At 42.3% G+C, this 288,358-nt stretch overlaps 4 protein-coding genes across 8 annotated transcripts in view; 3 read left to right on the top strand and 1 right to left on the bottom strand.

Annotated features, from left to right (window-relative positions):
• The window catches only part of DUSP16 (dual specificity phosphatase 16), a 58,660-nt gene extending 20,071 nt beyond the window's left edge, over positions 1-38,589 (top strand). For 2 of the 3 annotated variants that reach the window (XM_064736948.1, XM_064736942.1), the window contains exons 2-8: positions 8,247-8,324; positions 14,186-14,779; positions 15,918-16,056; positions 27,172-27,335; positions 30,368-30,527; positions 31,212-31,335; positions 34,975-38,589. In XM_064736948.1, coding sequence (XP_064593018.1) covers positions 14,549-14,779; positions 15,918-16,056; positions 27,172-27,335; positions 30,368-30,527; positions 31,212-31,335; positions 34,975-36,097 — 1,941 coding nt within the window. In that variant the 5' untranslated portion in view covers positions 8,247-8,324; positions 14,186-14,548 and the 3' untranslated portion in view covers positions 36,098-38,589. The remainder of the gene's footprint in view (positions 1-8,246; positions 8,325-14,185; positions 14,780-15,917; positions 16,057-27,171; positions 27,336-30,367; positions 30,528-31,211; positions 31,336-34,974) is intronic. The other variant, XM_064736955.1, reaches the window with a different exon arrangement.
• A 2,256-nt stretch (positions 38,590-40,845) lies between these two features.
• BORCS5 (BLOC-1 related complex subunit 5) lies at positions 40,846-99,058 on the bottom strand. The gene is made up of 4 exons (XM_064736935.1): positions 98,922-99,058; positions 98,333-98,476; positions 59,735-59,892; positions 40,846-44,185 (listed from the first exon to the last, which is right to left on the bottom strand). Exons 1-4 carry the CDS (start codon positions 98,977-98,979, stop codon positions 43,955-43,957), a joined length of 591 nt encoding a protein of 196 aa, XP_064593005.1. The 5' UTR covers positions 98,980-99,058; the 3' UTR covers positions 40,846-43,954.
• A 4,012-nt stretch (positions 99,059-103,070) lies between these two features.
• On the top strand, positions 103,071-107,483 carry MANSC1 (MANSC domain containing 1). Of its 2 annotated transcripts, none has more exons than XM_064736930.1 (3): positions 103,071-103,495; positions 104,314-104,454; positions 106,269-107,483. In XM_064736930.1, the coding sequence occupies exons 1-3, from the start codon at positions 103,276-103,278 to the stop codon at positions 107,237-107,239; spliced, it is 1,332 nt and encodes a 443-aa protein (XP_064593000.1). In that variant the 5' UTR covers positions 103,071-103,275; the 3' UTR covers positions 107,240-107,483. The 2 variants fall into 2 exon arrangements, with proteins under 2 accessions (XP_064593000.1, XP_064592991.1); XM_064736921.1 differs by having other exon boundaries at positions 103,073-103,495; positions 106,266-107,483.
• An 11,356-nt stretch (positions 107,484-118,839) lies between these two features.
• On the top strand, positions 118,840-234,678 carry LRP6 (LDL receptor related protein 6). 2 transcript variants are annotated; one of them, XM_064736911.1, is made up of 23 exons: positions 118,840-119,225; positions 133,182-133,575; positions 163,557-163,754; positions 173,911-174,107; positions 174,949-175,080; positions 183,713-184,109; positions 184,626-184,797; positions 198,640-198,856; positions 200,325-200,614; positions 201,710-201,936; positions 204,107-204,291; positions 206,073-206,399; positions 211,389-211,591; positions 212,997-213,208; positions 213,399-213,589; positions 217,741-217,950; positions 219,184-219,309; positions 220,660-220,854; positions 222,495-222,605; positions 224,377-224,607; positions 225,361-225,497; positions 226,657-226,754; positions 228,780-234,678. In XM_064736911.1, exons 1-23 carry the CDS (start codon positions 119,171-119,173, stop codon positions 229,078-229,080), a joined length of 4,806 nt encoding a protein of 1,601 aa, XP_064592981.1. In that variant the 5' UTR covers positions 118,840-119,170; the 3' UTR covers positions 229,081-234,678. The 2 variants fall into 2 exon arrangements, with proteins under 2 accessions (XP_064592981.1, XP_064592975.1); XM_064736905.1 differs by having other exon boundaries at positions 220,618-220,854.
• Positions 234,679-288,358: the final 53,680 nt, after the last annotated feature.

Here is a 288,358-nt window from a genome sequence, read left to right as displayed (position 1 = left end):
AAGGAGAAGAATATTTTCAGTTTCAACTAACTTATTTGGTGGAAACAGGCAAGGTTTCAGGAACACAAACTTCACTTAAATATTGAAAAAAACCAGTGAATATAAAGCTAGGTCAAGTGTCAGTTAATAGCAATAAACAACTTTATAATCCAGGGAAAAGTTTGTTTATGGGAAAAATCTACCAAAAATCTAGTAACTTCAAGATGACTCCAGGATTTTCTTGTCTTGGTATTAACTCCAAGAATTTGGGTGGGGAGAGTGTTCTTTCTTTGAGGCTATCTTTTAGGTTTCTTTGTGCATTTATCACATATTTCCAGTGGTGTGACTTCAGCCAGACACTTTCCATAAGAATATGATTCACTGTGTAATTTATGACATGCTTGGGGATGTGCTTTGGACTTCTTTTCCTGTTTGGGAAGAGGGACAGGCTGGATGTGGAGATGTTTTGGAAGCCTTGGCTGCTGTTTCTGTGTCACAGTTTGGTTCTGTTTCACGTCAGTGCATGTGAGGAAGGGCTTGTGCATCTGGAGTTCATGCCCTCCCTCTCCTTATCACTTCATACTAACCTCTCATAAAAGATACCACCTCTCCCTGCAAGACCTGCCTTTCCTGTATCCTTGGGCACTTGCAGATGCAGCAGGAACAGCAGGGATCTGTTGGATATGCAGTTCTTGTGGACCACATCTGTTTGTTTTCTATCATAAAGTACCTGGGATTTTCTGTGGTGCTGGAAATGATTGTGGGATGATGTGCCTTTTCCTGAGACAGAGTGGGATGCTTTTCTAAGGATGTTAAGGGTTCATGCAATAGCATTGTTGCATAAATATGTAATACAGGTTTGAACATACTGGCATAATAGTTTAAAATCTACCAAAAAAACCAAAATAAAAATGTCTGTATAAGTTGTGAACGTGACCTCATGAATGAGAGTGGGAGAGCCTGGGCTATCATTACATCTCTCATAGCATAGCCCCAAGAGAAATGCTTTAGCAGCATAAAAATGGCCACTTTTTCCTCTTTTCCTTCTGCTCCAGCTTGGTGTTTATAGGTAAAGTCTCTGCAGTGGGAAACAGAGAGTGTGTGCATCTTCACTGCAGCAATGTTTAGTATAGCTGTTTAGTGACAGGCACAAACTTGAGCCAAATGGCGAGAATTGGGATTGCTAAGAACAAACTTGCAGGTGACCATTTTTAACCAGTGACCTGGTTTGTGGGGTTTTTTTACCTACCATTGTATTTATAGAGGGCTTTCCTTTACTCTCACCTAAGAATTTTTGTGCCCTCATCTTAAGAGGATATTCACACAAAAATCTGATTGTGCCTGTTTGGGAGAATGTTCCCTGTTCAACCTGGCCTTGGACATTTCCAGGGATGGGGCAGCCACAGCTTCTCTGGGCAACTGTGCCAGGGCCTCACCACCCTCATAAGAAAGAATTTCTATTTCTTCTTAATATATAATCTAAACCTGTTCCCTTTCATTTTGAAGCCATTCTCTCTTGTCCTATCACTACATGCCCTTCTCTGACTTTTTTGTAGGCCCCCTTTAGTTATTGAAATTATTGGGCTGAATTAGTTAAAAACACCTGTTTCCTGCACCTTTTAGTGAGTGGTTCTCTTCTGGATGCTGTGAGGAAGGTGAGGCCTAAAATGATAAACTGAATACAGACACATATTCCTAAACTTCTAGTTAGTAAAGTTAGACAAAATAAAAAAAAAAAAATAGAAAAGGAAGAAAAAAAACCCCAAAGTGTGCAGTATTTGACGGGAAGCCAGTGTAACTGCCTTGAAACTGGAGTGGCATGCCTGAGTCAGTGAAGTATGAGCTAAGAACCTGGCAGGAGCCTTTTGCACAAAGGAAGGTTGAGAGAGTCTCTCAGGAAGCCTGTGCGCTGCTAAATGTGGCATGTTTGAACATGAGACTGACATCATTGTGAGTTCATAGTAGTGAAAGAACAAAGTATCAGCCACAAATTAGACTGACCTAATTTTTAAGTCACTTATAAAAACTTAATAGCACAGTATCTTGCTTGTGCAAGCTGTTTATTTCTATCCCAACCTCTGACTACTTCATTTAAACTGCAAGTTAACCCTCTAAACTGTTAAAGGAGTCGTTCAGGAAGGTGGGGGGTGTTTGAGGGGTGCTGCAGACTTCCTTCCTTGGCTCTTTTTCTACTCTGACCTCAGTTTTCACATAAAGGAAGTGATTAAGGACCACCCATCATATACCTTCATCCTTCAGGATCAGTTTCTGGAGGTAAAAACCTCAGGACTGCTACCAAATCCCAACTCGTTCTTATTGGCTGCTCACATGCAGACTGGAAGTCTGTCTGCAAATTGCCAGAACACGTGCCAAGGGTATCAGCAGGAATTTATATAGACTGAGTAAGCTATTATAAAACCAATCAGTATCATTTATTGATGTATCCATGATTGTTGACAAGGAACCAATGCTTGTTCCATTGCTGAATACTTAAGAAATACAAGGATCTTGCAGTTTGCAGATGATAAACTTCTTTCCAAGTATTTTAGTTGGCTCTGCATGCCCTGAAGTTGATCCATTCTGTTGATGTATTACTTCAGTTTTTGCAGAAATATTATAAACTCTCCAAGCTTGGGATTACTTTGACAATAGTCAGTGCCTTTCCAGTTGCTTTTTAAAGGGCTGTAAAACAAGACACTTCTACAGATTCTGAAGAAATGTAACATTTATAGTTTTGTACAGAGCTGTGCATACATGTAAGCACACATCACATGGGATAATATGGGTGTATTTTAAGGGAGTATATTTAGTTTCTCTTTGATATTCAGAATTCTGTTATAAACCAGAGAGGTTGCTAAAAAACATTTCTTGTTGATCCTGGTCCTTGAGTAATATGCCTATCAGATAATAACATAATTTACTCCCTTGGTTTGGTATTGTTCATTTTTTCCCTTCAAAATTACAAAAATCCTGGTCCCTTTTGGTTCTTGCTCTCTACATAAAATGGTGGTTGCATTTTGTCAGTTGTTCTCGAGGGGGTTTCTGTATTTCATGGTTAGGTCACTTTTCATTCTCTACATCAGGCAGGAGCACCTGGAGGGAAACTACAAGAGATGTTCCAAGGGTGTGGAGTGATAGGACAAGGGGGAATAGCTTCAACCTGACAGAGGGCAGGGTGTGTTTAGGGATTGGGAAGATATTCTTCCCTGTGAGGGTGGTGAGTCCCTGGCACAGGGTGCCCAGAGAAGCTGTGGCTGCCCCATCCCTGGAAGTGTCCAGGGCCAGGTTGGGCAGGGCTTGGAGCAACCTGGGATAGTGGAAGATGTCCCTGCCAATGGCAGGAGGGTTGAAATGAGATGGACTTTAAGGTCCCTTCCAACCCAAACCATTCTTTAATTCTACTTCAGTGGTAAGGTTTGTAGTGATGCAAGAGGCACAGCTGGGGAACAGAAGTCATCCTCTGCCCTCCTTCTCCCATTGTACAGATGTGTGCAGCTTCTCTTTTCAGCCATGTGGTTACCATGTTAGAAATGTGACTTTGGCCCTGCTGCAGGTCTTGTATAACATTATTCAAATCCAGAGAAACATTTGGGATCCTTTGGGAAAGGCACACCAGAGGATGTGACCGGGATCACAGCTCAGTGAGGTACCATGACTCCTGCTTCTGTTCCTGACTGAGGCCCTGCTGGTACCATCTTGTCAATTGAGTTAATATTTGAAAGCAATTTTAATAAGCAAGCCATCATAGTTACCTTTGTGGGTACAAATTAGGTATGAAAGCATGTTCTGTTCCCAGAGTGTGAGCTGTCAGTAGTCTTACACCATGGTGAGAGATTTGAGTCACAATCATCTGGATCTAGGGGTCTGTTAATTTGTTTTCTGTGCCTCATCTGCAATTCAGCCATCACTCCATATCATAGCCTGAACAGCCCAGAATGGAGGCCTCTGAGCAGGATTACTGCAACTGTTTAATTTCTGGGAACATATAACAACTTGATTTATTTCTGCTTGTTAATTGTGAGCCATTGCTGTACAGCATATTCCTCAAAGTTTCCTTTTCTACTCCCACTTGAAGATAGCTGGGCTGTCCCCTGTTTGTGGACTTGCTGTTTTCCGGCATCTATTCTGTTTCCTTGCCATGTAAATGTCATTTAAGGAGAAACCCAATTAAATTTAACTGCTGTAATGAGTAGGACTGAGCTTACATATGTGTAATGTCAATGTTTTATTTGGCCCAGCCTCCCATCTGAAGATGGTTCTGCATGTTTTTATCACTATGTAGCATACACTAGTGGCAATATTTATTTTGCATAAAGCATGCAGAGGGCTTTAAAATGAGTTTGATAACAAACTTAATCAACACTTTTATTAGTTTTTTTTTTTTTTTAAACTTCTAGATATTTCCCTGTACAGCTGACAGGACATGCATGCAGCGCAGTGCAGTGCTGTTTTCAGACACAAGCAGGAAGAAACAAAGTATTAATGTTGACAGTTTAAAAAAAAAAAATTCCTTTCAAACTTTCTCATGCCCTGATGTGAAGGGGTTGAATGTGCATGTTGCCTTCCGGGAGAGCTGGTGTCATTTCCTCAAATGGGTAAAAGACCAGAATGTTTTAACCCACGTTGTTCCATACCACGCAAGCAGATTACAAGTCTTTGTCCTTAAAGGAGATTGACTCATTTTAGTCATTCAGTTTAATTTAAGAGAAGAGTGAATAAAAAGTCTGCTGCAACAAATTCATCCCTGCCTTCCCCAGAAGCTATTCTGATTAATTTCCCTAATAGAATTGCCATCATTATCCTCTGTCTTTAATCCATCCTAGTTCTTGGTTTCAGATCCACCTTCTGTTTTTATCAGACAGTGACCACGAAGTAGATCAGAGTTACCCTTTTTTAAATCTAGTTTTTGGCTCCTTATTTGCAGGACCATATTATTTGGATGTCTCCCCCTCAAAGGTTCTCATTAGGCAGAATGCCTTATGTTTAAAAGTTAACCACTCTGAAGAATCTGGGATCCCATCTTACCCTCTTTCCTGGTAAGCCTTTGAAAGAAGTAGCATGGACTATTATAACAGCTGTGCTTGATGTTTATTTAGCACTACTCTTCAGAGCACTCCTCTTTTTAATCTGTTTCTCAGCAAAAAGATGACCATGAAAATACAGAAGTCTCTGTGTTGGTCTGCAGAGCTACAGAACAGGTGATCCAGAACGTGAAGCTTGTGTAGGAGATGGAAACCTTGGTGTTGTGAAAGATGCTGCTGTAAAGCACCCATGTCATACAAATAGTACAGATATGCTGGAATTGCAACAGCTTGAGGATTTATGAATTAGTTCAACACCTTAAGGTTTTCATTGTGTTTCTTTGTTTTCTTTGTGCCTTTGAAATCTACCATACAGTTGCTGGTAGAGGCTGGCAGGTGTGGGCAATTGGTCACAATTAGACAATCAATCTTTGCCATTTGGTGTGCAGGGCCAAAGTAGCACTTGTGATGTGTTTTGTGGGGATAGGCAGTTGTCGTTCAGTTCAGTTGTCCTTCAGTTTTAATTTGGTTTGTGAATTCATGTGTTATATGCTGTGGTATTGGATTGGATCTCTTCAGACTTGGATTACATAGATAAGTGAAAGAATTTTCTAACTTACTGTAAATTTTATAAATATTATACCAGATACTTCATACAAGATTAGATTTTTGGGAGAAAGGGGAAGGTGGTGATGTCCTTAGAGACATCATCCTTAGAGGAATGCTGTCACATTTGACTGTTCCATCTCTCCCTGGCTTCTCTCTTGCTCAATTCTCCTCACTCTCTGCCATGAGAGGAATGCTCTGCATAACCCCACTGGTTGGGTTTGTTTAGCTGCAGTTTAGGGAAGGCCCTGAGCAAGAGAGGAGAAAAAAAGGCTTCAATTTTTAATTCTGGAAAAGAGAAAAAGATATTTAAATAAGGCCTGGAGGACTTCTTATTTGCCAGAAGTGAGTATAAAGACAAGTTTATATCCTTCTGTAACTCACCCTAATTGAAATTATGTATATTTCTTTTTCTAAAGTCAGCAGAATAATCCTGGCCTCTTAATGATGAAAGACTTTTTTTAAACTTTTTTCTAAGCACAAATAGCTGAAGTTTCCACTTTAAACTTGGGTGGCTCATTCATATTTCACTTAATGGTAATATGGTATTCTCTCTCTCTCTTTCCTCCCTTACCACCAAGACTGAAAAGGGGAGGGGAGAGGGATATGAAATGTTTCTGAAAATTACAGGAAATGTCTTTTCCTTAAACAGCTTTGCCAGGGAATTTCCAAATATGCTTAATGCTTATGGCTGAAGTTACAGCAGTTCAGTCTTCAATCATGAGTGGATCCTGTTCTTAAAATGTGACACCTCCTTCCAGTAAACAGTGTTGAAATTAAGTATATGCTTTGTTTCTCATCTGCTCTTCAGCAGAATTAATCATTCCCTGTGGTGAAATGACCCCTCTTGGGGGCTGCTTTAAACACTTGATTCACATGTATTTATTAAATTAGGCAAAGCAATATAGTGTCCTGAGGTGAGAGCTGATTTATTTGTAAGAACGTCAGAGAGGTGTGGCTGGCAGAAGGAGTCGTGGCATGGCATGGATGGCACAGAGAGGCAGGAACTGTTGAGTGTGAAGGATACCTGATAGCTTTCAGGGGACCTCAGGAGCTGCATGTGAGGCACTAAGGAGCAAAAGGGGAGATGCTTTTTGGCTCAGGACTTTGTTTCCTTGGGCTGTCACAAGGTGGTCTCAGATCTGTCTCTAGCCAGGGCCTCATCAGTGCTGAGCATTAGTTCAGTGTTCATTTCTGGGATGAGATAGGAAAAAGGGATAGCAACAAGTACAATGAGTAGGATGAGTTTTCTCTGTTGCCTTCTGCCAGGCTTTTGCCACTGGATTATGGAAAGGAGCAAGAGAGGTCTGCAGAGCCTCTTCCTGAGGCTCAGAAAGGAGTGAGAATCTGGAGCAGGCAGAGGGGGGAAAAGGACCCAGCCCAATTTCAACAGATCTTCTCATCCAGCTCTCTGCCCTGCTGCTCTCACATACATATGCCTGCATTACTAATGATGGAAGAGAAAGGATCTCCAGCCTGGGTCCTTCCAGGGAAAAACACAGGGTCCCAGTCAAGAGATGAGCCCAGTGAGCAAAGCCTGTTCTGGGTTGTAACCTCAGTATTGTCTGAAGGGTTCTCACCCCATTTCTACTGCTGCCATTTGCCTAAAGACAGAGGTGATTGATCCCTGTAGTTCTTTTCCTTGTGGGATGCTCTGAGTTTTCAGGCTGTTCACCATAACATGCCCAGCCCTTTGCTGGGGTGGCTCCTCTCAGTTGTCATATCCTTTACTCCGTGCTTCAGAGCCACTCCTGGATCTCACAGCAAGGCACTGCTTGGCAAGAATTTCTTGTCATGGTTTATATCACAGTGATTAAGGGAAGCTGTCATCTCTTGGCAGCCATGATTTGAATCTTGGGTTTAGCTGCCCAGGAAACAGTTTGGAACCAATGCTGATGTGTTTATCTTTGCTTCCCTGTGTAAAAGTTGTAATTTAATTTGTTCCTGTTGAACAGCAGGTGCTTTGGGTAGAAGTTGTATGGGTATGACTGTGTGTAATGACTGGTGACTCTAGTGTCACCAGTTTCCAGTGCTGGTTTTTTTAGAGTGTGGGGAGGTGGGCTTAATTACACAAATGTCCTGTTTCATTGGTCTCTGTCCATGCAAAATACAGCTGTATTCACACTTACTTGTGGCAGTCTTTCCCATTAATAGGTACTGATCAAGCGATTGTGAATTTGTTTATTTCCATGCAAATGCATCACTTTTAATGCTGAGCTGTAGATTGGTTTTCTAGGAGTGAGATGAGTCAGAGTTTGGAAGGCAATCACTGGCTGGTTTTTGTTTGTTGGGTTTTTTTAAAGCATCTCCACCTTTTTTTTTTTTTTAATTTCAGTTTAAAGACAGTAGAGGGATTTGCTGTGGTGGTTTTCTTCTCTTTTCTTTTAGAAAATCAGTGCAGTGTAACTTTCTATTTTGGACCCATTCCATATAAATGAATGCCAGCATTCATAAATAACTTCTCACCTAGGTTTTCACATGTTTGGGGGAGTTGTACAGCAAATGACTGCACTGAAAGTGTAAAATCCATTTCCTGGTTTGGGTTGGGGGGTGTTTGTCTGGGTATTTTTGGTGTCTTTTAACCTTGTAATAAGGATTTTATTACTGTTATTATTAATATTATTATTTTCCTGTGTTTAGGTAATTCCTTCTGTTGGCCTTTGTATGTGGACCACCTTCTGTCCTGTTCAGACCATATAAATTGTGACTTAAATGTAGGTGAGTAACAGCTTTTGACATTAAATAATAATAAATTAATAAAAAATTCATACTCCAAAATTTTCCATTGCTTTGACTTGGAGGTCATAGAGGGAGAACCATTTTTTTTAAATCCATTGACACTTTTCCTGGTTGTCTAGTGTCCCAGGCAATAGGAACCTAAAAATGTAATGTATTATAGTATTTATTTGAAGCAGATTAAATAATCTTTCATTCTGGTTGCCCCAGACCTATATGCAATGAACCTGCAGTGAAAAATTATTTTGAAATGGAAAGAGTTTCTGGCTCAGTTGGGTGGAGAAGGGAGTCCCCAGATTAAGTCTGAGTGTCATTTGAATAGAGTGATGTAACACATCAGCAACCTCTTCTAATGCTTCCCAGGAGGCCACATTCTGCCAGGCAGGTTTCCCTGTGGTCACATTTAATAAATGTTTATTGTTTCACTGGGAATGTCAAAGAGATTGGCTCCTTGGTAAAAACAAGTGATGATAACCTGGCTTATTGTTTAGAGATGGTGATGGTGCCTGGATGATATTTGCCAGAACATTGCAGATGTTTGAGAGCTATGCTGAGTGGGTCAGCAAAATGTGGTGGTTTGGTGTGATTTTTGGTTTTATTTTGAAATAATATAATATATTATTTCAAATATGATTATTTGTGTGACAGGAAACGTCTGTTATCAAAATGGAAGGCCCATTCCTCTTGCTTAGCCCAGCTGTCTCAGTGCCAGTGGTAAAAATGTTGCTGAGCAGTAGGGGTAGAAATAGAGTGAGCTTAAAAATCTTAACTGGATGTCTTTTATGCAGTGTATTTGTGGGAGGTTGATTTCCTTTCTGACTCTCTCTGTGTCTGTTTTCACATTGATGAGCACAAAGAAGTGGGAAGACTTTTCTTTAGAACTAGTAATCAAAGTTGAGTGATAAGTCAAGCAGGATGAAGGACAAGAGTACTGAACAGAAAATCCTCCTTCATCTGTAGTTTTTCCAATGCATTACACTTGTCTTTCTCATAGTGGTAGAGTGTATAATCTAAAATGTGTGTGGCTTGTGTTTCTATAAGGAAGAGAAAATTAACACTATGCATAACACACTGCATATATAGGATAAAAGTACAGGTATGTTAAAAGTAGGAGAAGAGGGAGCACCCATAGATAAACAAAAGTGAAATTTTTTAAACTGCTTCTTTTTTATGAACATGGTACATGAGTGACATTAAAAAAAAAATCTATGCATTTCTATTTAAGTGACTTTCTCTGCTGCTGTCCAATCTTGCACCACAGTGAGGAGTGCTCAGAGGGTGGTGGAAACTGTCTGTTCTTCAACCTCCCTGCCAGGAAGCATGAGGAAATGATGTGTTTATGAGATAGTGATGCTTATTTGACTCATCCAAAAAGCCCAAGACACCCTCATTCCCCTGAGCTGAGGGAATGACACGAGCCCTTGCTAACAGAGCTCTTTGAATTGATGAGCATTTGTTATCTCACTCCTATGTGTACTGCACAATGGCAGGTAATACATATGTGCTTCTTTAACTTCAACTACTGTTTTTTTCCCCAGACTTTGCACTTTATTACATAGTTGTTGATCTCTGGAATTTACTGGCTTGCTTGCTGGATTCAAAAGAACAGCTATTCCTCAATTTCAATTAAAAATTTTATTTCCCTTGTGCTCCATAGACACTCTGTGTTTCTGAACACAGAGTTGCATCTTGAGCAAGGGTTGGACCTCTCTCAGCTGTCACTTAATGTCTTGTAGCACTGGGAAAAGGACACAATTTATCAGAACACAATTTATTTCCATATTTTGAGTCTGGTGAGGGAATGGTTCTTGCAGGAGTAGGAATTCACCCTGTGGTCCCTGGATCTGCAGTTCCTCTCTAGTTTGTGTACACTTTGTCCAGTATCACATGTGGCTCTGGTGCTGGTGGTATTGGCACCAGCTATTGAACCACTGCCACTCCCAGTAACCCTGAAGCCAAATACCCCTTTTGTAACAGCCAGCAGTAGCTTGTGTCCTGCAGTTTGGGATGTTCTACATTTGCATTTTAATTCAGCTTTTCAGTTTTTCTTTTACAAGGGTGCCCACCCTAAGAACCATGAAAAGGACTCTAGGGGAGGATAATGTTTTTCTCATTTGTACGTGTGTTTGCCTGTTAAAAATAGAAAAATACACAGTTCAAAAAAGCCAACTCTGTCAGGTGTTTCAGCTGAGTCCATAAAGGCTGCCCATCAGGACCTTGTTCAGGTGCTGTAAAGTGATTTTGTCAGTTATGCATGACGTGGGAGCACTGCTGAGGCTCCTGACAAAGCAGGATTAGTGACGTAGCCACACATTTATGACAGCAAGGTTCAACTTCAAGGTTATCTTCGTAAGAGAGGCAGAATCTTTCAGAGATTGCAGCAAGGCTTTAAGAAGCTCTTTTCTAGTTCCTTAATTGGGGTAGAATTAGAGACTCTTGTTCTGAGAGTTTTTAAAATGTATTCCTAACACATCTGCCTCTCATCCCCAGAAGCATTTGAAAGATGTGGAGCTTAGGGACATGGCTGAGTGGTGGACTTGGCAATGTCCAAGTTACTTTAACAGTTGGACTTAATGATCTTGGAGGTCTTTTCCAAACTAAATAATTCTATGATTCTATATGAGCTAAAGCCTGAGAACTCAAACAATCATCCTGTTGTGATGGAAAGGAACTGCTTGGAGTCAAAGTGATAGCAGTAGAAATTAAAGGAGTGCATACAAAATGTGAGTTATAGTGACTGAAAAACCAAACACAACCACTTAACCAAAAATGTGGCATTTGCTTATTTCACTGCATCTGAACCAGCTGGGATCCCAACAGGAATCCCTGAGGGAAGAGATCCTATAAAATTAAACATACATGTAAACATTAGTCATCCACTGTTGTTTGTGTGCAAGATAGTAGGAAATTACTGGTTTGGTTCTTTAAACAATAAGGAAAAGCTGTAAAGGTACTGAAAAAGTGTAGACCTTTTTCCTTTCATAGTGAGTTAGTGTTTAATTTTCTTGTTTAAAAGTGCCAGTGTTGCAGTCCCTCTAGAAGGAGGAAGCAGACATGCAGTGTTCCCAGTGGGTACATGAATGACCCTGTGGGAGATTCTCATGGCTCAATTATGGATCACTTTTCATAATCCTGATTTCAGCATGGAACACTCTGTGAAGGCTTCCTAGCTTTAAGATCAGCAGCACAATGGCCTGTTTGGGGCAATGCATTGTATGACATCATTTTAAGAGATACTATACCATTGAGATCTAAGTCACAAGTAGAAAGAGAACAGTCAAGAAATTTAATTTTATCTGTTTTACAAATGCATTAGAAATTAAACAGATGTTTCAACACCTCATAGAAGCTGAATGATAAGAGGAGTCATGAGGAATAGGATGAGTGCTCAAGTGTTTACCTAAAGCAAGAGGCTGCCAGTTCTTCTTGTTTAGATAGGTCCCAGGCAAGACACCCAAACACTGATAGCTCCAGAAACTGAGAGAATTAAAATAAAATCCTGTACTTCATAAAATGTTGTTTCTCCCCAGCACCATTGAGAGGTTCCTGTCAAAACAGGACTTCAGTTGCAATAACTCAAGGTGGCATTACTGTTAAGTTTGTTGCTTTCACATCATGGGCAGAATCCTTTCAAGGTACTTGGTATGTTAAGGTAATAGGGCTATTTTAAAGGATTCTTGACTGAAGCCCACTTGCCCTGTGTTCTTTACATGCTCTTTACTCTGTCACCAGATATGACTGGTTTGAGTTCTTCACAAGAGTCTTCTGAAACAAGCCTCTGTTGTATGAAAGTGAAGGCTGAGAAAGCAAACAGCAAGCTTTTAGAAGATAAGAAGCATACTCAAACTGAAAGTTGCAAATTAAAGATTAAGTTATTTCTAACAGCATCCATTTTAGAGTTCTGTACTTTCTCAGCTGCTATATTTTCCTGTTATTACTTGAGCTTTAAGTCAGCAATTTATCCATCAAAATAAACTGTCTAGTTCATGAACAAACTGTCTAGCTTGCAAAGGAGCTGGAGCCAATTCCCACTAGAGCCAGTGGAAAAGTTTTCATTGAGTTCACTGGATTTGGTATCTGGCAACCTTTGATGTGAATAAAAGCGAATCAAAATTTGTGACAGGACATGTTAAGAGAAATTTTAAAAATTGCAGAATACTTTTTTCCTGGGTGGGAAAATTTCAACATAACTATCAAGATTCCTCCCCACCTCCCCCCCACTTGCATAATGTCATTTTGATAATCAATTATCTTTTGATACCTTCCTGAGACTAGTGTATAATGACTGCTCTTTGAGGTGGAGCACACCTGCCAACCAGGTTCTTTAAAACATTTAATTAAAACTTGGTATAGTACATTTTCCAATATTTTTACTGTAGTTTAGAGCAGTGTGCATTTCACTGCTATGTGCTTCCATTTATCTGGGCAAGCTTAACAGCACTGTCACAACAGCACTAAATCAGACAAATGGAAGATCACATTTTGTCAGCCTAATGTCTGTCTATGTGGAAGCTGGTGTTTTTCTTGTATTGCCACGTGAAACTCATGAAACAACTTCCAGTTTCCTCTTTTGGGTTGTTAACATCAAGTTTGTACATTTTGCAGAATTTGTTTTGCTTAACATTGTGTAAATGTAGATTTGTACAATATATCTAAAGAGTAAAACATCAGTCCTGGGATTTCCCAGTGCCAAATGCAACTGGCCTGTTGGTATAACAGGACTTTTAATATAAATCTATTGATGGTTAGTATTCATTACTTCTCTTGTAATTAAGGTAAATAACAAACCTTTCAAATGGAAGCAGCAAGTCAACACTATAAAATCTAAGTTCAAATGTGAGCTAAATCCCCGAAGATTGTAGCCCTGTGGTGGCTCCTTTCTGAGGAGTGTTCCCACAAGGACTTGTGCCATCAGAACAAGTTTTGGGACACTCTGAGGAGCCTAAAGGCAGGTGAGGCAGTGCTACAAGGAGAGGGATAAAGGTGTTGGGGCTTTATTGCTCTGCTGCTGCCACTCCTTCAGCTGATGTTGTTCAGATGCTGTCAGGATCTCATTTTAGAGAAATGTAGTTTGTTTCACAGATTATTTAGCATAATCTTTAGTTAAGGTTAGAGTGCTGGGGATTACACATCTCACGTAAGTATCACACAGCTCTAGGAAGAACAGAAGAGTGCTCACTGCTTTACTTTCCAGTAGTGTGAGACCTCATCCATCTCTGGTGATTAATTCAAATAAAATGCTTGTGTCCTCATGTGGCATCTTGTCCTGGTTTCTATTCAAGCATTTCCTTCAGAGAGGTGGATCTAAGTTTGGTCCTTTGCTTTGTGTAGTTTCAGTTTCCCAACTTGCAGTGCTGTTTTGTGAAATATTTTCCAAGTCATTAAACTTTGAAATGTTTAATTTTTAAAATGTTTAAGTGCTTTAAAAACAAATTTTACTTCTTACTAAGCAGTGCAGTGCTGAAATGCATTTAAATAGTTTTGCTATTGAAAGGAATACCATGATTTAGGGCAGCATCTCTTAATTATGTTCTAACAAAGTCTTGTGAAGAGGCAGAGCTAGTGGCAACAAAAGTCTGCAATTAAGGCAGGGTATGTTGCCTGAAATACAAGATAATTGTCCAGGCAAGATCTTTGGAATGGATTCAGAGGCTGCAGTTGCCAATGCTCTCTCTAGGTGTTTGGCACATGCAGCAGAGAGGAGAACTCCTCAGGAATGTGTTTATTCCATGTATGGCCCACTGTACAGCTAAGCCTCAGAGCTGAATGTTTTGTTCTGCGAAGTTTCATGGCCTCATCTGGTTTGTGTTTTTTGGTTTTTTTTCATCTTCCCCTTCTTACAGGCTCTCAATCTGGTGTAAAGCTGATGGGTGGGAGCAAAGGTAAAGAATGATGTAATGCAGCAGCAGCCAGAAAGCATCTTTTGTGTGAATTGTGCAATGGCCACTCCGTAGTTGTGTCCCGATGAATCAGACGTGAGGGGCGCTTTGTGGAGCCAACCCTTTGTACATCAGCCGGGAGCAGGAGGAGACGCTCAGTCCAACAGCTCTCTCTGAAAATGGATTTAACTTTTCTTTTGCCAGTCACTACCAGCATGACCTCATACACTTCTAGCACAATGGTGTGGCTAAGCCTTTGAGTACACAGCCATTACATCATCGCAGCAAATTAGAGAGGGCGGTGGGGAAAGAGGCCTCGCTGTTGTCATGGCCCATGAGATGATCAGGACCCAGCTCATTGTCCCCGAGAAGTTGGTGGCTTTGCTGGAGAGTGGGACAGAGAAGCTGCTGCTGATTGACAGCCGCCCCTTTGTGGAGTACAACACCTCCCACATCCTGGATGCCATCAACATCAACTGCTCCAAGCTCATGAAGCGCAGGCTGCAGCAGGACAAAGTTTTGATCACAGAGCTCATTCAGCACTCAGCAAAACACAAGGTAGGGGTCATTTTCCTCTTGTTCCTTGTATTTCTTTAAAGGAGTGGCTGGAAAGAAACTTGTAATAATTTTTCCCTAAATATTTAGTTAAACAAAAAAATAACCAAACCAACAACCAAAACCCAACAAGATTAGAGGGCTGAGTTTAGCTGAGATGTTACCTGATCAAAGAGGGTATTGGTTACTATTGAGTTTATCCTTAGATTCTTTGTAGAATCAGTGACAAAGGGGAGGGATTTAGAAATTACTCAGAAAGAATGTTCTCAGGATTCTTGTGTGTCTTGCAAAGCACAGTCTCTCAAATGTATGTAATTAAGGCAGGAAACATTCTCACCTAAACTTTGAAGGATTCTTGGGGGTCTGTGGTGGTGGGGATTGCTTAGCAAGTGGTCATTTGGTTTGCAAAGAAACTGCCTCTCTGTCAGTCCTGGCTCCTACTTGCTGTTTAAAAGTCTTTTCATGGGGGTAGTTGGATGAGTTTTGGTGTTTGTTTTGTTGTTTGTTTATTTGGGAGGAGGGGTGTGGTTTTCTCCAAATAGTGTTATCAGTGAAAAGAAAATAGCTATGCTGTTTAAAATTAATGCGTATCTCTGTGTGTGTGGAGGGGATATTGGGTTTTTTATCCATTGATATTTGTTTTATGTACAGAAATAATTTACTATGTTCTTGCTTATGTGTTAAAAATGAAGCTTTTTATTTTATATATAAAGTTGTGCAGGTAACCAAAATGTGTGTGGCTTAGAAGCAATTTAAGGTCTCTTTACTGTTTATGTACAAAACTCTCAGAAACAGAAAGTGAGGCAGGGCCACCTTCTCAAAAGCTCAGCTTTTAAACAAATTCACCAGCCTAGCTGAAGGTAGAGCAATTCACAAGTGACATAAAATTACCAAATGATAGAAATTTATGGAGTGGGCTTCAGCTTGCAGCAAATAATCAATTTACAAGCTCTCCAGGGAATTAAATCTGAGGGGCTTATGAAGTATAAAATAAAAACTGTTTAGTGAACAACTGCATAAGAAATCTATATATCTGAACTGCTCTTATAGCAAATATGTGGGAACCCTGATGGAGGTGATAATGTGGGGCTTTTAATCATCTTCCTCCTTCCTGTTTTACTCTGAGTTCCTTGTGTTTCAGATTGAAATTGATTGCAAGCAGGAAGTGGTGGTGTATGACCAAAGTTCTAAAGATGTGACCTCTCTCTCATCTGACTGTTTTCTTACTGTGCTCCTGGGCAAACTGGAGAAGAACTTCAGCTCTGTGCATCTGCTTTCAGGTAAGATGTAACAAAAAAGAAACCTCTTTCAGGTGACATGTACCAAAAGAAACCTCTGAAACATTTGAATAAAGAGAAAAAAGAAAATGCTGTTGGTATAGCAGACCTGTACAATTTTGCAAGTGCAGGTATAAACTTCAGTTACAGCAGAGACTTTTCTGTAGTTCTTTTTGCATATAGTGACACTCAGAATACATGCAGTGCTTAGAAATTGCATCTTACAGGGGATATATTACACCATTACTCTGTGTAAATGGAAATGGAGCAATGCAGAGGTTTTTAGAGGCATATGTCAACTACTTCAGGGTCAAAAAATAGTAAAAAAAAGGGCTTCCCTGGTTTTTTAAGTATTGTACATGGTAGGAAGAAAATCTCTTCCTTACTGAATTGGTAATTGCTAAAATAAGAACAAAGGAAATGATCTCCCAGAGTTACTGAGATTAGTTTGTGTGACATTTTAAACTTCAGCTCCCTAAGTGGTAGAACTTTATTTAGGTCTTTTCCTTCCCCCTCCTTTTTTTGTTTTTGTTTTTTATTTTAAATCCCAGGTCAAAGCACCTATAGAAATTCAATTCCTTATAACACAGGATTTGCTGCTCTCAGCATGTGCTAGTGTCATTATTTCTGTCATGGAACAGCTGACAGTTTTCACAAGACAGAGCAAGGAGGAGTGTGAAGTAGATCCAAGGCTGAAAGGAGGTAATGACAAATTTAAATAGGAAATCCATTGCAGTGAGTGGATCAGTGATCTAATGAGGTGTACACCTTGTGTCTGAGAAATGCTGAAACACAGGGACTGAATAATGGTGAGAGAAAGGAAATAACTCCTGAGAGATGCTTCCTCTTAGCAACAGGGTTTCACTACAGTTTGTGGTGACTTCACATGACAGTGAGAGAGATTGTAGTACTGAGAGAACTTTTCTTAACTTGTTTTGAAAGTGATTGCAGAGAAAATGAATAATCTCTGCACTTGGACATGAGTTTGGTGCTCCTGTGAGCTTTACTTACAGTAAGCCAAGTGGGTTTTGCTTTGGCTAGGGTTGGTGCTTTTGTTTTCTTTGCTGTCTAGGTAAGAATTACACCTGTAGGTGGTGAATTACAGTATTAGATTAGGTAACTCTTCTTACATATGAGCTACCAAGAATTGTGTGGTGTGTAGGCAGAGTAAATGCTTAATGCAAAAGTGCTGAAATAAGTGGGTAATACTCTCTAAAACTGCAAATTGGTATTTGAAAAAGAAGCCAGTCTGGAAACAGTATCTCCTCAGAAATCCTTTTATTGTTCAAATTCCCAACTCTGCTCAGCTGTCCTGAGGGGTTTTTTAATAACCTGAAGCAGATTACAGCTCCAGGCAGGAATCAGACTATCCTCAACTTAACTTCCATGACAGAAACACCTCTCTTACAACTGAGAATTAGACCTCATGGCAGGGAGGTGTTGGGGAGGGGCCAAGCACAGGAAAGTGTCAAGAACTTCCCTTCCTCACTTGTGTGAGACATGTCTTTGATCTTGTGGCTCATCTGCTGGACCCTGTGAATGAAGTGCTCAGGGTCTCCTCTCTCAGACTGGCCTGTGGCTCTCCTAGGAATGCCCAGGACCAGGAAGGGAAGCTGTTCCCAGCTGTTCCCAGCTTCCCAGTGCATCATCTGGCCAATCACCAGTTGCATGTATCATAATGATACTGGGAGAATTGGTTTTCTTTTCATTTCCAGCATGTGGGTGTTTTCTGTTCAAGACGAAAATGTTCCTAAGCCACAAGCAGGATGGTTGTGCACATGAGCTGGGCTGAACTTAGCCACACACAGCTGGTAAGGGTTAGTTTGGGAATCCAATGTGTCAAAATCCTCCTCATAAAAAGCAGAACTTCTACTTTAGCGTGTCAAATGGCAAACATCAGGTTTGAGAATTTCCTCTTATATTTGTTTACATAAGAGGAAATTTGTTTATTTTTTGTATATTTGTTTATATATTTGTTAAATTTTGTTTATAGCTAGGATGGGGATATTTATGAATGTAGAAACAACTGATGGCTTTAAAACCAGTGGAAGAGGAGGACAAGAAATAAAGGGAAATATAAGGAAATTATCTACTACTGATCTATTACACTTCAGTGTTTATTTCATCTACTTTTTTTTTACATCTGTTAAAAATCTAGCTACTCAATGCACACTCAAGAAACCTTTTAGGAAGGAGAATTGGGTGAATTCAGTCTTGCAGCAAGCTCCTTGGAGTTTATTGATATGTGGCTGTAGGAAACTAGATAAAATATGTTGTCTCAGCAAGCTGATGACGAAATCTAATAAATGTTTATAGCCCATAATGAGGGCAGGGGTCAGTGTACTGTGTAAAAAGAAGAACCTTTGGACTTGAGTTTTCCATTTCCATATGCCACTAAATCTGGTTTATTTAAAACAGTGACCTTAAACATTTTGGGGTAGGAAAATATTTTTTGTTGGGATGGAATAAGGAGTATTTAACAAATATCTGAAATTCCTGCCTCTGTTCTTGTTGAAACCCCCCATTACTGAGCACTCAGTAAGGTGGTTTTTTATTTAGGTTGTTCATGAAGGTGTGCTCTGCCCTGGAGGTTGTTTTTGATTGAAGTAATTATTGTAAAGACCTCAAAGGAACCCATACCAATTAGTTTAAGATCTTGATATAACCTCATAAAAATACTTATAATTTGGTGAGGAATGTTTTCAGGAATTAAATATTCCATGTGGTACTTAATTTTTAACAGAGCACAGAATATCGATATGTTGGCACCAAGGACTTAATTCTATTCCCATCATGGCATCGTCTACTCTGACTTAAGTAAGATTTAAACACAGGGATGTCCCTGATTCCTTCTCATAGTTTGAGAATTGGATTTACTTGCAATGTAGTCCTTTTCCTAGTTAGTGGTGTTATGATTTTCCTGCTTGCTCTGCAGAAACAGTTAGAAGAGACTAGTGATTTTTGCTTGAATGATCATAATTAAGGCAGTAAACATCAAGAGTCTTGATTAAATTCTATTTCACTTTGTGAATGGAAGCATTCATATTCTACTTGCCTTAAATACTTGTTCTCCCCTGCTTTTAATCTGGCTTAGTTCTGCTCATTCAAGCACAGATGTCTTCAGACAGTTACCTTTCAAATGTTTCCAGTGAAGGTGAAGCCCAGCTTTTTATTTTGTGTTGATTTTTTAAAAAAATTTTGTGTGTGTGTTCAGAACACTTTGTCTAAATGGAAGGCATTCTGAAAGACAGAAAAAAAACCTAAACAAAACCCTTCTATATGTACAAACTGTCATTAAAAACTGTGATAGCCTAATACTGAAACACTGTGTGCCTCCCTCTCAAAGCAATGGTTGGTGGGGACTTGCCTTCTAATCTCTTGCTACCCTTCTGCCTATGAAAAATATCAGCAGTAATGGGATGTAGTGGATTCTTCCTAGGAGAAGGAGTAATAAGGAGAAATAAGTAAGTTATTGGTTTTTTATTCAGTGACAAATGTTGGGTTTATATGCATGCACAGTGAAGGGCATCCTAGGCAGAATGAGTTCAGTGACAAAGGTCCTGGAAACAAAGCAGCGAGTGATTACCCAGGGAGTGTGGCAAAAGGTATGTTTTTGTTGAAACTTCCCAATTCCTTGTTTCCCCCAACCTGTCCCTCACCTGACAGGGTGTGTATACCAAATGGAAAACTTGCATGGAAGATATGAGAAGAAGGAAGCAAGTCAGGAACTCTTCTTCAGTATTCTTTATCCTGCCATTCATTTTAGAAATATTTGAAATTGGAAGCCCAATTAAAGAAATCATTAGTGTAAAATTACTGAAGTATCTCTAGGGTATATTCACATTTAAAGAAATCTTTAATGTCAAAATACTGAAGTGTCTCTAGGGTATATTCACCATTGTGTTGTCTTACTTGCCTGAAGAAAAGCCTAAATAAGAAAAGGCCAGTGCTTTCTTCCTGCTTTATCTCCAAGGAACCATTCCCTGTGGCAGGGGAGCAGGAAATCTGAAGAATATTCTCTTGTAGGTAGAGCTGGTCATTTCCATGTGCCGAAGGGACCAGGGCTGTGACACAGGGCTTTATTCCCGGTTTCTGCAGTTCCATATGGCAAGTAAGGGGGTGCCATGTGGTTCAGTGTGGACTGAAAGAGGGCAAAAGGTTCTGGCAAACATCCTGACACCTTTTTAACATTTGGATTTTGAGCTTTATAACTTTCAGTTATGGCTTACTGATGTTCTGAGTGTTTCCTACATAGAAGTCTTTGTAGAGTACCCCAGCACACCTTAAAATGGTGGTGTCATCAATTACAACAATCAGGTTATCTGTTTAGTGTGAAGTTATAAGTTTAGTGTGAATGAGCTGGTAAATATCTTGCCAATATCCTGTTTGGAGGAGAAGAGATTGTTGCACAATGATGAAAGCTTTCCTGATATTCTGTCTGGTTGATTCCATCAGAAGGAAGCCTCTACTGAGAAAGGTAAAATCTTGCAGAGGGAATGCAGAATTCCCAAGTGGTCCCATAACCCATGGAGTACAGCCAGTGTTGGCTGGGAGGAGATGAGAGTGAGAGAGGAGCTTAGCTCTGAATCACCCCCTTGAAAAATTTCTATCAATTTTTAAGAGAGCTTAGAAAAGCAAGTACCCTTGGCTACAGCCAGGCCTTTGACTATCCTCCCACCCTCTGTACTTAAAATGCAATTTTCAGTGTTCATTTAGTGCCATAATTGTTTTAAGCATTTGAAGAATGGGAGTAGGGTTTATTACTTTCATATGTGTGTCCTGTCTTTTGAGAGAGAGCAAGGTTTGACTAAAGTAGAGCTCACATAACATTTCTCAAGCCCAAGAATAACTTGTTAAGTTTGCTTTTGTTTTGGATACCTCTGGATGCCTGTGAAATTTAATTGACTGAAATTATGGTGAAGGTTTTTTTGGGTTTTTTTCCCCTTAAAGGCAGAAAAGGCGAGTGAGGGGCTCCACTCTGCTCTTTGTACTTGCCATGCCACATGGCATTTGGCACTTGGGTGGGATGGGAAGCTCGACCCCATTCTCACACATCTTCCCTTCCCTGTTTGCTTAACCTGCCTATTAACCTTGTCTTACCAAAGGCAGAAACCCTCCAGGGCAAAGAACTTCCCCTGCTACTGTGCTTGTAAAACACCTGGAATAACGGGGCACCACTGGAATAAAAACACCCCTGGCTTCCCCAAGCTCTGAAACCTTGGATCCTGTGGAAGGAGGGGGGATAGGAATGGGATGGGAGCCCTCCCAACAGGGCTCTCCAGCCTGAGCTTATGTAATGGAAAATGGCACGGGTCCCTGCGGAGTGAGGCTGGAATGCGGCAATTGTAGTGCCTCGTTTAAACAGAATGGAAACATTGCAGATTCATAAAACTTGTGAGTCAGAAAGTTTACAGCTTTCCTTCCTTAAGGCAAGGGGAAAAATCTATACTGCAGCTTTTAGATAAACACGTTAATGTTCAACAGGAATGTGACTGGGAAAGAGCACCGAGAGCCTCTGAGGCAAAGCAAACTTAAAACTTCGGGGTTTGGATATTTTGCGTTTGCTGTAGTGCTGTTTATTTTTTTTTTAGCCTAGTTTTTGGTAAAGTTACCTTACAGCCCTGGCACTAATCAGTATTTACAGTAACAAATTCTAATTGCTATTTAGAAGAGGAAAAGAAAGCCCCAAAAGCTAAATATGAGTTACTCCACTGCATACCTTTGGAGTTTGGTGAGGCTTACTCAGAATCATAGGGCCTAAATATAATGTTCTAGACGTAGGTGCAAATTTTCCTGTTTTTTTATTCTTTATTTCCTTTAAAAGCTAAAATTAAATTAAAAAGGAAAAAAAAAGTATGGCAATATTCCTTTTTAAAAATGAACAACAATATAATATTTATTAGTATGTGGTTATATAAATTGTGACTAATTAGTGCCCTTAATGAAGAAGAAAATTCGGGATTTAATGAAGGTGGAATTGTCTGCTAAATCCACAAGCTTCATATTCTCCTTCTTGCAATGCTGTCTGAGTCCATGCCTGTAGTCTTTGGTTTTCTGACTCATCACTTGGGTCTCAGACCTTTTCCACTCCCTGCTTTAAAATAATGGGTTTTGATGTTGAATTAACACTGATGTACTGGCAGACAGTTAGGTCTTGTGGGAAAAGGAAGGAAGTAGCTTCTAGTCTGTTTTCAAGAACTCATTGAAGAAAACCAATTTCTCCCTTTGGCTTCCTCAGAACAGTCAGAATCCAAAACAGAGGGGAAAGGAACAACATCTGATTTAAATGGCACTTCAGAAAAATGCCAGTTTACTCTGTTACCAGTGTGCCTTGTCTGTGGTTTTCTCCAGCAAACTCCATGTGAAAAAAGGACACATCCATTGTCTCTTACATCTCCCTCAGGAGCACCAGACAGGATCTTTCTGTGCCTCCTGGGTGAGGCACATGGAGCTGCAGGGATGTTGTATTAAACACTTCTTAGGCTTTTCTTAGCCTAGAGTTTTAGAGAAGCCAAGCTCTTAGGGGTTGCCATGTTTTCTGTGTCTCTCACTTTATCTCTGAAGCACAGATCTCTGTTCCTTTGTCTGCTTTGTCAGTATGCACATGCCTGATTAGCAAGAGCATCTCTGGATGATTAAGGAGAAAAATTCTGGTGTCAATATCTCTGCAGACACTTCATGATGAAAAGGAACTTGGCTGTTTCAAGAATTGGCTGTTTGAACAGTAATGTTATGAGCAACTATAAAGAGATATTAGGATTGCCTCCTGATGATTTTTTTTCCTATGTGTTAGAAATACATTTGAGAGATAGAATGGATGTATGAAGGAGCATCTGTGGTCTGTGATGTGAATGAGGAACAATGCTTGCATTTTGAAAAGTGATTTTGTAGTAACTGATGCTTCTATTTAACCTTTTTGCTTTTCCCTGGGCCAAATCAGTACTTAGTATGTTCTCTGTGAATTTGTCTAATTATGGTCACATCTCTGAATGGTTTGACATCCCAGTGAAGGAAATATCAAGACCAGGAGGAAGAAGAGAAACCAGTGTAACGTGGAATGAACATAAGAACCATCTACCTGTCCTGTCAGGGTGTCATTTAACTGGAAAGGTTTTATTAAATATTGGATAAAAACAATGAAATACGATCTGCACTTCACAACTTTTGATTGAACAACTACATGTTCAGTCCAGACCTTTGGGGCTTAGATGATCCTGCAGAGTGGTTTGCAGAGCTCTGTCTGTGATTGCAGCAGGGCAGCTGGCAGCACTGGAATGCTCCTGCTCTGTTTCCACAGGACACAGAGAAATGAGCTGCTGCAACTGCTTGTGCTTCCCAGGAGCCATTCCTCTGAATTAATTTGTGATTTGTGTTTAGTGGTAGTTAAACTAATTAATCATAAAGATCTGGATGGATTCCATTCTCTCAGTGAAAGGAAGCTCTTCCCAAATCAACAATATTTCTCTAGCATTTGTTGCCTCCTGATCCCATATTCTTTCCCTGCATTTTCCTGTTTCTAGCAAAGTTAATTGGGAATTCTGTTTTATATAAGGACTTAGGCAGTGAATCTATAAGGAGGAATAACTTTTACCACAGAATTTTGCTGAAACTTTTTTCATCCATTCAGGGTTTGGCCCTGTTTTGTTTCCTGAGTTGGCTGAGAAGGGAGCTGACACTTCTGATACCAAGATTCCTTTAGAGATCATACCTTTATGATCCCAGCTGTAGTTAGGAAAGCCTGGATCAAAGGGAAGTCTGTAGTCACCACTTTGCAGAACCATAGCAACAGGGCAATCAAGTGGTTTACTGGCTCTTGCCAGATTTCTGCTAATGGATGTGGAGGCTTGTAAGCAAGAAACACTTTGCTGTAAGGACTGGGAGGTGTTGGGTTGTCTGCCACACACAAGGGCTGCAAAAGCAGAGAGCTTTTGGCACCTTGACATGGTTTTGTAGAGACATCCTGCTGAATGTCAAGAGAGCTGTTTCAGCTCAGCTTACCACTAAGAATACAGAAAACCTGTGTGGTTCAGAGCTATTGAGGAGAGAATACTTTGGAGTGATTTGTCAGTCATGTATTTCCAAGGCCCAGTGACATTTATCAAAGAATTCAGTGAAACTCTATTAACCCAGCAGCTCTGTTAATGATGTGTGGATTTTTTGCTTGCCTCCCCCCCATAGTTTCAACATGCTCTTGCAATTGATTTATTATTCACGTGAGGCTGGAGCAGTGCTGGGAGAAAGGGTGTTATTAAAACCTAGCTCCAGAAGAAAAGTGCATTTTCTCTAATTAAAACAAACTGCACAGTGCTGCCAATGTCCCTGTTCCAACTGAGGTGGGTAACGAGATTTAAAGGAAAAAACTGCCTTCTTGCAAAGGTCATCCCCAAATTATGGAATGTGAAACAAAACCTGTCCCATTTTTCTTTTAAGGCTCAATTTTCTGTTCTGCATTCCTACCTGTAGACTAAATTAATTTTCCAAGTGTTTAAGGTTTATTTTTTGAAAAAGGCTTCACTTACAGCAGAAGTGTACAGGTGGTCTGAGTGCTTAAAACACTTTCCTCATAAGAGGCTCCTCATGTAGACTGATCATAGAGTTCATCTGGGGAGTCACCATCTGTGTTAGAAAACAGAGACATTTGAAATAAATCCTTTTTCTCTATATATCTTTAGGTTCTGAGGGGTTTTAGAATACATTTCCCTGTGTATTTTAAAAAGAAGTATATTTTATAAGTTAGTGCAAGCAAAGAGTGATGAGTACAGTTCTTTTGAACAGAAATGAGTCTCATAATGCCATGACAGCTTAGAGATTGTGCATGTAGATGCTGTTGTTCCAGACCCCTGACAGTTTGTGGCACTTCAAGAAATTGGTACTTAAGCAGGATGCATATCTGAGTGTGTTTTCTTGATTTGGGATTTGCTTGCTTGTGGACTTTTAAAGCAATTTTTCCATACACATTGACCTAGAAGGGATTTTCATATTGGGAAGTGCCAGAAAGCAAAGCCAGATTCATTCAAAAGCTATTAACCTTTTGGAAACTTGGTCCTAGAGGATGGCAGGGAAGACAGCTTAATATTTGAAACAAAAAAAATCACTGGGTTTGTGCTTTCTCAAATCTTACACCAGGTTAAAATATGCTCAGAGGAAAGGAGGGTTCACTTGGTGCACATGTAAAGGCAGGCAGTGTAATGTCAGACTTTGAAGATTTGAGAGTTTTGTGAGTGTAATTCATGTTGTAAAGATCCTGAAGCAACATGTTACTAGGAAAGCATGAGTGGAAAAGACAAAACATGACTTTGAAAGGATGAATGCCATAGAGGAAGTATTGAAGCATCTAATCTTTAATCATTTAAACTGGCCTTAAAAGAGTCCTGGAATAAAAATAAAATAAAATAGAGTGCTCCTTTTCTTAGGATGACAGAGCATGGGTTCCATCTCCCCAAAATCTCAGGTGTTTTGCACATTAGCTTCCTGCTTAATTTCTTGCCACAGGATTCACACAGAAATGAGACCAATCCCTAGGTAGTTGGAAAGACCTTTTTTGCTGAACTTTTCCCATGTAGTCTTTTGCAAAGATAGCACAGATGTAAAATCCTTGCTTCTGCAGCTTCTTTGTAAGTTCTCTATTTCCAGCCACGTCAGTGCGAGGATCCACAAAGCAGCCAACAATGCTCCCAGAAAATAAAGGATAAGCAAATGAAACCAAGGCAAATACTTGATTTCCTCTTCTTCACTATCCTCTCAAATAACTGCTTACATTCAATCTCAGAGATATACACTGCCTATCAATTCAAGGAATGCTTCCTGTAACAGAAAGGAAAACACTGGGCTATACAGAAGAAAATTTAGCAAGTATGTGAGAGAATTGTTTTGCAAACTCTTCTTCTCATTTGATGGAACAAGCAGGATCTGTGCTCCTGATGAGCAGTGCCTTAGCTTGTCTCACAAAATTGTCAGTTTTTTATTTTATTTGTTCATTCATTTATTTATTTATTCAGGAGACTGAGGAGGAATTAATTCATAAAATGCTTGCTTTAGAATCTGCTTGCTGGCTTTTTTATTAGATAAAATGGGTTGTTACACACTATTGCCTTGGTATTTCAACATTTACTAATGATACAGATTTTAAAAACTAAAGAATATGAATAATTCAGGCAATGGTAATGCAAGCCCTGGCAAAACAGTACATTAGCTTATTCCTGAGCAATTTTAATTCACATCTTCAAACTGTAATCATAGTGAACATAGCATTTGGCAGATCGAGCATGTCAGTGCTTCAATTCCTTGATGATAAAAAGGTGCTCCATTCTGAATAGGTTATAATTACTCTTCCTTCAGTTAAAACTCTGCTCATCTGGGAGGAAAGAGCTGGGGATTTTCACTGTGCTTTGCAAGTCTTCCCTCTGCTTCACCTCCCCCACTCGAGATGGAGAAGCCTTGGCTTGGTGTGGTTTTGAAAGAGGAAACTTCTTCCAGTGTCCTGGATGAAATACATTAATTGTGGAGCAGCACACAAAATGGTTGCAGTATTTTAATTAGTACTGTAGGATTTTAATTAGTAATGTAGGATTTTAAAAGTAAGCATTACCAAATGCAAATTAATGCTTTTACCAAATGGAGTAAGTATGAATTTTTTTAATGAGCTCTCAGTATAAAGCTGATATGGGAGAAGGAAGTGTCTAGAAAGCACCTTGGTAGGTTGGAGACTAAAAGGTGTGCCAGATTGTGGTGTGGTGGGTGCTGTGCCTGTTTTTCTGAAGAATCATTTCCACATATTAAGAATGGGAAGAAGCATCAAAAACTTCTGAGAAGTGGAGGGAGAGAAATAACTATTCCAGACAGAGTGGGAATACGTAGCCAGGCCTTGGCTGCTGATGTATGGTTCCACAGAAAGTTGTGTATTTCTTCTCATATTCTAAGGACTGAAAAACCAAGGATTATTGTGTTTCCCATTTTGTCTGCAGAACCACAAAGCTGACCTAAGGAAAGGCACATGTGCAGCTTCTCTGCCAAGGCTTTCCTGCTGCCCCTCAGTCCCTCCCCATCTCCCATGCTCTCCCAGAACTGGCACGGGCACCAGCATGTTTGTAAATTAAATACCTGCTCTTCCTCTCACAGGTGGATTTGCTGAGTTCTCCAGCTCTTTCCCTGGTCTCTGTGAAGGAAAATCCACACTCATCCCTACTTGCATTTCTCAACCCTGCCTACCTGTTTCCAACACTGGCCCAACCAGAATCCTGCCTCATCTCTACCTTGGGTGTCAGCGAGATGTCCTCAACAAGGTGAGCATTCTGGGTGCCATGTTGTCACTATAGGACATGAAATAACACGACACACACACGCAGCTCTCCCAAGGTAAAAAAAGTACTTTTAATTTCTGACTCCAACATTTATAGATTTCCAAAAGTGACAGTGGATTGGAGGGTCACCTCTCCAATGACACTGGACATACCAACAGTCCATCAAATTTCTCCTCCTCCATAAAAGAATGCAAAACAATAAGTTATTTATATAAAGTGCATGAGAGAGTTCGTTACAAGAATGTAAACATCAGAAGGCTTAGAAAAACTTAAAAGAAACAGGGTGACACCCATGTGGGTCACTGGATGTCCTCAGTGAGATGTCCTCAACAAGGTGAGCACCCTGGGTGCCACATGGGTCACTGGAAGGAGTATCTGATCTCCAGGGATCTTCCATCACGGGGCATTGTTACAGCTGTGCAACAGCAGCAGTGGAGGCAGGTAATGCACCAGCCATGGAAAGCTGTGGGAGAAGCAGTGATCCACACACCATGTAATTAATCTGTGGGTCATGTAATATAAAACTTGGGTGTCTTTCTCCTTCATGCTAGGGCAGATGGAATGGTACATTCCTCAGGAACCTGTCAACCCAACTGTCACATCTGCCATGACAGCAGGTCAAGTGCATTCCTGTCACAGCTCTGACCCACTTGTTTTGGCAGGTCTTGGAGGTTGACACAATTATATTCATGGTTACAGCAGGACAAAGGAAAATTGTCTGGTTTTAGTATTTCCTTCAAGTGCTAGGGAAAAAACAGCATTTAAACCCCCTAAGAGTTCTAAGGAAAGTTTGCTCGTTTTGGGTCTCAGTGTGCTACATTGTGGTTATTTTCCTGTGATAGACTGGTGGCATTGCAAGACAGTATTTACTTTTACAGAAAATCTTCCTTGCTCTTTGTGAAAGAGAAGAAAATTGCATTCTAACCTACATAGGAGTAACAGTGTCCTTTCTGAAAGTTAGTGTGACAGAAAGCAATCTGTGGTGTGGTTATGGCCCCGAAGGAGCTTCCTACTTACACCTCATGGCTTGTGCCAGCATTTAAAATGTATAACTTTCTGCCTTCCCACTTGCATAACTATTCTTTTCTTCCAGACCTGGATTTTATTTCCTGGAACAAAATAACATTTTAAGGTGCTATTAATTTTCAGATTAAACAAGTCATAAAATGTAAATAAGCTTACAAAAGAGCATTTACCTTCTTTTCACAGAGTTGTTAGTATTAGGATTTCTGGATCTTCCTCCCATCGTAATTCACTTTTTCCTTTTGGGCGCCTTACAATGAAGGCACTGTTATGGTTATTACACTGGAACATGTCACAGTGGGAATGATTGATTCTTCAGAACAGAAGGAAGCATAACTTCTTTCTTTAGCCTCAGCCTGAAAGACAAGCACTAATATTTTGGGGTTGGCTTGCAGATTTTGGACTTTGGCATCTGCAGCCTTCTTGGTCCATATGAATAATCAATCCTACATCAAAAACCTGGCATAACTGTGATGACTGGACTGTGCAGCCCATCAATGGTTATGCTTTAAAAGAAATAATAAGGTTTTCTATTCTTCCCAATTCATCACCCCCCCTTAGCTATGTAACAAACCTGACCATTTGTCCACACTGTGCCATGAGTGTGGGCTATCAGAACTCAACATCACATGTTAGACTGTTCTGACTGAACAGGACAGAGTTCTGGCTCTTCTGCTCAATAAGCATCTCTCTGTTTCTCCTCACTAAAAGATGTCTATTCTTGCAGAAAGAATATGGGGAAAAATCAATCATTTGTCTTTGTGGCTTTTATTCCAGTTGAAATCAGCAGTGTAAGAATTCGTTCATGCTGCTGCTCCTATGGATTGACAAACTTTATTATATATCTGCTATGAAAGAAAAAGGATTAAAACCAGATTTTGAGTTGTTTTCTTTTTCTTAATGTTTATTTTGAGATGAGTTTCCATAGAAATCTGGCCAAAAGCTCCCCAGTGTTTATGTTCAGTGTAAGTAGTGTCCAAGCCTGGTATTGCATGTCCCTTACTGCCAGATCCTCTCTGAACCAGGGCAGTTTGATAAGCATTAGTCCAACATGCTTAATTGCTTTTCTGTGTCAAGATGCTTCCTTGGAGGAGACTGGATGGCTTGTGGTGGAGCCATCTTTACTTTTCCAGTACTTCTTCCATATTTTCTTCCAGTACTACTTCTTTTTGTACTAAGGTGGCCACTGCATCCCAAACTACTTTGCACAACTCTGAATACCATCCATATGGAGAGATGCAGAAAAGAGGCGCCTCTCTTTTATTTCAGTCATGAAAACTGACTTACTTAAAAGCCCAGTTGACTTCTAAATGTACACTGAGAGTCTTTGCTTGTTCTTGTGACATTTCTCTGCAAGAGGCCTAGAGACTGAAAACTGAAATTGTACATCACAGAGCAGGACTCCTATAAAATGCCACTCAGTGCTGTGTGGAAATGGTTTAATTAAAGATCTTAATCTCTTTCCTTGAGGTTTTGAGAGAGTTTTGCACATTCCCTTAGAAACAAGAAACTCCTGGACTTGAGAGGTGACTGCAGGAGGCATCCATTTCATTTCCTATTTCCCACCAATATCTGTGATGGGGCAATTTCAGTCCCAGATATGTGATCTGGAAAACACATATTCAGGTCAGCAAACTGCATGTGGGAAGTGTTTGTTGTCAGTTTGCGTGCTGAGAATTTAAACCAAAGTAGCAAAAAGTTCATTCTCTTGGAAGTGATGCTTCAGAGTAGCAGAAGGTATTCTACCATTACTTCTGTTCTTTGTTAACTCCATTTTTATGGGATTTGCAGGCCATGTGTTACTTGGACACACTGGATGTCTCATTAGAAGTTGTTAAAAGAATTCAAAGCCGAGGAGTTCTTTTTCCTAGAAGAATGTCCCTTACACAGCTAGAGCAATTCCAACACAAATTTCAGTTTGGTCATTAACTTTGTAATGTGCCAAAGGTACCATTTGACTTTTCTAGGTTTAATCTTCCTCTCTTTCCTAGGAGCTGATGCAGCAGAACGACATTGGCTACGTCCTGAATGCCAGCAATACTTGTCCAAAGCCTGATTTTATTCCAGAATCCCATTTCCTCAGAGTGCCTGTGAATGACAGCTTTTGTGAGAAAATTTTGCCTTGGTTGGATAAATCAGTGGATTTTATAGGTGAGTAGAAAATTTTAATTCTCTCTTTCAAACAGTGTTTGGGTTTCTCTGTGTGTCTGCTGTGCTGTTTTGGCTGGAGAAGCCCAGAGCTCTTTCTGGGGAGTGCAAAAATGCCCTCAGGATCTGTGGACATGATCAGCATCACTCCATAAGCACAGGAGCAAAAAGTGGGGAGATTGTGCCACTGCATGTGCCTGCTTTACAGAACAAAGACACTTCAGAGCTGCTGTCAGGCAGCCTCTCAAATGCCTGATGTATGTCTGCAGAGAGTGGGTCAGAAATTTGGACATATAACTTCTGCCTTTACCTTTGGGAAGTGCACTAGCCATGTCTGAACTGGCCAGATTGTTCCATCATGAATGCTTGCTTTTTACTTGTATATAAAATTAGAAACAATCACCTTTCCCAGACATCTAAATAGGGCTGTTTATGTGCACATTAAAATGAGCTATGCTGTGACTGCAGGATATTTCCTGTGTGTAGTCATGCTTTTTCTATACTCAATGCTACTACACAGTGCTAGAGGAAATAAGTGAGTTTTGTTTCAAGCTTCCATGAGATTTGCAATTAGCAGTTCAATTGGAAGCTTTGAATAATTTTCAATAACACTGCTTTCTTTAAAAACTTTTTATCCTGGTATGATTCTGCTGAGTTTGACAGTTTCCAATTTCTTTTGCCATGTAGAAAAAGCAAAAGCATCCAATGGCCATGTGTTGGTGCACTGTTTAGCTGGGATATCTCGCTCTGCCACAATTGCCATTGCATACATCATGAAAAGAATGGATATGTCCTTGGATGAAGCTTACAGGTAGGGACAAATCTTCCTTTCCTACTAACTCTTGTGCCTGTTGCCTTGTTTTTAAGGTGGATGATAAAAGGTTCTATGACCAAGGGTAGAAGCAGACATTTTATCTCGTAGTTCACTGGCCACATTTGTTTTAAGCATAGGTTTCCTCCAGAAACAGATTAATGGTATTGAATAGATATCACACAGCTAATATTAATTGCTCACTGCAGAATGATCTTTGATCCAAGCAGGCAAACACATGGAATGTAAACTGCCTATTCAAAGTTTGTGTCTTGTCCTGCTTCTGGCCAGGACCTGGAGGTTGTTCTGTGCCACCTCCTGTCACTGCTGGGAGCAGGGGAAGGCTCCCTTCTGAGGCAGGGTCAGGTACTCTGAGGCTCCCACATGCTGTGAATCATTTGCCTTTTTTCTCACCCCTCTGCCATTACTATGGTGCTGTTACTGTTCATTTTCTAATCTCATCACTGCTTCCAGTAAATTGTTCTTATCTCAGCCCATATCCTCCAGCTCTCCTCTCCATCCTGCTGCAGAGGTTTGGGGGTGTTTTGGTGGGAGCATCATTGCTGACCCACAGCTGTTGTGTACAAACACACACAAATAACAGAGGAGCTTGTGATCCACAGGGACAGCAGAGTGGTCAGGGCTGAAGAGAGAACTGAGGGGATTTGGTATTTAGAGCCACACTTGGGACAAATGCTGGGCTGGCTCTGTCTCCTGCAGTTTGGTGGCGCTCACAAAGAGCTGCCTGAAAGTGAAATGCCCAGGAATGGAGAAAGCCTCTTTGTTGCTCTTGAAGTCAACCAAAAACTGTGTGGGAAAGCATTTTGAAGTGCCACTTCATTTGGCATTTGGTAGTGTTTTTGGAGACCCCCTTCCCTTTCCTCCTTTACTGATACCATTTTATCTCTACTCAGATTGTGAACACTTTCCTACCCGCCCGGTGTTTTGGTTTACTTCTCACTTTATTTACTTTAACCAACTGCTTTGTTGTGTTGTACAGAAAATGATGATTTTCTTTTTGAGGGCTCCCTGGCACAGCTAGTGCACCACTGTAAGGAGTTATGCAGAACCAGTTTGAGTAACTGCCCTGGAGCAGGGGCAGAGGAGCCCCTTTGGAATCACCTGTGTGTGATTCCAAACCACCATCCCTAAAACAGGGATATGAGAGAGATGAGCACTGGGTATTGCCATGTGGAGCGTGATTTCCACAGAAACTTTTCTTTTAAGCTGTTGAATGTTGTTATGTGTGCAGTGACAAAGCTGCATGTGTTGGGACACTTCCCACATTTCCTTACTAGAGCCTGCTGGTAGCTTGGTGTTGTGCAGGAATTCCAACAGGGAACAGGTTTGGTTAAGAAGTTACAGCTCAGTTTTTCAGGTACAGAGAACAACATGAATTACAGTCAGTGTGGACAGATACTGTGCAAGGTGTGAGCTCAGTGAAAAACCTGCCTGGTCTCAGGCTGTAGAGGCTGAGGGCAGAGCTGTAGAGAACCAAACACTGCTAAAATGCACACACCTCAAGGAACTGCTTCAGGGAGCTTCTAAATTCCTCCAGGAAATCTCTGCATTAAATTCTAATTTGTATCTTAATCAAAAGCATGAACAGACTGTGAAGGATTAATCCCAGTAAGTCTTTTTCTCTTAGCAGTGAGCAACTGCTGTGAAATTTAGATTATATTCTGTCATATTTCCTTTGATATGGCTCAGGGACAATCATCTGCAGAACATTTCACTCATTGGTTTGGGATCTCTTGTTGGCCAAGCTTAAAAGAAAAATACTTTTCTTTGAATTAGTGGAAGTCATTAGATAAAATGTTTGTCTAACACTATTACAAAAATAAAAAGGTGATACTATTACTTGAAGCCAAAGTCAAAGAAATAAACTTTTAAAATCTTTTGTATAATGGACTATTTAACAGAAATAAGCCTCAGAATTAAACATTATACATGTTTTCCAACTGGAAAAAACAATGCATATTTTGAGATGAAAAAGCTTGCAAATCTTTAAAACTTGTCAGGTGATCTAGCATGCTTTCTCCACTATTTTCATTTTTAAAAATTCCAGTTTTAAATCTGGGACTGCCCAGTACTTTGGAGAGAGAGGAGAAAGTGGAAAGAACAGAGTGTTGAGGAGGCTACCAGAACACAGGGAAGAAAGATCTTTCTTTAATAACTACCCCAAGTACAACAGTTTTGACTGGAAAAATGAACAAAGACTATGAATTCTTGGGCAAATTGCTAAAAACTTTCACATCAAATGCTAAAAGAACAAACTACAGAGTTTCTCCTGAGGAGACTCACTAGATTTCTCCATTTGCCAGTGTTACACTTCTGGGTGGAAGTTTCCACTATCAGCTCATGCAATCTGATATTCCAGGTCATAGTGTCAACTTGACTACTCCTAGGATTGTTTGTTCTCTGGCAAATTAAAAGAAATCGTAATAAAAAATGCAAGTTTTGACATTGTTCATGTGCTAGCATGTACTCATACACACAAGTACACCTTTCCATTTTTCTCACTCTGCTTTTAATGACTGCACACTCATCTTCTGTACACTTCCTCAGACAGGTTTCATTTTTAATAGTATTTCATTTTCCCAGTGACACATTATATGTGTGTTTGTACTAGATTTAGTTCCTCAAGGTTTCTTTCCTTGTTAATTCTCTTGTCATCTGGACAGGAATGTTTGTTTAAAAAAAACCAAAACTGGAGGACGAGGGATTTGGGCACCTCTGTTGTGCAGCCTGTTAAAAGCAAAGTACTTATTTATCTGTATTGCAAATCAGACAGGTAGGAAACAAGAGATGCGAAAAATGAAACTATAGAGATGTGAAAAATGCATATTTTATGATTGGCTTTTCGTAAATATGAAAATTAATATTATATGTGTTGTGTTAGAAAGTAATGCTGTATTAATTCTCTTAAGTAGTGTGTTAAACATAGTTTTAGGTTATAAAAATGTTAAAATAGAAACTATGCTGTGTAGGATACTTTTTTTAAAGAAAGGACTCACAGTGAGGTAGCAGCCACAGGACACCCGAATATTTCAGAGAAAAAGAATTTATTGCCCTCTTATCAGAAGAAACAAACTTCTTCCCGCCTCAAAGGCGCTGTCAGGATTCAGAGGAAGAAGTTGACACTGACCAGACAGAATCCTGTATTTGAATGGAATTTATGCATCATGTATGAGGTGTATGAATATGCAACAGGCTATTGTTTTTAAGGGTTAATCCTTTGTTCAGGGGTGTCCTTTTTTAGGCTTGTGCTGCCCAGAAAAAGTTACCTGGATGTCTGCAACTCTTTGTCTCTATTGTCTCATATTGTCCTAATTCAATTTGTCCAAATTATTATTACTCTAATTGTATCACTATTTTTATAACCATTTTATTACTATTAACTTTCAAAATTTTAAAAACAAGTGATTGGCATTTTTCACAGAGACAATTTAGAGCATGCAGCAAGCATCATTTTGCTTTAAACTGCCTTTTTTAAACTCCATCCTCAAGTCACTTATGCTTGACTGAACCCTAGTCCAAGTCAAGAACAGGCTGTAGACATTCACAACATTGAGTGTAGGGTTAGCTGAGCAACAGGTTCTTGAATTAATTTTCTCTTTGCTTGTCCCCTCTTACCAGATTTGTGAAAGAAAAGAGGCCAACCATTTCTCCCAACTTCAACTTCCTGGGCCAGCTTTTGGACTTCGAGAAGAAGCTGAAGAACCAGAGCGGCCAGCCGGGCCCCATCAGCAGCAAGCTGAAGCTGCTGCACTTGGAGAAGAGCAGCGAGCAGGTGCAGGTGCTGGAGGGCGGCCAGAGCAGCCTCTGCCTCTCGGCCGCCTCGGAGCTGCTGGAGCCCAAGCCCACGGACACCCGCGGGCACCCGGCCCCGCTGGAGGACGGCCCGCTGGTGCAGGGCATCAACGGGCTGCACGTCTCGCTGGACAAGGTGGAGGACAGCAACCGCCTGAAGCGCTCCTTCTCCTTGGATATCAAATCCGTGTCCTACTCGGCGAGCAGCAGCTGCGTCACCGCATCGGTGCAGGGCTTCGCCTCCTCCGAGGACACGCTGGAGTACTACAAACACGCGGCTGCCCTGGAGGGGAGCGGCAAGCTGTGCCAGTTCTCCCCGGTGCAGGAGGTGGCGGAGCAGAGCCCCGAGAGCAGCCCCGACCAGGAGGAGGCGGCGCGGCCTCGGGAGGCCCCGGGCCCGTGGCCGCTGGACAGCGCGGCCTCCCGGCCCCACGCGGGCCGGCCCCTGCTGTACCCCCTGCACCGCAGCGGCAGCGTGGAGGACACCTACAGAACGAACTTCGTGTTCGGGCTCTCCACCAGCCAGCAGCACCTGGCCAAGTCCGCCGCGGGGCTGGGCCTCAAGGGCTGGCACTCGGACATCCTGGCCCCGCAGCCCTCGTCCCTCACCAACAGCTGGTATTTCGCCGCCGAGTCCTCCTCGCATTTCTACTCGGCCTCGGCGGTGTTCGGGGGCGGCGGCGCCTTCCCCGCCTACAGCTGCAGCCAGCTGCCCTCGGGCTGCGAGCAGCCCAGCGCCGTGCGCCGCCGGGCCCGCCAGGCCGACCGCGGCGACTCCCGGCGCAGCTGGCACGAGGAGAGCTCCTTCGAGAAGCAGTTCAAGCGCAGGAGCTGCCAGATGGAGTTCGGGGAGAGCATCCTGGCGGACAACAGGTCCCGAGAGGAACTGGGCAAAGTGGGCAGTCAGTCCAGCTTTTCAGGCAGCATGGAAATCATTGAAGTGTCCTGAGGGGCGGAGGCTCCTGTGACTGTGGCAGAGCTGCTCCCCCGGCGTGTGAGAGGTCCCTGTAAATCTGAAACTTTGGGTAAAAAGGTGCGGGGAGGGAAGAACCGGAGGCTTTGCTGGGAGCCAGGGAAAGGGTGGTACTGCAGGGAGACCAAGGTTGCTGCTGGGCTTTTCTCCTCTCCTCTCCGGGAGAAGGGCAGAACATTTCACAGACCTTTCCCTGGCAGAGGAAGCAATTCTGTGCAATGGATTGCCCGTCCTTTCAGTGGCTTTTAACAAGGAAGCTCTCCTGGTGTCAAACCCTTTCTCTGCTCCCACTAAACCACGATCCTACCTGTCAGAACTAGTTGTGTTCTTCCCTCCCCGTGCCCCACGTCCTCACCAGTGCACCTTAGCCCTGACACTGAGCCAACCTCTGGAGGGAGACCTTTTTCCTGAAAGAAAAGGAGACTGGGAGCGATTCCAAAGGCCATAGGGACCGGTTACAGCAAGGCTGGTCTGAACACGCCGTTCAGACAAATGTAAATACTGGTGTAACTATTGTTCTAATGAATAGGCTTTAGGTGATTCGCTAGAGAGCTGCTTCAGAGAAAAAAAAACCCCAGTACCTCAAAAATACATAAAACAAACTAGGGCTTTATGGCTGCCACATGCTGGTAGTGAGTTCATAAACAATGTGAACAAGTAATGACTGGCCACGTTTAATTTTTTTTTTTTTTAAAGCTGTCCACGCACAAGTGTTTCAGTTGGCTCAGCAGCAATTAATCTTAAAAGATGAATGAACCACACTTAGGACTGTTTCCCTCAGTCTTTTGATAAAGTATTTGTATTTTTGATACTAAACTGGCTTCTGGGAGAGGGGTAGCTGCTTTGGCTTCTAAGCTATAGAAAAGTGGTTGATATGTAGAGCTACATGCAAGAGAAGTGGCTGGTACGAGTGGCCACAACACACTTTTCTTGCCCATTAACAATTCAGTTGCTGAAAAACAATTCAAAAGTTTGGGGTTTTTTAAGGTAGAAATGAGCTGTGGTGGGTTTTGTCCTTAACTGAGCATTTCCAGGGTGGAACTGCAGATGCTCAAGGCTCTACCACGTGCTCACCCTCAGCACCCCAGGGCAGACACCTCCATCTCAAGGATGGAGGTTTCACATGAGACGAGGCACAGCCCTTCTCATGTTTTTAACAGTGACCCAGCTGCTTCCCTTCCCACCTTGGCTGCTGCTCACCTTGGGCTCCTTGTGCTCATTGCCATGAGGTTTATGGTCAGCTCAGCGAGGGATGGTACCGAGCCACTGTGTTCAGCTGCATCCTTCCTGCCCCAGGGCCTTCCCAGCACCCTCAGAACACCTTGAGGAGAGGCTGTATTCTTTTGTCCCATTTCAGTGCAGGCAGCTGTAGTAACAAATAATTAACCCTGGCCAACAGCTTTAAAAAAAAAATTGTCAGCAGCAAACTGAAGCCCTAATTCAAGTCAGCAGCTTGGGTTATGTTTGGGGTTTTTTTACTGTAAGTTTAGCTAGTTTGTGACTCAAATCTCAGGTTTTACTATATTGAAAAGTGGAGAAGATTTTTGTCATTGTTTTGTTTTTGTGGCTAGGATGTGACTTTAATTTCCTACAATGGACTGTTGAAAATAGCACTGAAAGCTACAGCATTGATTAACTTGATCCTAAAAAGTGCAAAAGGCACAGAGAGAGGAGGCACCAGGAGTCCCTGAGCCCAGAGGCTCTTTGTGCTGTGTGTGCAAGAGGCTGGGCAAGGGAGAGGCTGACAGCAGCCTGGCCACTGTGTCAGGTGCTGGCTGCTCGCTGAACGTGCTGCCACTTGTCTCTGTTTACATCTGCAGTGGAAGTGATGACATCACAGCTATTTTCAGCTGTGTGAGTGTTTGCCTGTGTTAACAGCTGAGCAGGGCTCCTCTCAGCCACATTTCAGGAAAAGCGGGTGGCTTTGATTCAAACCAGTTAATGGGAGTGAACACCTATCAATCCCTAGGGACAGAAACTGATTCTTCCTCCTCTGTGCTTCCTCAGACATGTGTGTGCTCCCTTTCTTTGTATGTTTGGGGTTGGTTTGGTTGATTGCCTTTTGAAGAACTGAAATCTGGTCTGGTGGCTCCTCATGATTCCCAGTGTGTTCTGGTTGAATCCAAGGTGTAGGGCAGATTCCCAGAGGAGGAAACCTTAACCCCATGTTCTGCACAGGGTGGTGCCCTGGCTCATATCTGAACTAGAGTCCTGTCCCTGAACAATACTGGAAATGGTTTGCAGAAGGCTGAAAAGCAAAGTGGAGGATGTGAGAGGGAAAAATGTGTACATATTCACAATGAATATAACGTATGGCATTTGGTGTGTGGCATACCTGGCATGTTTGGTGTATGGCAAGCTGGTGAAATGGTTCAGAGAGATGCGAGTTTCTCATCTTGTTGTGTCATGAGCATTACATGTATGTTATGATGAAATAAAATCAGAAATGGTACCTGTTTATACAGAAAGCTGGGGAAGGAGTTGTGGAGTGTTTTACCTGCAGCAGGACCAGGAGAGCAGGAGCCTTGTCCTTTATGGGACACCCCCTTCCCTGCAGGTGTGGTCATCAATGACAGGAGCAGCTTCAGAGCACTTCTCACAGGCAGTAGTGATTTTTCAGCACCAGTAACCATTTAGAGCTCTTACCTGTCCCTGATTATCCCCCTTCTTCTGCTCCACTGATGAGCAGCAGTGGCACTTGTGTGCAGTAACACATTCCACTAATCCAGGTGTGAGTAAGCTGTTCCTCAGGCAGCTAGGGTGCTCTTGGTGAAGCAACTATTTCAAATTGTTGAAGCTACCCAGAATGAACTCCATGCTTTTTCTTGCCTCCCTTCCATACTACTTATTTGAAGAATAATTTAATTACTTGTTTAAATACTTGTTTTGACTGATGCTGTCAGTCTTGAAGAATTCAGAGCAAGTTCTTCTCACTGAGATTGGAGCACACCCCTCACTGCTGCTTCAGAGAATGGCTCACACAAATATAGCACAGATTAGAATTAAAGAGGGCTGCCACAGTTGTATCCTTAGAGGAGAAAGCTGTGAGTTTATGTAACAGCAGCTTCAAACAGGGTGCAGTAACAAAGCCTTTTCTCTTGAGAATTTCAAAGCGCAATCCCACAATGGGAAATGCAAAATCTTCAACCTCTCTAAAAGAAACCAAACCATGAGTCAGAGCACAAGGAACAACCTGTGTGAGTTTCTGGGCTTGTTTTCTACAAACAAGATCTAGCAGCTTCTAGAGAACAAAACAAGAACCATGCAAATCAAATGGCATCATCAGCTGCTGAGCCTACACAAAAGGTTGACATGACAATCCTCTAAGATTTAGCTGCTCACCCCACTCTGCAGCCCACTTCTGATTGCAGTAGCTCTGTTCCCTCAAATTCATTCACTTGAGCTTTCAGCACTCCTCCTGCCTGCTTTGCATCCCTGGCCCTGCCAGCAGCCAGCTCTGGGAAGAAACAATCTAACTCCACCTCCAGTAAAAACCCAAGGGGCAACTGCAATCTGCCTCATGCATGTCACCAACACCTCATTTTCATTTCCCTGCCTGGCATTACTGGGAAGAGGTCCGCAAGGTCACCGGGCTCCTGATGTAACCATCACAATGACATTCCCAGAATGAAGTGAACTGAAAACAGCAAACCTCCTCCCAGCAGGGATCAGGTAGCCCTGCTTTTGAGGGGGCTGGGGAGGAGAAGAGAACAGAAATGTGGTAATCAGGTGAACTACTGTCCAAATGGTTGCTCTGAGGCAAACTGAAGTGTTTCTGCAGTAAAGCCTTGAGCTAGTTCTGTACTTCCAAGAATATTAATAAGACTCACCATAAATAGAAAAGGAAAGGGAGCTATTTTTGCTTGCAAACCACCTTGAGGTTCCTGATGGAATCTCAAATCGAGAGTTGTCCTGCTGCAAGGGATTGCTCACTTTGAGGAGTAGATTTCAGCTGCCATCTCCAGGGATCCTCATCATGCTCCACTGCTGTACAAAGCCAAAGTGTGACACTACAGGCAGCAATGGGGCTGGGCCATCAGGCCATTAAAAAAAAAAAAAACCAGAAGCAAAATCAAAACAGCAGCAAAATGTAAAGAAACCCTGTAAAACTGCCTCTCTATTCACCTGTGCAGGTGAGAGTTCATGACCATTCTGCTTTCCCAAGGCCAAGTCCCAAGCATCACTGCTCACATCTACTCAAACTGGACATCACTGCCAACCAGAACTGGGACAGCATCGGGGAAAAAAACCAACCAGCATTTATTTTCATTCTGGGAATATGATTCCTTTCAATCTCATGGCAGAGGCAGCCCCAGGGCAGCTGAAATCAGCCACCTCCATGTCAGAGAGTGGGTGCAAAGTAAAGCTGAGATTCACCTGCACTGCCCAGACACCACGGTGGGAATGAAGAATGAGCAATAAGGCAACTGGAGAAACAACACACTTGGAAAAGAGCCACACCAGAAGTTTTAATGCTGGAACATGGAGCATGTAGGAAGCTGAACAGGGTAACCACCCATAAACCATGGAGTGCTCAGCCACAAGGCTGGCAATCCAAATACCCCCTGGCACTTGGGAACAGGAGGGATGTTACAGCAGTACCTGGGAAACTACTGGCACACAGTCTGAGAGAGGGGCTGGCTCATGAAACCAATGGGCCTGTGAAAATGTCTATTGCTACTGTGTAAAGCTTGGAGGAAGGGAAAACACACTTTAAAATATTTAAGGATCTTTAAATATATTTAATTTAAAATACATATATTAAAAAAAGCAACAACAAAAACTCTTCTCTCTCCCCTTCAGCAGAACTTCACAGGAATTGCCCTGCAGGTAGGCTGGCACTTTAGCACCCTGTCAATGCATACAGTGACAAAAACAAGGGAAACAACAAAGCAAACCTGCTCTGCATGGGCAGCACAGTGACCAGTGTGAGACACAAGGAGCACCAGCAGCAGCACAACGAGGGAGTTGCAACAGCAGAGTCAGGGGAAGGGCCAGAGCAGCTCAGGGCAGAGGAGAACTCCAGCTCCAGTGACTCGTCCTGCTCCCCAGCTTTTCACAAGATCAGGTATCAAGAAGCTAAGCCTGTACCCAGAGCACACACCAGCAGAAAGCAGAAAAGGGCAGCAGTGTCTGGTTTCAGGGGAGCACACCAGATTACTCACTGTTCACAGCACTAAATTTGTGACAGAAGTAACAGCTGGTACATTCACCAGAGATACCTGAGGCCTCCTCCAAGAGCATTTGGCTTGGAAAAGGAAATTCACAGGCAGAAAGGTGATTCCAGTCACATTTCCAAGCTCCTGCTAAACAGTGTGGGAGGGGAGCCTCAGTCTTACCCTGAGCATCACTTGCATCTGAGCTGAAGCTGAAAGCAGCACGTGGAGCAAAGCCAACAAAGAGCAGCCAAGCAACAAACAGCAGCTCAAGAACACATGGCAGGACACATCTCCCCCTCAGCAAGAGGGCCAAAGACTTGTAGTTCCTGAAGGCAATGACAATATTTTAAATAAAACTGTAAACCATCGTTCAAGGGCATTTACAGGGTGTATGCTTCTTACAGTACCCATACAAGAGACTATCACCTGTGGAATGAAGGTGGTGGCATCTGAGCATTGGAAAAGGTTGGTCTTCACATTTCAGCTCTAATTTCTTCCTAGTTCAGTTATTACACCTTCCACAACCTGCCCTTGCTGTTCCAGAAGCTCTGTGTGTGAGGCCCAGCAGCACAGCCACAAGTTTCAAGAGCACTGTTCCTACAAAGGTTTTCTCCCACTCCCATCCCAGTGCCTTGGTGTTTTCTGGCAAATGAGGAAGGAACTGATTTGCAGTGCAGCCTTCAGCTGGGAATGCTATTGCTTTGCCCTCATTAGCACTGCAGGGAGCAGTGCTTTGATCTGATACTTCATGGCCTGAGGCCAAATGTCCACGAGCCTCAGAGAAGTCTTACAGGAGAGAGCATCTGCCTTGACATCCAGAATCAGGACCTTCCCACTGGCACAGGCTTCCAGCACACCAGGGTGTGGGACACTCCTGATCCCGTCTGGCAGACAGATGAATGTCACACATTTTAAACATCCAGACAGCATCATCTGGACAAAGAGGACAAAAATGGCTGCAGCCACTATTTAAAGCAGCTCAATATTTTTGTGTCTCATGGTGGGAGGCAGAGACACATTCCATGATGGACAACGAGGACCCACAAGGGCATGGCCATGACAAGCAGCTTTTCCTGGGTTAAGTCTCATGTAAGCTTTTAACAATCCAAGTGTAAAACATGGCAGGAAGCTTGAACAAGGATGGAATTCTAATGTTTTCTCCTGGGCAACACACAGCATATGCCTATGTACCAACAACTGTGTCAAACCTCTGGGGTGGGAGCAGCAGGCAAGAAAACCTGCTGCCTTTGCTAAAAATCCTCCCTGAAGCAGTCAGTCCCACTTCCCAGGGCATCATTCCAGGGGGCTTCACCTCTACAGGACTCTGCATCTAGACAGTGTTCAGCAGGCCCTGGGATCCAACCACCACCATGGTTCAGATGCACATCTAAGCTGGCTGCAGGCTGCATGACAAAAATTCATACTACATCACCTTTGGGAATGCAACAAGAGAACAGCCGGTTGCTTCTTGCCAGCAGACAATAATTATTACAGTCAAAAACCTACTGCACTCTTACTTCCAAATGCTCAGAGACAACCTTTTGCTTAATAAATGCTCTTAAGAACCAAGAAATATTGAAGCAAGTTGCCTTTGGCAAGTTCCCCTACCTTGTACTGTCCTGGAAGCTGGGTTGTCCCTGACTGTCCTCACTGCTGGAACTGCACTCCTGACACACAACAACCCTTGGGGTTCATGGGCTCTCCAGCCTTGGCTCGCCTGGCAGGAAGGGCAAGAGCATCCCACTGCCTTGGGAGCAGGAGGCTGGGGAGGGCCCCATGGCTTCAGTCGCTCAGCATTGTGCCACCACCAGCTCCAAGCACAAGGGCAGCTAAACCAACACAAAGAGCCAAAGGACTTCTCACGTGTCTCCCCTCCACCTTCATGCACTTGAAGAAGCAGCTGCACCCCACTGGTAAAAAAGCACCAAGATAACTTGAGCGTCCCAATAAAAAAAGACACCTTGTGTGCAACTTTGAGATGCAAAGTGAGCAGGTTGGTACCGGTGCCTGTCAGAGGGACACGAAATGCCACCAGCTGGGGAATGGGGACATTGCCAGGGCAAGGGGGAGAGGAGCACTAAGGTCTGCTTTACATTAACAGACATTCATATCTAAAACAGTTACTCCTTTACAGCCTCATAAATTAGTGAGCCCATAGGAACAGGAGCCTCAAGGACATGCCAAAACCCTGCAGTGCAAACCACATTAATTATGATAATGGCCAGATTTTAGTAAGCCAGTTCCTGGCTCCCACACTTTCACCTATAAAACATACATATTTCCAAGGCCAGGGGATCATCCAGCCATCTAATTGTCTACACCCCAATGGCACAAAAAACATGTTAGAGGGTTCGTCACACCCTATATCCCTTTGAATTTTTTTAGTAAAAAAATTAAATCAGATAAAAGGAAATTCCTCCTCTGTAAACCTCAACTAGTCACAGCAATGAAACAAATGTGTCTGCACAGGCGGTGTAGTGGCAGAGGAGACAGGAGGGCAAGAGGAGGGAGCTGAGAGCAGTAAATCCTCTCCTCCTGGAGCTCCTGCATTCCTGGCTGTGCGGCTCGGGCAGTGCCCGGCACAGAGCCCACAGCAGCGCTGCCCGCTCCCAAGGCACCGGCTGGGAGCGCCTCCGTGGAGCGAGGAAGGTGAGGAGGGGGCGCTGCCGCAGCGCTACGACCGCAGCTCCCGCTCGGGTTTCATGGAGAAGGGCTCCAGGCGCTCCCCCTCCGGCAGGAGGCTGTTGAGCCGCTCCATCAGCGGCACCGTCTGGTCGATGCCCATCTGGATCCGCCGCAGGATGGCCGACATCTCGTTGACCTTCTGGATCTGCTCCGCGTACTTGGCGTACTTCTTCTGGCGCTCCTGCATGAGGCTGTACAGAGTCTCCACAGACAGGTCCATCTGAGGAAAAACAACGAGCACAGTGAGGCTCATTAGGCCAACTGTTGTCACAGAGCTTTCAGCACACTGCCATTCCCAAAAGCAACCACCTTGGATGCTCCACTGACAGGTACAGAAGAGCTCCTTGGAAGGTACATAACCAGTCTGTCACGGAATGGGATGATTCATAGTTGTCTACCAGGGAAGACATATGATGACCTCAGCTCTCCACCCAAACACCTAAATATCTGATCAGAACATTCTTCATTTGCAGGTCTGAAAGCCAACAGGCGCTGCTGGGGTTTTCCCAATAAACCAACAAACATCCTCCAAGTTATCCAAACCCAAGGGACCCACGGCCTCTGCCTACACCTGAACTATATTTTCACTGGAGATCCTTCATTTGCAAGCATTAAGCTCTACCACAGTTGCCAGTGCTAAGTTTTCCCAGTTTAGCCAGGTTACTCTGCAAGCAAAGCCACAGCTGTTATTGCCATCATCTGGAAAAACTCCTGCCTTGAGAGAACCACAATGGATTGCTAGTGTCCCTAATTTCCCTGAAACCCAAAAATAAGAGTGTTATAAGTGACCCCAGGAGAGACATTAAGTAAATTAGCCATGCAATTAAACACAGTCAGTACCCAAACATGGCTCAAGCATGATGACAATGACAGGAACTGCAGTGCTGTTCCTGCCATTGAGTGATGAAGGCAGCCTTTATAATTCACAACCCATTCTTCTGTCCAGCCAGACCTGCAATCTCCAGGCAGGATTCAGTACCTTACACACAAGCTCAGTGAGGTGGTTCAAACTGTAAACCATGGTAAGATAGATATCCTTTACATACCCTAAGACATGCACCACATGTTCCAAGAGCTCAGTAACAGAGCTGTTCCAAGCCCTCAATGCACACTCCAAGCTCGGCTACTTTGGCTCACTGCAGCTGTACTTAACAACCCCAGTGTCACTTCCAGCTGGGATGTCTTTGTGGAAAGCAGCCCCCTGGCCTGGCACTCAGTACAAGCCCACAGTGGCAGAGAGTGAAGGGCAGGAGAGGACACACACCGAGCAGTTTTAGCCCACTGCCACCACTATTTTCCCAAACCTTTCCCATCTAATTGCTCCCAGAGGAAGGATGTCACTGCTCACAATGAAGCAGCCTCAGGGAATCGATGCTGAGAACTCCTGGTCTACCAAGAAGCATAGGTTCAAACAAAATCCCTCTCCTGAACTGTGTGACAGAGTCAACCCATCTGATGGAGGACAGTGACTGTACCTGTTGTCATTATAGTACATTGCAAAGGTTCCTTATTGCTAGAGTTTCAACCTCCTTGATGTTTCTTGCAGGCAGCTCCTCTAGGCACTGACTCTTCCTTGTCCCCACAGCAGCCAACTGATTCCAGTTCCCACCAATCCACTCTTTTATTTGGCTGCAGGTGTGGCCCATTAACATCAGGCCTGCTCCTAATCTTTAGTCATTAACCCAGCTGCAACTCTTTAGGGTATAAGATTACTTTCTATACCACCTTCACTTACCCACACTGTATCCCCCTAGATGCACCTGTCACCCAGGACAGCACACATTTATCAGTGCAGTGCTAAGAAAACACAAAGTGCTGCCCTGACCTGAGTTACACAGCACTGAGCAGGCAGGTGCAATCCTGACCCCCTGGCCAGTGCTGTAGGGGAGAACCTGTAACCAGGGAGGGCTGGGTGGAAGTGGTACAACACTGGAATGCCCCGCTGAGGAGGGAGGGCAGCAGAGAGAATTCTGCCATCCCACTGGTGGCAGCAGGGTTTGCCACTGGGGATAAGCTGCTGTAGCTGGGTGTACTCACAAACATCCCTTTCAAGCCCTGGGGAAGAGGTCAAGTCAAAAACAGGCAAGAAAATATTTTAGTGAGAAACGTAAGTTACAAACAGCATTGGAAACAAACACACAAGTTTCTGCCGAACTGTCATGAGGATTAGGGGGCATTTTCCCTATCCCCTCCATCAGAGCTGCACACAGTACCAACTGACCTTTTATTTTGCCTGCACTTTCTACTGCTCTCAGGCTGAATTCCTCCTCTTTGCCTCTGTGCTTTCCTGTGAATTCCCTCCTCCATGCCTTCATGCACGGGACAAAATAAAAACCAGCAGAGCAGGAAACTCCAAATAGAGTGGAAACAATTTAAGCCTACACAGGGGTTTCTATTAAAACCCCAGCTTAATAATTTAGTAGCTTGGCACTAGCTCTGTAAAGAGCAGTGTGTAAAAAGCAGACCACCACCAACCAGTGAGTTCAATCCAGTGCCTAAAAACATCCAACCTAATGAGAGACAGTGGCCTGGAGGAGCAGGCAGTGGGAAAGCTGCCAAAAGCCAGCATGCCTCATTAAATGGACCAGCACGGGGACCCAGGCAGAATCCTCCTCTGGTTCTGAAGTTCTCCTCCACTGGCAGGTTCTCCACGTGGCCTCACAGCACTGTACAAGAAGCAAAGCTGGCACCTACCAAGCTTCCAAGCAAAAAACACCCAAGGCTCCCCTTTCTCTCCATTCCAATAATTTCCATCTGCTGACTTTATGCTCCTTGTGTAAGTATGAGTAACATCCACTTACTGATGGGGAACAAGGGGAGAAGCTGATACTGACCTGCAGAAGGAAGAAGAAATGCAGAGTGGCCTCCAAGCACTTTGGACACATTCACAAGAGCCATAAAAAAGCTGCCTCACAAGAAAGAGAAAGGGTGGAAGTGAGTGTTTCCTTACACCTACATCCAAGTTTGCCTGCTGAGGGAGGCCACAGCAGCTGCACAGCCTGAGACACAGCAGGGAGAACTGAAATGGAGCAATTGTGAAGAAAGGTCAATTTTTACTCATTCTGAACCTGGTCTTTTTAACTATTAAAAAAAAAAGGAAACTGTATGTTAATTCCTGGAGATAAATACCAATGTTTCTCTCAGCTTTCCTTGAAGCAGGCCTAAGTACACACTTACATCCTTCCTACCTCCTCCCCCTCCAAGGGAGCTCCTCCAGTGCCAGACCTTGTGCTTTTATCTCTCCTGGCATGCAGTCCCATTCCTCTGGCACTCAGATGGGGCTTTCAGGTTCTGAGGGTCAGCCCTGTTTACCCACCACAGGGACTAACACTGGCTTGCAGGAATCCATAATGAGCAGGGAACACACATAAGAATAAGAATGCACCTCATTCCTATCTATTTAATTCCATACCTCATACAGGAGCAATAAAAAGCACCTGGAAAAGGGGTGCTGAAGGAGAGTCTGGTCCCTTGCCTACAGCCAAGGCAGTCCAAGACACCCCTGAGGGTCAGTGAGTGAAGTTGCCTTTTCTGAACATTTCCCATCAACTCCCACGTCCCTGCCACAAGGCCCTGCCACATTCTCATCTGGAAAACATTCAACTCTCAGCCTTCTTGCCCATCCCAGACTGTGAAGCTCTCTGGGAAGCCCAGCAAGACACCCCAGGGCCAGCTGTTCTTCACTGTCCCAAAGCCATCTGAGAGTGTTTATTTGAGCCATTGTTTCTGCTCTGGTTCCTCCAAGCTCCCTACCATGCCAGGCCACCAGAGCTGCAGACAACTGAATCCGACTGCCCTGAACCCATCAGATGTGACAGATGTGAAGCAGCAGCATTGTCACCAGCCCCTGACAACCAATCTGTCCTTCAAACATCACCACTCAGTAAGCTACAAACATCCCCAGCTTAGTGGTGTATGAGTTTCTGGAGAGTTCAAAGACTGAAGCCTGTTAAGAAGCAACAGAACAAAGCAGAGGGCAGAGCCCACCATGTGATGTCAGAGTCTTAATTTTCATCAAAGCAAGAGGTTCTGCCCCATCTGGAGTTGAGAGAAAAAGATGTGTTCTCAATGAAGGGGTGAGAGCTCCTAATGCAAATGTTATTTTTTTCCAAAAATCATTCCTCCTGTCAAAGCAGTAAACCTGAGGCTGGACATGCCCAGAGCAGAAGAGAGGATCTTTCTGCCCTTCCTACATCAAAAAGGATGGAGGTGTTTCTTCAGTTTTCTTGCAGAAGCACAGGTCCATAAAAAGGGACAAGCCTAAAACTCACCCTCCAGCATGACACAGTTTTTGTACAGCCAGTTACACTCAGAATTTGTGTCTGTTTCTGTTTCAAAGCTTATGCCTCCTCTGTGGATTATCATCAGCAGGACACTAATTTGTGCCTCAGCTTCACATTTAAACATGAAATGACATCTACTGGGCTTTTCTTTCATCAAATGAAACCAGATTAATAATTACTTCCAACAACACTGCAAGATAGATATTTCCTCACTTAAAAGGGCCCCAGCACAGCCCCTCCTACTACACCATTCACATTGTCAGCCCTGAGTCTCCTCTGCATAACACAGGCCCATTTGTAACACCACACTGATGAAACACAAAAACAACTGAGGATACTGTCAGACATCTTGCACACCATAAATTCTTGCATTCATTTAAAAATTCTTCTTGGCCCACACTGTCAAGCAGAATAAAGACATTAATTTAGCCCACAAAAAGACTGAGGTCAGCACTGGCCAATGCCCAATTCTTTTCAAGAGACCACTGAAAACAAACCAGTGCCCATATATATAATACACACACACACACATATATACACTTCTTAGCTGGCATGGTTTTATAGTATCCCTGTCATGGGCACATGAGTGTCCTAAGCTCTCAGAAACAGAGGTCATATCTTGTTAGTTCAATGACTGAGAGACTGAAAACTGCAGCTAGACACATTTTCCCTGGTTGCAGAACATGCAAATGCAATCAAAAGTTCATTAAACTTGGAATCAAATTTCTGGAGGCACTGCTGACATTCCTAACAAAACAAATACATGTCTTAAGAGGATGTTCGGACATTCCCAGCTTCTCCAGTCCCTCCTAAATGCCCAGAAGTCAAGATGATGTTTTTGTTTCCCCTCACATTTAGTAACAGCCTTCAAGAGCTCATCCAGACATGCATGTGTCCTTCTGTCCCAACAATTTCCTCTCAGCTGGAAATCCATCCTATGGATTTCCCCTATGGCTGCCCCTCCAAAACACACAGCTCTTAAGGTGCAATCCTTATTCCAGAAAGTTCCTTTTCTAGAAGAGCACTCTGAGCACAGGCAGCCTTTCCTCCCCATTGTCAGGTGCTTGACTGGGGTTAAAGGAACATTTTCCTGCAGCTGCACACAAACCACAGCAGAAGGCAGCAGGCAGGAGCACGACTGCATGGAGTATTAGTCACCCTGTGCTGGTGTGAAAATACTTTTCAATCAACACACTTCAGACTGAAGACAGCTCCTCTTTCTCTACTGCCTGAAAACAAATGTGCTCAATGAATGGGGTTTTTTTTCTCTTCCCCTTTCTCTTTGATAATGTCACGCAAAGCCAGCACAACAGATCGCAATGACTTCCTGATGCTGGGAGCATCCCCTGTTTCTCCCACCCAGCACACACTGGGAAGTGACAGCCTGACTGGGATGCCCAGCCACAGATCCCAGCTTCAGCTCTCATGGAGCTGTACCCCTCCTCTGCCCCACTGCCACATAAACAACTACAGTTTGTGTTTAGGATTGCCTTATCTAAGACCAAAACCACTGCCAAAATATCCCTTTTGCTCCCTCTGTGATCTGTAAACAGTTGCCAAGGGTTATTCTGTCTAAGCATTGCACAGATCACAGTCAAGCTAGAGAATGAAGAGTAACCATTTTAAGTGGCTCTGGAACTGAATTATAGCAATATTAATAGGTACATCAATAGGTACACTCCTAAAGATCTAAATTAAATCCATGTTTAGTCCCTTAGAAAACATGTATCCACATAAGCTGCTGCACCTGTAAATCTGATTATTCTGGGATGCCTTGGGACACACAAAAGTGTTAGAATTCCAAAGGAGGTTTGTTCTTGAAATAAGCTTTTCCACCTTCATGTCAAGTCTTTCCCTGCCTCCTGTGTTATCAGACAGGAGGTGTTTGTCCCTCCCTCACCTCCCAGTCTTCCCAGCCTCCCTCTTTAGTGGTTTGGTGTTCTGGCCCAGGAGCTGGCCTGACAGTCACAAACCAGGAGGGTGTCATGGTGAAAAGCACCATCTCTGCCCCTGCATGTGATCCTGGGAACAAACCCAGTGTTTGCTGTGGTTGTATCAGACTTAATGCACAAGATTCCTGAAAAGGCAGAAAGGAAAAAACCTCAAAAGATCCAATTTTACTAGTAAGCCTTCTAAACTGTCACCAAGAAAAGGTCACAGTAATTTCTAGCCCATTGTCTTTGATTAATAAGAACACCTACTTAGAGCTGTCATTTGCTGCTTTTGTAGAACAATCTACATCCATCTAAGAACTCACCTCTAAAATGTACCATGGCTAAAAATGCTAAGTTACATCCTGAGCATTAGAAATGCTTCCATACCTATTCTAAATAACCAAGTTTAAGAAAAAGAAATACAAATATGCCACACAAACAAGATTATTGCACCTGTGTGTGCAATATTCTCACAAAACCTCTCTTTTGTGGAATATAATTCCACAGTAATTAATAACACATTCCTGATCTGTCTTCAATCAGCTGTTCCTGGAAAAGAACAAATATGTATCTGTTACAGATCTATTACCTAAAGGATAACTTGCACAACTCTTATTTCAGGCTACCTAATAATTCTGCTAGAAAACACAACCTTCAAGCTCCTCATTTCCTGATTTTACGCTGCTGACACACTACTTGAATGTTACAGGACAACTGTTATTTACAGTTATTTATTATGTTATTTAGGGAGTTATTTTATAATAAATTTCAGTTTTGTACTTTCAACATGTCAGAATAACTAGCTTTAAGCAGGTTGGTTTTGCCATCACAAGTAAGCTTTGATTAGAAAAGAGATTACCACTATCATTAATGAGATGTTTCTCAGAAAACAACACCATTTTCATTTCAGGGTGAAAATAGTCAGCACCATTACATTTGCAAACCACATGAAATGAGCCAAGTACACCCCAGTGATGTTAAGGGCAGGATCTACTCCTTCATTCCCAGAAGACAGACTTTCAAGGCTGACTCCACCATAACTTTCACAATGCTGAAGCTCAGACATCCCAGCAATTTTCTTGAGGTCCCAACATCTGGACAGTAAACCTCTGGCTTCAGGAAAGCCTCAAGGAAATCCTGAGCACTGCATATCATTTACAGACCAAGCTCCTCTGAGGCTATAGAGTATTGCTCAAAATACAGCAACAAGAGTACAAAACCATCAGTGATTCACACAAAAGTTCAGTGTGGCAGTAGTGCCAGCTCTGATCCACTCTGAGCATTCACTTTTATTGTATTCAGCTGCACAGGCCCCAAGATTCACAGAAATCTGAGTATTTCTTTCCTCTTTTTTATGTCTACTAATGAATCTCTAGAATAAATTGATCAAATGCAAGCAGGCATTTGAAAATTTGTGCTACAGTCAGGTAGAAGAACTTGTAATTGAAAAGTAGTTCAGTTTCTGTGTAGTCTTATGTCAGGCATAAGGAAGAATTAAATTCTCTAGACTGGATAAAACAAAAGGAAAAGCTATGACCCAAGAATTCTTTCTGATGTTAAAAACTCCTATAAATTCTTTGTCATATACTGCTGTTATGTTGATTTCTTTTACAACTGCTACCTGAGCCTCTTTTTCAGCTGGAACTCATCTGATTGGGGATTTTATCTTTCAGACAATTTGCAGCAAGTCCAGCAGCCACTCTTCAAATGCATCACTTGCTGTTCCAGTTTAAAAAAAGTTTAAAACTTTTATTTTTTGTCCAGTTCACTACAGTTTTGGCACAGTTCATACCTGTGATTACAGGGAATTCTGCTATATTATAGTTCACCATTTTATCCAGGCTTCTAGAGGTAGATGACACATCCAGTCAGGAGCAATGCCCTCAGGAATTAATTAATAGTAAATCATATGTTTCATACCTCAGAGCAGTGTTGCAATAATGCCAAATAAATGTTCTCATCTAGAGGCATTCATGCCCCAGTGGCACAGAAACATTTAGGAAACCCTACCCTTCATAAAAAGCAAGATGGGCAGATTACTTGCACTAAGGTTTTGTAATGCTTTCAACATGAAGTCACCTCTGCAGATCACATCTGATTATTGCCACAATGCTCATTATGGGATTGCCAACACAAGGTCCACCCTGCTCCCTCAAGTACCAACCACCATCTTAAAGTCATCAGTGCAACTCCAACTATTTGCAAGTAAGGCCGGCTAACCTGTCTAAAACAAAGATTAAACTGCTGAAAAGCTTCTAGCCAACATTCCTGGCACCTCCACACCCCAGCCCAATTCTCACTTCAGGGCAGAGCTGACACCTTGAGAATTTCAATTCAACACTGCAAGAGGAGGTAATAGTTAAGAATGAAACTTGTGAATTGACTTTTCCTGTATCAACACAATCCTTCAGGGAGGGAGAAGGCCGTTTTTAGTCTACGTTAATGCCAAACTGATTTAGAAAGAGAAATCTCATCATTTTCTGTCATCATTTGACCAAGCCAAACAAGCAAAGCTTTTCCAGTTTCCTCCTCGAGGTTCTCCACTCCCACACATCCCTACAGCCCTTTCCTTGTGTTTGAGCATCATGAGAGCTGCACACAGTGTGTCAGATGAGATCCCAGCTTTGTGCAAGACAACCAGCATCCTCTCCTTTCTCCTGCAAGTACGAGCTGGGATGCACCCCAGGTTGATACTTTTTTTCCTATCTCAAATCCCTTTCATGCCCAAGTCCACCATCAAGTCTGCTCCCTCTGTAATGAAATGTAGTATTGTAGTATATCTAGAATTAAAAACTTGTATTCCTATTTGAAGGTCTACAAACTTGGGGCAGAGGGTTGTTGGAGGGTTTTTCCACCTGGGAAAAGAAGGCTAGAATAAGAAATCCAGTTTCCTAGTTTAAGCAAGCTGTGAGAAGGAAGTGAATTATGTTCCTTCAGATGCCTGATGAACATAAACTCCATGCACTAATCCCAGTGAAAGTTTTACTAAAAGGTTTTGCATGCCAGACTTGGGATCTTCAGTGACAGTTTCTTAAGCACCTAAACTCTGTAATAATACAAACCTTTCTGACTGCTAGATGCTTGTTCAAGCTTACTTTTCTTCCTTGGAAATTCAGTTGTGGAAAGGATTCCAGTTTAGATCTTTTCTCAAAAGGCCATAAAGCACAAGAGAAGGGAACATGCTGGAACTGATTACACACATATATTCTAGGAGCAAGGGACTGGCCTTTTTTATGACACCATACAAAGCAGTGCATGTCAGCAAAACAGATTTCAGACTGCCACCAGTGCAAACAATCTTTCCTCTTCCTTTATAACTGCTAGATCCCTTCATAAAGTTCAGATACAGCACAGCACTGGCCATCTGCCTCAGGCATACACTGCTAGACATTAATTCTCTATATTGAACAACAATTGAGAAGCCTTTCCAAGAGCATTTTCACATTTTGGTGCTGGCTGGTTAACAGCCTTAGGTATTCAAGCTACTTGCACAGCAGACTGGAGAAAAATGAGCAAGATCAACTAAAGGACATGAAGATTAACATGTTTCCAGCTTAATAATCCTGTGCATTTATTTCTGCATGATGGTGCCTGTTGAGATTCCAGTCTTTATAAACAACACTTCATTGCTGATGAGAGGAGACATAAAAAGCTGGATAGATTGTCATAGTCCTCATCCATCAACTTCCAAGATGCCAAAGACTAAATTTAAGGTATTTATTTCTTACAGAACACAATGTTCCATAGTTTTTTTCTAAAGGGCAGTGTGGCATGAAATCCCTTGAAAATACAAGTGGCATTTGAAACAAGGTTCTTCCCCTTTTCAGAAATATTATAGCACAAGGAATCTCAGACCCCTTCCCCTGGATTCGGGGCATTGGTAATTTAAGTATGTGAACCAAAAGGCTCAATTTTGCTTGCAAGTTAACACAGTCTCATCTAGAACATCTTTATATGTTGTCTCAAAATTAAGCACATCTCCATTTTCTCTTTGGCCAGGCTTCTTTCAACCAGCTGGTTTGATTCCCTGAGCCGTCCCCTTTAATGAGCTGAAATGTGGCTTCATGGGCTGCTCCATATGGGCCATAAAGCAAAGGCCTGAAGCTGAAGATGCATTTTGGACTTAGTAAGGCCATTCATCTTTTCCTGGACTAATTTAGTTTAGTCCGAAGTTCTCAGGACATGTCTGCTGAAAATAGATTTCACAAACAGTCTTGGAAACTCAGGTCTGAAACCACCTACAGGGAAACCATAACTAAGAGGAAATGGCAATAAACACCTCACTCAGATGAGTCCTGGAACAAAACAAACCAAAGACCAGGCAAAAATCACCTCCCTGAAACCTGCTCTTCATTTGAGTGTATTCCCTGAAGGGCCACAGCCCAGCTGTGACTGGAGCATGGGATGAATCCCAGGCACTTCAGATCTTTCTGCCCATGGAGGGAAGGAGTTAGGAGCAGTGCCTGTGGTGTCTCACACAGCTTACAGCAGTGTGCCCTTGAGTCTCACTGCAGCTGTGCCTGACACTGTCCCCAGCCAGGCAAAGTCCTGCCAAAGTTCCTGGCCCAGATCTCATTCATTGCTGGTGGTGGAACAGCTTCCTGCACTTAGAGCAGCTTTTCCCTTTACCACCACCTTCAGGGACCCTGCCCTTCAATTTTCACACTGCTACAAGGTGTCCCTACCACAGCCAGCCCTCCCAAGGAATTTACAGGTATGAAACAAGCCATAATGCCTGCCTGGACAAGATTCATTTAACTATCACAAATATAAAAGCAATATTTATTATATTTTAAAATGTGGGGGGTTTCCCCCAACTCCCACCCATAGATGTGTGCCAGCTTAGACTGAGACATTTGAAATTTCACTTTGTATTCTAAAAACTGCTCTGTTTTCAAAATTATTGGCAGTCTGGGATTCCTGTGGTAATAATAAAAGCTACAAATAACACTGCATTAACATTTGTTTTCAAGGCAAAGCATCAGAGCCCTCCCAGTAACCCATTTCCAAATACATCTTAAGCACAGTGTATGTAGGAACTACATTTGCCTTTAAGGGTACATCAAATACTTCAAAAACACAACCCCACTGACAATGCTGGAGGTCTAGTAAGAAATGCTGAAGATCTTTTCACTCAAAGCTTCTTTGAAAGGAGCTTAGAGGGCTTTCAGTTTCCTCTCTGCTTTCACAGAAAGAAGGCAGGCCTCAGTTTTCACGTGTGACAAGTAATTTTTATAAGCTTACCTTCAGATATTTTGTAAGATGTGATTTTTGAGAACCTTAGTACATTGTGAGCACAATAATCCTTTTTTGAGGCACTGAAACTAGACTGTTTTGAAGGCACAGCACACAAAATCATGGGCACTTTCTGAAAATTTAGCTCTGTTCCCCAGCTTTTCCCTATTCTACTTGTTTCCCATTCCCTGGTATTCCCCATCCCCTATCACATAACTCTTGAAATTGTCTCCCTGGCACCCAAAACAGATATCCTCCACTGGTAAGGACTCAATGTAAAGTAGTCCTCTCTTATTTGCTGCTTTCCCCCATTCAAACCTTTAGAGCTGGTCAACATTTGCCTTCAAATTAATCTTGTCAGAACCCTGTTTGCAGATCACAGAACTGGAGCAGACACTCCTGGTGAAGAGAGCACATGTGGCTCTATCAAACCCACAGCAGCTGGAGTTCCTCAAAACTTGCAATAAGTTACAGTGCAAATCTATAGGATTTTCCCTAAAAAGATGCAAGCACATCCTCTTTTTTTTTTTCTTGACAGTGAAGACAAAACCTCTTGACATAAGTAAATCACTCCCTCCCAAAAGCAAAACTCATTCTGGTATGAAAAAAGGCACCTGAGTCAATCACCTTCCATCCTGTCTTCAATGCTTCCCCCTTCAAGGAATCTCTTGGATAAATGGATTTCTGCTCAAGAGAGAACAGTCACAGCCACCTGGAAGCTGCACAGGGTTCTACATTTAGGAGCAGACATGGATGCAGCCAACACTGCAAAGAAATTCTGGCTACACTGGGAAATGGGATGGAGAGCAAAGCCAGACTGCACTGCTCCCTGAAGGCACAGATGGCTCTGCTCAGACCTGCAGTCACTGTCATGTAAGTAGGTTTTTTTTGGCTCATTCTCTTTCCTATTCAGAACCACTGTAATTCAGACTGTGTGCTGATTTGCAAACCACCACAGTTAATTCTGAATTACTGAGGGCCAATTAATTTACAGCAGTACTTCTGAGTTTTGACAGAATCCAGGAAACTTCTTTCCTGGTGACACAGACAATGAACAAAAGATATTTGCTCTTGGACATTTTGTCAAGGAAAGACTAAAAAAATCCTGGCTGCAGGCAGTGTGAGTGCAGCATATTATACAGCAGGACTATTAGCAGAGTTAGAGTCTGAGAAGTGAACATAACTCAGAAAAAAAGTTGGAAATCAGAGACTGAAGCTGACCAACATTTTGTAGAAAATTAAAACCATCAGTCACTTGATAAATCTGTTATCAGAAGAAAAACACTTCAGTATTTACAGAGTTAAAGAAAGGGAAAGGGAAATACTGGCTACCAAAATGAGGATAAAAGAATTTACTGTCCCAGCTTGTGCACACATTCTGCTTTTCACAATACACTTGATTTTCTCTTTCATTTTTAAGCTTTACTAAGGGTCAAAGTTTTGTGTACATGGCAAAACGAAATCATTGCTGACAAATGGGTGAAGCCAAAGGCAATTTCCTTTGTCTGCACTTGTAAGGAGAGACATCCCCTGCTCTGGTTCAGCTGCACCCTGGCTTGTCAACAACTGTCAGCAGTGGTTCAATTTAGTGCATCAAGGAGAGCCCAAACAATTTGGAAAGAATGATTTAAGCCAAGTGGGTCCCACCCAGATCCTCCAGAACACACATGCAGAACAGCCAAAGCAAGAAAAATATTTAAAAAGTATTAGGAAAATGAACAGTAAAAACCCACCAGATCTGGCAGAGGGACTGAAAGCATCTGAAGTTGCTTAGAAGTTGTGACCAAAAAAAAACCAAAAAAAAACAAACCAAAACCAAACCACAGCTGATTTGTCAGTTCTCTGACTTACAGAATTCCCCATTTCTCCATCACTTTGTCAGAGGAGGCTGTTATAAAGAAGCTAGTGAGAATATCAGTATAATAATTTAATTTATTTTAGATGAAAGATAATCACAAGCTTTATGAAGCAGAAGAAAACCAGCATAGCTAATTTGAAAGGGACTCTGCCACTTGCCCTACAGAAGGCAAACCCAATTAATGAATATTGCTCTGGTGGTGTCTACCATGACTTTAAATCATGTCACTATTCCCTCTCACACTTTAACAGCCAAAAGAATTACAATCTGCTTGGATTAATGCAGCACACTGTCATTAGGCTGGCAATTAAATCCCATTTCTGAGATTGTGTGATCTGAGTCACCAACATCTGCAAATATCTTTACATCTTGTGTAATAGCTGGCCTCAGATCTTGATACACCAAAGTAAAAAGGCCTTTTTAATGCTTCCCACATTATTTTGGACTTACAACTTCATGATGACAGCAGCTTCTCCAAACAGCACATGAATCAAATTTATTACCCAGTTTGTCATGTGGGATTTTCTTAACTCTAAGCCAATAGAGCAACAACAAATCAAGGTCAGTGTTTATACTTGGTGAATAAAAATTAACCACATGCTCAAAAACATTTTTTTGACACTGAAAAGGTATTTGGTCTCAAGGACTTTTGAGATATGCAGAATTCACCAGCTCTTCTACACATCTGGGAGTATCTGAGAAAACACCTGAAGCAACATTTCCCTGTCATGCCAGACTCTTGATTTTAGAAAATAAAAAAATCTGGCAGCCATTCTACTGCTTCCAACATCAGCAGTCACACGTGAGAAAGACAATCTCATTGCAGGATGCTCATCCCAGGAATTAATTCAATCCCAAACAGTATCATCAAACATCAGTCAAACATTCAATATTTCAACAGATCAGTGTTCCAAATGATGGTTTAGTGGTAAAGCAGCAGCACAGGAGACCTTTTTGCCATAGAGGTCAGAAATGAGATGGCATGTTATGGGCTTTGAGAACAAATCAACTGAAGCACTACCTTATCCAGCCACAGAAGATGTTCACATAAATGCTTCCTTCCTTAAATTAGAAGCTAACCATGGAGCACAATACAATCTATGCTGTGTCACAGACATCTTTTATGAAAAATCCTTTCCTTAGGTTTTTTTCTCCTGAGAAGCTGAGAGGCCTCAGGAACAAAATGTAACCAATGATTATCTGCTGCTGTGGAATGCAACAGGTGCATCTGTGATTGGCTCATGTGGTTGTTTCTAACTAATGGCCAATCACAGTCCAGCTGTCCAGACTGTCTCAGTCAGTCACAAGCCTTTGTTATCATTCCTTCTCTATTCTTAGCTAGTCTTGTGATGAAATCCTTTCTTCTATTATTTTAGTATAGTTTTAATGTAATATATATCATAAAATAATAAATCAAGCCTTCTAAAACATAAAGCCAACATTCTCATCTCTTCCCTCATGCTGGGACCCATGTGAACACCACCACAATGCAGAACAGACCTAAATAAGGAATGCTACCTTAAACCTTCACGAATAGTTTACTTCTTGGAGAGCTGCTTGCAGCACCTGCCATTCCAACAGAGGAGCAGGGCTGTTCATGCCAGCCCTCCTGGGCCACAGCCACAGCGCTGCCCTGGCAGGAGCCACAGTGCCAGCCTGGGCACTGAACTGGCAGGGCACAGCCACAGGGCTGCCTCTAAGAGCTGAATGAAATGAGGGTTGTGGGGACTCCAGGCAGCTCTGCAAAATACAGTTTATTACTGTATCCAAGATGTTACAGCAGTCCAGGGTCATGGGTGACAGAGCTGTGCCCACAGCTGTCAGCTCCAGCTGCAGGCAGGCCTGGAGACCCTTTGGTTTTGGATACATTGCATTATATACTTTGCTGAGCATCTTAATACAGTAGAACCAGGGCCTTAACTATTATCTATATCCTATCATAATTACTATAATTACCATATTCATTTTACTATACTCCAATCACTAAAAGTTAGTATATTACAGTTTAAGCTAGAAGTTGTTATTCAGTTTTCTTGCAGTGGAAAATTCTGAGACCTTTTTTCTACTTGCAACTTTGCTGACTTGTTTGCCTGTGCTATCTTCCTGCTTGGTAAAAACATCTTGTTTGGGGTGGGTTTATCCTTTGCTCTAAGCCATAAAAACCCCTTCTAACTAACAAACCCGTTGCCTCCTTGGTTATCCAGTAAGACTGGCTCAGCAATTCTTTTCTTCTAGATCAAAACTTGCTTCCATCTCTATTCCTTCATCAGACTCTACATTCTGCCAGGCATACATATCTGCGAGGCTTTCTTGTCAAACTTCCATCCTTCCCAACAGGAGCCGCAGTGCCAGCCCGGGCACTGAGCTTGCAGGGCACAGCCACAGGGCTGCCCTGGCGTGCCTGGGCTGCCACAGCTCAGCCAGCACCGTGCCCAGCACAGCCCCTGCCCAGCCCTCACCTCCTTGATGCGTTTCACCAGCGCGTTCTGGTCGAAGGCCACGGCCTCGGCGCACTGGTGGAGATGCTCCTGGTAGCGCAGGCACAGCTGCAGCACCTGCTGCGGGTCCAGCTTCTCCAGCTTGGTGTTGGTTGGAGATGTCTGCCCACTGAGGAGTCCTGCAGAGCAAAGAAGGCACAGAGTTACTCTGACTGCTCATGCTGATGGTTGAGTGCAGCCCAAGAGACGGCAGCGTGGCATTCACATTCTCTGAAAAATCCCTTCGCCCAGGATTTTCTCCTGGGAAGCTGAGTAGCCTCAGAGAAAAAGGAAAACAATTTTATCTCATTTGCTTCTCCTCTGTTTTGCTCACATGTGGAATGTGTTTGGAGATTGTTTACCACAGGTGATTGTTCCACTGGTTTCTGCTGTGAATTATTTTCTTTCATTGGCCAATCAGTGCCAAGCCGTGTCAGGGCTCTGGAGTCACGAATTTTCATTACTATCTTCTTAGCCCTCTGTAAGTATCCTTTCTGTATTCTTTCACATTCTTTAATATAATATAGTATCTTAAATAATATAATATAATATAATATAATATAATATAATATAATATAATATAATATAATATAATATAATATAATATAATATAATATAATATATAATAATATTTAATATAATACAGTATCTTAAAATAAGAAATTAGCCTTCTGAGAACACAGAGTCAGATCCATTGTTCCTTCCTGCCCCAGGGCACCCCACAATACAATACAGAACAAACCCAGCAGACAAGATTTGTGAGGGGTGATGAAAAGCTAATTCAGAATCATTTAAGGATGTTTTGAATTTACAGCAGTGCATAGAACAGTTTGTCAAAAAGCTTGGCCCTCCCTGACAGAGCCTAAACAGACACTAAATGCAGGTCCATCATGCACATCTCCTCAGTTTTCAGCAATATGCAAGTCCTGTTTTTTCTCTCCACAAGCAATCCTAAACTGTGAAGAATAAGCCCTCTCCTAATTGATGTAAGACAGCAGAGGAAGGAGTTGAAATCTGCATTCTCAGAAGGGCACTGGAATCATACTGTTTTCACCAGACTCACACTGCCAAGGCCAGAGCTCTAAAAATTCTCTGGTCCCCCAAAATAAACCTGAGTAAACAAATGGCCCACCTTAAGTTAAATTATTAGGGATGAATTGTCTGCATTTTCCCTACCTTGCCTTTTTCAGAACTCTTCTACCATCTAAGGCTTTAATTTCCACTCTCAAAGACTAGCAATATACCTCTTTTTGCTCCTTTAGTATGGAATTAAGATCCCTATCTACTTTTGTGAACAGATTTCACAAAAAAGTTCACCAAAAAAAAAAAAAAAGACATTGTACTTAAAAGTGGGACACTGGTAATATTCAGAGGAGCAAAACTGCCCAGAGAAATTTCTCCTGCCCATTGTTTGCTGCCTACATAGTGCAACTTGAGAATGCCTGCTGAGCTCATGTGTGTGCCACACTGACCACCTTCCCCACAGCAGCTGGAAAAAATTTTCCTTCAGCATTAGCACAACTCTCTTCTTGTTGGGACACCATGTGTGACAAACTGCACATACACACAATGTGCTTTTCCCAAAACATCCATCAAGCTATGTAAACTGAATTCAGTGACTGCACGCATGTGCCCCCTGGGACTCTCATTTTACAGACAGGAAAAGACATTAAAACAGCAAATGTAAGCAAGTATCACACTAAGCAATTAAAAAGTAATAAATGCCAGTTATTTGGATTGGAAAAGCTCTTCTAAGAATGTACCTCAGTGGAAAATGGAAAGTATTTTGAATGGCCCCCGTGCCTATTGGAAGCTACAACTGGTGACATTGAGCTCTAGCTAAAGCACAAGAACAAAATAGAAACCAAGAAGCAAGTCAGAAATATCTTATGAATATGAGCAAGTTAAACCTTTTTGAAAACATTTGCTGACCAAAATGAAAATAAAACTAGGACAGTAACTTCATCAAATATGGAGAAGAAGCAGGTTTACATTTCATCAACACTCAACATCTTATTCTCCCAGGATGCTCTCAATTGCTCTCCACACAAAACCTCATCATAAGAGATTTTAAAAAAGGTAATTTTACTGATTTGTCCACTACAATTGTGTTCCCTCAGTCAAGAGGTCAGGAGAGGAAACAAACCATTTAGTCTCAAAACCCTGTATTAGCAACAGTCAAGGGTTTTTTTTATATTTTGGAGGGAATAATCTCAAACAAAATCTTCGATGCAGATCTTTCAAATCTATTTTCAGGTAAAGTACAAAAATGTGACAGGAACAAACCCACTGAATGAAATAAGACTTTTAAAAAATTGTTTATGTTTCATATTCTAGTGCTTCCTCAGTTCACAAATTGGGATCTTTTACAATATTATCTTGTCAGGATGAATGTTCAAAGAATGTTGTCAACTTTTAATATGCTGAATGTTCACATAGGAATGAAGAGTTCACCATACACCTGAGGCACTTATCCTGTCTCTGCACTGATCAAATACATGATGCTATCAGCCAGCTAATTTTCTCTTATTACTAATCTCTCACCAACTTCAAGAGGAAAAAGAAAATTAGACACTGTTTGAGAGATTTAATTAACATGAAGTATGTACTTTGGCCAACTTATGCTGCTTATGAAAATTCTGAAGTGGAACAGGCCAAGGACTGTAAAATGAGCTAATAAAGAACATGCTACTTAAACTCATGTACTTACAGCCTTGCACAGGTTACATAATGCTAAAACAAAAATTAATAAACCTAAGCCTCTCATTTCCTATCCTGAAAAACACAAGCTCGAGTGAAGGGAGACATTCCCTATTCAGCTGGAATGCCTTCATAAGAAGCAGAGGGGAAAAACAATCCAGTACAAATGTTTGGACTAGGGATAAAAAACAAACATCATATGCTGCATAAGGATAGACTATGGTATTATTCTGGGTGATGCAGTAGGGAGAAACCAAAGGAATTAGTTTCTCCAAAGACCTCTGGGGCAATGCTGACAATGCCAGAGAACAATTTAGCTTATTTTCAACTTGCAAGAAAGGAAAAAGTAAACAAGAGCCCCAAAAGGCCATGCAGCCTGGCAGGAACTCCCATTGTCAGAAGGTCAATCCACCATTTTTTGCTGCTCACTGTAACCACTTACTAACCACACTATAAATGTTAACATTTCTTACTAACATTCCCCTCTGCCCTGCTCAGGTGTGACCCACCTGGAGCTCTGCATCCAGCTCTGGGGACCCAGCACAAGACAGACATGGACCAGGGACACAAAATGGTCAGAAGGCTGGAACACCTCTCCAGTGAGGGAAGGGCACTGGGGTTGTTCAGCCTGAGAAACAGAAACCTCCAGGGAGACCTTATCAATATTTAAAGGGGCTTGTGAAAAAGACAAAGAGAGACTTTTGCCAGGTGACAGAACAAGGGACAATAGTTTTAAACAGGAAGAAATTTAAATTGGACATAAGGAAGACACTGTAAACATGTCTTCAAACATTGTAAACATGAGGGTGGTGGGAAGTTGGATGTCCCATGCCTGAAAGTGTTCAAGGTAAGGTTGGATGGGACTTTGAGCAACCTCATCTAGTGAAAGGGAGTGAAAGATGTGTCTGCCCATGACAGGGTGGTTGGACTAGATGATCTTCAAAGACCATCTTGTCATCCTCCTAACCAAAACCTCCCAACCATCTGATCATCCAAACAACCAAAGCCATTCTATGATTTCATTAATTTGCTGCATTTTGGTTTTTAGTAAACCTTATTGATATTAATATAATATATTAGTAAAAATCTCTCCTCTTAAAAATTACTGCTTCCTTCTTAAAGCTTTGTCCCACATTTTGACCTCTCCACTGAACAGGGCCATCCCTCAGTGGCTGGTCTACATGTGGTTTGTAAGAGGATATGAGATCACATCTGTTGCAATAACATATTTATTAGGTCACTCTTACAAGTGCCAAAAAGGGGAGAGACAGAGGTCACTGACTGGTTCAGGCTCGCTCCTGAAACATCCAGAACTCGAACCTGGCCACCAGCACATCTCAGAGCAACCAGCCACTGGTGCACTATCCCTCCTGCACTGAGGAAATGGTGTTCCTGGGATTTCTTCTGTAGGATTATTACCCCCCAGCCCCACAAGAGCACAGCTCTGCTCTTAAATGAAAAGAAAACAGCATTGAGAGCTTTCATTTCGTATTAAACCAAATACTCATTTTTCAAGCTGCTGGTTCTCTTCCAAAGGAGGAAGCACACCAGGAATCCTCTGTGTGGAGGATTGTCTGGAGCCTTGGGAAGAGGCTCCTTGGCACATGAGCGATACAACACACCCCAGCATGAGGAGGGAGGGCTCCACAGGGGGGTTGTGGCTCGAGAGAACAGGAATGGGGGAACAGGAGAAGGCCTCCTGCACAGCTCCAGTGCAGAGCAGAAGGGTTTGGCAAGTGCCAAACGCTGCACAGTGCTGGCTATCCAATTACGCCATAAAACAAGGAAGAGCACAGACCACCTCTGTGCCTGCCATGATGACGAGACAGCAAATCTCCCACCTACTCACACATCTGGTCAGTGAACAGCACGACCAGGAGGTGACAAACAGCAGCTGGGACAAAGAAAGAGTCACATTTCTAAAGCACAACGATGCTTCAGAAAAAAACAGCTCAGTACACCAAGTATGCTGTGCACAGAGAAATATCATATATCACTACAAGGCTAGCTGACCCACAGACTTGACAAATCTGTTATTGTTTCCATATTCCTTGGCAAAGCAGAGGCATGTTAAAACCATTTTCCTCCTACTTAGTCATCTCCTTGCTGGTTCCAGGTCAACATACACGTCCAACAAATCATATCCTACTGAGCAGAAGAAAGCTGTTAGTTTAAAAAGCATTTTTATGACTAGAAGTGAAGTTCTTGAAAGCAAGCTTTTCACGCAATGCTGGTTCTACACACATACAGAACACAGGACCCCACCATGGTTATGTTCTGCTGCTTTAGTGGGCAATCCCAACAACATTTGGAGTGCTTTCCAACCTGAAAAGCATTAATATTTCTTTTTGACTTCTGTACTTCCACTTGTCAATCAATCCCCTTTTCAACCAGTAACAGCAGGCATTACAAAAAGAAAACCAGTAGGTTGTTGATTTATTATTACAGACAGCAAAGCATATGATGTTGTGGGGTCTTGTTACTAATTCTAAGGTCAGAAAGAGTTGCTGTCACGAGCCAACCAATCTTTCTGTGGAATATAAGAGAGGACTTCAGAAGTTACACTTTCCTAAATCAGGCCAGAAGTTTGCCTTGCCCAGAATACTGCTTCCAACATCTAACAACAGTGAATATTAAGGGAAAAAAGCCATATTTTTCATACCTCACAAAATATTAATAAAAATTTCAGGCAGAAAACACTGTGCTCAGTGAAGTTGTGGATACTTGAATTTCACTACTCCTTTTTGAAAGGTATATTTTTATCTCCACAAAGTCTTGTGATAATAAGTATGATGTTTATTTACACAGCATGAAAAAACCCCTTCTCACTTGCTTTATGCTCTGTGTTGTGCTGTGACCCAAGAGAAGTCTGAGCAGGTTGTACTTCATTGCAACATCCTTGATCCAGTGGGGTTTTTGAGCTTGGAGTCTCCTCTCCCACACATAATTGAATTTTTTTGATTACCTCTGTAATACCTTCAAACACCTCTAACCTGAGGCCTTACTTCTCTCTTTAAAAGCCAAGTCAATTCTTCCCCAGAGTATATTGGTCACAAAAAATGAATGCAGATGCTTTTATAATTGCTACCCCTTTGCAGGACCTGCTAATCACCACCACCCTTTTTAAGAGTGTGCATTACAGTGCACAGCATCACTCCTTCCCAAGGTTAAATAAAGCATCAGATTGCACACCATGGTTAGCAATGGCTCCTCAGCTTTACAGAGCCATTCCTGCTGCTGGTACCTGCTTTTGGAGGGTTATTACAATGGGCATTACCATTTTTCCTAAAACCTCTTCAGTAACTTCTCATTCATCCTGGTAAAGAATGATGCTTTTCTGAAAGTCCTCTCTGAAGGCAATCCCACAGACTCTCCAGCAAGCTTCTAGAGAACCCAAAAAGCTTTTGGGGTTTTTTTTATTAAGTACATACAAGTAGAAAATGGCTTTCCTTCAAGACACTTTGAAGGAGATTCCTGTTCTGCTTTTCTGATGACTCTCTAAGTAATCCAGCACAGTTTTAATCTTTCACTCTCCTAACACAAGCATCTTTTTGTCTGTTTGTTTTTGGAGTGTGGGTATCTTTTGCCTACAGGTCCCTTCATACTGCTTTAACTACACTGCTTTTCCTTCTACCATTCTTCAAACCCACCTGTGCTGCCTGAAACTTATTTCAGCCATTCCTCACTTCTCTTGCCACTCTCTTATTTTTTATGATATTCCACGTCATAAAATTAATCCAAGACAGTAAAATTTTTCAGCTCTTCTATTCCACATAAATTTGAGTAGATTACAGTTACAATAGTATATAATAATAATGCAGTATATATAAAAGACTAATTTCATTTACTATCATCAAGGCAGCATTAGTTCCAGCTCAAAAATAACTATGTTTTTCAAGTCTCCAGAAATATTTCTGTGTTCCAAGGGTATTTAAAAACTATCAACCCCTCAACTTGCCTCATCAAGCATTTCCAAAGCTCTTAGGTAGAAGCTACCCAGTCCGATCAGCTTCTTAAATAAAGTCTGGCCACAGATTCACTGTCATCGTTGTGTTCCTCACTGCTATTTGCATGGGAAGATTGTTTTGCCAGTACCTTCAAGATTCCCAAGTACTAAAAAAAGATCCACACAAGAAACAGATGAAATTACATCCCTGAAGACAGAGTCCTGTTTCTTGACCATGGCTGCTTGCACATGTTTGGAGGCAGCAGATTTTGTTATTAGCTGCAATAGAGAGCTCATTTCCATATATTCTCTATGCAGGTGCACTTCAATATCATCTGCTGTAAAGAAAGAATTGCACACCTATGTGCAGCACAATACAAGGTATTAGAATACTTGCATATAGATATTGTAATCAGATTTACAGGACTCTTACTGACCAAATGCTTTGAATTCTAATTCTGTACTTCCTCTCTCATTCTCAAAAACCAAGAAAAGACTAAATTTTTCAGCAAAGCCTGAACAGTTAAAACAACTTTTATGATGGTTGTTTTGGTTTTGTTGTAGGGTTTTGGATGGTTTCCTTTTGGCTGGTTGAGGAAGGTTTTCTTTGTTTGTGTGTTTTTAAGAACACCTAAGTTAGGAAACATCAATATTTATACACTCAAATTTGAAAACTCAGGCCACCCCTAAGAAAAAGGCAATTAGTAAAAGTCAATCATAAAGAAGCTGAAAAATTAAATAAAAATAAAATCACTACTATTCATCCAGAAATTTTTAAGCTGAAGTGTTCATGACTACATGATCTTTTACTCAGAGCAGTTAATGTTCTAAAAATCTCACTGAAAAAATACCTTGTACTAAAACACATATTCACTCCAAAACAAAAGTTGGCTTCGTTGCCTGTGTATATTTTCAATTCCTTTGAACTTTAGTGGGGGAGCACAATGACTGTAGGCAAACTGAATAGCTATTGTGTGAGCAAAGAACACATTTGTATTGTTGCAAAGAATGTTGGCTGCAGCAGCAGATTTTCCCTCTACTTTGGAGTGGGTACCATGTGAGCATTTACTTCTGCATGGGTGACACATGGGCTGAGGACTCTCCTCTTGTCAAATCCTGTAAGAGGCAACTTTTCTGACCACAGAGCCCAAACATGTGAAGCTGAAATAAATCAGAAATGCTGCCTCATTTAGGTTGTTAGGAACCTGAATGTCCAAAAGAAAAGGAAAAAGCAGTGCACCATCTGCAGGTGCTGAGATTTCAGTCTGGAGTCACTAAAGCTGTGCCTCTCTGCAAGTATGAGATTGCCCAGGGGTTACACCTTTAAAAAGTTCTTAGAGGGTGCCACAAAACTGGAAACTTCTTTTGAAGCTTCAGGTAGGGAAAAAGGTACACAATATACTCTGAAGAAAGCACACAGCTGCATTTTGTCAACTAAAAGTGTCAAGATCCTACTTAGGCCATCTCCCCATGAACTTTTCACTTCTAGAGTACAGAATATGGAAAATAAGTGGTTTTGACTACACAGTTCCAGTATCATAGGTTCAACTTCCTGCAACAGACCTCAAAGTATAAAAATAGACACAAGGGTGGAAAAAAGGACAGGGTTATTCACAGGGAAGTGAGAGACAATGCTCTTGTGCTGTGCAATGAACTGTGTTTGCTTTGCAACACCCTTTTTTTTTTAATGAAAATGCACCATGAGAGACCCATGGGGTACAATCACCTGATTACACAAGCATGTCATATCCAAGGGCTGCAGCTGATATTCTGAGCTGTTAGTCTAACTAATCTGCAAACCCAAAAGCTACAAGACTAACAGCATCTTAAAAGATGAGGAATTGAGACACCAAGCCATTAGATAATTTATCTGAGACCAAATGGAAGCTGCTGTCCCTTGGCCTGATGACTTCAGCACCAGAACATCCCTCCCCTTCTCTGACCCTCAAATTCCAAACACCAGAGGGCCAGGCAGCAGAGGAGCCTCATTTCCTACACAAGGGCTGACACAGCCTCTCCCACACAGGTTCCCAGATATCTACTACAGGTTCATAAAAGCCAGAGCCAAATCAACAGATTCTTCCTTCTGACTCCCAAATTCAGGCTCCATGGAAAGGAGGATCCAACTCCCACCTTCCTCATCATGTGCCTCACCACAGCTCTTGCACAGAAAATTATTCACTCCACTGAAACCACAGACAACTAATCCTGTGGTTTTCTCTTTCCTCTAGGGCAGCAGAAGGAATCAGAGCACCACAAGATCAAACACTAGAGCAAATCCCAGGAGAGGCAGGAGAAGGGGAAGGAAAGGACAGAGGAGAACTTATCTGCTCCAGCAGCAACAAGATGTCACTTCAATTATTTTATGTGTGCAAAGTGAGTGAATTTATGTGTGCCAAGCCTTGAGTGAGTTTATGTGTGCAAAGCCTTGAGTGAATCTCAACTTTACCTGCCCATCCATCTTCCTTAAAATAATGGGACCTTAACTACATTTTGTGTCTCTCTCACTGCAAAGTTTTCTAGCTGTAGATGGATGAGAAATGGGACAGCAGGATCAAATAAACTCCATTTCTTTTAAAGAATTTTTTTAAAAAATCTACAAGCCAAAATCCATGCAACTGATTCTATTACTAGTATTAAAGATAAGCCTCACAGCAATGTTTATTTTATTTTAGGCAAAAGTGCATGGACATTCATTCATGACACAGCCCATACCAGCAGAAAAAAAAAAAGCCCCAAAATACCAGCATTCTGTGATTTAGAGAAGAGGTGACATCTAAAATCACTTCTAAGCACAAGGGCACCCATGTGAAGTTGGGGTACATTTGCTATTCCACAATAACAATAATATTCCACAATAACAAATAATATAATTCAATAATAACAAACAATAATTGCTATTCCACACTAACCCCAGGTAAACAATGGGGGCACATGCACTGTGCTGCTTACACCAAGAGCCCAGAGGTTTGGAGAAAATTAACAGACAGCAGTGTCAGTTTACTTTTGGGCATTTTCTTCAGTTTAGATGTAAATCTGAGAGTCTTGTTTGCAATTTATTTTCACAGCACAGTATGGAGCAAGACTGATCAACACTTACCAACAGGTTCAGCAAGTCCAAGATTTCAGTTCTTTTCCATACATGGAGAAAACTGTTTTAAAAGTGGTAGAGAAAATCTTCACGAAAAGAGTTCCTTTTTAAAGGAGTAATAGGATCTCTGGGTGAATGTTTTAGCAGTATTTTATAATTGAATGTTTTATCAGTACTTTATAATTGCAAACCAAACCCAGTGCTGGTATAACCATCATTTATATTCATGAAACACAGTTCCTCTTTGGTACTTTTCACAGAATCACAGAATATTCTGCGTTGGAAGGGACTCACAACAATCATCAACTCCAACTCGTTTACTTCCTATCAGTTTTGTACCCACACAATACAGTAGACAGAATGATGGCATATTGCCATGATAAAAAGAATTATGGCCATATCATGGCCTTTGCCTATTTTTCAAGAGCATTATTTAGAATGTACATTAAAGAAGCACTGTCTAAAATACACTATTGGCATGTCCTAGCCACAGATACTAGGAACAGTAATTTATCTCTGCCACGTGCATTCAGGAAAATACAGCAAAGAACAGGAGTAAACTTGTAAATGCAACTAAGTTGACATTTTCTACTTTATCTTCTTTTCTCACATGAAACCCAACTTATCACTCAGCAATTTTGCTAGCAATGTGGGCTTCCATGTCACATGCAATTTTAATTTGAATGACACTTTTCTACTCTGAAGGCTTTACCAGCCTGACATGAAATGGCTGCACTACTCAGGAGCAGTAAAGTCCAAGTGGGGCTGAGGAAACATTTGATTTTTGTAATCCATACATACATAGCTCATACATCATATACTTTACAGAAATTAAGAAATGGCTCCTTACTTTTTCTTATAACAAGTTTAACTGGATTCTCTTGGTTTTTAGGGTAAATGGTTATCTACTAAAGTGTCCAGAGGGAAACATGGAGCTGGCATGAAATTATAACAACAAATTTAGGATACTGAAATGACCTAAAAGTTGAGTTGGAGAGGGAAGCAGCCCACAGCACACACAATATTTACTTCTGACAGTATTTTTAAGAAACTAATCATTCAGCTTGGAGGGCCTTATTATGGCACCTAAAACATTCAACAGTTACAGAAGTAAGTGGCCCTCTGTGCTCTGTGTTACCTCTGTATTTACCATCTTCTGTCAAATACTGTCAAGTGCAACATGCCTTGAAGAAAGACAAAGCACAAAAAGGAATCCTTAGCACAAAGTGTTTTAAAATTCTCAGAAGAAGTGGGGGAAAAATAAAGCAAACTGCACCTCCTCAGTTTACATTCCTTCTGCAGTTCAGTAAATGAACTAATTTGTAAAAATATTATGAAAGAGTGTAATCTCACTATTAAAATAAGCTGCTACTTAAGCAAGCTTTGAATATCTAATGACAACATTTGTGTGATCCTGTCCTTCTAGGCAGCTGCATTCTAGGAGTGCTGCTTTTACAGCAATAAGCAACAGCCCAGGCTCAGGAAGCCTGGGAGCTCCTTGAGCCTGACTGGAGCACGTGCACCACTTCTCTGCAGTCAGAAATAGCCAGAATATAACAATTCATTCATTCCTCCACTTAACCCCCTCTAAACAGGGCAGCTCTCAAAACACCCCCCCTTATTTTTTTATTTTTCTATATCCAGCCTGCTGATGGTGTGCTCACACACAGCACGAACAGTTTCCTATGTCTGTCATGGAAAGTATCAGTAATTTTACAGCAAAACGTCACCATAAAGGTTTCAAATGAGTGGCACGTGGAGTTTTGCTCATCCTAAATCACATCTCCCTCAAGGTATGTTGGGGTATTAGTTGTTGGTTTTTTTGGGTTTGGATTGAAGGCACTTGAGATGGTAACTTATGTTTGGACTTAAGTGTTTATTATTTTTATTAGTAAAATAATTTTATTACTGTGAGTTTGGTAGCTTTTCATTAGAAGGTACAAAATGGTTAACAATTTTTTGTTACAAGGTCTTTTAAGACTAAACTGTTTAATTAAGAACTGACACTTAGATTATTTTTCCTTTTAACCCAATAACTGATTCCCAAGAGTCTGTAATGCAGACTTTTCTGCTTAATTACAAAATGCCACCCAAACCCATGAAGAAGGAAGAAGTATGAAGAAGAAACCTAGGATGACACTCTGTGTCTTCTATCTTGCTTCTATTTACAACACACTAAAAATCTCAAAACTTAAATTTTTCATCTAAGTAGTACATCTACACTACTCTCTATAATCTATTTTACACTTTTGTAGATTCTAGTCTATCTTAAAGTCTAAGAAACTTTCTCTGTTAATAAAAGTCAAAGTCAGTGCTCCCCTAAAAGTAAAAATCCCAAAACAAATTAAAAAATGGCTCACACAAAGCCATAGGTTATGTCCTCCCTCCTCACAGCTGTAACATCGACTCTCCTGCTCTGGAGACAGACAGACAGACAGACATTCTTCCACAGTCTGGGGCAGAGTCTGGCATGCAAACTTATTTTATAAGCACCTCCCTGAGCACAGAATTCACTCTTGGCATAATCCTCCTGCACTGTGAGGAAGATCATGTTATGGAATACCACCAGGGAGAGTAATGGTGGTACACAAGGACATACTAATACCAGATGCTCCTAATACCAGAAAATATGCACAACAGCCAAATAGAACTAAAAACACTGCACAGTTACTCAGCTGCTGAGTTTAATATTAATACATATACATGTCCATAAAGCTCACTTTCTCTTCATTGAAACAATACTTGGTTTGTGACAACAATTAATTCTGCAGCTATTAACAGAAAGCAGCTGTTCCAGATGCTGTTTCCATATCAGGCCCTATGCTAACATCTCCAGTTTTGCAGTGATTTTTAGCACTTCTTTTTCAAACAACACAAAAGCAGACTGACAGGTAGATTTCAGTAAAGGCCACACATTTTCTGAAGTTGTAGGGGAAGAATTTTGATCATCTGGGATCATCTGTAACCAGGGGTGATGACAGAAGAACCATTTTTTGTTCTGAAATTATGAAGCATTTCTTGTTCTTACTAATATAAATACATATCAACATGCTGACTCTACATCTCTGCTCTAACAATAAAAGATTAAAAGCAGTAAGCAAACAAACTGTGGTTGTGCAGACACATATGCATCTCTTCCTGGACTGGAGAAGAAATAGGAAAACCAGCTCTACATAAATACAAGCAATAGCAACATATAACAGTATCTGCCTCTTCAACTTATTTAAAATTAAGGTATAAAACAATTTAGGACATGTTAGAACTTTAAAGTCCAGAGCTTTGACTTCTTAAGACTCTCCTAAAAATTCACTAGAATCTTAAATATTTTCATGCACCTGTGTAGGTAATGAATGTGTGATTTTTTTTTCCCCCTTCTTTTGACTTAATTTAGGAGAGGAGGACAGCACTTGCAGCAGCAGCTAAATTATTTGTTTGATTCTGAAAGCTTTGGGTAAAGGAGTGGAACATGCAACAAATCTGATTGTTCCTCCTCCCCAAGTGAAACTGCCTGCACTGATCAAAGGCTCCAGCCAACACAAACACAACAGCTTTTTCTTTTCCTTGTCCAGGGTGCCTCGAGGGCTGATGCTCTGCTCTCTGCTCATGCCCAGAGCTGAGTCACTGCAAAGGTCCCCAGTGCACACGAGTCCAGCGAGGTCATTCAGCAGAGAACACTCCAGTCTGCTCCCTCCACACCAAGCTAGCTGAGGGCTCTGAGGGACACAGAGTGGTCTAGCAGGAGGTGATCAAATGGAAAAGCTTCCAGAGGGTCACACATCCCTAAGGAATCCCATAACAAGAGGGTCAAATGTAAAGCTTTGCCTCCTTACAAGGCTGGCAGTGAGAGCCAGCTGAACATGTTACATTGTTTAACTGATGTGAAAAGTTTGGGCTCTGAAGAACCCAGCCCTTAAACCCTGTAAGGTTCTAAAGAGAATGGCCCCATTTCCCACAAGTGCTCAGAATCCTGAAGGGCTGTTTGGTAACCACACAGACACCTCAGAGATGTTTGCATAGCTCAGCTTGCTGATGGCAACCTATGTACGTGGTGAGGGTGAGAAAGGGAAGGATACAGACACAAAGTTCCTCACATCCACATTCCTAGAAGGCTCAGTACTGGCACCTCTTCCAGCCTAGGAGAGCTCTTTTCTAGTTTAACTTGAACTCCTTTAGAAATGGTCTGCTCTGAGCTAGAGTGCATGAACACAGAGCAAGCACCATACAACTCCTAGTCTTGTTATATGTTTTAAATCAATTTTTTCTTAGACTCCCTGTCACTTCTGTGCTCTGCAGGAGCATTCATACAGGGGATGATGAGCAGTAGATGTTTCAGTATAGAGAACCCATAGATTAGATGCTATTAAAGATTTCACATGGTTTTTCAGTTTTAGAAGATTGTTTCGTTTCTAGGAACAGCTTTTTCCAAAACTGTTCTATCACTACATCCACTTATCATACCTACATCTTTTCTGAGGTGCTTTCCAACACTGCTCACCTTGAAATTCACCAAATACCTACAAGTTGTGGCTTCTTGGCTAGCAAGTGGTCCCTGTTGAAAGGCAGCTTTCACTGTTCTGCTGCCTATGCGATCTAAGTCTCTTTTTCTACAGAGCAAACTCCGCATTACTTGAAGTATAAAATATAATGAAGCTTCAAAATAAGGACATACAGAGATTGAGGGTGAGGGGGTGTCCTCCTATTCATTGGCCAGGCACAGAAACTACCAGAGGTCACAAAAGATGAACTTCTTTATTCAAGCAGAAATTCCCATTGAAGCCAAATGAGGTTTTGTTGAATGAGGGCCACAGGAACAAGCCTGTAGCACACTCTGGACTGGGAGCAAGTCAAAGCAAATTATGCAACAGCTGTCAGGAATCTGTGTACAGGTCTGCAGAGCCACAGTGCAGGAGGAGCCCTGGTCCATCCTTAACTTCTGTCTATTTATGTCCCAGCACTGAGACCCCTTCCAACAAAACAGTATATTTTTATTAGAACAATTTACAGCAAACAGCTCTCTCCTCCTCTTCCTCTTTCCCCTCCCCTCCTTCCCACCGTTCCCTCTCCTTCCTCTTGCTGTGTTGTGCTGTTTGTGTGGAAAAAAACGAGCTCCCTCCCTTGCCAAGAGTGACATCAACTCATTCTTATCCGGTGATGTCCAGCAGAATCTTCCTCTGATAAACATTTGCTCAGTGTCAGAGCCCCAAGGTTACTGGCTGCGTTTTGCTTTCATTGTTGTTTGTTTGCTGACACTTTGCTGCTCGTTATACATTAAAATCCTCCCCCCTGCATGTCTCCGACCTGGAGCAGTGAACAGGACATTCCTTGCTGCTTACCCGGGTCTCCCACCACCCCCTTCCCCTGAAACAAGAGTCTGTTTGTCTCTCTGTGAACAAGAAAAAGCTGATACTGCAGAGAAGCAAAAAAAAAAAAAAAAAAAAAAGGACGAACATAAAAAAAATTTAGGAGCGCAGACCAATGTCTTTTTAACCTTAGGTTTCTTTTTTAACAGATTTTCTTATATCCTTTCCTAGCATGCTCTAAAGTTAATGAAGAGCCATAGCAGATTAATGGGCTGGTGTCCCTTCCTCCCACCTGATGCAGAACCTGTGATTTCCTCTTCTCCCCTCCCTCCTTTATCCATCCTTTCTCACATCCTCTTCCCTTTTCTGGAGAAAAGGGAAGCAAATGATCCTTTTCCAGGTATGTTCCCCACACCCCTTACCCAAGCTGACATTTATCTGAAGTACATCAACCTGTGTCTTCAGACAACTAGTGCTGAATGAAATGCATTGCTGTCTGTCTATATGGGCTCCATGGACAGACCATCTATTAAAGCAAGAAGCAGAGAAAATTTTGACAAAACCTAAAGGGCTGAGTAAAGGTCAAGAGCCCTGAAATGTCTAGCAGTGAATAAAGACTGGAAACAGACATTTTTTACCCTGACTGGCTCTTACATACAATTTCATCAAAGGGCAAGCACTCTACAAAAACTGTGACTTACAGGATTATTGATATGTTGCAACTACAACTGCATCCCTCCCTGGGATTTTTCTTGCTCCCCAATGACCATTTGTACACTTAGCCAGAAGGAAAGGTCTGCTGTAAATGGAAGATGTTCTGCTAGCACCAACCTACTGTCTCCCACTTTTCTAGGAAACCCATCCTAAAATCTCCCCCAGTGTTCAGGAAAAGGCTGCAACTGTTCTTAGAGCTCATGAAAACAATGTTATTTTAGCTTCTCTGTGACACAACGAACAACAAGTACCTTCAGAAAGAAAGTAAGGAAAAAAAATTAGTTTTGAATATTACCATGAACATATGCCAGCTGTACTAATGTATTAGAAGTACCCAGAAAAACCCACAGGAAATAACTCCTTGCCCTGCCACTGTAACTTAGAAAGTTAGAGAGAAGAAAGGCAAGATGACAACCTGGCTTCAAACAAAGCACAGGAATCCAGTGATTAGACAGGTCCTCAACCTGTCCTTGGGTTCTTCAACCTTCCCAGCTCTCAGTGGTGTCTCTAACATCACTTGGATCCAGCTGCTCTTGCAAGTTCACCAATCCCAGTGGTACCAGCTGCCACAGGGGTCCCTGCAACACCTCACATAACAGCAAGCTCTGTTCTTGTGTAGTTCCTGTTAACAAACAAGACAGTTCCTCCTCATCACCTGATTTTCTAAAAGCCTTGACTGCTTTAATGGAAGTAGGCAAAGTACAAGTAATAATCATAGTCAAGGTCAGGCAAGAAATATGTTCTCAAACCATGAGGAAGCAACATCCAGGCTCTCAAAGTAACTTTAACCAACAAATTAGAGTTTTTAATCTCAATTTTCAGTGAGAAGGTTGCCATCTTGTAGAGAGGTGTTTTGGAATATCAAGGTCTTATTTCTTGTTTTCTTAACAGTTCTTTCAAAATTGTAAAATATTAGTAGCAGCTGAAAAATAAAGCCATCAAATACAAATTTTGCAAATTTTGCTTAATCTTATTGGGATCCCCTCTCTCTTTGCAATAAGACAGCCAGCCTAAATAAATGGGAATTCTCCTCTTGCCTTGAAGGCCTGCTAAGATGCTACACCACCGCTGTACCAGATTGCCCTCAAGGTTATCCTGTCCTTTTCCATGACTAAACAGACAGGCAGATGCACCAACACCTCACACAGAAACACTACACACCTTCAACCAAACATGAACAAGCATGCCATAAAAACCCCACACAAACAAAAACTATACACAGCAGTCTTAAAATAAAATTTTAAAAAGACTTCCAGAATACACAAAGAACATTTTTAGCACAAAATTGCTTACAAGCATTTGCATTGAAACATATTTTAATACAGTGTCCAGACAGAGTTGAGTGGAAAAGAGGGGAATGTTTTTGGAGGGATAGAGAAGCATGTCCATTTGATGCTACCCCATCAGTGCTTGTTTTGCTGTCCTAAAGGTGAAACAAGCCTTGGCTGACAAGTAGGGATGCAGCTCCATAGGAAACCTGAGTGCCAGGTCCCACCTGTGCTCATTTTAGGGTTGAGTTCTTTTCTAGGCTATCTTTCCTAGAGCATTTGAAGTATGTGAGTATTTCCAGTACCCAGAAATAGGATGTTTGCTCACAGAAATACTGACAGGAACACAAATTCCCAAACGACCTTGACTATAATTAACCATCTAATTTTAGTGGTGCTTGGCTGACTGACACCTCCCTGGCTGGTTTGTTTCAGCAGACAGACAGACTGCAGAAACTGCCAGAGCTCTCCTCCATTGGATACACCCCATGCAACAAGGGAGGTGAGAGCTGCAGTACAGCAATTCACATGCCTGGGAACAAAATAAACACATTTTTTTCACAAAAGGAATTAAAAAACATATAGCAGTGCCGTCTCAGGGGTTTAATTAGCTTCAAATGAAGCCTGATAACAACACATCTTATCAGAAGTTTTTCTTTCAACAAAACCAATTAGTATCAATTGAAACAGAACCAGCTGAGATAAATGCGTACACAGCATGCATAACCTTGAGGTCCACAATGCCTAATAATTAAGTACTGGATCATTTCCCATATTCAAGAAAGAAAAGTTTGTATAAATCAACAATAATCAAAGGAAAGTTGTTCTCCTTTGGGGACAAGAAGGGTTTGAATCCAGTACATTTATTTCAGCCAGTTGTCCTTGTGAAACTGAGCCATGGCACAGCTCAGGTTTTCTGTGCAGCTTTTTGAGATCTCCAAAGAAGATTGTGAACTTTTCCTTCCTAACATTTTGACTTGCTTTCCTCCAAAAATGAGTCCACATTTCCAAAGTCCCTTACAGACAAAGGAAAAGCTAAGCCACAGCTCATTAGCAGAATTCCCACCCAAAACCATACTTTTATCCTTTCCTTCCCTGCTCTTCTGTAACCTTCTGCCTCTGCATTACTATTTCTTTTTAATTTCCTGTTTTAAAAAATATTTATCTGGACCTTTTAATTAGCAATGGGTTCAATGGGTCTTTACTGACACAGATATTAACTTCATACAACCTCTAAATGGGCTGGAGAAAAGTGAGGTGGATTGAAAACTGGCTGAGCAGCCAGGCTCAAAGGTTTGTGGTCAGTGGAATGAAGTCCAGCTGGAGGACAGTCACTGGTGGTGTGACTCCAGACTATGATACTGGGGCCAATCCTGTTTTACATGTTTCTAAATGACCTAGATGAAGGGACAGAGCCTGCTCAGCAAACTTTCAGATGATATAAAATAGCTGAAAACACCTCTGCCATTCAGAGACACCTTGACAGGCTGGAGAAATGTGCTGATGGGAATCTCATGAAGTTCAGCAACACAAAAGGCAGAGTCCTGCACCAGGGCAGCAGCCACCCCGAGCCCCAGATGATGCTGGGAGAGAGAGCAGCCTCACAGAGGAGGACTCACAGACAGACAGACAGCAAGTTGAACATGAGCCAACAGCAAGCCTCTGCAGCAGAGGCAGCCAAGAGATGCCAGGCTGCAGGGGAAGAGCTGCCAGCACATCAAGGAAGGTGTTCCTTGCATTGTGCCCAGCACAGCCCAGTGCTTGCCCAGTGCTTCCCAGTACAAGGCAGGCACGGACAGGCTGGCAGGAAGTCCAGTGAATATCACAGAGATCATTAAGGGGCTACAAATCTGCCCCACAGGGGAAGGCTGAGGGAGCTGGAGCTGCTTATCCTCAAGAAGAAAATGCATGGAGGGGAATCCCATCTATGATAAACACGTGATGGGAGGCAGAAAAGGAGTCAGGCTCTTCTCAAGTATGGAGAAAGGATAAGACATAGTGGACAAAAACTGAAACACAAACATCAGCTTATTTTGGTTTTTTTGTTCTGCTGAATTTTTTTTACTATGAAGGCGATCAGGTACCCAAAGAAGTTGGGGAGTCTCCATCCATGGAGATACTCAAAACACAACCAAACAGGGTCTTGGGCAACCCACTTTTGCTGTCCTAGCTTTGTACAGGGAAACTGGACTAGTGTGTCTCCAGAGGCACCACCAACCTTCAGCAATTCTGAGCAACAGGCAAAGACAAATGTTAGGGTCTTTAAGGGCACTGATGACTTGTAAATAATGCTTCTGTAATCCCTGCTACTCTTAAAGAACATTACAAAATTTCTCAGCACATTACCCCTTTGCAGTAGGATCACTCTATATCCTTCCAACAAAGAGCTCCACAGAAATGCTACCAGAACACAACTTTTAACTTACACTGAGCTCTAACTCAGTGTTTGCACTCTGCCTCTTTTCTCCCACCTGGTCAATGCAAACTGGCCAAGTGCAGCCTGGGTGGGAGCAGCAGCAGCAAGGAGCACATCATCTGCATTCTGGTATATGCGACCACAGAATGCACATGTTTCCTGTAACATGAAAGAATGCTTCTGACAGCATTTCAAATTCATTCACAGGGCCAAATTCCTTTCTTAGTTACTGAGAAATGGAGCAAGCTCACTGTGGTCAGGACACAATATCAGGCCATTGTAATTAATGTACATATGAATGTGTGCATGCACCCATCCCACACTCTGAGACTCAGGGCTACCTCCATAACTGCACTGCTAATTTCAGGATGTTTAATATTTTTTCTTTCAGCATTAGCAAAGTTACAGGACTATCTCCTGTACTTCTAGACATGCTGGCTTCAGAGAGCTTGAAACACATGTTCTTACCATACTTCTCCATTTGCCTTCTGATTTTTTGTCTGCAAAGCAAAATCTCTAAGTGGCAATTTCTATGGTTAGCATGCAACTCTTCAGTGCTTGTGGCTGATAAAGACAACTGTCATTCAACCACAACACTTCAATCCACATCAAGTCTTTCCTTAGAGAGAACTAAGGTAAACACAGGCGTTTCAACTTACAATTTCTGTGATGCCCACGCAAGTTCTTCAAAATCATGCATGACTGTCATCTAAAGGAGCTGTGCACAGGAACACTCCCCCGAGGTCACACAGGAAGAAGCTGCAACTCCCCCTCCTGCATGAGTCATGCACCTCCTGCCCCCACTGGTTCAACAATCCCACAGAGCTTGTCTTCCCAACAGGAGCAGCTTCACCCTTCTCTCCTCCAAGCAAAGGGCATGAAGCCCTGCTCTGGTGTTCTTTACCAAAAGCATTCCAAGATCTATGACTGAAAGTCACTCCTTTGCTTCATTTAATCCAACCTCTCCCCTCTCAGAGCACACCAAACTTCACAGCGATTTATCTCCAACCTCTCTATGTTCAGTCTTTAACAAGACCAGACTAACACCACAAATCATGTTTGGCAGACTCCACTGGTTTTGAGACCAGAACACTCTCGTGCCTCAGTACAATTTAAAAAGGAGAAGCAAGGTCTGAACATTTTGCCATAGCACCATCGTTTCTGTGCATGCTTTAACCAATCTGTCCTGGTTTAACCAGCTGGGGCAGGAGCTGAGCAGTTCTGTCTGCATCCTTGAGGTTTCACTGCAAGAGAATGGTGATGGAAGCAGAGAACCTGGAAAAGAGGAGGCAGTTTGCATCCCAGATGTCAACCTTCACCCAGCCACTGCCAGACACCAAGACAGGCTGGAAACACAGGGCAGAAAACCCTAACTCTGGAAAAACAAATCACTTCTCAACTATGGCTGCAGCACAAAAATCACAATGTAAAGAAACTCAAGTTTCCTTCTTTAACAACACTACATTGAAGGTACCACATCTTTGACTCACATCACTGAAATGATTTTTAAAATGTCACCTTCCCCACAACCATTAGACCATATCCTGCAAGGCTTCATTCATTCTTTCATCCACTCTTTCACCCCTGAAATCCTTTAAGTATCTTTCCATCCTATTCTTATCCTTTAAGTCTCTTTCCATCCTATTCTTATTTCCTAAGGAAAGTTTTTTAAACTGGTAGAAATACAGTGTAAAATCCTACCATTTACCTATCAAGAAATTATACTGCTGCTATAGGAAACATTAATGAGCAGCCTTCAATAATATCACGGCCCTTGTTTGCAACAGGTCTTTCCAGCAAGCATAGGAAGAGAATGAAAATTCTGTCCTTTTCATTTTTATCCAAAAGCAATGGAATTAACCCATAGGATTTTTACTTATTTTCTTTTCTCTTAAAGTTGTCAGCTAAATAAATAACCTCCTGAGGAATGAGGACAGTTCATGGAAACCTAAGCTCAAACACTTAAATAAAGTAAGGGTATAAACCCCCAAACTTGTTTCTCTTTTGAATTTGTATTCAGGATTGCTGGTTTCTACCCTGTATTTCAGCATACAAGGCAGGCCAATTTAAGCCAAAGCTGCTGTCCTACATCCCCATATGCAACCCAAACACACTATATTGACCTCTCCTTTACATCACTGCAGCTTTTACAGCTAAGTAGAAAACTAGTTCAGGGAAATGAGATTGAGAGAAACCAGTGGTGTTTTAGAGAGGGTAGGGTTAAGTTTTCAGTTGGCTGAGCTCCCTGTCTGGCTGCATGAGAGGCAGGGATAGCACAAGGGAGTAGGGAAAACAAGACTGACTGCCTTCAAGCAGCTTTAAGCTCCAAGTGAACTTGGCGAGCCAGCTGGAAGGTCAGGAGATGAAACCTGCTGTGCTCATGCCACTCCCCAAAGACCACTGCAGTGCCTGAGGTGTGTACAATGCACATGTTTAAATCCAAAAAGCTTTGTGAAGAGGTAAAAGTCAATGCTGAACAAGCAGGCAAAGCTACAGAACCCAGTATAGGCTCTTGCAAAAGATACAGGCTGAGGTGTGGGGGAAATGCACAGCCCCAGCTCAGGGCAACAGCTTTATTAGCTGAGAATGATTCTGCCCCACTACTCTGGTTTGAGACTCCTTGACACTGCCTAAAAGTCAGTCCCTAACACCCAAATCTGCTCCTTCCCAAGGCACTTTGGGTGTTCACAGCAGTGGTATTGCTGCTGAGGGCGTGTGTACCTTCCCCTACCACAAGCAGCCCTCCTCTAAAGTGCATAAAACCAAGAGGCTGTAACTGCATTGCACGCCAAAGCTGCAAATTTCATCTTCCCAGCTCCCCAAAAGCCCCAGGCATAGTTTTCAAAAAGAGAACTGCCAAAGTGGATCATAACTAGAGGACTGACTAGTGCTGCATTGCACCCTAGGAGGAATGAATAATACTGATCACACTAATTCTCCTTAACAGCAATATTAGGAGCCCAGGCATCAGCAGAAGACAGGTAACCTCGCCAGCACAGACTCAGAAATACAAGGTATGAGACTCCCTCCAAAACGTTTGGTAATCATTTATTCTGACAACTCCCTCTATTCCTAACCCCTAAGCAAGCATCCAACTCCTTTTTGAACCTTGTTAAATTCTTGGCCCCAGCAGCATCCTGTGGTTGACTGTTCCAGCATCTAATTGCAATTCCTAACTTCTGGAGCCGCCTGCCGCGGTCTGTCTCACTTAAACACCGAGCCCACTCCACCCACGTGCAAGCAAGGAATGTTCCTGATAATCCTTGTGAACACATCTGCTCCAGAGCAGAGACTGCCTCAGTGCAGGTCTGCACCAGGCGTCCTGAAGGCATTAAACTGCCAGGAACTCTGGGAATGCCAGAAGGAAAAAGCCTATGGCAGACTAATCCCTGCAGCAATGTTTGGAAGAAGCATTTAATCACTCTGCTAGGCAAAAATAAATAATGCAAAGGCAGAAAACAGGACAGCTGAATAAGAACAGCAAAATATTCCAGCAGTTCATAGCAAGGAGGTGCTCTGGTTTCATCAGAATGTACCTGAATTACAGACTGGGCTTTTGTAACATCATGGTGTCAGGGGCCACCACCCTTTTCTGACAGGATCAACTTTGGGAGGGAGCTGATGGAGCTTCTTGCCAAGGCTTTGCTCCTCTGCTACTGAGTGTTGCTGTTTGATGACCCCATCCCTTCCCTTTACTTTGTGCTGCTGCCAGCCCTTGTTTGGGTGATGTGCTGAAACACACTGACACTGCCATGCAACTGTGGTCTCTTGGTATGATAAAAGAGCTTTCCTTGTTTTTTCTCTTGGTGGGAATCATGTTTCACTGATGGCATTAGCCTGGCATGTGTGTTCTGGCATCCTGTGGCACACACATGCTGTTCCTGCTCAAACTCCAAGGGTGGTGGCCCTGCATCCACTCTTGTACCAGCCCTGGCATTGTCTGATAGAGCAACAGACCAAAGCAGATTGTTAACAGTGGAAAATTAACCTGGCACAACAAGAGTTCTCTGCCAGGTTAGCAGCACAAATCAGTTTCACACAGGGTCAGATCAATGTCACACTCATGAGGATGGAGGGACGTGCCAAGCAGGAATGTGGGTGGGTGTGTTCTCCTCCTTGGACAGGAGGGAGCTGTTACATCAGCTCAAGCTACACTGCATACCCTGAGGAGCCAGAGTGCCCCACTTGGCCTTGGAGGAGCCATCAGCCTCTCCATGCAGTGTTCAGCACCATTTTAATGTTCTCCCATCCACCAGCACAGGCAGATGGACCCCAGGAACCCCAGGTACAACCAACAGTCCCCATGGTACCCATCCTCCAGGCAGAGCCCAAGCCAAGCTCTTTCCACACACAGGCCAGAGGAATTTTGCTTTCTGCAAGTTTGCACAGCAAATGCCCTTTAAACCTGCAGTTCTTCAGTGATAGCCTCACTTCAATACAGGGCTATATGATTGCAAGGCAACAAATGTTATTTTGATACGAATCAAATGTTCGTTTAAGAAGGGGGAAAAAAGTAGCATGTTTCCTTATTTTACTTTTCCATATCTTCCATGAGGGCTGTTTTACCAGATGTGCCCAAAAAGCAAAACTAACGCATCAGTCTGATTCATATATTAAGAAATTATCAATCTAGAACATTTCTGAAGTATAATTCAGGCATCATCTCTGTGCAGGGATTGATTCAGCCATGCACTGGGATAGCTGCTCACTCAGATAACAGAGATTGTATTCACTTTTCAGAAATAGCTTCCTCTCAAAGACATCAGAAAAGTATGCAATGACTGTTTATTTGCATCTGAAGCAGAGGACAGTGAAAATTCAACTTTGTGAATGTGTTTTTAACATTCACTGAAAAGGGATAGATAGTCACTGAATAAAAGACTACAGTGGTTTATGATGTTCTTAAAAGTAAAGTGTTCTTTTTGGTTTAATTTAACTGTTCCCAGAAGCAGAGACAGCAAAGCACATCACAAACAGTCACCTTCATGTGTTTCACTGCAAGATGCCAACATCCCAAAACAAAAAAATAAATTAAACACAGATATGTCAAAAGTTTGTAAGTTATTCCACCTGAGGAACAAGTTTCTCAATACAGAACAGCTTCCTAACACAAACCTATGATTATTATCCCAAAAAAGGGGGACAGGAGCTAAGTACAACCTGGTTCACATAGCTTTTAAAAAATCCATTAGCTACAGCATCTCCTTTAGAAAGAATCATTAACTGTGGAACAAGAACATGCCTGAGGGCAAGCATATTTAGTGTCATGCCAAACTCCTCAATGACACCTCAGAAGAGCAGAGCTCTTTGGGGCTACAGCAATTAATTAATTAATTGTCTTCTACATTGTAAGAACAAAAAAAAACCCCCAACAATTTAAAAAAAAAAAATCAATCTAACAATTTTTTCCCCTTTCCAGGTTTGGGCAGTATGCCCTCCTGGACAGAAAAGATCCCCTTAGTATATTTACAGTGTCACTTCACAAGAGAATGAGAAGGCAAGGCAGTGAACTAATCTGTACATTTCACCACTGTGGCTCTGTCTTTTGCCCCATGGAGCATATAGTTAAAGAATAAGGCAAAAATAAAAATGTTAGCACTGTCATTTGTCCTACTGCTTCCTAATGTGCAAAAGTCTTGATGATCCATTTCTGCCTAATGATAATTATGAAAACCAAAACCAGCTACTAAACTTTTTTGCTTTTCTACTACAGTCAGAAATCCCACATCTCATTTCAAAGGCTCACTGCTGAAACCAAAGCCAAAAATAAACCTAACTCAACAAAACCCAACAAGGCACCTAATCTGTTATGAAATCATCTGTATTGACCCAAACTATGTGCAAAACCAAGGTTTTTAGGGCAGTGATGCCCTATCTCCATTTCCTGACCTGTTTAACAAGAACAATACCTACAGCATCACTGTGAGGGAGCAGCTCAGATGAGAGCCTCCTCCAGCTGCAGCAACCTTGGCTCTGAGTGTCCCTGGAACCACAGGGAACCCCAAATGGAGCAGCTGCTCCTTCACCAATAAAATACAACTTCATTAGGATGTGTAAGGATAAAGCTCTTCAGGTAGGCAAGTCCTAAAATGTCACTGTGAAGAAAAAAATATAAGGAAGAAGAAAAACGTACAAACACAGGAGTCTTTCAGCTCTCTGATCCTTAAGGATTGAAAGAATGTTCATTCCTTTCATAAGAAAATATTGATAAACAAGAGTTGAAGTTCAGTATAAACATGAGATAAGACACTATTTTAAGGTCACTTATTACATTTCCTGCGGAAGAAATACAAAATTTTCTTTCTTAGCACTGTTTCATGACCAACATTTTGGCTGGAACAAGCCTAGTGTGTTAAATTAATAAAAATAGTTACAAGGTACAGTAAACTCCAAACTTTGATAACTGATGCTCAAGGGAAAAAAAAGGCATTTGCCTTGTGCAAGTGAGCACATCCTGGCTTAATTTCAAGAGAAAATATCCCACAGCTGAAAATCCAAAGTGGTACAGCAATAGCTCTTAACCAAAGTTTAATGAAACAGTACTTGAGAGCTCACCAGCAGAACTCACTCCTTCCTGAAATTACAGACACAGTTCTAGATGGACAACAGGGTTTGTGCAGCGAGTTTGTGATTGTGACTACTTTACTTTACCACAACACAGAGGGAGAAGAAATGCACTAAGGCTTGTTACAACCTAGAACTTTGGCACTGATGCTTTCCCTAGTGCTCAAAAAGGAGAACCAACCCCTCTGCATTTCATCCCAGGTTATTTCTGCTTTTCTGGCTGTCTCTGCTCCACATCAGCATGGCATGAGGCACACAGCCCGGTGGCTGAGGAGGGGGACCCCAACCTGTGTGCCCTCAGCCCATCTTATCTTGATTTCACTGTACCTTATTTTGATTTGCAAGAAAAATAAGCCTAGCAATCTGGATAATAAAGAGGGAGTTTAGCACAGCAAAGAACTTGATCAGTCTCCTGAAAAACTTCAGTAGGATTAAAAATTAGAAGCAGTACAGGTTTTGTTTTCTTACCAAACTCCTTCAGTTAAGATAAGGGAGCGGGAAAATCAAAACCATCAAAATAGTTGGCATCAACACAGTTTCTAAACAAAAAGTTTATGAACAGTCTCAGCATGTTTTATCTTTTCCAACCTCAGTTCCTTCTGGATGGCAGCTTTCCAAAGTAAAGACCAATTCTGCTGGTTTTAGGGAAAAGAGTCCCAAAGCCATTTAGGTTTAGCTTGTTCTGCTCACCCTTGCTCTTGGAAAAATCACCAAACCAAACTGAGGATTAAAGAGCAGAATGCAAAATATTTGTACAGAAGGCCCAAAGGTGCAAGTCCACCAGCCCAGCTGTCTCTGCTCCTGCCACAGCATCACCACTCAGTGCATCATAACCACCCTGCCCCACTTTCCTGAGCAGTCTGTTGGTCAGCAAAGCATGAGAGAATCCAAAAGGGACACTCTGTGGGAAGCCAGAGTGCCTCAATAAATCCTGCCCATGTTATCTTCTAATGCACAAGTCCAGGAGCTAATTTTGGATATGTGCTTGCCTTAGTCCCAAAGTACCTAAATGGGACAGCTGGCAGAGCTGATCTCAGCTGGTGCCCACATGACCTCTGTCCACAACCCCTGGGATTTCTCCCCACAAGTGCCTGCCACATCCCATGGTGAGCCAAATCAAGTTCCTTGCCTGCCAGAAGTGTTCTTCCTTTTTTGTTTCCCAGGGAGTTCCCTGGTTACATTGATCACCCTATCTTCCTTTCATTTTAAAATTTTGTTTACAAGGAGTAGAGATGAGTCACTCAGGACCACTGGTTAAATATTAATTGATTGGAGGTTGGAAAACAAACATCCTCAGTTCCTCACCTTTTCCCAAAACCCTACCAAATCTGTTAATATTTAACAATTCCTACCTTTTCTTTTGTCCTGAATGCACTACCCTTATCTTGGTTGCACATTGACCATGATGGCAGATCAGCACAGCCCATTTTTAGCCAACTCACTCAACCATTTCACTTTATCTTTATGGAGAGATCACCTTTTTTCACATCAATCCTACTCCTGCAGAACAGTACTTCAGTATCCAACTCACACTCCTGTGTTTCACAGCACAGAAAACTGCTTTATTTTTACTTACATCTTAAACAGTTGATGCAATCAAAACTTTAAGCTTTTTAGATGCTTCCTTCTGCAAGTTGAGGTGGTACAAAGGTTGACAGACCACCACCATTTTCTCTGCAAAGGCAAAAGCTATGACATGAAAAATAATTCTGCTCCAACCACATTTGTCCCGTTGCCTGACATTAAAATCTAGGCCAAGCCTTTACATTCCTCATCTAAATACATATGCAAACATTGACCACAAAAGTAATTGGATTCAGATAGTAATAAAAGGCATTTGGCATTTAAAATAAAGTGAAAGTCTAAAACACCACTGTAGCTTAATCATCAGTTGTCATAATAGAGATCATTAGACAAAAGAAATCATTTATGTTCCAAGTGATTAATCTACAATTTCTTTCTCTCTTCTCTACCACAGAACATAATAAATCAGATGAATAACTGAGGGAATGTACAACAGTGGAGAATTGCAAACTATTGCAAAAAAAAAAGGCAATTCAGCCACCACCCAAACTGACTGCAAATTTCAGTTCATACTAAAACTGGTGACAAGTTCCCTGAAGGGGAGACAGCCAAAACCAAGAGTAAGTATTCTATCCTGATTTGTCCTGTTTCTGCAAATGTATAAATGCAAACATGTACCTCCATTTCAGTCACCTGCATCTTGCTACTTTCACATCACAGAAAAAGTAAGATTTGCTCTCATGGGAGGCAAAGCAGCGTGCAGTACTTTAGAAGTTTTATTTCCAGTATCTCTTCCACTTCCTCTTAAAGATAAAGGTTCTGTTTCATCAGATGAAATCAAGATTTCAGGGTTAAAAGGAAAATCAGGCTTCCCCTTTAGGTTCAGGCTTTGTTTAGCTGACAGAAATCTTCCAGGACTCCTACAAAGAATGAGAATGGATAAAATTCTGACCAACCTTTTTCCCATCCTCCTCCTGAGCCAGCTGCTGCCAACCCTGAGCCATTCCTTGCAGAGAGATCAGCCAGCACCAGGAGTGTCAGTAATGCCTTTCCAGCAGTATTATTTGTGTTTGATATCAAAAGCAACACTTTAATTTTATCCAAAATTTGTGAAGCATCACCAGGATTTGTTTTTCCTGGAGCTCATCAACACCATCTTAGTCTGATTAAGAACTAAAAGTAAAGGGTTACTCACTGAAACACTACCAGATGAAAATTATGTTTTTTGAGATCTCTTGATGACCATGATTTATAATTCCCTGGTCCATAAGACTTTCCACACTTTCCAAGGAGCTCTTTGGAAGCATTCCATTTACAGCACCACAACTGCAAATGGTACCTGCAGTCCAGCAGATCCCAGGTCAGCTTTCAATGACACACAACAGTCAGAGAGAAGGTGGAGGATGCACAGCAGAAAACCCACCACAACAAGGACACAGCAGAGTAAAAACACAGCAGGAAGAGACAATCACTTGTCTGGCCAAGCTAATATCTGAAAAGGAAAGGGATTCTTTAGGATAAGGGTTTTCCTTGGCACTGTGCTTCTTGTTTTAACTTGAAACACGGCTTCCCATCCATGGCAGCTGGCACAGGAGTTTAGAAAAAGTCTGCAGAAAGAGTGAATTTTAAACGAGGAAACTCAGACTCCCATGTTTTTACACCAAATGTGTAAAAGCTCATCATGTGCTGATGAGGCATGCCTTGCCAGGGATTTCACTTTGGACAGCTGAGATCAGGGGAGAAGAACATGCCCAAGTAATTTTGCATGGTGTCTCACCGAGAACAACTTTAGGTAAGCAGTAACATTGCCTATATTAGCATTTTAAATTTTTTTAATGGTTATATGCAAATAGGTTATAATCTTAAACTCCTGGTGTGCACCAACAACCTTCCCAAGCACCAGAAGGTTTGGGCAGCATCCAGTGAAGGACAGTACTCTGCAGCTGATGTCCAGATGTTGAGGTACAGACTCCCATTAATGCACTGATGAGAAGAGAATCACATAAATCCCTTGCCAACTCAAAGGGCTTTTATTGCCATGACAGACTGGACACAAGATACCTTCATGACATTTCCAAGGCAAGTGAGATTAAGGTTCAAGACATTCCTTTTCCATACTCCCTCTCCTAAAAATAACTTAGGAATTAGCAAAGCACTGGATTTAGCTGAACAGACATATGTGATCAATACAAAGATTCTCCCAAACAAATGTCTTCATTTATGTGAGATTACCTGTACTCATACACAAGGAAGGTGGAGTAAAAGCCTGGAATTTTAGGCTATCTCTTAACAGACAGATTATTTCTTCTCCTTTCCCCTTCTCACTTTGTGTCTGTCCCATGATCAGATCTCTCCCAGTTCATCCCATGATCTGCACTCCTGCACCAACACTGGTTTGTAGAGCTGGTGATGAACTGGAAAGAAGACCTCATTGAACTGAACATTTCTGAGCTGGGGAGAAGGAAAGAGTGTTGCAATCATTTTCTAGACACAGTTCTGGAGTTCCATCTCCTGTGCTGAGCAAACATTTTTTCTCAGCACATTGGGCCACCAGGGAAACATTTACTATGCACCACTCTTGGCATGAGGTCACCTTGGTCTTCAACACACCTGTGATCAAAACAGTGTTGTCAAGAAAAAATTACTGAACTCCCTGTTACAGATGGTGCTGAGGTGAGGATCAAGAGCCATGGACAGCCTCTGAACCTCAAATTCTTTCACCTGAATTACTGCTGATTTATACACACATTTTCTTACCACACACACTTAGAAATCTGCTAGTAACCAAAAATAAGTGGCACCCAAAATTTCTATCTTTCAAGGTCATAAAGCTTTCTGAAAGGTTTCCAGCTGAAGATCACTGCACCATCTCTTCCTCACAGACCAAGTACTAGCTGCCTCTCAGTAAAAAGCACTGTGTGGATCAACTGGGTACTAAACCCAGCAAAGTCACCAAGACCTTGGTCACTTGGTACCAAACAGAACAGAGCAAACAGAACACAAATATTCGTGGAAAGAGCTTGAAGAGAAGGCGGCTTCCAGCGTGCTGTTTCAGCAAGGTTTGCATTCCTTTTCAACTATGCCTGCTGCTTTTGTATTCCACTGACACCCTGTGGCACTTACCTAGACTGCAGGCTTTCCAATCTCAATATCCATTTTCTTAACTACAGGGGTAAAAACCAGCAAGTCAGAAAACAGAGAAAGGACACTGCAAGCCTGAGTTGAAGGACTGCTGGTGCACCTCCTTACTCCCAAGGCATGAAATGTATAGATTTCTCCTGCACAGCAGTTACCCACTGCTGTCCCAGTATCCCACTTGCTGTTACACCTTTCCCTTGGGTACAAATACATCACTGCCATGCTGATGTAGCATGGTGAAAATAATCTCATTTTAATGCCTCAGCTTCTCAGGTCTTTTACTGCAACACTGAATGACACTTCACACTTCAATACTGTTGGCTAAGTTACACAAGTGACTTCCAGGGGACATCCTAACTAACAACTGCAGCACAGGATCCAAAAGTCTCAGTTTTCACTGTGTTAGTACAGACTTGCCCATCTTTTCAAGAGTGTCATTTTTATATGCATCAGCATATTAAATAAAACAAAAACCCCATACAAGTGTATTCAAACAGCAGCCTGGTATTTTTACTGTTTGCCCTTAATCTCTTTAAAAAACCTCTTGTAAGTAGCAAGTGCACTTAATTTTGCCCTTCAACTCTTTACCACAAGAAGAAATATACTCATAGTGGATCTTTAATAAGAAACATACTCATAGTGGATCTTTAATACAACAGGCAGGCAGGAGATATTGCACATTTTGCATTTAATGAATACATCAAGGGGCAGTCTGGGCATATTGTGTCTTCTCCAAAATTATTGCCACAATTACACACGTAATTATAATATTATAAATATTTTGAAACATAGAGAAGCAGACATGTGCAACACAGGTAAAAGCACCCATGTAAACAGTCATACACATACACACAGGAAAACCTCAAACAAAAAACTCCACAAGCATCCAAGATCCCAGCTCACACACAGAAGGTGCTCACATCGCTTCAGTGCTATCCTCAGAACTTCTCCAGTGGCTAAAGATTGCTGAAAGGTAAGAATTCCCACCATGAAAAAGAAAAACACTACTCTCCCACGCCAATAAGCATTACAGCATTCCAAGGATGACCACAGTGTCTCAGCAGCTCCCACCAAAGGCTGCCTGGAGCCCTCAGCTCAGCCTGCAGGCATGCAGGCAGTGGTGCCCATGCACAGCTACAACAGGCAGCAACTCCACTCCCTACTAACATCACTGCTCACCACTTTGTTACCACTGCAAACTGAAAATCAGGGTGTCCAGGAGATCATCTGCACCTCAGGGTTCAATATGCAATCTGCAATTGCACATCTTCTGGTTTCTGCATGCAAGGGTGTCAACAAGCCAAGCCCACATGGAAAATAGAGGGAATGTTCAGTGTGTCAGACCTCACTGTTTAAGCCAAATGAACCACAAAATTCCTATTTTCCCTTTTGTTAAGATGCCCTAAGAAAGGAAGAGAGGCAGATCAAATTTGATTCTAGACTTCAAGGTTTCATAACAATGAGCTTGCTGACCTGTGCTTTATTGGTCAGCTGTTGATCTCATCTTACACAATTATCCAGAGAGAACATGGTTAAAGCTGAGCTCCCACCACACTGCTTTGATAACAAGGCTAAGGGCTGGAGCAGACCTGCTTTTTCATTTGTACCTTAAAACCCTTTTCCTTTTTATACTATTTTAGTAAGTCAAACACTAATTAGAAAAGGGGCATATTATTTACACATACGACTTTCTGGAATCTGCTCTTTATTCTGCTGATAGGGTTTGGGCAGGAAATAAATACAAGAGTGGAGTTTTTGAATGATGTGATGTTTCAGAAAGTGCAGCTAACTGCAGACAGGCAGAACATACAGAAGCATCCTCTCATCTTTCACCTCCAGCATAGTCACTTGACTGAATCAGCACCCATAGAGGGAAAAAAATCAATAATTGGGGTGCAATAATTTACACCCTCTTGGGTAAGCACAACATTTCTCAATAAACTAACTGGCCCAAAACCAAATAACCTTCTGGACTTGGATAAACTTATTAATTCCTATAAAGCCTAAGATCCAACAGAAACATTCAATTTTCAAAAGTGGTGCAATGCAATGCAATGCTGCTCCAGCAGTAAGACAGAAACATTCCAAAACCAGCCACCAATCAAGAGAAAAAATATTAACAGGGGTAGGAGGGGTCACACAGCATCACATGAAGCAACCTACACATGTACAGCTGGTATATACAGATCCTTCCTCCAGAGATGCAGTGCTTAATTCCTCTTTTAGAATGCCTGTCTGCTGAAATTCTTATTTCTGCTGCTTCTCTGGAAATGCAAGTAAAAACCTAGAGAAGCACCAAATTTAATACAGTAATTAAACTAGCAGCAGTGCTCCCTGTGCCTTTGAAATAAATTACAAAACAGCACAGATGTACAGGGCATAAATGTATCTCCTAAACGTGTTTCTGACATGAACATTTCATTGCATGCAATTTTCATTGACAGAAAACATCAAGTTCAACAGATGGATATCCATCAGAGAAAGAAGCCAAGAGACACATTAAAAAGAAGTGAGAAATGTAACTGGCCCCTCAGTCAAAGACTCAATCAAGTCTTAGCTAATGAGCAAGGCAGTAATGCTGAATAAAATACACAAATGTAAATGAGAGAGAGAAAAAAGAAAAAATTCCATCTAGATTTTGATGCCTAAAATCCTTGAGGACAAAAAGAAGTTCTCCATGTGCTTTCCCATTACATGCTTATGCTTGTCTGGAAAGATTCACTATCTACACTCCAGCAGAACACACTCCAGCTCCTCTGCCTAATCAACCAGATGCATCTGATTTCCAGTCTCCTCCCAACATAAAAAGATGAACATTGTGTTAGCATTTTATGATTACACTTGGATATTCTGGATGTTCTAAGCAGTTATTTGCCTTTCACCTTAGCCTGTTAACAGTGATTTCAAGGCACACTGACCAGCATGCAGATAAAGCCTCATTAGAGTCTGTGGCAAATTGATAAGCCAGGACACAGTTAACTCCCTCCCACATGGTTATTTTGCTCAGCACATCTTCCAATGTATCCCCAAGGGTAAAGGAAGGAGCCAACACACAAACTACACCAAGGGGTGTGGAACAGCTGGCAAAGGGAAGGGAAAGGTAGAGAACCTGCAGTTCCTAATGCTCTCCCTGTGGGTATGGAGCATATTGACTGGATATGTCTAACCAGAGACCCAAATCCTCTCACACAGAAAACTGACTTAGTTCATGTCTCCAAACAGCCAACAAACAACTGAGGAATACATGGAAGTCAGACATCATCATCCACTCCTTCAGCTGTCCTTTGAAGGGAAAGGTCCTTTCCTCAAAACTGAAGCACCTTCTAGATTCTGATTTCAGGAGCTACTTTCAAGTCATGAATTCAAAATGGAGAGACAGATCTCTACAATACAGAATATTGCTCTACAACCCTAAAAAAACCCAAATAAACACCAAACCCAAACCTAAAAAACAACCCCACTAACAAACAAAATAACAATAAAAAAGCTCAAACTCACCAGGCAGATGTACTCACACTCTTGGTACCTCTTTCCACTCAAAATGCACATTTTTTTACAAGTACTGGGCATGGGATCCATCCAACAAACATGGATGTTTCAAATTCTAGTAGAGGCCTTTACCCTCAGCAGTTGCAAGCAGCAGATCCTCCTTGTAAGGCACAGGGACTGAATTATAAAACTATTCAAGTACCATGATAGGAATAAAGCTCACTGACATGTGCTATTAGCTAAATTCCCTACACTACAAATTGAAGTTGGAGCATACAGCGAGGAAAGGGGAAGAAGGGAAGATGTAAGAAAATATTGAGGAGTGAGATGTGACAAAATGTTGCTTTAAATGCAGTAAACTCTAAACATCCATCCTTCCTTTATACACTATGCTAGAAAGAAAAATACACTGGTATTTTTTTAGGCAAGTAGCATTCCTAGCTGAAAAACAACTTCATAAAAGAAGTTGTAAAAGTATAAACAATAATTTCAAGGTAACACAAGCTTGTGTTACCCTGGAGGACAAGGGAAGATCCACAGAGCATCTGTACAGCATCACAAGCTTCATCCCAGATTTCTCAGCATCTTCCTGTGCTTCTCAGCTGAAGATGTACACCAGCTGTAATATATGACAAGTTTTCCTCTTCAAAATAAAAGGAATAAAATCCTAAAAGGAAACTCCTTATGCTGGACCTATTCTTTCTGCCATGTAACCTGGCTTTCCTTGTTGCACTGCTTCCAGGTAAACTGCAGCCTCGACTTTTCAGAGTAAAAGTCTCACTGTGTTCTTTATGAAATGCCTTTCTAATAAATAACAATAATAAATATGGGTAACAAGCAGCAGAGTAAGTAAAGTTCTCACTGTATACTCCTTAATGTAATTACTTAATTTACTTCCAGTTCATGACTGACAGAGCTTTGCTCAATATGCCCTTAAACAACTTTATGGGCAGAAATGCCACAACCTTACTGAAGAACCTCTTCCCATCACTTGCTATTCATAGAAAAACAGCAGGATTATTTGTAGGACAAGAAGCCAGTTTTTCTGGGCTAGAGGATGAGCTGCACACAATACCCTTCACAAAGCTACAAAGTGGTCTTCAAAACAAAGGGGAATGGAGTGCCCAAGTAACTTGCTGAATGTCTGCAAAAAGACATTTATGTGACACATCTGGGAATGCAGGTGAGCCTCAGCAGCCTCTCCTGACCTTTTTTCTCCCAGGGCTTGAGGCACCAGGAGTTCCTATGAGAGAAGAAATGCTGCACGTGACAAATGCAATTTGCATGTGATAGAGCTGAATTGTTCATAGGTCAGTCTCCAGCAGCACATCAGCACATTGCTTAATTCACAGAAACAATCCCTGCTCTCCTGGGCACCTGCACACAACAATCCAAACACCATCAGACAACACAAAACAGAAAGAAAAGTATCATCACTACTTGTTCAACTAGTACATCACTACAGTTCTTGCACAAAGCCAAGCAGGCACCACCAACAGCTTCAACAGCTAAATATCTAGCATTAAAATTGTTCTTTTAGTACTAAAAAATAAGTCAGAACACAAAAGGGGGCTGCTGAATTACCTCTAACACTTCTAAGGGATGCTGCCATAACAGCTTCCTCCAAACAAGGAGGAAACAACAAGGGAAAGGGCAGCACAAAAATATAACCAGTATTTACAGGGGATCAGTTACCAAAAGTTTGTTCCAAGTTACTACAGGTGCTGTTTTAGTTAGGGGTTAATTCTGATGTACAAGATCCACCAGAGGGAGGTCACAGTCCCCCCTGAGCTGCCAGCAGCAGCTGACAGTCACTGCCTACCTGGCAGCTTTTGTCACCCAGTCAGGATTCTCAGATGGCCACCGTAACACCAGGCTGACCTGAAGAACCATGAAATGAGATTGGAGAGGAAGCTAATCACAAAATCCTATGGGAACTGGAGGAGGCACAGTATGTAAAGAAGGTTCTGCTGCTCACACAGTGCCTCTGCAGTCATATAGTAACCTCTGTTTCCATACCTTTTACCAGTGCACAATTCTTGCCATAAGCAAGAAAATGTTTCTTTCCCCAAAAAAGCCTCCAGAGACAAATAAAGCTTGTAAGAAAGAGACTTTTTGTCTGGGCCTGCAGTAAAGGAGCAAGGACATAGGTTTTAAACCAAAGAGGATAGGTTTAGATTGGACATAAGGAAGAAATGTTTTTATGATGAGGCTGGAAAAGGCTGTCCAGATCATAAGTCTTCAAGGTCAGGCTGGACAGAGCTTTGAGCAACCTGACAGCAGCTTTCCAGCTCCTGAAGTGAGCTTATAAGAAATATGGAGAGGGACTTTTTACAAGGGGTCATAGCTGTGCCACTGAGGTGCAATTCTCCCTCTAGAAGTCAAGGGAAAGCATGAAAGATGTAATGGGCAGGACACTGGCATTTTCTTCCAAGTGAGAGTGCACAATGGTAAAGATTTCCAGGTTCACTGATCACAAGCCCACCTCACTGTGGCCAGGAGGAACAAGGACATTTGTTTTTCAAGAACATGCAGTGTTTACATGACCATGTACTTTGCCAGTCCATTTATTTAATGATTATTCCCCTTCTGAAACACAAAACCAATTGGCTTTGCTTAGGCAAGGAGAAACTGAATAGAACAATGAAGTCCACCTGTAAGCTGGTAGATCACAAGACACAAGCTTTTAGAATGAGCTCCTAAAAGATCTTGAAACTTCTTCAACCTTTCCAGAAACAATCTTGCATGGGAAGAATACAGATAAGAGACCAGTCCAAAACAGAACAGCTTCTCACGTGGGCCTGTGGCAGATCTGCCACCTCTCAAGAGTCAATTCACTCAACAGGCCCACACTGCCTTCTGTAGTGAACACAAGTATCAGTCTGGTTGTTCAAGTAATAACAAGTACTTGAGGCTGAAAAAGGTGTTCACAAAAGTGATTCAGCATGCAAAAGTCTTGAGCAGTCACCAGATGTCACCAGGTCTCAGGAGACTCTAGGGGAAGCAGCAGGCCAAGTGACAAAAGCAGAAGAGAATGATTCCGTTGTACATCCAGAAAAAGCAACTCAGTCACCAAGACAACTTAAAGGGTGAACATTTAGGAGCTGAAAGACCTGGACTGGTCATCTAAGGCAGTGCTCTCCAACCTTAGCATCTCAGCCACATGGCTGCTGCTCTGTTCTTTCTCTCTTCCCACCTCAAGCCCTGGACCCTTGAGACTCAGCCTCACAGGAACACCAACTCTGGAAGTGATCACCAGTCTGACTCCCCAGGACTTCCCTCCACAGGTCTTGTGCAACCCAGGTTTGCTCATGAGCTTGGGTGGAACTGAAACTCTGCCATCACACTCTTACACACTCACAACAACTTTCGTGCCAGATGTTGTAGCATCTTCTAAATTTTTTTCTCTCATATTAAAACTTCCTCATTCCTTTTAGGGATTTGGATTCCAGCATTTACATTTCAAGCTGTCACTGGCATGACCCTGGTTCTGTCTTACATACAAGCAGGACAAAACATGTGCTTTACAGGCAAAGCATGTTCTGCTTTTCTTCATGGCCTTTCTATCTTTTTGCCCCTTCTGCAGTAAACAGCAGTCAGTGCCATGCACATCCAGAACACACTCATAAAATAAAGTGTCCAGTAAAATGTTAAATGCATGGCTCAGTAGGTTATAATAATGTCTACAAGTTTTAGTCATGTTTCAGTACCCTCGTGCAGTAAGCATACACAAACAAACAAAAAGTAAATACTTTCTGTCCAAAAAGTGGTGGTGTGATGCTACCTCTGTTTTTTGTTAAACTGCAGGCTTAACAACTATGATTGAAATCTTCACTTTCCTTTTGACAGAAGAAACAAAGAATGAGTGCAAGGGATGAAAGTAAAAAAAAAATAGAGTGGGAGGAAAAGAAACAAAGAAAAGTCTCAGCCCATCTACCCCACTACAAAAAAAACAAGAATAAAATCTGCTCTGTGTTGGAAACTCCCACCAGGTACCTTGATTTCAAGCAGCTGAACACACACACACAGGTAGCTATGACTCTGAGAGTAACACACAGTCTATTTTTAAAAGACTGGAGCAAAACAGGAGACTGTCAACCATTATATATTAAAAAATAACACAGCATCTCTCATCAACCAGTGGTACAGGGCAAGCTGGTATGTTTGGAGCTGTCATGTCTTCACAGTAGATGGTTCCATTGAAGAGAACATTACCAGCACACCTCTAAACTAGTTCACCCACTGTTTAGAAGGCTGGGATTAATTACAGAAAAAAAAAAGAAAAAAAAAAGAGAGTAAGGTTTAAAATAAGAGGGGAAGTGAAAAATAGGGGAAGAAATATGAACTTCAGTAGAAACCTCAGGATACACCGATGCCATCAGGTACAAAAAAAGAAGGCATTTAAAAACAGAGGAAGAACAATCACTTACCTTTCAAAAGGGGCTGAAAAGTTGGAATTTCCTGCAGTTTTATGACATCTGGATCATTGCTGACATTCCGTGAGGATTGTGTTCCTGGGGCTACGACCACAATGTCGTCCATTTTTGCTCGTTGCTTGGCTGGCAACGGAGATGCTGGATATTGGAGGGAGAGGGAATAATCCTTTATAAACAGTGTAATCACACCAGAACCCAACCCTATGCGAATATTGCTCTATTTAACACTGCACGGGCATGCTTTTTATAGCACACCGCCGAGATCACTGATCTAAGCTCCTTTCCTTCTCCCCACGGGGGAACAGCTGATTCCGAACACCTGCACCCCTGACGCCTCGCCAGCCCCGCACGGCGCCCGGGGCGCTGCCCATGCCCGGCCCGGCTCCCCCGGCCCGGGCGGTGCCCCCGCGCCGTCACAGGAAGGGCCGGGCCGCGCTGCCGCTGCCTCCCGCAGCAACAGCCCTTCCCTTCTGCACGCCCTTCCCTTCTCCACAGCCGCTGTCCCTGCCAGGGAAACAGCCGTGCGTGCCCTTCTCCGCAGCCGCTGTGCCGGCACAGCCCTCGCTCCCCGCCAGGCACCGACCTGCGGCGCTGGGCTCGCCCGGGCGGCTCTCGGCCTCGGCGCTCTGCTCCGCGCCCATGGCGCTGCCTCCGTCCCCCGCCCGCCGCAGCGCGGGGGCCGCCGCCGCCCACGGGGTTCCGGCTGCGCCGGGTCAGGCGGCTCCGCCCGGCGGGCGGGGCCCCGCTCGGCGCCGGGGCTGCTCGGATCTGCCCCGCTCTGCCCCGCCGGAACCGGCATCCCGCGGCCTGGGCGGCGGCAGAGCGGCGCTGGTGTGTGTGGCATGGGAGGATGCTCCTCCGCTGCTCTCCCTAGTGAGGCCGATGTTTGTAGTGCTGTGTCCCCTTCTGTGCTCCTCGGTGTTGCCGGACAAGTTATATTTCTTTAAAAAGGAGCCTATGACCGAATATCCTGAGTTTGGAGGGATCCACACGGATTATCGAGTACAACCCCGACAGTCCCTGCACAGACACCCCAACAATCCCCCCCTGTGCATCCCTGAGAGCGGTGTCCAAACGCTCCCGCAGCTCTGGCAGCCTTGGGGCCGTGACCATTCCCTGGGGAGCCTGGGCAGTGCCCGACACCCTCTGGGGGAAGAACCTTTCCCTGATCTCCAGCCTGAGCCTGCCCTGACCCAGCTCCAGCCGTTCCCTGGCTCCTGTCCCTGGTCCCAGAGAGCCGAGCTCAGGGCCTGCCCCTCCTGCTCCCCTCAGCACAAGCTGTGACTGCCATGGCTGCCCTCAGCCTCCTCCAGCTGAACAGACCAAGTGCCCTCAGCTGCTCCTCACACGGCTTCCCCTCAAGGCCCTTCACCATCCTCGTGCCCTCCTTTGAACACTCTTTAATAGTTTAATGTCTTTCCAATATTATGGCACCCAAAACTTCACACAATATTTGAGGTGAGGCTGCCCCAGCCTAGAGCAAAGCAGGACAATCCCTCCCTGGCCCATTCAGGGATGCTCAGTATTTGTGCTGAAATCAGCTCCAATTGGGAGCTCCAAAGGTCATTCTGGTAGGGGGGACCTCCAACCACTGATCACAGGCCACCAACCCAATAAACTCCTAAACCCAAAAGAAGAGAAAAACTGAGCATATGTGTGACTGTGTTCACAGGGATCTTTGGATGAGGGAAGAGATGAGGATCTGACTCCATGTTTCAGAAGGCTTGATTTATTATTTTATGATGTATATTACATTAAAACTATACTAAAAGAATAGAAGAAAGGATTTCCTCAGAAGGCTAGCTAAGAATAGAATAGGAAGGAATGATAACAAAAGCTTCTGTCTTGGACAGAGAGTCTAAGCTAGCTGACTATGATTGGCTATTAATTAGAAACAATTCTATGAGACCGATCACAGATCCACCTGTTGCATTCCACAGCAGCAGATAACCACTGTTTACATTTTGTTCTTGAGGCTTCTCAGAAGGAAAAATCTTAAGGAAAATATTTTTTCATAAAAGATGTCTGCGACACATGTGGACTAATTAACATGAAAAACAAGTGAATCATTAACTAATAGAAGATAGAATACTAATTAATAAGAGAACTACATTACCAGTAACCAATGAATTCCTTTATTTACCAAAATGTATGAATAGTCAAAAGTTTTGATTTCTGATTAACATGTTTGATGAGGCAATACCCATGTACCTGTGTGCTGAATAAAGCAATGTCGGGTTTCTAACCTAACAAACTGGGTGAGAGAGCTCATTTCCCAGTTTGTGGTGAGGAGAGGGTCTAGCAGAGGATGATGTGGGGCTGGGGCATCTCTCCTATAAGAAGAGTGCCATGGGAAGAGTGGCAGCTTCAGATAAGCTCTGCTCAGATTTTGGCAACTATTTAAATGTAAGGACTTGCTCTGGCCTGCAAGTTTTAGTGATGGCACATCAGGTCTATTTATAAAAATGAATTCTTTATTGAACAGACAAGTGATAAACAGACAAAAGATCTTAATCAGAATTACTTACTACACAGTATAAAACTAAAACAACTATGGGTAGAGTACAACATAACATAAAACAGTGCATGATATCAAGGTGCCTCTATTAAAGGTAGCAAAAGAAATAATATTAGGAGTGATTTGTAATTTCCCACTGAAAGGTCAATAACATTCACAGATTCCTTCACTCAGCCTCCAGGAGAGTATCCACAAAGCGGTGTCCCTGCTCAGGGGAGAAACTCCCCACAATTCCAGCGAAATACGTAGAAGATTTCTGCTTTGTGGAAGCTTGGTGTGGTTTTTATAGTTGTAAAGTGATGTGTCTGTTAGTCAGAAATTCAGCTTATCATTCCAGATCTCGCTTTGGACTGTGAGATATTTATTGGCAGTTGCGAGATGCCAGTCTCTGTGCATATTCTCACATTCACCATCCCAACAGTTCAGGTGAAAAACCAGTTTCCTCAGCTGTTCTGACCACTTCAGCCACACCTTTAGCCTTATTTTTCAGTTACTTTCTGCTTGGCTTCTTCCACCACCTCTATGTAACAAAAGGCAGGTGGAAGCTGCAACTTTGTCTAATACACAGCAGGGGTAATACCTGTGCTTGCCTTTAGTATTCATTCCCCTGTTCATTCACTGTGTGATGCAGTTAGCAGGCAACGCCTTAATGTTCAGATTCTCTTGGGACTTTTTCTTTTAACAGTGAAAATAATGTCACCAGTTTACCTAGAAAGGAACATTTTCTTAAACAAGTGCAGCGGAGAATTTTAGGAGAAACCATCCCACCAAGACTGTGAGAATCACAAACATTATTAATTGCCCCAAGATGGCCATGTGATGCAAAATGAGATGGTGTGCTCAGTCTCTTACAACACTTATGTCCAAATAAAAGCCAAAATCCAGCAGTACTGACAAAGGGGATGGACTGGGCATGAAAAACATGACAGCTACCCATGCCTTGGTATCTAACCATTACAATACATAAACTAACCTGGCCTTTGGGATCTCTTCTGGTAATGCACATCTCTGAAAATAAAATCGTCTCTTTCCTGAAAAAGAAGGAATTTGTCTTATAATCCTTTTATTCTTTGCACTCCTTTGGTCTACTTTTACTCCTAAACACTACCCCAAAATAATAAGGAAAAAGAACTAAAAAGAGGAAATGGAAAATTTCCAAGCAAAACCATGACTTAACTAAGCAATTGCACTGAGACAGCTGACAGAAGAACGGCCAAGACACCAGTCAGGGTTCCAGTAGACAGGCTTTTTTGTTCATTTTTTTCCCCATTCCACAAACACCTTGTGCTTGGTTATGATTTGAACAGGATTACTCAGGTAGCAAGGAGTCCTTTACACACACACACACAGAACTATGTCCACATCCGTTTAGTCCAGGATATGCATATTAATCTCTTTCATTACAGCTCCCAAAAGCAAATCTCAGGAGGTGGAAAAGTCTGACTGTGGGTAAAGCCTAGCAGCCTGACCACCAAGAGCTTCTCTAGGTGGTTTTGTCTTGTGCCTTGATGCTCAGGAAGGACCCTTGGCTGTAGGAGCGGGAATACCCTCGCAGCCCTGCTGGGCAGGCAGGAGGAGGAGGGCGGGAGGAAGGCAGGAGAATGTCAGGCAGGAGGAAGAGGGCAGGAGGGGGGAAGCAAGGGAGAAAGAGGGAGGGCAGGAGAAAAGGCAGGAATGGGAATGGAGAATGGCGGTCAGGGAGAAGGAAAGGCTGGAAGGCAAGAGGAAGGCAGGTAGGCAGGTAAGCAGGAATTCCAGGTGAGAAGGAAGCAAGAGAGGAGGAGGGCAGGCTGGAAGGCAGGTGGAAGGCAGGTAGGTAGGTAAGCAGGAAAGCAGGAATTCAAGGTGAGAAGGAAGCAAGAGAGGAGGAGGAGGACAGGCTGGAAGGCAGAAGGAAGGCAGGTAGGTAGGTAAGCAGGAATTCCAGGAGGAGGAGGAGGGCAGGCTGGAAGGCAGGAGAAAGGCAGGTAGGTAGGTAGGTAGGTAGGTAAGGAGGAATTCCAGGTGAGAAGGAAGCAAGAGAGGAGGAGGGGGACAGGCTGGAAGGCAGGTGGAAGGCAGGTAGGTAGGTAGGTAGGTAAGGAGGAATTCCAGGTGAGAAGGAAGCAAGAGAGGAGGAGGAGGACAGGCTGGAAGGCAGGAGGAAGGCAGGTAGGTAGGTAAGCAGGAATTCCAGGAGGAGGAGGAGGGCAGGCTGGAAGGCAGGAGAAGAAGGGCAGCAGGCGTCCCGGGCCCGCCTCCCCGGGCCCCTCCTCCCGGACGTGCCGGGACAGCCGCGGCTCCCCCGAGCCGGGCCAGGCTCCGCCGCTGCCTTCCCGGCCCCCGGAGGTGTCCCAGGAACGCGTTCCCGCCCCGGGAGCAGCGGAGCCCCCTCGGCGCCAGTCCCGGAGGAGCCCCGCGGGCACCGGCCCGGGTCACCATGTCCCGCCGGGGCAGCCGCTGGCCGGTTCGCCTGCTGCTGACCGCCTGCCTGATGGCCGGGCCGGCGCTGGGCCAGGAGTGCTCGGCGGAGAAGATGGAGAATTCCATCCTCGATATAGACCTGTCCCTGCCCCGCGGCGTGCGGGGCGCGGAGCCGCTGCGCGTCCCCGGCGTGGGTGCGTGTGTCCGCGCCTGCTGCTCGGGGCACCGGCTCTCAGGTAACCTCGGCCTCCTTCTCCGCCACTGCCTGGCAGGATAATTCTGCAGTTTGGGCTCTCGGGGTGATGTTCTCCCTATTCAGCACGGGATTTACCCTCTCATTCAGGCTGCGCTTAGCACCAGCTTGCAGCTGCTACCTTCTTTTGCCAGTAGTTAAGGCAAGAAGACCCCGTAGTGTTCAGGAAAATAGTTGCACCACAGAAACAGTGTCAAAACCTCCCAAATCCCCAACCCCGAACGTGCTTAAGCTGTATTTAGTAAATGGACTAAAACTACCTGATATTTTGCACTGTATTTAATTTTAGCCAAAAATGAGAATGCTCACCCTCCTGTGAGACAGCTGGTTTGAATCAAGCTCTTGGAGCAGTAGAAGGCAGAGCAGCAAGTAGAAATGGCAGTGGTGAAGGTGACCCCCCTAAGCAGCAACTAGCCAAGTGATTCCTGGGATGTAATAACGAAAAATATCTAAATAATTTTCTTCCCCATGAGTATATCGAGGAGGTTTTCAGATTTATCAGGATTTGTAAGCGAGCAATTGTTGTATAAAGTGGTGCCAGTGTGGTATGCGTGAGGGGAGGATGAGAGATTAGACTCATAATTTCCCCAGCTTCATTTGTACAGGAAAAGGAAGGTGTGACCTTTCATATTTTGGCCCTGGGCCATTCTTCTGCAGTCCTTGGCGGTTTTTCCTGTAGGAATGTTATGTGTTAGTAGTTTTCCTCTTACTCACATGAGTAAAAGTTAACAAACTAGATCTCATTACCATACTGCTATAAAAGTCCTTACTGCTGAAACAGGTATTTACTTTGTTTTGCAGGAGACAAGAAGTGTAATTTGATTATTTTTTATGCTGCAAGAGCAAGCACACATCCAAACTGCTACTTGTTTTACTGTCCTAGCACTGAGGCTTGTCCAATGAAACCTGCAACAGGACTTGTGAGCTACAGGATAACTACAGGTAAATAATAGTGAGAGCCATCAGCCCCTACACCACACTGCAAAATGACTTTTGCACCTGTGAACTTTCAGCAGTGACCAGGAACTGTTTGGGGGCTCATATTTTTAGCAAAGTGTTCTAAGCCAAGCATTATGATTTAAAAATATTGTTCTTTTCCATTGTGGAGGATGGATGGGCAGGTGTGTGGTGAGCTCCTTTGTGGGCCCAACTTCCAGCCTGGAATAATGTCCCAACCCTTATAATATTCCTTCATATTAGATTCAGAAATCCTCATAATTTGTCCTTGCTTAAAACAAAAAGAAGCTGCTTCCATCTAGATATAGTCAGGAAGGAAAATTTCCTGTACATAATACTGAAAAGTGTCACAAAACCCAATGAAAATACCACACCCTTGTAGCCAGCTGTGTATTTAAAGGACCCATGCTACACTGATGAATAATTGGCAATAATAGTAATTAATAATCATTATTTTCTGCATTCAGTTAGGGAACCTGTAGTGCAGGAGCAAACTTTCTAAACTCAGAGCTTTATGGCATGTGGGCTGCACACTCAGGAATTTCTTGCTCTCTGGCCTGTGCTGGTTTTTTTTAACAGCAAGGCCTACTTGTTGATTGACATTGACTTGCACCAGACCTGTTTGAACAGCTCAGATAAGAAACTGATAAAGAAACTGATAATGCCAAGGTGGTTTCTGTATGGCTGCTTGAGAGACCAAATTTTTGCTGGAAAAGAGAACTTTTCCAAGAGGAACTGTGCAAGGAGCAAGAGTATGAAATATAGAAAGTTTACTCTCGGAATGTTACCAGTATTTTTGTGCAAACCCAATCTCACAGGCATCATGCAAAAGCAATGTGCAACAAACAAACTGCTTTTCTGTAAAATTATTACTAAAATTACACTTCTTTCTCCCCTGGAAGAACATCGGGGTTTCAAACAAAGAAACAAGAAATGCAATCATGCTTGTGCTTTTGCTCGGCATGTAATGCAACACTGAGTGAACAATGTGATTGCATTTAACACTTCTTTGTAATGCAATGCTGAGTGAAAAACGTGATTGCATTTAACACTTCTTTTTCTTTTTGGAGACTTGATCTTCTGTGAGCATTTAACTGCAGAAAGATTATGCTAGCTTGTTTAATGTTCCTGGTAAGTTTTCAAAGGTAGCACCTGAGCAGTATCGGTAGCAACAAATGTTTCAAACTTTGTTCTTTCATATGAGAATCTGTATGTGGTTACACTGAAAACCAAGCTGAAAGGGGAAAAGATACTTTATTTATTTCAATTTCAGTGCATTTAACAAACCTTTTTGTTTCAGTATTAAAAAGAGATGAATGAGAGTCGGAACTACTTGAGAGCATGTTCTCTTTTAAATATTCTGTGCAGCAGCTGAATGGTTATCATGAATATATTATATATATTTCTATATTTTATAAACAAAATTATAAAATTATATATAATATGAATTGACAGCCTGTCTTTCCAATAGCTCATGCTCAGCCAAAAACTTTCTATAATACCTGTAAAATCAGGTATATACTGTAGAAAAAATACAGTAAAATCAGGTATCTTTTAGGATTATTATTTGTATGGTATTTCTGCACAGAACACTGTTATGTGAGTAGGCTTGAGGCTGACAGCTTTTATGACATAGAATTTAAATGTCACTGTGCTTATTTTAAACAGAGGAAGTTTCATTAGTCATTATCTCTTAGAGCCCCCTTACATAAATATTTCTAAGAAATACAAAATAGGTATGCCTACATTAGTCAAAAATAGATTTCATCATTAAATATGAGTATTTCTGTTCCCAGAAGATAAATCCATCAAGACTGAGAACTTTTCTTCAAATGAGTATTCTTTGCCTTCGGATGCTGGAACCTTTATTTCTCACAGTCAGGACATCCATCAGAATCACACTGGCAGTTTGGAGCAGTCTGTCTTTCATCAGGCTTCTGAACTCCTGAACCACATAGGCAAGCATTTGGACAACATGGAACTTCATACAGTTTCTCCTGAATCTCAAAAAGCAAAAGAATCTGAGAGCTTGGACCCCATCTCAAGGCAGCAGGGAATTCATGTGCCACCCAGCACTCCTTCTGCTGCTCCAGTTGGAAACCCCACTGCTTCCTTCCCCACCTCTGCTCGGGCTGGTGCCCCTGAAACCAGCAGTGCTCCTCCTGCTGCTCTGCCAACAGGCACTGCCCAGCTGGAGTCTCTTGCAACCTCTCTGCATCCTGGTGCTGCCAAACCAACCACAGCCAGCCCTAGCACAGCTGCCTCTCCACCTGCAGCTAATCCTGCTGACCCTGCCTCCAGCATCACTGCCACTCATCGTGTTCCTCTTTCCAAGCCCACAAATTCTGCTTCTCCTTCTACAACCGTGCAGGTGACCACGAATTCTGGATCTGCTACTGCCCTATCAGGGCTAAGGACTCCAGCCATGGCTCCTGAGCCAACAGTTGTCACTTCCAGTGATTCCAGCCCTGTGACCCTGCTCTCTTTTCCAGGTTTCATTCTGTCCAGCGATTCCCCTGCATCTTCCCAAAATGACCTTCAGGGTTATGACCCATCTGACTCAGAGAGCTCCCTGTCAGAAGGTGTTCTGAGGGGGAAAGATGTCTTTCAGCTGGGGGAAAAAAGCAGCCTTGTAGCAGCTTTGTTTTTTGGGATGATGTTCCTGTTGCTGGTTATTGTGCTGACAGGGAGGAAAATCCATGAATCTCTTCAGAAGAGGCGTTACACCAGGCTGGATTATTTGATCAATGGAATTTATGCTGATGTCTGACTGGGAGAGGGAATAAAATTGTGGGGAGCATCTCTCACTTTGGAGAGGAGAACTCTGAAATGGACCAGTAGATATTGAAATCTCAGAAGAGGATGGATTCCTTTTTTGGGCTCTTAATGGGAAAGCAGGAGACAGGAGATGGGTTTGGTGGTGAGAAGGAATGCTCTGTCTGTGCTGAACTATAATGTCTGTCATTTTTGATTTATTCCTAAATCCTGAGAATAAACATCTAAATCCAAGTTAAGCTAAGAAGGTCTTATATTTAAGGAGAAAAGGAATTTCACAAGCTTAATCTATACTGTGACAAGATTAGTGAAATTGAAGTGCACCTAATAAATTGAGTACCTGTGCAGCACATGGGTGTTTTCAATGCTATTTGCACCAAATGCTGGTGCAATCCTATTTACCCTACTTGTAGCTTTAAAGAGATACTTAGTAATAGAGCTTTGCATCCAAATGGTTTTAGGTACAAACAGGAAAAAAATGTATTCCATATGGCATAATTTAATTTTCCTTATCTAAATATAGCTTATGGTTATATACATATCTTTAAAGTTCTTCTTCTGCATACATCACAGGTATCCTTAAAACTACATGCTGCAAATGTGAGTGCTCTCAAAGCACACCCTCTTCATTTCTAGCATCCCCTTTATGTGACTGGTAATTAGCATGGCTGCTTAGTAACACTTATCTTGATATTTGAGTTTTTTCCAACCTAAACAACTCTATTATTCTATGTTTTCCTGACTCTTCAACAGGGAGAGTAAGTGGGAGCATCTAGTGCCACACAACTTCCAGTTCATGTTATTTAAATTTCCCTTCATGTGCAGTCAGTCTAAATCTGGTTTTAGAATGAAAGGCTGGATTTCAAAGTGTTCGTGTCAGGTGGCATGATCAACAGCAAATGTCACAGCAGAGAAAGAAGGGTGCCTCACAAATGCAAGGAAACAATTCTGTTACAAAATATGAAATTTGACTCACATCCAAGAGATTCTTAGATCTGTCGAGCTTAGCGTGGTGGGAAGCAGGTGTGATCCAAAAAAATGGCCTCAAGGCAAGTTTTCTGAAAGCTCTAAATAACTAAATGCAGAAAATTCTCTGAAAATTCCGTTATTCAGAGATCAAAGAAAAGTCAGTGTTCCTTGTGTCAAGAACTTGAATTCTTACTCTATGGAGGCTGCAAATTGCTTTATATATCTAAAAACAGCTGGTCTGCTACATTGTTTAAGTCTGACAATAGTTAAAAGTAGTCTGGATAACCTCTTAAAAGTGAACAAAATTACAGAAGAAATGTACCTCAAATTTATCAGCTCGTTTTATGACTGTTCTTTGTTAAACTTCATTTTTCCCCCTTTTTTTATTTTAATAGCTATTTTCAGAGGTTTCTGGTCAAGGAACATAACAAGGAGGAAATTTCCCATTTTTGGGAAATGAGTTCACAGAATGATAAGTACTAGTCCTAGCTGTAAAAACACAGATGCAGATCTGAGGTTCACCATCATTTTCTCTCACAAGAACTGCAACCTTCATGAGGAACTTTCTGTGTTGCTGATGTCTTTACAGCAGGAGAGGTGCTGAGAACAACCCCTGAACCCTCACTGTGCATTTCTGCTGCAATAAATAATTTGTTGGAGGAAAAGGTGCTTGGTATTAATTGATATGGTTAAAGTACAGTAGCAAAATATTCAAGAGAGGGCAGCAGATGTATCTCAGGGTTGTTCAGAGCACAGGACATGTATTCTTCTGGAGAGGGGCATTTTACAAGGACATGCAGTGATAGGACAAGGGGGAGTAGCTTTAAATTAAAGAGAGAAGGTTTAGATTAGATACTGAGAAGAATACATGTTGGATTAAGAACTATCAGGGAATTAATTGATAGCTGACTAGTCTGGATCTTTCCAGAGGGGCCTTTACAAACTGTGTTTGAACACTAGAGGGCAACAACAGTTTATTAAATAGAATTGACAAGTTATGAGGATTTTTGATGATTTTAAAAAGTTTTAGTAAGATTGGTTTTTTTTTAACTTCCCAAACTATGGCTATTTCATTGCAGAAAGGTTTTATAGGAAAGGTTTTTGTTTATTGAAAAGGGTTTGGGTGGAGGATTATATACACACATTTTTAAAACTTTTTACTGCATCATGTAATGTAGAAGACAACAAAACTAAGCATATTCTCTATTTTGAATCAGGTTGCATTATTAGTCATATATTGGCATTTCCAGCTAACAGAGAAAGAGAGAGATTTCCCATCATCATTCTTTTGACTATGATGATTTATTAAATGCATTTTTGGAGCCTATTTATTTGCCTGGACAATGCACTTGTATTTTGAATCAAAAAGGAGCGAGACAAAGTAACTAAAGAAGTCCACCCAGTTTGTTATGCTTTCCAACATTAAAACTTCTGTGCACTCTTCTGTTTTTCCACTGGCATCTCCTGTGGTCTTCACTGTGCACCACACATGGAAGTGGATCATTAATCAGCATACTGTGATGACAAGTCTCACATTGGGGTGGCTCTTTCTGGCCATAACCAGTTCTGTTACGGCAGCAGGCCAAAAGCTGATTGACTTTTGTCACCTGGAGAGTGTCATAAATCCTGTAGCTGCTTGTTTTCTTGTTGCTTTACAGTGCTGAGCAAACATAAGGTGTGTAAATATAGAATGCCATGAACAAAACCGTCTTGTGGTGTTGTACGGTAAAGCAAATAGCCCAAATTTTGTAACCACTGCAAACAATCATAAAGAAATAAATTGTAGCTCTATTTGAGATGGATGAGAAGGGTGCAAAGTCCCTCCCTCAAAGGGCAGCAAACAGCATGGTGTGTTCTCTGCAAATAGTGCTTCAGTTCATTTTAACTCCTGTAGGAGCAGGAAATGCTTACACTCAGGATTATTTCAAGTGACTAACCAACTAACAAAACCCAACAAGCAAGGAAATAAAACCACCAAAAAAAAAAGATAATTATGTGAGAAGGCAGTTTCAAAACTGGATCTTGTTTTCCTGCCTCCTGCAAAGCCATCTTAGTGGATTTGAATCTGATGACATGCTTTGATCCCACCATCCCACACTCCATGCTGATAAAAACGTGGAGTTTAAAGTGCCAGTGCTGCAATCAGCAGTTCCCAGGCAGTGTCCCATCACACAGAGAGCTCTACTTCTTCCTGTCACCCTCCTGAAATGGGCCTGGACAGCTGTGCTCTGCCTCTGCATTACTTATCCTCTCACACAGGTAATGCACTTCCCTACATTAATTCTCAGTGAATTCCTGTTCACTGGTAGTTGTGGGATAGCTGCATCCCCTCATCCTTGAAGTCCAGATGCTTTCCCAATGTCTTGGTAGGTATGTCCCCTGAAGGGCTAGGATATATTGAACATGGATATATTGAACATTTTCCTTCCTCTTCAGAAAGCCTACACTCAATCTCACAGTCTAAATTTGCTTTTTTTCCTTTAGGTCTCTACACTTCTTGAGGATGTCAAAGCACAAGGCATAAAAATGCTGCTCTTTGTCACCTGTGTGTTTGGTATTATAAACAATGCATAAAAGTATTTTTAACCTTCACTACAACTATGCTGTATCACTGTTTCCTGTATATTGGCTCACTTAATTAAAAAAAAAGGTGTGAGGGCCATGCATTACTTCTTTTCTCTTTTTCTCTTCCTCCTCTCCTTCCAGCCTATAAAATGTCATTTTTGTAAGTGGGAAGAGTTTAGATATGCCATGTTCAAGCTGTTCTGATCCTTTTTCTTTTTGGTTCACTTTGTTTTAATAGAAAATTGATGAAGAAATTGAAAATTCTGTCATACCAATAATATCCAGGATTAGTGATCAGATAATTTGTGCATGCTGCAGAAGCCTGCAAACCTTTTCACCCAACAGTGGGCTTATACAGCTAAAGCCAGGATCACTTGGAATCAGCTCTTGGTTTAGTCAAAGCTGACTCATTTTACTCTCTTTTCTTGGAAAGGCTCTTTAGCTCTCCCATGGAATGCCAAGGATTCTGCTGTAGTCTCTGGGGTGCACAGGGTGAAAGCAATGGGTGCCTAAACCAGAAATGTCAGAGGCAGAAATTCGACAAGGCCAAGTGTCTGCAAACATTTTTGTCTCCTGTCTTTAAGTGGTTTTGGTCTGTGGTTCCCATTGTTTTGGGTTTTTGGCTGTGGTGACTGGAACACCTTTTGCTATACTGAATTATTTACTGCTACAGTGTACCTTAGGCCACACATATACTAGCTGTTTCCTCCTGTTAAAGTAGCAGGATTCTTAAACCACAAGTGAAGATAGGACTCTAAATCAAAGTTCCTTTCAACACTTAGAGCTTTGGTTATCTTGGAAAAAAAAGTGTTTTGGGAAAATAGCACTTTAAATGTATTGTTAAAAAAAAAAAGATTTCTTAATATGCTGAGATTAAATGGGGATTTTGCTCTGTGTAAGCCCTTTTCAAATGGTTGTAAAGGTATTAGATTTTTCACAATTGCAATAAGGAAAAAAAATAGTAGAAGTTGCATTAACTGCAAAGCTCTGACACTGAAAAAGGCATTGGAAGGAGCTTTATTAGCCAGGGCTATTCAGACACAATTCCCTGTCTTTTATGCAAAGATCCATGTGACCAAATACTGTCTTTGAGGTTTTGACTGGGGAGAGGGTAGAAAAAAGGAAGGATGAGGAATGGATTGGGTAACCTCACTCTAATCACTGTTTCTTCTTGAAAGGAGAAAATATAATCTAATTATTCCAAAATATATTATCTTTCAATAATGTCTTCATAGCAGCCACTACTTTTTTAATAAATATATTTGGGAACTGGGTCTTACTTTCTCTCAGTATTCCTTTGTCATTTGCCTACATTTAGTTGCCAGCTATATTGGAAGAGCATTTATTGAAATCTACACTGCCAGGAAATTACTCAAAGAACTGATGAAAATGGAATGGCAGTGAATGACACTTCAGCCCTGTATAATTGCCTCTTCTATCCCCTCATCACATGAAGGATGAGTTACAGGCCATAAGCCACAGAAACCTAATTTATAGATGAAGCCAGTGCAAGCTTAAGGACCCAAATGCATCCCTGCTGTAACAGGCAGTGCCTTGTGATTAGTTGATTTAAAGACTTTAAGAATTTTATTCCTTAAATTTTACTCCTGCAAGAGTGAGATCAATCTCTAGGGCATTCACAATAACTTTTATGATACTGAAATAGACTGGATATATTTCATGCTGTTTTTTCAGACTGTGAAACATTTCCCACAGTGAAATATAGAATTTGTCAAATCCAGTGTGAGTAATAGCTCTGAATTGTCAGAGGCATCCCTCTTCCTCTGAGAGACCCTGGCTAATGGTAGTTTAATGAAAATGTTACCAAGAATATGCCTTCATCTTTGTTTTTAATAATTAATTTATTGATCAATTAAGAGTATAAGAAAAATTTGGGTTTTCCTTGAAGTAATAAATTGTTCCAACATCTTGCATTTGTGTGGCCTTACCTTACAAATCACGTAGAAGAGGAGCACTTCATAGAACATTGCAGACATTAAACCTAGAGATTAACCATTAGAGGGCAATCTTTCCTGCTCTGAGGAACTCAGCATGGTTTTCTAGCCTATTTTGAGAGCTTGACTGACAGCTCATAAAAACAACACCCCTGAAGAGATACCAGGGTTGATGCTCCACATCCACATTCTTGAGATGCTTAGTGTCTTTGCTGAACTGCAGACTAATTTATATATGAACATAAAAATTAAGATAATAATATCAACAAATATAACATGAACATGGCTATAAATATGAAATACAAATAGGAAATATGAATATGACTCTTCCTCACAAAGTCTGAGTGAAGAGGAATGGTTTCTTTCCTTGCCATACACTGCACTCTGTGGTAGAGTACTTCAGTCCAGAAGTGGCAACTGCAGGTGGCAAATGAGCTCTTCTCTGCACACCATAAGACATACAGAAAGATTGAAAACTGTTGTAGGAAAGATTGCTAATTATTGTGACACAGTGACTTACCTTTCCTGACCATAGGCATAAATTCTAGTCACTAATCCCTGTGACTAAAAGAGTGCAAGAAAATGTACAAGGCTTTACCAGAAACTAATTTTTAAACTTCAAAGGCTGCAGTGCAAAGCAGAATTCTTAAATATTATGCATATTGCAAAATGCTGAAGGGGTTTGAAAGGGGGTTGAAAAGGAAATATTCTTAAATTGTTGTTGCTCAAAAGGCACGCACGTTATGGTTAATAGAGCCCAGATGCTGACTGGTTTTGAAAAGCTGAGCAAGCTAAAACAAAATAGTGTTTTGGTGTCTGTCAGCCTGAAATGTGAGCTCTTTTAAAAGGATGTTTTTGCTGTATCAACATAGCATTAAAGCACTTTACAAATTTTAGAACAGTAACTTTCTCAAATGACATTTTTGTAATATGGCTTTGAAATGTAGCCACAGCTAAATATTCCTGAGGAAAACCTTGGACTTGCCCTGTGGTCTGGTGGTGGGCAGTGCCAAATTAAAATCAGAATCCTGCATGGTTCACACTAAAAAACAAGACTGCTGAAGAAGGGTATCCTCAGGCAGTGCTATTTTCAACTCCCTGGGAGATGGGAGAGGAGAAAAGAGGTACTAGGTAGACAGCCTGACCTTGAATGCACCACCAGCAGGAGTCCAAACACTCCTCCAAAGTCACAAAGAAAATGCCCAAGCCTTCCAGGTCATCTTATTTCATATTTCCCTGTGGGGATATTGCTGGATTTCTGTTGGACTAGCTTGCCTGTATGGGCTGCTGAACTCAAGCACCTTCTCCTCTGTGAAGTTTTTGTTGCAAGGATTATTTTTATAGCCACAAAGAAATGCAGTTCTCATCCTAGGCACCAGGCAACCTCTTCTGGTAGAGAAGATGGGAAAGAAAGGATGGGGGGAGAGGGAGGGGAGATTTGGGGGAATAATAAAGTACTACTGAAATGCAAGGAGAAAATGCAACTCCATGTGTGATAAAAAAGGGGGTTTTGATGGGAAAATTGTCCCAGAATTTTATTATTCTATGATCAGGTCCTCTACTCATTGAAGGAATGCCATGGTGAACCCATTGCACTCTTGGAATAGGATAAACTGTGTCAGACATTTCTATCACATTTATTAGAACTGGCCTTGTTTTGAGGAAGAGTTGGATGAAATATTTTTCTTTATTTCTTTATAAACTGCATGACTTAAATGTGGCAAGATGATGATGATGACAGCACAGTTTAGGGTGTCCTATTTTATTCTGTGAAATGCTTGTAACAGGCATCATTGGATAGCAACATTACATCCCATTTCCCCAGCTCCTGTGCTGCAGACTTTCCTGCTGGGGGCATGAGGGCTTGAGCTTGAGTTTCAGTATGAAACCCTGGCCCTTTTGAAATCAGTGAGAACTTCACCATTGCCTTCAGAGGGAGCAGCATTTCAGCACGCTATGCCCATTGATTCTTGTGGAAACATTCTGTGAAAAAGCTGATTATGATAGTGGCTTCTGTGATGTGGGCAGCCACAAATTAAACTGCTGAGCAGCCATCTTCTTCTAACAGCTTTTGCTCATTAGGGACTTTGGTTCTGGTTCTACAGATCCCACTGACTCCACTCAAACTCAGGGCACAGCTCAAAAGCAGAGGGACTTTGGCAATTGCTGCTTGTTTCATGAGCTCTGGCTGCTGTCCCTGCTGTCCTGAGAGCTGACACAACTCCTCGTGAAGCTGGGCCACCAACTAAACCAGGGAACTTGCCCAAGTTTAAAAATAATCCCATGAAAACTCTTGTGTCATCGAGCCACCACCCAAGTTCAGAGGTAAGAGCTGTCCAGGTTTCTCAGCCTCAGCTGGATTTGAGTCAGCAAACCAAAGTTTCTCTTTCTAAGGTGAATCAAAATAACTGTGACCAACAAGGGGAGCTTCTTACTAAAATAAAAGAGACATTCTCTCTCCACTTACTTTGACTTTAAGCTCAAATAAGGGAACATAATCACCTCAGAGAAATCATGCCTGTTGGACGCTTTTTGTGTGTGGTAACCTTGCCTCCTATTTTACTTTGTAAAAGCCTCTGCTATAAAGGTAATGCCACATGGATGAATCAGATGTAAAGCTGACAAACATTTAGGAGATAGACTTGGTCTTGAGTCCTAAGCACTGATGAGGAAAAGGGTTCAAAAAAGGCCATTTTTGCAGGGGTAGTGATCAATGGCCCAGAGTCCTGATGTACCTCAGTGACAAGTGGTGTCCCTCAGGAGTCCCCATTGGACCAGAGTTCTTCAAATATCTTCATTAATAACAGATGAAGGGATTGAGTGCACTCTGAGCAGGTTTGCAGATGTCACCAAGCTGAGGGTGCAGGGACACACCTGAAGGACAGGCCAGTCCACAGGGACCTGGACTGAAGTGGCCCATGGGAAGTGGAGTCCCAGCACAGGAAAGCCTGTTGGAATGAGTCTAGAGAAGGCCAACAAGAGGAATAAAGGGATGGAGCAGCTCTGCTGTGAGGAAAGGCTGGGAGAACTGGGATTGTTCAGCCTGGAAAAGAGAAAGCTTCAGGGTGACTGTCCTTCTCCCACCTAAGAGGGTTAATTTTTGTAGTAGTCAAGGCAAGGACATGGAAGTTATCCCATACACCTTCTGTCAGTGCTGGGGGTGAGGGGAAGGGAACTCTTCTGAGGAGAAGGGGCTCCTTCCTACTTAGTGGAGTAACTCCTACTTAGTGGAGTAACTAAGTTGAATAGAGAAGTGGGGAGGCCCAGGTTCTGAACCAGAGGGAACAATTTATTGTGTGTTGTTGGGGCTCCTGCAGTGAGCAAGAATGTTTCTTCTTTGTACTCTCTGTCATTGCTAGAGTGCTGTTACTGTTAATTTTCTTATCTCATCTCTGTTTCCAGTGAATTGTTGTTATCCCAACCCATGATCTTTGCTTTTTGTGCCTCCAATTCTCCTCTCCATCCTGCTGCAGAGGGGAGAAAGGATTTGGGAGAGTGAGTGACAGTGCATGGGTTGGAGAGTCTTGGTGGGAGCACTAAATTGGGCAGCACCATTCCTAAACCATGACAGTGACATAACTGGGGCCTTCCAGTACCTGCAGGGAGCCTATAAGAAAGATGAAGAGGGACAATTTACAAGAACATACTGTGACAGGACAAGGGTGAATGGCTTCAAACTGAAACAGGGCAGATCTAGGTCACACATCTGAGATAGAGTATCAGGAAAATCTCCTCTGTGAGGATGGTGAGGCCCTGGCACAGGGTGCCCAGAGAAGCTGTGGCTGCCGCATCCCTGGAAGCATCCAAGGCCAGGCTGGACTTAGACTTGGGAGCAAGCTGGGACAGTGAAAGGTGTTCCTGCCCATGGCAGGGGCTGGAGCTGTTCTTTAAGGTCCCTTCCAATCCAAACCATTCTGTGATTCTATGATTTTATGATACTTGGGCTGGAATAAACAGAGGAGGATTCTAGGCTGTGGGGAAAGGGGCTAGGCTAAGGGAGGTGAAGCCAATAATCATTAACTGGCTTAGAGGAAATCCAAGTAGGAAAGGGTTTGAATTATAGAAAAATGGCAAAATGCACCAGTGATAGCAGAGAAGTGTTCAAAAGCTAAAAATAAAACCAGTCAGCTCGGGCAGCAGGGAAGATGCCTTGAAGAGTCAGAGCAACCAGGCAGGGGATCAGGCTCCCAAGGGAGATAGTCAAGCCACCAGAGTGCTTCCAGCAGAAACAGATAAGATGTGAGAGGAATGGCATGTGGAGAAATGTGGGTTTGTGATGCACGGGTGCAGGCTTGAGGTTTTCCCCAGCTGTGCACTGTATGATTAAGATACAAAGAATTCATTACAGATCTGCCATACTTCTCAAGAGGTTAATGACAGATTGTGCAACACTGTGAGCATGGAAAAAGTATAAGGAAACACTGTGAGGGGAAAAAATCCCAAACCTCAAATCAACAACAACTTCATTTTCCTTTTAAAGGGTGAAAATAAATATAAAAGTGTGTTCCTTTTGCTTGCTCCTACAAATCTAGAGGTGACAAACAATGATTGGACTCAGGTTCTCTCTTCTCCAGGGCACATTTTTGTATGGCAAGTCTTCCCATCCATAATCCACATGGATCTTGCTTGAGTTTGCTAATTCTCCCAGCTGACAGCATAGTAACAGAGGGGGCTATTTCACCCAGCAGACAGTCAAGGACAAATTTTGTAATGTAGACCTCGCCTCAGGCAGATATTGCTGTTGAGCTGAATTGTTTACATTTAAAAAAAAATTTTTTTTTGCAACCTTGAAGGTTGGAAATACATTTCATTTTAAAGAATCCCTCTGTTTTCTTCTATTTTTAAAATTTTTTCCTCAGTAAAAGCTGAGAGTCTGATAATATCACATGACACCAGGAGCCCTTTAGAGTCACAGCCTACAATGCCCAGGCCTTTAATCTGGCCCAGATGTTATCTCCTACTGTAATAACGAGAAAATCTATGGAAATATATGTTGAACACATATAGAAGGTAAAAGTTAAATGTTTCTGTGAGTTTCTAATAATCCTGAAAATAATACTGATTTTGGAATGGAAGTGCCTCAAATGTTGCTCCAAGTTGTTCTGCTCCATAGCATTATTCTACTCACCAGCTGTCAGGTTCTGTGAGGGAGGGAGAATGTGATGTAGATGTCTAGACTGAATGAAAACCTTGAAATCATGAAGATTTTCTCATCTAGAGGAAATGCAAGAAAGTTGCATTTTACGTTGTTTATTAGGAACAAACAAAGAAGGTAAGGAGGGAAGTTTTGTTTTTGTTTTTTTTTTTTTCAATTGGGGGTGTATTACAAAATCTGAACTATGCAAGAGGGGAAAAAGACTACGTTTAAACTCATATTATTGGTAACACTCCAGCAGCCCAAACCCAGCCCACCACATTTAGTTCAGCAAGGGGGACGATAACGCCGGGCACCCCCAAAATCGCTGGGAAATAAATCACGCATCATTACATCAGCCGGGCGGCAATTCCTGCTGATAAGGAACGCCTGCTCCCTGTGCTCTGGGAAAGGCCGGAATTTATCGCTTTTCAGCCCGCACACCGGAGGGACGGACCGTAACTTTATTCTGCCTGCCTGCCGCCCCCCGGGCGATGCTCCGGCGTTACGGCCCGTCCCGGGATGGGGATGGGGATCGGGATTGGGATCGGAGCCTTTGTGCTGCCGCTCGGACGCCGCCGCAGCTCTGTGGCAGAAAGTAGTCCCGTCCTCACGGGCCAGGGCTGAACGCATCGCAGGCGGCGGAGGGGGCGAGGGGAGGCAAAGTAGTCCCGCTGGAATGCGGCTGCCCCCCAGCTCGCCCCGTCCCTGCGCTCGGGGGGTGCCGTGACCGCGCTCACCTCCCTCCCTTAGGGAACCCCCCCGGGCTGCGCTCCCCGCCGGGGTTCTGCCGGCTGCGGAGCTGCCGGGGGTGTGCGCGATCCCGCCCGGGAGAGCGGAGCTGCGCGCCCCCGCCCCTCCGCTCCCGCCCTCCCCGACGGGAGCGGTGCCGGGGGGCGGGCGCTGCGCCGGGAGCCGGCCGGGCACGGCGCGGGAGGAGGAGGAGGAGGAGGAGAAGGAAGAGGAGGAGGAGAAGGAGGAGGAGGAGGACTGTATCCCTGCGCCTGTGCGCGCCCGGCGGAGGCGGAGGGGTGGATGGGGGAAGGAGCGCGGCGGTCGCGGTGAGGCGGCGGCAGCAGCAGCAGCAGCCGGCATGGAGGGCAGCGCCCGCTCCCGCGGCGGCACGCCGGGGCCGGTGGCCTGCTAGGGACCGGCGAGGGGGGATCTCCGCGGCCGCCCTTCCCCGCCTCCCGCCCTCCCCTTCCCCGCCGCTTCCCCCGCCCGCCTGGAAGCATGAACTGGCAGCGGAGGTGCTGCTCCCCGCCGCCGCCTCCCCGCCGGTGAGAGCGAGGAGGGAGGGAAGATGGGGGCCGTCCTGCGCAGCCTACTCGCCTGCAGTTTTTGTTCCCTGATGCGAGGTGAGCGGGGCGGGCGGCGGCGGGAGGGGCAGGGGGAAAGTTGCCGGCTTGGTGGCGAGGGGCCATGTTTGGGCGTGCGGGAGGGGAGCGGCGCGGCCTGGCTGCCGGCGGGGCGCGGGGCCCGGCGCGGGGGCAGCGCTCCCTCCCTCGCTCCCGGCCGCCGCCGCCTCCCCGGCGGCTCCTGAGCAACTTCCCGAGCCGCGCCGGGAGCAGCCCGCCCTGCCAGCGGCCACCGGCCGCGTCCCGAGCCGCCCCATTGTTGTTTTCAAGTTTTCCCTTTTCCTTTTCTTTTCCCTTCTTTTATTTTTTTAAGGATCCCCCTAAAGTATCGCACGCTCCCGCCGTGTCTCTCTGCAAGCCCGGGAGTCCGCGGGCACCCGCGGCTCTGGGCAGAGCTCGGCCCCGCCGGTGCCAGGCTGGTCCCGCTGTGCCCGTGGCCGGGCCGGCCCCGCTCAGCCCCCGCGGTTCCGTCGTGCGGGGAGCGCGGAGCCCCCGCGGGCTCGGCTGCGGAGCGGGGAATGCCCGGGAGCGCTGCTGGAGCTCCGACCCTCGCCCCGCAGCCTGGGCAGCAGGGAAGGCTCGGCTCCGAGCTCGGCCGGCGCTGCGCTGGGACTTGGGAGAAGTTTGTGTTTCACCACGGATGTTCACGCAGCTTTAAAGGAGCAGTCGAGTGCCTTACGAGGGGATGTTACTTAAAGTAGCTGAGAATTTTGCTCCAACAAAATTTCTTATCTTACAGGACACGCTCTGAAAGAAAACAGGATTTTAATTTATTTATATATATATTTAAATGCTATAGACCTAACTTCAGTAACTGTTATCTCTGTTCAGTCTTTCTGGGAAGAAATCATCTGTGGTGCTTGCATACATGATGTTTCTGTTTACTTGATTTTGACTTTTTTCATACTAGATGGGCAAGAGATTAACTGCTAAAAGTTAATCAACCACATCTTGATTTAGAGAGTTTCTCCCCATTAGAGTGTTTTGATGAAAGTTAGTCTAAAGGTAGGGTAGGTTGAAGTAAGTGCTCAGTCTCCAGTTGCTCAGTAATCTGGAAAACAAAGATTTTCATCTCATCCATAGCCTTTTTTTTTACCCTGTGCATCTGTTTGCCATATTGTATCCTGTTTGCAGAGATACAAATACACTTATTTAAATGGGGTGTGTAACTTTTCATACTTACATTGTGGCTGTTAAACCCCGAATTTCAAAAGTTAAGTTGGCTCTCCAGTATAGGGAGAAACTGTTTCCTGATTAATTTATTTTAATAAGTAACAATCATAACCCATGCTTAATATGCCATGTATTTGGCTTTAATTTGATGCTCAGTTTAGTTCAAATGACAGCACAGAAATAGCTGTTGTTTGTGATGTCACAGAATATTGTTACAGTAACTTCTGAAATTAACCTCAAAATAGTGGCATGTGCTATTGCAAATTTTTGTATGTTTCATGCTTAATGGGACACTTTGAAGAAGGGTTAAGTCTGTAAATCATATGGCTGTCATTCCTTTTCTCATCTCTCACCTCTGTCTATTTCCAAGGACATTTGCATCCCAGCAGCATTTCTGTTTCTTCTGTGTTCATGGTGCTCTGCTGTTAGCTTGCCTACCTGAAGTTGTAATCCTCTGCTTGTGACACGACAGTAATTTTCCTACTGGCTAATTGTTACTTTAGATAGAGATAAACAGCAGGAACAGCTGAACCGTGAAGAAACAAAAATCAAATTTTAATGCACACATCCTCCCTAATAAACAGCATCTGTGCAAGTGGAGTAGGCTGGAGTAAGATGTGTTGAGTTCAGGAGAGGTGTCAGCAGTTCCTTAATGAGGCAGAGGCAGTGCCAGCATGAGTATGAATAAGCTCATACATGAAAGCAGAGCTGAAGTTAGGAAGTTCACTGTTTAGCTTGTGAATTCAGTGCTGTAGAGGCTGACAGTGCTGGAGACAGAAACCCAGCAAATGCAGTCGTGTGTGTTTGTGGGTTGCAGCATCCTCTCTGCTTCCAGAGCCCGCCTCCATTCTCATAGAAAAGGCAGATGGACAGAGGTCTATGACAAGTGAACCATTACTCTGAAGAAACTGTGCTAGACTTGCTTGCCAGTCTGGAAAGGAAAAAAATCAGTACCTGGAAATGCATTAGGACTTGAGGAAGTTTGGAGCTGTTACTGGCTAGAAATGGATGCACAGGGCAAGGCACCTGTCTCAAAAATCATCCAAGGACTGCAATAAACCAGATCCTACTGATGTTGTTTGAATTTCTGGGACAGGAGGTTACCACTAGGACAGCATGCTGTGGAGGTTCTCTGGTTTGGGCTTGGGGTTTTTTTTTAATGTTCTAGCTGCTAGAAGAAAGATGTTCATGGTCTCTTCTCTCTTTTTGGCCCATGGTTTGATTTGGGAGATTGGGCTTCCACCTCTGACCAGCAGTGAAGTCACTCCCTCAGGGTATTCCAGAGGCGTGGAGTCAGAGCTGCTCCATGGCACTTTGAGGTGTTCTTCAGGACAGCTCTGAAACCAGAGAGAGAGAGAATTGTTAAATTACTGGCAGCTGCAGAGAGGCAAGAGCAGTGTCATCTCATCTGTCAGGGCACTGCAGATAACTGTGGAACTGAGGTTTCAACTTTTTAAAAAGTGATAAATAGAGTTCTTCCTCCACAGTGTTCATGGCTTGCTTTCTTCCTGAAATAGCTCTCCAGTCAGCATGCAAGTGCTGCTTTGATTTGGCTTTAAACCCTGATCATGCAGGCAGTGTATGAAGCTCTTGCTTGAATAGAAATCTTATAGAAGATATTTGTGAAAACTTACTGAATGTTGCAGGCCTCTGTGGTTAGGGTCAGATAGTGAAGAAATGAAAATGTCTTTTTGGTAAAGGTATTTTCAAACTATGCTTTCCTGGAGTTCAGAAGAGAGTTTGTTTGAATCCATAATTGTTGTAATATTGTTACTGTTTTAATCTATTAATCCATTGTTTCTGTTTTCATGAACAGATCCTTTGTTTTTTGTGTTTTGTTTTTTTTTTTAATATCCATTTGCATGTTGTTTAAAGGAGTTTAATGTTCAAAACTTTGCTAACTTTGGTGCTGTGTGCACATATTTTTCTACCAGAAGTCAGAGAAGGGGATGCAGAATAGGTTTTTACTCCTGAAGCACTCAGGTTGGAGACCAAGTGTGGAATTTCCAGGTAGAGCTGTGTTTTTGCTTTCAGGTGAAGGATCTCTTCACCTAGACACTGTACAATACTATGGCAGTAGCACTTGGAAATATTTTTTATTTTCAATAATCATGGTCTATTTCTTCTTCCAAGCTTGAATCAACCATTTTCTAGTCATGTTTCTTCATTGTATGATTCCTCAGAAATCAGTGTGCCCTTGTCTGCCATTTTCCTCTTTCATCTTTTCATAGAATAGTCTAAAATTAGTGTGATCTAAGGTGTTCCAAAATCCACGATTAATTTTACAGTTCTTTCAATTGCATCTCTGTGATACAGTTTAATTATCATCAGATTGCTTTAGCTTTTATTTAAAACTGAAAAATTAGGACTTAAAAAGTTTGATGGCAGTTTTTACTGTCTTGGAGGTGAGGTAAAGTAGCATTTTTGACAAGATATAGGGAAGTTCTGAAGGTATAGGGAATGTCTGGTCAGGGTTTATGCAGGTAAAGGACTTCTTGTATCCTTCAGCATGAGTTATATGAAGGTATTCAGATGGAAAGCTTTGTTTTTGTTTCACAGCAATAGTGGTTAGAGGAGCATGAACTGTATTCATGTTTCCTTTTTCCCTAGCGTTGCTTCAGCCTGCATTCCCAGAGTTCTAGGTAAGGAATTTGGCTATAAGTGATAGAATATGTAGAAGGGTTTTGTTTTTGTTTTGTTTTTAAGGATTGGGCATACAGGAGCCTTTCCAGCTCTGTCTTTGGGAGCTGGAGAAATCTGATTCCTCTGGACATTTGTAATTCACCTTTAAGATGATGTCACATTTCAAAAATGCCAGCTTCAAAAATATCTGCTGCAGTGCATGTAATATGGGACTTACTTTTTAGTTTAAACCAACTATTTTTGAAGTGAAGATATTTTTTCTTCCCTCCGAGGGAGTGGGCTAGGGCAGGAAAACAGGGAGAAAATGGTCTCAGTTTCTGATTTGTCACTGTTCATATCCTCTGAGAGCAAGCTGTGTCATTCTTTTGTGGTAATTGTCCAAGGCTTGAAAGGGGAAAGCTTTGGATCTTTAACAGATTATTCATAAATGCTGGGTATTGACACCCTAAATATTAATAATTTCCAATTTATATATTTACCAGGCAAGCTGACACAGAGCCTTCATTAAACTCTCTAGATATCCTTGTAGTTTATAAATATTTATGTCAGGACATTGACAATGTGAAAGGCTTGCTGTTTGCTCCACATGGACAAACTTGCTCAGAACACTGTGCTTGCATTTGCAAGTAGAAATGATCTTGTTGTCATTTCTGCTTTTGGATATATTCTCTGGTGAAATGGTTATGAAAATAGGGTGGGGTTTTTGTCTCATTATTATCTTGCTACAGACCTTTTGATTTCCATGTAGTTGGAACAGTTCCCCACCAATTTTGAAATGGAGTCAAACATAGCAGTCTATGAATAGAATGGGAATACTGTTAATACCTTTGTCTGTAATACCTTATTCTTAATAGACTTTTAAGAAACTAACCAAAGTCTAGGTTAAAAGAGGCAATGCTTCAGTTAGTAAAACTTTGCTTCCTTTGCAAAATGTTATAAACTACTTAGAGATAGAAGCATGTTAGTTTAAAAGCTGGAATGCTTTTTGAGTTTCAGTATTTATAAGGAGAGAACAATAAGGAAATGTTTTTAGTATAAACAGACACGGAAAATGGCAACATTCATACAGATTTTTTTAGTATCTTGTTACAGGATCACATTACCTAAATAGAATTACTCCCTTGTGATATAATCAATGCAGCAATAATGGGATTATAGTGTTAATTCTGTTTATGAGGGCCATGTGTGAGTTCTTGATGTCCAATTTGAAAAGTAATCATATTTGAGACAGAAAATTTTAATCAGCTAGCTATATAATTTTGCCTAATCAAAAATGGTTGGTTTTCTTCTCTATGATACCTTTATATTTTTCCTGTTATTCCTCCCCTCTCTGCCCAGTTAGTTCCCAGAGGAAAAATACAGTTTGTGTGTAGTGTGCTGAGGTTTTTAACCCATTTGTGCCTCTAGAATTCCTTAATAACAAAGATCCTCTTCTGTCCATTGTCAGTTCAGGCTTATAGAAAGTAGCTGATGTTTGCTGGAATTCTGGAAGTTAAGGATATGTGGAAAGTAACAGAAGTTTAAGGTATTATAGAACTTTAAACTTTATTCCCTTAGTTGTTCTATCAAAGCAGGGAATAAAACTCCTACTTATACTCATAGTATTAGTTAATATTAAATGAATTACAGTGTTAATTAAAATTTAACACTTTGGAAATCCAAGAATCCTCTTGTCCATGCACAGATTAATAGAGAAAGAATATTAAGAATAATAGAGGAGTAGGAATTTGTAGACCTTGTATCTTATAAGGTCTACAAAGACCTTATAAGATGCAAGGTTTTCAAATTATGAGATCTTGAGTCTTACTATGTCCATTTAGAAAATGCAATGATGTTCTTATAACTCAAAAACTTTACTGAATCTCAGCAGTTACCCTTTTACCCTGTAGGTAATGGTAAAAGGAGTAATGTAATTTCAAGTTGGGTGGGTTTGTATATATGGGTTTGTTTGTTTTTCTTTTGAATTTCCAGAATGAGTCCCATTCAATTTGAAAAAGACAAGGTCATTCACCTTTTCCAAGGGATCCTGCAAATGTGTGTGTGTGTGTTTTCATGGGGTGGTTTGTTTGTTTTTTTTCCTATGTGTCATTACATCTAATGTAAGCCTGTTGAACATTTGACATTAGTAGTGCTGGGATATTAAAAGTATGAGAGTTACAAGTATGCTACAATAGTTATTTCACAAAATAAAAATTAAATGTGCAATAATTCTCAAAATTACTGAAGTATGTGCACATCTTTCCTTATCCATTAAAACCAGTCCATAACTATTCATTCTAAATGGGGTCTTTTGTGCTAAATTCTGTGTTCCTGCTTTATAGCAACTTCCTGATAGTGCTTAAAAAATCTAAACTAAAAAAAAAATAAAACCCAGCAAAACAGAGTATCAGAGTATTTTTTGAGTATCTTTTAGACTGGTGTGCAAGCTTGGATAAATTGTTGGAAAAGTCATCTGAGAGTAGTTCATTGCCTGTGAGCTTCTTGTCAGTGTGGAGAAAAGCCTTGTTTGTTGGAAGGGTGCTGCTGTTGAGGGTGTGAATTCTTTAATCCTTGTGGAACTAAGAGCCCATGGCTTGGGCTGTTCCCATGTGCTTGGGTGACACTCCAGCAAAGGAGGTGAGTGAGCTGGTGGGAGTGACAGAGTGTGACACTTCCAGGCCATTCCTGACTGGATGTGCACCCTCAAATGTGAGCTGTTTAGGCTGGAACACATCAGGAGCTGCAATTGCTGAAGGGTAGCAACAAACCTTGGGGCATTCCCACCTGTGTCTTGTGGCCTTTGGCCTTCCTAGAATTTGGGAAATGTCTGTCCCAAGCAGCACAGTGTTGTCTCAGTGCTGTCCTTCAGTGGAGGGACTCAGCTTCAACAGCTTCCTGAGGAATATGGTCGAGGCTTTTGGCTTGTTTGTCACTGTTAGGAAAAGGAGCGCTGTAGGAAAAGGTGATGCCAGAAGGAGTGAAGGGCAGTATTTTGTTCCAGTGTGATCCAGTTCTCCTCCCTTCGTTTAGACAGCAGAATGCCATCCCTGCTGAGAAGTGGGACTCTCCTTGGTGGAGCCCAACAAAGCTTTTCTGCAGGAGCAGAGGTGCCTTTAACTCACATTTTCATTAAACAGATCGTGTTGATTTAAACATGGGTGTTGCCTGTGGAACTGGGGAACTATTGCCAGTGTGTGTGGAACTGGAATGACTTCATCTGCAGCCCTGTGTGTCATTCTGACAACTGTTTGAAAGGCTGGAAGAGTGTTGGAGGAAAATTATGAGGACACCTGAGAAAATGAGCTGTATAATGTTAAAGTTCTGCAGACATTAATGTGGATCACGGAAGTACTTGATTGAACATCCCTTCCTGCATTCCATAGCCTGCAGTTTACCCTGGAAAGTGCCAGGTCACCTTTATTTTGCTGCTGCTCTCTAACCAGAAGGGTCATGGAAGAAGGTGGTAGTGTATGGTGTTACATTTTAGCAGTGTTTCATGGCAATGCAGCTGCGAGATGGTGCATCAGCTCATCCTGTGGTCAACCAGGTGGATTCAGAATATAAAGACAGAAAAATGTCAGAGCTAAAATGCTGTATTCCACCCCCATGAGAGTGCAATCAAAAGAACTTCAGAACAGAACATGTTACAGAAAGGTGGACAGAAGGTCTCTGTGAGTGTGCTACATAGCACTGGGAAGAGCCAAGCTCTGGTAATCCTGCTGTGTGGCTCTCTTGCCAGTGGGATGATTTGGCAGGTGATTCCTGCTATTCACAAGGTTTTTTGCCTGTCATAGGCTGGGACTTGGTGGTGTATTTCAGTCATGAGTGCTTTTGCTATAATCTGGCAGGTCTGTTGGCTTTTTATGCCTGGACCTGGTATTTCTTTGCTTTCCTGAAGTACTTTTTCTTTTGTGGTTTTTTTTTTCCTCCTCTCATTCTCATGTCTCCATCCTTCTATCTTTAGTAAGGTAATTTTCCCCCTGCATTTAGCAGGCTAGAGGATGACTTACTGCCTCTGTACCAGCTAGTCCTGCAGGATGTCTTGGTGTATAAGCTGTTATCTGGCCAAAGGCCTGAAAAAAGTAAAGTTTAGTACAGAATCCAAATGCTGTTGTTGCCTAGCTTGGTGTATTTGCTGTTGCACTGATGTGGCTGCTCATCTCCTTCACTGGCTTGCTGCTCCTGTGACTTTTGGAGTTACCATCTGAACAGCCCTCGCATGGATTTAACCTGAGGAATATATTTAGGTTAGCTGAAAAGAGGAGAAAAATTCCTTTCTGCCAAGTTTGGGCTGCCTCATGCTTGTTTACTAAATTCTTGGTTGCCTGCTCTGTCCTGCAAGTTTATTTGTGAGAGTAAGGAGTTTCACAGAGAAGAGTGCTCTCTGTTCACAGTGAAAGAGGAATGGTGGGCACTAGTAAGTCAGTTAATTATTTTTATTTTTAAAAATCTATGGAATTGTGTCTTGTGTGGAAAAAAATGGGAAAGTGCTGTGATGGAGAACTAGGTACAAAATCCTGGCCTGTTGCCTGTTGAGCTTTAAGACTCTTATGTATTTCCTGGTGATTTTATTGTTTACTTGAAAATATAAACCATCTCTGTAAAAGTTTTTTGAGGCTGATTCCATGCTATTTGGAAAAATTTATGTTAATTTTCTAATTGTCTCTCTTCTTATTTGATACAAGTCTCCCAGGCTTTATTCCCAATGCCACCTCAATCTTTTAATTCTTGCTTCTCCAAACTGAGCAGCAAAACTCAAACATTTGCAGAAAATAAATATACAGAATTTTTTTGAAGCATGAGGAGCAATGAAGAGATTTGAAACCCAGGGAGTGAAGGAACAGTCCTCACAATGGACTGCTCCAGAGTCCTTGTGCCAGTCCAGAAACTTTTCCTTACATTCTTGTGTTGGTTCTCTGTGGGACATCTTGGGGATGATGATTGTATTGCATACAAGGAGTTTTGTGTATTGAATGGTGTTAGGGAGGTTATTTGCTGCTTATCTATGTCCATTTCTCTATTTTTCCTTCTCTTGTGAGCTGAATGTGAGTGCATTGTCATTCTGGCAAGACATTTGGAGTCCTTGCTTACTGTGCCTCATCCAGGTCAGCACTGTATTTGTTTGGTACATGTCATCACTTCTCCTCTCCACTCCTCATAGCAGTGTGCTTGGCAGTGCCAATTCACTTTAGACACTCAGAGTCTTCAGCAAGACTTTTAAAAGATGGGGATTATTCCCTTCCCAACTCAACGACATCATCTTTCAGTGTGACAGTCCAGGGGTTTCCTCCTGTGAGTTCAACATGGACATTTCTTTCCTCAATGTCAGCAGCTGCTCAGGGGTATCCACACTGGTTCTGTGGCAGGTTGCCACAACTTATCAGTGGCCACCTCTGCTCTGAGTCCTGTTCCTTAACTGGAGGTTCATGAGGAACTGGTTCAGCTAATTAGTCAAAGCTGATGCAGTCCTTCCTTTCCCTGCTGTGCTACTGCTTATATTGATTTGATTTTTGGTCTGAACTGGTTCTGGATGATGGCTGGATAAAAATTCCTTTTTGGCAGGTGGTGGGGAGAGCTCAGTATCCTTCTGCTGGTTCAGCTCCCTGCATTGTCCCTCCTGCATTGTGGCACAGGACAAGTGCTTGAGCCAGCGCAAAAGAGGATCAGGAACCGACAGCTGGAAGTGGAGCTGGGGAGAAAGGAGATGGCTGCAGCCACATCTTGAGCAGATAGAGCAGGCTGCCAGTGGAGGGGGGAGAGCTGCTCCCCCTTCCAGCTCCCTGCTGCTCGCCTTATGTCAGCTTTGGAGTTGGCTGAAGCACTTCTTGAGTTGATTCAACTTGCTAACCCAGTCAGACCTCTCGCTGACGTAGGGATTTGGATCAGCTTGGGAGGGGGCCCTTAACTGAGGGAGGGGTAGAACAGTATTGCTGGGGATTCAGACTGAGAAAAAAGGATTTGGGGGAAATGAGTATGTGTTAAATGTTTTAGCCAGGCTAAACTCCATGTCAGTGAAAGAGAATGAGTGTGGTGATGTTTGCAGGGGTCCCAGGATGGGGGACAAGATAAGAATGTTGACTCCATGTTTCAGAAGACTTGATTTATTATTTTATGATATATATTATATTAAAACTATACTAAAAGAATAGAAGAAAGGATTTCATCAGAAGGCTAGAAAAACAATGATAGCAAAGGTTTGTGACTGACTGAGACAGTCTGGACAGCTGAACTGTGATTGGCCATTAATTAGAAACAACCAACATGGACCAATCAAAGATTTACCTGTTGCATTCCACAGCAGCAGATAACCATTGTTTACATTTTGCTTCTGAGGTCTCTCAGCTTCTCAGGAGAAAAAATCCTAAGGAAAGGATTTTTCATAAAACACATCTGTGACAAATGAGCATGTTGAAGGTAGCACTGCTCTTCCCTCATGGCACCCAGGGCTGTCCTGGATCTCTGAAGGTAGAAAGGAGAAAGTGGGAATTTGTGGAAAAGGCCACTGGACTGGTTAAAGAAAAGCATGACAAATTCTGACAGCTTAAAATTGCCACTGAAACACCAAAAAGATTAAGAATCTTTTTTAGCTGGTAAAGTGCTCATTTTATCTTGGTTTAGCACTTTGCATCCTGTGGGCAGCAGCATTTTTATGCCTGTAATAGATGCCCATAAATCAGATGTACAAAGCAAGACTTGAGTGTCCTGGGGTTTAGCAACTTTCAGTAAGAGAGACAGGAGCTGCAGCCAAGAGAAATACATGGTGTAAGAACTGGAGTTTGGCAGTGGAAGAAGAATGCTGGTAGAATTCTAGTTGTAAAAGTAAGGCAAAAAAGATAATGTCTGGACTTTAATACTGCTTGTGGTAAACTTAAGAAAGGTCTTACCTAAACATTGGAGTTAAGAAACAGTTACAGGCACAGTGACCATTACTGGCAGAAGTTTCTTATCATGTAAATTATTTTTGTGGCTGTTGAAATGTGTTGAACTTGAGTTTTTGTAATTTTTATGTTCTTTAAGGAAATATTTTTTCTTGATGGTGGATACAAAAAAAAAATCTCTTAGTTTATAACTAAGCATAACTCTTACTCTTTTAAGTAAGAGTATCCAAAGTATTGGGTACTTTAAGAACTAGCTGCATCTAGACCTCTCAGGTCATAGAGGACATAGTGATATTCATTAGTATTTCTGTTCTTGATTTCCAGGATAGGTGTTTCTATCTTTCAAGAATATGTGGTTTTCTTCAATGTATTGTAGTTTGTTGTAGTTACACTATATTTTGTTATTATGTCTATAGAAAGAGAAATAAAAATGTGTGAAGAGTTCAGCATCTTAAAATAAAATCTAAATTGTATCTTTTTGTCCCATTATAACTTAACTACCAAATAGTTGCCCAGCTTTGACAGGAGATGCTCCTGGAGTTCTTCCCAGGTTATTAGCACAGGTCATAACTTCATTATTCAAGGAAGCCATCTCTCCATCTCTTCAGTGTCCTGTGCTTTTGGAGCTGGGACAGGGTGGGATCTTCTGGCACAATTTTGCAGAGATGTACTCAGTCCTAATGCTGCCAACTTCAGTAACTGAGTTTTATAGCCCATTGCAGCCTTAGTGTGTTCTGGGAAGGAGTGGAGGCAGTGGGGAACAAACCTGGTTTTTATTATTTTGGTGATGCAGGCTTCGTTCCTGAATGTCGCAACAAATTGGAAAGCTGAACGTGCTCATCTGCCAGCCCTTTGGAATGTGTTACAAGTTGAGGCTTTGTATCAATCAATGTGCATGAAGCTGCACATCCTAAGTGTGGCTGTGTTTCTCCTGAGTTGTCATTCGGCTCAGCTGTGTGGTTGAGGCAGAGGTGTTTGTGTTTCTCCTGAGTTGCCATTCGGCTCAGCTCTGGTTGAGGCAGAGGTGTTTGTGTTTCTCCTGAGTTGCCATTCGGCTCAGCTGTGTGGTTGAGGCAGAGGTGTTTGTCTGCAGTCCCTGCTCAGCCAGCCTGAGCCCCAGCAGGGAGTGAGTAACCTGTGCACAGGCTGTGGGAGGCTCAGCAGTGCCTCCAGGCCTGGCTGCTTACCTGGTGTTCAGTTCAGGGCATGCTGTGTGCATGGCTGCTCCATGGTGCACATAATAATGAAGTTTGTACTCACTGCTGTGTGGATTTGCTTTTCTCCAAATGCTGTCTTACCAGAGAAAGCTGTGCCAGCTGGCTGCACACCCTGTGTGCACTGGATGACACTGAGCTGGCTGTTAACTAGATTTTTCAGGTTACAGTTGTAGGCAGGCTTTAAAAAGTAAAGGTTTTTATTGTATTACAAATTTTTACACCTTGTAGTTTATGGTATTACAATTTTTTACACCTTGCAGTTTATTGAATACTTTTTTTCTGGAGCATGTGTTCTTCATAAGCAACCTGCCCTTCAAGAAAATGTACTGTAATTAATTTTAAATCTTAGGGGGTAGGAAATTATGCAAGGAAGGGAAGGAGATATTAAGAATTTGTTATTAACTTACTTTACTATAAAGATTCTCCATCTAATTTTAAAAAGTCTACCCCTTCTCCATGGGAAAATAATTTCTAAACTTGCATGTTTTTTTCCACAGTAAAAAAGTGCTTTCTGGAGAAGGGAACACAAATACAAATTTGGTATTATTAAAGCCAACAAAGTTTCGCCTCTCCCTTCTTCTATCTAAAGTTCAGCATAAATCATGTTATATTCAGCGTTTCTAAATTTAGGATGACAGTGTAAGCAATTCAGTTTTCTTAAAAACCAACAGAACTCCCACCACCCCAAAACATATATGGAATTCATTTAATTGCAGGTAGATGAAGGCATATTCTTAGTTCTTTCAGCTTCTCCCAAGTCACATGTGACAGGGTCTTTGAGAAATTTTGTGATGAGATAATGAGGGGAGTAGTCTGATCTTGGAAACCAGCTTTTGAATTTACTGAAGTCTGTGGGTATTTCCAGTTTCAGTGTGAGTTTGGCATTCAGGGAACTGTTCCTCTTCTGGCAGTGTGGCCCTTGACATTCCTGAGCCATGCATGTCCTTGACTCTGTAAATTTTGACTTTTGCTTAGGATATCCATCCTGCTGCAGATTTGATTTATTCTTCACCTATGCTGAAGAATAAATCTGCAAGATCCCTGTGAAATTTGCGTGGTGACAGATAAAGGAGCATTTATAGATCTAAATGCCTCTATAGAGCTCTGGTGCTACAGTTTCTGAATAAATGCAGTGAAAGGCAGAAATGTTTTCTGGTAGTGGGTTTTAAAGGGTGTCACTGTCTGCCTTATACAAATGTAGTGTTTTTCTGAACCTTTTGTTGAAGTAGGAATGAGGCTGGAATTTTCATAATGCTATATATAGCTTGTGGTTAAGCACAATTAAGCAGGCATATTACATTTAAGAAGCTGTCTTTTTTCATGGTTACTGCTTTACATTAGTCATCTGAGGTGTTATGAAAAATATACAGACAGGGTAAGCAAATAAAATGAAGGCTTTGTGTTAGAGAAGTAAGCAGAAATGGTTGAGTTGAGTTTAAAAGAGCTGTGTTGTCCATTCCTGTAGAATTATTTTTCTCCCTACCTCCTCATACTACCTTCAACACTCTAAACCAACTTTTGCCTCATGCTGTGCAATGAATTTTGTATTTTTATGTACTATATGTAAAATGTCTGAGATACATAATTTCAGGGAATATTGACATGCAGGTGGCTCTGATAGCTTGACATGAATTATGCTTCTATAAAGGTGGGGTGTATATTACTAAATTCTATCAAGAAAAGTAATCCTTGCTCAGGTGAGCCAGTAGTGAGCGCTTAGAAAACTGCTTTGCTCTTGTCTTTCTGATCCTTCTCTTCATGTCAGTGTCATTTGGGCACTTCAAACCTCCCTTTTCTTTGTTCTCACCCTTCTTCTTTAATGTTATTTTAATAATGCACAACCCAGAATAGCGAGCTGCCCATTACCAAGACTCGTAACCAAGTTGAAAAGGTTCGAGCCGGCGCTTTTTAGTCAAACTTCAAAACAGCTCTCTGTTATTTCTTCATTTTGTAAAGCTATCTTAAACCTGTAGCTCCTGATGACGTGACAGTGCGAGCTGTGCTGGATAAGAGTGATGCTAACACCTGTGTGTGTGTGTGTGTCCCCGTTTCTGTCCCGTGTGCAGCCGCCCCGCTGCTGCTGTACGCGAACCGCCGGGACCTGCGGCTGGTGGACGCCGCCCACGGCAAGGAGAACGCCACGGTGATCGTGGGCGGCCTGGAGGACGCGGCCGCCGTGGACTTCGTGTTCCTCAAGGGCTTGATTTACTGGAGTGATGTCAGCGAGGAGGCCATCAAAAGGACAGAGTTCAACAGGTCGGGGAGCGTGCAGAACGTGGTGGTTTCTGGGCTTCTGTCGCCCGACGGGCTGGCCTGTGACTGGCTGGGGGAGAAGCTCTACTGGACAGATTCGGAAACAAATCGCATTGAGGTTTCTAACTTAGATGGATCACTGAGGAAAGTTTTGTTTTGGCAAGAATTGGATCAACCCAGAGCGATTGCCTTAGATCCTGCAAGAGGGTAAGTCTTTTTTAAAATACTTACAAATACCAAAATTTGTACTGTTTCTTGTTTATAGGAGTGTGCCTTTTGTTGGCAGAGTGACAAAACTACCCCGTGTCTCCTCAAAAAGGAAAGAAGCCCAGAAGTTTCTCTCATTGATTAGGTGAAAAAGCCACTTCATAGGCCTAGGGTGTGGCCATGTTTGCAAGGGTCCCAGGATGAAGGAAGACATGAGAATGTTGACTCCGTGTTTCAGGAGGCTTGATTTATTATTTTATGATATATATTAAATTAAAACTATACTAAAAGAATAGAAGAAAGGATTTCATCAGAAGGCTAGCTAAGAATAGAATAGGAATGATAACAAAGGCTTGTGACTGTCTGAGACAGCTGACTGTGATTGGCCATTAATTAGAAACAACCACATGAGCCAATCTCAGATGCACCTGGTGCATTCCACAGCAGCAGATAATCATTGGTTACATTTTGTTCCTGAGCCTCTCAGCTTCTCAGGAGAAAAAATCCTAAGGAAAGGATTTTTCAGAAAATATCATGGCTATACTAGGAGACTTCACCTCAGACTTAAGGATAGCTAATTGGACAGGAGCCAGAAAGTCCCACTTGGGCAATTTACTAGAAAAAGAAGAGAACAAAGAAATTAATCACTTTTGTAAGGTGTTTTACCAGGAGCAAGAACCTCTGGCACCTGGCTTGGGTTTTCTGTGTTTGTTATTTTGCCTTTTTATTAAATCTATTTGTTTTCAACACTGCAACAGAAGCCATCCTGCTGATTTTTATGCCTCCAAGGGTAGCTGAACTATCTTGGGTGTGTTATAGACCTCCAAGAGTTTATGAGACCTGGCTGGAAGAGGCTACTGTAACACTTGTTTGTTGAATGATTTCAAATGCTGTTGTCAAAGTTATCCTAAGCCATTTTGCATCATTTGTTTCTCTTTCTGTTGGTGTGATTTGCAGACTTGTGAAGTTCCATTCATATTGGTTTGTGAACAATCAGGAATCATCAGACTTTAGAAAACAGTACTAGAAACTTAGTTTGGCTGTAGTGCAGAAGATTAGCAGAAATGGAGAAGTTCTAACCTAAAATTTAATAAAATCTGCTTTCCTTAAAAAGCTGTGTCAGCTGCCTTTGAACAGACAGACTGTGCCTCTCTCAAGTGTCAGGAAATGAAATTTTTTGGAGCTTTACTCATTGTTGACATTCATGCTTTATTGAAGCATCTGAAGAAATGGGAGAAGTCAACATACTGTATTAATAACAACTTGAGATGTGTTTTGAAGCTTAATCAGAAAATTTACAAGAGAGGCTCCTTCCCCCACCCTTGGGGGAACTCCTGTTTTAAAAATCCTGTGGTTTTGTCTCAGCTCTTTCTAGAACTGATTTATATTCTCAGTTCCCATTTGAGTCCCTGGATGTGGCTCCTTTTGCTGTGTTCTTGGCACAAAGCAGTGTTTGCCAACAGTGGAAAATTCAGTGAAGTTTTGGTGATTTTACATGAGTGGCTGGCTTGAGGTTACCCCAAAGGGGAGAGCCAAAGGGGAATACTAATGGAATATCCTTGATGCTGTGTAACCTTCTGGAAATATTTTATATCTGTAGTATAGAATGAGATTTTACTGTATTTTTTTTCCTTGATCAAGCAAGTTAATCTGTTGTACAGCCATTTCAAATATGTTTTTCAGCCAACTCTTTTTTGGGGGCAACAATTAGTGCCTTGTTTTTTTGGAAAGATGAAGGTTGTGTTTCACTGCTTGCCATTTCTTTGCATTATAATTTTTGTTTGGCTTTTTATGTCCAAAAGAAGAAAATCTCTGCAAAACACAGCTTCTTTCCTGAACTTCATAGAAACACTGTATCTTGAATATTTTCTTCTGCAGCTCCAATAGTTATTTGACAATTTATAAACAGAAGATATGTTTATTTGGAAATAACAAAAGTATGGATGTGTGCTTTTTCCATGTATTCCCAACTTGTAAATTGGAGGCAATGATAGTGTTAGATGTATTTTATTAGATTCTAAAACCCTTTCAGAGTGTAAGGAAAGTGTAATGTTCATGTCTTTTCTACCCACCATCCTGAAAGTGAGAGATAAACGAAGGAAGCACACATTGAAATTGGCTTTGATTTGGCTTGTAACCAGAGAGAATGAGATTCTGGTTGGTTAGGAGTAAAGCTCTGTTGGTCTTTTTTACAACAGTGGCTGTATTTTCTGAATGTGCAGAGCAGTATGCTCTGCAATCCCAACTTGATGTTTGCATACTCCTTACTCTTTTTTAATACTTTACACCAAGAGGAAAATAAAAGAAGAAAAATGAAATAGGTCAGAAGTAAAGCAAACCTGGAACTTTCTCCATACTGATGATCTGTTAAAGCAGTAGGAGTAAACACTCCTAAAAATATGCTGAAATTGAAACCAAAATAAGCAAAAACAAAGCAAACACCAAACCCCCTTCCCCAACTCAAACAAAATCCCTCTGACCAAAACAAAAAAAATCCCTCCAACAACTGTAATTTAAGGACAAAATAGTTTTTCTTCCAAATTTTTGAAGGTCACTTTCTAAGTTTTGTGAAGAGTATGTTTTAAGAAGGTAATACAGTAGTAAATCCATTTTCTGGTTTACCAAATTGCAGTTCTCACATGCAGTTTTATAGCAGAAAACCTTTCAGCTTTTAATAAATTTGGTTACATTTCAGAACACCCTCCAAAGCTTGAAATACAGGTGGAAGGGTGACATGAGCACAGCGATGTAAATTTGAAAAGAAAAATAATTCCCCAAATTGTTTGTGTATGGGTGCTTCTTTCACTAGTATTTGCATTTTTTTTAGTCCTGTAATTGTCTTTTGGTTTCAAGATGCTGCCTGGCAAATAGTGGTAGGGGTAAGCCATAAAAAATTCTAAGAGCAGTTAATAAAATATGAAACCTGGAAAAGCAAACACCCTCACATTTTCCTGCAGTCTAATCCACCTCCTATTATACTCAGATGATGTTTGTTTCAGATACAATTTTCTAAACTTGCAATTCATGAAAAGAAATAATTTAGCAGCAAAACTTAACCAATTGGTAAAGATGACCTTAGTGTAAGTTTTTCATTAAAGTTAAATTGTGAAAAATAGTTTATCTAATGTAGCATGCACCAAGTGTTTCATGAAAAAGCTGAAAGCTGATATAAGTCCCAAATTATTAGTATTTTCTGAGGTTGGATGTATATTTATTAAATGTATCTGTCTCACTGAAAACATGACACTGCCTGCTTGGAAATGAAATGTTAACAGTATAAGCTAGCAGAGATACACAGTGATGAATAATGCATTTTCTTGGAAGTGTCCCATATAGTGAAATTTAGAATTTCAGTGTTTCACCAGTGCTCTGCTCTTTCTCACAGCTGCTGCTGTAGGACACTCCAGGGTTGTGGAGGTCACTGCTTGGTGCTGTGATGCTTTGGAGGAATGTCACTGGGCTCTTTCAGAGCACAAACAGCTGAGGTATTAAAGAATAAATGGTTTGGGCAGCCTTTACTTCACTGCAAAACCATCAGGTGATTGTGTGTGAGGTTCTGTGTGAAACTGAGGTACTGGAGTACAAGTTGGACTTGGTTCCCATGTCTGTTATCAGTAATAAAAAATGCAGTGGATTTACTAATGGAAAATATTTCTTATTTGGTAACTGAGGCACAGCAGCCAAGTCTGGGTTGGTGTTTTGTTTTGTTTTTTTTTTACTTTCTGTAGGAAGGCATTAAAAAATGAAAAATCTATATTCTTCTCACTGGCTATCTACTATATATACTCTGAGGTTTGGGCTTCTTATTCCTTATGTTCATACACTACAACTTCCTTGTTTTACTTGTCTTGATACTCAATAAAATACTCTGTGTGTAGCAGGAGAGAGAAGGGCCCAAGGTGAAGGGGAGGGGAATGGGGTGTTAGTTTAGTGAGCTGGCACGTTCCAGGAAGGCTCCTTGGTCCTATCCATCCTTTCTGGAACTGTTTTCCTGACTGGTGTTAAACACAAGACCCTTTAAAATAATTAATTAATAAAAATCTGCAGGTGGGGATGACTCTGACACTTTACTGGTGACTTTTTCCAGGAGAAGACCAAGTGTTAGGTCACCGAGCACAGGAGAGCACTGTATTTAAGAGCAGCTCACATGAAAGTTGAGCAAGTAGAAAAGAGATTTTTCTGCTTCAGCACTCAAGATGAAAAAAAAAAAAAAAAGGCATATCCAGATTCTTGAGCAAGTACAGCTTTCAAGTGCAGTATTGTATATTTGTGCTGCTGTTTTCTTGTTGTCTTGGGTTTTTTTGTTAATAGGGGTTGGTATGTTTGGTTATTTTTGCTTTTTGAGCAGCCCTTTTGTCATTATAGTAAAGACTTCATTATCATAGTTTCAATTCCCCAAAAATTACCCTGTAGACAATCAACTTTCTTCATGAGGAGCACTATCAGAATGAGCTGGCTTTTCTCACTTTTATGTGTGTATTGTTCACCACAAAGGGAATTTTAAGTGTCTCCTAGAAGTGGTGACTAATTGCTTGCTTTTCAGTACATGTTTTAAATCAAGTGACTATATAGAGTTACCTTAATTGTTAAGGTCTTGTAAAACTTTTGGGTTGTAAAGGGTTTTGGTTAATGAATGGAATTAGAGTACAAAGAGCTACAACACTTTTTATGGCAGCTGAAGTTGATTTCTGGATGAAGTGCTTTGAATGTTAGGGAAGATCTTCAGGTTTAATGGGTACCCTTCCCCCAGCAGACTTGCATTTTTTTTCATGCAAAATTTTGTAGGGAACACATACTTTTTTTTATAGACCTACTTATCTTGGTTTTTTGAAAGTTGAAAACTGGTGTCTGAGCATGTCAAGCACAAAAGGAACTGTAGTACAGGGCTTATATCTTAGCATTGCAACAAAAGATTTGTGGGAAGTGGTAGTACTTTTGCTGAGTGGTAGATGTTATACAACACAATAAGAAAAGGCAAATGGACAGTTCTATTAACAGTTACAATACATGTGATTTGGGGTATAGGCATTTTAAAAATGAAAAAGAATCAGAATTTCTCAGCAAATTCACTTGTACAGTATATTTTTGTTTTCAGGCAAGTATATTTTTTATACAGTTAGGTTTTACAAAAATATACTGTATATATTTTATACAGTATATTTTTGTTTTAACATTACATAAAATGGCACTTTGGATGTAAATTCCCAAAATAATGCAAATAACTGAAGGCTTTGCTTCATACCTTCTCTTGCTTTATGCCACCTCTCCCTTGAGCAGATGATTTCTGACTGGGAATCTTTGTGCTGCTCCTGTGCTGACAGTAAAGTTTCACAGATCAGTGCACTCAGCTGATTGTTTGCTGTATAGCCTGGCCTGTGCACCAAGGAGGTAATTTTGAGGTTTTACAGGTGACATGTAGGCAGGTGATATGAAATCTGCAGACTCCTCTGATTATGACACAGAGATTTATAAGGTGTATTTCATCTTTCTTCACCTAAGGAGACTGTTGATCAGCTGATGTTGATGATTGCAAATACATCACTAAATTCAGGTAATAGCTGGGATATTAAACAAACCACAAGGTACTTTTTCATTACTTCGAGATTGCAACAGTATTGCAGAGGTTGTCCTGATGAAAGTGCCCCAGGAGTGGCCTGCCTTGGTTAATGAATGGAATTAGAGTACAAAGAGCTACAACACTTTTCGTGGCAGCTGAAGGGGCTGCGTGTAGCTCTGGGAAGATCTAAAATGCAGCTCTGCTGTCACTCATAGGTGGGTGACCTTCATCTCCAGGCATGGCCTTTCAGAGCAGGGAAGGTTGCCCAGGCCAGGATTACACTGCCAGGAGCCTGGCACAGCATCTGGAATGTTCTTGCCACCCCCTGCCCCAGAACCCCTATAGCTCCCTTTGCTTCTCAGGTACTGCTGTTTGCAGTTTGGCTCCTGGTCCTGTGAAGGTCTTTGTGGCTACTGGGAACAGGAGCAGACATTATTCATTTACTGTAATAGCCTTGAATTTTAACTCTAGGGGGTTGTTTGTTTTTCTTTAGGGGTTTTTTGCTTAGTTTTAATCTCATTGACAGGCAAAACTTTGCAAAGATTGTTTGAGATTGGTCCTGTATGGTCCATGATAGTTTCAGGTCCTATGCTAGGATTGATGCAGAAATTGTAAAGGTGTCATTTTATTGCACAGCTCAAAAGTTAGTTTCTTCCTCATCATCTTTTTTCTCCTCATGTGAAGGAGGAGGTGAAGGAAGGTAACCAGAAACCCACATACTTAAACCAGTGAGGACTTGGAGAGGTGACCTCTCTTGTAAATCTTGCTGTGCTGGTTTTAGATGTTACTGCCACTGTCTGCCTGTCCTCACCCCACTGCCAGAGGTTGCCAAGAACTCAGAGGAACATGCTTGCTGATATATTTTCTTTATTTTGCAGTTGTTTTACCTGGTTTTTTCTTTGTGAGAGGAGATGGGAGAGATTTGGCTTGCTAAAAATCAAACCAGACTGCACAAAATTGATTAGTGCAGGACAAACATTTTTCTTATAGACTTGTATAACAAAGTTGTAGATGCTTTTAGCTGTAGGCAAGTTTGAAAATAATTTTACATCCCTCCCTCCTTCATTCAGTTCTTGGGCTAGAAAACAAGGCTGTGGAGGGGACCAGTTGGGAGCTGTGCTTTCCAGCTCCTGCAAACCTTCCTGTGAATTGCAGCTCTGTAGAGTTTGTCAGAACAGTTCTTTGGCTTTTTTTTTCACTTTATCTTCAGCTTCAGACTTGTTTGGGTGAGACATGTATAAAATGATGTTCTATTGGCAATTTAAGGTAACTTTCAAGAGTGTGATTTGTCCTGTCCTTTAACAGGTCAGTGCTGTAGTGATAAGGCTGACAGGAATTAGTTAACTTCATGCAACTTGCTATAAAGTATTCATGTATCAAAGTATACTTCAGCTTTGCATGCAGTGTTTATTTAATAAGTTAGAACCAGGTATTTAAAGTGAGGTAGTAATTTCTGCTCTGCATGAATAACTTCTGGTGATGAGTCTTTGGGCAGGCTTCTGTATCTGCATTTTCAGTCCCTGCAATTATAATTTAGCATCCAAGTCTAGACTATGAAGACCTGTTGCATTTTAAAAAAAAGAAAAATCATGATTTTAAACTTCTGTTATGCATTATGTTAATTAAAAATATTTTTTCACACACTTCTAAAAATGAAAATATGAAGATAACTTTTAATAACTTAACAGGAACTCAAAGGGACCATATTAATTTACAGCAGAGTTATAATCTGGTAAATTGTTCATTCTATGTTCTTGCTTGAGAATTCCAAAGCAGCATTGCTTGTGAAGGAAGTGGAGAGGCTTTAAAGGAAAGTCCCTGCAGTTTCTGAGGAAGGAGCCTGAGTAAAAAAAAAGTCAAAAAACCCCAAACAGACCAAAAACCCTACAAATAATCCTTCCCTCCCCCAAATGTAACTTATCTAAGTTGGCAGTGTTTGTCAGGAAATCACAACTTCAGAACCCATGACAGCTGTTAAGACTCATAGCCAGGAGCTTGTGATTGCTCACTGCAACCACTGCAGCTGACTGAGCTTAATCATCACAAGGAATTACTTTTATAATTCATCTTGGAAAAAGGTTTTGTTTGTAATCTCTTTACTATCTCAAAGCAGGATATTACAGAGGGGATTTTTTCAGAAATTATGATGAGCCTTGCACACAGTGTGTCTTAAGGCAGATCTGCACCACGAGACAAAATTAGCCTTTAGTGATTACAGCTCATTGCAATGAGGTTTAAACTTTTTTTTCTGCATTCTGCAAGCATCTTCATGCCTTTCTTGGTGAGCTGCAGCACCACAAACACCTTTGTGCCATAAGATGAAATGATCCTCGCAGTTCTTGCTGTGCTGTGTCAGCCAATACACCTGCACAGCTGAGCAGGGGTGTGCAGAGCCAGCCTGAGACACAGCAGGGCAGAGGAGCGTGGTGGTGTCTGGCCTTTTCATGGGGTGCACAGATGGAAGAAATCTTAATTTCCTTCATTTAAAATCAAAGTGGGGCTGGTTGGTTGTGGATTGGGTGTGCCCTCCATCCGTGTTTTGGGGAGTTACTGAAATGTGTTCATTTCAGAGTGGAAAAGTTGGTCCAAACTTTAGAACAAAGGTTTTGGTCTCTGTTGTAGAAAGTGGAGCAGAAAGTTGCCTTTGTTCCTCTGGAGGACATTGATAACTGGATTTATGTTTTTGACAAAAAAAGAGATTGATCTGTGTCTCATTTCTTGAAGAAAGCTGATAAATTCTTTTGCTAGCATGATTTGAAACAGACTGATAATATTCTTTAAGTAATGGATTATACTTTTTAAGTATGGATTCTATTTTTTTTAAAAATGAAAATCTGAGCACTCAGCTGTATGAAATTTCGGCATGATTAACAAAGAAAATAGTCACGAGAAGAACCATCTTTATTTGGCTGCATTCCTGGAAAAAAATAAGACTGTCCCTGTGGAGAATGAATGTGTTCCAGTTCTGACATCTCTGTAAAGTGGTCAGATAAAATGTTACAGGATAATACATTGTATGGAGGACGTTTAGCAAATGCAGTTTTTACAGTGAGAAAGGAGGGCATAGCAGGGACAAATGCTGAGGTGGCCTAATAAAATACCTAAATAAGCATTTTGAGAACTTGTGCACTGACCCTGGGACAGCAGCAGATTAGAGCTGGTTCACATTACAGGATGTCAGGGCTGTTAGTTGAGCCTATATCTGAACCATTTTACTATTTTACCATTTTAGGATCTGTGTATATATGCCCTGAAAACCAGCTTGAGCAAAACAAAAGTTACTGCTTTGGATTTCTGCTTGACACTTGGAGAAAGAAATTCCTCTTTTTAACTCCTTTTTCCTGCACAGCTATAGCCTAAGTTGTGAGTTTCTGGTTAGTCTGTTTGTTTGGCAGTGGATTCCCTCTTCCAGGTTTTTCAAGCATCTTGGCTCAGTTGTGGGTGTTCTGTAATGAGGGAAAGTAATAGAAAAAACCTGAGCCTTGTCAGTGTGAGCAGAGTCACTTCAGATCAGCCAGTGATGCTGTTCCATGGTATTGCTCTAGATTTTAGACTGTGTACTTTAAATGCATATGTGTGGGTGAGAATGTATATGTAATATGTGTTTGTGGTGTCTGTGTCTGGTTAATTGTATCTCATACTTGAAACAGTCTAATTGGTTTGTACCTTAAAACCTAAAATCCAAACAAACTGACATAACATCTCCTTCCCACCCCCCGAAAAACCCCAACCAAAAAACCAAACACAAACAACAAACCATAAGTGTCCATAAATATGGAACCTTTTTTTCCCCCTTGAACTGATGAGTAGAAACATAAAGAATAGTAACACATTTTCTGGACCTTAATGGTTTAATTAGAATCCTTCTAATACCACTCTCCTAAAAAGAAAAAAAAAAAAAAAAAAAAAGAAGTCAGCACTCTGGGCCTCTCTCTTCCACCCTCCTCCCCCGCCTCCTTTCTTTCCCCAGGGTTGTTTAACACATACTTTACATTTTCATTTCTCATTTTCATTTCTCATGGGAACCGTGTAGTTTCTCACTTTTACATCTTAATTTCATGTTTCAGCATAAAGTATTAGTTGTATTAAGTTTTCTCTGTCACTTCAAGCAAGAAGTAGTAAAGATAGGAAATTATGCAGCTAAGAGCACTGTTAAGTCTAAGAGCTTTTTTTCTAAATAAATCTGTGTTAAGTGTGAAACTTGCTTTTCTTATTCAAAGGATAAGTAAGATCTCTGCTCTAGCCCATTGTTTGAAAATTCCCTTAAAATTCAAGAAAATGGTCTTGCTTGTGTGATTGTGTAAGCCTGTGTGACTCTTTTGCTGTGTATTGTAGCAAAGCATATAAATGTCTTTAATTCTCGAGCAGAAGCAGATTCTTTTACTATAAACAAGATGTTTTTCATAGAATAAACCTGTGCCTTATATAATAATCTAACCTCCAGGTTAAATTCTGACAAACTTACTCTTGTACTAAAAGATACTATTTTGATATTTTTATTATTTTTAGCATGCATTTTTCTTGTATATGCTAAAAAAATTTGTTTCTGTGGAGTACATGTTTAGATCTGGTTATAAGCCTGGTGTAAAAACTAAGCAGGGGAAGGAAATTACTCCAGAGGATATATGGTTTATAACGTAGAGGAACTGTAAGTCCATCTTGGAAGAACTTTCAGATACATAAACCAAAACCTGTCTATTTATTACTGTAAACATTTGGAATGTGATGGAGCTTGAGCAGTTGTTAACAGTCCAGAGCAGTCTGGTTTAATTGTCCCTGCTTATGTTGCTGAACTGGTGCCTCACCTGATCATGAGATGTCACACAAACACTGTTAGCTGTCTAAAAAGTCCAGGTTGTGCTGTAATTTTACTGTGCCTTCCTGATTAAACAACTAATTGTTTTATTGCAATAGGATGCCGTGCTGCTTTAATCAGTATTTTATAATGTGCTTACTGTGGGCAGCAGTGGTAGCTGGAGGTTGTGGTGAGCATTTCTGTTGCCCTGTCTCTCCACACGTGTGAAGGCAGTTTCTTGGCTGAGCAGGAGCGTTGCTGGATGTGCTGTCCAAGCCAGCCCTCAGTGCTGAGCTGGCAGCTGTAGCATGGCTTGGCCAACCAGTCAGCACTGTAACCAGAGATTTGTTTTAGTAAAGCTCTGATTGCTGCTCATAACCACTAAAAGCTTTAGCATTAAATAAATTATATAGTCCTAATCAACATTTTATAAGTACAAACCAAATTTGGATTTTAATGATGGATACTATGAAAGCATGAAAGTACAATGTGTTCTTGAGGTTTGACAGAAATGTGTTACTTAACTTGAGAAGAATTGTCTCCTTGCATAAAAGAATGTTCTTCTATTTAAAGAAATGAGACTTGGAAAACTGAGTCCTTAATATAAATGTATTTGTTTTAATGTAATTAAAAATGGTAATCTTTCATCAGCTTGTATAACCAGAGCATTTTGCCCACTGTTTAAGTAGACAAAGGGCACCCTTACTGATAGCCATGAAATGTAAACAGGTTCTCCTTGCTTGCAGTCACAAGTTTCCCTGTCTGGGGCAGATTCTCATTAAACTCTGGCCCTATTGTTGCAAGTCCTGTCTTCTCTGTATCCCTCTTTAGAATAAATTGGCTGCTGTCACACACAGATAATTAGATTATGAAAATTAAAAAAGGAGAATCCAGAATATGGAGGATTTCTATGCATCAGCAATTTTAAATGTCCAGCAGGACACACGTGAAATAGAGCCAAGCAGTGTCTGGAAGAAAGGCTTGGTAATTTTTGTGTTTTGAGGCTTTATGGTCATCCATAAAGAGATAGTCTTGATGCTTTCTCCAGTATGAACAGGATTCCAGATGCCCAAGGGCCACCTGTGCAACAGGGTGGGAGATTTTAGATTTTTGAGCTCTGGGTCCTGTTAAAGTTTTTTGTTCTGCTTGCAAAGAGTGACCTCTGCAAACAACTGCTGGATATTTTATCTGTAAAGTTCACCAGTATAATGTTAGCTGTACACATGATATCAGATGATCTATGAGTAAGAAGTGCCTGAAATGTGTTACAGATGCCAACCCATTAAAAACAGAATTTAGTTGCAGAACAGCTTGGTTTGGGTGTAAATATTTCAGAGTCCACAGTGTCTTTGAACTTTATCTGGAAGCCTGCACAAGCATCCTTCCTTGCTGCTTGTTTCACCTCACACTTTGTGGTCCTGGAGCCCAGGGATTGGAACAGCTATCAGGATGTTTGGAGAAGATGGAGGAGAGAGAAAGAGAAACTCCTTAAGATACTCTAAAAGTCAGTTCATGAAGACGAGAAGTAAAATCTGTCATATTGGAAAATGATGTATAGACTAGTAGAAGTCCTACATTTAAGGTAAGAAAAGACAAAACAAATACAGTGACACTAAACAATTAAACAGGCTTGATGAGAACACTCCTGAAATCAAGTGGAAAGTCATCTATAGGAATTACTTGATGCTTAAACCTTGCCTTGAGTACTGCCTGTCTAATCTTAAACTCATAAGTAACTTGGCATCATTCTTCTATTGCTGATTTTCAGGACTAAATTTGATTGGGGATTGTTGTTCCTAAATTTACAACTACCTGCTTAGCTAGGGAAAAGAAAATGTTTTGTAGCATTTGTAGCAGTGAAAGAATCTGCAGAGTCAGTTATCTATAAACTAAATTTATGGAGTAAATATATTAAAAGAAAAAATTCTGCTAATGAAAAAGCATGCAGTATTTTGAAAATAGGGTTACTCAGTGAAGTCTCTGCATTAAAAAACCTAATTAGAAGCAAATATGTGGGTTTTGAGGTGGAAAATGAGACTTTTTTAGACTAGATATTTATCAAGATCATCTAATTGTGCCATTCTTCTTTCATTCTCACCCCTCCATTTGCCTCCACCATGTACACCATCCACTTTTCCCACTTTCAAGGTGTGCTTTGCCATCAGCTTTTGGGGGGAATGTGTGTAATGTAAGCATTAGGGATATCCTTTGGGCTTGTGGCTTTTAAAGTCCTTTTCTTTCTCAAGTTCTGCTTTCCAAACTATATTTAAGATGCTCCTTAGAATCTGTGCTGTGACCTGTCTGGTTTTTCAGGCTGGCTTGTTGTGGTAGACCATGCAGCTTGGACAGATAAAATCACAGTATTAATCCTTATTTTGCCATAGCAGTGTTGACCATGCTGTTTAGGTAGAGAGCTCTGGTTTTGTACAAAAACTTTGCAGCATTCCAGTGTCCAGTCTTGAATGGTTGTTTTTGTAGTGCAGGACCCTAAATACCAAATAAAACTCCTTTTCAGGAACTGCTGAATATGAACTTCAAGGGTTTTCCACTTGAGTTGGATCTATGTACTTTTTCTGACCAAAATCACACATTTTAAAACAGTGTGATGACTGCTCTCCCCTATGTGTGTGCCAAAATTGGTTAATGAAGTAGAGTTTAGCTGGGAATTTGAAACATGCCTAAGCTATGTAATGAGAAACAAGTATGTAATTAATTTTATGCTTGAAATTTTTAAAAATTCATTTGAACAAAAGGAATGGCTACTTTCTTCTTTTGCACATATGTCTTTGTGGCAAATGTATGGTTTTTGTGAACCATGAAACTTGCCATTTTCATTATGCTCTGCTGCTTCTAGGTGGGTTTCCTTTGGTGTGAGCATGGTCAAGAAGTTCACATGAGTGTAAGACAAAGCTTGTCAAACATATATTGAGTGAATGCTTGACTAATGTTTTTATGATGGAAAAGTTCTGGGTCCTTTTTAATGAAACAATAAGAAAAATCTATGGGAACAATTAGCCTTTTTATGTCTGACTTTGAAGATATTACATGACTTGTTTCTTCATTTCAGCCTGTCCCTCTGGAATTACAAAGGCACTGGCATCTATTTGCTCAATGCTGTTGAGAGCTATGTACTAATCTTCACAGTGATAGTTTGGTGTTTTCTTTGTGTTGCTAACTGTGAAGTTTTAAGGATGTAAAAAAATGAAACAGTTTAATGCTCCAAAATCATAATGGGATATGATTGATATTGATTTATTGATTCATATATATCTAAAAAGTCAACAAAACTTCCTAGGCAAACTGTGTATCTAAGGCTTTTGACTTTAAATAGTTTTATTTCACCCAGAATTACCCTGTCTTGCATAACTGAAAACAACACCATTTTAATGTAGTTGTGTTTCCATGCCTGATGAGAAATCATATAACTTAAGAAAGTGGTAATTCAGGGCCTGGTGCAGTCTCCACCTAGACATTTGTAGACTGAGTTATGCAATTCACATGCCCTGTTATATAGTTAATTTGATTACAACACCTCATTCAGTGTTTCAGCAGTAGGAACTGTTTGACAGGAATGACCATGCCCAGTTTTATTCAGAGTGTCTTATTTTTCCTTAACTTTTTTTGTGCATAGATTTGTTACCGTCTTTAGGATTCAAAGTGGTTTAAGTTGTTTTCAAATACTGAAATTCTCTGTAGTCATCTGGTGGTTGTGGAGACAGTAGTGGGCATGGACAGGGTTCTGGTTTGGGGCAGGGCTGCCCTTCCGTGAGGGCAGTTTAGTAGGGGAGCAGTTGAATTGGTTCTTTCAGAATTCAGTTTTATTTTAGTCCTGGTCTATTTTTCATAAGTTTCACTGAATTGAAGTTTGTGTCTGTCACCATGGTAAGAAGTGGAAAGATATGAAAGTGGTGTGGGAAGATAGGAGGTTTTACATTAAATAAAAATAAATAGTAGTGAAGACAGTGTGACCTAATAAAGGTCACAAACACATGTGAACACCGAGCTCTGTTTTTCCTCCTTTCTACCACTTCTTTTCAACACAAGTGTTTTACTACTATTCCTCTAGTGAGAAGTAAGGTTGCTTTCACATATCATAAGAGGAAGCAAACCTTTTTTTTTCACTTTTTAAGAGTTCCCTCTACCCTTTTAGGCTTTTAGTCTGCATTGTAGTGTTTTGTCTGTGTCACTCTAGATGTGTTCCAGAGTGCATTGGATGAATTTGTTTAGAGAAGAAGTTATTTTATTTATCTCTTTGGAAGCACAAGAATGGGCAAAACGTGGCAGCAAAATTAAGCTGAATGATCCCACAGACAAATTTTTGTTGCTGCCCGAAGTACCATTTGATCGAATTTTTATGTGTATTTTCAGCAATAAAATCTGTGACCATTGCCAAGGTGGCTGTGAGTGAGGTACATGTAAACTTTACTGGAAGTGCTGTTCACAGAGACTGAAGCACTTTTTTATGTGTAGGTTCTTTTTGCATAAAAACACTTAGCTGTGTGATTTGTGGAATGTTTGTGTGAGTAATGTTATACCAACATATGGAAATGGGCTGGAACCAGGCTCCACTTGGAGGCATCTGTTGTCACCTGCACTTGCTTCTGAGTTGGTGGGTAGTGGTTTTATATTTTATATTAATATTTTATATCAATGGCAGCTTAAAAATCACAACACAGCACAAAGCCTCAAATAGACAATTGCTTAAGGGAGCATTTAACTGATGGTTTGTCACCCAAAAGTACTCAGGCTGTGAGGTTTTGGTGTTGTAAAGGTCCAAATGTAACCTGGGAAATGAAGTCAGGAAATCTAGCAACTGAATATTTTAGTTGAGGGTGAGATTCTATTTAATTTAAGTTAAAAGCTGTCAAACCACTTGCATAGATAAATAGATGATGTCTCAAAGGAAGATTTCTGTGTTTAACTCTTGCTATAATGAATGCTCAGCTCCTGTGATTTGCAGCAGAGTGAGCCATGCTATAAAGTATCAGGCATCCAGACAGCATAATCTGAAATAATGCTGAAAATGCCAACAGCTGGTTTACACAAGGAAGTCAGTGTGTAGAAAATAATAACTGTTTATGGTAGCATTGCATCACTTGAGCTTCAGAACTTCTTTAGGTAAGGAATGTTTAGGTACTGATTAAGTTGAAGACTATATGCCCTGAAATGGCAACAGTTAGAAGCATGTAACTTTACAAAAGCATCACGTATTTAGTGGTGTAATATTAAAAGACAAGAGTTTTAGTAGTGGTGCAGTTTGCCTTATCACTATAGCTGAGTGATTTATGTATCACTGAGCAGATTCTCTGTGTACTACAACATTTTTCAAGGGGTGGAAAGCTGAGAATTTTGTTTCTGATTCTTCTTTGTGTGGCTTGTTGTGGTTTTGGTGGTTTTTTGATGACAAATCCTGAGCAAATCGCTATTTCTGACTTAACTTTCTTTTTTCAAAACATTTAATGTTATTTAGCTGGTTTGTGAGCACAACGTGGTTCTCTGATTTTCTTTTTCCCATCTTCCACTCCTGCAGATTTCTGCGGGAAGAGCTGCTGAGATTCTCTCTGCCTGAATGGGATAGGCCTGGGCCAAAGCTGTGCCAGCCTTTTGAGATTATTTTAAAATGTGTGGTGCAGCAGCTGTGCTGTTATATACCCATTCTAACAGCACTGCTTGTCAAACAGTTCAGGTGAATCAGAAAGGCAAAACTAAAAACGTGTTTCAAAACTTAGAATTAATGTAAACACTTTTGGGAATGCTTTGGGAGATTCTGAGATGAACTCTAGGAATGTTTGTGATAAAAGCATTCTTTGCCATTGCTGCATCCTTATGACTGTAAAAAGCATGGTGCTGATGTGCTGCTGAACTGTCTATAAAGAAACAGACCTGTCCTAATTTTATATGATTTATCTTTTCTTAATGAAGAGATAAATCATATAACCTGCATTCAATGGTGAAGTAAGAGCTAAAGCTTTCATTAAAGGATTTTCAGTTAGTTGAAGTTGGTGTAATTTTACACCAGAATTACTTGGCCATTTATTTTAGTTGGAATGCTGATTCATCAAAATTGACCTTTTTGGTGGAACATTTGTTGTGACAGCTTTCCATAAGGGTGGCATCCTGGGTCACATGGTTGGGGCCTTGAGTTCCTGCTCTCTTCCAGTCATTCCACCTGGGTAGCTGGTAAGGTAGATGAGGATTTTCAGGTGTGGCAGCATCGTGATCCTCCTCTTCTTAGGTGTTTCTATCCACACTGATATTTCAGTTTTAAATGCTATTGTCACATGCTGTTCCACTGCAGTGACAACTAAGCAATGCTTAGATGACAGTGAAATTCCTACTTTTGAAAAAACACACTGCCCTTTCCACATCCCCAGTGCTCATTCCTTTGTCAGCTCTTCCTCATTCTGGCTCTGTGGTTTGTCCTACACTGCATGTTGCCTGGATGGAAGAGTGTATCAAGGCTTGTCAGGCTCACCAGAATTGTTATGCCTGTCTTGTAGACCCTAGAAGGCAAGAGGGTGATAAAACTACAGGTTTGAGATCTTTTTTCATGAGATAGAAACAGAGCAGCTGAAGAGAGATGGAGCCTCTGCCCCTTGGCAGAAGTTTTAGCTTCCTGTGCTTGTTGACCTGGGTACATCCATTGTATAATCTGGTTGACATACAGGAATGGTATTTATCTGTTTGCTGTTCTCCTAGGCAATCTTTCTTTTAATAGGTACTAAGCTGTCATATCAGTTTTCTAATTTTTGCTCACTGGTGGTTTTTCTCTAAGGTTATTAGAGACTTGAAGACACTTTAGTTACATGGTATCCCTATTTAAAGGTCTGATTTTCTTGCTGACTTATCGAAGTCCACACTATGAAATGCAGAAACATCTAACTTTGTTACTTGTCAAAAGCAATGTCATTAAATTGCTACAGCAGCCTTCCAATTCACTTTGTGGTTTGTTCATCTTTTGCCTCAGCACTAAGCAGCTTATTTTGTGAAAGTTGTATTGTCTTTAAATATAGGAGCAGATGCAAAAGAGAAAATATACACAGTTATTAACAGACCCTTTTTATCATTTGGTAGATGTTCTTGCTCCATCAGCTTCTAGCACAGGATGCATTCATGCTTCTACAGGTGGGATTGGGAGAAAAGTAGCATCTCTTTACTGCCACAATAAATAGCTTGTGAGCCTCTTGTACTGCTCCATCCTTGTCAGAACAGATGTCAACTGAGTGTTTGAGCTGCTTAGTGGTGTGGGGATTGGACACTGCTGTGGGGGAGTGGCAGAGTTAGTGACAGGCTATTCTGCAAACTAATACCTCTTTTCTCTGATGATTTTGTCTTAAATATGCCCAGCTCAAAAACAGTCTGGGCACAGGTTAGTGCTTCCCATGGAGGGCTGAACAAAGAGCAGCAAGCCATTCCCAAGAGAGTACTGCAAGAGCTAATGTGGCTCTGACCAAGAAGGTTCATCAAGAACTCTGCTGCCTGTCTAGCTTTCCACATATTTCGTGCCTGGGCATCTAGAGCCTCTTGCTACCTCTGCCAATGTGATTAAAAGCCAAAAGTTGTTAGTTGGTGATAGATGGCAATTTTCACTCCTGACCTTGGGTCACATGGAAGAGTGCAAAGGAAAAGGTTTGTGGTATTGTTCATCAGCTCCTCTGAGGTTACAGATTTATGCATCTGAGGTTTGTGCAGCTGAGAAAAGCAGTATTCTATTCTCAGCTTTTGACATTGAGTGTATGAGATTGGGTTGTGTTAAACTAACACTGAGCACATGCATACAAAAACCTGACGGATCTAGGAGCTGACAGTAGCCTAAAAACAGGAATAAAAGCACCATTAGTAGCTAACATATGATGCATGTGTGAATACTGCAAGTATCTGTGTCACTCCCAATTTGACCTTTGCAAATTGTTGCTCAATTTTGGTCAAGCTGGGCCCCAGCTGCATGTTTGTGACAGGGGAGGCCACTGGGAGATGAAGTGGCCTCCAAGTGCTGCACCTGCTGGACATGCTTCATTTAGTGCCTTTGTTTCCATTAAACTTCAAGGAATCTAGCTGGATGTGCCACTTTCTAGATGATTTTTTTTTGTTTGTTCAATTGTTCACAGATAAAGTTCCTATGGGCTTTTTCTGTTTATTTTCTGTTTATTTCCATTAGTCAATATGAGTCAACATCCAGTTCATTGCAGGGGATGCACAACAGAAAAAGCAATATATAGATCTCTGCTACTATGTTTTCTTGTAACAGTCTCTTTGTGTGAACTTTATTTAAATGATCTAGGAAAAGTTTGCTTGGGTTTTGTGCTGAAAAAAACCCTACTCTGCTCTGGGGCCCAGCAATGGCACCAGAGCCACGGGCAGGAACTGATCCCAGGAGGTTCTACCTGGACATGAGGCAGAACTTCTGTCCTGGGCAGTGCCTGAGCACTGAACAGATTGTCCAGAGAGGGTGTGGAGTCTCCTCATCCCCTTTTTAATAGGAGTCCTCATGGTTGTTATATGCACTGATGTCTGAATTTGCTTTGGAAAATCTTCTTTTAAGCATTGCAGCCCAGTGTAGAGGAGCATTGAGGAGCTCTGAGAAGATTTTTATGCTGAAAATCTTAAGGGGATAATAAAGTCATCAGTATGTACAACCCTGTAATTTTATGTATTACTTGGAATTTCAGCTTCTTAGCTTCCCTGAGTACAGAGCATGGAATTGAATACTGTCCTAGAGAAGGGCTTGTTTACAGAATGAATTCTTGCTGCACTGGAAAAGCCCTTTCCCAGGCAAGTAGTTATATCAGCTCACTCAGCTGATCCTGTAGAATTGAGTCAATTAGACTTGAGGTGGAAGAAGTACCTTGATACCCCTACCACTTTCTTCAAATTTCTGAGTTATGACTTAGAGACTGTCATTGTTACTGGTGTGGGAAGGGAGTTGATTAGGAGAAGCTTTTAGGAGATATCTACTGCTGTCAGTAAGTCAATTTTCTTTCCTCATGTTGTGACAAAGCTGCAATGCCTGTTTTCTTGCATTTTTAATTTGCAATGTTAAGCTAAATATTAATGTGATTCTCCTACCAAGTAACAGAGTTTCTTTGTGGTCTAGCCATCCCTTTTATACAATTGGTGTGATTCTATCAAGCTCTTAGTGGCTGGTGCTGAGGGAAGTTCCCTGCTAGACCATTCAGGACCACTCTTGCACCTCCTGAGCTGGGATCAAATCTCCTTCCAGCTGCAGCCCCACACTGACCCAGGCAGTCCAGGTTTCCCATAGCACAGTGTCACGTACATCAATCCTTAAAATAATTTTATCTTGGTGCAATAGCTAAATAACAGCTGGAGCTGGGTGCCTCTGAGGCCCTGAACAAAGGAAACCCTGGCCTTTTTTACCCTCTCAGTCTAAGCAGGAAAGTCTGGGGGCTGTCACTGCTGTCTCTGAGTGTCTGGTCACCTCCTTGTGTCACAGATCCCTGTGCCATTTGTTATCTAAAGGGTTGGTCCTCTGTTTCCTCACTGCTAATCCTGCAAAACCAGCCTATCCTGGAAGCTCACAGCAATCCATGGAACAGAAGAAGAGCAAGGTCATAAAGAGTTAAAGCTCTTTTGACTAAATTAACGATCTATATTTCTTAAACACTTGGAGGCAATGTTTACTGTTGCTACCACTTGTGTATACTATTAGAAATACTCTGTTTGAATTGCTTCGTATAATCAATTTTCTAAACATCTTTTTGTCCTCAGTGGTGATTCTAAACTCTGGGTTGTTTGTTGATTTGTTTGGGTTTTTGGGGTTTTTTGTTCAGTTGCAGAACTGGAGATCCATTTTACTACAATTCAGAGAAGAGTAGTTAAAGAGTTATTGTCAATAAAGCAGATTAAAGCCTTTGGTAAAATTGGATAACAACCGTGAAGGGATTACTGTTCATGACTTATAACAAAGGAAAGTATTATCTGAAGCAGACCATGGAATGGACAGACTAAAAGGGGACCTGATATGAAAGGAGTAAATTAAATGTAGAGCAAAAGACAATTTTTTTGGAAGTGTATGCAGTCAGTTTTCAGAAATTGCTGCACTTGAGATTTGATTTCATCGCTGGTGGACATAAGCTCAGCTCCTGAGGGGAAGAACATGCATACATATGTACACATCATGTGGGATTTTGTTTGTGCTTTTCTACAAGCACTGGCTGAGCATGTTACATGAAAGATGTAAGCTTAAAGGAAAACCCAGAACAGAAATATATTTACCATACTTTGCTTTCAGACATACACAGCAAAACCTGTAAGTTATACAGTAAATTACAGCTTGGTTGCAAATCTGAAGGCTGTGACTGTAAGAGTTTTGGAATACAAGAGCTTTGTCCTCCTCAATAAAACAGTACTAATGCTGTCCTGATTCCAAGAGAGTGAATCATGGTTGCTTGCATTGATGGCAAATAGATGCTGTGTTCAGTCAGCTTGAGAAACAACTAATTTATAGTGGAGAGGACCAGTGTTACACCAAGTGCTAAAACATCTGCTTTTGGGTGTAACAGGGATATAGTGGGAAAGCAATAATAAATAAAGTGTGGTTTGAGGGATGAGAAATTTGACAATTTGCATCCTTCCAGTCACCCCACTAATGCAATTCTGTAGTGGAAAAAGGAGTGCACCCCACGTTTGTGTGTGAGTGGTCAGGAAGGAGTTGTGTGGCAGCTGACACCAGCACCTCTCCTCTTGCATTCCTCTTGCAGTTGTGCTGTAGAGAACAGTTGATCTTGCCTGGCATAGAGATTACAGGGCAGAATGTGACACAAGTTTACATATTGGGAAATACAATTTCTCTGAATTAAATTACTAATCATTAAGTTGGCATTTCTTCTGCTTGGCCCTCACTTGCTGTTGAAGCGCAGTTGTTCTGGGGGTTGTATCAAGATGTTTTTAACACAAGATCATCAGTAATGATGCCTCAGGTTTTAGCTTTTATATTTTTCAGATTCTGGGCTGCTTTAGTGTGTAGTTCTGAGCTTCATATTAAGGGATAGTAACTCTCTTCACAGAGCAGGGAGACAATTCCAACAATTCCTTCTCTAGCTGGGGACCAAGGACAACCAATCCAAATGCTGGGCCCAAGAGCATAAACAATGTCAGAATGAAGAGAGAAAAACAATAAAGGATGGGACTTCATAACCTAAAGCTATAATTGGACAATTAACTCCAATATGTTAATGGACCAGAACTTATCAAAGTGAGAGACCCTGTGACCAGTCATCCATGACTGGAAACATACTTGGGGTTTTTCCCTTAGTGTAATATTTGGTGGGCATTTTTTGTGTGCCTTGTGAATGAGGCTTGTACTAGGGCAAGGATTTGGAATTTTTTCCCACTTTTGATGTCTCTCTGTGCTGGAAGCAGTTTGTATGCAAGTGGCTCTTACTTGAAGAGCTGTGAGTGACCTGCAAAAGAAACCTGTAGGGAGAAAAAGCTAATGACCTGGGTTTAAAGCTGTGTTAATTGATTTTTAACTTCAGGATTCCAGGTGTGTAATAGTTGCTGTAGAATGCACAGCCACTTTTTTCCATAAAAATTGAATCCAAGTACTTAATATTTAGCTGTTTGCAGTAGGAATGGAAAAGTAGAAGCATTCTTACTTCCTTTATAGCAAAATCTAACCTAGAAAAAGCTTGAGTGAAGTCTCAGACATCTCAGTTATTTTATAATAATGTTATTTTATTATTATTTTTATAATAAGGTTATTTTACAATAATGTTTTCAGTATGGAAATGAAGTGGTGTTTGTTCCATCTGTGTATGAAGCCTTTGGCCAGTATTCAGAACACATTTCATGGACCTTTCTAAATGCTCTGGGCAAACATAGTTTCTTCTCAATAAAAGCCAAGTCTGCCTAGGTTTGTATGTCCAGAATTAGGTCTCTAACCAAATCTTGTGTAATGTAACCTGTCTCATTATGCATTAATTACAATGCATCCCTTTACTTCTATTTTTCTTACCTGCTATAGAGAAATCTCTCCTCTTCCTCCCACCCCTTTTTTGGTGGTTTGTTTTGTAATGAATATCATGTAGCTTTTGGCTTAAAACAAGGCCATATCTCATGTAATTTTGTGGTGTGAAAAGATTAATTGGTGTGTGCCACTTTCTTACAAGAGAATAAGTGATTTAGTGATTCTGGTGGATGATCAAAGTGGCATCAGGTTGGTTTCCATATCAACAAACTGATAAATCACAAGGACAGGAGCTGCACTGAAAATGTACAGAACCCCTAGATGACGTGAGTTAATTGAATTTTAAAAAAAGCCTAAGGAATGATGTAAGTGTAAGTAAGCCTGATTTACATAGCAGACAATAGGATGAAAACTATGAAAAAAGAATTAGCAGGGTGCTGAAATGTGATATGGAGGGTAGGATTCAGCATGGCTTGGCAGAACATTAAAGTTCTGTAGGGCTTCTTGGAGGAGTCAGGAATCAAGAACATAAAAATCATCCAGTTGGTAGCTGTGCACTGATAGAGGGACTGAATAACAAGGGGATATTTGACTGATTAAAGTCTTGGAATGATAGAAAAGAAATCTCACAGAGGAAAAGTTGCAAAAAGATCTCATGATCCTGAACATGTTCCCCAATTTCAGTTGATTGTAGACAGGTCTGATAGTTTTTTTGACCTAATTTTCTCTTGTTCCTGGCTGTGCCATCCTGCCCATCCATGTTTTAGCACTGGTACCCTCTGATGTTAAGGTGAACTGCAGCTGGATTGATGGGACTGAGAGTAAATATCCATTAAATCAGTGAGCAAAATTGAATGGTCATGGTTAAAAACTGTTCTCACTGTAAGATGACTCTGCACTGAGGATTGCTGGGATGGTTACAGCAGAATGTTCTGTTTGCTGGGTGTAGGGGATGTGTCTGTGGAGCAGCTGGAATGGAAGAGTTCATCACTCCAAGCCCTGCACAGCAGTGGGGTATGCCTAGACTGGTGTTTCTGAGAAACAGCCCAGAATGCCAAATAGCAGATTTTTATCTCTTGCCCTCATTCAATGAGCAACACAACTGGCATAAATGACTGTGCTCTCTGGCCATGGAGAAGTTCAGGGGCTTCAATTCTAGAAGTTCTAGGGCTTCAATTTAAGATACAAGTATAGGGAAAAATCTTTCTGCCCTTCCTGCATTCAGGATGTATAGGGAGGTATGGGGAACAATACTCCCAGTTTTATTGAAGAATAAGAAACAAGTTTGGTTTTGACTGAGCTGAAAAAGCAAGAAGTGAAAAATTATTGTAGCAGCTGACTTTTCTAGTTTCAACCCAAAGCTCTTTGAAATTACAGAATTCTAAATCCTCATTTACCAACTAAAAATGTGAAATGCAAATGTTTATATTTTTACTACAAGTCCCTATAAAGAAATAGATTTTTTTCATTGTATGAAGAAGGTTTCCCCCACTTGTAGTTTTAATGTAGCTAAATATTCTTTTGTCCTAGCTTTTACAGTTTTGTTCAGTTCACAGTTGCATAGAGATCTGCACCTTTTGGTAGGTTCTTAAAGAACTATTTGGAAGGTGTTTTGTGTATGTGGGCTCCTCCTGGGCAATGCTGGAGTCTCTGTGAGACTCCTCAGCCCTGCAGTTCCCCAGCACATGTTCCTGGCTCAGCTTCTCTCCTGGCCTCTGGAGAGACTCTGTCACAGTTGTTGCTTTGTGGTATTTTTGTTTGTGCGCCTGTTTTTTTTTTTTGAAAGTCTGCCAGCTGGTTTTCTTTCCTCTATTTTCCTGTCATATTTGAAGAACCAAGGTAGGTTGGAAGGCAAGGAATTTTCTTCTCTTATTTTGTCCCATCTCCTCTTACATTAATAATGCTCTGTTTTTCTGTTGGCTTACCTGCTGTGTGAACTTGCCAGGGTCTGGTGAATAATATCCTGTGCAAGGGGCTGGCTGGAATCTTCCAAAGCACATTTGGATCTTGCTTCTGTCTTGAGGTCAGCAAGAGTCTAGGGATGGTGTTAATTGGTAGCAGAGAGAGGAAATTGTATCCCTCTCAATTTTTTTGGCATAAACTGGGAAAATTGTTGTTTCAAATACTGTTTTTCAAATGCTGCTTAGTTTTTACAAGCTTTATTTCCTGCTTGCTCTAGGAGAAATCAAGAAATGGCTTTTGTTTCCTAACTGTGAAAGGCATGTCATTAGACCTTTTGTGTCAGGAGATAGCAAAGGTTAATTTACAAGTTCAAGGAGCAGGAGACCTTTCCACCTGCTCAAACAATTAAAATTCTGCCTTTGTGAGCATTCAGCAAAAAAATAGCTGGTTTTTTTTTTTTTAAATGAATATCTTTCTCTTTTTCCTGGGGATCTGTGGCCAAAAGGACAATCATATGCATGAGACTCTGCAGTGCATCAGTGTATCTTTGGTTTGACAGCTAAGTCAAACCTTACTTCCTACAGAGCCTCAGAAATGACTGGGTGAAAATGAAAAACAATCTCTCATCTGTTTTTTAGATTGCCCAGCATTTTCTTTAAATTGAAATACCTGAAAACAGAGGCCATGGTAACTAGCTTGAACACTGCGTTTTTTCTTTTTGGTTATGAAATGAGAGTATCATGTAGGTTTATTCTTCTATGTTGACTTCTTATGAAAGGCTTTCAGTGGCTTTTCTAAAGCATTATTTTCAAGGCTTATGAATGCCATCTACAAAATCTCATTCTAGTTTTATCCTTCGTTCCTGATATTGAGCTAGAGACAAAGCATCACCTTTTGATCTCTTCATCACAGCTTTTCTTCATTCCAAAAGTGGAATGTTTGCATTTATCCCTTATTTTAGAAATGGATTCCAAGAAAAGGGAAGGTCTGGTGATGATTTTATTTCTCCTGCTAGATAAGGTCTGAGTAGGGGAGTAAAACCAGCTCCAAAGTGGAAATCCTCACATTGCCATTCTGGTTACAGATGGCTTTTGCCTGATGTCCTAGGATAAATGCAGACATTTGCATTAAAGTGCTGTCACCAGAACAGCATCTTCATCTTGAGGGAACCAGTATAGAGTATACTGGGCAAAATATTTGTATGCCTTCCAAAATAGAAGTCCCAGTAGAGCTTTTTCTGGTGTGTATAGTAAACTTACACATGGAATTTTACACATGGGTTTCTCCCACTTGTCAGTTGAGTCTTTTAGCATCCCTGACAGGTGAGCTGCAGAGGCTGCAGGAATTTATCCTCAATGACCCCTGTTCCTGCACAGGTTCCTGCTGTGTGAGCAGTGATGCCATATTGAGGTGTCACTGTGTTCCAGGCACTGCACAGACACTCTGTCTGGGTTTGATGGTCTGGGCTGTGGAACTCAGTAGCTGAGATCCAAACACCTGTGGGGTTGTGCTCATCCTCCACCCTCCCCAAGGTGCAAGGGATGGGGATGGAGGGTCAGGGTGGGGACAGTGGCAGAGGCACAGCTGGGCCCACTGGTGCTTGCTTGTCAAGCATTTTCAGCACATCTAGCTCATTTAGTCATTTACTAGACACACTGATGCTTTGCAGAATAGTGAAATAAAAGAAGCCTTGGTTTTCAGTTTAAGAAATCTTGATTTGATTTTGTCCAGTGTACATAGCAATGCTCAAGGCAGGTGGTTCAGAGCCAGCCATGCCTGCCTGAAATAGGAAACTTTGTTGGAAACCCTTTGGCTTCTGAACCCAAAACAAGGATAAAAAGTAAAAGATTCAGTGTGTTAGGGTATTAACAGTTCTCTGCTTAATTCACATCTATTCCTCACATAGCTGCTCTTAGTATGTGCAAGAGTGGTGTAGAGGCAACCAAAAGGCTGCAGATAGGGTAATTTGCACAGAAAATTATGTTGACTGCACTGAATATTAACATAAGATATTATTGTAAAGCAGCTCTGAAAATTACATTCGACTAATCTAGTCAATCAACTAATATACTTATTTAGAGAGACAAGCTATTGTAAAAGAGCACAGTTCTCAGCTAGCTAAAAACATATTTTCTCTCATGTTTATCTTGATTGTATCCCCAAAGGATATTTCTTCCTCTCTTTTATGAAGAATTATTTCCATATTTAATTTATATGTACATTTTTTGCTGTTCCTGGAGGACCGAAAATATTTTCTGACTTTTGCAGTCGGTTGAGAAACTTGTTATTAAAACCTTCCTGTCATACTTATTTGAAAATCCATTTTCTGTGTTGTTCATTGCTGCTGTGTGCTTCTGGATTGCTCCCTTTGTGAACTTGCCTCTGAAAGAGTCTCAGTTCAGCTACCTGGAGGGTCACTTGATTCAAATGTCTTTTTGAAAACTCCTGGACGTTTCTGCTCAAATCAAGAGCTATTTTAATAACCAAACATACTTATTGTGCATAGTTTTCCTGAACTGTGTGTAACTATGTATTTATTGGTTACAGGAGTGCCAGTCCTGTTGGAGCTGGAGCTGGAGCTGATGAGCTCCACAGGGGCTGCTGCAAGCTCTGAAGTTTGGCAGCTCCCCATAGGGCTCACAAGTTCTTAGGGCCCTGAACCAAGCATAATTGCAGAGTTGGGGCCTTCACTGTGAAGGACCTCACCAAATAATTAGCTGCCCTAATTAAGCAGCTGAGGAACACTCAGGAAAGTGAATGTTTGTGGATCAGAAAGTTGCAAAGCTGATGGGCGCTGGCAATAAATTTGTCTCCTTCTCTGCTTACTGTCAGAAATCACTGCTAAATTACAGCATCTAATCTTGGCATTGGTGGTCTGTGAGCTTCCTCCTCTGTATGGGGGATATTCTGCCATCAGAGTGCCTAGACTTTATGGGCTTTTTGGAAAAAATCTCTGTTACTTATTAGATTTGTTCATCAAGCAGAATGAACTGTGACATGCTGTTTCATCCTTTTGTTTGGTTGGGGTTTTGTTTTCCTATGGCAAAACCTTCTATTTGAGGCAAATCAAAACTGTGAAGTTACAACTATACAGTGCAGAGGGGCCTTTTAGAAGGAAGTTTTATTGCCTGGATTTACCTTATGCACCAGAATGCAAAACCCAAAAATTGCTAGATTTAAAGAGGCAGAGAAAACAGTTTGTAGGGAAAATCTATCAAAACTCTATTTGTTCATACTTTTAAATGATGGGATAAACTTTAATATAAACCAACATTTTCAGCCACAGTCAAAAAAAACACCAAATAATATTTTTTTATTGAAGTGTAAGAACCTTCCTCTCTTCTATAAGTGTATATCAAGTTCTTGATGTTCCTTAACTTTTTGGAGGGCATCATGACTCTGTAATACTGAAAGTTACAAGCACATGTGAAAAGAAATACACTTTGTTGTTGTTGTTTTTCTTCTGCTTTTAGATTTTATAACAGCTCACAGAGTTACCAACAGAGTCCATTTCCAGACTCTGCTGGTAAAATTAAAATCTAGATTCCTGGATTTTAATTGTATTGCAAGGTATAATTAGATAATTTAGCACAAGACATGTACTACTTTGCTCTATCCTATGGGCTCGGGTGGTGGCTTTTTTATTTTTTTTAAAATTGAAATAACTAAATGTGTTTGAAGAGGATGGGGAAGAGGGAGGATGGCCCTTACCTTGTCTGCATGGCTGTCATCAGCTGGAGCATGGCTGGTTCCAGAGATTTTTTTAATGGAGACATTAAAACCCACAGGGTTTCAAGCAGGGTGGAGGAAAACAAACCTGATAGTGAAAAAACCCAAACATTTGAAGAAAATGCGCAAGAGGTCACTGGAGCTGATTGGAAATATTACTGAATCTTAAAGTCAGTTCTGTATGTGTGTCTTCCTCTTGACAAATGCAATAGGGCTGGTTTTGTGATGGCTGGGAAGCCTTTAGTTTCTTACCAAACTACCTTTACCTGTTTTTGCTTCAGTAATTGCAGAAGTGAGAGCGAGACAGGGAAGAATATGAGGCTGTACAGCAATTAATGAGCTGTTTCAGCCCCAAAAAATCAGTCCAGCAGGCTGGTCAGAGCCTTGGAACCCATTAACTTTGATTTGGAAGTCTAAGACTTGACAGCTGGGGCAAAGCACGGTTGTCTTAAAGAAGTTAAAAGTAAAGCTCTTTTTTTCTCTTTTCTTTCTCATATGCTCACTGGTGAAATGCTGCCTGACTTTCTTGAACATTTCTTTTTTCAAGTGTGATTTCTTATTTCATAGCTTGACCAGATGCCTTGCTACTGTGCTACCCATCTGAAAATTATTTGGGGTTTGTCCTTCTTCCTGATGAAAACCCAATTTATCTGAGGCACTTGTTTATACCTACAGAAATCTCACACATTCTCTTCAGATATTTTTGTGCTCTGTGTTAAGATAAACGTGTTGCTCCATGAAGAATGACTCACTTGGGATCAAATAGGACAGTATTTGTGTTAATCAGCTGCATTTCTATAGTCCACAGATTTTACTGCACATTAAAACAAGCATGCTGTAGACATGAATTAAGGGGGAAGATATAACATGGAATTTCCTGACTTTTTAAAATAAGAAGAATAGGAATAAAAATAAAAATAAGAATAAGAAAATCTTTGCCAAGAATAACTTCATCTGCAAGTGTTTCTTAAATGTGTTGCACATTTGTTTTTCTTTAGAGGATGGGTGGCTAGGCCTCCTCACATGTGGCTACCATACACTGACCTGTTGTGCTTGTGTGATGATCTGAGTTTGATTAAAGGCTTCAGGTCTTTCCTAATCTGGACTGTTTTGACTGAGCCAGGCTTTGGAGCACAGATAGGAGCAGGTAATGCTGGCAGATGTTATGAGGTTATGAGAAGCAATTTAGGACAGTAGTCTGTTCCAGCTGCAACAACAAAACAGAGCAAGCACCATGGACACACTTTGGCTGATCTGTTTATATTCTATGTGACTTCAGTTTACTTATGCATTCTGTCAACAACCCACAAAAGTAAATCCGTTTTCTACCACCTGCAGAAAAAGGACAAATATTCTTACCCCCTGCTAGTCTCCAGCCAAAACAAAGTGATTTCCCTTGCTTTGCCACTATCTTAAATGCAACTGAATAGCTTCCCTCTCCCCACTACTTGTTAAATAACGTTTAAAAATTGATGCATGTTAGATGTTTTAAAACTTGCTTGTCCAGTCTTAAAAGATTTTACAGAGTGTTTTTCTCAGTTACTGGATGCAAGCTGTGCTTCTAAACATGTTGACTTAGCTGCTTGTCTCAGAATTTCTCTGGAAATAAAAGGACATGAACTGATCTTCCATCAAAACCACTTCACTGCATCACATGCAGCTATGTCTGCTATAAGTCTGCACACCTTCTTCTGTGCCCCCCTAAATTCTGACACATGTTAGAGGAGCTGCTGTACTTTTATGACAATTTGTAATATCTGCCTTTGCTGTTTAATGATGAATTTTGACCTGGTTGTCGAGATCTGTTGGATATCTCCAACTTTCTCAGTTGACCCAAGGAAAGAAAGAAACATGGAAATACAACCTGATATAGTACTGTGGGTTTGTCTTAAGTTGTTTTTCTTCAGCTTTTTGTAAAGTACCTTTGCTTTGTTTCCCAGGGTATGTGCCCTTTACCCAGTAGAGCAGAGCTCCACAGACATTGTCTCTGCAGAACAGTGTGCCTTTACTGAAAGTGTAGATTTATACATGATTGCTTTCTTTTTTTGTCTTTTTCCAAATACCTGCAGGTTCATGTACTGGACAGACTGGGGAGAAGCACCAAAGATAGAACGAGCGGGGATGGATGGTTCCAGCCGCTCCATCATCGTTAACACGGACATTTATTGGCCAAACGGACTGACACTGGATTATGAGGAACAGAAACTCTACTGGGCAGATGCTAAACTGAATTTCATCCACAAATCAAATCTAGATGGAAGTCATAGGTAAGAAGTCTTTGGTTTATGGGTGTAATGTGGGGATTTTCTTAGAAGATGCTGCCCAAGCAATATTGTAATCTCTGTTGCAGCGAATTGTCACGTTAGCACTCATAAAATTTTAAGCAAACCAGTGCTGTCAAAAACTTTTATCCTTCACCATCCTCACTTTTCCAGCATTGTGAAGTGGAATGTGTCCTTCTCTTCAGGGTATCCTGTAACTCTCCCAAAGATTTTTCTCAGAACCAGTTCCATTAAAAAAATCCTCACATCTGGCTCTTAATAGTGTAAGACTATATAGCAGAATTGTCTGTTTTCAGTAGGTGTTCTGTGCAAGGTTGCTGTGCCATTCAGAAATGGAGAAGATAATATGAGAAAATGGATCATCATCTATTAATATTTCAGTTTCATTAATCCTAGGTGCTGGGAAATTAGTGGAAAACAGTCCTTAAAGGAGAGCTATGCTAAAATGACTTTTTTTGGAACAGATTTATAGCAATCAAGTGATTCTTTTTGATCCAATCATGACTACTTCTTAATTAAGGGTATAACTGGTACTTTGTGGATATGTGTTCATCTCTAATTTGGGTGATGACTCTCTCCATTAGATGAATTTGATGATTACTGCCTGCACACACAAATCACAGCTTGTGCCCAAGGTGTCATATGGAGAGATGATTTTTGTGGGGTTATTCTTTGCAAATTTTTGTGATGTTTCAGCTAGTTTAGATGGGCATGAAATATCCTTTCTTATGTTCTCTGTTCTGGCCTCCTAGGGACTTGCCCACCTTTCACCACAATTGTTAATTTGACATAAAGAAATTAATTCTATTGATAAGATCATTCTTTTGTGTGGACTGACAAGTAAGACCACAGGCAGCATGTATGAAACATGCCCACTGTCTTCTTGTGATATTTATTTTGAACTCCACAATGCCTTTGTAATGCTGGTTTGAAAGGTTACATCACTTTTCTCTTAAGTTCTGCCTTTTAAGTGATCACAAGTTCATGCAGTAAGGTTCATGGAAAGTACCTGGAGCTGGATGCAGTTTTAAATTTGTGTCTTTGAATAGAAGTATCATGACTAGCTTGGTTAATACAAAACATATATTGTGGATATCTGTTTTGAAGTAGTCCTTCATTTGCTGTTTGTTTCACAAGAAAGAAAACTTAGTACCAAAAAGGACAGAAATATTTCCAAGAGATTCTTTCAAATAAGAAGACTGTCACATAAGTTTTCAAGTAATGGAGAGCAAAGGATAGAAATTATCATATACAGTAGAAATTCGAGTATTTTTAATTTTATCTGGTGTCTCCAGCCTTTCTTGTTCCAGAGCTACTTCAGTGTTTCCTGCTGGCAGTTCTGCTTTTTCAATCTTGTTTTGCTACTGACTTCTTTGCAGTTTCTCTGTTGCTGGTGATCTGTTGCAGAGTGGTGTAAATATACTTGAGTTTGGTGTTCTGTTTTTATTTTCATGGTGTTCATTCCCTGGTCTGCCCTGGGTTAACCTGGGGGATGAGGCTGAGGAGGTGCTGAATTTTCTTGGTGCAAGGGGCTGACCAGCCTTGTCTGTGCATGCACAGCTGTGTCCAGCAGCTGCCCCATGGCACGGAATTGAAATCACCTAAGTCCCAGCAGTTATCTCATTCCACACTAAATTCTCTGGAATTACTTAAGCCTCTAATAAAGACCTGTATAGACAAGTAATTTAGATTTTTAGATCTACTAATTCTTTCTTACACAGCCATAAAACCCAAAGCAGTCCAATGCTTTAGGTTAAGTTTCTTTTTCATACAAATTCATACATTTCAGTACCAGGAATATGTCGTGGCAGTATGCTAATATATTACTATTTGAGGGGCAGAAGGGGAAGTCATTCCTAGAAAGGAAAGCACATTTGACTTCCCTTAAGCACTCAGAGGCACAAACCAATACTAACAGCACCTGTTTTTCCCTAGGCATGGGAGAAAGTTCTGAAGATTCAAAAAGCAGTCAACATCTGTATCTAGGCATTTTGGTTTCATTTTTTATTCTTTGCAGTTACATCATAAGGGGGGGAGAAAAAGAACTGCAGAAGTTAAGCTGTTCTGCAGTGGGGTTTTATGTTTTGGTTTTTTTCTGCTGTGACCTCTTAGCCTCTGCCTGTATTAAGAAAAAAGATCTTCTGTCCAAAGTGTTGGGGGTTTTTTTGTGTAGATGCTGTCTTTTGGCTATCCAACAAATTTGGCTTTTTCAATGAGATATTTTACAGCTGTAATTCGTATTTTATCTCTTAATTATTTTGTTCATCTTTTTCACTAACTGATTCATCAATACTAGGAAAGAAAACAGTTTCTAATTCTGCAGGTGAAGCAAAAGCCTTTTAGATTTTACTTTTCTGTGGAAAAAATCACCCCACCAAACCACCCAAAATCCACAAAGCCTTTAATCTTTTTTCCTAGCCATCTCCAAGCCCTCAAAAAAAAAAAAAAAAAAAAAACAACAAATAACCCCACCTACAGTTATCCACCAACTCTTAAGAGGGCTATTAGTTAGGGGTTTTTCCTTAAGATTTAAGTGTGGAGGAGAACAGGATCATTATCAAGCCTAATCTAATTTAAACCAGACTCAGTTCTGGTGATTTTTTTTTTCCTTGATATTTAGACCATTTTTCTAAATTGCTGCTTTATATTTATACTTAGTTGGTTTGAGGTTTTTTGTTTCTAAATTTCTCTTGATCAGAATAGATAAGGCATCAGAAAAAGTAGTAACACCTTCACAAGGATAAAAGAATCTAATGTCCTGTCTGGGAAAATATATGCTTCTGGAAGTTGGCCCTATTGAAATGAAAAAGGCAAATGGGTTATTGAAAGACATATCTTCATAAAAATTGGGTCATCTGGATAGTTTTGGTAACTTAGAAAAGGAAGCAGATGTGTAAAGAGGTGATCTGTCAAGTTTTTTACTGTTGCATGACGAGAGGTGGGAAAGAGTCTGTAGTAGGTAAGCAATTGTAAAACCTTCATGTAAAGTAGGATGCATAAGTTTTAATTGCTTTGGGAGAAAAATTTGGTAGGAAGTAACATCCTTCTATAAAAAATATTCAAACAGTTTAGAGAGAACTGACTTTGTGGTTTGGAAAATGAAAAAATGCAGTGTCAATAGGAAAATATTTTAATTGATGTCACTGACAGTATTAAAGTATTGAAGTTCAGACCTCAGAGATCTAAAATTTGGAAGGAGTTTTCTTCAGAAATTAGTGATGGATTTCCTACAGATTTAGAAATATAAAACTTCTTTTGTTCTTTTATTCTTATATTCTGAACATTAGCTTCTACACCTGACACTACACAAGAATTAAAACTTTTAAGATATATATCTCCAAGAAATACTTTGATCTGAATTATGGAATATTATATGGAGTTGGGAGGGAACCACAAGGATCATTGAGTCCAACCTGCCCTGCACGGCACCCGGCAATCCGCAGGACACCCCGACAGTCCTGCACGGACACCCCGACAATCCTGCACAGACACCCGGCAATCCTGCACAGACACCCAGCAATCCCTGCACGGACACCCCGACAGTCCCTGCACGACACCCGACAGTCCCTGCACGACACCCCAACAATCCCTGCACAGACACCCAATAATCCCTGCACGACACCCCGACATCCTGCACAGACACCCAGCAATCCCCCCCTGTGCATCCCTGAGAGCGGTGCCCAAACGCTCCCGCAGCTCTGGCAGCCTTGGGGCCGTGACCATTCCCTGGGGAGCCTGGGCAGTGCCCGACACCCTCTGGGGGAAGAACCTTTCCCTGATCTCCAGTCTGAGCCTGCCCTGACCCAGCTCCAGCCGTTCCCTGGCTCCTGTCCCTGGTCCCAGAGAGCCGAGCTCAGGGCCTGCCCCTCCTGCTCCCCTCAGCACAAGCTGTGACTGCCATGGCTGCCCTCAGCCTCCTCCAGCTGAACAGACCAAGTGCCCTCAGCTGCTCCTCACACGGCTTCCCCTCAAGGCCCTTCACCATCCTCATGTTCTCTTTTGGACACTCTCTAATAGTTTAATGTCTCTCTGATATTGTGGCACCCAAAACTTCACACAATATTTGAGCTGAGGCTGCCCAGAGCAGAGCAGAGTGGGACAATCCCTATGTGGCCCAGCTGGGCCTGATGCCCCCAGAACAGGGATGTCCCTCCTGGCTCCAGGACACTGCAGCCTCATGTTCACCTGGCCATTGACCAGGAGCCCCTCCAGGTCCCTTTCCCTGGCACTGCTTTCCAGCCTCACTCCAGTGTGTCCAGGGCTGCCCCATCCCAGGTTCATGATGGACATGAATCCTTTACTTGTTGTTTGCAGGGGTCTGGAAAGTGAAAGAATACAATAGGCTGGTGGGAGGATTCTATAGAGAGAGAAACAAATTATAAGCCTTGATTATTGGGGTTTGGTGGAGCTTTTGTCACATCTTCCAGTAGTCACAGTGAGCCACTAAAGCAGTGTGCGTGACAGCTCTGGCAGTAGTACTCAGTTAAATATGTGGTAGAGTCATAAATTCGTGAGAAAACCTCTCTAGCAAATTTTACAGGGATGATTATGGTTCATTACCTGCTAGCCCTGGGATTTACTAGCCCTAGCTGCTCCAGTGTTGGGCTCATTAGAATAAAGACGAAGAGCAAAGAACTTGATGACTAATGCCCTTGATTTGCCAGTGAGAGAAAGGAATGAACAGTTTTTCATGTCAGAATGCAATAATTACAGAACTAAATTGATGCATAGAAGAGGTGGTTTAGTTTTTTGTGCAGCTCTTGCCCTGCTCTTATCAGAAGGAGCAGTTGCTTTTTGTGGGACTAATTAAACAAAACTGAAATGCAGACAGCTCTCCTGTGAGTAGAGTCCCCAAGATAGGTTGGCCTGCTAAAGCAGTTCTTGAATTAATTTCCCCTTCCTTTACCCTGCAGCAGCAGTTCTAATTAATAAGTTAACACGTTACTGGCTGAAGGGAAATGCACTTACAAGGTCCCCCAGGAAGTGTTTGTGCTAATGAGATGGTTTTTGAGGCCACTGTAAGAAAACATACTTTCAGCAACTGTCAGAAAGCTGGGAAGCTCTTGCAAGAGGTGAATGTCTTAAGTTTGCACTTGAGCATTGATATTTTTCCAGTTGCTCTTTTCAAGCATCAGCTCATGTCTGTCTGCCAGATGATTAGTTGCAGATGTGTTGAAACACTGAAAATATTGTATCCTTGCATTTAGAAGAGGATCTTCTTCCTTATTTGCCTATAATGTGTACAGTACATGACATTATGTACAAGGTATAAAATCTCATGTTCTGTTTATATCTTCTGTATATTTCTGGGTGATGAAATTGCTTAACACCTTCAAGCAATGAAGAACCAGTCAGTGGTGAGAAGCCTCTTTCAATACCTCACCAACACAGACCAGTGCAGAAGCCAAATAATGCCCTAATTAAAACTGCTAGAGAATCCTGCATAAACAGAATTAATTAGATTATTTGGACATAAAGCTAGGTTGAATTTCTTGGTTCTTCCCCAAGGTACTTCTGGAAACAAAAATGCTGAAAATTGGAGCTTCAAAACATCTGTTTGCCTGAAAAATGACCCACAGAATCACCTCATTTGTCAACTATAATTTGATTTCTGATTGACTTTTTCAGACTTTCATTGCAGATGGGATTTGAAATGTCATACTTGAAATAACCTTTCTGTTATATATTCTTTCTGGAAACACATGGCAATTGTGGCTTAAAGAAGTGGCAAAAGGCAAAAACACTTCAGTCTGAAAGGAGAGCATTATATCCCACAAATCATGTTTCTTGCTTACTTTTTAATTAAAAGTATACTTGTCTTCTGATAGGAATATTTGGACAAGCATTCATGGTAAAAATACATAAAAATGCATTACTTTTCTGAGTTTGCGTTGCAAGTGTTTTTGTCAGGTTGGCAGGAGAGGAGTTTTGTGAGTTGAGGGAACCAGAGCTCCCTGCCCTCCCTGTGGTATCCCTCATGTGGTATTTTATGGGTGCATCTTAATCTTTCATCCTGCTTCATCTGATTCATGCTCTGAGTGCTTTGGCCACTTGCTAACATTTCCACTTGTCACTTTCCGAGCTCCTTTTGTAATTCCCACTTTAACTTGTTTATTGTTTGTTTCCTTTATCTTCTTCAAGTGTTTCACAGGACTCTTTACAGAATAAAAATAGAACAAAGGTGAATATATTTAAATCAAATCTATATTTTCTCCAGACACTAGAAAACTCTACCATAGCAAATATTTATTGTAATGGCATCTCTGATTACTGTGATGATAAATAGTTGTATTTGGGAAATCATGATATTCAACACAGAGTGAATTTAATTTCTCTGGAAACTGCATCTTTTCTCTCTCTGTTTCTCTCCTCACCTTCCTTCTCTGCTGTCCCTTTACACATTTCCTTCCCAGCCAACTCAACAGAGATGTTGGCCTTTTAAATGTCAATCACCATACAGATTTTTAAAGAAAATTTATGTGATTATATGCCTGGTGCAGGGAATATTATTAAAGTTTGTGTGTGCTTGGTTCCATCTAATATAGATCCAATTTGCATCTTGCTGAGGCCCTGGAGATGTCTCCTGAATGAATACCATTACTCCTTATCCCCAGCTCCCACTTTCCCATTGTCTCAGGCGTCTCTTTTAAACAAGACTAATGACACAAGTGCAGCAGTCTGAAGGATCCAAGGAGCTTGATGAAGGATAAGAGGGTGGAGAGCCTTTTGCTGTCCTGTCACTTGTTGCAGTGAAGCCTGGCAAGGAGCTGTCAGTCCCCATCAGCCCAGCTGCACCTGCAGGGCTGTACCTGGAACCCATCAGGGCCAGGAATGGGGAGACCTCTCTGCTCCCCAACCCTGTGTGGGTGCTTGTGAACCACCCTGGAGGTGGGAGGCACCTGCTCCTGTTGGGAAAGATGAAAATTTGACCAGAAAGTCTCACAGATATGTATGCTTAACAGAAATATTTTTGAATGTAGAATCTGAAGAAGGAATAGAGATGGAAGCAAGTTTTGATATAGAAGAAAATAATTGCTGAACCAGTCTTACTGGATAACCTAGGAAGCAAAGGGTGTGTTAGTTAGAAGGGAGTTTTTATGACATAGAGCAAAGAATAAACCCACCACAAGCAAGATATTTTTACCAAGCAGAAAGATAGCACAGGTGAACAAGTTAGCAAAGTTGCAAGTAGAAAAAAGGTCTCAGAATTTTCCACTGCAAGAAAACTGAATAACAGCTTCTAGCTTAAACTGTAATGCACTAACTTTTAGTGATTGGAGAACAGTAACATGAATATGGTAATTATAGTAGTTATGATAGGCTATAGGTAAAAGTTAAGGTATAGATTGGTTCTACTGTATTAAGATGCTCAGCAAAGTATATAATGCAATGTATCCAAAACCAAAGGGTCTCCAGGCCTGCCTGCAGCTGGAGCTGACAGCTGTGGGCACAGCTCTGTCACCCACGACCCTGGACTGCTGTAACCTCTTGGTTACAATAAACTGCATTTTGGAGAGCCCCTGGAGTCTCACATCCCTCATTTCAGCTCTTACATGCTCCCATCAGCACTGTGCAGCAGCTAAGTGCTACAGGTGACACTGGCCACCTTCATCCACCTGGATGTGTTTAATAAATAATTGGTCTAGGCAGAAGTCAGAGCCCCTCATCTTGCTCACCAAAAGCAGAGAGAGCTCTACAGTTCCTAGTGCAGGTTGTGCTGAAGCACAGCTGCTCACAGCAGCCATCAGAAGGTCATTTCTTGCTCCTCTTCTTCCTTTTCCTGTTTTCTAATAGCTGGGCTCTGCAGCCCATTTCCACTCCTCATTAGGGTGTGGAGACTCACTGAGCTCAACTGAAGCCCTGGGAAAAGCCCTTCTGGTTTTGCTGGTTGGAAGTGAGCTATCACCTTGTACTGGCTTGCTGGAAACAAAGATTACAGAGTACATCTTACTGGTAATGTGATCTTAATGAGATGCAAGAAATACACACTTGTGTTTGGACCCAAAGCCATCTTCCTGCATTGCAACCTTATATCTGCTGAGAAAACTAATACAAGTTGAGCAGTAATTGCTTCAAGGCTGTGACTGACAGCACAGTCAAATGAAGGGGTTCTGAATCTCTCCAGATAAGGGCTGGCTTGAATAAGGGTCACAGTTCACCTGATACATTGTCATATGAATAGAAGGCTGTCTGAAAGTTAGGTATGTCTAACAGCAGCTATTGCACTCAAAGATTTATTCCCTCTACTGGTGGGTACAAATCACATGTAAAATTTCTTGGTGTTTTTTGGGTTTTTTTTGGTTGGTCAGTTTTGTTTTAAAGTTAGTCAGAATGTTTCATGAAACTGTGGGTCCTTTGTTATGGGAATGCTGCCTTTGGTGCAGGTTTGGTTATAGTGAGAGTTTTGGTCTTTGATGCTTCTGTTTCCTATGACAAAATGCTGTATGTGTTATTTGTCAAATGTAATACAATATGTCATACATAAAGACACAGTCTCCTAGCCTGCTCTAAACTTCAAAATTAAAATCTAAACTCTAAAATTCAAATCTGAAGATATTTAGGGTTTGGGAGTAGGGTTGGTTAAACTGTTTGCAGAAATAGAATGCCTTTATACTTGTGTATGGTACCAGAATGTGTTGTGTCATTCTGGCTTCACTGTTTGGCTGGCAGGTTTGAGCTTTAAATTATGTAACAATGCTCTTTTGTAAGATGCTTAGTTGGTGCATTTAATTAGAAGCAAATATATACCTGACTCCAGACAGAGATAAGAAAGAAGAGATACTATGTCCTACTTTTGAGTGCAAAATACCAAGAAATAGAAGATTTAATTTCATGTAGAATTGGAACACTAGAGTGATAAGCAAGGGAATCTATAGGAAAAAAATAAAAACTTTAGAGATAATGCATCTTTTTCCAGAAGCTAAGGTGAAAGGACAGTAATGACTATAGTTTCTTTGTATTCAGAAGACACCTTCAAGCTTCTTGCTTTAATATACTCTTTAATACAGCAAATATTTGGAAAATAAGAGTATTTTTGTCATCTGTTAAACCACTTCAGTTAGACTTATTTCCAGAAGTCATGCCATTTTCTCAGTAAATGTATGGATGATTATCCATACATTCCAGGAAAGGGATGGTGATCCCCACTGTTCAGAAGGACCTTGCCTAGGTGGGAACACACTTGCACTTAGGCAGTTAAGAAGAAAGGAGGTGGGAAGAAGCACTCCTGTAAGTGGTACTTGAGTGGTGACCATAATTTGTGTTGGTCCAGATGACCTCTGTAGTCCTCTCCATCTTAAACTTTTCTGTGATTCTGAATAAATAAAAATAGGACTTGAGCTACTTAATTCCAGTTCTGAGGATCTTAGGTACACATAATTAGTTTCTACATCACAAGAACCTGGAAAAACTGTCTTCAGTAATGTTTGTGCTGCATTTTTGTGATGGCTAATGAGCATGTCTTTGTATATATACATAAAATATATGAGTATATGCTTTAATTTTGTTTGTGAACCTGGAGAGAGGCAGTGACCCAGTTTGCTCAGAAATTATATCATTACCATGGCAGAAAATCACTAGAACTCTGTTTAATGGCACTGCTTATAGTGAAAACAATAGCTTCATTATCATAATAATGAAGTAACTTTAAGGATTTCTTTAGACTGAAAAGCTACTTTACAGTATTTTTTTGATGGTTGAAAAGAGGAACTGGAAGAGATGGATGGACAGCTAATTGACCATTTTGTCTCAGTGTGAAATCTGCTGAGGCTGGAATTGGTGGACATGGTGTATCAGCAGGTAGCAGTCAGACTTGCATCAAATCAGCTGGTGTTCATGTGGTGGCAGAGAGCCCTACAGGCATGGGCTGTTCAAGGGATAAAAAGGACCAACAGATCTCAGTAAGGATTTCAGGTAGCATCTCTTGGGCTTCTCAGCATCAGTAGGCAGCCTCAAAATACTATTCCTGTGCTGTTCCTTCATATCATTCCCCAAAGCAGGGGCAGTATATTTGTTTCCCAGAAATAAATAAACACAAAGTTCTGATCAACAATACCCAAACTTCTTTTCACAGAAGCTGTGTTCAGACAAAACTGTCTCATGAATTGTGTTTGAGCATTCATTTTCTCCTGTGCTCTATTAGGCAAGCAGTGGTTAAAGGCTCCCTTCCACATCCCTTTGCTCTGACACTCTTTGGGGACACGTTGTACTGGACGGACTGGAACACACATTCCATCTTGGCCTGCAGCAAGTACTCCGGGGAGGACCTGCGTGAGATCCATTCCAACATCTTCTCCCCCATGGATATCCATGCCTTCAGCCAGAAGAGGCAGCCAAATGGTAAGCTGTCTTGCTGTCCTTTTTTTTAATTGCAATCTGGAACTGATTTGCAAAAATCTTTAATTAGTCTTTCTGGATGGTGCTGGGTGGCTTCAACCACGTCATGAGGCAATTTTTCCAGTGCAGAGAATAGTAAAAGATCCAAAAGGAAACCAGATATTTTCTGCATTTTTTGCAGGGATTTTTAAGTGCAAGAAAACCCCTTCATTTCTTTTTTTTTTTTCTGCCCAACACATTTATGCTCTTGTCGTATTTTTCTGTTTCCTGTACCATAACTTCAGGCAGCACATTATTTTTATTTTTCTAAGTGGTAGCTCCTGAGTGGAAAGTAGTGTTAATTTGGCAGATGATATTAAGCAGTACTAGTGTAGTAGTGTAGTAACCACTGCCTTAGTATAGTATATATAAATATAAATATAACTATATATAAAAATATATATAGTATATATAAAGTATCTATATTAGTGTAGTAACCACTGTCTTAACCATTGTGTTAATTTACTGTATTTGCTTTTTAAAAAAATATATATATACATTCAGCACCATTATGCTGAAGAGTTTGTAAAAATGAGAAGAGCAGAGCTGAAACAAAGTTCTTGTTTACAGCCAAGTGCTGCTTTCCCAAGAAGGGAAACATTCAACATCCCTGCACTTTGGTACCTTAAGTACCCCACTACTCAACACTTGGAAGTAATTTTTACTTGTTCTGTGTTTATCATTTCCTCCTTTAATCTGTGTTGCTGCCACTGATTCTACCACTCAAATGCCGTTTGTGTCTTAACACATGATATGAGGTCATTCGTTATCAGAAGCATTAATCTGTGTGATTTATGTTTAACAGCTACAAACCCATGTGGAACTAATAATGGTGGCTGCTCCCACTTGTGTTTGATGTCTCCTACCAAGCCCTCTTATCAGTGTGCATGTCCCACTGGTGTGAAACTTCTTGAGAATGGAAAGACCTGCAAAGATGGTAGGCTTTGTTTTTAAAAAATCCTTTAGATTAAGCACAAAGTAGCTTTTGGAGGGAAGGGGTTCTTCCAGCTGGACTGTGTGAATGATGCATGTTAGGGGTGGCAAATTCTGAAACTATGTGTGCTTTTGCAGTACAGGTAAAAGTGACTGGAAAATGCCCTTTACATTGTAAAAAGGAAGAATTCTTGTGATTGAAGGGCAGGTTACCTCCAGTTACCAAATTTAAGTTGCAGTTCTGTCTCTTGTCACTAATTCCCTGCAAGTTTTGGGGAGCTCTGTTGTTGATTTTTCATAGAGAAAAAGATACCTACATCCTCTGTTGTCTCTTAAATATTTCTGGCATAGATCCTGAAGTATTTGGCTAATTAGATCGTACAACAACTCCTTTTTAATTTTTTTTTTAAGTCTGATTTCCATTTATTATGCACACTTACACCTGACATCTCTCTCTGAAAATGATGACATGTTTTTAGAGGTATTGAAAGCCCTAAAACTCAGGACATGATCAGGATTTAGAGCTGCAAGCTCTGACCAAAAACTGCTTTTAGTTTCTCATTGTGGGCTAATATACATGATTTTAAATTGTTATATTTTATAAGTGTAGGTCTTGTGATATTGTGTTGTGGTTGCTGTAGCACACTAACAGGCTCAAAATTAACACTGGGAGATAATTAGCTGGATCATAAATAACCATCTTTCATGCAGATCATCTCCCTAGGACAGAAGTAAATAGAGGAAGAAATGATACAGCAGAGCTTAGTGTAAATAAGCCAAATAAAATGGATACAGAAATATTTTTTTAATTGGAGTTTTATATTTCAAAAATTATTTCAGGTTTGTCAGCTATGTTCAGAGTTTTCTTTAATTTCATGCTATTTCATGCTCTCTGCTGATTATTTTTGAGTGTCTCTGTGAACCTTGTTAAAATAAATTGCTGCTTTTATGTGAAAAGCAGCTCCCAATTTAGCCTGGCAGGATTGTTTATAAGAATTTCCCAATACACAAACAAGATGTTTTTCTTCCATTTCCCTTGGTGTAAGGAGAAGCTTTAATAATACTGCTCTGGGTTGGTTGTATGCAGTCAGAATGTGACACAAATCCATGTGCTTTTTCAAAAATACTTGATATGCACAGATAAATTCCAGTGTATCAAAGTAAATTACCAAGGGTAAGTAGAAGAATGGTATTAAAAATCCACCCCAGAACCTTATTAAAAGGATTTTTCATGCAGAGATATTCAGAATCATCATTTCACTTTTTTAGCCATTTCTTACGTCTCAGAATTTATAACTGTTGCTCTTTTCTCCCACTCCCTGAACATGAGAAGCCAAATTTTCTGTTCCCAGTCAGCCATTACATGTATTTGATTTACAGAATATAAGCTTCCACTGTACTAGAAATATTGATAACCAAGTTGCTACAGTATTTTGTTCAGTTGAATGCAAAAAACTTTATACAGGAACATTTCTCTTCTGCTTGTCAATATCATGTTGCATTTTAAACCATTCTGCTGCTTTATCTTTTGGGCACATTCTGCCTCTGCCTTTTCAGGAAAAAAAAAAAAAGAGTGGGAAGAGAGGAGAAAATTGAGACTGTTTATTTAACTTGGTCTTACAAAGGAGACAACACATAACCCAGATGAAACAATCTACTCAAATTATTCATCAGGTCCACTGGTTTTGTGCAGCTTTGATCCTGTGCAGAGCTAATTTCTGACATACTCATGCAAGAAGTTCAGCATTTAGAGCTGAGCATGCCCCAAAACAGTGGGTTTTTTTCACTCCTCTCTCCCTGAAGGGAGATGCAGATCCCTAAGCACACTTAGGGCTTTTGTGAGTGACCTACAACTTTCCAGAGCTTTTCCAGGCACAGATCCCCTGGAACTCCTTCCTGTAGGTGCAAAGGCTGCAATTATTGATTTGGGGGAGGGAGGAGAGCATGGCACTTGAACAGAGCCAGAGTGGCCGTAGAACAGAGTTCAGGATGTAAATCTGGACTTGTCTCTGTGGGGATTTCCTCTCTTAGGCTCCTCCAGGACCCCTGGGAAGTAAATTTGTTTTCTCATTTTCAGGTGTGCAGCAGTGGGGGATTGATTCTAGTTTCTTGGGCTGGTTTTTTCCCCTTGTACTTACCTGTTCTCTATATCTGCTGTGAAATTAGAGTAGAACCCTGAGAACTGAACATTTTTGTTTCAGATAGTTTCAGTGTACATCTGTAATGCTGCAGTGCTGATTAAACCTCCATTTGCAATTAGAATGTGTACATGACCATGGGAGAGACTGGTGACTGAGAAGTGAAGACAGGTGAAATATTAGGCTGAGTTTCTCTTCTTTAAGGTGGTTTTTTCTTCTAGCAGTAGACAAAAATCAGCCTGGTTCCTAAACCAAATTGTTTCATGGTGAAATGAGCCTCTTTGAGGAGAGAGCTTTATTTCATGCTGTGCTGTGGAGAATACTGGGCTGTGCTGGAGGGATTCTGATGGGTGAATTTTGAGTGTGTGTTTGTGGTGTTTGCAGTGCTTTGGCATTGACAGATGATGCTGGCAGCCAAAGGTGAGGCTGGCTGACCCTCCCTGAGCAGTTTCCATGACAACCTAGCGTTTTTGAATAATCTTGGTTTATAGGAAATCTTTTCCTCCCTTGCCTTTCTCCCAGTGCTAGTTTCTCTATTTTTATAGGGTTTTTTTAATCATACCTTCGAGGATTTTTACTATTTCTGCTAAGATCTGTGAATACAATAACACACACATTCCAATTTTGCAAGATTTCTCCACAGTGTTTCAGGAAGGGGGGTGATACCTTAGAATAAAACTATTTTTCTAATACCTGATAACACAAATCAAAACAGTAAAGTATACTGAGATGTGGGCTTCTAGTGAGGTCTTAGCTTCCCCATTGCCTAGGTGAAAGTTTGTAAATCCCTGTCCCTCAAGCAAAAGAGAGCCAAGTAAGTTATTTCATGGCCAGATAGTCCCCTCTCAGTGACATGTAAAGCAAAGAGTCCTTTCTGAGCACCCAGACAGGACTTGGGGCTTCTGCCAGAGAGCTTTTACCACCTTGTGTCATATTCTTGGTAATGTATTGTTCTTCTGCACAACATACTGCAATTTCTTTTTCAGTATTGTGTGTTCTGCTGTTCTGAGTTTGGCAGTGCTACATTCAAATGATCTTTTGACAGTTGTAAGACAAACCTGAATTTTCCTATATAAATGAGTTTGTCATTGGGGTTGCATTCTTACTGGTGCCTGAAGATCTCTCTGTCCATGTGCTCAGCTTCTGTCTTTGCCTGTAAGGAGTTTGATTTGTGTCCTGCAGTTGCTTCTGCCAATAGTGAAATATGGTTTAAACTGAGAAAACCAGTGGTGACTTCAGCTGAGCAAGGAGGTGTGAGCTGACTCACAAAGAAATAGCAATGCTGCACACTTCTGTTTCAGCCTTGCTTTGGCCATTCTGTTCTCTTCCAGGAAAAGTTTTTATTTTGCCCTTTATTTTTGCCCATGGATACTCCCATCCTATTTCCCTGGTAGGCCTGGAGGCAGGAAGCAGAATTTTGCCCTTCCTTCTGCAATTTAGGGCTGTCCACTGCCTAATTTGCTTTGTCAGGAAAAGCCAGGATCCTGATTGGACAGCACAGATCAGGATGTTAGTTTCACACCTTCATTCTTTAATTTCTTTTAAAGGAAAGAATAAATATATAATTAATTGCAGATGCATGTTCTTTTGCCTTGTAGTTTTAAGGTTGAGCTTGCATGAAAAACTCTTGTTTGTATTGTTGTATCAGGGACTCTTTCACAATAGTGACTTCAAAACTGGAAAACATTTAGGAATTAAATGTTTTGGTCAAATGTGAAGTAATTCTATTTGGGATGTATTAATAATCGTGATTTCTCAGATACAGGCAATGCATTATACGTGTCTTAGGTCTAGCACTTCTTTTGTATGCATTCCTGAGCATGTGTCTGTGTAGCTCAGCAACCACTGATGGTTTTAAAGTTCAATAACTTACAAATGACTGAGGCCTGTATATCATTGAGAAGATGTAATTAATTATAAAGGTTAGAAGGGCATTGGACTTAAAGCTGTGCCATTGCATGTATCTTTGTGCTTGTTCTGATTCCCCCTTTCTCCCCCTTCTCTTGACTTCAGCTAGCACACAGATTTAAATTATTTAGAATTTTAATAGTGAATTTTTGAGGCAAGCATTAGTTCCAGTACTAATGTAATGCACCGTCCGTGAGCTTGTAATCCCAGCTTTCAAAGTGCTTAATAAAAGTAGGCTAAAGCTCTCAAAACTAAGAGTCTGGAGTAGTAAGGCTTATATGTCCATATTTAGACAAATAAGGGACTTGGCTTTCAAAAAATTGCTAACTCTCTTGAATATCCTGTGACTTGAGGCACTGCTGAAAAGAATCTTGAGCTTAGTCCACAAGTTGAATGGTTTAGAAACAGAGGGAAAACTGCCTCAGGTCTGCATATGTGTGTGAGATCAGAGTTCTGGCTGCAGCCTCCATGTGCCCTTTGAAAGCATCCGAGCCAGCTGAGGTTTGAGGAGTTTTATACGTTTGCGACTTGTTCCAGTTCCCCTCATAAGTGCTGATAATAATTTTTTTTAAAGCCAAAAATAAAGTTATGCTTGCACACAGCCTGCATTGTCTTTTTTTGAAATACGATTCTGTACTCGTGATATTCTCTCCCTCATGCTCATCATTAGAGGCTTGATTTTTCTTAGGCAAGGCAAGAGGTCTGGAGATCCTGCTGTTATCTTAGTTTCTGCTTCATAACTGATCTTTGGAGTAGAAGTGAACAAAATTGATTGGTTTTGTCATGTCCTGATACTCTTGAGTACCTCGAGCATCTTCTGAGTGGTGATCAGTGCCCAGGCAGGTAAACTTTGCCCAGCTGGGGTTGGCCACACTTCTGAGACCGCCTGGGGCTCTGTTCCCTGCCCGGTCTCAAGGCGATAATGGGATCAGTCTATAAATACTCCCAGCCCTTGCTATTGTCAGGACAAGCCTGGAGCTATTCAGAGCCATCTTTCCCTCAGCCTGCCTGGAGGTGTGATGCTTCTCTGCTGCTGGTTTCTTTCTCCTGAGCTGAATGGCTGCTGATCTAACTAAGCAGCTGAGGTGTTGGTTTGCAAATGTTTGGGTAATAGCTCTGAAGCAAGCTTTCAGCTTTTTATTGCCTGGTTGGAGGGCTCAGGGCTGGTGTTTGATGGAGGGATTGGAATGCTGGCAAAGCCGCCAGATAAGGAGCATGAAATTCTTAGCTCGGGGTTCCAGAGTCCAGCACGGGGTAGCTGAAAGCCACTCATTTCCCAGTGCTGAATTGAAGCTTAAACACGAGTTGTTTTACTCAACAACAGGGTTGCAGGCTGAAAGCAGGATACTGAAGCTGTTGAAATGTGTTGTCTTTGGGAAGAATGGGAAGGTCAATTGGTCAATTTTAAGGGTGAATTTGAGCAAGGGGATGGTTATACTAAACTGAATCTTTCTGGAAACCTGGCACTGGTTCTTTGAAATTACTGTCAACTTCAGCCAGAACACACAAATTATTTTTAAATTATGCTTTACACTATTGCTGTATATGGTAGATAATATATATATATTTTGAACTCTGAGGTTAGGGCATTTGCTCAACCTTAGGTTTACTTCATAATGCACAAAAGATATAATTGTTTGGTGTTTTTAATGTTTGTCATTATCATGTTTAATCCATTTATGTTGGATAAATGACTGTGAAGTTGCCAAGAAAATGTAGTAGAGGTTTCTTTCTTCCTTGAACTTAAATTGTAGGGATTAGTGATGTACTAAGACTTTCTATGAACATAATGCACCTGCCTGCTTGAATCTCAGTGCTGAATTTTTTGTTGTACGTAGTAGCAGCAAATACAGATATACATAGAGACTACTGTGTCAAGATTAATTGCTTCTGTAATTATAAAAAAAAAACCCACGAACCTCTCTAACAGGCCCTTTTCCCATTGGCTGTGTCTCATGCTTTACAGTATTCTGAAGGATACATAGGCATGTAATTGCAGGTTTCTCCCCTCCTGATTAATTAATGCATAGGATTTACTCACTAGAAGAACAGTTTAGCTCTGTGTGCATGCATTTCTAAACACAAGGTGTTTTAGGGCAGAGGATCCCAAAGCTGATCTTAGTCCATTCTGGACTACCAATCAGAAACACTTGTAATAATATCCTCAACTTCAGTTGTTGAAAGGTGCTGTTTCCCGCAGCACTGTGGAAGTGTCTTAGAGGTTTTTAGCACCTAAAACTTGCTGTAAATGAAGCAGTGGCTGCTTTGGCATCTTTCCAAGGTTTAGCATGCAGTGAGGTTTCAGCTAGCACCGACATCAATTACTGTCTTTAAAAAAAAAAAAAATTGGCATAAGGCACCAAAATTCTTCTTTCATCACCAGCTTCCTTCAGTTTTAGCTCTTTCAGTCTTCTAGCTCTTATTTATACCTCTTACACACCAAAATCGAGACATGGGCACAATGTGGCTTGGCAATTGCTCATTTTCACTGCATGTTCATGCATTTGTTTTGCTAAGCCTTCTCCACCCTCCCCCTCATCCTCCATCAGTCCCTGCCAAAGCCTGTCCTCTCACTCTTTGAGGAGAGCCATTGCACCACACTTTCCCTGCAATTATACATGCATTTTTCACCTTAGCTCAGGCTTCCCTCGGGCCTGAGCTGCTCTTATCTCCCTAAGACTCCAAACTGATAAGCCAGTTTAATTGGAATGGGGTGTGGTGCTTGTTTATCCTTCATTACCTTGAAAACTGGGGACATGGAATAGAGAATTAAATGAAAATGAATTAGATTAGACAATAAGGGCAACTGTCATTGATAGTACCATTAAATATGCTGTGTTGCCTATGTGAAAACATCTTCTGCAGTGCAAGCTGATCTTAGTTATTTATTGTGATTCTGACTTTTGACCCAAAACCCAGCAAGGCTTTTCTGTGCTTTGGCTCAAAATTATTTTTATAAGACACTTTTATTTATCTTCATCTCTTCAATAAGCTTGTTCTTAGCAAATGTGGGAGAAGGTGACAGCCCTCCAGCTCTGCATGGTCATTGCACAGTGGTCTGTTCCCAAATCTGACTTCTCCAATAAGAGTTTCTCAAAAGAGGTTTACTCATGGTGTTCTGTGTTACAATTTTTCCATTTATCAGGCGTTGTTGAAACATAGAGCTTGTTTGTCACGGTTGTCCTCTCACCAACAGCAGCAGTCAGTAAATAATTAATTTCTCATCTAAGAGGTTTCAGGCCATCTGTTGATTTGCATAAAATAGCAGCATAGTTGCTGCATATCTATTTCAGTAATTTGGAGGGAAATATATGGATGGAGAATATGTGCAACATGATACATTCTGGGAAAGGAAAGGACCACTGAATTTTCTCTGTAAACACATCTGATTTGTTCTGAAGAAGAATAAACAGAGACATTGTGAGCAGCTTCACATTTGGAGTAGAATTCTCTGCTGATACCCAGCAGTTTACTTAGGTCCTTGTGATAAAAACGGGAGCAGGCTCCTGGCACTAAAGTTGTTTCAGCTTTTATTATAAAAAAAAAGAAAGGCCTAAAGCACGGGGGTCCGTGGGCCGAGCAGGAGCGTTCCCGTCGAGGATGCTGCAACCAACACCAGTGCTGGGGATGTCCCCGATGTGGCACAAATTCCGTGGCTCAGAAGCCCCTTTTAATCTTGGTTTTTGTCCCTTTGGATTGGTTTCTTTTTGGATCCTTCATTTGCATGAAGGTTTAAGGTGCTTGATTGGCGTTGTCTCCAGGCTGGCTCCTTTCGCCTGGGGGATGGTGCACTCTACTGAGGTGTATTACTCTTTTAACCCCTTTTACAATATAACAACCAAACTAACAGTACATGCTTAAAGATCTATCAACTATTTTACAACAGTTTCTAACTGTCGGGACCCAGGACATTCCTCTGGCTGCCCTGGGTGATTCGAGACCCTGGCATGGAGTCAAAAACACCTGTGCCTTCGATTTTAGCCCATGGAAACAATTAACAACTTTGTGTGAAGATTTACAAGCCACAAGAGTTTGAGTAGAATGATAGTTAATTTGTCACAGGGTGAAAAAGTAGAATTATGGGGATTCAAGAGGCAAGATGGAGGAATCTGGGCATGTTCCCTTCCCCTTCTTCTTGTCCTCCATCTTCTGCTGGGATGGTGACACTGTTTGATTGGTTTAGGGTAGAGACAGACTGTCTAACATAGGGGATAGGTATTGGAAAATTATTGTAAATAAAGTACTCATAGTTTGTAGTATAAAAAGCTAACACCATCCCAAGGGCAGTCGCTGTGCCACAACCCAACCTGCCAGACAGATCTCAGCAGGTCAGAGAAGGAATGTAATAGATAAGAAAAAATAAACAACCTTGACAAACAGAACCAACAAATCTCAACTTCTTCAGAGGTCATGGGGCTGGGAAAAAAACTTTCTAATACCTCGGGGGTCATCTCAACCACAGAAACCCAAGATCTAACCTATTTTTAGCACTGTGAAATCAAGGTAGCTAGACCATGTTGCTGGGAAAGAACAGACTCAGGTTCTCTGTTTCCAGGAGTGTTTCCAAGGTGCTTTGTCCCGTTCCTGCAGGTGCCACCGCGCTGCTGCTCCTGGCCCGCCGGACGGACCTGAGGCGCATTTCCTTGGACACGCCGGATTTCACGGACATCGTGCTGCCGCTGGAGGACATCCGCCACGCCATCGCCATCGACTTCGACCCTCTGGAAGGGTACATCTACTGGACAGACGACGAAGTGAGGGCCATCCGCCGCTCCTTCCTGGACGGCTCGGGCAGCCAGTTCGTGGTGACGGCGCAGATCGCGCACCCCGACGGCATCGCCGTGGACTGGGTGGCGCGCAACCTCTACTGGACGGACACCGGCACGGACCGCATCGAGGTCACCAGGCTCAACGGCACCATGAGGAAAATCTTGATATCAGAGGACCTGGAAGAACCCAGAGCCATTGTGCTGGATCCCATGGTTGGGTGAGGAGCTGTTTGGGAGCATTTTTTAACATATTGGTCATGCAAAGAAGATACCTCTGTCTGCTTCTATGTAGATAGTGGTAAACTATCTACATAGTTTCTCTATCTATGTAGTGATAAACTTCTGAGCTTTCCAAATGAAAATGCTGGGAATCTCTGAAAGTTAAGGCTCTGAGGCATAAGCACTGCTGCTCTATTTTGACCACCTGGGTAATCACCTTTTGTGTCTATATTTTATGATCTTTCAAAATATTTTTGTGGACTGCATGAATCAGCTTGTTTATTCTAGCTAATAGCACTGGTTATATTGTCTTGCTGAGCAGACTGGTACAGGAATTTTGTATGTTTGCATGCCAATTCTTTCTGAATGGTTTGGGCATTCTTACCTAGGTAAGGAAATACTTTTAGTTTAGGAATGTAGCTTTTTGCATGCTATGTGGTTTTGGGGAAGAGTAGTCCAGAAGATGCTATAAGAATGTTGGAGATTTGGATTAACAAGGTTTGTTTCCTTTGCAGATACATGTACTGGACTGACTGGGGAGAAATCCCAAAGATTGAGAGGGCAGCATTGGATGGCTCAGACAGAATTGTGCTGGTGAACACCTCGCTTGGCTGGCCAAATGGGTTGGCACTGGATTATGCAGAAAGCAAAATATACTGGGGAGATGCCAAAACAGACAAAATAGAGGTTTGTAACTGTACCTGCATTTTTTATTCCATGAAGTTATAGAATGTAGTTTTGCTTTTCTAGGTGTTTATATTCTGATACAGCTGAAAAGGGTGATGGGATGGTGGTTGAGTTGTGCTTTTAGAAACAACTCTGTTCTTCTCAGCCTTTGTGCAAGTTACTTGCTATTCTTCCCTCATTTTTTTGTGTGTAAAATAGAAATTATATCCCTGTAGTAGAGCTGTCTTTGTAAGAATGTGTGATAAGGACTTGTTAAATAAGTAAATTCTTAGGTCATTAGGGGAAAAAGCTTTTTACTGGGATTAATGTATGTAGTTTTAAAAAAAAAAATCATCTTTCAGTCTTTGCACTGCTCAATTTAGAGCCTAGTAAAATATATTTTAAAGAAATAAATCTTTTTTCACATGCACTTATTTATACTTCCAGAAATCCTTTATACTTTGCATCTCCCTTGTTTATTTAGAGTTTCAGCAAGAGCATAGAGTTTCCTTTTTTTCTTACATGTCCAATTGAAACTTTTAATTTTAAAAAAAGGACACTTTTTCTTCTCTCCCACATTGAAAGTCTTGCATTTATTTTTGTTGTGTAACAGTTACGAAACAAATTTGGCATTTATAATCTGTCAGTCTTTGAGAAAATTGTATTGTTTAGCATTTGATCAATTTGTTGTCAAAAGCTTTTGTTGGAAGTGGAAGACTTGACTGCTACCTGGTGCTCAGGTCTGCCTATGTTATATCCTGGTAGATTTGCCTTCCTTTGAGGAATTACAGTTTCCTTGTTGATTCCTAACTGTTGCAAATAACTTTTAACACTTATCATATTTGGCACAATCATATGTTTTCTAGACTTACAAAGTTGTTTTTACTCATTTATAACTACAAATAAGTCAAGGTGAAGTCACAGTCATGTGCTGGAAGGTCACACAACTGTTAGTTCTCCTTTAGAGCCAAAGTAACTCCAGTCCTGCAAGGTGAGTTGCTTTGAAGCACTCCCTGAGAGAGCCTCAGGGAGCAGAGTTTTCTTTGTCTTGAAAACAAGATTTACAGTCTGTAATTCACCCAATATTACATCAACTCTGTGAAAAGAGGAGAAAATAGTCTGAGGGATGTGTAGAGATTTATTTATTGAGCACTTCAGCCCTGATAATGTCTCAGCCTTGATTGTGTTTTGCAAAAGGAAAGTTAGGCATTCTTCACCCTCATGTTTGCCAGAACACTGAGATTCCTTATTCATTAATAATGATTCTATTCAGTGCTGGATCAGTTTGTGGCAGAAATTTTCATCTAGATCAGGCATGAGCTCACTGCTGCAATTCTGTCAAACTGGCTAGAACACATCACAGAATGTTTATATCAACATTACAGTGTCTGTGGCAGGACAGAAGATATCTGATTTGGCATAAAGGTTTTTTGGGACAATTTCCATTTCATTGTTCTTAAATCAGTGTAAGCCAGCAAAATGAGTTTGTTCCAGGTTGTCATGTACCATCTCTGCAGGGCACCAGAAAAGATTTATCACTCTAAGATTTCAGAATTACTAGTTATTTTTTCCTATGAGTCTCCAAGTGTTAGTTATATTACTGCTGCTGCTTTTTATAAAAAGTTAACTCTTATCGACTTGCAGTAAATCTTGAAACAGTTGGGCTAAAACTTTTAAAGCAACAGAGAAAAAGTTCTCCCACAGTTTTTCTTCGGTGCTTTTGGATTTTGGTTTTGTTTGAGGATGTGGGTTTGTATTTTTTGATTCCTGAAGGTGTTCATTTAGGCATATGTGACACGGATCTATAAAATTTTGTGTAAGGTGGCCAACACTTCCCACACTTTTTTTGACAGAAGATGTTGGTCCTTGTAACTAATTTTAGGTGGTGGGTGCAGAGCAAACAAAAGCAGATGTTGTAGGTTGTGGAAATGGTTGCAGATGTCAAAAGCTTACACGTTACTAGGAAGACTGGGTAGGTTTGTGGAAGGGAATTCCACTGCAATTTAGTGGCAAATAAAATTGCCTCTGAGCTACAAATAACTGAACTGTAAATTGCTGTAGAAGAAAGGAATCTTCTTGAAAAATTTCTGTATGCATTTCCTTTGTTATGCAGTTCTGTAAGTGTTGATTATTCTCTGAGAAAGGCTACTGGGATGGGTGGACCTTTGGATGGAACTCATACAGCCTCTCTTCTCCTGTGCTGAGGCCATTCTGTCAGGTTCTTCCTTAGATGCAATGCTGCTGCTTGCTAACTGCCCTTCAGAGGGCCAGAACGGGGCTAAAAATCAGTGACCCTGGTGGTGATCAGCACACATGTTCAGTGTGGCTTCTGCAGTGAGTAAAGCATGGAAGGGCTCTGTAGGATGCAGTGGAGGTGTCCATCCAAGAGAATGGTTCAGTCTAAATAGGATTTTATTTTTATCCACACCTGTCATGATTAAGGAATGGGGCTCCCATCGAGACTCTCCAAACCACACACCTCTCACTTCCCCCAACAGGATGGAGAGGGGAATTGGAGGCACAAAAAGCAAAGATCACTGATTGAGATAAGAATAATTTACTGAAAACAGCGAGGAGATAACAGTAACAGCACAATAGTAATGACAGAAAGAAATGATTCATTCAGACTATCCCTGACAATAGAAAAAACTGGATGGCTTCCTCTGCTGTGTTTCCTCAATTTGAAGGAACCCTTTCTCCCTGGAAGAGAGTCCCTTTTCCCCACTCCTAGCATGACTTGAGGGGGTACAGAATAACCTCCAGGTCCTGGCCATGCCCCCTCCTGACTACTGCAAAAATTGATCCTGTCCTGGCCAGAAGCAGGACATGTCCTACCCCTTATTTTATACCATGTACATCGTGCCCCAGTCCTACTCCTTCCAGCTATCTACACACACAAAGTACAGCTCTCATTTCTGTAGTCAACATCCCCCCAAAATGTCTATTAATTTAGTCCATGGCTCTGGGTTTTATCTGTCCCAAGTGTCTTCCAGGACAGGAGGACTCCTGTGATGTTGGCTGGTTGCAAATTACATCAGGAGCTCATGACTGGCATGTCTGGAGCAGTCCATCCTCACTGTCCATGGAGTTATGGCATGCAGTGGCAGTGTCATTCAGCAACCAGTATTATACAGCTCAACATCACACACTGTTCTCACCCAAAAAATAAATCCCCCTGAGGTACCCATTTTGTTTCCACATCACTCACCAAGTGCACCCCAGTCTTGAGCAAAAACAACCCCACAGATGGGTTTGCCTTTGCTTGAGGCAGAGCTGATCCAAACTTTCTTCCCTAATACATTCCTGATAGGCACCACAAGGACTTTATCCCCTTCTACAGTGGAGATTTTGATTGGGCAGGGCCAGCTGGACTGGTAGAGCCTCTGGTGTTAACTAACCAGGTGGCTTTTGCTAAATGTACATTCCTGTCTTAATCTGTGATAGCTAAAATACTACTAACGTTTCAAGTTTGCTCCACTGCCTACTCTCCAATGGCAGCCAGGAATCTTGAGGAGATTTGCTGCACTTTCCATGCCCTCACCATCCATTTTTTTATATCTGTGTAATAGAAGATGCTTTGGCCTTCAGTAAATGTTTTAAACTTATATATGAAGAAAGGACACCGGTGTAGGTGCAGCAAACAAAGGTGTTTGTGACAGGTTCCAAAGATGAAACTTGGAATTGGACATGAAGGCATCAGAATAAAATCCCTGGTCCCTGCTTTGCTTCATGTGTTTGTGTAAGGTTGAAAAGGGGGTAAAAGCAGAAGAAATGCATTTGTGTACTTGCCTTTACTGCCTTTTTCATACATGATTTTACATACTTTGTGCTTTCCTCATTTTTCTCGCCTTTGCATGTGGGATTCCTCAGAACCCTTATTTAATTGCAGGGGTACCAAACCGAATACCATTCTTACAAGCCACATTTCTGGTTTGTTTGTGCTACATAGGAGCTTTTATTATTTATTTTTTACCCACTGATTCATGCTATGCTGTTCTGGAGCCCCCAGACGATAATAAAGCATCAGCAGGGGTTAATGGAGACTGGTAGGGGGTACAGCAGGGAGCTTTTGTTCCCATTTTATCTGGCAGCCTGCAGCAGGCAGAAGCAGGCTGTGGCTCAACAGCTTCGTCATTTATCTCGGTCAGGTTTCACTGCTGATAAACTTCTATTGAAATGGATGGCTGCTATTGTGCTTACCAGTGGGGAAGATTTCTCATTGACTTGCTACAGGTTTAAAGCATTTTCCTGCCGTGCTATGAGGTTAAAAATGTATGATCTGCTCTGTTGAATTGGTCTTGTGTTTTGCTGCTCTGGTGAATATTTGTGTTCCTGGCACGTACGCTACCTGTTTTAAGGCATAGGTTGGATTTTTAAATGGTCAGCAAAGCTGGAATTGATAAAGCAATTAGAAATGGCTGCATGCATGTGTGGCTGTGTGTGTTAAGGGGAAGTCATGATGATACGGCTGATTTCTCATAGTTTTTCAATCTCTGCTTCGTTTTTCTTTATTCATCCTCTCCTGTTCTCCATTCTCAGAGCCGGAGATGGCACCCACTAACACCTACTAGTGGTGAGTGTAGAGAAAGGATGTCCCTCCTGCTCAGATCCAACCTTTATCTGCTGATTTTTGAGTGCAGCTCCAACTTGGAGTGTTTGTGCATTCCCAAATCTATTAGCCGTGCCTGGCATCACTGTCTGTAATCCTCATGATTAATATGGAAAGTATTACATCCTGCTGGTTTTCAGCCTAAGTACACACCAGTGTTCAGAACTCAGCCTTGCTGGACAACAGAAAAGCAGATGCTGCTAAGACTTTATAGAGCACAGAAATGTTGAACAGAGAGGACATTTTTGTCTTTGACCTAGGAGCTAATAGTCTGGCATGAAGAGAATGCTCCAATTCATATTTTAATCCTGAAATTGCAGGGCTATATTTTCCTCTGATGACAACTCCCTCAATTTTACTGCCACCCTAATAAGGAAATTTTGTTTTCTAAGTATACACCAATTATTTTCTGACTGGGAAATTTTTGTCTCATACCATTATTCTTTGTGCTGTGAAATGCTGATGACTTGCAAGCCTGGTTACTGATCCTACCCCATCCAGCCTACTTGAAGCACAGGTTTGAAAATTGAGAAGCAAAATCCATAATATTCCTAGCCCTTGAACACAGCTGCTTTTGTGTACTTACATTAAACTTTTGCAGGTATGAGAAGTAAGGTAGTTGAAACAAATACCTGAAGTTGCTTTGCTGTTTACTTTTGCTTTGGATAGTGATGGCACTTGGGAATTTCATTCAACAAAAAACATGTACTGTAGAGGGTAGGGACAGATCCCTGTACTCCATCCCAGTTTCAGAAACTTTAGGCTTACTTTTTGGGGGTATTTCCAGCTATTTCTTAATACCTGCTAAACCTGTATTAAGAAAAAATATAGATTTTTGAAATGAGTAGTACAGTAAGGATTTATTTAAAAAAAAACCAAACCAGTATTAGTTTATACTTTGTGTAATTTTCATTTGAGAGGTTTCTTTTGAACCTCTGAATGAAATTTTGTGATGCTGACCAAGAGAGCAAAACTTTATTAAAAAGCAAACAAATGACAGCCACAGACAACATATTAGTTAGGTCTCCTGGCTGTTGCAGAGCTGGATATAAGGATTTGAATGGTCCCTGTCATGGACTCCAATGCTGAGTTAGGACCTCCTGGCATTGTAAGCTTATTACTATTTATAAAAAAAAATATTTTTTTCTGCTTTGACTTTTGAATATGAGTCTATAGAATTATCACTTAGAGATGTACCTTTTCACAGAATCATAGAATTGTAAGGATTGGAAGGGACCTCTAGAGATCATTTAGTCAACCCCAGGTATTTTAATGCAAAAATATAAAAAGAAGAAACATTTAAAACATCCATGCTAGTTTCAAATTTGGAACATTAGAAGTTAACTTTTTATTACTTTTGATAAATTGGGATTACCTAAACAAAATTCATATATGAAAAGTGCTGAGGAGTTCTCCAAGAGGGATCTGCTATCCCAGGCTGTCATGCTTCATGGGACAGGGAGAAGTTCCTACCAGAGAGGCTGTTGAGGGAATCTTTTGGGGAGATGGAGCCAGAACTCCTGCCCAAGAGTAACTTGACTCTCTGATCTGAGTACCAAACATGGTATTTTTCTAAGTGAAATTACTGCCCTAAAAATTATGTGGCAAAGATTTTGGCATTCGGTTTTCAAATAGTTCTTCTGTCACAGATCTGCAGTTCATCCTGAAATCTGTAATTTCAGCTCATGAGATGTAGATACATTCAGCTCATTTAAGTTCCCTTGTGTTTCCTTTATAAAAATGTTGGAAATCAGCACTTCCACACTGAAAATGTTTAGAATAGATTAGATGAGTTCTACTCCAAAAGCACTGGGGTTCTTTTCTGTTACCTCTAAGGAGAGCCTGGAATCACCATGTCAGAGGCAAGTACCCATGCTTGAGACACATTTGAGCAGAAAATTGTGCTGAATGGCTCACACTGGGAATTCAGAGACATTTCTCACAACCTTTGCTGAAAGATGAGCAGTCCTGGTTTGCTGCTGATAGCTCTGAAAGCCTCATGGTCCCCATGGCCCAGCATGCAGCTGATTGGAGTATAACTGCTGGACCTACATTCATATGTCATGGATGCTTCCCAGATTTTTCACATTGGAGTTAGGAAATTGTATTTTGGTTTACCCAGCTGTCTCACCTAGAAAGCAACAAGCCTCTGCTAGCAGCCAGTATCAGTTACCTAAGGCAAAACACTGAAATCCCTCAAACCAAGCCAGCCAGTCATCAGCTCAGCTGAGTCTGACACACTTCAAATATTCCATGGCAAACTGGGGAACAATGTGAAGAGATACTGAGCTATTGTCTGTGTTTCTGAGTCAACTGAGTTCTGTTTGTCAGTCCACTATCATCCCTTAGTCTCCAAAATTCTGGGTTTGTTTTTTTCCCCTTTTCACAAGCTGAGTTACATTTATTTACAAAACCGTGTACTGATCTTGGACCTGGGCTTCTTTGAAAGGATTCACCTCCAATCATTCTCAATAATGATTTAGCTTTCTTCACATAGACTTCTTACTTTGCTGGGAGATTTTGTAGTCTTAACCTGAACATCTTTTCTGGTACCATGCATCATCTTGTAGTGTGGCAAAGAGCCTGTGGAAAAAGGTGGAAAACCAAGCTCCTGGACATGCAAGACCCTTGGAATTGAAGTGATTTAGTGAATAGAAGCAATTGAATCAGCTTGAAAGCTTACTGCCACCAAAGGTGAAAAGTATCTCATAACTGGCTGGGTTATGAGATACTTTTCTCTCTGCACTATTCCCTGAACCACTTGGACTTGGTAAAACAGTAGAAAACTTTCAACATTTCTTCCCCTCTATGAAAAAACAATTATAGTCACTTATTAAAGAGTCTGGAAAACATCAGGTTAGATAGAGAACAAATGAAAAATAAGTTTCTGGGACAAGGCACTGAAAGAAAGAACCTTGGGAAAGAAGAGCACAGAGGCTTTTACCCACATGCAAGAGCATCAGGAGTTGCTGTGCTGAACTTGTAAAACTGTTCCTCCACACACACTGTGAGGTTTCAGGTTGGGCTTGGCTGGTCTGGTTTACATTCTCCAGAGTGTTTTGTGCTGCTGCCCACAGGTCTTAGTTGCTAAATAGTAAGTTGCAAAATGCAGTCATTAATGTTCTTTGTTGCCCCCACAGCCTATGGCCAGGTAACAGAACACTCCCTGACTGCTGCCTCTCCACCCTATGGATTACATACCAAAATTAATCTCTGTAGTAAAGTGGTTTTAGTCACCTGTTTTACCACTGAATCTTTTCAGAGGAGCTTCTTCTCTCTTCTCATCTTATTTGTCATTTTGGCTCATTTCTTTTTCTTAGCCTGTTCTTTACAAATGCAGGGTGTTTTTTTGTGTTGCATGTGATTGCCTAGGAGATGTCATCTGTGATTCTCACAATGGTTCTAAAATCTTTTCCTTGCCTACTTGTAATTTTACCTGACTTTAACCATTTCGTTAAAAATGGAACCAATTGTTTCTAAAATTAAATTCCATCACAGAGAAAATATTTCTGCTGTTGGCATTGGTCAGTGAGCTAAGGAATTTGTCCTGTTGTGAAAGAAATGAGCTTACCTAGTGTGTGTAGCCTGATAGGGTATTTATGAAGTTCTCTGTACTGTTTATACACATTTATCTTCATGGCAGTCCTATTAGGATATTATCCATGGTCAGGAAAAATATATTTTGAATTCTTTGGAAAAATTGTTGGAGCTCTAAAGGAAACTGAGGGTGCTGAGGAACTGTTAAATTAGGAATTGTTAACGGCTATTATAAAATAATTAACAGTAGGAAATCATGGACTTGGCTGGAGGCATTTGGTTTCTGAAGCAAATCCAAAGGGTTCCAGGGATCCCTTCTGCTGATTCCTCAGGATTTTACCACAATGAAGAGAGGACTTCCCATTTCATTCCTTAATGTTTTAGAATTGAGGAGAAATGCTGTTAATAGTAAGTAAATGACACTGACAGAATGATTTCTTCAAACTGAGTTGAAAGCTTCAGTTGTACGCTTAAAGAGTGTATAGTTGATCAAGACTTTTTTGCTTAATAAAATTGGAAATTTAGACAAGATATCTCTTTTTTTCTCTCTTAGAGCAGCTGTTTTGCAGTAAATACATGTGTTAATTATATGCTATTACTGCAGCCATAACAGTGAAATCATTCCAGTCTGTCTTAGAGAAGTTGAAAATACATTGTTCTTAAACCCAGTCTGAAAAAATGCAAATATAATGATTATAAGGCATTCCAGCTATCTTTTAGAGTTATTTTAAGAGAGATGCTGCTCAAATTTCTTTAACCAAATAAATCTTATTTATGTAGTGTTTGTTATGCCATGGGGTCAGAAGTCTTTCTAATTCCTTATCCTCCCAGAAGAAAGGTGAATGCTACAATTGCATCCTTCCTGTGACTCAGTGGGGGAAGATCCTTTCCAGCTGTGATGCCTGATAAAAATTTTGTAGAGCTGGGGCAGTGATGGCAGTAGTACTTGAGCAGAGCAATTGAGGTCCTGCATATTAAGTGAGGTCTTCTGGCCTCTCTGAGGATGAGTAAGGTGGTGCTGGTAAAGATGCTGAAGTTCAGGAATCAATAATGGCTAAGGTATCTGTCATTTGTCCTAAAACAGGCTGTTGATTTTAAAAATCAGGGCTTAGGTTCAAGTATCTGAAATTAGAGGAGCATATGGATTTTACTGGAAGAGTTGTTCGTTTTGGATTTTTGTTTTACTGATGTGTGTCTGTGAAAGAAATAATGTTTTGGCAACATCTTGTAGTGTAGCTGGGGACTTACAGTCCATCACAGAGGCCTATTCCATGCTCATAAGTAATATATTTTTTGAACATAGTGTTACCAGGTGTTGTTTATAAATTTTCATTGATTGTTGACTTCCTCTGCTCCTGTCAGCCAGAGACAGAGCTTAGCATGCATAATATTTAACCTGCTCCCTGATCATTTACAAGTATATCCAAAAGAGGACCTGGGAAGCTCCAGGCCCATTAGTGTTATTCCAGTCCCTGGAGAGAGTTCTCCTAGAAACCTGCAAGGCAAAGGAAGCAGGGGGTTGGGACAAGCCAGTGCAGGTTTGCTGAGGGCAAATGATGTACAGTGAAGACAAACAGGATCCTGGGCTGCATCCATGGGCACATTGATATCCCACTCAAGGATGTGTCTAGCTCTGGTCCCCAAATCCAACAGAGCTGCAGGGAGAGTGGAGAGCACCTAAAGGAATGATGAGATCCCACCCTGTGAGGAAAGACAGAAGAGGTTTGGTCTTTTCTCCATGGGGAAGAGAAGGCTCACATTTATCCAGTGCTCAGGGAGGAGGAGGGAGGCTCTCCTGGTACATGGATGGTGCCACCTTGGAGAGGACAGGGACAACTGGTACAAGGTGCCTTGAGGGAGTTTTCATTTTAATATAAGAAAGAAATACTTTACTGAGGCATGTAGTGGAGTCCCTCCCCTTACTAGAAGTTTTCAAGATGTAACTGGACAGGATGCTGGGATAATCTTATCTAGGCTTCTTTCCCACAAAAAAAAAAAATGAACCAGATGATCTTTCAGGGGTTCTTCCAACCTGAACTGGTCTATGATTTTGTGGTTCTGTACTGAACATTTAACTGTGCTTATGAGTTAAGATGAAAGATCTTAAGTCTGCAGTCTGTCACCTTCGTCTCAGTCTTGACACCTTGTAGGACTGAGCTCTTAGTTTGGAATTGATCTCAGCATCCCTGGTAGGGACAGACCCTTTCTGTGATGGCATCTCCTCAGTGCAGTGCACATAAACCTGTGCACTCTGCTCAGTGTCTGCTGCCCGTGGTGCACTGCCCCTGAGGGGACTGCCAGTCTGCAGTGCTGCCAGGGCCCCAGCACAAGCTCCACACAGAGCTGAACGTGGTTTTCATAAATGAGATAGATTTCATGATGAAACTCTAGACCTAAAGCAGCCAAGTGACAAGTTTAAACTACCATATATTCAAATCCCAGATTATCAAAAAGGTAAATTCACTGCATTAGCCTATTTATCCCAGTGATTACTGCTACTTAGAAGTGAATTGAATGCAAGGTATCTTTCTAACAAGAAAGACCCTTAGAATATGTCACTGTGCATTCCAGACTGTAAATTTAAATTAGAAGCTGTGCTTCAAAGCTGTTATTTTATTGTTCCTGCTGATCACGAAGTACAGCATTTTAAAATGTAACTACATTCTCAGCAGTAATTCACTTACTTTGAATAAGCTGTGTGTTCATGAGGCTATAGGTTTGCATTCATGATTGTTGTAGGATAAACAAAGCCCTTATTCTTCAAGCAGGATATCTGGTATTTTGTCTGAGGCCATTTAATTTTTGCACTTTTAGGTTTTTTTTTTTCATGGAACTACTCGCTCTTTCAGTAAAGGTGGTGTTTGTGGTTACACCACATCTGTTTCCTGTTGTAGCCTATATTCTCAGTGTGATTTGCAGTATTCAGAATGGCCTCAGAATGTGAAACTCACACCACATTGTGGTTAAAAGCAGCATAAAGCTCTGGAGACTCTGCCTCAGAGCAGCTGAAGGTGGGTTTATTGTGTGGAGCTTCACTGTGAGGAGCCCCATCCATGTGGAGCTGGGGAAGGGGAAAGAATCCAGCAAAGATTATAGCCTGGGACTTGGCTGTTGTCTGAGTTTGAGTATGTGAAAAGATGATGCTGAAATCCCTTGACACTGGTTGTTAGGTGATCATTCCTTTTTGCTTTATTCTTCTTGTACACATCACCCCTACATCCCTTGCCACTTGTCTTCTGCCTTACACCAGTCTTTGATTCTGTAGCCAATGGATGTATTCTATTGAAATCACCTAACAGGCAGCCAAAGTCAGTGCAGACAACATGGTGCCATGGAAAAAAAATTTTAAAGACAGTTTGAAATATCTCTCTCTCTCTCTCTATATATATATATATATTTGGCTACTACCATATGTGTGTGTGTGTATATCAGGTAAAATTGCAGCAGGAGCAGAATGGCAGATATATGTAAATACTTTTACAGAAAGGTGCTTGTTTTGTCTAGGAGGTGTAAAGCTGTCTTTCAAAATAGCCTTTATGTGTATAACCAAAAATTCATTAAAAGCAGATACTTAATCCTTAAGTCCCTTCTCTTTTACTGACTCTTTTCACTATAGGGGGAAGCTTATTTAAACAGCTCTTAAAGTTTGCCAAAGAAAGTTCATCTCACACCCCACACTTTCCAACTTAATTTTCTTTGTCAGTAGTTAAGAACTCCATTAAATAAAGAATTTTCTTTATTTTATAAATACAAGGCAAAGAAATGTAATTTTAAAAAATGCTACTTTGTGATGGTGATGTTTTATTGCTTGTTCCTGTGTGGTTTTAGTTGGTTCACTTTTCAACATCCTTCCATTCTGTGGATCGTCTTGGTCTGCTCAGCAAGCACTAATTGCCATGTATTAATTAGTTGCAAACAAATGGCTTATCTCTATAGTTTAAGGGGGAGGGAGAAACAAGTCACCACAGCCCAGTCATCTATTTTTGAGATATTAGTGCATTTGTAGGAGCATGCTGTATATTCTGCTGGACTGAAGGGTTTTGGTAAGTTAATTCCATCAAGAAATGATGACCTTTCTTCAAAAGTAAATATGGAGCTTATTCCTACAATCCAGCAAATATGCAGCGTCCCTTTAGGGAAATGTGCACATAAAGATGCAGTTCCTATTTTAATATACTGAGAGTAAGTGCCAAAATGTTGGGAAGTTTGACAAGGTGTAGTTTTAAGAAGAAATTGAATTATTGTGAAGGTTATAGCATTTCTTCTACTTTTTAAAGAGAATTTATAAATATTTTATTATACTGTGTCCTGGGAGAGTTGTGTGTTTCAGTTCCATTTCTGTACTCCTTTCCTCTCTTCTCATATGTGTCTGGGTAGGAGTTGCTCCAAAGTAGCCTTTACATTTCTTGTGATCTAGGAAGATATTTTGGCCACCAGCTATCATCAGTCTAGTTTGAGGTACTAAACCAGTTGATCCTGAAGGTTGTCATTGCATAAATCTTTGGGTTTGAGCCATGGGAAGGATGGGAAGCCATATAGATTTGGTTGTGGTTATCTCAGTTCCATAGGTGAGAGAGATTTGAAAACAGTGGTTTAATAAACCACCTCTTTTCCAGTCATTCACTTAGAACATGCTTGGGGTGGTGGGAAGGATGCTGCAGTTTTTCAGGGATTAGTATGCTACCTTGGATCCTATGAATCACATTGTTTCTGAAAGTTTTTATAGTGAGGTTGGTTGGAGGTTTTTTCCTGGTTTTGGAAGAGTGGTATACATACTGTAAACTTAAGCTATGGCCTTGAAACAAGTAGAAATATTTCAGAAGAATTTTTTTCTGAAAAATTGCAGCACTGAACCATTTTTAAGCTTGTCTTAAAACATGGGACTCTTTACCCCTGTCAGTATGGTACATTTTATAATAATACTTGGCATTCATAAGACACTCCATCACCTGAACATGCATACATCTGTTTAATTAATCCTTTCAGTGCCTCACTGAGGAAGTTAGGTATTACTCCTTTTTAGCTGTAGAGAAAAATGACACAGTAAATTCAAGTGTCTTGATCAAAGGCATGCAATTATTTACAGACCACAGCTGTTCCTTGTAGTAAAAAAAAAATTACTGTACTTAATTTTGAAGAATTTAAACCTGGTTCCTTATTCAGATTGGGGAATATAAATATACTGGGGAATATAAATGTACTCTGTGGATCTTCTTCACTGTTTGCCTCCCAGTATTTGTGTGGGGTCTCCTCTCAATGCTCTCTGTAATATGGGCAGAGCTCACTTGGGAGGGACTGTGGACTAGAAGATGCTAAGCCAGAACTCGTTGGCCATAAATTTGTCTTAATTTGTGTAAAACACAGTGACTCCTCTTTAAAACTGAACCAAAACTCATGTCAGAAATGAGACAGTCATAACAGGAGTAACTATTATTACATAATAATAATTCCTAAAGCAAAGGTAACGAGTGTTGTGTCATAATTCCACATTAAGATCTGGTTACAAGACTAACCTTCTAAATAAGGCTTTTAGAGTAAGTGCCTGTTAATAAGAGTCTCTTCTTTTTTATTAGGGTGCTGTGTAACATTGATGACATTATAATGCATAGGAGATTATTTTTTAATTTGAAGTCTGAGCATGAAGCAGCTAGCTTGTTCATCTTCCAAATAGTGGCAGGTTTATTCTATAAATCTAAAAAGTTTGTCTATATTCCTAGGTCATGAATGCTGATGGAACTGGCAGGAGAGTCCTGGTGGAGGACAAGCTGCCTCATATCTTTGGATTCACTCTGTTGGGAGACTACATTTACTGGACAGACTGGCAGAGGCGCAGCATTGAGCGCGTGCACAAGTGCACGGCAGAGAGGGAGATCATCATTGATCAGCTGCCCGACCTCATGGGCCTGAAAGCCACCAACGTCCACCAGGTCATCGGTGAGTGGGCTGCTAATCACCCAAGGGACAGTGGGATGGAAAATGCCAGCACTGCTGTACTGCAGAGATTTAGAAATGGGCAGAATTCAGTCCCGTGGCAATGCAGGCTGCAGCTTGATAGGGTGGGTTAGTGTAGCATTGTCATTTTCTGAAAAATCCCCTAGCCCAATATTTTTCTCTTGGGAAGCTGAGAAGCCTTAGAGAAAAAGAAAACAATTCTTATCTCATTTGCTTCTCCTTTGTTTTGCTCATCTAGAATGTGTTTGGAGATTGTTTACCCACAGGTGATTGTTTCATTGGATTCTGGTGTGAGTTGTTTGACTCATTGGCCAATCAGGGCCAAGCTGTGTCAAGAGTCTGGAAAGCGTCAGGAGTTTTCATTATTAACTTTTTAGCATTTAATAAGTATCCTTTCTGCATTCTTTAGTATAGTATAGTATTCTTTAATATAATATAGTATCATAAAATAATAAATTAGCCTTCTGAGAACATGGAGTCAGATCCATCATTCCTGCCTTTGTTGGGACATTTCCCAGCAAATACAATAGGTTGGGTCTTCTGTGAGGAGCTTCAGTTCTGTAGCTTGGAAGAATATCAAGCTGAACATGTGCTCCCAGTATGCAAAAGCTAAGAATGAGTCAGTTTTAGTCTGTTCAATAGTTTTTATGTTAATATTAGAAAATTATCTTTAAAAAAACCTAGACATACTTTCTGCCCTGTAGTGCTTGTGGTGTAAAAAGGCAGCATCTAGCTTTAAATTGCCTATCCTAGGCTATCCAAGCACTGGTAGCAGTATAATTGTAGCATCACAGAACTCATCACAGTCCCTGAGTATCCTGCTGTATGGATAAGGCTTGCAGCTTCTCCCTGTCTGGATTGTACTGCAGGAAAAGAGTGAAATGTAGTTGATATGTATCTTTGTGTGGCTGATGCTCCAAAGTACCATGTTTTGAATGCAGCCCTCTTTGCAACTGTTTGGCCAATTGAATTCCTTAGTGCCAAGCCTCTCTCAGTTCAATTTCCAGCATGTACATAAGTGAGTATTGCAAAGAGCTGCTTCACTTGCATTCTGGAGAGACCATTGAATGGATGTGAAAATAGCTCTGTGAGTTTTTTACCTGCAGGAATGCAAGGGGGTATGTGGCTGGAGCAGTGTACTGTAAAAGGCAGCAGAACATACACCTACCATGCATTCAGTGCTTGTGCTGTGAATTGGGATCATCAGTAGCTGCTGAAGCCCAGATCCCTTTCCCTAGTGCTGGGTTTGTTTCTTGGCGTGAGGAAAGGAGAGTAAGGTCTGTCTAAAAAATTACAGGAAATGAATGAAAAATAATTTGATCAGAGAATACAAGGAGAAAAACTGCATTTTTTTTGGAGGACTCATAGTGTGGCTGATGCCTGTGAGGACTAGTTCACGTTTCACCTGCAGGCAGTTTGCAATGGCTGCTTTTCCTCTCTGCCTGCTTAGGTACCAACCCCTGTGCAGAGGACAACGGGGGCTGCAGCCACCTGTGCCTGTACCGACCCCAAGGGCTCCGCTGCGCCTGCCCCATCGGCCTGGAGCTCATCAGTGACATGAGGACCTGCATCGTGCCAGAAGCTTTCCTGCTCTTCTCCAGGAGGGCAGACATCAGGCGCATCTCCCTCGAAACCAACAATAACAACGTTGCTATCCCGCTCACCGGGGTCAAGGAGGCTTCTGCTCTGGATTTTGATGTGACAGACAATCGTATTTACTGGACTGACATTTCACTGAAGGTAGAGATTCAGCCCATGTTGGCTGTTATACTCCTTGAGGTCTTTAAGAGTAGGTTGATTAATGGGATTTACAAAATTCAAGGGATATGTAAAAGAGTTTCGTTTTTAATTACATTTTCTGCAACTGACTTGAGAAATGTGCCAACAATAACTTATGGACTTTTACAATTGGAGAATCATAGTAGTTAAAAACACAGAGTTTAAATGAGTCTGCCAGAGGTGACTTGGCTGAACTCCCTAAGCATGATATTCTTTTGAGCTGCATAAGTGATACACATGAAGACTGATCAGTACACTGCACTGCTGTGTGTTGTCACAAATTGGCATAATTAGTAGGTTGTGTTCAAACTAATGAAAATCAGGGATTTGTCACTTTCTGTTTGATTGTGAGTATGAAGAGTGTGTGCAGAGAAAAATATTGAGGACATGGAAAGGTAGCCCTTGTTTGCCAAAAGAATTCTGTACTATTGTAACATTTTCAGGCTTATCAGGGAATGCCTAAACTCTAATATATTATTAAAATGGAATTCTGGCTGTATCTGCTGTCACAGGCTGATCCTGATGGCAGACTTTAAAAAGTCTTTTGAATAAAAGTCCAGGAAGAGATTGTGTTTAGTGAAATTAAATTTAGCCATCAGTACTGAAGCTACTGAGCTCATCAGCTGTTTGGTTGTTTTCTTCTACTTGCTGTTCTGTCCCGCACTTTTGTTTCATTAGGCTGCTTTAAATAGTGTTCCGTGCTATAACATTGATGCTTTTGTATAGTCCTGGGAGAGCCAAAATATTTCCCCCTCGAAGTTGGCACTGAGTTATTAAGGTCACTTTGTCATGTAGATGCTTAATTCAAGCAGACTAGTTATCCCATTTATTTCCCCAGTGAAATGCTATTGTAATTGACACAGAATACATTCACAGAGCGCAGTAAATCATTACTTCTGAATAGCAGCATTGTTTGCTTTGCAAATAAGTAGCATATTGTAAGATCCTCTTTCCTATGAGATGTCTAAAATCTGAAAGTGTTTAAAATCCAACAAAGAAAACAGTGACAGACTGGTAAGTTCTCTAATTTGCCTGTGTATCTTTGCATCCCTGCAGACCATCAGCAGAGCGTTCATGAACGGCAGCGCGCTGGAGCACGTGGTGGAGTTTGGCCTGGATTACCCCGAGGGCATGGCCGTGGACTGGCTGGGGAAGAACTTGTACTGGGCTGACACTGGCACCAACAGGATCGAGGTGTCCAAGCTGGACGGGCAGCACCGCCAGGTGCTCGTCTGGAAGGATCTCGACAGCCCCCGGGCGCTGGCACTCGACCCTGCCGAGGGGTAACTCGCTGGTTTAATTCTGTGTTTGTGAACAGAGAAAAACAACATTGCCATGCTTCCTCTAGGGCATGGTAGTGAAGCGCTGCCTGTAAACCCTAAGAGAACTGAGCTGGGGAATACAACCTGGTAATTTAGAGAAATACACTCTTAATGTCCTGAATAATCATTAAAAATACTAAAAAAATAAATAAAATTCAGAGCAGCTCATTAGAAAGGGATTTATATTTAGTTTTTTAATTAACCACAGAATCAAAGTCGTTTTAGGTTTATGGAATTCATTAATCAGAAAAGGACTACAGCATTGAAAGGAAATATCTATCATTTTGGAAACTAGGATTCTTTTTATCACAAGTTAGGGTCCAATGAAGGTATTAAATGATTTAATTTGAGGGTGGGAGAGCAAAGTTTATAGTCTGACCATAAGCAAGGTATTTATTTCTTCAGATAAGGAAACCTTTTAGTTTGTACAGACAAAGGAAGAAGGACAGAGAAGGAATGGAAGCAATCACCTATGCCCCAAATGAAAGATTTTCTGAGAAGAAACTTCTCAGTTGGATTGAAGTGTGATAGCAAAAGTAGGGCAATAAACAGGGAGAGGGAGGAAGGAATGGGGCAAGCCAAGCTAACTATTCAGCTTCTGAAATAGCTCTTCTACCCTGAAACGCTCACTCGACAGTTATTAATTACTGCAAAAAATGTTTGAGGTTATACCAATATTGCATTATTTTTCAAATGAAGGAACTTCATTTACAAGGGTTATGACATTATCACAGTTCCCAGTCACGCTGTGAGAGCTATAGCAACAGAGAGAACTTGAAACACATTCTTTCTGCTTTATTTCAGTAAGGTGGTGGCAATGGTCACCTCCAGTGGGATCCTAGATTGGATTCCGCTCTGATGTGCCAGGGCTTGCCTGGATGAGAATTCCACATCAGATTCTTAGATCCAGTTACTCATTTGTAACAAAAGGCTGCTATGGATGATTCTGGTTTTATACTGGAAGTAGGTTTTTCCCAAGGATTATCATCATTCAGTGCTTTGTCTCTTCACCACAGATCAGAAATAAAAATTACTTGGGTCAGAATGCCCCTTTTTCCTTACAGCAATAGTATAGCTGAATACTTACAGATTATCTATACTTATATGTTATGTATACTTATATAAATATACAGTATAGTTGTACTTTAAATGGAAGTTTTAAAGGCATTGCTGCCCTGGGGGCAATTCTAACACTTGGCTCCATGCTGTGTCCAACTTGCAAAATTTATAGCCAAAGTACTTGCAGAAATTTTAAGAAAAGTTTGCAAGTATTCCTGGTGTCCAGTGAACTTCTCCCCATTGATCATCAGTGTCTGAGGCAACCTTTCCTATTGTGCAGTTGGTTGGAACTGAAAGGCTTCACAGGGCGTTGTTATTGGAGTTATTAAAACTCAAAGGTATAAATATTGGATAGCTGCCTCTCACTTTTATTTTGAAGTGGTATCAGCTTCATATTTTGGAGGAAGTGACTAACTAGCCATCAAGTATATAATATACAAATATACATCCTACTCTACTGTGCAGTGCCTAAAGAAAATGTAGACATGTGCAAGTCTGTCCTTCTTCCAGATGAGGCATAAGCTGGTATGTGAGTATGTAATAATTGTATTTTTGCTCTAGTGGAAATTGCACACAGATTTGTGTGTCTTGGCTGAGATGTAAGTCACTTGTGTACATGTGATGACTTAGTTGTGCGGACATGAGTGGTGGCACCTTTTAACAAAAGTACCCTGCAGATCTACCTTTTTGTGTTCCTTCTTTTGAGAGACAGCTGACTAGAAACAGAAGATAAGTGCTCTGCAAAAACACCCTGCTAAATAACCAGGTATAATGAAGGTGCCTCACTGCCAGCCTCTGCCTTTTAAATGACATACACAGATTAGTTACTAGCAAAGTGCTGTCACACAGAACTTGCTGGTGAAAATCCAGGTCCAAGTGGGAAAAAATAATCTTGGAAGCATTTTGAGGAAACTTGACTACACTTTAGAAAAAAAAAAACAACCTAATTTAGCACAATGCTTGAACTTACAGCTCTTCTTTTTCTCTTATCTTTCTAAGGATTTTTGTTTTGGTTTTCCTCTGGAGTTCTCTTGGATTGAATGCAATTATTTTTCTTTCTTGTCCTAACCAGGTTCATGTACTGGACTGAGTGGGGTGGCAAGCCCAAGATTGACAGGGCTGCCATGGATGGCAGTGAGAGAACCACGCTGGTCCCAAACGTGGGGCGCGCCAACGGCCTGACCATCGACTACGCCAAGAGGCGCCTCTACTGGACCGACCTGGACACCAACCTCATCGAGTCCTCCAACATGTTAGGTGAGCCCCAGAGCCCTGGGCAGCATCCCCAGGGCCATGCTGCCTTTTGCAGATCCCTCGTGGCAAATTGTGGCTTAAATAATGCAAAGATACACATCAACAGACAGAAATAAAATTTCCCGACCTCACACGCCTTTAATGTTTGCTTCTGTAATTCACGTTCATGTGACACTGTGGTTAGCAAGGCCTTGATTTTCTTGTGATTGGCTTGCTCAGAAAGTTAAAATTACACAAAGTGTACATATTTCCAGTTACGTGTAGGACAAATATGTCATCTTGCAGTGTTTTGGAGAGTCTTGTTATGCTACTCTCAAGAGCACTAGAAAATACTTAACAAAGGTAAAAAGAAAAGATAACAACATCTCATTCAACATGAAATTTAATACAATTTGGTTTTATATCTTTGTTAGTATCCTCAGACATTTTCTCCCCCTGTATTCTGCATGTTAAGGACCTTTTCCTGGCTAGTGCTTATCAGCAGGAGAGTTCTCTTGTGCTGGGGTCTGTGATTATTTTATAAACTAAAATTGCAGCTAAATGGAGGTGGAACATTTTGTTCTTTCACTGTTCCAGAGTACTGTGTGGAGGACCTAGGCCCTCTCAGATTTGCACAGTACCTTGTTTTAACTTCTCAGCACCCACAGGACTGAACTGCCTTGTTGTATATTAGCCAGTATTTAATGCTAAAGGAGTTAGTCTGCTTTAAACAGTATGCTTGCAGTAGTGGAACAAAGCTAGAAAAAGATCAAAACAGGAAAATGCAATATGGGAATTACATGTGATAGAAAAGCTTTTCTTTAGCTTCTCATATATTTTGGTGTACTGTGGAGGCCTGCTGCATGTTTCCCTCTGAAATGTGGGATTGGAAACAGTATTAGAGCCTCTTTTTCCCTGTGCCCGTGGCTGGTGACAGCAGAGTGTGGGGCTGTGCATCCTTGACTTCTGTGTGCAAAGAGGGAATGACTTTGTGCTTCATAATCTTCTGATCATTTTGTGTGAGCACACAGCAGGAGGTACTATGGTAATGAAGTAGTTAATAAAACAGAGTTGAAATAATTTCCCCCTGCCATTTCTTGCTCCTTAAGAACTCTTAACATTTCCATGGTATACACAATTAGCTGTTCCCTGTCCTGACTTTCTGGCTGCTGCAGAATGTTGTGACATTCCATAGACAAGTTATTTTAGCGTTGTACATTTAATTTTTCTCATAATGCAATGGAGTATTTCATTAAGTTCATATCAATTTTCTTTTTATAAGCAGTGGGGAAAGTGTGGTGCAAGAGCTGCTCAACTGGAAATACAGTGTCAGCATCCTGCATTAGATTGAGAGGCATCCTGTCAGTTTGGGAAGGAGGGTGTTACCATTATATATTTTGAAAAATCCCCTTGCCCAGGATTCTTCTCCTGGGAAGCTGAGAAGCCTTAGAGAAAAAGAAAACAATACTATCTCATTTGCTTCTCCTGTGTTTTGCTGCTTTGGAATGTGGTTGGAGATTGTTTATCACGACATCATGACATATGACATGACGGACAGAATCTGAGACCCCTGATGCCTTTCAGCATTGACATTTTTTCTTCAGTAAAGCACATTTTTCTGTGAATGGCAAGCAGGATTGGTGCATTTCTGTGATAGGCTGAGATTCCTTTTGACTGCTGTACGTTACTTAGTCATTTACTCTGTAAAGTAATTGCGTGCTAACCTTTCCGGGCAGGGACACGTTCAGCAGTGCACTGCTTGTGCCCATGTAACCCCACTTTTCTGTCCCCTCTTTTTTACACAGGCCTGGACCGTGAGATCATAGCTGACGATCTGCCTCACCCCTTTGGCCTGACCCAGTACCAGGATTACATTTACTGGACAGACTGGAGCCGCCGCAGCATCGAGCGCGCCAACAAGACCAGCGGGCAGAACCGAACCATCATCCAGGGCCACCTGGATTACGTGATGGACATCCTGGTGTTCCACTCCTCCCGGCAGGCGGGCTGGAACGAGTGTGCCTCCAGCAACGGGCACTGCTCCCACCTGTGCCTGGCTGTCCCCGTGGGAGGCTTTGTCTGTGGCTGCCCAGCTCACTATTCCTTGAACTCTGACAACAGGACCTGCAGTGGTAAGCCATGGGGGTCTCTAGCTGCTCACAGTGACCCTGAGATAGGTTAGTGTCACAGACATCTTTTATGGAAAATCCTTTCCTTAGGAGTTTTCCTCCTGAGAAGCTGAGAGGCCTCAAGAACAAAATGCAAACATTGATTATCTGCTGCTGTGGAATGCAACAGGTGGATCTGTGATTGGTCCCATGTGGTTGTTTCTAATTAATGGCCAATCACAGTCAGCTTGTTTGTCCGAGACAGAAGCTTTTGTTATCATTCTTTTCTATTCTATTGTTAGCTAGCCTTCTGATAAGAACCTTTTCTTCTATTCTTTTAGTATAGTTTTAAGGTAATATATATCATAAAATAATAAATCAAGCCTTCTGAAACAGAGTCAGATCCTCGTCTCTTCCCCAATCTGAAAACCCCTGTGAACACTGTCACAGGTTAGAATGTCTCTTTTCCCAGCCCTGCAGTCAAAGAAGCAATCAGAACTCATCATTTCTCAGTCTCAAAGTTGTTTATTGTATCTTATCTATAAAATTCTTTCTCCTGTCCCGCCGAGGTCTGCTCAGCAAGAGGCACTCTGCCTGCCCCCTGAACCCCCATTCTAAAAACCCCAAAAATCTATTTTTCGCCCCGTGACAAATTCACCATCATTCTACTTAAACTTTCGTGGCTTGTAATTCTTCATATGAGATTGGTAATTGTTTTTTCCAAGGGCTAAATCAAAGGCACAGGGGTCTTGGGCTCTGTGCCAGGGTCTCTGAGCCCCCTGGGCAGGGGCTCGAGTCCTCCAGGGCAGCCAGAGGAATTTCCTGGGTTCTGAAGAAAGCCATAGGGAATGAACAGGAAGTGCAGGAGCATGTGTTTAGTGACCCATGCCAGCATTGTACTGGGAAGAAAGAAGAGTTTTACAGTTTTCCACTAGTAATATCTTACTGAGTTTTAAGACAACATAGGATGTTGAAAGCAAAAAAACCCCAAGAAAATAATCTTGCAACATACCAATGTCTTAATTAAATAAGAAGAATGGCTGATAGTGAACTTTTCCAGTGGCTTGCCTACATCTGTGTAAACACAAGAGCCAAAAATGTTTTGGTTCTGTGTCTCTGTCAGACCCTCTTCAAGTGCTTACTTGCTTGTTTATTTATCTGCTTATATCTTCCTAGCCTTGCCTGGCATAAAGGATATGTGATACTTTAGTCTGGATTCTAGACTTTGTGCAGCTTTTATGGGGTCAGGATTTCATTCTGCAGTAGCTGTGTTTGCTGGCTGATGAGATGCTGAGGTGGGCCACTCTCAGACCTCTACAAGTGTTTTTCCTCAGTGAGGATGGGTTGGGCTCCATGGCTTCCCCAGCAGTCTGGTTCCTGATCTCAGTGCAGCCAAGCCCCATTTTTCGTTATTGTTGTGCAGAATACAAACCACAAGGCCCCTCAGGCTGTGTGTAATTAGTTTCTAACCAAATAATTTATCCATCTCTCAATAACTGGCTGCAGTGAAGCTCTCATAATTTTGGCAGCAAATCTGGATGGCTGATTTCCACTGGTGTCATTCACATTAGTCAGTGGGTGAAGAGATTCCTGGTACAGAGAGACAGATTGTATCTCATCCACATTATGCATGAGTAGAGACATCCAACTTGTCTTGTCTTAAAGCCAAAAGCTGGGCAGATTGTTGCACAAATGGCACCTCATGGCATTTTTTGAAAACCATGATTTTCCAAAAACTGTGCTTTTCTACTCCCCATATGTTCTGGACTTCTCCTCTCCTTTTTTTTTTATTACAATGGCCCCTGCATGACAGCTGGATTCTTGCACCCTGATACTTTCACGTTTGTGCAAGTTAGAGGCACCTCTCTGATAGGGACTGTGATCTTCTAGGTGGAGGAATTTGACTTGCAGTGGAGAAAAAGTAGCAGAATAATCAAAGGTCATGTTTTTCTTGTGAAAATGCTCCTGGAAACAGAGCAAGGAGCAAAATACAGGAACTACATTGTAAGCAAATAGAACCATTTCCCCATGGTACAGTTCAGGGCTCTTTGTGTGGGATTAGGAGTTTTCCTCTGCTATATTCAAACCTGGGAAATTTCCAGCTTCTCATTTGTAGCTAATTGGAGATTTAGGCCTCTCTGTGTATAATTTAATTCCTTTTTTTGGACATTGTAATTGGAGCATGAATTGTTTTAACTTTCTTTTGCCTGTATTACTTGCTTATCTACCTCCTGAACATTATTAGTCCAGGCCCTGTCTAGAGGTCCTCCCTTCCAGAATCCCCTGCTCATGCATGCATAGTTCTTTTAATTATACTCTGGTGAGATCTCTTCAGACCTACCACGTGTCATGAAGTTGGAAGGCAGGGTTACACAGGAGACATACTCAATGCACTCCATTTGCCTGCTGCCAAAAATACAGTTAAATTATGTGACTGTTGGGAGGGAGAATGATGAAAACTGGAAAGGGATTTCTGAAATTGGTACTGTTTCAGAGATGTGGAGTCTCAAGGGGAGAAATTCTGCTGTTGCTTTTTATAATGAGCCATCAATTCAAAGTTGTAAGCCAGGCAGTCTTAGAAAGTGAGAGGGTATCTTTGGGGAACAGTAGAAATAATTTTAGGGGCTTACATGTTTACCTGCACTGTTTTACCTTAAGTTTTTTACCTTTCCATTTCTATCATAATTTTTTGGTAAGAATCTTGATGTTTCTGAATCCATTATTTTGCTGTACACATTCATATAAACTTGTCTTCATTTTATTTCTTTTTGTGCTTTCTTACACAGTTTAGAGTTAAGTTAGAAGGCAGCTGAAATTATTGGAGAAGTGCTTGGAGGGAAAATAGAGATTTTCCAGAAAGCAGAAATACCTTGCAATTAGGCCTGATTGTTATAGGATGTTAGGAGAGAGTGTTGGTTTCCAAGGAAACTCCTCTCTGTTTTTTTTTTTTTTTCCCAGCAGTCAGAATAGCTGTTCAAAGCTGTGCTAAAATAACAAAGCAAGGTGATGATGTTCTCTAGGAGACTTTTGCTTCCTCCCCTTTCCCAGGTGCTGCATTACCTGTTTTACAGGCTGGTAAATGAATGCAGTGTCCCACTGCTAATCTCTCTACAGGGCTTGGGCTGTAGAGAATTGATTGTACAAACTTCAGGGAGGCTTCAAGCTGCATTTCTGGCAATTTGCTCTTGTACCATCTTGCACAGCAGTGGCTTCAGGTACAGCATTATTGAAAAGAAACCTCTGAAAAAGGAAAATGCTTTCACTCCCTTCTCTGATTTCTGACCCAGCTATGTAATACACAGATAATTTTTCTCAATGATGTATTAAATGTTTTGTGTATTTACTGTTACAGCTGTATGGGGTGTTGAAATCTTACCTTCTGCTCTTTGATGGTATTTCTAATTACAAAGAACAAACATTTGTCCAGGAAATTTTTGCAGGACAGAATATGAGATTTCTTTTTCTCATTGCAGGCTGTCATTCCCAGATAACCACCTAGCAATAGTAAAGATACATAGCTTTGAGAAGAGCAAATGCATTTTTCTCCAAAAACACAGCCTCACACACAGTTCAGAAATTTTCCTATGAATTAGTTGTTTCATTCCAGTACAGGCAGAAAAAGGATTTGTAGGAACAGGACTGAACCACTGTCAATCTCTTTCCCCTGAAACATCTAAATAAGGAACCAGTGCTGGCTTTTTCTTACCTTCCTCTGCAAGCAGAAGTGCACCTAGCAAAGGGTTCTACTTCAGTATAGTGGAGCTGCATTTCCCTGAGACCCCTTTAGAAAGAAAATGGACAGTTCTTCGAGGGGCACATTTGACCATTCTTCTTTGAGATGCTTTTGACAGAAGTCTTTGCATTCACTAGTCCTTCCACTTAAAAAATCTGATCTTTGCTTGCCACATTCACATACAGACATTTATAGTAAAAAGTGAATTTGAAAGACTTTTCGTACTCATCAGAGATTGGGGTTGTTATGTTTTGATTTTTCGTTTGGTTTTGGCAAAGGAATAGGGAAAAGGGGAATGAAATAAATATCTGGTTATGGATTGTAGTTGTCACTCTTAAACACAAAAATGCCCGGTGTTACTGCTTGTGACAGAAGTCTTCACATTCACTAGTCCTGCCGCTTAAAAAATCTGTTCTTTGCCTATCACTTTCACATACAGACATTTATAGTAAAAAGTGAATTTGAAAGACTTTTCGTACTCATCAGAGATTGGGATTGTTATGTTTGATTTTTTTGTTTGGTTTTGGCAAAGGAAGAGGGAAAAGGGGAATGAAAACATGTCTAGTTACGGATTGTAGTTTGTCCGATTTTCGGCTGTTTGGATGGCCTGGAAAGGCCCGGGGTGGCCTTGGGGCAGCCCGCGTTTCAAAGGACGAGAAGAGGCTTCAGTTCTTTTCTCGGTCTCGGTGTTTATTAATTGTTTATCCAAAAGATTTTCTATCGGCCCGACAGAGCTCTGCTCAGCAGCCATGAGCACACTCCCCCCCCTCTGGGCGGTCACCTATCTTTATACCCAAAGTTACGTGTACAATATTTATAATTTTTCCCCAATACCTTTCACCCTTATTGACCAGTGCACTTTTAGTAATGACCAATCCCAAAGTGCCACCATCACCACAGAAGATGGAGGAAAAGAAGAAGGAGGACAGGACACGCCCCAATTTCTCCATCTTACTTCTCTAAACCCCCCTGTACAGAAATCCTAAACCCTGTGTTTCACCCTCTAATTAACTAATCCCTTCACCATTCACCCCAGTGAAACCCCTCCTATCCTCATACAAGTGTCTCTCCTGTGTAGGATCAAAGTCCAGCCACCAGACACTTCTGGCAACATTCCAGGACTCCCGAGCCCCCCAAGGGTGGTCTCGGTGACTCGGCACCTCAGTCCTGAGGTGCTGAGATCCCACAGTAGTTATTATTCTTAAACATAAAAATGTCATTGCCCAGTGTTATTGCCACGTGTAACCCTTTCAACCCCTTTTCTTTTTTAACCCATGCAGCTCCTACCACGTTCCTGTTGTTCAGCCAGAAGAACGCCATCAACCGCATGGTGATAGACGAGCAGCAGAGCCCGGACATCATCCTGCCCATCCACAGCCTGCGCAACGTGCGCGCCATCGACTACGACCCCCTGGACAAGCAGCTCTACTGGATCGACTCGCGGCAGAACGTCATCCGCAGGGCACAGGAGGATGGCAGCCAGGTATCCTCAGGGCTGCTGTCACAAGCCAGCCTTACACATGGGTTTTGTGATGGTTCATGGGTTGATCTCAGAGTGCAAAAAAACACCCTAGTGGTTTGTGCAGTATTAATCAAAAAGCAATGTGCCTTTATTGAATGACCACAGCAAAATGAGTTGAGGAAGAATTGGGGAAAAAGAGGGAGGAAGAAAAAGGAAGGTATATAGCTAGCAAACGTAGAATGGTGAAGTTTAGTGAGGTTAACTGTGACCAGTGACTGCTTATTCAAATTTGCATTTTAAAATAGATCTTTTCTTCCTGGTTTTTTGAATGTGGGGCAAGCGAGAGACTAAGATGAGCAACACAACACAGGAGAGGTTGAATTCAGTTGAATTTTAAGAGTGTGGTTTCTGGTGGTGGGTGTGGTAGTAGTTGGATCCTGCTGTATGCCCTTCAGCCTTGACTCTTAATTTAGCAATGCTTTTAATTTTGGAATATCTAAATAATACCCAAAACTAGTCAAAGCCACCATGTTTTTGCCAGCTTCAGCAGAACAAACAAATGAAGACTTGCAGGCACACCATTTCATAGAGGTGACAAGCCAAGTAAAGTTAGGCAAATTTTCTGGTAAAGTTTAATTTGGGGATGAGAGGGTAGAGGCTGCTCACTTCACAACCATGGCTTCCAAAACGTTTATGTAGGCCATGTTTACTGATTTATTAATCCTTTTCAGAATTTTAAAAATGTCCATGAAATATGTTGATGAGGTTCTATCTAAAAGTATAATAATTAAAAAAGAAGAAAAAGGCATGCTCCAGAAGTCTAGACCAGTAGAAGGCAAGACCTTGAACTAGTAAGGTGTTAGCTGGAAATGCTCAGAAGTCAGGGTTGTACACTGGCTGATGTCCTTTCCATCTTTGGCAGAGCTGCCTTCCATTTATTAACCACCCTCATGTCCTTCAACTGAGATGGCAGCAATGGTGGAGAAGAATGAGGCCAGTGTTCAAGTGCTGTCTGGCCTCACTTTGCATTTGTTTTTCTCTGCTCAGCTGCCGCTTTGGGAATTAGTGGTGCTACATTTCTATTGTAGAGTGTTAAATGTGCTGGGTTTGGGTCTATCCAAACTGAACTCTTGAGTTGTCAAAAAAGTAGAGGAAATACAGCAGCTGAATTTGGACTTACTGGTCAAACTTGCAAAGTCTTACAAGCTGCAGTCTGCTTGTGTGATTGCCATCATAGCAAACTACCAGGACTAAGTGTCTCTATCTTATCAAAGGTGTTGGTGTGGCAACAGAACCTGGGGCTCTCCTTATTTTATGCTAATATTTTGGCTGTGTCCTTTTTCTGAGCAGTAGAAATGGTGCATCCATAGCAAATGAAGTTATTCACATTAGATTAAGATGTGTGTTGATTCTCTTTCCTTTGCAGAGCCTCACTGTTGTGACAAGTCCAGTTCCCAATCAGAACCTGGATATGCAGCCCTACGACCTGAGCATTGACATCTACAGCCGCTACATCTACTGGACCTGCGAGGCCACCAACGTCATCAACGTCACTCGCCTGGATGGGAGACCCATGGGAGTGGTGCTCAAGGGGGATCAGGACAGGCCCAGAGCCATTGTGGTCAATCCAGAGAAAGGGTATGTAGCAAAACTCAGGCCCAGGGTTTTGAGAATCAAGTTGTTTTCTTGCTGCAGCTTGTTTTCTGTTTGGCAGAATGAAAAACAACTTTGACATTTGTTAAGATGTCTTGGATTTATAGCAAAAAAATGTGGAAAGATCAAATGAACTTTTTAACTTTTTTTTTTCCTCTAATCATTCCTGTTGCAGATACATGTATTTCACCAACCTCCAGGAGAGATCTCCTAAAATTGAGAGAGCAGCACTGGATGGAACTGAGCGAGAAGTCCTTTTCTTCAGTGGTTTGAGCAAGCCCATCGCCTTAGCTGTTGACAGCCAGCTGGGCAAGTTGTTCTGGGCTGACTCAGATCTGCGCAGGATTGAAAGCAGTGACCTTTCAGGTAGAGTAGCACCTTAATTCAGTGACTCATGTGTGTGGTGTGGGTGTGGGGGAATGCAGAGAAAGGTGTCATCTTTTCCTTCTTACTATAAACAGTCTGTACTATGATTCTAATCACTCCCTGAATTCCCAGCCAGGGAATGGGCATGATTCATGCAGCGTGTCTTTACAGTTTCATGACTCTGTGATTTGCATTATTAATTGCTACACATGCTATTGACTTTGGTTTCTCACTGCAAAACCTTTGTGTAGTTTCCCAAAGTCAGCTGACGAATAAATAGCAGCAGTTTTGGAAAGGGGAGAAAAAGGGTTGTTTTTAAAGGCATTGCTTTCAGTGCAGTAATCTGTCAATTGGAGGAAAATTCCCTGTTAGCGGAAAAATATGTCCTGCAGAGTTGAAGCAGCAGGTGTCCAGGTTACTTTTGTACCTGTCATATGGGGTGAAAAGATGTGAGAAGGATAGAGAAGATGTAACATTTCTCTGTCCTCAAAAGACAAAAACCTCCCTCTTCCAGCTGTGGAATTCTCTTTGCTTGCTCCCCAAGATTGGTTATGCTGCTTGTCTGACCTCCTCTATGAATTGAGTTCATTCAGCCCATTTAACAATATCCTAACAACATTATACAGAAAAAGGCAAATAGAGAATGGTGTTCTGTTGGCTTGGAAAGCTGCATTGGTTCAGGAAAGGGTCCAGCAAGCAACCAGAAGTGGAGCAAGAGAAGAGGGGAAAATTATATGGTCCAGATTGGGTAAGAAAGACAAATGTCTTTCATTTACCAGCCTAATCCAACAAAGTGCTGGATCAGCTCAGCTGCCTCATGTAACATCAGTACCAATTTGTGATACAGATTGGGCTGGATGTTGTTGCTGGAAGTGAGAGTTGAAAACATAAAAGGAGTTATGACAGCTTGCAATAATGTTTGTGGTAATGTCTTCCACTTATGACATGGTACCTTCATTCAAAGCAGCAGCATGTAACCCTGTTGACACCACTTGGATTTTCAGCATTTTGTTAAGTTCCTAGAATAAGCTTTTGGTTTGGAAAACATTTTGTTTTTCCTAGATGGTTGGAATTAAAGCTCAGAAAGACAGTAATTTTTTCTGTGGTGTGTCACTGGAAGATTCAAGGTCACTACTGAACTGTGATATCATGATTGTTTACTGTTTTAAAATGCAAGACACAACCTGAGTTAGTGAATTATTAAAGAACAAAAAAAAAAGTGCTGTGGGGTTGCTTGGTACATTCCAAGCTGTCCCAGATCCAGGGTTAGCAAGAGTAGAGTAACAGGCAGGAGAATATTGCACGTGCTTTATTTCTCTCTTTGTCTGTTCTCTGCCTGAAATTGGGACACCAGACAAGGAGATGGGTCTAAATTCTAATTCAGTCTAGGTTTAATGATTCTGCTGCTTCTTTTTTTTCCCTTAAAGATGTGGCTGTTGGATCACCAATGTTATGTAGTAAAAGATTTACTTTACAAACCATATTTCGAAGAAAAAACCATTCCAAAACCTCCCTTGCTTTTTGGCATTTGCACCACAGATAGATTGCTATAATCACCAGGATAAATTGCTGACTGCTGAGATGCATTCCTGTGCTTAGGAATGCTGATTAATAAGCTCTTTTGACCAGCAGAGTAATTTTTCTGCATGTTAGCTTCTTAAAAACATTCAGTCTCTTGCTCTGTCAATTCTGTAGATTCCAGTGCCCATAAAGACAAGGACAGCTAGGATGCCTTTTATGTGATGTAGTCCTTCTTTTCCTCCCTGTCCTTCAGGCATGCAGTTAGGACTTGGTTATTCTGCCCAAATGGGAGATCCTATTGAAGTTAACCAGATTCTTCACATGATTAAGGGGTTGTTTATGAAAAGATGACTGGAATTAGCTCCCTACCATGGAAACTATTTGGAAATTAGTTCTTCTATTCCAGAATAATTAGTGTGATTTGGAAATGTCTAATGATTCTGGAATTAAGTCATTTTTATTTGGAAATAGAATGAGCTATGGGTGTGTCCTGATTTTCTGTATTTATTTGGTTGGTTTTAAGTCTTTTTGTAAATGGTATTGCTGGAAAGGGGATGGTGATGCCAGGAGACAAAGCTCCTCTTAATCATGTCTCCCTTTCATCTGACATTCCCAATAAAGGAGACTAGCACCCTGATGAGTCAGCTTCGGGTTTCATTGTTGGTTTATGGAAGAAGGGATTTAATGTCTCAGTTTAGTCAGAAATAGTCAGTTACACTTGGTCACAAATATTAAAAAGAAAGATTAAGACATTAAGGGAATGAAAATATTAAGCTTCAGAGCTTTAGGAACATACTGCAAAATGCCATGCTGATTGACATGGGCATGCATGGCAGAGCAGGGCATGCATAGACTCCATTTGGGTAGGTCAAGGTTTTAGCTTTTGTATTCCTTCCTGTCTTCCTTGCATTTTGCCCTATTCTCAGCTTAACTTTATTTCTCAAGATGCAGGTTTCTGTTTCTTACCTTTTCCTGACAGAATTAGTCATGTTATTGGAGTTTATAATAGATGGTTGCAGTTATTTAGGTTGACTTACATCACTCAGTCTATTAATTTCTACATCAGTCTGGGTATAACCTCCTTCAGAATTCATCGTCTTTTCTTAATCAGATCATTGCTGGTGTTGTTCCAAAGGGGTGGTGAGAGCCCAGCCTAGCTGATTTGAATTCCCATGTTTTCCTTCAGGTTTTAATGCCTGGTAAATGTTTGGAAGGTTGCTTAACTTCTGAGCTCTCTGTGCATTTAGTGAAAAGGTGATAAATACATTTTTCATAGCTGAATTTGTTTATAAGTCATCATCATTAACATAATGTTGATTAAATTCTCAACAAGCAAAAAAACCCCTTGTGCTACTAAACAAAGGATAGATAGAATTTATTTGAAGTATAAAATCATGAAGTGCATCTGTCTTCTGTCCTGTAAGGTTAAATTGTGTGGCTAATATAGATTTTCTTTCCCTGGTATTCAGTTACTCCAGTATAGTTGTACAGAACAAAAATATTAAAACTTATGGTAAATCATTCTATGGATGAACAAGGTAAAGATATTGTTTGCTGTAGTAGAAGTGAAAAAAAAGCACAGCAGTGAGCTCACATATCAGAAATACCAGGATTTAGAGGTAAATTTTCAAGCTTTAGCTTGACTTGTGTGATCCTGTTTCAGCTTCTCAAAACTGAAGCAGATTCCATGTGCTTTGCAAGTAATTTGTGCACAGAATCTGATCAACTCACTGAATATTTGACTGTTAATGGCCACGTCATCCTGTTAAATAAAGGAAGCATGGATTAAGCCTCCCTCCTGAGCCCTCAGGTTTTAACTAACATTTTTCTTCTGTGTGAGTTACAAAGTCTTCACTGTCTTCAGACAGACTTTAGTGATACCTTTAAAAGAACTGTTGGCTGTGTTCTATTCATGTGGAGAGTTAACCATGAAATGTGACAGTTGCTCTTGGCTGTATTTAATGCCAGAAAATCTGGCACAGAAATCAACAACCACTCTTCAGGGGTGTAAGGCCTCTTGTCTGCTCCTGGTGATTGCTGAAGGAACTCAGGAAAGTCTTTGCTAGAAAGAAAGGAACATTCCCCATTTAGCACTAATAGCTTAGTGAAGGTAGCATAGCTGAAAGGAAAGAACATGAGGAAGTCAGAAGTGTTAATCTCATCATTCATGTGAGAAGTCCTAATTAGCCTGCTTTCATTTGGAATTTATCTTGTATGGGTTAGCTGAAGCCAATAATCCATCTTCTTATTCCCCGTTGTATGGCAAGACAAAGCAATTAATCTCTCAGAAAGGGAAAGAAGAATGAAAAGAGCTCCTGATTTCCATCATATTGATAAGAGCCTGGAAAGGCTCATGAGAGATGAGCCCCTCCACTCCAGGTGCTTCTTAAATACACTAGATATTTTTTGAGCACAAAAACTCTCTTCTTGGTGAAAGCAGAAAAAAAAATATTTGATCATCTGTCTGCAAAATGCATCAGTCTTGCATCAGAGGACCCAGAACTGCCTGGGGTTTTGTAGTAGGCTTACCCAGTAGCATAAAAATAGTGAAAAAATAATGGTGTGAGTGGTGTAGGAGATGTTTCTGATAGTTCTGCCTAGCTGAACCAAGCCCTGTCTCCCTTCTGCAGGTGCTAACCGGATCGTGTTGGAAGACTCCAATATCCTGCAGCCTGTGGGCCTGACTGTCTTTGAGAACTGGCTCTACTGGATTGACAGGCAGCAGCAGATGATTGAGAAGATTGATATGACCGGTCGAGAAGGACGCACAAAGGTCCAGGCCCGCATTGCACAACTCAGTGACATCCATGCTGTGAAGGAGCTCAACCTGCAGGAATACAGTGAGTGCAATCCCTGCCTGCAGGTGCAAGCAGGGCCTGTGAGACTGGAGCCAAGAGACACGAGCCTGTCGTGCCTTGTTGCTGATCCACATCAGTGCAGATGGAGGGGGTGAGGAGCTGGTATCGGTGCTGTTAGGTTGTTTCCTTCAGGCACTTGGCAACAGACTGGAAATCTATCACAGCACCAGCATCGTGTTTTGTTGCTGATGACAACTTGATTGGTAGTCCCATGCAGGCACCTGGCATTTGAGTGTCTCTAGACACAGTGGAAACATCCTGTTATCCCTGATAGAGGACTTTCTGGATCGTGCTGGTGCATTGCTATGGGGTGTTCACTGTTTAGGCAAGCACAGCTCTCAGGGCCTGTCACTAGCTGTCAATGTTTCAGTGGACTGCCTGCCTTGAAGGCAAAGTGAACAACTTTTGGTGGTGGTATTTCATACTGAAAGTGAAATTGACAGAGGAGCAACTTTGCATTGCACAAAGGGAAGTGTGTATTAAATAGCAATTTGTGTTGATCATGGCTGCACTTTTAAAAAGTTTCTGCTTACCTTTCCACACACACATGCTTGAAGTGGTGGGAGATGAATGGTTAAAGCAGTGGAGTTGCTGTCATCCTGGAGGAAATAGGCCTGGTTAGTAGGCTCTGGTGCATGCCTTGGAGAAATATGTAGAAAAATGTCTGGGGATGTTTAATTAAAACATCAGTGCAGACTACTACTAGTTTTGTGTGCTATTAATCTCAGTAAATCTGTCAGGAGTTGCAAGAGAAGTATGTTGTCCTTATTAAACATTAAAATGTAGAGACATATTTATCTAGAGCATGTTAATTTGAGTTTCAGAGATTGTGTGGAAGCTTCAGAATTCGTAAATTAGAAAAGTTTATTTTTTTAATGGTCTTTGGTAGAGAAAATGAAGTAGGGAATCCAAGACATCTTTTTGTGTTATTAATGTGCCATTTGCTGCAGAGAACTACTGCTACCTCACACAAGAAGCAAAATGCTTTGAGTACTGTTTCAGTATAAATTCTTAGAGTAGTTTCAGATCATGGAGAGTTAGTCATGTATGATTTTAGATGTGTATAAAGAAATACACACAACAAAATACAACATTACCAGAGATTTTTTCATTAATCCTCTCCCCAGGGGGTAGGGAGTAATGAAGAAATGACTGAAAGGTCATAAAATAGTTGGGGATTTCTTATCAGTCCCTGTCTCATTTTTAAAACCCTAGGACAGCATCCGTGCTCTCAGGACAATGGTGGCTGCTCCCACATTTGCATTGTGAAGGGGGACGGCTCCACGCGCTGCTCTTGCCCCGTGCACCTGGTGCTGCTGCAGGATGAGCTGTCCTGTGGAGGTGAGTCCTTCCCCACTTCTGTGTCCCTGAGCTCTTGGCTTCAGCCTTGGGGAGTGTCTCCATCTTCAGGGATGGCTTCTGAGCCAAGGAATGTGACAGTGCACCAGGTGCTGTTACACACCTGGACAGACTCACCTCTTTCCCTCCACCCTCCAGCTAAATTTGCAAGTATTGAGAAGAAGTAAAGGAAGAGGAAAAAAAATCCCTAACTGCTGAATAAGGATTTCTGTTCACCCTTTCTACTTAAGACTCAACTTAAGTTGAATTATTTCAACTTAATTCTTTAATTGTATGATTTTCATTACTTTTTGCTGTCACTCCCCATGTTCTGCCTTTTCAGGCAGTGGTGGATTCTCACATTCTGGCACACTGCACAGTCTGTGCTGTTCTGATCTTCTCTGTTGTCCTCCCCAAGCTCACCCTGTGCGTGTCTTTCTGAACTGCAGCCCCAGAAGGGCGAGTTGCCTCCTTCCATGGCCACTGTAGCCCACGCCCTGGTGTCTCTGGGGTGGGGCTGCAATGGGGGACAGGACAGGCACTTTGGTGCCACTGGGCTGAATGGGGTTATTATGCAATCATCTCGCCATCGAGGCGACGTGTGGTCTCACAATGGAACAAGAGCTAACATAATCCAGATATTTTCTCAGAGCAAGTTTAATACCAGGCCAAAAAGCCGTGGGAGGAAAGGGAGATTAAAAAAAGGGAAAAGATCCACACTTCCTTACTGCCTGAGATTAACAGTTAATGTAGTAAATGTTAAATAACAGCTAACAGATGTGTTGAGGTAGTGGAACTTGACTAGATGGAGCGGTTTTTTGTTTTAAAATAATTTTGACTGAATAGAGCTGTGAAGGGCACATAACTAGACACTGAGTCACACAGTGCATCCATCTGCAGCAAATTACATCCTTTTAACATCTTCTATACAATGACTGTCAAGCATGAAAAAGAGGGTAAGCCATTGGCTGTGTACACAGTGGTGCTGCAGCAAAGGGGGAGTTGAAGAGTGCAATGACTTTGACATGAAATCTTACTATGAGAAAGGTGTGAGAGTCTGAAATGGGAAGAATTGTGTTTTGAGTGTGCATGTTTCTCTGTTCCTCTTGTTCTTCATCTGTCAAGCCTCTGCTGCTGTGAGCCTGCATCAGTCACACTGGCCTCGAGGTCTGCAAAAGTGGCTGTGAACACAGTGGCTGTGGAAGTGACCTTGACTTTGATATAGGAAAGCAGCTGAGCTCTCGTCCTTACCTGTCCTTCTCTTTGTTCACCTGGATTCTTAACTTCTGTTTGTTTGCTTGATTTCCCAAGAACCACCAACATGCTCCCCTCAGCAGTTCACCTGTTTCACAGGTGAGATTGACTGCATCCCGGTGGCCTGGCGCTGCGATGGCTTCACCGAGTGTGAGGACCACAGTGACGAGAAGAACTGCCCCGTGTGCTCTGAGAGCCAGTTCCAGTGTGAGAGTGGGCAGTGCATAGACAGCGCCCTGCGCTGCAATGGGGAAGCCAATTGCCAGGACAACTCAGATGAGAAGAGCTGTGAAGGTACGGGGGATGCTGCCAGCTGGGATGGGAATGTACCTGTCACAGGGACAGGGATGAGTACCAGTGTTACTGCTGAGCAGGATTTGAAAAGATCCAAAGTTCTGCAAGTTTTTAAACTGCTCTGTTAAACAGAAGTTATCTCATAATTCCATACTTTTGTTTCTCTACCTGTGAAGTGGAAATTGAGAGTGATCTCCAGCAGAGAGGCTTAAATGCTGTTTGTGAAAAGTTCTATCAAAAATGGCATGATTTCAAGCTCTAAAAACCTAGTATCTGGGAGTGAACTACAAAGTGGAGCAAATCCTTGTCACAGCTTTTTGTGTGCCTCTTACCGAGTAAAGGTTTTGGGATTGTTTATTTTACAATACCTGAACAAAATGAGCTTTTCTGAGCAAGCAGGAGTGAGAGACAGAGGAGATTTCTGGAGACCTCTTCTTCCTGTAGAGCACAGCAAAAGAGTATTTAAGCTGTCTTTACAGAGGGAAGTGCTGTTGCCAGCACAATGAGAATTAAGTTCATTTTGGAAAGGGCAGGTTTTGCTGGTGAAATCTGAACTGCCCCACCACTACAGAACATGAAATCTGAGCAAACTGATCCTTTCCCTATTGCAGATGTAGTGAAGAGTTGTAGGGACAGCTTGTAAGCTTGAAAGGCTGCTTCTTCTTTATATCCATTCAGTGCATTTTCCTTCTTTGGGGAGACTGTTGAAATGACTTTAAATCAAGGCTAAATTTCTTTCCAAAAGATGTGCTCCAGCTCAAACAAAACCATAGAGCTGAAATTCCTGTGTGCTGAAAGGTGATTATTGGCCAGCTGAGATGCTGACATCTGAAAATCTGTTGTGCAAGTTAACTTCCAGTTGTCATTCAGCAACTGGAGATGGCAGACCAGGGGCTGTTTATCACCTTCAAAGGGTCCTGTTGCTGAGAGTATTCAAGTTCATTACAAATCAGAAAAGCCTTTACTTTAACTTCTTAATTCAGCTGAAGACAAAAAAGGATTTTTGGATTTATGAGAAACAGGAGGCAGGAATATGTGGAAACAGCAGCAGCCAACATCTTGCCTGCAGCACCTTTTATTTTTTCAGTGTACTAGAAAAGCTTCAGTTTTATATTTTGACCTTCATTTCAGTTTAAAAACATAATATCAAGTCAATATATTGTCTCATGATTGAGAATTTCTCTGGTTTACAGGAAGAGCAGAAGGACATTAACAAGGACATTTATCTTTCTTAAATAATTTTATTATCATGGTTTGGCAGATTTATTTTTCATAACTTAATTCTTCTCTTTTATATTACAGTAAATGCTTGAATTTGGAGATCCTTATAGTAATATTGCAATAACCATGTCCTGAGAAGTGCCTGTCTTCTCAATGGCCTCTGAGTTATTTTAGGAGAGAGTCAGTGTAGTGTTCTTTCTGTGGGCAGGCAGTAAAGCCCAGGTACCAGTGTGCACCATCCTCAACAGAACATAGTTCACATGAGGGATTTGTGTGCCACTGGCCACTTCCAGAAATGAAGCTTGCAGGACTCCAAGCTCTCCCAAGCAACTCCTGATTGTATGCTTTGGTGTCTTTATTTCTTAATGATTTTCAAGAGCAGTTTCTGGTGCTGACTGTTGGTGTGGGGCTCTTTGCAGTGCTGTGTTTAACGGATCAGTTCCGCTGCGCCAGTGGGCAGTGCATCGGGAAAAGCAAGAAGTGTGACCACAACCTGGACTGCAGTGACAGCTCTGATGAGCAAGGATGCTGTAAGTGTACTGCCTCAGACTGGAGACTTGCTTGCAGCATGCAAAATTTGCTTCTCACCTCTCCTACGAGTTTGATTTTATTCTGGCAAGCAGACTGAATTTGTGGTTCCCAGAATTAATGCTTCATAACTGCTGTCATGCAATTAATGCACAATGTGGTGGAATAGGAATAACAAAAATAATTAGCATTCTGAACAAGTAGTTTCTGAGGCAGAGAATGCCTGCCATTTTTCTTCTTATTTTTTAAATGAAATCAAAGGTTTGTTTTACTATAATATTTATATGCTGAGTTGGTGCAATGTTAAAAAATATCTATTGGCATGAGGCATTCATCTATAACTTCTCTGCTTCATGGTTTTCTCATCCTGAGAATTAATAGCAGGTGATTTAGAATCAGAGAAGCACTCTGTTTATAGAGTAAACCTTCTAAAATTTCTTTTTTTTATCTTGAAAGGATGTAATTCTGAGTTTGATTTCTGATTTGTAACATGTGATATCCCCTACCTGGAAATCTCCAGGGCTCTACAAGAAAGCCACTGCCTTTAAAATTCCAACTCAAAAGTTCACTTTCACTGTTGGTGCTTTAAAAGAAATTGTAAATAGGGACATCTTGTCTTGTTTTAGAGATCCATGTATCACAGCTGGCACACAGATAATTTGAAAATGCAAAGCCAGAGTTGGACCCTTGATCTTAAGAAGGAGTATTAAGAGATGTTCTGTCATGCTACCAAGTCACTAGTGACATTATCACAGGCTTGTCTAGTTCCCTTTATTAGAGTTTGTGTGTTCTCCAGTTTTTTAACAGAGGATGGAAAATTGGCCCACCCAGAATAAGATGGCAGTTGTCACCATCCCTCTTTCACTATGATCAGAAGTCTGTTTACTTATCTCTGTAGACGGTGACAAGCTGGTTCAAGTGTGGGTTTGGTGTTCAGGGAGAAGAAAATGTGTAGAGAAAAAAACTTTCAGTAATGCTTAAGATGTAAAACACTGACTAGAACAGAAAATACTTTAAAGTCTGCCTTTCTTGTCAAATTCATGAGCACAGGCAGGGGGTTGTCAGTTACTCCCAGAAATGTCATTGCTTAGAACTGGTCTTGTAGGGAAAGCCACTCATTTTGACTGTTGAATAATTGTTTTGGGTATGGATTCCTCATAAGGTGGCACTTCTCAGGCTGATGCTCAGCTGTATCTGTAACCAGAAGGGTGGGTCAGATGTGGAATACTTTAGGTAGCTTAATAAACAGCAGCAATCCCCAAATTCATCACTGCTGCACAGTGAAGGTGGTGCACCAGAAGTGATTGTTACACTGCTGAGAAAAGGGAGTGCCAGTCTGTTACCCTGATAGCCAAGGGTGACATGAAAAGCAGTTGTTGCCATCTTCAGTGACAAGAAAAGCACAAGAGCAGTCCCCTGCACAGTGTCATCTGGAGACGTGGCTGCAGGTCTTGTTCATCAGGTTCAAAGGAAAGCTCTGTCAGCCTGAAGCAAGAGCAGGCCCATCACTCCCCCTGCACATGCATGTGCTTACTGCTCATTTCCTGTCATTTGTGATCCAGAAAACCTCATGGCATGTTTGGAGCTCATCTTGGAGGCTGCAGGTAGCCCTTATGGACACTCAGAGTCTTTGAACAGACCTAGGGCTGTTTGTTCCTCCCATATATTAATTTGAAAGTTGTTTTCTGCTTACAGAAAAGGAAAGTGGAAAGATGCAAGAAAAACTGATGTTGGTCTCAACTTCCATGGTCTGATCCTCCTTTTCCCTTTCAGACACAACGGAGGAACCTGCCCCACAGCCCAACAACACCATAGGCTCCATCATTGGTGTGATCCTTACAGTGTTTGTGGTGGGAGCAATGTACTTCATCTGCCAGAGGGTGCTGTGCCCGCGCATGAAGGGCGATGGGGAAACCATGACCAACGACTACGTGGTGCAGGGGCCGCCCTCGGTGCCTCTGGGCTACGTGCCTCACCCAAGCTCCCTGTCAGGCTCTCTGCCTGGTGAGTCAAGGGGTGATCCTTGTCCCTGGCACCCCACAGCTGCACTTGAGGATGCTGTGTGCAGGAAATGTCTGCTCCAGGGGCAGTTCTTGGAAGCTGTGGGAAGCCAGGACTGCCAAGGCTTGTTGCCATCCTTCTTCACAATAATGAATTGCTATTTTACCCAAGCATTTAGGTACTTAGCAGAACCTAAGCTTAAATAAATGCACACACTGTGCATTTTCTTCTTTTGCTACTAAGGAATCCCCTTTTTGGGCTATTGTAGCACCAGCAAATATTCACAACTGTACAGGGTAAAGTTACACAGAGTTATATTCATGAGACTTTAAACATTATGTAATCATTCTTGGTAGGTTTGCAGTCTAGGTTTGTATGCTTGTGAGACTTTTTGCCAAGTCTGTAATGATCAGCAATAACTTTGGTCTCAGCTTATTTCATTTAACGATGAATTTTCCAATACCTGTCCAAGCACATGATGCTACTGCTGTTTAAAAAGTAAAACTTAACCACAACATTGCACTTCATCTGTATGCACTGCTTCTGGATGTATTGATTAAATATGTACTGCAACTTATGGCTTTGAGATCCAGCAGGCTGCTCTCAGAGCATAACTTGGTTTTAATACCAAGATAATTAATTTTGGGCTTGCAAGTTATGCTTATACTGCTGTGGTCCTCCAGATTATTTTTTAAGCTTCCTTTTGTCTGTGAATTGAGGAAGAATTGAATACTGACACACATCTCTGTTCCTCAGGTATGTCTCGAGGTAAATCTGTCATCAGCTCCCTCAGCATCATGGGAGGGAGCAGTGGCCCACCCTATGACAGGGCCCATGTTACAGGAGCCTCCTCCAGCAGCTCCTCAAGTACCAAAGGCACTTACTTTCCTCCAGTAAGTCATTCTGTTGTTCATAAACCTTTAACAACTTTCAGGGAAGTGACACTGTCTTTCTAAAGGTTAATCAATTGACAGATTCATGTTTTGATTTAGAATTCTGGTCTAATAAACTTGTTTGGATATGGAGTAAGTGACTTTGAAAGGGAAGAGGATTGTCTTTTTCCAAAATGGTCTAGAAATTTTCACTTAATTAAAAAAAAACTGTGAGAGAGCTCAGTGCCAGGAAGAAATATATTAGATTGAATGTCAGGAGAGATGAAAAAATCCCTGTAGATGTTGAGCAGCTCTGGCAGAGAGATCTCCTTTATTATGCTCTGCCATGTGCCTCTGAAGGTAAAACTAAGGTTGGTTCTGCACAGACCTTTCAAGGAATTAATATGAAGCTTTGTGTCATATGTCTCACAAGTGACAGGTAAATAAGTAAACAAGTGTTTTGCAGCTCCATCACAAATGTGTGGTGTGCTGCACTAAGTGCTGTGTAACAGCTGGTGCCAGCCCTAGAGGGCTCCCTGTCTCTTCACTTCTAGCATCTCTGGTGCTTGGTTTGGGGATTTTTATGGAGCTCACCAAGCTTCTGTTGAGTGTTAAAGAGTCCCATGCTTGGTCAGTGAAGGCTGGAATCTCCAATTGTTGGTTTTCAGTTCTGAGAATCAACTGATCAGGCTTTAAATCAGCTTTAAATTAATCCAAACACATGGAGTAAGAACATGCCTGCATAGGGGAGGAATGCTTGCCTTGGCCAGCACTCTGCAGGTGTTGTAAGCAGAGCAATACTTGGGGACTGCAGCTGGCAGGAGCAGAGATCTGCCAGTCTGCCTGGGGCAGTGGTGGCCCTAGTGACAATCCAGAACTGGACAGCTTGCTGCAGCTTTACTTCTCAGCACTGGCTGTGACAAAATGGCCAAAGCAGTCAGGGTTTTTTGAGAAGAGCTTAGTAGTAACTAATAGGAAAGGCAACAAATGGCATTTCCAGGGTCTGCTTAAGAGCTGGGGAGTTACAGGAAAAAATCCTGTTTGCTGGGAGGGCTATGTATGCAGTTCTTTACTTAAGGTTCCTATTAGACAATACTAAAAGCTATAAACTGGTGTTTTCTCGAGTTCCTTTTGTATCTTTCTTTTTTTAAAGTGCCTTTTTTCCTTTCTTACTCCTTAGATTTTGAACCCACCACCATCACCAGCTACTGAACGTTCACACTACACCATGGAATTTGGTTATTCTTCAAACAGCCCATCCACTCATAGATCCTACAGGTAATTACTACTACAATAGCTTCTGTCAGGATCAAAGCAGTTAGTGTAGAAAATGCAGAATAAAGGCAGCCTCTGCTCTGTAAGAATTGCAATCAAAGGCCCTAATTCTGCAAGCACTAAACTGGTGCTTAAATTGTACCATGGCACTGCTGCCTGTTTGAGGTAAATCATACACTGAGGGGGTAGTGATACATCCCTGGGGTGTATTCCTCATCACAAAACTAGCTACATGCCAAAAGAAATGCAGTGCCATGAGTATTTTGAGCCAAAAAAACTTACCCTGCAGTGAACCCTGCCTTTTTTAGGCTTCTGCCATAAATAATTTGTTACATAATTATCAGAAATTATAAGCAAATACCCTGTTGAGAAAAAGTTGGCAATATAAAGGCTAATAAGTCATAAGTAACATTAATGTTGTTGTCTAAAGCACAGAATTTCTAGTTTGACACATGAAGGGTTAATATCTGGAAAAGATTGCTAACCTTCTGCTTTATTTTCTCTTGACTAGTATTTATGAGCACGCATTTTATCTCTGTTTGAATGTATTTTTCTTACTTTCCCTGTGAGAATGCTGGAGTTAGTTATGATTTTATAACAAGTTACCAAAAATAGAGCAACAGACCCCTGCTAGCCAAGGGTGTAAAGGTTCCCCTCCCAAATCACCAGTGGATGTGGTCAGTGAGAAGAGAGTGCTGTGTTTGTCTGAAAGATGTGCCTCCCTAACACAGAGCCTTTGGGGGCTCTGGGTAATGAGGTCTCTGGGGCTGAACAGACATCTCTTCTCCATTAGCAGAAAATATGGCCTATGTTGTGCAGAAGGTCAGACCAGATGTTTATAATGATCCCTCGCAGCCATATGAAAAATCTTTCAAAATTACAAGTAATTTTCTAATGAAAGAAACCAAATTCAGGCACCAGCATGGGTCATCTGCTGGTTAGCTGATGTGACTTTCAGTATTATAAATTATATTAGGGATGTAGCAGAGGGTTTGATATTTTCCAAATGCTCCCTCACCCAAAAATAAACACTGCTCTTGCTGCTTCTGATCTTCTTTCCTAATATTCTGACTTGACTATAGAGGAGCTGCATCCCCTGGTGTTCCCAGCCACTGACTGTGATGCTGGGAGTTATAGTTACCATACATTTCCCCTTCCAATCTGTTTCCTTGAAACTGTCTTGGGCTCATTTTAAAAGATGTTTTGTGGTAGCAGCATTTGAGAATTTCATCCCAGTTACTTCTCTAAGGAATGCTTCTCCTGAGTGCTCTGAGTGTACCAGGTAAATTTAAGTCCTTCTGTCTGGCCTTGGAAGTTAGTATCCAGAAACTGTGTAATGGAAACAGATTTATCTTCTCCATAATTGTAACATAGCTATTACATTTTTCTACATTTGGACAAATCGAATTAGGACAATATGAGACAATAGAGACAAAGAGTTACAGATGTCCAGGTACCTTTTTCTGGGTAGCATAAGCCCGAAAAAGGACACACATTAACAAAGGATTAACCCTTAAAAACAACAGCTTGTTGTATATTCATACATCTCATACATGATGCATAAATTCCATTCAAATACAGGATTCTGCCTGGTCATCATTAACTTCTTCCTCTGAATCCTAACAGCGCCTTTGAGGCGGGAAGAAGTTTGTTTCTTCTGATAAGAGGGCAATAAATTCTTTTTCTCTGACACATTTAGGTGTCCTGTGGCTGCTATCTTGCTGCGAGTCCTTTCTTTAAAAAAAGTATCCTCCATAGCATAGTTTCTATTTGAACATTTTTTATAACCTAAAACTAGATTTTACACACTACTTAAGAGACTTAATACAGCATTACTTTCTAACACAACATATATAATATTCATTTTAATATTTGTGAAAAGCCAATCATAAAATACATTTTTCACACAGGGAAGTTTAGACAGGACATGCCGTGCATTACTGCAGAGGTCACCATGTATTGACCACTTTCCGTTTCCACCTTGAGAAAGGAAAATTGACCTTTTCCCCGCTCCGTGTCCCCTCGCAGCTACCGGCCCTACAGCTACCGGCACTTCGCGCCGCCCACCACGCCCTGCAGCACGGACGTGTGCGACAGCGACTACGGCCCGAGCCGCCGCCCGCCCGCCGTCGCTTCGGCCGCCGCCAAGGGCTACACCAGCGACCTCAACTACGACTCGGAGCCGGTGCCGCCGCCGCCCACGCCCCGCAGCCAGTACCTGTCCGCCGAGGAGAACTGCGAGAGCTGCCCGCCGTCGCCGTACACGGAGCGCAGCTACTCGCACCACCTGTACCCGCCGCCGCCGTCGCCGTGCACCGACTCGTCCTGAGGCGCGGCCCCCCCGCCCCGAGCCCGCCGCGCTGTAAATACGAAAGGTTCCGCCGGGGACGGGGGGAGGGAGCCGAGCGTGTACAGGTAATGTGGGGAGGAGGAGGAGCACTGAAGATATTTGTACAGAAGAATTTAAAAAAAAAAAAACAAAAACAAAAAAAAAGGATATTTATATATTTTCTTAAACAGCAGCTGCTGCTTGTGCCATAAGAAGAAATGAAATTTTTGTATAAAAAGAACCCAGACGTTTGTACAAAAAGTTTTTATTTTTGCAAATGGAACACAAAAACATGCCTTAATCCAGTGAAGTGACTGAGCACATAAGGAAATGGAAGGACTGGGATGTGTTTCTTGTCCGGTGAGGTGATACGTGGGTTTTGTCAATACCAAAAATGTTTAAAGTAATTAATAATAAAGAAGTCCGTCTCAGAGCAGCATACCATAGATACTTGGAAGTAGCCAAATAACCTCTATGTTAACTGCAGAGGGCCAGCAACTGAAGTTAAACTTGAAAATGCAGTCAGGACAGATATTAACCTTACACAAAGGGCTTTGTTTTCTACAGGAATACAGCAGTCGTAGCAGTGAATCCAGAAAATCAATTGCACACTTTTTTAAATGAATGCACCTCTGTTTTTCCTTAATGCATTTAACAAATGAGAGCGTTTCAAGCTTTCTCCCCTCGTCTGGAATTTGTTATTTTTGTTGGGTGTATCTTAAAATTTGGTTTTTAATCTCAGTTAGGTTTTCTTGTCTTTTCTTCATCCTTTCTTCCTGTCACTTAAATTCACAATATTTCTATTTAAAGTACTGCTAGAACTGGGCTGCTGTAAATGCCGGGTTTTCTCCTAATTAGCCTTGTCATGCAGTGATTATCATGCTAATCATGCTATACATTACCCTCCTCATTTTGCCAGCATGGTAGGACTCTGTTTTGTACCAGGTCAGTACAATTCTCACATCATTGACAAGGGTAATATGCATATACCTGAATGATTTTTAGTCCCTTAAAAAAGAAAATCTTATTTTGACCTAGTGCCCACAAAATGTCAAATATTTTTATACCACATATAATATAGACAGCATATTTATAATCTATAAATTTAACCATGGATTGTTAGTTTTACTGTAAATGAATAATATATCCTTGCAGTACTTTCAATGTATATTGATATCACAGTATACAAATCATATATATAAATATATATATTATTTTTTCCTAGTAAGGAAGCATTTAACTTTCAGTGGAACAACTGTCCATAAGAAAAATAGAAGTTTTGATCATTGGAAGGGGTTCCCCTGCTGTATTAACTGCTCATGTTTTCTTTGTGTTAGGTAAAGCCAGTTTTTCTCAGTATGATTTTGACATACCTCCTCTTTTGCGTGGTGTGAGTTTAATACTTAAGTATTAACCGCTGTGAATGTCAAATTTTAAGATATTCTTAACCAAACCATTTTATATTCACATCTCTATTTTTGTATATTGTCATATTTAGCCCCTTCTCCCATCAGCCTCACCACGGAGGTTTTGACAGGGAGATTATTAATCAAGTGAAAACATTATTTGTGTAATTTAAGGGGCAGCCTAGGATATTGTTAACTCCTCTTGGACTCCAGTGCAGTGCTTTGAATTTGTTTTGTTGCAGCAGGGCACACAGTATACCTGGTCTTAGATGGCATTGTGCATTTGCACCTTCTTCTGACATCACATCCACAGAATGAGGGTGCTCAGTGCCTTCACAGACTGGCCCTCTGAGTCTTCTCTCTCAAAACAAAGGTCCTGGCAGCTCCTGCCTCCTCACCTTTGGCTATGGAATGGGGATAGCAACTTTCCAGAGGCACCTTTGGGGTTTCATTGTTCTCTGTTGCTTCCTTCCCAGCCAGTTTCACCCAAAAGAGAAGTTATCTGAAAATATGGCATGGGCTTGCAATTGACGCTGTTGACAAAATTAGTGACAAGTTATTCTTGCTAGCTGCCACTCATCTGGAGCACTGGATCCTCATTTGGTTTCAGCTCCAAGGAAAACTCTCTCATGGGGATTCCATCTGTAATAAAGGGTTTTTCCTCTAGTCCAGAATACCTTTAAAAAGCGTGATGATCTCCAGGCTCTTGCTGTTGGTCTCTGAAGATGGTGTACTAAGGGGTTTTTTGCCCAGCTCACTCTAGGTTTCTAGGAATTGTGGTAGCTGTTCTTCTGGCTCTTCCTTGCTGGTGGAGAAGCCTCCTTGTGCTGTCCAGCAGGATGGATGTTGAGGAGGGTGTTGTGAACCATAAGGGAACTGAAAACCATTTATATGAAGGGGGGAGGGTGGGTGTGTCAGGGTGGGGGTGAGGCTGGCACACCGATGAGAATTAGAATTTCTCTGTTGTTTACATTTATTCATGTGCAGCATTCCGTGTGGGGTTCACATGTGGAAACTTGCACTAATGAACTCAGAAGAATATTGTATTGTTGTATCTCAGTCCAAGTGCTTGTACTGCAATGGCAATGGTCTCTTCTTGCAAAATGCTTTTTTCTCAGTGTGCCAATTTCTTTTTGAAAAAGTCCAGGATGGTTGAGCTTAAGGAGTGGTATCCTCTTTCTGCCTCACTGAGGCATCCCCTTGGAGGGAGCTTCCTGCAGGTAAATCTGTGTTAATTATTAGCAAGGACTTGTTTAAAAGAAGGACATTCTCTGCATATGGATCATGCTGCCTCCTGTGCTGGTTCACATCCACATATCCCAACTGAAGTCAGTGGGGTTGCCATAGAATTCCATGTAGGATTTGATCAGGTTTTTCTGATACAGATGTTTCAATTTGTGCACCAAATATTTTGGATGCCTCTGGGAGGTTCATGAGAGGGGAATGGACAGGCTGGGGTTTTCCATTGTCTGAAAATGCCCAGCATAGAGAACAGGCTGGTCCTCTTCTGAGCAGGAAGCTGTGATATGATTTTGTAAATACATGTATTTTCTCAGTAAATCTGGAGTAAATTTTCGAAAGAGGTGCTGATTTGTGAAGCTCCTCTTGGGCAGATCTCCAAATTACAAAAGCATTGCTACCCACACCTGACACTATCAGTGGATAAATGCTGAGATTGAACATTTTCTCTTTGTTCCCCTTTGGCACTGAGCCAGTTGTGATTCACATTCCCTCCTTCTCTCAGTGAGGATCATCTTTTCTCCTGCTTCTCCAGCTGACTGAGGTATTGGGACCATAGATAACACAGACATGCCCATCCAGGAGATTGCTGAAGTGGGTTTGTAGCATTAGATCTCACTGATGGCAGTGGAAATTGCTCCTTGTCCTTCCAGTTAAAAGCTCCTTATCCTACAGCATCAGGTTCAGTAGGGCATTAACACAGGGACCTTTTGTACTTTTTCCTCTCTAGATACTGGGCAGTTCTGAGCTGGCTGGTGATGGGAACAGCTGGCATGCCCAGTCTGTTGTAGCTAAAAAACAAAACAAGACTGCATAATTATAGCATAATCAACAAAGTACAGCATCATTTGTTGAAAACCAACGTTGCATGTTTAAATGCAGCATTCATAAGAGCTAAGCCTACCTTTTAAAGTTATACCTGGCATGTCATGGTGCATGCAGTTCCTGGCTACTGCTTTTGGATACCGAGCTATTTGTTAGGAAATAACTTGAATGAGATAAATGGAACACGCACGTGGCATTTGCATTTGAAATAAAGAATGCTCTCCATGAGTATAAATTAATGCAACCTGTGCACAGACATTAAATGAAATATTTACAGTAATGCAAAATACATAAGTGAGCCATTTGATATCAAAGGATTCACTTTGCTGTGAGTTGGAGCTTTCTGCACGGTAAATTCCGGATTTCTGCCACAGCATTTCCCTCCCCATGTGCAGGTACAAGTGGGTGTGCAGGTACCCAAATCTTTGTACCAGGCACTTACCCAAAGCTGATCATTTTTTCCTGTGCATTGATTCAGCCTCCCTGATTCCCAGAGTGCATCCTGCTGTGTCTCACCTGCCCTGGGCTCCTTTTGGCCAGGTTTACAGCAGAGCACCTGAATCCTTAATGCTCTGTCAGGCCAGGCAGGAGGGGAAACACATTTCTTACACTGCTCCCCTACTTTTGGAGTCCATTTTGCAGATGAGTAAAGCTCCTCTGTGTTTTGTAGGACATGAAAAGCAGTCTGCTGCAGCCCTAGAGTAATTAGGAAGAAAACTGCACCCAAACTGCTTGGCATGGCAGGTGCTGCAGTCAGCTGCAAGTGAGGGTGCACAAGGAAAATCCCTGTCATTCCTATTTATTACACTAATGGGCCTTGATGGTGCTGTGGTCTCCAGCTCTGCATTGCTTCTCTATTTATTCTCTAGAGATGGCTTCATAGTAAGTCCTAAACACACTTAAAGCTTTAAAGTAGTTAAACCTGTGCTAAGATGAAGAAAAGGCCACTGTCTTGAATATTATTTCCATTCCTAATTGCTTGGCAAATGTCAGATTAATTAATTAATTAATTAGGACCATTCGGGGGGGAACTGCTTGAGCTATAGAACTCCCTGGTCACACGTGCTGTTGGATCAGATGACTTCTTCAAAATACCTCTTAAGAAGAAGTCAGTCACTTTGTTTTCCTGACCTTTTTGCCTTGAGCATGTTTGTCACACAGTTTGTTAGTGACAGAGTCTGCTTCTGAACCTGTACTGTGCAGATTACTTATTAGTTCTGCAGCAGAAAAATAACTGGCTCATTGAGTGCAAAAATAATTTAGGCATTGCTATTCAGAAATTGCTTTCTTAGCAATGAGATTTTTTAAATTGCATTTTGGTGTTAGTATGGCTTGAAAATTAACCTTTAACTTAACACCAGGTGACAGATAAATGTTGCCAGTAAATTAGGAATGAACTAATAGCTTGAAAAGGGTTACAAAACAGTCGATTTCTTTTCTAAAAGAAGTCAAAATACAGTAGTGATCCAAAATTTCCTTTCTTTTCCATCTTTAAAAAGGGAAGGGATTTGTAGCATTTATAGGGACTGGTGATTCACACCAGAACTGTGCAGGGCAGGGTAATAAAGTGTTGGTGTTTTATTCAGGATTGTCCTAGTTGTTACAAACTGCTGGAGAGCCAGTGTTCCCCTCTAAATGAACCAGGAGCAGCTCTGGAGCCCTGATTTAAATGGCTGCAGCCTTAAACCATGCAGGGAGAGTCAGTGGAAAAGGGAAGTGCATTTTTGCAAAGAGGATACCACCAGGCTTAAGCTGAACTAGCCTTGTTTGCAAGTGAAGGATCTGGTGCTGCTTTCAGATTTTAACTCTTTGTTTTGTTTTTGGTTTGTTTTGTTTGTTCTTTTTTTTTTTTTTTTGTAAGCTTTAATCACTGTTTGTCATTGTCTTAAAGCCAGCTGGTGTCTCTTGTTCATCAACTTCAGTACGATGGTGCTTTGCAAGGATGTATTTATATTATAATGGCCAACATTTGGCCAGCCCTATTCACTCATTCACTAACTTTTTTTTTTTTTGTAAAATAAAGTGCTTTACTTGTACGGTGTATATAAACCTTGTACAAAAATCCTTTCCAATTATTACTATAAACTGAGTTGTAACAAATGAAATGTTGATTTTTATAATAAAACTAAGAGTGAAAAAGGAGGAGTATGTTTCATTTTATTTCAGCATCTGGAGGATAGGTAATTAAAGGTACAATGTGTGTCTTTGCTTTCCATAAAAGTCACAATGAGCTGAGTTTTCTAATGCTGTAGAAGGCTCTGCACACACATGGATTTGCAGTGTAACTGATGATATTTTAAAGCTTAAGTCTCAATTATTGATCCCTGAGATGGGTTTACAGGATAATAACAACCAGATTATTTTACCAAATGAATCTTTATGAGGTGCCAGGTGACCATTTTGGACACTGCTGATTCTTGAAATCTCTGTTGAAATGTTCAGCAAGAGAGAAGCATTTAACTTCAAAATGTAAAATAAATTCCCCCAACCCCTCATCCTGTTGCTGTAACAAGTAATTGGAGAAGAACCAGTTCTGGAGTGGAATTCCCCACTCCACTTGGAAAAAAACCACATGGTTTTGTATCAGTTTGTATCTGACTGTACTGAGACTCTTTTGCAGCTCCAGTTTTTCTGCATGGAGGCCTGGACAAGTCACCCACTTCCCACGTCAGCATTCAGGGTGTGCATTTATCAATCTCACAGAGCAGTGTAAAAACACCTCCCGTTCACCCTCAGCCAGGGTGCTGTGCCTGCTTTGTTTCAATGTGTTACATTGATTTCACCTTGGAAAACAACCATTAGTTTGGAGCTGCAGGGTGCTGTGTTTTTCTTTAAAAATGCCACTTGGGAATTGCTGCTGGGCTGCAAAGGGCTCAACAGCCCTTCCTTTATTTGTTTCTTAATTTAAACTACACTGAGTGTCTGGGCAGTTGTAATTTGTTGTGTAATGACAGTGAGGGGACAAGGGTGACCAGCTGCCAGTGCTTGGGAGCAGGCAAGCTGGAAGAGGAGATGGCATTGGGAATGATGTGACACACCTCAGCAAGCCCTTCCCTCTCCCAAAATTCCCCTGTGAGCTGCACCTGTGTTCAGCCTCTTTCCTCACACCCCCCCTGCCTCTCTAAGGAGCACCAGACCTTGGCCTCCAAGGGCATTCCCTGAGCTTTTGTGGCTCCTTCCCTAGCACAGAGCCTTTGTCCTGCCTCTGGAATCACAGCCCTGGGAGTGCTGCTGGCACTGACACTGCTTCCTGTGCAGGGGGAGCAGCAGGGGAGTCCTGACACTCAGCCAGATTTTAGATAAACACATCCTGTGCTGAAAAGTCAGGGAAGAAATTACCAGAACATGACACCCACTATGGACAGGAGAAGAGTTTGGAGAGGATTTTTTTTTTTTATTTAAATGGCTCATGAGGCAATAGATGCTTAAAAAATATAAATCCATTGGTGTTTATATCCATTTTTCCTAACTTTGTGGTTTTTGGGAATGCTCTGTTTGATACAGACAGATTCCTCCCTAAATGCCACTGTTCTTTCCATCCTGCAAATGTTTTAAGAAACCCTGTGGCTGCAGTATTGCTGTGCAGATGACCTAATGTGGGCTGATCTTCTGAAGCACAGCTGTGAGGGATTCATTATTTGATGGAAGAAAACCCAATTTCAGATGCTTCTAATAGAAAACTGTTCCACCAACCAGCAGCACTAATAAAGAAGGCTGATGGACTTGAAAAAAATCACTTCTCTCTGTTACTTTTCAGTGTGATGGAAAGTGACCACAGGTCCACTCCACTCTGTGTTGCAACTTGAGTAGTGGCAAAGGAAAAACAGATTTCCTCAAATTTTGAAAAAGGAAGGAGAGGGTTTACCAATTGTCTCCTTCACTGGCATCCCTCTGACTCCTAAAAAGATCCAAAAAATGCTTAGGAGTAAACAGTTAGAAGTGTGGGCTTGTCATAAAGCTGGAGGGACAGATTTTGGCAAATGGCAGCAGGTAAGGAAGAAGTTCAGGTCTCTGTCAGCACAGGGCATGTGGGAACAGGTAGGAAAGGGAAAGATGGGAGTTCTGTTGTTTAGGATACCTGGCTCCTTTAGCCACATGGGAATTTCTTTCCTCTTCTCATTTAATGTTTGTATTGTCCTTCAGCTTTGGATGGCTCCAAAATGAGGACAAAAAGAACAAGAGATGTAACCATCATGTCCCAGTTAATTTCTTTGAGTTAATTTTATGTTGGTAATAAAACTTCTGTCTTTCCATGAGTATAAAAGATAATGGGCAAAGCACCTGTAGAGCTGGGAGGGCTTGGCAATTCAGATCCATGATTTAATGTGGGATTTCTCCAACACCTTTTCCCAATGGAGCTGGCACTTGTCATTTTGCACAATTAACTGCAGTTGCTGTCAGCAGGTAGTTGGTGATTTCTTGGTGGATTTCTTGGTGGATTTAGTCTCCAGCATGAGCTGGAAGCCAGCTGTAAGTCACTAAAAAGATTGTTCCAGAGAAAAGGATTTAGGGTGAGCTTTTTTTGGCTTTGTTTTTGGCAGATGATCTTCACTATTGCACAGTTGTGTGAGACCACTTCATATTTGAAATTATCCCTGGCCAGTCCTATTCCTGTGTTATTTTGTGACATGGAAGAGTTGGTGAAAAGCAAAAAGCACTGCAAGCAAAGATTCTTTTAAATTTGAAGATCCCTCTCCTATGTCCAAAAGTACTTTGCTTCTTGTGAGTCTGAAAGTCCTTGGAAGGAATTGAATTTCATGTGCAGCATCAAGAGAAGAATGTTCCTCTCAATGTTCTTTCTCTTCCTTCTGCATTGCTACTGTTTTATAGTTAATGATTTCAAATTTGGTTCCTTCCAGACATAATAAGTTCAGTGATCTGAACTTATCTTTTACTTCTTTGTGGGGTTTTAATGTATTTTATATCATATATATATATGTGTGTGTGTGTGTGTGTGTGTATCTCAGCCATCTCCACTGTTTTTATTGCTTTTATTTTTTCAGAAAAAAAGCACAGATGGTGGATTTTTGGTTTTATGTAGATTTTCGTTTCAGAATGTGCACAAGAAGCTGACATCCCATCCTTCTTGGGAACAGCTACAGCAAAATGCTCAGCTCTGTGATAGCTGTGAGAGCACCAATCTTCACCCATCCTTAGGCTGCTAGAAGGAGGGACCCTGAGGCCAGAAGGTAATTAGCTGACTTGCTTAAGGATGAGATGCTTGATAATGTCCCTGCTGAATCCTCATGAATAACCTCGAGCTCACATGCATGGTATTAACACAAGATTTGTACCCAGAGTTGTTTCCAGTTTCATCCTTGCTTTGCTTCAGCCACTACCTGTAGGTAAAATATGACCCCTTCCACCCCTTTTTTTGAACACCCCTAGTACTTAATGCTGGCAATGTGGATGTTCTGCATCTTTCCTGCTCCTTTTCCTTGTGTGAGAGCCCTGGTGAGTGTTTCCACACAGGTCTGCATTTTCCTGTGCTCTGTCCAAGCAGGAGAGGAGGTGGCAGCCTCAACCTTTCCCCAGAGCTGAAGTACAAAACACAAGGTGCTGGGGTGCTGAGGGGAAAGGAAAGTTACCCCAGGCCCTCACACTTAGATTAAAATACACTTTCTGAACCTTAAAACCTTTTCCAAAGGCAGAAAGCAAAAAGAAAACTTAGCCTTCAAAGTGATGGTGAGTCACACCCCTTTCAAAGCATTTCCACTAATTTCTTGAAGTTTCTTTCCAGTGTGTATTCCAAACATTTTTGTGGGGGTGAGAAATCTTTCCTGTCTCACATTTTATTTTGGTCCATCAAACTTGCCCTCATTTTGGTTTTCCTTCTGGCACTAAGGGCCAATTTGTGTTCTTTAATTGAATGCAGACACTGTGTGTCCAACATGACAGGCCCTAGCACTCAAAAATGGGATATTGTCTTTCCTACTTGCCTTAATTGAGAGCAGAGGGGTGACCTCAGCCCTGAACTCTGCCCTTGCTAGAACTCTCACACATTGCTTCATGCTAAGGCACAACAGAGCACCTGCAATTCCTGGGGGGACAGAAATCCATTTTCAGGCAGGAACTAGGATCTAGTAGATATTCTGTGCTCTGTTAAATATCCAGCCTGGGTTTCAGGCTTGAAGTTTAAACTTTCAAGGTTTGGGGTTTAAACCTTCAAGGTTTGGGTCATCTTTCATGACTAAATTTAGGTTTTTGTGTACTCAGGTCCCCATCACAGCACAGGACCTCTGGTGTTCAGCAGCCCTCTGGTTTCTTTGTGAACTGGGAGGGTTCAGCAATAGCAAGCCTGGCCTGGCCACAGTGGAAGTGTAAGAAAGGAAGCCCCACTCTCCCAAATTGGTGTACAGATGAGCAAACCAGGAAGGCAGCAGGGCCTGAAGGGGTTTGGGATGGGGTGTAGAGATTGTAGGAATCTATAAAATTTGAGGGTTTTGGGAAAGCTGCAAAAGGTAAGCTTCAGAGACAGCAGAACTGTGATTAGACTTAAGTAGCAGTTATGAGATAGGTTAGCATAAAAATTATGTAAAAAGTAAAAAAAGTAAAGACAAATTTAGCAAGATATTAGGAAGTTTTAAGCTTAATAATGGAGCTCTGTGTATTGTCTTTTAAGACTTCTTAAGGTGATGGGAAATGCTTCCCTCTGGAGCTGGGCTGTTCTTGTGCTGGCATTCAAGAAAATCCAAGTTCAGATAAGGAAGATATCATAAGCATAATCCGAAGTTTCCATTGCAGTGCTGTGTGTAATTAATATTTAAGCAGGACCACTGCAGTGGCAAGACAGAAAGTTCTACATTGGGTTTTAGACTTGTGAAATTTATCTCCCTCCAATAACCAGGGATGAATTTGGTTGGTTTCTCTTTCAGCATGCCAGGTTTGGTTGGGAAGCATCTGAGCTTCCCCTAAGAGAAAAGAGCCATGTTTGGCATGGGTCTGCCAAAAGGACTCTGGGGTGGAAAGGTGAGGGGCAGACTAGCTTAAAAGTCAGCATAGAGATAATATCAGTCAGTAAAGCTGCTGATTTCAGCAAGAAATTTTTGGAACCCATCACTTCCACCTCCCCAGGCAGGAAGATGCATCATCTCTGCATTTTGTACAGTGAAATTTTTTCTACTTTGGCTGCAGCAGGTACCCAGTGGAGCAAGACATGGCACACAGGAGAAACCTTCTTGAGGGCTGACTGGGAAGGATTGCAGCAGCTGCAAGCCCAGAATGTCTCCTAACTCCATCCCACAACCTGCTGTGTGAGATTTCATGCACAGCACCAGAATTCCTGACTCAATGCTGGAGTTTGCACCATCCCTGGCAAGAGTACCCCAGGTTCAGATAACAAACAAGCACAGCATCATCTCTAATGGTTTGTGCCTGGTTCTCACCCTTCACTCACACTGCAACACCCAGCTGTGAACTTTTAACCCTGAGCTTGTTCCAGATTGTGAGCCCGTGCAGCAGACAAGTCCCAGGCAGTAAATCCACGTTCAGGCAAGTGCCTGAGCCCAGGGGAATGGAGCTGTTCCCCTCTGTGCCTGCCTGCAATTCACCTCCCTCCTGCCTGCTGCCTTTGTGCCACTCACACAGGAGCTGGGAGCAGCCTCCTGCTCACCCCGGGGCAGCCTAAGAAGGGAAAACCTGTCACTCTGTTCTTTTAAAGTTCTTTTAAGCCTTCTGATTTGCATTCCTTTCTGGAAGAAGAGAAAATTGATGAACTGTTGGTTGGAGAGGTGGCAATTTCATCCTCCAATCCATTGTCACTTCTGGAGTTCTATAAATATCAAGGTCCAGAAATAAACGCCTTTTTTGCCTTGGACATCTCAGTGTGTGTGAGTATCATTCATTTTGTGTCATGTTACAACAGAAAACTGTGTGGTGCTGTGAGAAGAACCAAGGATGCCTTCTATGACTCATCAGCCTGGTTTTGGAGAAATACTGGATTTATTTCATGGATATCATTTCCTGAGAGCTGAAGCAAAGGTAAGCAACAGGCAAGTAAAATATTTGGGTTTGACTGAAGGCTGTTTTCTAGTATTTCTGCTTCCTGTTTACTTGCTGGAGCAAGGAACACTGTGGCCATGCAATCAGCAAGTTTTAAACCTCAGCTTGCTGATACAACAAGTACTAATGCTGATCTGAGTGGATATACAAGAAAAATCCCTAGTGGCACTTCTTGTATTAACAATAAATCTCTTTACCTTTTGCAGGAATACCACAAATAGGCACCAGAGGGTCCTACAACAGAGCACAAAGATGTTTTGTGAAAGATTAATGTAAAATGAAAGCATGGCCTGTCACTCTGGAATATGACTGGCACTTGCCCTTGTTGAAGTTCACATGGTTGGTGACTGCTCATCTCTCTGTTTTGTCCAGGTCCAAGAGGAGAACAAAAGCACTTGGGGCTGCACCTTCCTCTGAGGATGTTCCATGGATGAGCTCATCCTGGTGCCTTTCCTTCCAACAGAGGAATTTACTAGTAGGAGCAGAAATATGGGCAGAATGAACTTTGGATTTTCCAGGGAATAGCAGCTTGGGGTTCACATATACATTGCAGGCTTATAGAAGGCTTTTTGTTCATGTTCACTGAAGCTTCCTATTTCCTTCCTGCTTTCCTTGGACCAGCTGACCTCAGAGCAAGAATAGCAGATGGAAAGCTTGCATATTAAGGATTATTAATGATCTGTCATGCCCTGAACTGCAGAAACTTCAAATTTTGTTTTCTTTTCAAACATACCCCATATCCTGATGCAGAATATATTTGCTCCAGCACTACAAGGAGGGCAGGGGGTGGGGGGAAAGGGAAGTGGTACTTGAGGCCCAGTAAAGGGAAGGGCAGCCTGAAGGGAACAGGAAAAAAAGAACTAAACCACAGGTTTAAAGATGAGCTTTTGTATTTTTGTATTTTATAGAACCAGTCAGAAAGAGAGAAGACTGAGCAAAACCAAACTAATGTCAGCTCTGCCCCATTTTATTTACCCTGTTCCCATAGAAATTATTGCCTTGTTGTTCTGTGTCCTATCGCAGCAAAAAAGGGGAAAATTCACCATTTTCCACTTGGCATTTGTGTTGATCTTATAACCACAGCTGTATTTATTGTCCTGCATAACTTTTGAAATATACTGGCAAAGAATAACTTTCATCTGCTTGGATTGGATTGGATTGGATTGGATTGGATTGGATTGGATTGGATTGGATTGGATTGGATTGGGGCAGCATCACTACCCATGGAGCAATGTCCTCCTCTGACATACAGCCACTCACCCAAACCATGATCTTCTGCCACTTTCCACCCCAGAATACACCCTTCAGATGGCCATTCTAGCCATGGTGTTAAACTGAAAATCAAAACAAAACACCTTGATTCTTTTAAGTCTCTAGTGGTATTTAGGGAATAGTGCATCAGCCCATGTTTGCAAATTGCCAGCCCTGGCTGCACACAGGATAAGCTTGCTTTCTTTCTTGGCTGGAGCTCTGGGTTTCTAAAACCTCTGGTTGGAGTGACCTGACTTTGTCCATTATGGAGCAGTATGAGAACAGAGATAGTTCTAAACATGTTACAGCCAGCCTGGGTGGATGTGGGTGTAAGGGAAGGTGTGATCTGACTCCTTCTTTCATTTCAGCAGTAGCTTTTCAAACAGAACTGGAAACTGTCCCAGAGCAGGCAAGATGGATGTAAAAGGGAAAATCTGATAGAGACAATATAATATAATTTTTAATGTGCTTTAATGATTTTTTCTTCATTGTGCTTATCTATTTTCATCCCACTGCTTTGTCTCACAAGGAAAATTTATTTCAAGGGCCTTTCCTGAAAGAAGATAGAAGAGCAAACATTCTGGCAGTATAATTCCCCACTTTCCATGATGTTCACATTTGGTTTCTCTTCAGCTTCTCAGTCTCTTCATGACGTTTCTCACATTAAGACTAAAACTATGTTGATTTTTATGATATATATCGAGCCAAAAGTGTAAGAAGATTCCCCTTAAAAGTGGGAAGAGACTGTGAGCTCTGCTGACAGGAAATATTTGTTTCCAGGAGGGAAAAATAAATCAAAGAGGGAAAGAACTTCTTTTGAGAGATGGAAAGGCTTGGGTTACAGTTTTTCCTCACCAGCAACAATAGTGCCAAGGGTTCCAAGGGCACGGAGCTGGGCACGGGCGGGTGAGTGGTGCCTCCACGCATGCCTGCCAACAAATGCCAGCATGAAAAACGCCAATCACTTTTTTTAAAATTTTAAAAGTTTAATAGTAATAAAATGGTAATCAAAATAGTAATACAATTAGTCATAATAATTTGGACAAATTGAATTAGGACAATATGAGACAATAGAGACAAAGAGTTACAGAAGTCTGGGTACCTTTTTCTGGGCAGCACAAGCCTGAAAAAGGACCCCTGTTAACAGAGGATTAACCCTTAAAAACAATAGCCTGTTGCATATTCATACATGATGCATAAATTCCATTCAAATGGACAGGATTCTGTCTGGTCATCGTCAACTTCTTCCTCTGAATCCTGACAGTGCCTTTGAGGTGGGAAGAAGTTTGTTTCTTCTGATAATGGGGCAGTAAATTCTTTTTCTCTGACAGATTTAGGTGTCCTGTGGCTGCTATCTCGCTGCGAGTCCTTTCTTTAAAAAAAAAGTATCCTACATTTTTTAACCTAAAACTAGATTTTACACATTTACTTAAGAGAATTAATACAGCATTACTTTCTAACACAACATATCATATAATGTTAATTTTAAAGAGCTCATGGGGGTACGGGGGGCTTGGAGCAGCGCCTTCGGCCAGCCCCGGCCTCAGCCCGGCCCCGGGACTGCCCCAACCCGGCCCCGGCCTCAGCCTCGGCCCGGGGACTGCCCCAGCCCCAAGGTAGCCCCGATCTCAACCTGGGCCCTGCCCCGATCCAGCCCCGCCAGGCCCTGGTCCCGGTCCCGGCCGGGAAAAGGCGTCGGGCAGCGACACCCGGTGGGGGAAGCTGCTGCAGGCCCCGGCCGAGCCGCCCTCGCTCGGCTCGGAATCGGCCCTCGCAGGCCGGGACGGGCTGATGGCTCCGTAGAAAGCCAGAGCCCGACCGGCGAGAAGGGCTTGGGCTGCTCTGCCCGGCCAGAGCCGAGAAACTCACACTGAGCTCCAGGAAAGACTGAGGCACCGACAAGCGGCTGAGTGCCCCTCCTGGCCCTTGTCACTGTGCCAAAGCAGAAATGAAATGTGCAAGGGGAGATCACACAAAGACAAACTGTGCATTAAAGTGTGTTTCTGAGTGGTGCTGCTACCCTTGATTCTTTGGTTTAGATGGAAAATTTTAGATGGAAACTTTCTTCTTTTTTTAAGTTATCAAATGATGGAGCTTTTCCGAAGTGTTTTGTCTCATCTTCCCTGCTGTGCTCAGGGTCACATCTGGCTCAGGCCCTCACTCTTGGTGCTGCAGCTCTGCCAGTCCACACCTGGCTCCTCCTGAGTCCCTTGGCTGTCCCAGGGATCACCAAGCCAGCCCTGCCCGCCTTGCACAGGCACTGGGGGCTGTCCTGTGCCCGCCCATGAGGATGCTGCTCCAGCTGCTTGCTGTCATCTCCAGCTCCTGGCTCCCTTTCCTATGGAGCAGCCTGCTCTGGTGGCACCCAGGCTCTCAGAAACCTCACTGTTGTGTCATGATGCTGCCAGTAGAAAAGTAACACTGGACTGGTTTTCTTTTGGTACACTGCATGAGGGAAATCTGTGTACTTCTATTTTTCTTGTTATTTACAGCTACTTTTTGTCTTCCTTCTGACTGGCAGTCAGCACAGTTCAGGTGTTATGAGGTAAAGACATTGCAGTCTCCCACCAGCCTGCCTTTTTACCAGTTTGGTTTAGGATACTGTAAGCTGTGATCTGTCCTGAGTGCCAAGGATATTTTCCAGAGCATGGGAGTCAGCAAAACATTTGAGTATCGTCCTCTTTTCTCCCAGCCTTTTCAATAAGACATTAAGTAGTGTTTCCCTAAAAGCCACTGAGACAAAATCCCTCTAAGCAAGTTTTTCTTAATTCCTTTCTTTCTATAAGAATAAACCCAAACCACAAAATGTGTAAATTTCTGGATTAATAGTGAAATATGAGAGAGGCATTGACTAAAAAAGAATATACAGCTGTCTTTGGAAAGTATTTTCTCATCTGAGTTGAATTTCCTGACGTCATTGAGCTGTTTCAGATTCTTGAATTATCCATTACTGTACATTCCTGTTTGTGAGGGAGGGATTCTGCCCTGCTACTTCTCTGTGGTGAGACCACTCCTGGAGTGATGCATCCAGCCTACAGAAAAGGAAAAACATGGATCTGTTGGAGCAAGTCCAGGAGAGGCCACAAAGATGGACACAAGGCTGGAGCACCTCCTATGTGAAGATAGGCTGGGAGAGTTGGGAGTTGTTCAACCTGGAGGAGGCCCTGGGGAGACCTTACTGGGAATTTTCAGTGTATAGAAGGGGCAAAGACAAATTTGGAGAGTGACTTTTTACCAGATCCTGCAGTACAGCAAAAAGAAAAATGGTTTATAAAAGAAGGCAGGTTTAGATTGTATATAAGGAAGAAATTTTTAAGGATGAGGGTGGTGAGGATCTGGCACAGGTTGCCCAGATGGCTGCCCCATCCCTGGAAGTGTTCAAGCTCATGTTGGACAGGGCTTGGAGCAACCTGGGATAGTGGAAGGTTGGGGATTGGGCTAGAGGATCTTCAGTGTCCCTTCCAACCCAAAACATTCCATGATTCTTCTGTGATCCCATTTATTGCCTAATTTCTTGAGGCACACTGAGAGAGTTTCAGTAACTTCCCACATATTTTCTTCCACATGTAGATAAAAGGATTTGCCTGGATGGATGTGCAGCTACCACAGCTCAGCAGGCAGAGGTGAACTCACTGTCCATCAGGTAACTCAGCCCAAGGGAAAGTTTTCATTCCTCCTGCTCACTGCTGACATTTGGGATGGTATGAACACATCCTTGTGTAAGTGTGCATGGGGTTGGGTTTTATTCCTCTGTAGAACAGAAAACTTTCATGAGCTTCAAGCAGAAAATATATACAGTGTTCTTACATAGCTTGACACAGTGCAGCTGATAGTTGTGAATGCAAAAATGGTTTTGAGTGGGAAGCATGGGACTGGAAATCATGGGCTGAGTGAAACCATCTGAACCAAAAGGCTCAGAGGCTGACACAGCTGCAATCTGTGTTGGTTAGTTTTCCTCACAGGTCAAGTGGAATAATGGAATAAATTCTTTGATCAGGTTTTCTCAAAAAAAACAAAAAAAAACCAAACAAACAAAAAAAAAAAACCACAAAACAACAACAACAAAAAAGCAGTATTTTAGCAAGATTTCCAGTCAGAGAAAAATGCTGTATCAGAATTAGAAGTGCCCTTAAGTGAGCTAAACTGCCATGATTTCCACAGCTACTAGCAAGTGGAAGAAGCCTTGGTGAACAACACTGATGGCAGATCTATAAGCCCCAATAATTGAAATATTATGAATTTATTGTTTTTTTTGAAATTAAGATAGTACTTCCCAAAAGAAAATGTAGGATAAAATCTTTTACTTCTTCAGAAAGAACCATGGTTTCTGAATTTTGGGATATCCATTTTAAGCAATCCTTTTTGGACTTACTACCCTTTTTTAAGATCAAAAATAAAAGCTGCTTTTTCCATTTAAGTTGAAACCAATCATCCTTGTGCATAAGGGCCTTTTCCTCTGAGACAGGGTTACTGAGTTTCCAATCTTCTTACTTCTCTGGCACTTGTTACTCCATTAATCATAAGACTTAGCACTCCTGCGGCGCTGTAAATCTCCAAAACTCCTGCTACCATGAGGGACTTCATTCTGTAAATGAATTTAAGGGGCTGGATCAGTGGGCTTGGTGGAGGGCTGTGGAAAACATTCCTGGGAATGTCAGTGGGTCTGAGGCCTGGGCAATGGTCTCTCCTGATAACAGTGTTGTCCTCTATGTGTTTTTCCAGCTGGAAACTCCAAGATGTAGGTGATGGCAAAGAAAAGTCAATGTTGTCATTCCAAACAATGTTTGGAACTTCTGCTCTCTCAAGGAGGAAAAGAGATCTTTAGTGAGCATTGAGACTTGCTTTATTGTCCTTTGAAACTGGATCTGAGGCTCTTTGTGAGGGTTATTTAGTGACACAATTTACTTACATGGAGACACAGAACACCTTGCTCACCAGGAAAGCTTCTCACTGATATTATTCCAGCTTTGGTGAATACTGAAAAAATCCTTCTTCAAGGGGATATGATATTGAAATATCTTCCCCCCCCCCCTCCCCCCAGACCAAATTGTGGTATTTTATCTTTGGTCTAAGGTATGTTCAGACATGTGTTTTCAATCACACTGAAATCAAATTACATTACAACTGCCTGGTCAGGTATTGCTTTGCTTCCTGGGAGCTGTAGTTTAGGTCACATTTTGTGACCAAACCCTGGGTTTGGTTCCCTAAGGAACAACCTCTCCCCTCTGGCTGGGCTGGTTACATATAGGGGGCAATGTCCAGAAATGCAGAAATGGAGTTAAGTAAAACACTTATCTTTGCTTTGACCCAAAATATTTTATTCAAGGAAAATTGTCTACAGCAATCCACCCAAAACTGGGAGAAAGCAAGATACTTAAATAACAGAAATTCACACAACTTTGAAATTCCGTTTTCCATTTGTCCCCATTCCCATTCTGTGCCTTCTGCTGCTTCTTTTTTGGTACAACATAAATGAAATGTCATCTTCAGGGTGCAGAGGGATACGTGCTCTGGAGAGCAAGGTGGGGGTTTGGGATTTTTTGGAGAAATGATGCTGGGTATTTACATTCATAAGGGTCCAAGGCAAAGTCTCACTTTCAGAAGCAGCTTGCAGTCAGAAGTGCCCAAAAAACTGAAAATAGAAATTAGGGTTCTAATTAGTTATTAGGAGAAGACTTTCTATTTGATTTAATTAGTAGAATATCAGGTGTAAGTCAACTTCTGTGCTGAAGTCTCTTGACAGATGTAGTGAGAATTATCTGAATTTCAAAGTGACTTTCAATTTACTGTAACAGAAATCTGTGCATCTGTATGTAAGAAGATTTTGTTGTTGTTATGTATCTGACAGCTCCTAGGATTTTCAGGTGTCACTATTTCTAGTAGGTTCGTACAATTTTTGAGGACTATTGTTTTCTTTTCTTAACATGGTAAAAAAAAAAGAGAAATTCAATAAGTTCTATTCACTGAATAGAGATGCTGAAAATGTTGAAGAGATTTTCTGAAAGCTGCCTGAGATTTGCTTTATAATGGATTCTTTATATATATAAATCTAGGTTTTAAAGAAGCATTGCTTTTCTGTGTCTAGGATGTGTTAGTAAGAACAACACTATTAACCAAGTCAGGCTATTACCAGTTTTCATACCAATCATTTATATTCAGGTTATGTTTATCATGTGCTGAATGTCATCCACACACATGGGAGGATACTTGTCCTTTCCTGAAAATCTTACAGTCACAAAGAAAAGAGCATTTTTTTTGCTGAGGGCTGATTAAGCCTTTCAAACATTTGCATTTTTTTAAACAATCCAGAAAATAATAATGGCTATAAAAATAAAGTAATGACCTGTAGCCTCCTCCATGCCTGGCTTTAAAGACACAGAACCCTTTCCTCACAGTCCCTGAGCCTTTTGTTTTTAAGAGATCAACCTCCCCATTCTGGAACTGGGAACAGACTCATTTTTGCACTGGTATCACAGCAGGGAGAAAAGAGCAGCTTGTTAATGGCTCTTGGTCACTGCAGCCTGAGTAAGATCATCTACTACATTTCTTCATCTCAGGAGGAGGAACACCTCATTTCCCACATCCAAGCTCACTCTTGGAGTGAGCAGCAGTGCTGCTTTCCTCTGCCAACAGGCATTTCCATGCCTGGAGATGACAATGATGGTTTTCTCATGACAGTATTTGCCCTCGTGCCCTGGAGGTTCTACCTTGTACTTGTTTTCAGTAATAACATCGATTCAGCCCACTTGTGACAGAGGGAAGGATGGTATGAAGGACCTTGAGAGGTCCCTGCCAGCCCCAATCACAGCTCAAGGGCTATGTGACAAATACCATCTTTTACAATTTTGGGAGATAAAGGGCAGCCTGCAAACTGCTGTCACACCGCTGTGCTCTCTGTCTGTTCCTCCCCAGCTCTTTGTACCAGCGGGCACATTCCAGCCAGCAAAGGCAGAGATCCCGAGAGATGTCACAGTACACACGTGTAGCACAGACCCTGAAAAGCAGCAAAGCTGAACATTCTCACTGAGCATCAGTCCTGTGCAGATCACAGAAGGTGAGGAATGAAGCAGCAGAGCACCGGGCTTTTGTGTGCAGCGAACGGAATTGCAAAAATCCAGCGACTGCTCATTCACAGGCACACTTAGCTGCATGTGCTCCTGCTTCTTGAAAATGTAACCTGCAGCCGCGGGAGCTCGTCTCTAAACGTGGGCATAAGCACTTTATTAAACATTCATTGTGGCATGTTTCTGTGGAACACAAAGCGATCTTTCTCCAAAAGAAAGGCACTCCCCTTCTCAGCAAGACGTGCCGTCCCATTTTTCACTCTCACAACTCTCCTGACGTCTTTCAGCAGCTGCTCCCTTAGCAATGGGCTGTGGAAGTCAAAGCCAGCCATGGGCTGCACCTTTCCCCTGTGCCATGTAAACCACATCAAACTCAGCAGTGCTCTCTCTACCACCCTTCTCTTCTCCAGCTGCCATCGAGTGAGTTCTCTGGATCTCGGAGTCAGAAGGGAAGCACAAGAATTTCCACGGAGGGCTGGAGGAGGACTAGGTAGAAGCACAGGGAAGGCGTCCATGAACTCCTTCCATACAAATGCTAATGTCAATTGAAGAGGCAGGCGAGTGGCAGCCACCCTCCCCTGGCAGTCTGAGCGCTGCACACACAGCCCGGTGCTTTGTGGCTTCGTTCTACAGAAAAGCTTTTCGACTATGCCTAACCAGAGAAACTGTGCCAGGACACCCGGAGCTTGCCCCTGAAACCTGCATATTCAAGGGGCAACCCTCTTTGCCAGCAATTTGACAAGTAAAAATTGATTTTCCACTCAGAAACTCCTCATAAGCAGTCTGAACATTCACGAACCATTCAATTTCTCATCCCTTTCTCCTCACAAAATTCATTGGGATTTTCCCCTTCTTCCCCTGTTGAAAAACCAGCTCTAGCACTACCCAACGATGTCTGTCTCACTGAAAAATGAGGGTGAGGCAGTAAAAGTCTAAATGGGACGTAACTTACTTTAATTTGCCCTAGAGCCAGTGCTGTGACCTCCTGAGGGCTGTAAGGGAATGTGTTGTGATGACTCAAGGCAGGACCAGTCCCAGCTGCCTTGTTATACCCTCTGCTCAGGAACTGGAGGGAGTCTGGGGAGGTGAGCAGCGCTTTGGATGCTTGTGAGTGTAGAATCAATGTGTGCTGAGCAAATTAACATTTTAGTGTCATGAAGCACTGATGCCTGAGGAAATTCCATTACTTCTCTCTTCCTTCACATGCATCTTGGAAAGCCAGAAGAGAGCAGCACAGAGACAAGGGAAGAAACAGTTGCTTCTCCAGAAAATGGTAAGATATACTTGTCTTGCAAGAGTATCTTACCATATCTATACATATATATATATATATATATATATATATATTCATAAATTCTTGCTTTATAAGCTCCATTTCCCTGGTTTTCCATAGAAACTGGCAGCACAGTGTGTAGTAATGGCCAGCCTTGTACAGATCACAGGGCCATAGATCAATCCATGATTTATTTACATGGGAGTTGCAAGTGTCCCTGTCATCCTCAGATCTGGGGTGTTTATTTAGGTGCCACCAGAGGCAGAAATTCATGCAGTGTTTCTTCCACTGAAGTCTCAGCTGCAGCCTAGAATTCAGCTTAGGAAGCTCCATAACTGGGTACTGATGGTTCCAAAGACACCATGGCTTTAAAATCATGTTTTAGGAAAAGGAAGTTCTTAGCTGAATAATAATGTGGACAATATTGCAAACACAGCTGAACAGGCAGGGCTTGGTGGGTGTTCCCGAGGAAGAGATGTTCTGACATAGAAGGCAACAGTGCAGTTCCCACCATAGACTTTGGGATGGGAGGTTTATAGTAAGCCCCTTTCTTTGGGGCTTTCTTCTGTGGATTTGGGGTATTACCCACCCTCATGTGACAGCACTGTGTTTCTTAATGGGAAAATTCCTAGAAAGACCAAGATCACTTTTAGGTGCTTTAATCCACCACTTGCCAAGGTGACCTGGCTGCTTTGACAGCTGCCTGACAGTCAGGAGGACTCAGCAAAACCCGGGACTCAGGCCAAAGGTTTGTTTAACTTTTATTATTTTTTAACTGCATGTCAAAATTTTGTTTTAATTTCTTTTAAATTACTTTTTAAATTTTAATTGACTCGGGAGAGGTACCCGGCGAGGCCGCCCCTTCCCGCGGCGGCGCCAGATGGCGCCATGGAAGCGTCATAGGGACAGTGCCGGGACATCCCGGGATACACAGGGGATACTGCCTGCCTGGATACCCTTGGGACAGACACCCTCGGCACAGTGCTGGAACACCCCGGGATACCTTTGGGACACGCTTGGCACAGTGCTGGGACACCCTGAGACACCGCCTGGGTACACCCAGGCCATCCCGGGGCGGGGGCCGTGACGGACAGCGGTGCCACAGCGCGGTGCTGGGGAGCAGGCCGGCTTTGGGGGTGTTGGTCACCCCGAGTGTGGCTGTGCCCCTCAGCTCCACACAGGCACATCTGCCCTCACAGGTCCTGTGCACCCTCCTCAGCACCCCTAAATTCCCACCATGCTCCCATAGGATCCCATCCTCTGTCTGGAGAACACAAAACCCCATGACATTTCCCCCTCACACTGGGCTGCATCGTGGTGAAGCTGTGGGAGAAAAGGTACGGTGGATGTGCTTTAGGGAGACAGATTTTGCTACTAACCATTTTTGTGAGGGGGAACAGAAAGGGGAGAACAGGTGTTTTTATTTTTCTACATTGGAAAGGAAAATTGCTCTTGCTTTGTTTCATGTATGTGCTTAGCCATGGGCAGCTTTTCCAGCCTCCCTGTGGGCCATCCCGGGGCAGGGGCCGTGAGGGACAGCGGTGCCACAGCGCGGTGCTGGGGAGCAGGCCGGCTCCGGGGGTGTTGGCCACCCTGAATGTGGCTCTGCCCCTCAGCTCCACACAAGCACATCTGCCCTCACAGGTCCTGTGCACCCTCCTCAGCACCCCCAAATTCCCTCCATGCTCCCATAGGATCCCTTCCTCTGTCTGGAGAACACAAACCCATGACAATTACCCCTCACTCTGGGCTGCATCGTGGTGAAGCTGTGGGAGACAAGGTATGGTGGATGTGCTTTAGGGAGACACACTTTGCTGCTAACCATTTTTGTGAAGGGGAGAACAGGTGTTTTTATTTTTCTCCATTGGAAAGGAAACCTTGCCTTGTTTCATGTGTGTGCCTAGCCACGGGCAGCTTTTCCAGCCTCCCTGCTCCTGCCTCACACACCGTGGTTGTGGCTGCCATTGCCTGCTGTCTGTTCATCTGTTCAGGCCTCGTGCTTTGCTGTTTCCTTACCAATTTTAGTTTAAAGCCTTGCTCCACAGAATTTCTAAGATCAAAGTTTGCCTTCTCACACCTCTCACCCCACGGGGGGGGGGGGGGCAGTTTCTACCCAGCTGGAGGAGCTGATCCATCACCAAATATTAAGGGCCTTCCTTGTGGGATGGTGCAGCAGAGGAGCCTTGGAGCAGAGCGGGCCCAGAGGGGTTTGCACAGTTCCATCCCAGCTCACAGCTGAGCGTGGCCTTCCCTCCTCTGTCAGAGACTGAAGAGTGCTGCTGAAGTGTCCTCTGTCAGTCTATTTAAAAACTGTTTGATTTACTCTAAAGTGTTTATGTGATACAGTTTCCTCTGCTATGGGTGTTTGCCTGGAGCTGGATGTCCCTCAGCGTGAGTGAACAATGAGCGATGTTTTTTCTCCTGCTCTTGCACAGTGGTTTGTGTGTGCCCCTAGTGTCACTGTCAGTCCAGCTGCTGCCACTGCCATCAAGAGGAGCAACCCCTTCCTTGCTTCCCAGCCTTACTTGCTGGCACCACCCCTTGTGTGATTGCACACACAGTGATCGGTTCCAGCTGAGAGCCAGGAAAAACAGAAAGTGCAGGAGGGCAGGGAGGGGGGTATGTTAGTCTTCAGTGGGATCAATTCCATGCTCCAAACACTTGCATAAGTGAAACAGAGGACTTGGCCTGGGCACAGGAACAAACAGCGTGGGCACAGAGGGAACACAGTGTCCCTATCAGCTAAAACTGGTACTGCTAACTTGTGTGTCAAAAGATACCCCAAGGGCTCTTGACATGAAAGTAGTTGAGACATAATCCTCCACACCTAGACATTCCTGATCTTACCCACTGAGCTGGAAGTAGAGGAACTGGCAGTGGTGGTATCAATGTCTTCACAAGGTGGCGTTTTTTTCCCTGGAATACAACGGGAGGGAGGGAGGGAGGCAGGAAGGAAAGCAGGAAGGAAGGAAGGAAGGAAGGAAGGAAGGAAGGAAGGCAGGAAGGCAGGAAGGAAGGAAGGAAGGAGCACAACCCAAAATCCTCAGTTTTAAAAATATGGTCATTTTCCTAGATTGTTTTTCTAGTGCTGCACCATTGAATGGAGAAGCCTTTTCTACTCCCCTTTCCCCTCTCCTCTTCCTGTGGCAAAATACAGAAGGACCCTGATACAGATGGACCTTAAAGAGGGGGGCAAGGGGGAAAGGTGCCATGTTGATTCTTGTGAAGATATCGCTTTTGAAAACAGATGTTTCTTCTCTTCACAAGACACTGCATGGCCTGTGTAAGCCCAAGGAAAGCAGCACTTCTGCAGATGGCGCTATGCTCCAAGGCTGGAATAATTTTTATCATGAGGCAGTGGTGCTGTGATGGATAGTTGGATGAAATCTGCATCCAGATTCATGTCTGCATGCAAAACAAATGAATGCTCATTTGTTTCAGAAAAATAATTTGCTAGAGATATGCCTACCAGACAGTGGTTTGCATTTAGGGAATACCTTTTGCACAAGATTAGGTGCTTTGTCTCATGACTAAAAATATAAAAAGTTTTTAAAGTGTGAAAGCAGACAACAGACCTTGCTTTTTATGGTGATGTTTGCTGCTGATTTTGTTACAATTGTTTGTAATCTGGAATGCTCTGTTTGCAAGCTGTCTTTGGGCAGGTGGGAGTACCAGAGTGGGCAGTGGTTTTGTGAATAGGAGTGCTGAGGTCACCTACATGTTGGCACTTTGGAAGCACTGAGTCTTGCTTGGCCAGAGTCATCACCACCAAGCAGGAAAAATTCAAGTCTACATGAATACACTCACGTAAACAGTTATGGAGAAGTTAAACCTTGAAAGCATTCACACTAACAGTCAATCTTGTTTTCTCATTCAGCACTTGGGTTTCTCCACAGGAAGTTCCTGACAGTTTGCAGGGAAGTAGCTTTGGGTTTTATTTGGAGTTAATTTCTGCTAACAAAAATAACCTTTGTGCTTCTACTTGCTCATGCGTAAGTCTGGAAAATCTCCACTCCTGAGCAGTTAATGTGGGTAAATGCAACAACATTTCTTGCCCAAACAGCTGACAGTGGCCAGGTGCTCCTCTGAAGGTACTTGGTGCCAGTGACCCTGTTCCCCTCACCTCAGCATTTTTGGATGGAGTCACTTGGCCCAGAGAGGCTGATTCACTGCCCCAGGCATCTCCTCCTTGGCAGCTCCCTGGACCCATCTGCATGGGTCACTCTCCTTGCTGTCACAAATACCTGGGGGACACAGTGGGGGACCTGCTTTGCTGGGCTTTTTATTCCCCTTTGGTTTCCTGGAGCTTCCTGAGTAAACCCAGAGGCGTTTTCTTTATAAGGAATTCTCTGTAGGTCCCACGTGTCCCTCTATTGTTCAGGCTGAGGGAAACTTCACTGCAACAGGATCTTTGTTTCCGGCACCCCGTCCCTCTCCCTGTGCACAGGCTGAAGTCATAACCCTCTCCAGGAGTCCTTAACATTGGTTACTCTAGAAGCAATTGTGTTTTTGTGGACAGCTGTTTATAATTTCAGGTCTGTGAGGGAATGAGTGACGAATTCAGAGAAGTAAAGCTACTTGAGAGACTTTCCCCTATTTGCTGGAAAGAAGTAAGGAAAGTTTGGGGAAAATAAAACAGCTGGAAGGCAGGGAGACATTGCAAGAAATGGGTAGTTGCAAAATGAACCTTATAAGGGAATAGATGGTTGCCTTACCAAGTTTAGAGCACTAGACCTAGAAAGGCATCCTAGATAATTGCATTTTACAGCAGCTTGAGTCAGGGAGCAGGATGAAACAGTTTCTCAGCTCTTGTAATAAGCTATGAGCTATTGTTGTTTTTAGGAACAGAGAAAAGAAGCTGTCCCCTGTAGTCATTCACCTTTCTTTCTCCTTCCCCAAGCTGATCTTCTGCCAAAGATTTTTTCCTCACTGGTTCCAGGGCTCAGCTGCCTTTGAAATGAGTTTTCATTAGAGGTTACACACAGTCCCTCCCAGTCTTTTCAGTGAGGGGACAGTGGCACACAGCACTGGAGTTGAGTGCTTAATGGCTTTTATTTGCTTCCCAGGCCGTGTTCCTCCTGCCTTCCCAGGGTTGCTGCTGTGGGGTGGGACCTCCACTGAAGGCAATCACTCAGGGCTGGCTCTGACTCAGTGAAAATTGCCTTCTTGGAAAGTGAGCCTTCAGCCATGCCCTCAACATTTTCACCCTCCACATCCTTCTATTGCTCTTCTACACAAATCTTCTCTGTGTTTTCCTGCATCTTCTCACCTGAATCCAAACACGTCTCCTCACTTCATCCTAACAGCTGTAACTCATGCTAAAATATGTTTGAGTGGAGGTGCCATGTTCTGCTTTGGTTGGACATTTGCTCACTGTGGACTGGTCCCATCTGTTTCAAAGCTGTGCCTGGCCCAAGGCACTTCCTGGGCTCCACAGGTCACCCCACAGTGAGCCCCTGACAGTGAAACCCTCCCAGTTTTGCCCAGTACACCTCCTTTCCCCAAACAGCCAGTTTCCCCAGTTTACTTCTTGTTTGTGTCTGCCCATCTCTTGCTTTTGAAGTATTGGTGCTTGTCTTGTATGAGCTACATACTGGAAAAGTGTAGGGCTTTTCCCCCATTACACCCTTGTTCCTGCAATCACCCAATTAAACTACCACTTTATTTTCAATGCAAACTCATAACTCTTGTGCTTCAAGAGAAAATCTTCAAATTGTAAATTGTAGCAAGTGAATTTAAAAAATATGATGGGAATTATTTTTGTGTTTTGGTTTTTGGAGCCAGTTCATGATGTGTAAGCCCTGAGGGTTTGCACTATCATGGAAGGAACTGCTTCTCTGCAAAATTATAATAACTTCTGTAACTCTCTTGTGTTGCACAGAATGCCAGCATGGGTCAGTTTGGAAGGCACCACAGTGGCTCATCTGGTCCCACCTCCATCCCAGAGCACAGGGCACAGGATTGTGTCCAGAGGGTCTGGAATATCTCCAGTGAGGAGACTCCCCACCCTCTCTGGACAATCTGTTCAGTGCCTGGGCCCTGCCCAGGACAGAAGTTCTGCCTCATGTCCAGTGGAACCTCCTGGGCTCAGTCCCTGCCCGTGGCTCTGGTGCCATTGCTGGGCCCCGGAGCAGAGCCTGGGCCCTGCTCTGAGCCTCCCTGCACACAGGGACACCAGGGCTGAGGGCCCCTCTCAGCTGGGGCTCCTCTCCAGCCTGGACAGCCCCAGCTCAGCCCATTCTCTTAAGAGAGGTGCTTACATCCCCACCAAATGTAATAGTTTACATTTCAGCACATTTCTCCCTGCTTAGGTCACAGCCTACAGTGCTTTCCAAACTTCTAGTTGAATCCATGCACAGTGATAAGAATGGGCATGCTGCAAAGCATGGTGTGCAGCAATAAAGAAGAATCTAGATTTAAAAGAAAAAATGACACTAATGTTGCCCTTTATAGAGAGTATAATGGAAAATTAAATTTCTCAGAATCTCTGAAAGTATCAATTCCTAATTTTGAGTCCCTTCTGCAAGACATTTTTCTTTAAAAAACCCTAGCTGTGTGTTTTCCCCCATAACACTATCTTTGCATTCCTTTGGCAAATTAAAAACTGTCAAGCATAACTCAGCTGCTCACCCATTTCAGCCCTTAGTTTAATAACCTCAAGACAGCCAAACCTGTCATCTTCTAGTGCTAAAATCTCTACACATCAGAAACTGTTGACCAAGAAACTAATTTATATTTCGGGGGTGACCATAGCTACACTTTGGACTTCCTGGAAGTCTCGACCATGGAAATGGGTCTTATGCCCTCAAGGCTTTTTTCACATGTTGAAGACAATGTTTGACCATCCAAACAGTATAAACCTAAATTTTACACACAGAGCATAAGGTAGAAGGCACACACACCAGGCTGCTTTCTCCTGCTGCTTTTTGCTGGATAAAAAACCACCACAGCTCAGCTTGGGACCTTGCAGGAGGACACCAACACAAGTCTTCATGAATAAACATAATGTTGTTGGGTTTTCCCTGCTTTTGCTGTGGGGATTGTTATGACTATAGCTGTGGAAACAACCTGTGGACAAGGCAGCTCTGTGTTCCTTTATTCCCTGCTCAAAGCCAGCTCAAAGGGTTGTTTACTTGTGATAGCCCCAGGGGTGTGGCAGCCTCACCTTGTGCTTCTCTTGGCTTCCTTGGCCTCAGCCTCCAAACCCCTTCAGAGGGCAACACCACCCTTCCTGCAGCTGGCAGGGGAAATGTGAAAAGACAGATGTGAAGGCATGGAGAAGTGGGGCTGGGTCAGAATTCAGCCAAGCTGCTGCAAGGCAGCACACACGTGGGACTGAGGCTGCATATTCACCTCTGAGACAGATCTGTGTATCATTTCTGTGAGCAAAGAGGGAGGCCAGGCTTGAAGCTGCAGCCTGGAGCTGTGTGCTGTGTGGAGAGACCACCTTGAGAGGTTGTGTATGAAAATGTAGGTGTTGAGGGCTAAATTTGCCACTCCTGGCTCTTAAATTTGAGACATTTGATTTGACATGGTTTAATGAATCTGTGTGTCCTCAGTTTGCCATGAACTGACTTAAAATCAATACAATTCTGAGGTATAAATCAGACCTAAAATAAAATTCTCAAGAGATTATGTCTCTTCTTAGTCTTTAGTCAGAAATTATTTCCTCTGTGCAGTAGGTGTGGTTCATTACAGAACTACAGAGGAGCAGAAAAAGCTTTTCAAACATGAAGCATGAAGGGGTGGCCATACTGTGCTGAGCGTTACATGCTGACAAACAGATCATTAATTCCAGCTTCTGGAGTCAATTAAATATGGAAAATAATCTGTGTACTCATATAAAAAAAGAAACAGTAAGCAAGGGTATGCTTTGGAAACTTTGGGAAGTTGAAGTCAGACTTGCAGTTTCTGAAGCCCTGATTCACAGTTCCTGAATGTGTGGGATTGCTGATGTGGTCAGAGATTTGACCCTTGGAGCATGGCAGGCAAGTCATCTCCTGGCTCTTGATGAGGCTTGCCTTGCTCGTGCTGCATACTGGAAGCCCAGAAACTCCATGTTCCCAATGGATGTGGAGAGGAGAGGTGTCCCCATTTTGTCAAATCTTTTTTTAACACCTCAAAAGCTTTGTACACACATTATTCTACCTTAGTCCTTCCTCACCACCCACCTTCCACATATACCTTGCAGCAAGAGGCCGGTCTGTGCCTCAGCTGCAGATGTCACCTAGCCCTTCCCTGTCCTTGCCAGTGTCCAGGCTGTTCCCAAGCAGAAGTCATCAAAGGAAGTCTTTATTTCCAGGGGCAGTGAAGTGACTAACCCAAGATCAAACAGTGGGTCACTAGCAGAGGCAGGAACTGAAATCAGGTCCTCTGACTCAAGTTTCTCTTGGCTACAGCCTCTGGGTTGCACAGCAGAATTCATTTGTGCTGTGAGTTTCAGCAGTTGCTGAGATGAAACTACATTTTCTTTCCCTGAGATACTGTATCTGTGTCATCTTGTTCTCTGCCCACGAGGAAGCAGCTTTTTAGCACTGGACTTTGAAAAGAGAAGGCCAGCAGGAGATGTTTCTGAGCAATTGCACTCTTTTGATCGATGAGATAGGTGAGCCAGAGTGTGTTCCAGTGACCTCCTGCTATATAAAACCTTGGCCTGCCTGACAAGACTTCTGGCTGCCAAGTTGCTGTGAGCCTCAGCTTTTACTGCTTGGGTTTGATGAGGATTTTTACACCAGGCACTGCAGAATTGAGGTGGCCTCTCAAATATTTGCATTGCTTGGCAAGCAAGGGTATAACCGGGGGTGGATTCAGGAAGTTCTGGCAAGGGCAAGCACAGCTGGTGTTAAGGTCTTTGCAGGGCTCCTTTGTGTGTGTGTCTGTGTGTGTGTGTAGAGGAAAATAGCAAGGCCCCTGGATTTTTTTCCAGCCAGGGTTCCTGGGAAAGGATGAGTAATTTGGAGATTTCCTGTTACTTTTGGAGCGAGGAATAAAAACACTTTGCCTTTTGGGGGAATCTTCCTGGATCTTCCACTATCCCAGTTTTTCCCTGAGTGGCACAGAAGCCTCCTCCCTGGGCTCAGCTTTGTTTGTGGCAGCAGCACGAGCTGTGCTGTGCAAACACTGAGCTCTGCCCTTGTTTGCCTGGACAGTCCAGGAGCAGATTGGTGCAATTCCTTGAGTCTGTTTCAGGAGCCAAACTCCTCGTCGGGCACGGGTACCTGTGGTCAGGCTGTGCCTGGCCTGGGATGCTGGGAGTGCTTCCCTTTCATGTCTGAGAGCATCAGCCCTGCCAGGGAGGGACTGTGTGGCCACAGAGTGTTTGCACAGCACCTACCATGGCTGGGGTCAGGTTCATGGCTGAGTCAGCTGGCTGCTGCTGCCGTGCAAATGAGTAAATAGGAATGACAGAAGAAATGTGGGGGTTTCCTGTTGGCAGAGGTAGAAAGGAGTGAGGTACCTCGACTCTGAAGTTATTACTATTTATTATTTCCATTGCAATACTCCCTGCAGGCTGCCTTCAGGGGCAAGGGCTGTGTTGTGCAAGGTACATGCACACAGCAAAGGTAGAGCCATTCCCCACCCTGAAAAAAAGTGTTCTCCCACTGAGGCAAGTTGTTTGAGCCCTTTGAGAGCAGGGAGTCAGGGGCTGGAGTGTGAAGCAAGGGGTGCTGCTGCAGCCAAGTGCCATACCCAGGCAGTTTGGACATCAGGTGTATGTCCAAACACCTGCTGCTATTATTTCTGTGTTCTTGTCCACCACTATTTGGCCACGACTTTCTCTAACTGGTATTTCTTGATGTGTGCTCAGCCATTTCATGTTCTAAGTGCTTTACAAATATTATGTAATTAGGAAAATAACCCTCTATTTGCGCAGGCAATTGCACAACCACATGTTCAAAATTCAGCCTTCAGAAATGCAGCCTCAACTGAAATTTCCTTATCTGCTCCTAACTCTCCCAGCTGCTCTTCCCAAAATGAATTTTCATCCCTGCAACCCCAAAACTGACTGTAATGATGGTAATAAAATGAATACAGCCTGGGCAGATAAACTGCTCTCCTCTGCATGTAAAATGTAAGGCTGGTAAAGAAAGTAAGGGCTGGTAGGGAGTGCATGTTTTAGATGCCAGTATCGGTCTGTTTGCTAAATATGATGGCTTTTAGTGGAGGAAAAGCAGTGCAAAACAAAGAGCCGCATCCCCCAGTGCCTGACCTCCAGCTGCTGCCATAGAACCATGGGCTCAGGCACAGCCCAGTTGCTTCCCTTTCTCATAAACTTTGGGTTTTGGGCTGGGGAAGGATTTCTCCCTGTGCCTGTATGAAGTGTGAGCCCTTGATGCTAAGCTCAAGAATTTTCTCCCTACCAAAATCCAGGGTATTTTTGTTTTGTTTTCCCTTTATGTTTTTTTTTTCCTTCTCCTCTCTCTCAAAGGTTAAACGGTTCCCACAGGGTGCAAGAAAGGGTTATTGAAAGCAGCAGGTCCACTTTTGAATATTGCACTTCTGGTAAATCTCTGATCCAGCATCTAGTGGTTAACCACTGATACAGGAAATGACATTTAACGTTTTATCACTCAGCCAGAAATGGAAGAACAAGGCAAGTCTGTATGTGGTGAAGATGGATCATTGCCTACTACCTACCCCTTAAAGGCATATCATGCCATTTTAAAGGAAATGTTTTTCAAGCAGGGACTTTTTTCCTCTCTTTGTGTACCTTTCTGCTTAAGGCAGACCAAAAACCTGGAAAACAAATCCCCTTCTTCCCCCCTCCACCCCCCAGGTTTTGCCTGCTAAAATAGGGGTTATGGCCTTACAAACTACTTAAATCCTCTTTCCTGCTCTTTTGTATTTTTTGGAAGTGTATCCCAGGGCTGGAGGAAGCTGGGGGGGAAGCGGGGTGATGGAAAACTCGTGTTTCAGTAGGTGGCACTCGCTGCCCTGATCAGGGCTCAGCTCTCCCGGGCACTGCTGCCTTTAATCCAGGCAGTCCTGAGCAAACGTGCAAAAGTGGCAAAGGAAGAAAACCGTTAAAAAAAAAATAAAATCAACAGACAGGGCCGGAACTTCAGCACTGATGATGAATTGTTGTGGGTTATTGATTTCCGTGTTGCTGCACTGGATTTTGGTTTACAGCAGCGAGCTGTTGTCACCACGGCAGCCGTGCTTTCTGTGGGAGCTGCTAAAACTTGGTCTGATTGCCGAGTGCCTATTCAAGAAGCAAGCAAGCAAGCTCAGAAATTCAGTGGTTGTGTACAGTTCAACTAAAATTCAAAAGGCTGGCAGATCTGCCTGTATAAATTCTAAGAGTTTCAGATGTTTTCCTCATACATGCTGGAGCAAAAAAAAAAAAAGCCAACAAAAAGATGCAGCATGGCAGTTTCCTCCTGCAAATAGGATGTGTGGGCAAGCACTTTGATTTTTCAGCTGTTCCAGAGGCCATTTTCACCTAATGACATAGTGTGAGATGTTTTCCAAAGAATGAACCTCACAGATTGCCAAAACTTTCCTGGAAGTGAGCACAAAAACACATTAGAAAGCAACATATTAAAGGCAGACCAGCTCTCCTGCTCTGTGGGGCTGCAAAACATGATTTTCCTGAGCCCAAGAGCCACAAGAAGCAAATTCTTCAGAGAGCCAGTGAGTGGTGGCAGCAGCAGTGTCCTTCATGAGGAGTTCAAAGGCTATGGATGAGGGCAGCTCTCCAGAAGTCCTGCTGTTCTCTGGCTTGGCTGGAAGTGAAGCTGGATGATGGGGTGAGCACTTGGATGCTGGAAAGCTGGCTTGCTCAGTCCTGCAGCAAGGATCCTGGATTCCATCAGCCAGAACCTACCAGCACAGCTCTCCTGCAGCTGAAACACTGGCTCACTCAAAGTGTTTGAAAGCCATTCTTGCAGCACCACACTGGTAGCTTAGGCAGAGAAAATCAAAATGTGTACGACATAGAAACAAGCTCATATTTGTGTTCAGGTGAATCTGATGTCTGCTGGAAATGGGGAGTAAGGATCTGCAGTTAAACTGTTGGCATCAAAAATGGGGGAAGTGTAGTTGTAGTTCTCAGCACACTCATTGTTCGCTTAGAGTGTCCATCCTTCAGCATCCTGCTTATTTTTCCAGTTGTGGAAACCTGCTTAATACAGAATGCAAGGTGAGAAATGCTGTGGCAACTGCTTGGAGCATGTGGATAGGGGCTCTGCAGAAGCACACATGCACCATCCACAGAGTGAAGATGCACATGCATGAAACCAGATTCTCAGCCCTTAAGGCTGCATATTTTTGAAACTGTTATGATGTATTTTGTGCAGCTGAAATCCCACCATGCTCAGACATCCTGGTTTCTGTAGAATGCTCTCTTGTCTCCAGCCTTGCAAAGCAGTAGGACACTGGTCCTGCCAGAAAGTCTGAGAGACTTGAGCAGGTCTTTGACCCTTCTGAACGTTTGCCAGCAAACAGTGACTCTCAGAGCCTTGAGCTACACCTTGGGAAGTGTTAGTGTTTATCTCTGCATTTGATTGCACCCAATTACTTGCTAGGAACATATTCTTTGAAGAAAGATCTGGAGCTGGATCCTTCTCCCATTGTGACTCTGCCAGCTGCTGTCCCCAAAGCTATTTTTAATCAGACAAGCTTCTCCATCCCTGCCAACAAAACCTCGTAACAATTAATAACAATAAAATGAAGGCAGCCTGGAAAAATGAATTGTGCTGGCTCCATAAATCAGCAGCAGCAGCTCAGGAAGATCAGTGCTGCATTGTTAATGTGCTGTCTTCCATTTTGGTGTAGCCTTGGTCTCCCAGTTCACACTTGGCTGTGCTGCTGTCTCTGTGCTGCCTGTGGCAGGTAGGCTGGCAGATGGGCACCAGCACCTCTGCACAGCAGGCTGCTTGGGTTTGCCTTGCTGTGGATGTGAGGAGGGTGTGAATGATCCCCTCTACGTGCCAGCTGTGCTGCAGACACTCCATTAATTCTGATGGCACAGAGCTGCACCCACGGCAGGCCCTGTGGTGCTTGGGTTAACTCCCGGCCCTGTCACGTCGCAGCCTCTGGTGTGATGATTTGCCTGCAGGCACGTGTGTCCCTGTGCTGTGATCCTGTCAAAGCTGGGCCTTGCTGGGCTGGATCAGAGTGTGGACAGGAGGCCTCCAAGGACAGGCTGCCGCTGAACCCACGGCAGGCAGTGATGCTGTTAAGCAGGAGGTGGTACAGTGTGCTCTGCCACAGGACCCCATGCCATGCTGCACTGCTGCTGGAGGCTGCTTGCCTGGGTGCAAGCTGTTGTTGCTTTAAGCACGTTAACAAAACATGTCCTGGCAGTTTTCTTTAGGGAAAAAAACCCCAAAATCAAAACCAAAACAAACTAAAACAAATCAACAGAAAAAAAAAAAAAACAAAACCAAAACAAACCCCTAAAACCCAACAACAAAACCAACCAACTAACCAAACCCAAACAAAAACCCCAAACAAACATAGGGGCATGAGTCCAAAGGTACTGTCCTGCCCAAGTCCCAGGATGGGTGTCTGTATTTGTCCAGCTTCTTCCTGCTGGACAATATATTTCTCTTCAACCTTGGCTCCAAACTCTTGATAATATTGCTCTTCAGCTGTTATTTCCTACTCCAGGAGGCCTTCTCTAATGAGGGAAAAGTTTGAAGGTTTCTGGAAGGAAAGATAAATAGGAAATAGAAAAAGAGGAGGGAAAAATGGAGAAAAAGTAAATAAGCAAACAACCCCCACTACCTCCAACATAAAACCTGTCCCCTGGAAGGCGTGACTGCTTCACAAACAGCCTGGATAGCTTTCCCAGGCCCTGTGGGATGGCACATTCATCTCCTGGGGAGAAGACACTGAATCTCCTCCATCAACTCCTCAGGCAGCAGGGGCACTGCAGAGATCACTGAGAAGAGAAGAATGTGAAAGCAGGGACAACAGGACAGCAGCCTGGAGAGGGCCCTGGTAGCCATGGGGGAAGAGAAGGAGAAGAAGAAGGAAGGAAGAGGAAGGAAGGAAGGAAGAAGAAGGAAGATTAACAGGAGTTAATCTTCTTCCTGTTAATCTCACATCCTTGGGATCAATTTCCAAAGTGTGCCTGTGGAACTGAACTGAAAGTGGTGTCATTTGTGAAACTGCTGCTGGCAGTAGCCATCTCCCTTTAAAAGCCTGGAGAGAGCCTCTTGCAAGCCCAGTCTCCCCAGCTCTGAGACTTGCACAACAGAAGGGAATACACGTTTTTCATAGATGCTTTCTTTTCCACAAAAAAAACCCCAACAAAACAAAAATCCCAAACCCCCAAAACCCCTCAACACTATTTTGTGCTTCTTTCTGAAGAATAATGTGATGTTCACAGGACCCTGGGAAATTATAAAGGTGAGTGGCCAGCTGCAAGTAACAGTGCTCATCAAATAGACTACTGCAAGGCAAAGTAGCAAAAATTCCTCTGTGCCTGCCAGTTAGGGAAGCAGCTAACTCTGAAACTGCTTACTCAGAAAACTCTTACTTTGCTCACCCACCCAGGGTTTCTTATTGTCATCTATGACATAAGTACAGATCTATTTTGGGCAGTGGTTTTAATGTAAGGGGGTGAATATCTAGATATTTTCCACTGGAAGTGGATTGCTGTGAACACTAAAATTGAGTGCTTCTTCTGGGCAAACTACCCATGGACCTTTCCCAGCCTCTGCCAGACAGCAGCCACTGAGGTGAGTTTTAAGGCCAGAGATTTAGTGTCTAGATAATTATCCTGAAGCATGGTCTCTACAAGTGAAGGTGCTGAGCACAAAGACGTCCCAAACTGGCTGAGTTCTGAGCTTACATGTGCCAAATGGGTTTGTTTTGGTCAGCTGGTGCTCCAGAAATGGATAGACAGAAATGGATATGCAATTTCCTTCCCTGGATATGCAATATCCTTCACTGAACACTTTGATAGTTGGTGTCGTCCCTCGGCAGAGGTGCTGAGAAGACCTCAAGATACTGATCCCAAAAGGAAGATGACATGACTAAGGTTGCCTGTGTGTTTTAAGAGAAGAAAATGCTGGGAGATTTTTTGGTGAGAGTGGTGGAAGGCAAGCTGCTCTCATTGTGCCTCAAGTGCTTTGCACAACTGGTGCTGCAGCAAGCCCTGCACACACACACAGGTGCTGCTGAAGTCACTGTGCAGGCTCGGTGCAGCCACACATCACCTGTCCTTTAGAGAATTCACACCATCCCCACTCAGGTTACCTCCAGATCAGCCCTGAAGTCAAGGCCAGCCTGCAACACCAGGCCTGGCAGTGTGGTGCTCTGGCTACAGGCTGGTGTGGGGTGGGTGTGTAAGCACAGACTTTGTCTCTGTGTAAGCTCAGAGATAGTCAGGCTGACTTACCATGTTCTGCAGGGAACACCCAAGCTTTATTCCTAAACTTGGTATTGTCAATTTTTGGGAATGAGCTCTACCAACATAAGTGTCCTTGTGCTGTTGGAACTAGTGTTGGTGGTGGTGGCTTTTCACTGTGAAACAGAGTCAGCAGCACTCCATGAAATCCATGGGTGATCTTGTGGTTGTGGTGTATTCACTTAACACTGCATGAGCCCTGTAGTGATGGTTTGAATTTTAGAAAACAAGCAGAGCAGTAGAGGAGGAACAGAGGTAGAGCAGAGCATTGTGTGTTGTGCAGATGTAGTCTTCCACTGCAGATATCGAAGTGTTCTGATGCTTTGTGTAACAACACTTTTTTTTACCTTTTTTTTTTTTGGTAAGAACTGAAAAACATCAATGCTGCTCTGGGAAAGACTGTGAACACCCTTATAAACAGGAAAGTGATATGAAGCAATTCAAGAGAGATTAAAGAATGTCTGGAAAACAACAGTACAAGTTCCAACTTGGAAAAATGCAAACTGGAGAAGAACAACTTGAAACTCAAATATGCAGGGGGAATAAATTGTGTTGAGAAGATCTAGGAATGATAGCAGCTGGCTGATTGGAAGTGGTATTTCTTAAGCTGCAGAAGTGGGCTATGTGTGGGAAGGCACCCTCTTACATGTGGGAAGGCAGAGCATGTGGAATATTACTCTGAACTCCATGTATTGCACTTCTATGCAGACAGAGGCATGTTGGAGGGGATTCAAGAACAACAACCAAAAAAACAGGGGGATGTTGTCTGTGAATATCCCATTCCTAAATTTTTCCTCATGAAGTAGTCAGAAGATGACAAAGAGGGAATGTGGTAACTGTCGCCAGTGTTAGAAAAAAGTAAATGCTAAACAGATTTACTCAAGGATGTATGCAGGGGAATAATCAGGAGTAATGGGAGTGTTCCTATAAAAGGAACACTGAACTGAATCTCAGGAATCTCCTTGATGGAGAGATGTGCAATGCCTTGCAAGGAAGTGGTGGAAACTTCATTCCTTGGGGACATCTAACACTTGACCACACAAAGCACTAGGAAGTTTATTAGGGGAAATGACTGCATTGGATGGCGGGGGAAGTATGATACAAAAGATCACTTTCAATTTATCTGAATGTATGATATGAATGGGAAAATATGTACCAGGATGTTTGTGATTTCCACATTCAACAGGCTTAAGCTGCCTTTCATTTATAGTAACGAGTGACCAATTTATTCCCAAAAGGTTCCTCTTTTTTCCACTCTTCCAACTGTATCTTTCCTAATTTGTGCTGTGAAGCAATAATCTTAGAGCACAGAAGACTGGGAGGCTTTGTCTCAGAATAAGCAAGAGTTTTGTCAGAAAATCTCATTTTCTGGGTGAGTGATGCCAAAACATAGGGCAGAAGGTGGTCATATTGACTTAGTGGGTGTCACCTCAGTATGATATTCCTTCACTGGGAAGCAGCTTGGTGTTCTTCATGGAGAGGATTTTTCCTGGCTTTTATCAGTTCCCACATGGGTCAGGAGCCCCTTGCATTTGCCATTAAAATTGGCCACCAGAATGAGTCACCCTGATCGTTTGACTGGAATGCTTAAAAGCTATGTTATGCCTACAAAAAGTAAAACAGAAAGTTGTACATGCAACAAAAAAGAGTTTACAGCCAGGATCTTTTGCAGAGCACACCACTCCCATTTGTGGAAGTGCTTCCCCATCCCACTGGGTGCACAGCAAGCAGGGCATCCCTGTGGGCTCTGAAGGCTCTCAGTGTTGCCTGGGTATTGGGAGATCAGGTGCTGGAGCCATAGCTTCAGAGCCATAGGAGCTAACTAGGGAGAGTGGAAAAATATAGAAATGTGCATCTGGCTGTGCTGCAAACCAGCCTGGAGCAGCTGCTGCAGAGGTGTCCCTTTGCTGCAGCACTGGCTTAGCCCTGTGCTCATTAGCCTTGACAGCCTCTCTTGACAGCGTGCCCTCTCTATAATCTAAAGCTGTGCTTGGGAGATAAGGGCTTTGTGTACTGGTTGTAAAAGCGAGGCTGGAGTGGAAATTCACAGGGCTGGAAGTCAGAGATGAGCTTTGCAGCTCCATTGAGAAAGCCCTAGAAAGGGTGAGGGCTCCTTCTCTCTGCACATTGAAAGCAGCTTCTCCTTCAGGCTCGCACAGGGCATTTGTTTGTGCTTCGTGTTCTGCCCCCGCCTACACAAATCCTTGTGCTGAAAGGTTTTTCTTGTTTTATTCTGCAGTCACTTGGGATGCATTGTCCTCTCCCAAGTGCTTTGTACTTCTGGTAAAGCAAGGTGCTTGTATAACATTGCTGAAAATAGCAGGATTGGAGGAAAAACACTTACCTTGAGAAACTTCTAAGTTTTGTTTTGTGTCTCAGATCAAAGGCTGATTTATCTTGAAATGTCCATAGTTCCATGGTATTTGTCTTCTTACACCTCTTTGGCTCTTAATTGGTTTGAAAAATCCCCATGTTTATTCACTATGAGAGTCCTGAGAGCCCTCCCACCACCATTCTTACCCTGCATATTATCAGATCTCAGGAAAAAGCTGGACTTAGCAAATTCTTTTTCATTAAAAGAAAAAGGAAAATCTAACACTTCTATGTGGGTGAAATGAATTGAGATGCAAGTGGTTCTCAGTAAAGGATAGGTAAGAGTTTGGTAGGAGAATATTGTCTAATTTAGGTATGGGGTTTGTCTAATATTGTTTAATAGGTATGATTTTGGTAAGAGAATATTGTCTAATAGCCTTGGAAGTCATCTAAAGATATAGCAGTAAGAATGGAGACATCAGCTGTGGAAGGGTGCACAGCCTTTGAGCTTCCTACCCTCCTGTCCACCAGCTTTTGTGTTGTCCCAGACTAATATTCCTTTTCACTCACCCACTAGCTTGGTTTTCAGTGGGCTTGTCAAGGCAAACGAGGTGAAAAACATGGGAAGTTAAACAATAGGTTTCTAACCATTAACCTGTTTAGAGCAATATTTTATGACTTGGAAGTGGATGCAGGATCTTGCTCCTTTGAGCTCTGTCCTCAGTGAGCACACACTAAGTGTGACAAGAGCAGTTGTAGCCCAGGACCTGGTAGGGACATAGAAAATCAAGCAGAGGAAATATCAGAGGTGTACCCAGGTCTACAGATGGTCAGTGGAGGTCCCCAGAGTGAGGAACTGAAATAGCAAGCTGTTCATCTTTGATTCAGCATTCTCACTGGACTCCAGTGTTCCATTCCTGAGGTTTCTGTATATCATCTCTCAAATACAGCATCTCCTTGTCTGTCTGCCAACACAGTGAAAACCTAGACCATGGTATGGCCACCCTTCCTTCACATTTACTGAACCATCCTGGGTGCCAGCAACATTGATCTTCTCAAGTCTCCTAAACAACAACCTCTTTTTTTAGCTCCTTGCTCTGACCACTACATTGCTCATCTCTTTGCTTACTTTGCTGCATGACTCCTTCCCACTTTTGCTGGCCCTACCCTTCCTGTGAAACAAATCTATCCCCCAGGGGCCTTTTGCAAAGGCGACCTGGCTGTCACACCCCAAAACCCCATTCTGGCTGGGACACATTCCTCCCAGGTGTCTGCAAAAACATTTTCCTCTCCTTTGGATCTCTGAAAAGCTGCCACTCCCCACACTCCACCAGCACCTACCAGGTATGTCAGGAGCTGAGGCTGCCTGGTCAGTGCCAAATATTGTCCTTGTGGTATTGAGATTTTGTCCTTCCCTCTCTCCTTCACATGAACCTAAACAAAAGTGAGATTGTGCAGAGGATATTCATGTGACCTCATTAATTTCAGGCTACTAAATCAGGTGGAGTTAGTTAGGTTCCCTACAGAGTCAATAAAGGAAGACAACATCCAATAAACCTCCTAAGTTGTCCTACCCTTTTCCACCAATTGCATAAGGAGCTTATTTATCTAACTTAGGTAACAAATATATCCCCCTGATCATAATAATATTAACAAAAAGATCACCCTTCCTCTCTATGCCCAGCTTCTTCTCTGAGAAAGAAAGTGTTGGGGAATTATGTGTGTGGTAAGGAAAGGCAGGCACAGGGAGCAAGGAGGAGATGAGAATGAGAGACTGGGGTGATGTGAAAGGAAGAACAGGAAATGAGATGAGGTAGTGGAAAGGATCCTCAGGAAGAAATAAACCTAAGAGATGGAAGTGGAGAAAAGATAACTGCAGAAGAGACATGGAAGGAAAAGAGAAGTGAGCAGCAGGAGGCAATATGATGCTTATCAGTGTTTGGGAGTGGGCAGGAAGGAAGCAGCCACCAGGAAGGAAAGATACATTTAAAGAGACCAAATGTGAGTCTGGGATAGAAGGGCCAGCTGTGATACTAAAAAGCCTGAGAAGGGAAGGAAGGGGGAAAAGGAAAGGGAAAGGGAAGAGGAAGGGGAATGAAAGATAGTGAGTTCAGGAAACAAACTTTAAACGAATGACACTGTGCCAGAGGAAGGCTTGGTTGAATCCAATGACAGAAATGGTCAGACAGGAAAGAAAAAAAAAAAAAAAACCAACCAAAAAAACCAGCTGTAATTGGAGAACAAATGAACAGAGGAAAGGCACTAAAAGTAGAGTAGGCACAGAAACCAAGGGTCTTGGCTTGCTGTCTTGGAGTCTTTCCAGGGACTTTAGTGGGTGCAGATTTGGGCCTGGAACATTTAAAATGACTGTTGCACAGACTTTAGCCAGAACTCATTCTCATAACTCCTATGTAAAAATTGTGTATCTTCAAAGCTTTTGTGGATCTGTATGTATGCAACCCCAACCCTGCCAATCCCTGCACTGTAAAATCCTAGAAGATTTCTGCACCCTCTGGGGACTGAATAGGATTTGAGCTCTCCAAGTATGTAAACACTTGCTCTTTGGGTTGCACCTTGCCACTGCAAATAGAACCACTGACCTACAAAGTACAGCAGCTTAACTCTCTGTAAAATAGATACAGATTCAAGGTGTCACAGAGGTGGACCCAAGACTTCTGGCTTTGTGTCCACACAAAGCAGCTGTTTCCAGCTGGAATGGTCCCTGTACTTTTTTACTGAATTTTTTTGTCTGTGATTTTGGAAGGCTGTTCTCTGCCAGATTGTTTTTGCCCTTTCTTTCCTTCATCCCCTTTCCTCCTAAGGAATGACCACAGTGCCTCTGAAAATAAACAAAGCACAGGACAGGTTTGGCAGGACCTTTCAAAAGGAAAATATTCCCTCTCCATCTGAGTGGTTATGAATAATGTTCTCCATAGCACATTTAGTTCAGACTTCAAAGCCGTTGTCACTGAGGTTGTGTCAAAGTCGATTTGAAACACAGACTGACAAAATGAAAGCACTCACAGGAAATACAGTTCTTGCCCAGAACAGATTTTCAGAGTACCTGTGGCCACCTGGGCTAAGCTGCTCTTATAAATTATTAGATTTCTCTGCTCAACACCCCTTACTGGCTTTCTGTCCATCACTGCTCTTCCATAGGGAAGCGTGGCTTTTAATGCTGCCTTGAGAAAGACAAAGGGTGCAAATCTGCTGAGCATCTTCAGAAATGGTCCCTCTGCAGCACCATCAGCACCTGGCACTGCTGCCCCAGGCGCTGCCGTCCCAGTGTGATGACTTTTCTCTGGGCTGCAGTAATTTGCCTGCTATCAAGCAGTGTTTGATGAAGATCAGAGCAGAAAACAAGGCTAGATGAAATCTGCTTGGCTAATTTGTGTACCTACCTCACCCTCTGTAAGCACTCAGCCTCTCACCCTTTGCCCTCCTCCTGAGAAGAGAGCACTTGCTGAACTGAGATGCATCACCCTGCTCTGATGCCAGGGTGATAAACATGAAACAAAAAGCACAGGAATGCAGGCACCCAGCAGCCTGTCACAGCTGGATGGAGTCACTGTCAGGCTGTCAGCATCTTGTGCTCCCTGGGCATGACATTGCCCTTTCCAAGCTCTGGCAATGTGTGCTCCTTCTCCAAGCCAAATAGAGATGGCTCCATCCACTTGAAAAAATCACTCCAAAATGCAAAACTCCACAGGTAGACACAGCACACAGTTGGTGCAGAATGTTCTAGAGTCCATCTTGCTGTGAGAAAAGCAGGAAGTGCTTTTTTCCCCCTTCTTTTGGCCACAGATTGATGGCAGATTGATGCATTTACCCCCTTTTGCTGTGGCTTTCTGGCAGTGACAACCCCAGGGATGCAGAACGTGGATGGTCAGTACCTACCTGTGGACAGAATGGGTTCTTGTCAAACTTCTGTGCCTGTCTGGTTGTCAGTGAGACCTCTGGGTGCCTCCTATAAACTGCTGACTGCTTTTGTGTCTGGGTATGTGTGTGCACATGTAAGTGGTCTGTGATGGGTGTGGAGCAATTTTAGTACCTCTAGGCTCTAGAAGAAATGGCCCAAATCAGAATGATTTTTAAAAAAACCCAAAAAACTACCCAAAACAAAAGAGAGAGGACAGCAGAGTAAATTTTCACTCTGCAGTTCTAAGAGGGGTTTTGTGGGATTTTTGTGGAGGTAGAAATTGGGTTGAATTCTGTCAGGAGCTGCTGAGTCTGAAATCTACTTTTGGCTCAGAGGCCACCTCAGATGAGAGGTGCAGACCCAGATTTTGGAAAAGTGCACGTGCCTCTGCTTTTGGATGCCAGCAACCTGTTTTTGCAGAGGCACTGAGGTGTTTTTTTGATCTCAGTAGGAGTTCTGGGTGCGTTAATGCTCATGCAAATCAGGCTGCAGGTATCTGAAGTCGGGCAGCCAAAAGCACAGGCGCCCCGAATTTTCAGGCTGTTTATTACATAATCACAGCTCAAAAACCTCTCTGCATTTAATTTTCCCATGTTGATAATGCTGTGACTCTAAAATGTTCCTCAAGTGGACCCTGGGATGAGAGTTGAGCTTCATTTAGCTGGAAAAAAAAAAGGATCCCTTCCAGTGACAGCCATACTTACTGCATTACAGGAAAATGTGTATCAAAAGATCTAAAGTTTTCTTCTTATTCTCCTTGCTCATCCTATGTCCCTGGATATATTCAGTAAATTCTCTGTGGTCCTTGTTGTACACACCAAAAATAGTAGTCTTGAAGACATGCTATGAGCTATTCTTAGTGTTTGCAACACCCATAGGGAGGTGGTCATAGTTTTGCTCAGTGGGTAAGGTGAATGTTTTTGGGAGAAGTGCTGGTTCAAGGCAAAGACCAGGATTTTTTTCCCCTTGAAAAATAAAAAAACAAAAAAGAAAACCAAGCATTTTTTATTATCTTGAAATGCTATACATGATCCAGAGTGATATAGTCTCCTTCTTATTCCTGTTAATTAATATCTTCCTCATAGAAATTTAGGTCAATATGTTAGTGAAAGTTTCCATCCTGAAGTGAAAAAGCAAAAAGTTTCCATTTGACATTTCTGGAACAAATAATTTTCAGGGATGCCAGACTAAACTTTTTCAATGCTACAATTTTTTTTCTGCTTGTTTTCAGCTGGAACTCTGCTTCACTTGACCTGAACTTGCAGTTCTTGACAATCCATCTGAAATGGCTTTTTCCCAGAAAATACACTGTTCACAAAAATAGCTCATCCAGCTGAACCCAGGCAGAGGATTTTAGTCTCATCCAGTTGGTTACTGATTTGTAAACTAGCCAGCAGCCTGTAGCCTGGTAGCAAAGTTGTTAAATTGTTCTTTATTTCTGCTGAATGAACTTCTAGGAACTGCAGTGAGTAAGCAGGGCCCTGTTTCATTAGGCAGCACACATCCATGCTAAGCCAAGCTCACCCATGCTGCAAAGAGCATGTTTCCACCAGGTAATGAAATCAGCTGGAACAAAAAGGTATTTGAAGGCTGCAAATAAACTGGAAGCTTCTGCTGAAAAGATAATTGAGAGAGCATGTGCCTTGTCCAAAGGCAATGAAAGCAACAAGAGCCTAAGGTTGAGAGACTGGGAGGTAACATGAGCTAGGTATGGATGTTGGTTTGGGATTTTCTTCAAGGGTAACAGGCAGTAACTGCTGGGGAGCTCCTGTGGAACCTTCCAGCAGGAATCTCCTACCTGACTTCAAGGTGGTGTTATTATCTCCTCAATTTCCTCTCTGGAAACTTGGTGCTGGTGATAGAAAAGATTGGATGTCAAAATGTGGCCAATTAAATGATTTAAACTTTTACAGTTTCTTTTCTGTTGTGTGCCTGATGCAGAAAATAAAAGTCAGTATTGGTGGTCATGATGAGGAATTTCCAAGAGGATTATTTTAGACAGGTCCATGGGTTGAGGGTTGGAAAGTCTGGGCATTGGACAGCCCAGCTGCTCCCCCAGATCAGCCACACTGCACCTGCAGGTCGTGCAAGGAGCGGGGACCAGGCAGCTCACCCGGGCTGCCCAAGGCTGGGGGAAACCCACCTCGCACCCTCTGAGATGCCACCAAGCCGAGGCACTGCTGCCATCGTGTTGTGACAAAAACTCCGTTTTTTCTGATGGACTAGAGATCCATGAGAAGGCTCCCATGGGGCAGACTGCAGGCAGGTTGGTGGACTCAGGGAAGGAGGGAGCAGAGGGGGAAGGAGGGAGCGGGCGGGGCTGTTGTGGCAGGCTGTGAGGGGAGAGGGCGGGAAGCGCCCCAGCTGCGCTGCTCTCCTCGCCCACCCACTGTGGATCCCTGCCCGGCCTCCTCCTCCAGCCACAGCTCCGGAGCAGGGAGAGGAGCCTGGCCTGGCATGAAAGCACCATGTCCTGGGGGACACAGCCGGGCCAGGGAGGGATTGTCCTGCTCTGCTCTGGGGCAGCATCAGCTCGAATATTGTGTGAAGTTTTGGGTGCCATAACGTAAGAAAGACATAAAGCCATTAGAGAGTGTCCAAAGGAGGGCAGGAGGATGGTGAAGGGCCTTGAGGGGAAGCCGTGTGAGGAGCAGCTGAGGGCACTTGGTCTGTTCAGCTGGAGGAGGCTGAGGGCAGCCATGGCAGTCACAGCTTGTGCTGAGGGGAGCAGGAGGGGCAGGCCCTGAGCTCGGCTCTCTGGGACCAGGGACAGGAGCCAGGGAACGGCTGGAGCTGGGTCAGGGCAGGCTCAGACTGGAGATCAGGGAAAGGTTCTTCCCCCAGAGGGTGTCGGGCACTGCCCAGGCTCCCCAGGGAATGGTCACGGCCCCAAGGCTGCCAGAGCTGCGGGAGCGTTTGGGCACCGCTCTCAGGGATGCACGGGGGGGATTGGTGGGGTGTCTGTGCAGGGATTGTCGGGATCTCTGTGCAGGGATTGTCGGGGTGTCTGTGCAGGGATTGTTGGGGTGTCTGTGCAGGGATTGTCGGGATCTCTGTGCAGGGATTGCTGGGGTGTCTGTGCAGGGATTGCTGGGGTGTCTGTGCAGGGATTGCCGGGGTGTTTGTGCAGGATTGCTGGGGTGTCTGTGCAGGGCCAGAGGTTGGACTCAGTGATCCTTGTGGGCCTCTCCCAACTCAGGATATTCCATGATTCTATGATTCTGCTGGTCCTGAGTAGGTCCTCGAGGCAGCCCTGGGCATTGCAGTCCCTCATGGGCACATGGATTGTCCTCCAAAGACAGGGAGCCCCCCCGTAGAGCAAGGACAAAGCTCCTGGGACAAGGCCTGCCACTAGGGGTGTTTTCAGAGGTTGCAACAAAGATCTGGGCTTTGAGGAAGCCGAAATTACCACGGCATGTCCTCCTCTGCCCTGCTGTGCTGTCGGTTTCCCCCCAGGCACTGTGTGAGAAAGTGAGCATGGATTTAATTGCCGTGGTGGCACAACATCCAGATGTTTTGAATACTTCTGTAGATTCCTCCTTGTTTGTGATGTGGTTAAGGCTGCTGGCAGCAAGGTGGGGATCATTTTATTTTGTGTCAGAGGAGAGAAAGTGATAACCCACTGTGATAGATTGGTGCTTCTTGCTGGGACCACCACTGCTGCCAGCAGTGCTGGCTGGGGTGGTGAGCGCTGGAGATGCAGGAGACCCCAGAGAACCCTTGGTGAGGGGAACACAGGCTGGGGCAGGCACAGTAGCTTGGTGGTGAAGGCTGCTGTACTCAGCCCTTGGCAGCAGGTTCAAGGTGCACATGAACAGCCAGCAAGGGCTTCTGCCCTGCTCTGCTCCACCTCATCACACTTGTAGCCCTGGAATATAGATATCACACATATTTGATCCTGAACAAAACCTGACTTGGGTCAGCACACCAGATGCAATTTTCCTGTTGTGTGGTGGACAGGGGGTAGTGGGATCAGGCATGCAGCACAGGTTTGAGCACTAACCAGCATTAAAAAGTGACTGCATGACACAAATTGAAGTAGCTGTTTGAAATATTTGCTGCAATTTCTCGTGGAGGATTATGCATTGTGGGTTTTTTTGTCTGGACTGGACATCCACAGCTGAGATTGAAGCACCTCTTCTAGATGAGGATGTTGCTTTGGACAGGCACTGCCTGCACCTGCCTTGATGTCTAAACATGAAGCATCACCTACTGCTCTCAGCCTGTCTGGGCAGTGCCAAGCACTGATCCTAGCTGGGCTCTCAGGCTGATGATGGCTGCTGGGCTGGTGCTTCTGCATTCAGTGTTGGTAATGGATGTTCAGTTCCCATCTGGGGTCAGGTGGTTACTGTCCACCTGGTTTCAGTCGTGCTGTGCCAGTTTATCACACTGAGTTACAGACCCCTGCTTCCTGGGAAGCTCCTTTGGGGAACAACACACCATGGCTGGCAGAAGCAGAGGTAGCTGCAGGTCTAAGCTGGTTTTTCTGCAATCCTTCTGCGGTGAGTGTGTGCAGCTGTAACTTTGAGAAAGCTGTTTCTCATTTTATCTTTGTGTCCTTGATGGAATCAACAGTCCCTGAGCATCCTTTTCTCCCTTCCTAAGGCTGGGAGATCAGCTTTGCCTCTGTGGCTGTAGCTGTCCCACTGAGTTCCTCACTTATCAGCTGAACTAGCTCCCTGAAAGTGAGTCCATAAAGGAGGTGGGATTTTGTTTTGCTTAGTTTTAAAGAAGAAAAATGTTTGTGCATTTTATATATAGGCTAAGGGCCCACACAAGGAAAAAGTTTCTAATTGTTCCTGATGCAATGTGTTTGGCAGTGAGAAAAAAATGTGGGTGGGGAATACAACACCTACTGCAATTATCCTTCTTGCCTCCTTGTAGGGGGAGTGAAGAGAACGAAAGCAATTTGTCTTTGGCAGGCATTTGTGCTTTTCTGTAGGGCTCTGAAGTTGTTGACTATCAATGCAAACAAAGATCTGCACACCTAGTGTCATACTTGTGTAAAGATGTAAAAATAATAAAAGCAGCTCGCAGAGTTAAATTAATTAATGACTCCTCACATGCTGCTAAATGACAAAACTGAAGCCCCAAATTCCCCTCAGTGTCTTTCTTGGACTTTAGCAGGCAGCAAAGGACCAGAAGGGTTCAAGGTGAGGGAAAATGTCTCAGGGGCAATCAGGGACATTAGGAAAGTACCTGCTGCCTCTGTGAATAGAGCAACACCCACCTGCCTTGCATCATCTTCCCCCAGCTCATCTTCACTGAGGCTGTGAAGATCAAAATACTGGTGTGAGCTGGCAAGTGAATATCATGGGGATTTCAGAGCCTGGAAATTTCAGCAATCTTGTGTGGAGGTGGTTACTCCTGTGGCCAACTCCTCATCAAAGACGAGATGGCTCTGGAAGTGTGTGCCACACTGCCAAGGAAGCATCCAGGAGCTGTGCTGTGTTTTGGATAATCAGATACAATGGGTACTGAAGTTAACTTTCTCTCCAGTGGATTTTTATCTTGGAAAGGATGGGGCTTCTCTCTGAAGCCTGCACACAGGGTGGTCTTGACACAGGAGGCCACCAGTGGCAGACCTGTTGTATTGTTTGGAGACACATGGTGCTCCTGGCTGAATAAAGGGGCAGCACCAATGAAAGACAGCAGGGGCTGGCTCTGGGGATTGAGTGTCCCCATGAACCATGGAAGTGCTGCTTGTCTTCCATGTTCCTCTACCCAACTCTTGTTCCTCTGCACCCCATGAACCCCCCAACAAAGGAGCTACAGACTCCTTTGAAACAAAACTGTTGGGTCACTCTCAGGTGGCTGCACAGAGCAGCTGAGGAGGTCACAATTGACAGGCAGAAAATAAATGGTGAGGGCTGCAGCTGAAAGCCTCAGGGAGCTGTGCACACAGGAGATCTTCTGAAGCACAGACAGCAGAACAGCCCCACTGTCTGACAGTGTGCAAGGACTGCCCCAGGAATTCAGTTTTCCAGCCTGGTTTGCTCGAAAGTGAAAACAGTTGTGGGTGTATGGGGTTAGATGGCAGAAAGCAAAAAGGGAATGGCAGCATGGAGCACCGTGGGAGGCAGATGGCCACGGAGAGCTGGCCCAAGTGGGATCCAGCTGGGCTGTGGTTTCCCGCTCCTCTCCCCACTTTGGGATGCTTTTCCCACTATCCATCTTAGAGCAGCACTGTTGCTGTGTGGTTGGGCAGTGAGTCAGACCAAGGAGCTGAAAACCAGCCTCTTCCTTCTGTGCAGGTTATTTTCACCAGGTCAGTGTGTGTGGAAGCTGCCAAAGGGCTGGGGCTGGCACCAGGAGGGGTGTGAGAGTACGTGGGGGCACCTGGCTGTATCAGACTAACGTCTGAGGCTGCAGAGAGAGACTCCTTATTGTAGATGAGGGTGAGGCAGGTTGTGTTGGCTGCTCCCAAGGACATGCAACAGGAGCAGAAAGAACTGGGGAGCTGGTTCTTTACTATGTTTTTATCCTTTTTTATCCATGTTAGTCTCAGATGGAGCTGTGTGTTCCTCTGCTTTCTGCAGGTGCTCCTGGAAGCAGTGCATTGTCTCCTGCTGCTTTGTAACAACTACTCACGGTCGCCCCTGGGCTGATACCTCTTCTTTCCCACACAGGCACATCCATTCCTGTAATTGGATGGATTTACCAATATGTTCTCAATTTGGTTACACATTAAGACATTGTCAATTTTCCCAGAGGTAAAAGGCAGCCAACACACTCAGAGATGGTTCCTGTGTCCATGGCCTGTGATTTTTATTCAAATTTGGTTTTTTTCAGCATTAAAAGCAAATCATTTGCCTGATTGGTCACATTATTACCACAGCTCTTAGTTTGGTGGAGCACAGGAGCAGATGTCACCCCTGAGATGTCCCCACTCCTGGCAAAGCTGGGCTTAGGGAGACACTCAGTTTTACCACGAAGCCTGTGAATTTTTCATGTGGCTTCCTAGGGATGCTGGCAACACTGCAGTGAAACAAGAGATCAAAAGAGCAAAAGACAACAGGACATTTATTTTGTGGATTGGAAATTGCTCACTCATTGCACACAGACCACATGTGGCTGTGACCCACAGGAGGCATCTGTCTTACATAAAAAGAATCAAGGTGGAAGAAGTAGAAGTGAACTAGATGCTTGTTTTCTGATTAGGACTGCTTAAATGGCTCTTGAAGAGGTGAATGAATTGATTTTCCCCTTTGTTTTTCTGGCAGTAAGCCTTGGGGTCTAACGAGCTCATTACAAATAGCCTTGTGCTCATCACTAACAGGTGAAGAAGAGCAGAATTTCTCTTCCTTCCCCTTCCCCTCTGCAGCAGCTACAGCTGTTCAGCAAAGCCTCACAACATTTTTTTTTTTTTTCTGAAAATTGACTTCCCAACCCAAGACAAGGCTTGGTTGACATTTTGTGGAGGAAGGATGAAACAGGACAGAGCTGAAACACTTTCCTCTTCTGTAAACAAAAGCTGGGGCAAAAACAGTTGTTTTGAATTTAAAGAAAATATTTTCATTTGGAAAATGAATAATTTCCTGAAAGACTTATAGCTGAATGAAAAATGTTTCCTTCTTTGTGGAAATCTCTTGGATAACCATTTTCCCTTTCGCAATTGCCTCTCACACCTGCAGCCATGTTCTGTTGCTGGCTTTTCAGCAGGGACTGAGCATCTCTGCCCCTTCCCATGCAAAATCCATGGGTTTTGTTTGCTTCAATGAAAACTGTAGGTTAATCAGTCCTTTAGGAAGTTTCCTAAGTCTTGAGATGGACTGGGCTTGTTTTTTTGAAGTGGGTCCTTTGTTTTGTACAACAGCCTTTTGCTGGGAAATTATCTCTGTTGAAGCTCTTCCAGTTGGGGAATACATGACTTGACAGCACTGGATGCTCAGTCCTTGAGAGGCCTTAGGTCTGAGGCTGATTTTGTACTGTCAGTTCATCTGTGTTGGGATTTGATGGATGTCAAAACTGAATGCAGGTCTCTGCAAAGAACCATCAAAATAAATTGTTGTGCTTTTCACTCCAGAGTGGGAGTTGACTTGGTTGAGAAGGTTGCTGTGAGGGTTAAGTTTTACTTTTGTAGCAAACCCACAATTTTTCCTGGGTAGGATATATTTTATGGACGCTGCTCAGATCTCTATGTTGCACAGACTTTTTACAGCCCTAATTTCCATTGGCTTTAGCAGAGCAAAGGTGTCACCTCATGCATGAAATTGTTACTGTGGGATGGCAGATCTCGCTGGCACATTTTCCTCCTGTTCTGTGTAAGGTTGAGGAAATTTCAGTGGTGGGTCAGATTATGTGAATTAACTACTGGGTGAAGTCCTGGCCATGTGAAATTTGTCTGCCCATTAATTATTCTTGCTTGCTGATTCCATGGAAATTTTAGGAGTGATCTGGAATGTGAGCAGAGGAGGAAGAATCTGTGAGGGAGCAGGTTCCAAAGAGCATTCACCAACACTAAGAGTATTTTAAAAAGAAATAAAGACACAGACAGCCTCTTTTGCTGATGTGTTTGCTGCTGTATTTGCAGGGAATCTCCCCAGGTCATTCCCAAGTGGAGAGAGAACCTCCCACCCTAGAGTGGGAAGAAGCATGATTTTTGGGTTATCTGGGTTCTCATGGGACCAGAAGGACATGTCAATGTGTGTTCCACACTTTCCCCATTCTGTTTCATATCAGCCAGTTCTCAATGGACTGATGTGCTCTCTGGAACATTTCCTGCAGGAAAGAGCTGCTCAGCACCCCAAGAAACAAGTGTGCATGTGTCCTGCAGCTCTCTGGGCCAGGAGCAGCCCCCCCAGGAAGCCCCTGAGGAGCTTCAGTTCCTCCCTTGCTTACTGTCTTGGTTTGAAAGGACAGGTGTCTGCTAAGGAAGGCAGGAGCCTCTCTTGAAATGGAAAATGCAAGTCCCCTCCCTCTGAATTATTATAATTTTGAAATTAAGGGGCTCTCAGGCAAAGATACGCAAATAGGAATAACAGTTCTTTACTAGGAAAATTAAAATACAAATGCAGTAGTACAAAAACCCCCAAAACACTGACAGAGTCAGAACACAACCTGACACCCTGTGGGTCAGGGTGGTGGCACAGTCCCATTAAATGGTGGCTCAGCCCTCCTGCAGTGCCAGGGGTGGTTCTGTTGGAGCAGTGATGCTGTAGAAGGGTGAAGTTTTCCTCTGAAGGTCCTGTGGTGGTGTAGATGGGTCTGGTCTTCCTCTGGGAATCCAGTGGAAATGAAAGCTGTTCCTCTGTGAATCCAGTGGGAAAAGGCTGTCTCTGGCATTCCAAATGTCAGATTCTATCCAGGTAGGAATGCTTGGCTCCTCCCCCTGGGCAGAGCATCTCCCAATGGGATGATGGAATTTTATCAGTCATGCAGTGAGACTCAATGGCCCATGAAGGGAAGATATCCCCTGGAGGGAGGATGCTTGTGAAAAAGATAAAGAAAACTGCCCCCCTTGGTTTTAACAGATGCTAATAGAATACATAATTTTGGTTACATCTTGCATTGCAACTTAAGACACTTAGCTGGAAAAAAGAGTTGCACTGATCTACATGGAGTAAGGATCTCCATGTGGGAATACTGTGGTTTACAGAAGTTAGAGAAGACAAGCACAGTGAAAGCTAATGGTTGGAAGCAGAATTAAGATGGAGTTAAATGGGAAAAAAGGGACACATTTTAATGCAGGAAATTACTAACCATTGGTACAGAGGAGGTGGAGTCCTCATTTTGCAGGGCTTTGAACAGAGGCCTGCTCAGATCCTGCAAGTGAAAGTTACTGACCTTGGCCCTTCCTGTGGTGAACACTCCCTGCTTTCCTTGTTGGATCATCCAAACTGACTCTTGGCTTGCCTCAGCTTTCACGCAACCCCTGCTTCTTTTCCTCACTTTCTTCTGACGGGTCGTGCACTCACATCTCTCTGCAGCCTACTGGAAACAATACCTGCTTTGTTTGAGCTGTCTTCAGTTCCTTCCCTTCACCTTGTCAAACACCAGGAAGGGTTGACTTGGAAACTTTGTCCATTTAGCGGAACTTGGCTTCAAGTCAACAACCCCAGGCTAACAGTGTTTATCAGGCAGTAGGAGATCAATTCTAATTCCTGAACAGTTATCGTTCTTCCTGTTGTGGCTGTTCTCCAGCACTTTGAGATGCTGGGAAACTTTATGCAGAGGTGTTTGCAGGAGGCAGAGAGATTGATGTGTCCCTGCAGGTTTTACAACTGATCCTATCGGCCATAACGACCTCCACTGTCTTATGGGAGGGCACTGTGTTTTCCTTTTTTCCCCCTAAATGTTGGTTGTAGTTTGTGACAGCAGTCACACAAAGAGGATCTGCCTGGTTTTAAATTGATATCTCAGTCTGGTTCCTGTGCTGGCACTGAGGATGGAGGAGATGTGCACACTTGCTTTTGTTGACAAATGGACAACACTGAAGACAAAAGAGAACACGTGTACTGCTCCAATTCTCTGTAGCAACTGCCAGATTATTTCTTTCCCATTTGTACATTTAGTCTGCCAAGAATCACAAGAAATGGGTGTCCTGCAGAGTGACAACCTAAGCCTTACCCTTCACTGGACAGCTAGCCAGGGGTGGAGAGATGGTCAATAATAGACAGGTTGCCAAGTTATGATGACTAACCCTGGGAGATGGTCATTAAGCATTGTAAGTGCCGTCCTTTTGAGCAAATGAGGGCTATTACAGCAGGGATACAACAGTACTGCCACAGGGGAGGAGGAAAAAGGCTGTTTCATTAACTGGTGACATTGGCACTGTTGGACCCAGCTCAGGCTGAGCTGGTTGCTGAACATCCACTCCCTTTTTTTCAAGGCAACAAGGTGAGGAAAGAGCGCGGAGGGATGAAGATGGGAAGACAGGCTCTTGCCCCTCTTTTGCTGCTCTGACTTCAAAATGACATAAAGCTTTTCAGTTGATTGGGGAAAACAGGTAGGGACACCTAGAATGAAGAAATGGATGCGATTTTGTTCACCATTGGCACAATCCTGTCTTATATTTTGTGCTGGAGTTCTGGCTGCCCTGGCATTGATTTCTTCACACCTCATTTCCTTGGTTATTTTGGAAGTGGTTCCTGGAAAGTTCATCCTCACCTGGCTCTCTGTTGGGCTCTTAGGAGCTGCTCGGGGTGGTGAGAGCTTGAACCAGGCTGCAAACCTTCCATTTCTCCCTCTGCAGCCTCCCCCTTGCTGGGCATGGCAGGATGGCAGTGGGACATTTCCCTGAAGTAGCTCATGAAGTTGCATCTTTCTCCCATCAGGTGGATATAATTTAGCTCAGCTTGCAGTTCTGCATGGTGAGGAGGCTGCAGCAGAGCTGAGCAAGGTGTGCCTGTGCTGAACCCAGTGTAACCAGGAGACCCCTGGGTACTTGGGAATCCAGGATGGACAGACCTGACATGTGGTAGATCCACCTGTTCCTGTGCTGTTGGAAAATTACACTGACACACCAGCCTTTTCTTTCAGGTGATTAATTGAGCATATTTGGTTTTGGGCTTCATGCTGTGGCAGTGCAACCTTTCTCTCCTCACATCTTGCCTAAGTGGCTCTTTCTGCTTTGCTTGGAAGCTGCTTGCGTTTCAAACTGAGGTCAGTGTTTTCTTGTTGGCTTGTGTCTCAGAGGTGGCGTCGCATCTGGGAGAAGTGAAATCCTTTCTTCCTGCATAATTAAAAAATGCTGTCAGCAGCCTCTGTAGGTCCTCAGGGTGTGTGGACAGTCACTGAGGTCTTCTTTGACAGCCTTGCAAAATCTCTCCTGGTCGGTGCTGGGGAGCCAGATGGAGGAATCGTGCACCACCATGCTTGTGGCAGCTGTAGTCTGCAAACCTCTGCATTGTCCATGCTCCCTGTGCTGCTGTTGGCCTGGGAGCTTTCCTTTGCAGCTCAGTCAGTTTTGAAAATGGGAAGGAGGATATACTGAACATGCATTGTTGTGCTGCTTCTGTCCCAGAGCATCCAGAGGATGTTCTCTGGACTCAAGACTAGTTCTTGAACTGAGACCAATCCTCACTGGGACAATACCCAAAACCACTGAGAACTTCTTCCACTATGCCTTTGACCTGCAGCATTTGCTATTGTTCAGAGTGCAAAAGAAAGCTGTGCCAAGGTGTAGGATGCATCTATTTCCTCTTCTAAAATTAAAGGCAAATGGCCTTAAGGAACTGAATTATGGTGGAGCACACCTTGTTTGCTTCTTGCTTGATGTCTTGGCTTACTGCTTACTCTTTGCCTCTGTGTTTTAAAAACACCAGTGAAAGGAAACAAAAAATAAACAAATACTGAGCAAGGAGCAGCTGAGTGCTCCTAGCTCACACATCAGCCAGACTGTCCTGGGTCATCCTGAGCTGTGGAGGGGATCCAAACATTTTAACCTGCCATGAAGATAAGGATCTGTTGAATGAGATCAGAGGAGGGCCACAAAGATGATCAGAGGGCTGGAGCATCTCTCCTAAGAGGACAGGATGAGAGTGGGGCTGTTCAGCCTGGAGGAGGCTTCAGGGAGACCTTAAAAAGACGACTTTATCTGAAGGAAGCCTACATGAAAGTTCAAGTTTTTACAAGGGCATGGAGGTGATGGGACAAGGTGGAATGACTTTAAGCGTAAGGAGTGTAGGTTTTTATTAGATACTGGGAAGAAATTCTTTCCTGTGAGGATGGTGAGACTCTGGCACAGTATGCCAGAGAAACTGTGGCTGGACCATCCCTGGAAGTGTCCAAGGCCAGGGTGGACAGAACTTGGTGCAACCTGGGATAGGGGAAGATGTTCCTGTCAATGGCAGGGGTGGAATGAGATGAGCTTCAAGGTCCCTTCCAACCCAACCCAACCCAACCCAACCCATTCTGTGATTCGCTGAGTTGTTCCCAGCAGAGAGCACTGGCTGTGGGCTGTGTGCTGCTGACAGGATGTGTTTGCTGTGGCATTTGGTGGCACCTTTCTGGAGCAAGGATGTGTTTGTTTGGTGTGGCTTTTGGTGGCATCTCTGGAGCAGGGATGTTCAAAAACGCTCCAGAGGCCTCACACTGTCCATAGCAGCAGGAACCCCAGCATGCAGGAGACAGGGACAGTGGGGAGCAGTTTGTAGCCCCTCATCTTGCTCTCCCCTCACCTCCTGGTTAGGGATAACCACTTGAAAATACAGACCTGCTATTCTGGAAGAGAGGGGCTGGGTTTCTAGACTGGTTTGCAAAGATGAATATTCTTTAAAACATCTTTCTCTCCAGTCTTTGATCTGGCCTGTTAAGCAGGCTAAAAAGATGCATCAGTCATCACAGCAACTCATTTTTGCTTTTTCTTTTTTCTTCCAAGGGACAGAAGGAGAACCAGGTACACACATCCAGTCATTAGAGGAGTACTTGGCTTATCTCTCAGGACATACAGCAAAGTAAATATTTCAGGGGACAGCCTTAACTTTTCTGAACTTCCCAGGGAAGATCAAGGCACTGCTCATACGTGTTTGGGCAGGGGGAGCCTGCAGGTTTCATTTCCTGACTGAAAACAGCTGCTGTCTGCTATACTCTTAGGTACCATGGCTCTTAAAAAGAAATAGCCTTGTAGCAATGATTGCACCAACAAATTTGGCATTCCTGCTTTTATATTAAATTTTTTTATTGAGATGATGTAATTACAAGCATTTTAAAAATTATTTGCAACTCACTGGCCCTGAGAATAGGCTTGTTTTTGTTTTGTTACATTCATTTGATTCAGTCCCTTAGCCCCACACCTTAAAAAAACAAAAGCCATCATCAATAAAAACACTAGAATTTTATTTTTTTAAAAAAAGACCTCAAACTCTGGATTCGCGTACAGTTGCAGTCTGACAAAAAAGATCTGGAGAATGCATATGTGGAGTTGGAAATATGGGGAGGATGGCAGCAACTTAGTGTTCACAGAAAGGGCCCCAGTAGTGTTCTCTGGATGGAGAGGCAGTCAACAGGCTTCAAACTTTAATCCAGAAAACATTCTGCTGTGGAACTGCAGCGTGTCCTGCCTGACTGACCTGTGGCTTGCTGAGGCTTGTAGCAAGGTGATGCCAAGGAAGGTCCCACTTAACCTTTGCATAACCACTTAACCCCCCAGAACCTTTGCTGGGTGCTGGGCTTGGCAGGGATCTGGCCAAAGCCCCTCTGGTCAGGCAGGGCCAGCCAGGACCGTGTCCAGGTGACTTTTGTGTGTCTCCAAGGATGAAACGCTTCCTCCCTTTCCCCACTTGCTCTGGTGGCAAAGGCAGAAAGTTTGGCTGTTTTGCTGCTGGCAAATTCTACACTGGGAGATCAGAAGCTGGGGGAGGGGAGGAAGGCAGGTGTCAGTGTTGGTGGGAAGACAGAGTTACCTTTGCTAGCCCTGGCAGGCAGCGATGCATTCCTATGGCTCAGGATGTTAATGCTGTCTCTGCATTCCCATGGATCTGCCAGTGGATGTGAGGTCAATGGGAATCTCCCTGCAGCTGCTCTAGCCTGCCACTTCTTTTTTATTTTTAGTCATACCTCATAAACTCACTTCAAGACCCCAAGAGCAGTTCAAATCCTGCAGTTCCCACAACAGGCCCCAAGGCCCTGCAGTCCTGGCAGCCCCAGTGTCACCCACACCGTTCCCTTTGGCACCTGGAGACCTGGCAGGGGACAGGGAGGGCCTCTGTGGGACTGGCCTGTTCCAAGGTCAAAGGCTGCTTTCATTCCAGCTAGCATCAGCCTTGAGAGAACTCCTCTGTGGCTGTGATGACCTTAAGATGTCTTTTAAGTGTGAACTGGGAAGAGTTTCCAACAGCCACAAACATTTTTTACCCTTTGACTTGGATTGTGCAAGTGGAAGTGATTGCATTTCTTTGTAAAGGTGAACATGTCCACTATAAAGCTTCCCTACTGGACAATGTGTGATTTTCCTGTCTTACCCAGTGCTGAGGATGGATTTAATTTGGTAGATAATGGTGAGGAAATGGGTGGATTGTCTCTGGTTCTCTGTACTCTGCAGTGTGCACCTTGGCCATGACAAAAAGCTGTGACTCATCAGAGCACTTTATGCAGAAAGTCTCTATTGGTTTTTTTTTGATCTCTCACCATCTTGTAACAGCAGGCTGAAGAAAATAATGCAGTTATGCAGTTGTCTAGACCAGAGCAGTAAAGAGGATGAATCACCCTCTGCAAAAACTTTCTCTTTCTACCACTGGACACCCAAGGACCCAGCTAGAGCCTTTCCTTACATTGGTACTTCTGATCACACTCCATCTGTCAAATCCACCACTTCACTCCAGCTCCTGAGACCTGGCTGCAACTTGGGGCCCTTGAGCAACGCAACAAAGTAACTCCTTGGGCCCTTGCTCCCAAGGGACCTCGGGTTTCAGATCTGTCACTCCTGAAGTCCCACAGTGTCTCCCAATCTCACGCCTCATGAGCTCCAAGGACTTCAGAGTCACGCCACACACAGGTGACACATTGCTAAAAAACATTCCCCTGTCCATTATTTTGAGGGAGAACAGATCAAGTACGTGGTGTGCTGGGACCTGTAACTTATTGACTGTGATTTTATAGAGAAACGTGGCTGGGAAAAGCTCAGGGAGAAATGTACACCCTGTCATTCCCATCAGATACTGGCTCAGAAAAATCTCTCCTTGTTGTACGATGCTTATCTACACCCTTAACAGAGCTGTTCCTTCTACGACCTGTGACTCAATATTCAGTCTTTGGTGAGATTGGCCTATCTCTGTTTAAACACAGGGGACACTGTTCATTGCAGAGTGCCATTTTTTCCTGGATAGATTAACCCTCTTGTTAAATACGTGGAAAGAGCAAATGTCATGTTGGTTTAATAGCTGATAAAAGCTCTATCATGGGAATGTACCTTGTTTTTTGGTTGAAATGGATTAGATTAGCCTTTTGATTTTTTTCCAGATCTAGTTTCTTTTATGTTTCCATTAAAGAGGCTTTCTGCTTTTAATGCACTGCTGTGGACGTGCTTTCTTTCAGGCACCATGTGATTCCTGCAGTTTTCCTATCAACCTTCTCCCTCTGCAAGCATCATTTCTGCTGCTAGATCTTCCTTCCATTCAAAGGACCCCTGCTGATGGATCACTGGACACCACAGACATTCCTGTCCTGGTGGTCCAAGCTGTGAAATGAAACAGGCCAGCAGTTTCTCTTGTTTGGCCATCAAGGACTTCTGAGCTTTCTGTGACCAAACCAGGCACAGCTCTTTGCCTCATGCCAAGCACCCTCAGTGCAGCAAACCAAAGGGAGGCACCTTGCAACCAGAACAAGACCCCAAACCAAGAAAGCAACACAGCTGTAGGGTTTGTTTTTCTGTTGTCTTAAATCATGTTAAAAACAGGCAAGCTGGGACAAGCTTCCTTGATGGCAGAGCTGTAGGATGGGGGAGGGCAGTGGGAGGCATAAAAAAAACCCAAATCCCAAAACAAAGCCAAAATCAATTACAAGATATAAGTATAGCTATTTGGTCTCTAGTTCTCTAACATCAGATTTTGGAGTGGTGAATCATCTACCTCTCCAGCAGCACAAAATGATCCTGGAGAGGCTTCTGAGTAATACCAACCATGTGATGAGTCCCTTTGCTTTCTCCCTATGATGTAAGGAACAGTCCTTCACCTTTCACCCCAAAAT

Source organism: Zonotrichia leucophrys, chromosome 1A (assembly GCF_028769735.1).
Source record: "Zonotrichia leucophrys gambelii isolate GWCS_2022_RI chromosome 1A, RI_Zleu_2.0, whole genome shotgun sequence".
NCBI lineage: Eukaryota > Metazoa > Chordata > Aves > Passeriformes > Passerellidae > Zonotrichia > Zonotrichia leucophrys.
This window is presented reverse-complemented; position numbering and strand designations above follow the sequence as displayed.

What these genes read in the sequence shown, in the direction of transcription:
- BORCS5 (XM_064736935.1), bottom strand. Translation starts at nt 98,979, where the DNA reads ATGGGCGCGGAGCAGAGCGCCGAGGCCGAGAGCCGCCCGGGCGAGCCC. An exon ending in TTTTCAGCCCCTTTTGAAAG is followed by an intron (nt 59,893 to 98,332) that starts GTAAGTGATTGT and finishes TTTGCTCTGCAG; the next exon opens with GACTCCTCAGTGGGCAGACA. An exon ending in TGGTGAAACGCATCAAGGAG is followed by an intron (nt 44,186 to 59,734) that starts GTGAGGGCTGGG and finishes GTTTTTCCTCAG; the next exon opens with ATGGACCTGTCTGTGGAGAC.
- MANSC1 (XM_064736921.1), top strand. Translation starts at nt 103,276, where the DNA reads ATGTCCCGCCGGGGCAGCCGCTGGCCGGTTCGCCTGCTGCTGACCGCC. An exon ending in CTCGGGGCACCGGCTCTCAG is followed by an intron (nt 103,496 to 104,313) that starts GTAACCTCGGCC and finishes TTTGTTTTGCAG; the next exon opens with GAGACAAGAAGTGTAATTTG. An exon ending in GAGCTACAGGATAACTACAG is followed by an intron (nt 104,455 to 106,265) that starts GTAAATAATAGT and finishes TTCTGTTCCCAG; the next exon opens with AAGATAAATCCATCAAGACT.
- LRP6 (XM_064736905.1), top strand. Translation starts at nt 119,171, where the DNA reads ATGGGGGCCGTCCTGCGCAGCCTACTCGCCTGCAGTTTTTGTTCCCTG. An exon ending in AATCTAGATGGAAGTCATAG is followed by an intron (nt 163,755 to 173,910) that starts GTAAGAAGTCTT and finishes GTGCTCTATTAG; the next exon opens with GCAAGCAGTGGTTAAAGGCT. An exon ending in TGAAAGCAGTGACCTTTCAG is followed by an intron (nt 213,590 to 217,740) that starts GTAGAGTAGCAC and finishes TCCCTTCTGCAG; the next exon opens with GTGCTAACCGGATCGTGTTG.